This window comes from Pseudorasbora parva, chromosome 23 (assembly GCF_024679245.1).
Source record: "Pseudorasbora parva isolate DD20220531a chromosome 23, ASM2467924v1, whole genome shotgun sequence".
NCBI lineage: Eukaryota > Metazoa > Chordata > Actinopteri > Cypriniformes > Gobionidae > Pseudorasbora > Pseudorasbora parva.
This window is the reverse complement of record NC_090194.1, coordinates 14,315,300-14,557,270: the sequence shown is the minus strand read 5'-3', so window position 1 is coordinate 14,557,270 and position 241,971 is coordinate 14,315,300. Positions and strand designations below refer to the sequence as shown.

Genomic DNA, 241,971 nt, shown 5'->3' with positions numbered 1-241,971 from the left:
AATTAACATAGACATAGGCATTCTGTAGCATTATTAACATCACAAAAATGTTCTTTGTTCATCCCAAATGTATGTGGATGGTTGTTTCAAAACATGTTACAACCTACCTTTCCACTGTCACCCATTGTTTAGCTAGCTGTATTAGTGTGGAGCTTCTGAAATTAGCAGGAGGTTGATACACCATTCTTTACTAGAGAAACTACACTTTGACCTGATATAACTCTTACAATATTATCTACAACTAGAAGTACTAAACAAAATATTATCTTTTTTTTATTTATTTTTTACTTTCTTACCTGTAGTTTCAGGAGAGCTAGCAACACAGACTCGACAACCTCCATATGGGATCGTAAAGGAAGCCAGAGGAAACTGAAACTGTTATATGACTCCTATCTTATCCGTAATTCGTGGAATTGGTAGTTACAACTCTCCCCGTGTTACAACTATAACTGGTCTCCCCTACTGTATAATGCAGGATTTCATGTAATTTGTTACATTATGGATTAATACATAAAAAATAGGTCAGTACACTTAAATCAAATCGAGATTTAGACTAGTGTCTGTGAACATTAAAGTGGAATTTTTCACCCAGAAAAATTAAAATTGAAAAAACTGAATTGAATGGAAATTGGTAAAAATATACACTGTCAGAAAAAAAGGTACATTTCTGTCACTGGGACGGTACCCTAAAGTACAAAACCGAAAAAGTACTAATATGTACCATTTAGGGGTAAGTAAGGTACAAAGATGTACTTTTTCACTTTTGTACATTAGGGTACCGCCTCAGTGACAGAACTGTACCTTTTTTTCTGAGAGTGTATATATAGATATTTTTCCCTTGATTTGGTCATCTGGAAGGCTTGGAGCTCTCTTCTGACTAAGGCGTAAGGAACGCCGGCATCTCTATGGCTCATCTGCACTATAGTGATTAGTCATAGTGTTTCCCTGTCTATGGATTAGTCATCTACAGTGATTTCCAGCTGTCCTCATAACCTACAAAACTATCGGAAGGAGGAAGTTTCTGTTCATTGGCTTGTAGGGATTCCCATAAACCTGAATCAAAACAGGATCTAGAGCTAAATTGACAAATTTATAGATGTTGGGGATGTATAAACAAAACAGTAGGAGCAAAATCATCCCCAAATTGCATTATATGGGTAATTCACAGATGGCAAAATAGGCTGGCATTTTTTAAATGAGTGCTTCCTGACTAGAGAAAATAGAGGACTAGGACATATGTCTTGCCTTTTGTTTAATAGTAAGAAAACTTGGGCATATTGCCCTCAAAGGCTACATTCACACTGTCAGTTGTAGCAAATTAGCCCTAAGGAAATACACTCATCTACAGGATTATTAGGAACACCATACTAATTCTGTGTTTGACGCCCTTTCACCTTCAGAACTGCCTTAATTCTACATGGCATTGATTCAACAAGGTGCTGAAAGCAGTCTTTAGAAATGTTGGCCCATATTGATAGGATAGCATCTTGCAGTTGATGGAGATTTGTGGGATGCACATCCATGGCACAAAGCTCCCGTTCCACAACATCCCAAAGATGCTCTATTGGGTTGAGATCTGGTCACTGTGGGGGCCATTTTAGTACAGTGAACTCATTGTCATGTTCGAGAAAAAAAAAATTGAAATTATTTGAGCTTTATGATATGGTGCATTATCTTGCTGGAAGTAGCCATCACAGGTACATGGTGGTCATAAAGGGATGGACATGATCAGAAACAATGCTCCGGTAGGCCGTGGCATTTAAACGATGCCCAATTGGCACTAAGGGGCCTAAAGTGTGCCAAGAAAACATCCCCCACACCATTACACCACCACCACCAGCCTGCACAGTGGTAACAAGGCATGATGGATCCATGTTCTTATTCTGTTCTCATCTGTTTGCCAAATTCTGACTCTACCGTCTGAATGTCTCAACAGAAATCGAGACTCATCAGAACAGGCAACATTTTTCCAGTCTTCAACTGTCCAATTTTGGTGAGCTTGTGCAAATAGTAGCCTCTTTTTCCTATATTAGTGGAAATGAGTGGTACCCGGTGGGGTCTTCTGCTGTTGTAGCCCATCTGCCTCAAGGGTTGTGCTTATTGTGGCTTCACAAATGCTTTGCTGCATACCTCGTTCTAACGAGTGGTTATTTGAGTCAAAGTTGCTCTTCTATCATCTTGAATCAGTCAGCCCATTCTCCTCTGACCTCTAGCATCAACAAGGCATTTTGGCCCACAGGACTGCCGCATACTGGATGTTTTTCCCTTTTCACACCATTCTTTGTAAACCCTAGAAATGGTTGTGCGTGAAAATCCCAGTAACTGAGCAGATTGTGAAATACTCAGACCGGCCTGTCTGGCACCAACAACCATGCCACCCTCAAAATTGCTTAAATCACCTTTTTTCCCATTCTGACATTCAGTTTGGAGTTCAGGATATTTTCTTGACTAGGACCACAAACCTAAATGCATTGAAGCAACTGCCATGTGATTGGGTGATTTGATAATTGCATTAATAAGAAATTGAACAGGTGTTCCTAATAATCCTTTAGGTGAGTGTATAATTAATTATAAATATTTGAATCAGTTAATGTAATTAACTTGATGTGGAAGAATTAATACCACAATAAACTAACCTGTTTGTCCAGTGGACACTCAGTAGTTATTTATTTATTCTAAGAAATGTTAATTTCTGGGGTAAGGGAAATATCTTTCCATGGCAGTGAAGTTGGTAGTAGACATGTACCGGTATACGGTAATATGATATATCACAATAATGGACATGCATGATGTTGTCATGGGCACTTCAAAATACACTGAATAATTATTTGTTATGAATTGTTCTGATTTTTAGAATGCACTTTAAGAATACTTTAACCATGAACCGGCACACAGAAGTTTTTTTCTAGGTGAGAGTGGGGTAAGAAGTGTCAGGCCCTTCATCTTTCAAATTAAGTTTACATTAAAGAGTTACTTCAACGAATTAACATTAAGCTTTGTATCATTAAAAACCGGTAGTATATACAAATTATACTTTTCCCCCTCATATCCCCCTGAGAGAATTATGCATTTTATTTTTGGAGGTTTTTTTAACTGAATTTTTGGCTCGTGGCTAAAGACTACAGCCTGTAGAAGGAGCTAGTTCGGCATGTTATCAACTAACCCATAGGGGATGGGATCTCACTCACACATCAGTGTTGCCAGATTGGGCGGTTTTGAATTTGATTGTGTGGGTAAAAATGGGTGGGTGGACAAAATTTGGGCTTGTTTGGGGTCAGTTTGGTGGTTTTCAAACTTCTAAATGTTATAGTTTAATTGATTAATGACAAACTCAAGTGTGCATCTACTCCATAAAATTAGACGCGCTCTCATTCATGACCATGAAAGTAAAAAAGTGCTGTAAGTGATCGCTATGCCAAAGTGGCATAAATATACAGTATCTATAGTGATGAGTGGGAAAGTGAACCAACCAACTCTCAAAACGTGGATTACACCTGTGACTCAAAGACTATTGATAAATGTAAATAACTCTAAGAGCACAGTTGGATAAATTGAATTGAAATCGAATATGGGATTATGACTCCTGTCCATCATTGTGTGCACACTGATCAGGACATCTGCAACTTTTAAACTGTCTAGACTGCGCTCTGCTGAAATAGGTTTGAATCAGCGATTAATCAGTTTTGACTGTTATGTTCTGCATTATGTTCTACAAATATGTACTTCACGAAAGACGTAACATTACTGTAGTTCTGTCTTAATTTAAAGCACAACACAAAGGTAAACGCATTCTTGTTTTTGTTGTAGGACTATCATACAGTATGTAGGCTATCGTGGTGTGTGCAGTAATGTGTGTAATGCCTGCTACTTACGATCACTTATATTGGGCACTTTTTGCACTTAAATTAGTTTATTCGTACATTTAACATTTAAAAATTATGCATGTGTTGTTGTTTTTTTCAATAAGTTAAAGTAATCGGTTAATTTCATGATTTTGACAGTTTCCACTTGGACATTTTAGTCATGCATGACTGTTTTTGAATGTATTTGCCCTGTTTTGATCCATTTTCCTAGAAATTGTATTTATTTGTAGTATATTAAATTATATTATTATTATGTTTTGTTTTAAGGAGATAAACTAATGCTTTAAAGACAACTAATCAACCTTGATTGACATGTGTTACGTCCCCGGTCTAGGGTGGGAGAAGCTAACATAAAATAAAGAACATCAACAATTGCTACTGTGTTCGTGCTTATTTATTTCTCTTTTCTTGTCAGAACTTTCGTTAGAGAAGATGCGGTAATAACGTCAGGCTTGGGTAATGCCAAAATAACAAACAAAACTTAATACTAACTAAACCCAGAATCTCTAAATACCCTAAAAGAAAAGAGAAGGGAAAAAACAAAACAAACTACAACAACCTTCCCTGACTCCCTGTCTAACCAAAAACAGGAGAAAACTGAATTAACAATAAAGAAAACTGGCACCAAATCCCTACAGTTTCTAAACAGAAGACACGGTAAATAATAAAGAATACAATAAAGAATTGACTTAAGCGGCACACTCGCCAGCTCAAATAAAGAAAATAATGAATGATTAATAAATAAGTTTTAGACATCAAGGAACTTATACAACAAAAGTTCTAAAAAAAACAGGATAGGCTACTCCAATGAGATTCACTGAACACAGCAACACAAACAACAAGCCTCTCTCTCTCTCTCTCTCTCTCTCTCTCTCTCTCTCTCTCTCTCTCTCTCTCTCTCTCTCTCGTCTCTTCATCTTCCGGGTATTTAAAAAGAACGAGGGGGCCTCAGATGGCGAATCAACAAGCACGTCCTCATACGTCCAATTAGGGCGGAGACCTAAGAGAGAGAGGAGAGAGAAAAAAGGGAGGGAAAAAAGACACAGCAAAAATACATCTCCAGATGTAACACATGACAAAAATATATATTAAATTATTTTGGCAGTTCACATTTTGGGCGATTTTTTTTTCTTGGAGTCTTAGTGAGCTCTTGGGCTTGAAATCGTCGACCCAATCTGGCAACACTGCACACAGTGTGTATGCTCAGCTCTGGTGATGAATGTAATCTGACTCCTGCTGCATTTGTGCTGTGACTTTCATTCGACTTACTTACACTTTATTTAACAGTGATATTCAGTTTTTAATTGTAGTGTCTATTCTTTAACTAACTGAATGAAATGATCAAATCAAAACTGCGGTGGGGGCGGTGTCATGGTGGGCAAGTGATAACCAGTAACGGTGGCTTTAGGAGTGGCCTTGTTGGGCAGCGAAGCAAGTGCATTCTGAGAGTTGTTGTCTTTCATCCACATAGACAAAAATTCTTTTTCTGTCTTTTCTCAGTCTAGAAGTCACCAAATTCAAAAATAATTTCTACTACATTAATGACCCAGTTTAAATACACAATTATCTTCCCAGCAGTGAAGTACCCCTTTATACAGTACATAGGGATCATCATGTACACCTAACTATATTTTAGAGGCGTACATGGGGAAATTATTGTTGTTTTCTTTTCATTCTAAAACATATGCTATATATCAAACTCCGGTAAAAATATATTTTATGAATCTTATGTTGTACCAGTGGCTCAAAAATGCAGATAGTGGTAACCATTATTGATATGATATTATATATAATATGACATTATTTTATTATACATTTATTTTTTGAGCTGGTTTATGTAAATATTAATTATGTGCTTACGATAATTTCTGATTGTGGTGGTTATCAGTACGTATTAAGGCAGGGTTTCTCAAACTTGAGTTTAGCTCGAATCCTGATCAAACACACTTGTGATTTTCTTTTTATCACCTTCCCAGAAATATATTTGGTGTACTTCTGCAAAACATACTTCAAATTGCATTTAAGTATACTTGAGTTATTGACAAGAAAGTATATTTGTCCTATACTTGTACTGAAACTTTTGATCTAGATAAAGCCTAAAAGTATAATTAAGTATTCTAAGTATACTGTTGTAGTTGTGTTTACTATTTTAATTAAGCAAGCTATTAAATATACTTTCCCCCCCCCCCCATATTTTTACTTAGTCTTATAAACTCATTGTTTGAAAAATATTGATTTATAAAGAAAGCAGATTTGTTCCTAATTCTGATAATCTGAATTTTTGTGTAGGCTAGTCCATTGGTGGTCATATAGGATCAATGAATGAATTTACTTCAGATCTGCTTTACTCTTTCCTAACAATTGACAGATAATATTGGACATTTCTGGCTATATGTTTTCACTGTTACATGGTAGGGGGCACTATGACACATGTCATAAAGAGTAAAGAGTACTCCAAAAGAGTACAGAATCTCCAGATCAAAACACAGGGGAAGATGAAGCATAAACAAGTTATAGAAGATTACTCATGCAAATGTTACATGATCACCAAACATTGAACAGAAAGTAAATCAAAACTGCCTAACGTTACTGAATGAAATGTCGAACCCTCGAAGAGGGAATGACTGGAAACCTTTGGGGGTTTTGATTAAATCAATCTATTTCATCTGTGTTTTGATCAGCATTCTGAATACCATACAGACTAAAGGCCTTTGCACAATGAGTCCGTAATTTGCATGCGAAATTTACGCACTTCAAAAAATAAATTCGACCTCACGTTATGTCAATCATGCTTGCACACTGCCTCCGAAACTTTCGCCCGTCAAAAAAAAATTCGTAACAGGTTCGATTTTCCTGCGTTTTCGCATCCGTAAAAATGCGAAATTTCTGGATAATCCCGCTTGATAGGTGGGGAAACTCCTCTCTACGCGATCGCAGAAGTGGATATCTCCTCAGGACAAACAAATCATCCTTACTAGACGTCACTTTGTCTTGTTTTGCTTTTTTTTTTTTCGTAACGCATTCATTAATGCGCATCAGACTCAGTGTGCAAGGTCTCTGTGCATGACGAATTTTTCGGACCACGAATACGAAAAAACACATGCGAAAATTCCAGACTCAGAGTGCAAAGGCCTAAAGTCTTTGACAAAAACGGAGTTTTCTCTCTTTTTTGTTGAAAATGTTGAGTACATTTAAAGTGCATGAGTACAGTTAAAGGTATTTCAAGGAAAAGAAAAAAAACCTAAATAGGAATAAAGTAGTATACTTAAAGTGCAAAAATATATATAAATATGCAAGTAAACTATAAGTATGATGTTTACTTAAAGAAAACGGGGACATTTTTGAAAAGTGGGGACATTTTTAAAGGTCCCGTTCTTCGCGTGTTTTCGAAGCTTTGATTGTGATTACAGTGTGCAATATAACATGAGATCATGTTTCGTGTGTAAAAAAACTGTATTTTTCACACAATTTACTTATCTGTACAGCGCTGTTTCCTCTGTCCTAAAAACGGCCTGATGATTTCCTTGTTCTATGAAGTCCCTCCTTCAGAAATACGTAACGAGTTCTGATTGGGCCAGCGCTTCCAGTGTGGTGATTGGACAGCAGCTTAGCGCACTTTGCCCGGAAAGGTCCCGCCTCTTACCATAACGGGGAGATGGAAGTGCTGAATGAGCGCTCTTCCACGCCCCCTATTTTGCAAGAAACTGTTCTAGTGACGTCATTACATCCCTGCACTTCCTGCTGTAGTCCAAACCAGCCATTCGCCGTAGGCTTTGAAAGGGAACTTCTGTTAAATAAAATATCTTGCTTGGCATTGTACAGTGTCTCAACTTTTCTGGAATCGGGTTGTACATAAAGTATACTTAAAAATATACCTGAATATTACTTAAGTATATTTCATAAAATTAACTTGAAGTGTACTTCTTTTTAGTAGGGGAATCACAGCTGCCAGTTTTCTTTTTTCTTTCCTATTAATTTAACAGGATATTCTTTCAGTATGACTGCATGTTAAAGAAACTTTTAGTTTAAGCTGACAGCAGACATCCTGAAATATAACTTTTTTTCCCCTTGACCAGAGGATAACTTTAGTAAAAACAGCAGGCACTCAGTTCTTCTGTAACTCAGTTAATAATACCTAAATACAACATTAAAATGGTCTGTGACTTTGCTTTCTGAGGGCAGACAGAAAATTATTCCTCTGATTTTCAGATCTGAATTCCTTTCTTTTTTCAGATCAGTTTTGACAGAATGAAATGTAAATGACGTTGTTAAAGAAAGAACTTCTGAACAATTCATCTTTTGGTAATGGTATTGTGTCTGGAGAAGAGACATTATCTAAAATAACCTGAGACAATTTGAAATTGTTCTGTCGCGCTATCCCAGACGAAGATTAGTATGCAGACAGATGAACACTTGGGATTAATCTTTAAACTTTAACCATGTCTGAAGAACTTCACAAAGCTGTCTGCAAGACAAACTTTCAATATTTTCTTACTTTTCCCCAGTGGCATCCTGTCTGACAGCCTTACAATAATCTTCTTAAAAAGTCTCTTGCTCTCTATCACACTGGTGCAAATGGAGAGTTTCAAAAAGTTTTTTATTATTTTTATTTTGTTATTATGAGTTTCTTTTGCAGCTCTTAAAATGATAGTTCAAACCTGTAAGACTTTCTTTCTTCTGCGGAACACAAAAGAAGATATTCACAGCACAGGAATATTTCAACTATTTTTGCTCACCCTCATATCCATTTAAAGTCAAGGGGATCCTTCCCTTCCTCTCTGTAAAGATAAAAACATATGCACACATACGTATTCAACATGCTTGCCTATAGTCTAAACACGTAATGTATACATGGCGTTGCCGTTTTCACAGTTTTGCCTTTTTAGGGGTTTGCGCAGGGATGGTGGTGGTATAGTTTCAAAACTATTTCAATACCTATTTAATGGTTTGCATTCTCCTGCCACCAGGTGCTGTTGCCATGCAGATGGGCGTCCTAAACGCATTGGGGGGTTTCTGTTTTAGCATTGGTTGGTGTTAAGTGGCGCCAAATTAAATAACTACTGAATTTTCCATGATCACTGAGGCAATCTGTGTTGTTGAAAGCGCTATGAAGGTGCATGACTTGACTTGCAGACTCTGCTCTGTTGTGTGCGTTCATGTGTCTTGAAGGAGGCGTTGCTTTGGAGATGCTCTGAACTGAGGGTGGGGTGGGATCTCATGTTTCAAAGCTAGCTTGCTAGTGCTAACCGCTCCGAAGTCGCCTACCCTACCTTTAAGAATTGCAAACATTTTGTTGACTTATTAGTCAAAGGGTTTATACAAAGGGGATTTTGAGTCTCCTTTTAGCAATCAAACAGCCAGGGGAAAAAAATTCCCAATGTTTTAAGGAATACATTTGTATAAAATCCGGCAAATGATGCACTATATGAACAAAACCCTCTGTGAAAACAGAATGAGGAATAAAAGGTTGGTGTATTTAAATGCTGCCTTTATATCGTAGGCTAATGATCATAAATATGTGTGTCCTAGTTAAAATTTTTTTACATATTTTTACACAGTGCATATTTACATATGAATAATAATTTGAAGCATGTTGTATTTTTTATACACAGTGAAAATTAGCATTCCAAATATACCCGGATGGCCAATTTTTTACCGGTTAGAATCCTAAGCGCAGATCCATGCATACTCCGTCTCCGGCTAATATTGCCCACAACCCATTGCGAGTTGGACAAGGATTTTATTAGAACTAGAAACACAGATTAAAACTACAAACATGGCAGATGTGCAAGTCCCACGGTTTAGAGAGGTTTAGATAAAGAGGTTTGAGTCATTAATCAGTATCTAACCTGATGAAAAAATATTTATTCAGCGTTATCCACATTAGCCTTTATTTCATCTGATACAACATTGTGAACTTTTGCAAAGATACATTTGGCGATTAACTTTTAAATGCATCATTATATTCAAATTGCAAACACATGCGGAAAGTCGCCACATGAAAGACCCACGACTGGCAGATCAGCGTGCTATTACATTCCTCTCCGACATGGTAGGAAATTAAATTAAATTAAATTGAATGTGGAGGGTTTTAACTGTGACAACATGATTGACAGAGTAGTTTAAACGGTGACAGGATAAGCGACCGAGCTGTCCGTTAAAGACAAAGTTATGATAAAATATTTCCCAAAGCTTGCCGTACTCTACACACTCAAACGCAGGGCCGTGCACAGACATTTTGAGGGGCAGTGGCCCAAACCAAAAAAGGGGACCTGCGTGGTAAAAAGGGGCACTATAAGGGGGTTGAGTATCATCTTAATATAGAGAATGAATACAATTGTTAGGCTTTAGTACTAATTGCATTTATGTTTTTCTAATTATTCTTCCAAAAAGTTGATTCTGGGCTAATTTGATCTCTTGTCTATTTTTATTTTTTATTGGAGATTTAAGTAGCAAATAATAATCATTTATTGAATATATTTTGAGACAAAGGTCTTGTTTATGATTTATGTAAATCATACGCAACAGTTTTTTAATAACAGAATGTTATTTTATTCATCAAAATAAACAGAAAATAATGCAAACGTTGCTAGATATTTTTTGCACAAGTATGAACTTTTTTGAAAAATGACCACATTTTTCTTAGGGTGTGCTTTAGCCCCATTGTAGGCTGATACAACTCATATCTATAATAGCCTTTATTACCTTTTTCTTTAAAAATTGTGTATACAATTAATATGGTCTAAATAAAATATCATAAATATGACATATGTTATAGATTCAAGTGTTAACTCACAAAAATGTATTATAATCGGAAATCTATTTTACAGGAGTTAAATAGCCTAGTGACAAACTGTCAGCTATTCAGTATACAGTAGGCTATATGACGATTTACCCGCTGGCATGCTGGAGCTTTTAATCTATGTTTGAACTGTTGAAAGAAACAAACGTATAATTCCGCGGATCAACCACTGTCTGTAATGTAGACTGTAGTTTGTGATTTACCCGTTAATGGGACGACATTCTGGAACTGTCGTCTCCACAGAGAGCGGACCCCGCTGCAGACTGTGAGCGATGCTGCTGAGGGAGCGGGAAAACACGGAACGGATTAGCGGAATTAGTGGATTTTTAGCAGAACAGATCGCTTTTATTACGCTTTTATGGGAATCCTCTGTGCGTGAGGGAGGGAAGGGGGCAAGAGGGGCACCTTAGCCGATGAGGGCAAAGGGGCAGTGGCTCTAGCCACCGGGCCCAAGAAGTCCTCGCTGCAGCCTGTAGTACGATGACGTACTGGATCAGATCCAACGCGTACTGGACGCGCATGCGCGGTGGATTCATTCACAATTCGATGACGTCATATACGCATGCGCAGAAGAGTTTTGTGGACATCATTGAATGCACAGGAAAGTTTTGCTGGATAGATAAATACTCAAACCGCTCACGCAAAAATAATGATTAATAACATGCTCACGCCATCAGAACACACGTTTTGCATTTTCCCTTGAATGTGTAGGGTACTGGTATTTTAAAGTTCTTTACAGATCGTGTTGCATTGAGGATTAAAATTACAGAGACAATTAGGCTACTTGACTCATTTTTCCTTCCACTCAACAGCAAGTATGATCAGAATATATAAAAATTAACTGTTTTGCATGCATGTACAGCGAAACTAGGATAATTTAAGCATCACATTTATGAAAAGATGATTTATTAATCAATAATTACTTAATACTATTTATCAGTACTACAACTACACAGTTTAGAACATCATCTATATTAGTGCTGCAACGACGCGTCGACGTCATCGATGACGTCGACTACGGAAATACGTCGACGTTCGTGAAATGCGTCGACGCGTCGTGTCAGACGTTCATCTCGCGTAATGTTGGCTTCTGCTCCTGGTTCTATCACAAACCTAGACCGCGAATATCAAAAGTATGGGAATACTTTAAACAGAGGCCAAACAGTGTTTCCCACACATAGACTAATTTGTGGCGGACTGCCACATAATCAATAACGGCCGCCACATTCGTCATTCATTCATTTTTACGCTATTTAAAAGACGCACGCATATTCGTTTAGCTGCATTTCCTTAAGTTCTCTCTCCGTCCTTTTGCGCGTCTCTTATTCACTTACACACACACACGCGTTGCATTCGACCGTAAAACAAGTTTTATTGCATTTTGGCGCATTTAGTATGACATAGCTTTTAAAACCAGAGCAGTTGAATAACAGAGTTGCGACACGCCTTCATCACGCGGTCACGGCGCTCATATAATTCTAAACAAACCAGCGCGGTGTCTATCAAATACAGACCAGTGTTTCCCAACCGGGATCCCGAGCAAAAGTTGCGGGGACGCACTTACACTTCGGTTCATCTCGCATCTGATGACGCATCTTTAATATGGGTTGTAACTTGAAAATAATGCTGTATGTATGTTTCTGTCGATGGATACACGCGCTGACTCCTCAGGTATACACTACAACAACAGCGATAATAAAAGAAAAACGTGGGCAAAACGGTCTCTCTTTGTAAACTTTATAAAACGCATGCGAGTGCTGCTGTACGTCCGAATATGAGCAGTCATTTTCACCGTCATCACCCCTGTGTAGCCAGGAGACTCGAATGAGAAGATCTGTCTCTGCACTCGTCCCAAAGCGCGCAAATATTGAGTTATCTTTCAAATCCTGTGCTTAAACGGACAAACTCACAAAAAGTATGTCAAACTGTCATAGCCTACTCTGTATATGCCTTAAGTGAACTTTATACAGAAAATACGACGACTATCCGTGGGTCTTAAAGGGGCAGTAGCATTCACTGCTGTCTGTTTAATGTCAAACAAAAGATAAAGACATCACTCACTGCTCCTGACTGAATAGCTTTTGTAAGTTTAATAAGGATTATTTTTTTGATTTTAAACAGTTAAATGTGTGGTTATTTTACTTTTGATTACTTCATTCCATTTCTCTACCTAAAAACTAATGTTAGACCTACCTGAAAAGCATTGTTTATTTTGTTCTCATCTTTGCTCAATAGTATTTATTTGTGCTGCTGCTTCTATTTAAGTTATCTGTTCTTATTTTCTTTATTTTCATTTGACAGTAGTCCTTTTTCCCCTGAACATAGCAAATACCATGGGCGTAGATTACGAGGGGGACGCGGGGGACGTGTCCCCCTCACTTTTAATAAAATGTATTTTCGTCCCCCGCACTTTTACTAGGTTTTGCCGATCCTAGTCGACCCGCTCCGAGCGGGATTCGAACCTGCGCGAGGGCGGGCAAGTTAACAGGGACGCTAAAAAACAGCTTTCTCTAAACTCGGTTGATAGCGCGCTTCTTGAGGTCACGGGCAAATGTATTTACATAGAAACCAAAGTGAATACATCAAGATTTAAATTTTCAGAGACAAAAAATTATCTATGCAGGACCTGTAATTTTATTCGACTCTAAATATGAGGAGGGCGCTCTCACAGAAAGTCCAAAAGCGGATTCGTAGAGGTAATACCTCTGGAGCTGTTGCTGAGCTGAAGGAAAACAATCGTTATGATGATGAAACGTGACGACGACAATCAGACGATTGCGACAATATATGCTTTATGTGTGTTTTTCAAGTCATCTCAATGTAGGCTATTTATTGACAATAAAGTAGCCTATATGAATAATGCAGCTTTTAATGTTTAGTATCTTCTGCTCACCAAGGCTGCATTTATGTAATCAAAAATAGTTAAAACAGTACTATTTTGAAATATTATTACAAATTAAAACAGCTTTTTTTTCTATGTGAATATATATATAGTAATTTATTCCTGTGATCAAAGCTGAATTTATAATCATTACTCCAGTCTTCAGTGTCACAAGATCCTTCACTAATCATTATAATCAAGATATAATAATCAAGATATAATCAAGATATAAGATATAAAAAATAATTTTATAATCAAGAAACATTTATAATTATTATCTGTGTTGAAAACAGTTGTGCTGCTTAAAAATGTTGTGGAAACCACGATAGCCTACATGTTATTTTTCAGTATTCTTTAATGAATAGAAAGTTCAATGGACAGCATTTATTTGCATTTATTAAATACATTATCTTTTTTAATATTAAAAATATCACGTGATCAATTTAATGCATGCCTGATCAATAAAAGTATTAATTTCTCTCTTTTTTAATTTTACCACAAATGTTTAGATGGTTTCCACAAAAATTAAGCAGCACCTTGAGCAGCAACACTGATAATAATCATAAATGTGTGTTGATCATCAGATCCTCATATGGGAATGATTAGTGAAGGATCACTGAAGACTGGAGTAATGATGATAAATTCAGCTTTGATCACAGGAATAAATGACACTTTACTATATCTTCACATGGAGAACAGCATGGTTTGCATCAGAATATATCTATATTTTTTTACATTCCATAAAATCTATGGAATCTTAATGCACAATTGTTTGTAGTATATAAACCAATCATAAAATTGGCATAAAAAATAGGAGAATAATATTATAGATATTAATTAGTGGTTATTGTTCAGCAGTGTATTTGATATCTTGCCCAATTAAAAGCAAGAGATGTGATAAATTATATTGGTCCAAAAAAAGGGGGGGGGGGGGGGGGGTTACGACATTTCTGTCCCCCTCACTTCTGAAAAGATGGCTACGCCCCTGGCAAATACCAAACTGTACTGAAACGTGAACCTAAAACCGTGATACAAAGCGAACTGTGAGCAGTCTGTACTGTTACACCTCTAGCGTAACTTATGCGAGGGGGTGCCACAGAATTTTGAAAAATTTCAAAGGGTAAAAAAATAAATCGTTAGATTAGTCGACTAATCGAAAAAATAATCGTTAGATTAGTCGACAGAAAAAATAATCGTTAGTTGCAGCTCTAATCTATATACAATAATGATCATACATTAAGACTAGCACATACGCATGATAAATTAACTCAGAGATCTGTATGAATGACATCGCCAGAGCGATCCACCATCCAGTACGTATTGGATCTGATCCAGCAACGTCATCGTGCTACAGGCTGCAGCGAGGGGTGTCTCACCGGGCCACCCCCCTGTGCACGGCCCTGCTCAAACGTATGTACTTTTGCTTCACAAAAATATCAGGCTACAAACTTTTAGGACATAGTATAAGTAGACAAAGTGGGACACAGGATTGGTGTCCTTCATGTTCTTTCCAACCACAAAGCACTTGAATGCGACAAGCTCAATCACCACTTCAGAAGTAAGACGATACCACTTAAAGGCAGCATTATAAAAAAAACACATTTTGAGATATGTATTGTAGGGCCTAATTGAAATCCAAAGGTGGAAATAACATGCATTTGGGATGTTTTTGTTCTGCTAGTCTGAAAAAAACACGTTATGAAATGCCATACTGTGCAGTTTTTGCCTTAAAGGGATACTTCACCACTTTTTCATATTAAACTATGTTATTCCCTTAACTAAGACAAGATGATACACACCTTTCTTGTCTCAGTGTGTGCAATTAATCGCTCTGGTGCACGGTGACATTCTGATAACATTTAGCTTAGCCCACTAAGCCCAGTTCATTCACTGGTACCAAACAGAGATCAAGTTAGAAGCGACCCAACACCTCTACGTTTTCCCTATTTAAATACAGTTACATGAATAGTTGAACGATCAAGTATGGTGACATAAAATAAAACGTGGCGCTTTTCTAAGCTGATTAAAAAGGAGAACTATAATGTATGGCGGAATAGCACTTCAGAGAGTACTTTGACTCTGCGCAGTAAAAAGTCCCGGCTGAAAAAACCTCCCTCACATCTCCTTCTCACATTTCTGTCAATATGGTGGAGGTGAGGGTACTCTCAGAAGTGTTATTCCGCCATACATTATAGTTCTCCTTTTTAATCGGCTTAGAAAAGCGCAACGTTTTATTCACCATAGTATGTCACCATACTTGATTGTTCAACTATTCATGTAACTTTATTTAAATAGGGAAATTGTGGAGGTGTTTGGTGGCTTCTAACTTGATCTCTGTTTGGTACCAGTGAATGAACTGGGCTTAGTGGGCTTAGCTAAATGCTATCAGATCGTCACCGCGCATCAGAGAGATTAAGTGCACGCACTGAGACGAGAGAGGTGTGTATCAACTCGTCTTAGTTAAGGGAATAACATAGTTTAATATGAAAAAGCGGTGAAGTATTCCTTTAATACTTGTTCTGGGAAGTAAGTCGGCCACAATAAAACTCCAGAATTCCAGTATTGCCAATGAAAACGTACTTAACTAGGTCATATTTACTCAAAGCAAAAGGACCATGCGTCTGAAAAGCAATGACCCTTTTGCGTTGCTTTTTTTCCTTTATACAGATGAGAAATGTGCAATTCCTACTGCCGCCGTAACTTCACAAGCATGTTCCCATGAATGATTATAATGAGTTAGGGCTGGGACTAGCGTTGCCTCCATTAGTGAATGTAGCGCACATGCCATTTTGCATTGTATTGCAGCACAAAGGTCAAATGTAAGGACAAAATGTACATTCTCCTCTTTACAATACTGGAACATCCAAACAAGCCCGTCTGGGGTAACGAGGCATGCATGCTCATTTGGGAAACTTTCTCCATCAGCGAGTGAGAAAAACTCTTAGTAATGTTAGGACTAACAATGATAGTCTCTTATAGCGGCTCTCTGTGATCTTTTTTTCAAAGCCTCATGCCAGGCTTTAATTGATGATTGTTTTTAACCTCAGATTCGGTTCTCTGATTCAAATACGATACACTGTCGGCTCAGTGAAGTTGCGCTTTGAGGAAACGTGCGCTTGTTTTGATGGCTCCGTGCATCCCATTTCCTTGTGAAAATTCAAACCAAATTTATAAGACTGCTAATAGAGAACATTTCTGAAATGGCAACAGAACATTAATAAGCGTGAATTTTCCATACAGGGCCATCAGTCACTGGCTCTACAGGCATCTCTGGTTTTAATAACGCTCCATAAACACTTAAGACAACAGACAGAGTGTATAAACCGGGATTAAGGTCTGTATAGTGTGTGCATGAGCTGCAATAGAAACACTCTGGTTTGCCTTCATCAAAAGTGGACAGAGACAGGCAGAAGAGACTGTTTTGACTGCTGTCCAGAGCAGCAGAACTATTCGATTACACCCCCAAGTACATTTCTCATGCTATTTCCAGGCATCAGTCGTACACAGACTGAGCTAAACCTCAGCTGACCAGTGGCTGTCTCGCAGACATCGACTGACGCGCACGTTTGTATTGAACTTCTATGAGAGACCCAGCGGGGATCCGGTGGACTGGTTGCTAGAGAGACCCCAATGAACTGTCAGGAAATGACCCACAGAGCTCTGTTCTCTCCAGACTGGTTCTCTCCAAACATTTTGTTTGTGCCACAAAACACTGTATGCTTTTTGAGCACTGACCTTTTTTTGTACTGGTCTATACCTAGAGAGAAAAAGGGTGTCCTTGCATGAACTTGGCAGAAAATCGTAGAGCTTTCAAATGAATGGTGACTGTACTGCACTGCAAAAATATAGTTTTGTAAGGTTTTATTTGTTAACTGCATTAGTTGAACTAACAATAAACAATACTTCTAAAACCTTTATTAATATTAATTAATGTTAAAGATTTATCTCAATACATTATTAATATCAAACGTTGGTTAACATTAGTTAATGCTATTTGAACTAGAGAAAATTCACTTAGCGACAAAAAACAACTGCAAATTTGCCTCCAATTTATGTGTTTCTACTCTAAATTGCCAAAGGTTTTGGGATGCAGTTTTTTCATGCACATTAAATTTAATGACATTCATTCTTAATCTGTTGGTTTAATATGGAGTTGGCCCACCCTTTGCAGCTATAACAGCTTCGACTCTTCTGGGAAGGCTTTCCACAAGGTTTAGGAGTGTGCTTACAAGAATTTTGACCATTCTTCTAGAAGCCCATTTGTGAGGTCAGGCACTGATGTTGGACGAGAAGACCTGGCTCGCAGTCTCCGATCTAGTCATCCCAAAGGCGTTCTTTCGGGTTGATTTCAGGACTCTTTGCAGGCTAGTCAGATTCCACCACATCAAACTCGCTCATCCATGTCTTTATGAACTTTGCTTTCTGTACTGGTGCGCAGTCATGTTTGAAAAGGAAGGGGCCACCCCCAAACCTCCCCACAAAGTTGGGAGTATGAAATTGTCCAAAATGTCTTGGTATTCTGAAGCATTAAGAGTTCCTATCACTGGAACTAAAGGGCCAAGCCCAAGCCCTGAAAAACAACCCCACCCCATAATCTCCCCTCCACAAAACTTTACACGTGGCACAATGCAGTCAGGCAAGTACCGTTCTCCTGGCAACCACCAAACCCAGATGCAAATGCATTGCATTTGATAAAAGTAAGGCTTGGATACTGCTGCTTGGCCAAGGAAACCCATTCCATGAAGCTCTACACACTGCTCGTGAGCTAATCTGACACAAAGGCCACACAAAGTTTGGAGGTCTGTATAGCTATTGATTCTCCAGAAAGTTGGCGACATCTGCGCTCTGTGATTTTACGTTGCTTAGTTGCATTTGTTTCCAATTGCTTCCACTTTGTTATAATACCAACAACTAACAGTTGACTGTGGAATATTCAGTAGTGAGGAAATTTCATGAAGGGTCTTATTGCACAGACAGCAACCTATCACGCTACCACGCTTGAATTCACTGAGCTCCTGAGAGCAACCCATTCTTTCACAAATGTTTGTAGAAGCTTCTGCATGGCTAGGTGTTTGATTTTATACACGTGGCCGTGGAAGTGATTGGGACAAACTTTTGACAATATAATGTATGTTAACACTTTTAACGCCGAAATGAATCTGCATCAGTCAAGAGGTACAAGTAAAAACTCTGTAAGTTGTTTTACATTCATTATTATTGTAATGTTGTCCTTTGTGACATGAGGTAGTTTAACGTTGTCTCTTGTCGCGTGAGTTCATGTGTTTTGAAGGAGTCGTGGGTTTGGAAACGCTCTGAAGGGAGGGTGGGATCTTTTGCTTTTAAAGTTAGTTTGCCATTGCTAGCTGCTCTGAAAAGGCCTACCCTACCTTTAATTTTAAAAAAAACTGCCAATGCTTCATTTCGATTTGAAAATTAGTCCGAGCGTTAGATGTCGATTAATTTACCGCTTTTTTAGTGAGTTTGTTCAACTAATGATTCATTAAAATGATTTAAACCAGTGAAACATGAAGATAACTCAACATGAAGGCGATAAGTTTGCGGTAAACAATCTTTTTGTCTCACATTCAAATCAGTATACAAACGCATTCACAACTCGGGCAAAATATGCATGAAAAACAGTCCAAAAAAATGATTTCTGATTTTTGTCTTGTTTCTAGTCCAAACATCTAAAAATTCGTAAAACAAGAAGTATTTATTAGACAAGTAATTGTCTTGTTTTGGGAAAAAATAACTAAAAATTAAGTATATATATAAGTATATATATTCGTTATGTTTTTCTTGTTTTAAGGATTTTTTCTTCTTGACAACATGATAAAAATGCTAAGTAGGAAACGATTTCTTTCGAAATGATGCAATATTCCACAAAATAATAAAAATATAAAACCTTACTATAGTACGGTCAATGGATTTTAACTCTATCAGCATGACTATGGGAAAAAGTCTGTCGTCTGTCGTGTAATGTCAGCTGTTTCTTAACATCGTTACAGTGGCTGCCTGCTATTTTTTCCACAACAAGCCAGACACTGACACCGTGTTCACTCCTGATTACGATCTTCCTCCTTGCAGTCATTTCAGATATGATTACTCTTCCCTGTCTCTGCACTATCACAGATGCTGCCCAGCAGGTATTAGCAGGGCCGGGTGCCCATATTTCCCCGGTGGCCACTGCTGATTCAGCTGCCTCACGAGAAAAGAGAGATCACCCCTGCAGCACAGACAGACCTCACCTTTGCTGTGTTGAGTAAGGTGAGGTCTGTCTGTGAATAGCTTTACATCTGAGGCGTTTAAAGACTAAATTTTTCCATTGTTTATTTAAAAGGAACACGACAATGTATAAAAGGCTCCATTACCTTGTATCTTACACTATCGCCCCGTAGAAGCTGTTTTTGTAAAAAAATAGGCTAACGATTGCGTGATAACCAACGTGACTGTCGCACAGTAATTACCGTATAGACAGGAGGAGACCCTCGCGGAAAATCTTTTACTGTCTGAGGCAGTCGGGGGGACGTGGAGACATTAAGTCAAGGGCAAAGAATCGGGAGAAGCCCATAGTGTGCCAAAAGCAACGGGACAAAACATTTAAACAGCATGATTCAGATTTTACTTTCCACAAATACTAGAAGACTTACAACTGTCCGACAGGTTGCTTACTCAGGAAGTGAGTGCTTCTAATTGACTTCACTTTTCGTCGTTGAAGTCTATGGGGTCGCTGTGTCCATTTATTTTACTGTCTATGATCATACGTCAGACTGGAGGTCACTCTTCCGCCGGACCCCAACTCTCTCGTGATCACATGTACCATAGATATATAAACCTAGATTCCTCAATAGTGGCTATTTTTATGGGCCGCTATATACAACAAGATGAAGATGGAGGCTTCAGATAACACGGCATACAAAAGATACATAGTAAAAGTAAAAACATAAAAAAATTACCATAGTAAAAACCTGTAATATCGAGTTAATACATATAAAAAACACAAACCAACACATTCTCACCTGTGGAAGGTTATTCAGTTCCTTAGGCAATTTAAATCTCGGCGGTTTGCCAACTAGAAGAGCTGCAATGTTGTGGCATCCTTACTGTGAATGACGATTCACAGCGGTCGAATGTGGCATCTACGTACACATATCTATGGCATGTACGGCTGTTGCCGGAAGCCAGTGATTATAGCTTTTAAAATGTTGAATATGTATATTTTATCGCTTCAGCTTCAAAGGCATTTATTCACTCACTGGAGGCATATGGCTTACTTTTATGATTAATGGATTCGCTTTTTTGAAGCTTAAAAAAATCTATTCAATATATTTTTTAAATATAACTCAGATTGTGTTCAGCTGAAAGAAGAAAGTCATATACACCTATGGCATGAGGGTGAGCAAATTATGGAATATGCTTCATTTTTGAGTGTCTGTGGACTTTTTTTATATTTAGAAAGATTTTAGAAATATGTTTGTATTGTAAAACATTATAGTTATCGTCCTGGTGTGAACGGTTCTTTAGAGCTGTAACTGAATTTTTTTTATATATATATACACAAAGGCGTCTGTGCACAATATCTAATGAAGAAAAAAAGAGTGTTCCCACACTGTCTGAAAAACATCTCTGTGGGTTTGAATTAATGATACGCGTCTAATGAAGCCTTGCAAAGCAAAGAGGTGGTGTCGTTCTCCTTTCCAATTAGCCGTCTGTGCAACTTCCTGGCAAATTAGTTTCCTCGCTACAGCTCAGACAGTTCCGGTGGCTTCTGCAGAACTTGAATTGGTTTGTGTGTGTGTGTGTGTGTGTGTGTGTGTGTGTGTGTGTGTGTGTGTGTGTGTGTGTGTGTGTGTGTGTGTGTGTGTGTGTGTGTGTGTGTGTGTGTGTGTGTGTGTGTGTGTGTGTGTGTGTGTGTGTGTGTGTGTGTGTGTGTGTGTGTGTGTGTTCAGATCAATCTGCTTGTGACCTAGCAAGGACCAACAAAAATCCTACTTTTAAGGATTCAAGGCCAGGGCATATTACGTTCTTAAAGTTTTGAAAAAAATCCCAACATTGGATTATATATTTAAAATGACAAGATTTACATTTCTATGAAGATTTTGAAAAACTCTCAGTAACTTAAGTAGGAGACTTCTTTTCTTTCAGTATTTTACTTTTTATGCATCTTTACAAATGGCATCATTAACTTTATACACATTAAACATTTACAAACAAATACAAAACTATAAATTCATAGCTGAATCTCTAAAATAAAAAAGACAAATGATATATGCTAAGAAACCAATATTGTTAATTTTATACAATATATAATAAACTAGATTCCTCTGTTTAAGCACCCACATAAAACATGAAACATATTGGCAAAAAAAAAAAAAAATAGCATCAAGGGTATATTTTGATTTTTTTTAAACACAATGCATTGATTCCAACATTATTACTGTAAAACAAAACCACTGTTTTTGGTGTATGTGTCAAAATCATACAAAGATTTTACTGACAAAAGTGCTTTTGTCAGCTTTGATTGTAAACTGAAGCAGATCTACGCTATAATACATTTATTAGTAAACATTAGATTGCAAATAAATAAAACACATGCACGTTTTGCTGCAGATATTCCATTCGGGAGGATGGCGAAAACTGTTTAAGTCTTTTTTTTCTTCACAAAATGTAAAATACACTTTTCAAAACACACATATTACATTGCACATTATAATAAATAATATTCTTACAAAGACGACAAAGAAAAGACGGTAGACAATTCATTTATTCGGACTATAAATGCATAAATAAGAAGACAAAAATGTATAAATAAACATCTAGAACAATAAGCATCTTCCACATGTCTGTGGAAAATAAATAAGAATACATGTATGTACAATATGAACATGACTCTGTGCTTAAATGCAGTCCTGCTGTCCAAGGTGATTTATCCAGTCAGTACCAGAGATACATGGCTATAATCCACGTAATCTTCATCCTCCTCCTCTTCATCCGTCTCTTCTGAGAGCGCTACGGAGGAATATAGCAGCTGTTGCATTAGTATAAAACACAACAGCATTCAGGCACAGAGTCTTACTGCATGACTTCTTGCATCTAAAGATGCTTTGCAATTCACACGAGGCGGTGGGATCACAGCTGAGGGTTGCAGGAGAGGGTGGGATTGAATGGCGCCTTACCTCTGTCTTTTATTAGCAGAGACAATTTCTTGTATTTGTCATTGTACAAAATCAAATCAAGCAAAGAGACATTACGTAATCCCTTCTTCTAAACAAAAATATCGCTTTGTGGAAGATGATTTGTCAATACCACACACAGACTAGGGCTGGTGAAAGATGGTTCTACTTTAAGGCATTAACAAATGTTCTAACTTATCACTGAACCATCTAAACATGCTCATACTAAACATAAAATCACATTTTTTCCACATGAGATTTGTTATGTCACATATTTGAACCATTATAAGGTTAGAACAAAAGAAGTGAAATTGTCTGGGAAGATTTTACGTGAATAATAAAGGCCCGTTCACACCAAGAAGGATATTATAAAGATAATAAATCACCGTCCACACCAGCAGACGATACCGTTCTGTTTAAATACTCGTATTGTCTGTCGCTTTAAATACTCGTATTGAATAAAAAACGTTCTGAATTGTTCCCCCAAAAAAATCGATAAAATCGTTCTAAAAGTCAATTCGATGAAATAGTTTCTCTGTGCTGTTATCGTTATAGCTGTGGTGTAAACTCTGCTATTCTTTAATATTGAGAACGATTTTTAGAACTATATCTTTATGGTTATCATCCTTGGTGTAAACAGGCCTTTTTTCATTTAAAAAAATAAATAAAAAATTAGAAAACACAGAATATGCTAAGAAAAATATCATTATTTTCACATTTGCGCAAAATGGACATAACAAATCGACAGTGAAAAAAAAAGAGTTTTCGTTGAGTTTCCCTTTATTACAAAAAGATGATAGACAAAGATGTTAGCTGGGGTCAGAAATTAAATTCCACGGCCAATATTTGCCTCTTGGAATTGATTTTCTGGGCATATGTTTTTGAGCAATATAAAACACACACAAACACACACACACACACACACACGTTTGTTTCTGTGGCATATGGGGACATTCCATAGGTGTAATGGTTTTTATACCGTACAAACCGTATTTTCTATCCCCTTACACTGCCCCTGCCCCTAAACCTACCCATCACAGGAAACATTCTGCATTTTTACTTTCTAAAAAAAACTCATCCTGTATGATTTATAAGCATTTTGAAAAGTGGGGACATGGCCAATGTCCTCATATTTCACCCTCTCCTTGTAATACCTGTGTCATACTCATGTTATTATACACATTCTTGTCCTCATATGTCACAAAAACATATACACACACACACACACACACACACACAAACACACACAGCATACCAACCATTTCAAAAACTTCAATTAAAATACAAGTCAGAAATATATCTATATATTAAAATACATGTTTAAAAAACTATTTTTGTTGTTAAAACATTTGTGTCCCAAGCACTGGTCAATTTCTGAGCTTGCACCATAATGGTGACAGGCTTGCTTTTCTTTGCCCGTAACACACATGCTCGTCTGTATCGCAAAATCATCACGGAGCCGGTCAGCCGTAGGCAGAGACAACAAAATACAGAGCGCGCTAAGTGAGTTTACGTCCCTATGTCGCTTCCACATCAACACCGTCAGTCACGTTTCTGTCTCTGACGCACAGATAGTGTAACCATTGCGGAGGAGCAGCATGTTCAGAACTGTCTCGCGTCCCAAACGGAAATCCTTCCAGAAAGATTTGGGCTTAACCTCATTAAAGACATCAATAGATGAGCAGAGAGCATCTGCGCTGTCCCGGACGCTTCTAATGCATCAGAACGTCTCATTGCCACTGAGTTAAAACACAGAACGTCTTTGCGAGAGGAAGCCAAGACGAGGGCAAATACACGCTCTCCGGCGGTCCTCGTGTTCCTTTTGGGGGCAACGGGAGGGGCAAGAAAGAGGGGTGTTTTTCGGCAGGGGGAGGGAATGCGGGACAGGGGTGCGGCCAGGCGTAGCATCCTCTACTTACAGTTGCAGGAGCCCAAGTGTTTGACCTCCAGGACGAGACCCAGGGAGCAGGCGGCCTGCTTCATGGCGCACTCGTTCGGGTAGGTCACGTTGTCGCTGGCGCAGACACTGTCTCCTGGACGGCCCTCGGGACAGTCGTCCTCGCACACTGCACAGCGTCCCCGTCCCGTCCGCTTGTTCCACAGACACTTTCGTCCCTCCCGGCATTTGATGTCTTCACAGGACCTGGCGTCTGAGGACGAAGCATAAAGACGAATGAAATTAGAAGTTCTCCCAAAAATATGATTTCACTTTGGGTAAAACCACTTCTTTGGGTCACATTCGGCCGTGCTGAATGTTAATTTTAGTCTTGTTTCACATAGTGTGGTTTGAGGAGGTATTAAATAACGCAGAAAGGCAGCAACAGTCACAGCTACCCATGTGAAACATGAATGTGTTATTGCAACAGAAAACAGAGTAATGAGAACCACATGTTTAAGGAGGATTGTGCAAGCACGAGATTTTGTCTTTTTCTCACCTATGCATTTCCCCTCGTAGGCTACTCCAATGGACCGTCCCATGATGCACGTGGCCCTTCGGAGATGGCAGGTGTTGGCGTACACGATCCCGTCGTTCCCGCACAGGTACTGCTCCGGTGAGGTCACCTCAGGGCAAAGCCGGTTGCAGGTCACGCAATAGGCGTTGCTGGTCTGGTCCAGTACACACGTCGAGCTTCCAGGACAACGCACGTCATAACACGACTCTAGAAAAATAGGAACCAGTCAAAATTTGCAGCTTCTGTGGCTAACAACCTTTTACACCTATATGCTACTGATATAAAACTAGCTTATGCATAGCAGTATTTTGTATTTATTATGAGTTACACTTTATTTTTAGGTGTCATTGGTACAGTATAATTATATATTTAAGTACTGAGTAACCGCATGTACTTACTATAGGGTAGGATTAGGGTTCGGTTGAGGGTTAGTTGCAATTAATTATAGATATGTTTCTGTTATCAATCAATCAAAACTTTTATTCAGGACACACATGGTCCAAAAACATGTAAAACCAATACAGTAACTGTAATACCAATACAAACACACACAAAAAACAACAACACAATATGTATGATTGTATGTGTGCTATTTGTAATGTTTTTGAAAGAAGTTTCTTCTGCTCATAAAGCCTGCATTTATTTGATCAAAAATACAGAAAAATGTTTAATATTGTGATATATTATTACAATTTTAAATAATTGTCTTTCAATTTATTATACTTTAAATTATCATTTATTTCTGTGATGCAAAGCTGAATTTTCAGGATCCTTACTCCAGTCTTCAGTGTCACATGATCCTTCAGAAATCATTTTAATATTCTGATTTATTATGAGTGTTGGAAACAGTTCTGCAGCCTAATTTATTTGATGAATAAAAGGTTCAAAAGAACTGCGTTTATTCAAAATAAAAACATTTTAAAATAATATAAATCTCCTTTACTATCATTTTTTTATCAATTTAACACATCCTTGCTGAATAAAATTATTGATTTAAAAAAAAGAAGAAAAAAAATTACTCACCCTAAATTACTGACCAGTAGTTTATATTGTTGTTAAAAAAGATTTCTATTTTTAAAACACTTGCTTCTTTTTTTATGTATTTCTTTCTCTCTTTTTTTCATCAAAGTATTATAAAAAAGTATCACAGGTTATGAAAAAATATTAAGCAGCAGAACTGTTCCCAACTTTGAAAAATGAATCATCATATTAGAAGGATTTCTGAAGGATCATGTGACACTGAAGACTGGAGGAATGATCCTGAAAATTCAGCTTTGCATCACAGAAATAAATGACAATTTTAAAGTATAATAAATTGAAAGCTAATTATTTTAAATTGTAATAATATATCACAATATTACATTTTTGTCTGTATTTTTGATCAAATAAATGCAGGCTTGATGAGCAGAAGAAACTTTTTTCAAAAACATTACAAATAGTAATGTGTCCAAACTTTTGGCCTTTACTGTATATGGTGGGTGCAATATTTGTATAATGTAATGTTTCCTAAAACAATTCCTATATTATCCAATAAACTGCACAGCCTAGGTAATGTCACCGGGGGGAAAGCTGAGGCTTGTTTCGATTAAAAAGGCATTATTCCTTCTTTGGAAGAATGTACTCCTAATTTGGGCGCAACAAGACTAATTAATCAAGTAAGCGCTGATCTCAGTTTGACTTGAGTGACCGTACTTTTGCATTTCCCCTGGTACTGCGCAGTCAGGTCAGGGTGCCTCTTGCACTTGGCCCTAAGGACTGCACACTCGTTCCGGTACGTTTTCCCATCGGAGCCACAGACGGGCCCTTTAAAGGTCACATTGGAGCAGTCTGGGGCGCACACGCAGCGGGGTTTATTCCGCTTGTTCATTTTGCACCTCTTTCCGGGACCACAGTCCACATTATCACAAGTCTCTGTAGAATCAATAAAGAAGGTTATTAATAACTGATCAAGTGAGCTGACACATCAGTTCTGTAATAAATGTTTGTGGTTTAAATGTCATGTCTGTCATGCACTATTTATATTATATATACCATACTCAAGTGTTCCTAGCATGAAATCGAAATTCTATTTGAACGTTTAGCTTCTCCCAGATCATTTCCCGTCATCCAAATGCTTTACCTTTACAAGGTATGCAGTTTGGTGCACCGCCATTGAAGATCAGCCACTTGAAGAGCGTGTTATTGGGTACATCCTCCTCGGTCCACGCCGTGCCCAGACGTCCGCTTCTACAACAGTCTTCCCGACTCATCCCAGACATGTACAGATCCTGGCATCTCCCGTTCTTTCCCTGCTCAAGCCAGCAGTTGCCAGCTGGAAAGAGTCACTTTATTACCCTCTCATACATGCTGATTACTTTTCTGTTAATGTATCACTCATACAGGGATGTAGTAGAATGGAGCTAATTGGAGCCAATTAGTGCTGAGCAGGGTCATAACCATGTAGGACACTCAAAACAGGCAATAAGGGTGTTGCAATGACCGATTCATTTTTACATTGGGTCACCTTGATATTAAATATCTGTTTGCATCTTTAGTGCCAAGTTGCTTTATGCTTATAAAACAAAAGACTTTTGCTGGATCCAGGTAAAAGATCAATCAAACATTTGAAAATGATTTTAGGGGTATTTAAAAAGGAACTTGGGTTGAAATTCCAAATGTTCAAAGAGTCCTGCCATATGAATCCACTCAAACGCTGAAGAAACACTATATTGTGGTTGTGCAAGCGTTTTTGTGCATTGCACGGAAACATGCTCTACCGTTTAGACATAATGCCATTATAAACAAAATAAATTAATAAAATACCCCACGTACTGCAGTTTAACATATCATCTGATAATACTAATCGCTCAAAGATCAAGACAAGAAAGTGCCTGTCTAGATGTGTGGATTTCCACTATAAATTCTAATAGCTAGGTGTCTTGAAAACAAGTTCACTTATACATTTTTAGAGTTTTTACGCATGAGAGGCGCCAGCGCGCAAACGCACCATTCAAGCTGATCAAGTCCAAATCAATGCTTTAATGGCTTTAACACGGGATAACATTCCCCATTCAGACGGTAAGACTGATAAATAAGCATAAATGTCACTTTACCTTGGACTTTCTGCTGTTCCATCAAGTGCGCGAACCATATGAGAAGCGCGATCACGCCCTGGCGGAGCCGCGGTAACTGTAGCATCCTCAGAAAAAGTGGAGACAGACTGACTACAGACAGACAGATGTTCTCCCGATGCTTCGCACTCAGTGACTGTCATACACACGGAATCCGTCTCGCTTTTTAAATCTATATGGGGTCTCGAGTTGGATGCCTGTGGTGGGCGGTCTTCATACTTCATTGGGGGTGGGGAGAGCATTGTAATAGTTTGCCCACCGACATTTATCAGGTGACATTAGTAAGTCTAGAAACTTTCTCTCCTCAAGAGCAACATTAGGATTTGGGGCTGTTTGAGGGGGTTCAAAGAGTTGGATAACAGCAGAAAAGTGATTTGGGGTCTGTTTGCATTTATTGTGGATAGAAGGCTGATTATTACAACAGTTATTTGATATAAATAGTTTTTCTTTCAACATATGCCAACCTTTGAGTTTGAACTGTATTTAACAGAACCTGCAGAATTGCTGGGTAAATATAGTTTATTTTGATGTGATTAAAAAAGATTTCAAAAACTTTTATCGTTGTAGGATTGTAAATATTCTCAGAAAACTCAAATGCTCAGTGTTAATAAATTATGATGTGCCATCTGAGGCTAAATAAAATGTAATATATGTTTGAACAGAGCTGTGCCCAAAGTAACAGGGCTGACATATTTTATACTTTCTATCGCCATCATCAGCACTGTGCTCGACCTTGAAAAAGGCCTATAAGAAAGAGAAATTATGTTTATTTTATGTGGATATTTCTGCAAATATCCAGTTCAATGTACAAAATCATGGAAGCTTGGTTACAGGGTTAACAATTTCCAATCATACCAGCCGACAATAATAATAATATATAAGAAGATGAGTGTTCACAAGGGGATGAGGCTGTCAATATATATATATATATATATATATATATATATATATATATATATATATATATATATATATATATAACAATATATATATATATATATATATATATATATATATATATATATTGTTATATATATATATATATATATATATATATATATATATATATATATATATATATATATATATTGTTATATATATATATATATATATATATATATATATATATATATATATTGTTATATATATTGTTATATATATTGTTATATATTAGTTATGAAATTGTATAGTATTATTAAGATAAGGGGAGTTATAAGATCAACAGGGCCGATGCCTAACTTGGAATCTTGTGTATTTTTTATTATAAATGTCTTTTAAATATTATATATAGCCTATACATACACACAGAGAGAGAGAAAATAAATGCAAAATACTTTACTCAAAATGTGCATATCTGCTAATATGGCATAGTAACTGGCAAAAAAGGACACGTGTGAAGAAAGAATACATAAAAATGTTTCAAAAGTTACTGATTTGTTAAAAATGCCTGGACAGGCACAGGAAGTTAAAATCAGTTTTTATGTGTCAATTACCGACACAAAATGCCCTCCTTTTCTTGGCCTATCTAACATGAACTAATGGATTATAAACTAGCAACTTTTTTAAAATGAGTACACTTTTAATCAGTGAATACAGCTCTATGGTACTTTACAGCAAAACAGACAATATGAAAAGAGGCAACAGCATCTCAGTGCGTGGGAATGCTTATGAACTATTTGAGTCCTCTACTTTGAATAGACTTAGACAGTTTTCCATCCATTTCAGTTTGCACGATAAGCGTTAATCTTTTAAAGTGGTCTGTTACGGTGAATTTGGATGGGTAATAATAGACTCAAGGATACGGTCATTCTAATAATAGTTGAGACAGTTGTTTGGTCCTCCCCAGGGTCAAACCTGCAAATATAGCACAACAAATCCTCCTTCAAAAGAAAGCAATCAGGGTGTTGCATTACACCCCGTCGACACAACTAGTGACTGGACAGGACAAATTCCTGTGACGCTGCTGACGTTGCATGCTTGCAGAGTAGACGAGGAGTTTAGATGAGGTGTTACATCCATGATGCAAATAAGTTCTTTATTGCCAGCTTCAGTGGTTTCATGAAGAACCTTTAACATCCACAGAATCTTGCAATGCACAAACGGTTCATCAGATTAGTACAATATTCATAAAACTAAGAGGAAATGGTTCATTTAAAAACAGTTCACTAAAAGGTTCTTTGAGGAACTGAAGAGAGTTCTTCTGTTGCATTGCTATAAGACCTTTTAGAACCTTTATTTGACTCATTCCTAACTTTTTTCTAGTTACTATTAATACTGACAAGTGAATTCTATTAGTAGGACATTTTTGGTGTTGAATTGTGGTTCAGGGATGTAAAGCTGAGTGAAACGACTTCTCAAATTAGAATAAATGTAAGACGGACTTGATTTTGTTCATGGGGAATTGATTGTGGATCTCATGTGAGTGACAGGTTGCCCTGTCCTCACACCATTTAACACATCACCAAAGAGAAGAGATGGAGCTAAGAAGGAGCTGAAGCTAATGGGATTCAATATTATAGGGCACATTAATTAAAAAAATTATGATATACACAAATAAATAAATTATAATAGGCTAAATATGGCAATATTCCATAAAAAATAAGAATTGTCCATTTTGATTTCATGGTGACTTCGTAGGCCTACTGGTAACATAAAATAGATATTGGGACAACCCTCCAAATCCTTGAATTCAGGTGTTCCTATAACTTCCATGGTCACATATGTATGAAACCAAGCACCTATAGGCATGCAGACTGCTTCTGTGGCATTCAGATTAGCTTATGAACAGTGCCTAGAGAGTTTAAATGAATGGGTTTCCATGGCAGTGCAGCTGCAATCCTTACATCACCAAGTGCAATGCAAACGTTGAATGCAGTGGTGTAAAGCATGCTGCCGTGGGACTCTAGAGCAGTGGAGACGTGTTCTCTGGGGTGACGAATCACGCTCCTCTGTCTGGCAATCTGATGGACAAGTCTGGGTTTGTCAGTTTCCAGGAGAACAGTACTTGCCTGACTGCATTGTGCCAAGTGTAAAGCTTGGTGGAGGGGAGATTATGGTCTGGGGTTGCTTTTTCAGGGATTGGGCCTTGCCCTTTAGTTCCAGTGAGAGGAACTCTTAGTCCTTCAACATACCAAGACATTTTGGAAAATGTCATGCTCCCAACTTTGTGGGAATAGTTTGGGGATGGCCCCTTCCTGTTCCAACGTGACTGCGCACCAGTGCCGAGCTCATCCATGTCCATAAAGACATGGATGAGCGAGTTTGATGTGGAGGAACTTGACTGGCCTGCATAGAGTCCTGACCTCAACCCAATAGAACACCTTTGGGAGGAATTATAGTGGAGAATGCGGTCCAGGCCTTTTCGACCAACATCGGTGCATGACCTCACAAATGCGCTTCCAGGCGAATGGTCAAAAATTCCCATAAACACACTCCTAAACCTTGTGGAAAGCCTTCCCAGAAATGTTGAAGCTGTTATAGCTGCAAACTCCATATTAAACCCTACGGATTAAGAATGGGATGTAATTAACAGTTAATGTACATTCATGTGCATGTAAAGGCAGACGTCCCAAAACTTTTGGCAATAGAGTGTATGTCTGAGGTCGAGGTGGAAGCAGCTGCAATGCTGTCCCTCTGTCGGAAAATTGGGAGAAATGCAAGACTCTGCAAGTGTCTCCTACCACACGTTGTTAATAACTATCACAGTGAGATGGGGACATACGTTGCACAGCTGTGGTCTGTGGTTAGAGATGTCACTGGTTTGATCGAATGCCACACAGAATCGTCTTACTGAACAAAAACAGCCATCGGCTGTTTAATAATGGCGAGTCGTGCGTTTGATCTGTTGTTTTTATTTTTTCTTGAATAAGCTTGTATATTAGAGACTATAAATATGTGTGTAGTGCTTTACATGAGTCTCTAAATATACGCAGTAACTATAAAGAAAGTGCTTTATACATTATATTTTAAGGACATTAAAGGGAGTTCACCTTCAATAGTTCACCCAAAAATGAAAATGATCCCATAATTTACTCACCCTCAAGCTATCCTAAGTGTATATGACATTCTTCTTTCAGACGAGTTATTCGAAAATTACACCATTATTTACCATATAAAAAATGTCCTTGCTAATCCAAGCAATATATTGGCAGTGAATGGCAGGCCAAAATTTTAACATGTTAAATATGGATATTGTTCTTACAAATCCCACCAGAAGGCTTTGATCAACTCCCCTGAGCTGTGTGGATTACTTTTATAATGGATGGATGCACTTTTCAAATGCCATTTACTGCGATTATAATGCTTGGAAGAGCCAGAACATTTATAATATAACTATGATTGTATTCGTCTGAAAGAAGAATGCCATATACACCCAGGATGGCTTGAGGGTGAGTAAATAATTGGGCAATTTTCATTTTTGGGTGGAATATCCCTTTAACTCTCTGATGGTGATGAATGACTCAGTTTAACATGTGATTTTGGAGACATCTGCCGGTGACGGTTGGAAATGCGGAGCTAATGTCAGGAACTCATTTCATGATTTTAGGTTAAAAAGGATAAAGGATAAAATCTTATAGAAGACATAATAAAGGAGGAAAAGGGCAAATTTCTTAATTACAATTTTAAGCTCTGAATAAAAAGCATGATCTGTCTGTTTCCTGGCCACGAGTCAGCTGACTTAAAGCAAAACCAATTGGATTTCGTCTCTCAGGAAGCAGACCGCAGCAGCACGCGCTGCGAGTGTTTGAACTTTACGTGTCCAGCCAATGTAAGTTACATACATGAATACCGAGGTAAGTCTGCGTTGGAAATCTTTTGTACAGTTAAATTTTCTTACCAATCACCTGCTTAACAAACATACAAAACCGAATCATATTTACATTACTAAATCGCTAATGGCATTCGATAAACGAAATTGTCCATATTGTTGTAATAGCCTGTAACGTTTTATTTACATGTTAAGCAGGTGTCGGTTCTGTACTTTGCAAAAAGTGCCGAATTAACGGGACTTAAAGCGGAGAACATCACTGTTCCTTCAAACATAACATCTCTACAGCTGTGGCAGGAGTTGGAGACCAGACATCCGAGGTGAATTATTATCACAACTAACGTTACATGAATAACTTACTTCTTTCAAATCAGTGATATTTACACTGCAAGTGATCGCCGCATTATAATCAAACAGTTGTGGTCTTTACTGCCATTCAATCCACCAATCTGAGACTGTGTTTATGCCTTGCGCTCATTTGCAGTGAATATATGATAATTATATATATATATATATATATATATATATATATATATATATATATATATATATATATAATTTTTTTTACATAATTTTTATTATGTATTACGTAATCTCTTGAAAAGGTTCTTTGTTATCAGAATGTTAATTTCTGGCATATATTATTAACTAACTTAATCATAGCATTAATATATATATATATATATATATATATATATATATATATATATATATATATATATATATATATATATATATATATATATATATATATATAATATATATATATATAAATCATATAACACTGGGAATTATTATAAAATGTTTATTCTGTTCTGTACAGATGTATTGTCTTCTGAAAATTGTCTGAGAATCAATAAAACTGTTAATTTGTTTGTCCTTCTGTGCCAGACTGTCTGTGTTACGGGATCAAGTGGTTCTGGCAGTGCGGCAGGAGTACGTGCCTCTGGGTGTGCAGCCCTTGACCCTCAGAGAGGGAGACGAGGTGGCCATTATACCACCCCTTAGTGGAGGGTAGAGGAGTTACCAAGGTAGGCATCAAATATGTCTGTTTTACACACACAAACACTATATATATTACATGTTATATATTTAATATTTAAATTATACAAATAAATTATATAATGTTAATTTTTTACATTTTCTGTTTTTTAAAGGTATGGCTGCAGATGAGGGTCAAGATGTAATTACACTCACAACTGACAAGCTTTCTGCTGATGCCGTCTCTGAATCTGTGACGTGTCCCTCATGTGGCGCTATATCTCTGTTTATTGGTCAGTCTTTCATAGTTGGATATTTTTTTCTGTTTAGAGCTTGCTTTCTTGTTTTTTTTTGTTTTGTTTACGGTTTATTTATACACTTTAGAAACATAAAATCATAACAAAAAAGGCTTACGAGAGCGAAGAAGAAAAAAACTAAATAAAATATTTAGAATGACCCTAAAATTCAAGATATCAGGGCAAAAATGCCCCTGTATGAGTTTCTCATATTTATCACACAAGTGATGTTTTTGTCCACAATAGCACGAGTGCAAATGTGATATTGATTTTATACAACAGTTAGTAAATACAAAGTTAATATTGTGTATAATTTAGAAACAATATTGTCGTTTTTTTCCCCAAAGTTTTTGCTAATGAAAATATTACCTATAAAGCAGAATTGTTTCTTTGTTTTTTAAATTTATGAATCTGCATTTTTGAGTGAATCAATGGGGTGAACCAATGATGCAATGGCCCATTCATAAAGATGCCATTTACCTAATTCCTAAATGAATCAGCCAATCGAATGACCCAATGACCTACTCATTTAGACATTTACTGCCAACTACTGGCAGTTTAAGTTTCTTGTTTGGAGAATTATTTCATATTTCATATTGATAAATGCAACATGTTTGACTTTCTGCAAGAACCAATGAGGTTCATTGTTGTGTTATGTTGTTGAAGCGTCAAAGTGGTAGTTGCAGAGCTATCAATAAAGGGTTAGGAAGCTCTCAGATTTTAGTAAAAGATCTGTGTTCTGAAGTTGAGCGAAAGTCTTACGGGTTTGTAACGACATGATGGTGAGTAAATGATGACAATTTTCATTTTTGGGTGCACTATCCCTTTAAGGTCTTTCTTAAGCCCAGCTGGTATGCTGGGCTTGCAAATTATCGAAGCGCAAAGACTGCTAAGTAGTACATGTATTGGCTAACTTGGAGATTGAGCCTTCAACACAAACGTTTAAACCTAGGATGGTGTCAGTCTGAGAAGATGCACCATCCAGAGTAGAAGACTGAAAAACGGATTCCAATGTAATCTCCTTTTTCAGGGACTACCAGAGATAATTTTGAGGGGAAGAAAGTAAAACAGCTTGAATATGAGGCATACATTCCAATGGCAGAGTCTGAACTGAGGAAGATCTGCAGTGACATCAGGAAAAAGTGGCCCAGCGTCAGACATATTAGCATTCAACATAGACTTGGGTGAGTTTTGCAGTGTGTTTAGATAATGAATGTTCATTACTTGACATCATAACATCTGAAGAATATTTCTGTTCTTTTCCCGCTCTGTCCACAGTGTGGTTCCTATAACAGAAGCAAGCGTTATAATAGGGATCTCATCACCGCACAGAAGTGATTCCCTGGAGGCGGTGAAGTACTGCATTGACACACTTAAAGCAACTGTACCAATCTGGAAAAAGGTATGAACATACCTAGTAGTGCATGATTTTTGATTAACCCTATAGAACATTTCATGAATAATGTACTAAAAAAAACAACAATTTTGTTCAACAAATGGTCATTAAAAGGAGGTGATTACTTTCCGGTAAATGCTATTTGTCAGTAGCCTGATGTGGTCATACTCAATTCTAGTCAGAATATGAGTCTGAAACTGCTCCATTGGCTGTGATAATGGGGCGTGTTTCAACCGAACCAGGAAAGACATCAATTGGACAGACCTACAACCAATCAGAGCAACGGAAGCCTGAGCTCAACTGCACTGTGTTGCCAAGTCTGCGTTTTTTTCCGTGGTTGTTTTCTATGTCCAAGAGTTGAAGCGACTATTATGTGATACATAGACCAATGAGTGCGAATTTTAGCAGGCAATCTTGCCAAAATAACACACATTTTACCCCCCAAACATAATTTTTCCCCCGGAGAACCCCCCGAGAAGCTATTGTTCCTATAATGATCATTGTAGCCAACATGATCATCATCTTTAAGAGAAATTATGAAGGTGAATGCATATACAAACAAGCTCTCCGTTTAGGATTCGAGTAAATATAATCCAAGCCCCTTTGATGACGTGCATGATTACGTTACTGTTGATCATCTGTCCGTCATTGTCTTAAGCCCGCCCTGATGATTTCATTGGTCCGAACAGTTTCTGTTCAGAGATAATAACTCCTCTATGGAGCAAGGCCAGACCGAACCACCCGACCTGAAAATGTTGTGGGCGGGGCTAGGTTCGGCTGGCATCCAGGCTAATTTGTCAGCCTCAGGAGGTCAAAATAATTTATTAGTGTTTGTTATTTCCTTCGTACATTTTGTAGGTACAATGTGGCACATAAAACCAATGTGTATGATTGTTTATTATATATATATTTTTATATACAAATAGTAAGAAATAGTCACAATTAATACAACTTAACTAAAATATCATATAAATAAAGTAAGCCTGAATAGGTAATAGGGTTGCAAACGTTTCTCGATAGAGACTAGCTAGTTTTGCGGTAAAGGCTTTTTGGTAGACATTTATAAATGTACGTTTACGATTAAGAATGCACATTATTTAATTAATCACTTTTCCTTAAAAACTTGGCAATAAAGGTGATAAATACAGTCAATATAATTTGTGTAAAAAATGCCTAAATGGAATTTGGGGGTTTTGTCTTTCCACCATATTGTCGTTTTAAATGATACTACAACATAAAATATTATTTTAAGGAATTTTAACAGGTTAAAATTCACAATAATTTCATTAAATATTTTTAATGCAATTACTTGAATATTAAGTCTGCAGATTGTCAAAATCATGATTTGTCTTTTACTATAATTTATTATACACTTGATAAATCTCTGAGGTGCACAACAGACTCAAAAAACATTTTTCAAGTTAGTTAGTAAAACTAGCTAGTTTTCAATCTAGGTTAATTGGATTTAATCAAATGGTTCTTGCAACAAAAAGGAAGGTCGTTGTGCCTCTATTCTTAAAATAAGACACAACCTTGTTTGTTGAACATTTAGTTTTTGTTTCTTTATAAGATATAGTTATATAATAACATGTTAATTATTGCCATCAAAGTGTAATCATTTCTCTTTGTATATTGCATTGTGCAATCGTTTGCAACATGTTTGTAATTATTTTGTTCTTTTCAGGAAATATACGAGTCTGGGGAGCCTTGCTGGAAAGAGAACAAGGAGTGTTTGTGGGCGGATGGTGGAAAAGATTCCAAGGAAAGTTAAACTGTTAAATGAGCTACAGTAAATTAGTAAATCTTGTGAAGCATCATCAGGTTTTTATTGAAAAAATACAAAGTTCAAGGTTTCCTGTCACACCTGATGAAACACAAATATAGATTTGAATCAAAAAGGGTATATTCTGCCCTTTTTTTAAAGAATAGAAAGTCAAAAAGTGCAAAAACATCATGTAAACATTAAGGAAAGTCTTTGTCGCCTATGTTGCCTTTGATTAGACAGGCCTCTTTTCCTGTCACACCATCAGTAGAAGTTAAACCCTGAATTAATACAAAATCATACCAGCTTATTTATATTAACTTTGTCATTTCAAAACATTAAATAAAAGTTTGCATCAGCATTTTCTAGACATTTCAAAGTATTTGAGCGTAAAAAGTGTTGTCTGCAAATACTCACAATCTTATTCTCGAGTAGTATCAGAACATTTCCCTGACGTTTTACACAGAGTACACAAGATTCTTGCATAGTACAAAGTTCTCTGGCAAAGATCTTTTTTGTTTTTCGCTCATGGGTTCTGGTAAAAAGATTCTGAAATACATTTGTAGCGTTACACTGTTAGCGAACATCCAGACGCTGCCTACTTTTAGATGAATATGTTAATATGTGCTGCACTTTCTTTACAACAACAAAATAAACTAAAATAACCGGTGAGAAAACAGCAGTTAAGAAAGCATCCGATCATATGTGGATGTTTCCACTAGGTCTGCAATTCAGCCCTCCAGTAAAGTCACGTCTCCTTTATTTATATAAACAATAGATTGCTTTAAAGAAAGCAGCTTTACCGTATTAAACATGAAAAAATACTCTCTTTTAATTAGAATTACAACTCTCGCTCGACTTGACTCAACTCTCCAGTGTTAATGCTTTTACTCGCGTCTGACTTCCAAGGACTGAACTACAGAGGAAATTAACAGAAGATTTCCATTTCAAGGAAGGCGGAGCCACAGCTCTTCCATTATCGCCACAGTCCAATGGTAGTTTACTAGTCAGAAGGAACTTTTCCAGAAAGTTCGCTATAGCAACCTGTTACGAAGTCCCAATTTTGCTTGAAATATATCGGGGTCATATGTGGTTGGTAATTTTAGTACTCAACTATAAAATAAATGATCAGATCTGTTCAAATAAGAACTCAAAAGGTCCATTTACTCATATGCCAGCATATGACGGCAATAATCAAAAGTCACAATAAGCCCCGTTTCCACCAAAATTACCCGGAACAATTTGTACCAGGAACTTTTTTACAGGAACTTTTCTCCCCCCCAGACCTGCAGCTGTCTGCGTTTCGACCGCGATAAAGTTCCGAGAAGATTAGGCAAATTAGTCCGGTGATGTAGGACTGCGCGCGACTGCTCCTCCAAATCAGTGAAGGACAGTAATCATTTGTGTGTGTACCGATTGAAAGATTTAGTGAACTGTTTACATGAGACGTTATCTAAACCGATCTGGTGTTTACATGTGATGACTTTCAATCGCAATCATTTTGTCACATGCAGTTTGTCTGCCGCACCAAAAATGTCAACGCTGTTTTCTCCACCAGCTGGAGTGTGTTAACTGTAGCCATAGCAACTCTTAACGGCCACCAGGACTAATACAGTATTATTTATAGCTATTTGTTGTAAAGTGTAATAATCATCTCAGAAAAAAAAATCTTCTGTCAGGCGCAGTTAAAGTAAAAACTGCCTGGGGCAATATACGCTGTGTCATTACTCCAACATTATCTTCATAACTTACGAAATAAAAAGTTTACCCCTCAGAAAAATGTACTTTCCTCTCTTGTCAACATGAGCGCGGCGCGCGCCGTCACGTCATGTAAGGACACACACTTAAAAGTAATCGGTCAGGTCGTTTACATGGTGAAAAAAAATTAATAACGAGTATGGAAGAGATTCAAGCTTTGCTGCTTTTGCTGGTTATGTATAGGTTTACTAAAGAGGTAATTAACAACGACAGAAAAGAGCACTAATATGCAGATTCAGCAGCATGCAGCTGCAGCATATTCAGAAAGCTTGTAAAGCTAGATTTAAAATGACAATGTATATTATTATCAGCTATTACGGACATTGAACGTGAGATGGCTGAGACGACCGCGCTCCACCAGACAGAGAGCAAGACTGATATTTACTGAACGCAGAACGAACCTCGCAAAAGACTTTTAAAAATGCCGGTTGAACTGCGTGAGCTCAACCAATCAGCATGTTCAGCGCCCAAGTCCCGCCCTCGAAAGTTCCTGAACTTTGAAAAAGTACTACCTCGCGAGCAGGGCCGTTTGGAGGGGGAAATATTTACCCGGAACTTCAATTTTACCCTGGTTCCTGCGGTCTAAACACACGAAGTACCACCCAAAGTTCCTAGTTCCTGGGTAAAGTTCCTGTGGTGGAAACGGGGCTATAGTCAAAAAGATCTAGTTGAACACCAACTACTTAGGAAATAGGTGAAAGTGGTAAGACAATGCAAAAAGATACACCAGCTAGCAGAGAAAAAGCATATGGGAACTGAATGGGATTGGAATGGCAGTTTTCAGTTAATGCGTTGTAATCAAACTGGCAATTTCCAGTCTTAAAAGCGGTGACATCTCCAAACGAGTCTCGGTCGATTTCTTATGGCGCCTCGCTGTTTTCTTTCAGTTCCTGATCTTCCCCTCCGGTCTCGTCATCCTTTATCAGCTTTTGATACTTCCTCTTGAAGAATCCAAGCTGAACATATTAAACACATTGGTTTTTAAAGGAAGACAATGACACAAGATGTACACTAAACAGACATTGTGGAAAAGAAAGATAAATAGAGCACCTTATAAAGCAATGCGACGGCAAGAGCCAGTAACAACAGACCGCCGATGACACTCCCTGCAATGACGCCCACCGGAACGTCCCCTTTAGCACCAGGTTTGCTCACTTTGACTTCAACCTGCAATGAACTCATGTAAATTTACTCGACATGGGTTACCCATGTTGATGATGCTGCTGTATGTTGATCGTACCTTCAGGTGTTTCTGTTCGATGAACAGCAGGTCCGGTTGAGACGTCTCTATATCAGCTCTCACAGAGAGCACAACGTACAGGAAATCAGCCTTGGATGGGCAAACAAACACACTTTTACCCCCAACGTTGATATGAGAAAAGCAATGAGATGAGTGCACTTACCATTGCAAATGTGCCATTCCATATGTTTGTAGTTAAATTCACGTAATAATCAGTCTTCTCGTCCAAGTCCTTCAGAGTGCATTGCATTAACAGGCATGTGGCCGTTTTGCAGTTCTGTGGATGGTGCACAGATGAGCAATACGGTTACGGCATTGAGGATGGAAATTTCAAGACATCCTGTTATTTGTAATCCTAAAACAGGATTAGTCATCATGCATATCAACAACTTAATATAAATCTAATTAAAAACATTATTACACAAATAATTATTATTGGGTTTCATACTTTATTCATTATTACTTCCTTTTTATGGCACAAAATGAATGTTTTTTTTTTCTTCTCATTCTTGGATCAAGCACTGACCAGTTCCTCTGTTCCTCTAAAACTCTCCTCTGTGAATCGGGCTGGGTAAGGTTTCTGACTGATCTTAAGTGGGTTGATCAGATTGCTGTCTGCACAATGGATTTTTTCAGCCTGTTGCAGAAAAAATCGTTGTCAAATCATTTCCACGTGCACAGACACTGCTTTCAGTCATATATTTATGAAGGATTAATTCATTGCGTGTATAAAAACAAAAAACAAAAACTGTTATTGCTCCTCACAGGTGAAGTTTTAATGCTGGTTATGTACAGGAGGGGATTTCCTGCTCTAGTGCTGTTGGGCAGTGAGACATTGAGGTAAACAAGACTGACTGGGACAGTTCCTGTAGAAACCTGTAGAAATAAATACACTCACATTAGCAGGCTGAATCACTACCATGAACTTCCTTTTCAGAGCCAACCAACAGATGGTGGTAGTGAACAGCCTGAAGGATTTATCCATTTCACAGCTAAATGAACTCACCTTTAAATTAAAGTTAAAATATGGGCCGATGTCCGTGAAATCCCTCACTGTGGATGCAAAATTGTCCTCTTTTTCCAGCAAATAAACATCTAAGTTTGATTCTCTGACAAAATATAATACAGACATTAAGAAATATAATGGGGTTAATGTTTTATTTAATAAATGGATATCAAGTGGAACTACTCATACTGTATATATTGGTGTATGGTTTTAAAACAACAGAAATTATATCAATTACTAAATTACACATGATTTTTTGCAAGCAGGGTTCCCACACTTTATAATCAATTAAATTAAATTAAATTGGCAAATTGGTATCGCACAGACCCAAACAAAAACAGACATTCGGACACGGAACGCATTTCAAAGTTAAATAAATGGTTGTTGTAGCATTGTTTTTCAGAGAAACGATAATAATCTAAATTATCGTTTCAGAATTATTATCGCTTCCGAATACTAAATATCTGTAAACATACATGCAGCACCTTTAACTTTCATGATTTTTCATAGTAATTAACACTACTTTTCAAAAGTTTAGAAAATTGTATTGATCAAAATATAGTAAAAACAACTTTTTTATTTGAATACATTTTTAAATGTAATTTATTCCTGTGATGGTAAAACTGAATTTTCAGCATCATAACTCCAGTCTGATAGTCTTCAGTGTCACATGATCCTTCATAAATTATTTGATGCTCAAGAAACATTTATGATTATTATCAATGTTGAAAAGAGTTGTGCTGCTTCATAAATTTGGGCAAACTGTGATACATTTTTTCAGGACTTTTTAATAAATATAGAAAGTTTAAACTATAAATAGCGTTTATTTAGAAAGCTCTAATATGTAATTGTTTTAACTGCATGGCATGTTTGATCAGTTTAATGCATGTTTGCAGAAAAAAAAAAAAAAAAAATATTTGCCTAAAGTTTGAACAGTACTGTATGGATTATTAGAGGATTTTTAAAAATCACTTTATTGCGATCAGTCGAAAAAAGCATTTTTTTTAAAATGAGAAGTCATTATTTAAAACTGAGCTAGAAAAATGTGTACTGGTTTAATTACCCTTTATTATTGTATTAATTTCCATGACTTTTTACAGGTATGGAAATCACACATTTGAAATTCTCCAATATAATTTAATGCTTTCCTGAAATGTAACCCTGTACAGGAAACAAAAGTCCCAATGCAACAACTGACCAATCAGAATAAGTCATTCCTGATAGGTGTTTAATAAAGGAAATGTTGTAATGTTATAAAAGGGGTGTGTTGTCTGACCTGCTGAGGATTATCTCAGAGTTGTATTGGACAGGAATGGAGACAGAGATCTTATTATCAGCGGGAGTTTCCTCTGTGCTGTCGCTGCAGAAATAAACCAATCAAACATCGATTAACAAGATAATCTCTGTTCACATTACTAAACATGTGGATCTGTGATCTCATAGGCACCTATTTGCACTTTTCTAAATATCTATATTTACCTTAAAGCTTCAAAGACAACCTCAGCATCTTTTTTAATCTGATTTAAGTTGAAGTCAAAGTTTACCACAAATGTAACCTGAGAAAAAGGAACAAAACCGTTAAAATCATATCAGTCAGATCTCAAAAACTTAAAAATCCTTGCAGGTATCCGTCTCACCAGTTGGTCTGTCCTCAGGGCTGGGTAACTCACTTGGCAGGTGAGTTTGTCTGAATCTTTCATCAGAGTGCACTTCACCTCTGTTCCATCAATCTGGAATATCAGAAAGCAAGAACATACAGTACACATTATATTGGACATAAATTATAGTTAGAAACTTGGAAGTGTGTGAGATAAATGTAATCAATGAATTTTTTGGATTAGTACCTGTGGTGTAAAAGAAGCGTAGAACAGGTTACTGGAGTAGCTGACTGACACGCGTGCATTGTACGCATTTTCCTTCCTGTTCATCACTGTCACAGTGAAGGAGAGTCTTCTCTTGTTCTGGCTGACCACCAGTGGTGTTTTGCTAGAAATAATTTAAAAAAAAGACCTACTTATACACACTTGTAGTTTTACATATACTCTTTTTGGATTCCCCAAAGAACCTTTCAGTGAACTTTAAAGAACCATTGTTTTCTTCATGGAAGCATCAATGCCAAAAAAGAACCTTTATCTATTAGTTGGTGTTTTATCAGTGTTTCATAAAACACTTTTTTTTGAGTGCTAGTTAATTAGATTCAAATGCAGGGCTAATTTCAAATGTCCTAATAAGAGTTTTTTTTAAAAAAAAATTACCATTTCTGTCCTGTTTAAGTCTACGGTTGAAGGAATCTTACCCAAGTTTCTCTTCACGCTCCACACTCAGTACCAAGTCACTGAAGCAAACTTCATCTGGGCCACAGTCCTTTGAGAACGGGATCTGGACCAAACCAAACCCAAGAGATAAACACAAGGATTTAGGAAGAGTTTCCTGAACAAAGATGATGTATTCTCCTATTCTTAATAGCCCAAGTCAGAGGTTTATAAACTGTGGTCCAAGGGGTTCCATGGAAAATTTGATAGATGATAAAAAATAATTTAATAAACACTTAGCTGTCTTTAAACTCTAGGAAGTGGGATCATCATAAAAATGATAATTGTATTTGGGGGTCATTGAGATAAAATGGTTTAAAATCTCCTGACATAGAGTTGATTTTTTTGGTCATTAATTGCTCTTTTTCTTAACACATGCCCATCACAGTAAACCACAGGAAATTAAAACCCGGAAATTTGCTTCTTGCAACACTCACAGAAAACTCCCACGCATTGGGACTGAAGACATCTAGAACAGGGTTTGCGTCTGGATTGCTGAGAGCTACATCCACACGCAAGGCAATTGAGTTGACAAGGTCCGGGGTCTCCTGCACATAGACATCATGCTCTTCACACATCTCCTGCACAGAGACGCTGATGTCTTTCTGGATGACCCGATCCATGTTGCTGAAATAACCTCTAGGGCTGACCCGAGAAGACTGCAGATCAGCATCCAGGGTCAGGTTGTACTTGATATCTGTTTTTATAAAAAAATGTTTAAATGCATTATTTCTTCAAACCAAATGTGTCCATCTCCTAAAAAAACATGACCCAGACCAGAATCAGTATACTTACCCACTGGCCCTAGTGGATTCGTTGGTTTAAATGTTGCACTGAAACACACTTTAGCCTTGAAGCAGGACACCTGCCTTCCACTATAGCGACACGGTTTACTCAGGATACTGATCTTATCAGGGGTGAAGAAAACCTTGGCTGTGACCACTGCAACGGCTCTACTCCTACAACCACAATGAAAGAGCTCAAGAATGCATCAATTAAAACTGAGCCGTTCAATTGATTTATGGGTTTTGGAACAAACAGGAGAGTCCCACAGAAAGTTGATGCTTAGAGAATTGCTGAGGTGAAAAATGGGATTCCAGAGGACAGCTGGAGCGATCATTTCCCTGGCCACAAACACATCCAGATATCCCACCATGACTGAGGCCGTCGATGCAGCTGTTACACACTGCACTCAGTTGTTGAAGGTGGGCCGTTAATGAAGTATTACAAATTAGCATGGTAACATGGGACGATCTTATCGAGCCGTTTTACACCACCACAAAGTTTGAAAATCAATTGGTTCAAATACTCACCAGAGTTGGACGACTTTCCCAAAAGCCCCCACTGTGACATCTGGGATCGAGTCTCCATTCAAATCTCCGCTGGCGTCTAGAGAACGGCCGAAGTACTTCAGTGCTCGGTCCAGTTTCCATCCAATAATTTTCTAAATTCGTGAGAATATTCTAAATGTTGGCACTTGCAATTCATTATATATGTATTGAGAACTCAATGAAAGATTTGTACTACCTGTGAGCTCTGCTTTCTGATGGTCTTTCTGTCTCCATAATAGATGTAAATAGCACCTTGGCCATCGCCTTCCAATGGGGCGCCAACCACCACGTCACTGAAGCCGTCCAGGTTCAGATCTGGGACGACAGTGATGGCCGTCCCAAACCGAGCATTCTTTTGAGAACCCTCCAAAAAACCCTGGTTACTCAAGATACCCTATTAAAAAAATAAAATGAAGAATAATGCTGTCTTATTACACGGCTCCCTGAAATGTCCCCTATATAATGACTTAAATATCCATCTGAAATTCCCAATTACCCTCACCAAGGCTGCATGTTTTTCTCAAATAAATGCAGCCTTAGTGAGCATAAGAGACATAAAGAAAATCGTACCAACCCCAAACATTTTGAATTTGGTGGTATTTAAGGTGCATTTCATGTCATGTTGGAATTATCGTAATTACGAGATTCAGACCTGTAAAAAGCATTCACGTATTCATAGAAATACATAGTTCTGTCATGATATTCTAGATGGGGCAGGCTGATGTTTCTAATGCAAGCTGATAATTACGTAATCCACTTGGCACAAGCTGATTGGTCAATGTTGCATCTGCAGCCAATGAGCTTGTTGCTCAACACATTTAAATGGCTGGTTTTAACATGCACTATAGCAGTGCGCTTCAGAGTTTCTCTAAAACCGTCCACCTTCCCCAGCTCCACCTGTATAAATCTGCTATCGGTTATTGATATATGCCATTTGTAAAGCAAAACTATGTCTTACTCACAGCAGTAATGCTTTGGCGTATGCATTGGCAGAAGCAAGCTCCTATACTTGCTCTGCAGCAGCAGAAATAATCAACAGCAGCAACAATTCAGCAGTAGCAGCAGCATAGCAGATCTATTCCACCAATACCAAATACATTAACAGTGTCATATCCATTACCGTGCTAAAAATCTTCCAAAAGTTTTCATAATATAACTCATTTACAACTAGTAAACTCTAAATTTTATGAATAAAGCTCCGACTTGTACCATGGAAGAGTAACCACTGTACCACCTGACCACTGCGGATTCATTTTGGCATAAAAAGTGAACAGCTCTGATGCTGCCTCTGAAATCGCATACTATATAGTAAGCACTATGTTTGGTTTGAAACTTATCGCGTGACCATTAAAAAGTGTGTTCTATATCGTATGAATGTGTGGTATGAATGGAATTCTGTACATACTACATCCGCCATGTTGTCACTGTCACATGACCTGACACCACAGGTCATGTGACAGTGACAACATGGCGGATATAGTTAGTACAGAATTCCATTCATATGGCCATGTTGTCACTGTCACATGACCTGTGGTGTCAGTTGTGTTGGTTTAGTGCCATTCACAAATCCTCTCCCGTGGCCTCATGGGATAATAAAGAATCCATCGAATGCAGACTTTAGAATCTCGGCAGAAGTAGTAGGTCATCCAGGGACTTTTCGCCTACAGTTTGTCAAATGCTAAGTATTATTAGGACATACTACTCGTACTGTTCTTCACATTATATATAGGGAAGTATTTGATTTCGGATGCAGTGCGAGCAGAACGTCACATATTGACATCTCGGTAATTACAACATTGTGTGAAATGAATGCAGCATTAGTGTATATAAATCTCTTCTAAAACCTTCTCTTTATTAGTAGTTGTAGTTTGTAGTGTAGCTTACTACAGAAAAAAGAGAAGGACAAGGGAAAGAAGTGAAAGAAAAATAAGCATAGCACAAAATACAAAATCACCTTGGTAATGGTGAACAGGTAGACGCGTCCTGTTTCATATTTCTCCTCGCTCATGTACATTGGAGCTCCAACCAGCAGAAAATCAGTCACACCATCAGCGTCCACATCAACGGGACAGAGAACACTGCCAAAATAAGACCCGATCTGCAAACCACAGACAGAACAATTACATACTACAGGACTTTACTGTCTAATAGAACTCAAGATCACTGAGGGTCAAATGTACCTGATCTCCTCTATATGAGTCTATGATGAGAGGTCGACTCAGGCTGTCAATAATGTAAACTACAACCTGTCCTCTATGAACAGCACGAGGAGCACCGGCCACATAATACTCAGACGAGTCGTCAGTCACAGAGCTGACAGAGTAGCCTGAGTATTCCAAAAAAAATATTCAACTGATATTTCCGTTCATTAGATGCAACAAAACGAACTTATCGATACTGCTGGTAAAATGCTTACCAAGTAATGAACTGTGGTTTCTATCTTCCAAGATTTCCTCAAAAGCAGTTTTAGGCAAAATGTCTGATTTTTGGGCAGTTTGGTGAACAATGGTCCCGATCCAATCATATGCTCCAGCTGCTCCCAGTAGGACCACATCCTATAACCAAGACTCAATGTAAACCACCAAGAAAAACCTACACAGAAAATACACAGACATATAGAGCCAGCACCTTATTTCTGGTCTGATGTGCACTGAACCCCACTTGGGACATTTCTAGTTTGAAATTATCCCCAGTACTTTTTCCAACACCTAAAGACGTCAATGAACAAAAACAAGGAAAATTCTTATTAACATGTTAGTAAAGAAACGTGTGTCACTTAGGTTACTTTTAACAGGCTTTCATTTATATAAAACACACATTAAAATCAACATAATCACGGACCTTCAATGTTGAAGATTCGATCTCCAAGAGTCCCGACAATCTCTATAAGCGTCGCCTCCTCAGACACATTGAAAAAGTATTTCTCGGTTGGATTACTGGCTATTGACTTAATCTCAGCGATGAGTTTGCTTGTGTCAATGTCATTCCTTAAATAATATCCAAGCACCTAGAAGAGTGCAAAAATCCACCTCTTAACAACATTCACATATACTGAATATTAAGACCCATATATGTATGAATTCATGCCTTCACTTAGGACTGTATATATTTTCATTTTTACTAACCGCAATGCCAAAGCGAGTGATATTTTGGCTCTCGCACGCCGGAATAACGGTTTTCCTCAGATTTGCATCATGTGACTCTCCATCAGTTACCACCACCATCAATTTAGTGGCTCCAGGACGACCTCCGTTTTTGGGTAGGAATGCCTCCTTTCTTTGAGTTCCAATTCCCCACAGACATGCACACAAACCCAACAAGGGAAAAGAAAACATTTAGTGCAAAACTGTAAAACTAAAGTGTAAAAATGCCTTTTATGTATAATTATTTTTTTTTGCTTGAGATACATGAGATTTATGTGATCTGTGAGTAAATATTTCTTGTGAGCAGAATATTTAAACTTATTTAAATATTTAAACAATTTCTAATCAAGTTGTAATTGTCAAATGATGCAAAAAGTCTAATACTACTACTACTACTACTGCTAACTAATAATAATAATAAATTAGCTTTAGACAACGAAATCAAGTCTTTTAGACATTAAAAATTAAAAGTAAGACATAAGATGTGATGTACACATCCACCGTTAGACTTTGATATGACAATTTACATATTTTATAAAAAAGTCATAAATTACTGCATATGCAGTTAAATGAGATTCTTTGTGTGTCCTTGGACCACAAAACCAGTCATATGGGTCAATTTTTTGAAATTGAGATATATACATCTGAATAAACTGAATAAATAAGCTTTCCCTTTTTGTATGGTTTGGCCGACATACAACTATTTGAAAATCTAGAATCTAAGGGTGCTCAAAAATCGAAATATTGAGAAAATCACCTTTAAAGTTGTTCAAATGAATTCCTTACCAATGCATATTACTACTACTAATACATTTTTATATATATTTACGGTAGGAAATTTACAACATATCTTCATGGAACATGATCTTTACTTAATATCCTATTTATTTTTGTATTAACATATCCTAAAAAATTGTGTTGGCTATTGCCAAAAATAAAAGTGTGTGGTTTTGTGGTCCAGGGTCACATATTTCAGTAACAGTGGTTCACTTAGCTGAAGTTGTTCAGAAAGAATCATGCATACCTGGCAAAATCAATAGCTTTGAAAGTATTAGTCTCTAATCCTTCTTTCTGCCGAATATTCGAAGCTGCTTTAATCATTGACTCTTTTGTCTGATGGGAATTCAGGTAGAACTCGAACGAAGTGTCAACAGCGTACTGCATCACACTGACCTGAAACCAGAAATTTATATATTAGAAAAACAGGTGTGTACAACCAACTGTGTACAACCAATTTTACACAAGCAGTTTGACTGGCCTGAGTGCTTTGAGGTCCAATGTCTAAGTTTTCCAAAAGTTTCTTGAGGAAAGCGACGATCGGTTCCCATGGGTATATACTGTTGGATCCATCCAAAACAATGGCAATGTCCATGAGACTTCCACAAGCTGTTTGGAAGAGAAATAAAACAGCATAAATGTTAATATTCTACTGGAGATTCCCAATAAAGGTTAACCTGACCCGTTAAGTTTCAGAGACGGAACATGGAAGTGTGTTTGTACTTTGAATGGCAGGGGAAAAGACCGACTGGAGTGTAAACTGTGGGCTCACTTCAGCACAGATTCCTGGGTAGAAGTACAGACTTCCACAAAGCTGAGCCCAGAGAGGACCACATGTCTGAAAAACAAACACAAAAATAACATAATATAATAACTGAGCACATGACATCCCACATAAACTAACTTAAAACACATGTAGAAGGACTTAAAAGATTGGAATCTTAAACACCCACGTGATGTTATTACTTCAGTAACTTGATACTTTAAATAAAGATTATATCAGCTTTGACATTTTGCTTCTTACACTTTACAAATACAATTGCCCAGTGATTGGCAGTAAAAGCGCATTCAGTTTTTCCAAAACAGGTGAACATAAATCTGACAACATTTTATTATGCTGGTTGTTTTACGTATGGAGGCAGTGCAGAAATTATATATTCGTGCAAAGAAAAAAATTGTGCAAAGACCATCAGAAAAATAAGTCTTTTACTTATAATTTGAGTGAAAAGATGTCTGTGTTTTACTGTCACTAGTGTTCATTTCAGGTGCAATGCATTGAATTGTATGTATAGGTACGTTTTTAGATTTTTGCAGAAATGTAGGTGGAGATTTTTCAATATACGTTTACGTTTTTCCAATGAGCCTGCATCGTATCAGTCTTACCATGAACCCATTGTTTTTGGTTGTTGGAGTTAGAGTAAGACCTAGACTCATGTTGATGTTGTTGCTGTTGGAGATTTTTGGTATGTCGACAGAATCTGAGGGCACATTAAACATGATGACATATTCCGCTTTACTACATTATATTTCTTGAATACTTTTTAAAATTCAAGAATCTGATTTTGAACTTCACAGCATGCTCTATGACCAGATAACACTTTTTAATGTCAATGGGAATAATGGGAAATGTTTGCTTACTCTGAAGGTTAAGTGCCTGACAGCTGGTTCCAGGCTTGTTAACCTCACACTTAAAGATTTCTCCCTTCCGGTTTTGATTGTATCCCTTCCATGGAGAACCCACCAGGAGCCTGAGGAACAGTATTAGGAATTAGTTCAGTCCTACTATCCTACAGGTTCAGGTGAGTTTCCGGAGCGCATAGCAGATGTTAAGGATATTCTATAATATTTTTTTTAATGTGTTTTAAATGAGCAGTAGCCCAGCAGGGTGTGTATTTGAAAGCGGTTCCAAGATTATGTGTGTGTGTAGGCGCACTAAACATCCATAATATAAACACACCCTCTAAATTACATAGAATATCACTACAAGGTCGCCATAATGTGATAAGGTGCTTTGCCCAGACTAAACACAGCATTCCTCAAACAGTGAAACACGAACTCACTCATTTCCCATCCTGTGACAGAAGAAACAGAAAAACAAACAGCATAGTGGGTGGGATATATTAGGCAACAAGTGAACATTATGTTCTCAAAGTTGATGTGTTAGAAGCAGGAAAAATTGGCAAGTTTAAGGATTTGAGCAAGTTTGACAAGGGTCAAATTGTGATGGCTAGACGACTGGGTCAAAAGGATTACCAAAACTGCAGCTCTTGTGGGGTGTTCCCGGTCTGTAGAGGACAGTATCTATTAAAAGTGGTCCAAGGAAAAAACAATGGTGAACCGACGACAGGGTCATGGGTGGCCATGGCTCATTGATGCACATGGGGAGAAAAGACTGGCCCGTGTGGTCCGATCAAACAGAAGAACGCATAGTATTTCTTTACAAAGTGACATACTAGCCTGGCATGAATAACGTCATTTTGTCGTTTTTGCAGATCAATTTTTAGTACATAATTCGTGTAAATGTATCCTGAGTGTCTATTTAAAAAATAAAACATAAATACACTTAAACTTATTTTATTTTAGCTAGTTCCCTTGAAATACTAAAATAACTAGAACTAATTACAACATTTCTAAAACTTTAACATGAAAATTAAATTGGACAAAATACTAAAATAGCACAATATACTGGTGTTATTTGTTCAATTAAACGTTTAAATTAAACAGACAACATTTCTAAATATTAAATGGCACTTAATTTTGTTTAATTCATGTTGCTTAAAGGGTTACTTCAGCAATTTAGCATATGTCTTTGTATAAATAGAAATCCGGTAGTATGAATGGTCCGAATGGTCATCCACATTATGGTCACTCGAATGGTCACTCATATTATATTGAACAGACACGTTCAGTTTTTAATTGTAGTGTCTGTTCTCTAACTGAACTAAATCATTTTATGAAAATGAACACAACGGTAGGGGGTGTTGCCATGGTTGGAAAGTGATTCAGTAATCCACTAGCTGCGGCTTTGGGAGTGGCCTCATAGGGCAGTGAAGCAAGTGCATTCTGGGAGTTGTTGTCTTTCATCCACATGAGCCTTTTTCAGTCTAGAAGGCAACAAAATTAAAAAAATAATTTCACATTTCTACTACAATAATGACCCAGTTTAAATACAAAGCTTAATGCTAAATCACTGAAGTAGCCCTTTAAGTGTTTTGCTATTTTACAAACTCTTAAAATCGTTTGTAATGGGAAAAATCATGCAGTAACAGGGTTGCATGTAAAATGTCAGATACAGCTGGGCTAAATATTATTTTTTTGGTCATTAAAATTAGTTAATTATAAAGTATTCAGTATTTTGAATATCAATTCAGGAGATTATATCCAAAGTTCGACATTGTTGTAAGATTGTAATTGTTGAATGCAGTTAGGTGGGACAGCCAAAAATCACCATTTAGAAAGGGAGGATACAGATATTTGATGCAGTTGACTATTTACTTATGCTAGGTTCAATTTTAATTAGTTTATCTACCACATATTAGAGTTCTCGCAACAACAAAAACTGAATGTGTGCTTCTAATGAGAAACTTAAATAGGATACTAAATAGGGAAAGTTCGGGGGATTCTAGAAACTAACATACAATCAATATTCAAAGTAAGTACATCAGAGTAAAGAGGGCGAAATGGATTCTGGGTGTATTTTATGGGTCTCTAATGTTTTTTGTTTGCAGGAGGATAAACACGATCAGTCAGACGGAGCTAATGCTGGACTCACAGTGAGAATGATGACATCAGCACCATTCACAAAAGCAATGACCATCTAACAAACATGATGTCACCACAGCTTTCCAAAGCAGCCCAAGCTAGAGCAGGAAATGCCTCATCTGACCTATTGCATAACAGGAAGAATGTTAAGAAGTACTGGTATAAAGCTTGTCTAGACAGTGAAGGTGGTCATAAGCAGGCAATAACACTTTATAGGCACAACAAATTATGAAGTGACCCAGTAGGATTATAGAGATATCAGATGTTAGAGAAGTTGTGACCAGTTTACATTAAACTTTTCTTTGTGTTGTAGAGGAAAAGTTGTACATTGTACCAACAATCGTGACATATTGCTGCTGTTTGAGAACATGTGTTGCTATTATGTGGGAATGAGGGGAAACCCTTAATTTTCCTCCAGATAGAAACTATTGTGATCTCCCAGATGCAGGCAAATTTAATAACCACAGTAAGTGTGTGTGTGCTGTTTATTGAGTGGAGTGATACTGCAGGTATCAGTGTGTGTGCAAATATGCATACACTTAGGGCAGTATGAAGCACCCTATGTAGAAAACATGTACATGTCAATGTAGAAAACGCGGAATCCATTTGGCAAATTGGACAACACAAAGCAAAATGAACAGAATGATTCTGAAAAATAAAACATTTGATAGGGCTCTATTATTATAAACAAAACAAAACAAAAATAAAATAAATAAATTACTAAATAGTTTTATTATTATTTAAGATTTGTTATTCTTAAAATAAGTTAAGAATTCAATTGATAAAACATGGTTTTTGAATATTAAAATGTAATTATTAATTTTAATAACCATAATTATAAAAATCATTTTTGTTAAACATCTTCTTCTTTCGGCTGTTCCCTTCAGGGGTCGCCGCAGCGAATCATCTGCCTCCATTCAGTCCTGTCCCTGTATCCTCTTCTCTCTGACCGACTACCTTTACATGTTCTCCTTCACTACATTCATAAACCTCCTCTTTGGTCTTCCTCTTGACCTCCTGTCCGGCAGCTCTAACCTCAGCATCCGTTTACCAATATATTCACTCTCCCTCCTCTGCACATGTCCAAACCATCTCAACGTGGCCCCTCTTACTTTGGCCCCATTTACACTGCATGGTTCAAGTGACCCAATTCCGATTTTTTCCTCTCATGTGGCACAGATCGGATATACCATGTGAACGTGTAAGCAGTAAAAAAACGGATGGATTCCGATATCCTCAGATCGGATTCAGGCCTCACTCATATGGGGTAATAAATCCGATATGATTCGGATACGTGCATTTGCGTCTGCCATGTAAGCGGACAGATCGGATATTCCCCAGTAAATGCGAGTCGTACGTCATTGAAAAAAGGACGGAGGCGAATGACGTCAACCCAGGTGGACACAAACTGCGATCAAGGGCCAGTGTTGCCAAGTCCACGGTTTTCATGCAGAATTGGGCTACTTTAACAGTTCCCTATATCGAGGGAACTTCGCACTGCGTCGAAACGACGAATTGGGGATGCTCCCTAAGCATAACCGCATCTGAAGTATGAATGAAACCTGTCCAATCCTGATTGGTGCAACGTCATGACGTAGATGTGACGGCATCACCGGAAGCTATAAAGGGATGTCCGGCGCATAGTAGCGTCAGTTATCGCTCTTCAGCATAACGCTCTGTGTATATTGTCCTGTCTATTTACTGTTGTACGTCTTTCTAGCAAAGTAAATTAAATATATATAGAGTACAAATGGCGACTAAGAGCACTGAGTTCAGGCGGTGTGTGCCTCCGTGTCCTCGATTTATGTCAGGCACGGACACACACTCGCTTTGTGTTCTATGTTTGGGTGTGCAGCATGCCACAGCGGCTCTCGAGGGAGCCGCTTGTGAGCATTGTGAGAAGCTCACACTCAAGGTGCTTCGCTCGCGGCTGGCCGTTTTTAATGACGGCGGTCAGCCCCGTGAACCCCGTGGTTCGGGACCCGCAGTCGCTGAGGCGGCTCGGCGTCTCAGATCATGGGGTTCACAACTGGATTTGTCAGCGGAGATTGAGACTGCCGAGGCACTTTCTCAATCATCCGCTGACAGTCCAGATGACCGTCCTCCCCGTGTGGAAGCCCGCGCTGCGGCTTCTTCCCCCGGGGTGGGCGGTCCGATGCTCGTGCTCTCTGGTTCTGAGGAGCCAGATGAGTTCGACATCGAGGCGGGGGATGAAGATATATTGTCGCCACTTCATCCACCCGTCAATGAGGAGTTAGTGGAGGTGTTGACCCGTGCTGTGGCCAAATTAAATATTGAATGGCCACAAGAGAGGCAGGAGATCCAGCCACCCAGCAGGCTGGATGACCGCTTTCTCTCTCGCCGGGCTCCAACACCTCGCCGGGGCTTACCATTTTTCCCGGACCTGCACAACGAGTTGAGCAGGTCCTGGAATAAGCCTTATTCAGCGCGTGTTTCCAACCCCCCGGTACTGGATTATTCTAACGTACTGGGGGCGCGCGAGGCTGGTTATGGGACGATGCCGCGGGTGGAAGATGCTCTCGCGAGCTATCTTTCGCCCGAATCGGCATCGTCCCTTAAAGCCCCGGCACTGCCCACCAAGCCATGCCGTGATACATCTGCATTGGTGGGCAGGGCATATATGGCGGCTGGGCGGGCTGGTAGTTCCCTGCATACATTATCTATTTTGCAGGCATACCAGGCCGACCTCCTCAAAGAGCTAGATGAGGGAGAGGGTCCCTCCCCTGAAGACATTTTAGAGCTCCGTAAAGCTGCTGACCTGTCTCTCCGCATCACCAAGGAGACGGCCCGTGCCATCGGCCGCTCCATGGCATCTATGGTGACTGTGGAGAGACACTTATGGTTGAATTTATCGGGGATGAAGGAGAGGGATAAAACCTTTCTCCTTGATGCCCCGATTTCGCCTTCTGGTCTGTTCGGCGACGCCGTTAATAACGTCGTCGACAGATTTCAGGAGGCGAAAAAACAGTCAGCAGCTTTTCGGCAGTTTCTCCCTCGTCGCTCTAAGGGGAAGGCTGCCCAAAGCGGGCAGCCTCAGCCGTCCACTAGCTCCTCGCACAGGCAGGTGCAGAAGGAGAGCGTCGCTTTTCGAGCCCCTCCTCCGGGAGCTTGGCAACAAAGGCGGCGCTCTCAACAACAGCAGCAGCAGCCTTCGAGGCCGAAGGGCGATCTGAGGAACGTCATTCTGGCTAAGAAGGCTGCTGCAAAAAGGTCCTAGCATCGGCTGGACCTTTAAGAGCGGTCCCCCCCGCGCGGACGCAACCGAGGTTGTTCTCCGCGCGGCGCTCGGGGGAAAATGATGTGGTAATCCCGCCGTCACTGACGCTTCGGGCCACATCGTTTTCCCTGGGACAGGTGCTGTCCCAGTCGCCTCAAAAAAGACCTGCGACGTAACAGCGCTTGTCCCCACACACCGAATATCGACTCCAGCTGCTCCCTGCCGGGGCTCCGCTTCAGGGGGCTGGGGACGAGATTCAAATAACACCCGAGGTCAGCCTCGAGAGGCTGATTCCCTTAGTAGATTATCTCGGCGCATGGAAATGCCTTCCGAATATATCAAAATGGGTCCTGCGTACTGTAGAGACAGGGTACAGACTGCAGTTCGATCACCCCCCTCCAAAATTCAATGGGGTGACATGGACTGCAGTGGTGCCACAGCGGGTTCGGGTAATGGAACTAGAAGTAAAATCCTTGCTGGCGAGAGGAGCCATAGAAAAGGTTCCGATGTCGGAGAGGGATGCCGGGTTCTACAGCCGGTACTTTATAGTTCCAAAAAAGGATGGAGGGCTACGGCCGATTTTAGATCTGAGGTATCTGAACCGGTCTCTGAGGAGATTCAGGTTCAAAATGTTGACTATCTCTGCCATCGTGAGTCAGATCCAGCCCAAGGACTGGTTCGTCACGATAGATTTAAAAGACGCCTATTTCCATATATCCATCCTTCCATGCCACAGGACGTTTCTGAGGTTCGCTTTTGGGGGCGAAGCATACCAATATCGTGTACTTCCGTTCGGTCTAGCTCTTTCCCCTCGCACGTTCACGAAGTGCATGGATGCAGCTCTGGCTCCATTGAGACTGCAGGGCATCCGTGTGCTGAATTATATCGACGACTGGCTAATCCTGGCGCAGTCGTACGAGATGGCAGTTCAACATCGAGATGTAGTTCTGTCACACATCCAGTGCTTGGGGTTGAGACTCAATTCGAAGAAGAGTGTGTTACAGCCGGCCCAGAAAACGAGTTTTCTGGGGGTAATATGGGACTCGGTTTCGATGCGGGCACATCTATCTCCCGCACGAATCGAGACCACTCTAGCGATAGTCTCAAAAATAAAGCTAGGCCAGAATATCACTGTAAAGCACTTTCAAAGAGTATTAGGGTACCTAGCGGCAGCATCCAATGTCATTCCCTTCGGCCTGTTACACATGAGGGCTTTACAGTGGTGGCTAAAGACCAGGGGGTTCTCCCCCAGGGGGAACCCTTTTCGTATGATCAGAGTTACGCGCAAATGCCTTCGGGCTCTAATCATATGGAAGAAAGTCTGGTTTCTGTCCCAGGGACCAGTGCTGGGAGCATCGTGTTGCCGGAAGACCGTTTCAACAGATGCATCCCTCACTGGTTGGGGCGCGGTCATGGAAGGCCGCTTTGCGAGAGGTCCGTGGGAGGACCGTCATTCCTCCTGGCACATAAACTGTCTGGAGATGATGGCGGTCTACAAAGCTCTGAGGAGTTTTTTCCCGGATCTCCGCGGACACCACGTTCTGGTCCGCTCAGACAATATGGCAGTCGTGGCGTATTTGAACCGCCAGGGGGGGTTGAGGTCGCGCCCTCTGTGCAGACTGGCGCATCTCATCCTCCTCTGGTCACAGGAGAAATTGTTATCACTCAGGGCTATGTACATCCCAGGGATACAAAATCAGGGGGCAGACATACTGTCGAGGCAGGGGCTGAGGCCCGGGGAGTGGCGGCTCCACCCAGAGGTGGTGGAGCAGATATGCGAAAGGTTTGGCCCAGTGGAAGTGGATCTCTTCGCGTCTCGAGAGACGTCCCACTGTCCGCTGTGGTTCTCCCTCACTCATCCAGCCCCATTGGGGCTGGACGCCATGGTACAGACGTGGCCGAGGCTGCGTCTGTATGCATTTCCCCCGATCGCTCTGCTCCCCGGGGTCCTGGAGAGAGTTCGGCAGCAGGGAGTCAGTCTTCTTTTGGTGGCTCCTCGTTGGCCGACTCGAGTATGGTTCTCAGACATCATAGCTCTGCTGGTGGGTCACCCGTGGCAGGTCCCTCTGAGGAGGGACCTTCTGTCACAGGCGGGGGGCACAATATTTCACCCCCGGCCAGAAATATGGAGCCTGTGGGTCTGGCCCCTGAGGGGGCCAGGTACCAGGAGGCGGGACTACCAGCAGACGTTATAGAGACCTTACTCAGCTCTAGGGCTCCATCAACTAGGAGATTGTACAGCCTCAAGTGGAATGTCTTCGTCACTTGGTGTAGAGAACGTGAGGTGGATCCAGTTAACTGCCCGGTGGCTTCAGTGCTGGAGTTCCTCCAAGATCGTTTCTCTGCAGGGCTTACCCCGTCTACACTCAAGGTGTACGTGGCTGCCATTGGGGCTTTCCACACTCCTCTGGGTGATGGGCAGTTGGGTAGGCACCAATTGGTTGTACGATTCCTCCGCGGGGCTAGGAGGATGAGGCCTGTAGTCAGGACCAGGGTTCCTTCCTGGGATCTGGCGGTGGTTCTCGAAGGACTGGCTGAGGCTCCCTTTGAGCCACTAGAAACAGTTGAACCTAAGTTTCTGACCCTTAAGGTAGCTTTCCTTTTGGCTATTACATCTCTGAGGAGAGTGGGGGATCTTCAGGCCTTGGCTATTACGCCGACTTGCCTGGAGTTTGCCCCCGGGGGAGTAAAAGCTATCCTGCACCCTAGACCGGGCTACGTGCCTAAGGTGCCTTCTAGTGTGGTCAGATCTTTAGTTCTACAGGCTTTCCATCCTCCGCCTCATGTGACGGCGGAAGAAGGGAGACTTTTTCTATTGTGCCCCGTCAGGGCTCTTAGAATATATATTGAGAGGTCAGCACAGTGGAGGAAATCTGAACAACTTTTAGTATGTTTTGGTCCGCCTAAGAGGGGGTTGCCTGCAGCTACTCCCACTATAAGTAATTGGATAGTGCAGGCGATTGCCTCGGCATATCAGGTGCGCGGTCTGCCTTCACCTATAGCCGTAAGGGCACATTCCACCAGGGGCATGGGCTCCTCGGTGGCTCTTCTTTCGGGCGTTCCAATGCAGGATATCTGTGAGGCGGCCGGTTGGGCCACTCAACATACTTTTATTCGATTTTACAGTCTTCACCTCCCTGCGACTCCCGGCGCCAGGGTGCTCCAGTCCTAATTGTGCCTGGGTTCCAGCTTCACATTAGGGCAGGCGTACCCTTGGTGTGGCATAGTGGGTACTCGTTCCCCAATTCGTCGTTTCGACGCAGTGCGAAGTTCCCTCGATATAGGGAACGTCTCGGGTTATGTATATAACCCTTGTTCCCTGAGAGGGAACGAGCACTGCGTCTCGTCGCCACACCGCGTATCGCCTGAGAGCGTTCTGCTTCATCGCGATAATTGACGCTACTATGCGCCGGACATCCCTTTATAGCTTCCGGTGATGCCGTCACATCTACGTCATGACGTTGCACCAATCAGGATTGGACAGGTTTCATTCATACTTCAGATGCGGTTATGCTTAGGGAGCATCCCCAATTCGTCGTTTCGACGCAGTGCTCGTTCCCTCTCAGGGAACAAGGGTTATATACATAACCCGAGACGTTTTCAGTTGCAATTGGACGGGTTTTGTTGTGAAAACCTGGCAACCCTGTCAAGGGCTCTCCTCTTTTTCTCCGCATTACGAGAGAAATGTTTTGCCGACCTTTAAAGATGTGTGGAACAGCGCAGACAGCAAAACATTGTACAATCATTTTGTCTGTGTCCATTGCATATCGCGCTGTTTTACTTCCTTTCACCGGTTAAAAACGTCTTGGGCTGTTTTGCCAGTGTACAGTGTAAATGCAAATATCGGATACGGGTCGCTTTTGACAAGATGATGTAAGCAGGTCGTCAAAATAATTGGATATAGTCACCAAATCGGAATTGGGCATCAAGATCTGCAGTGTAAATGCAGCCTTAGTCTCCAAAACATCTCACATGTGCTGTCCCTCTGATGTACTCATTCCTGATCCTATCCATCCTTGTCACTCCCAAAGAGAACCTCAACATCTTCAGCTCTGCTACCTCTAGCTCTTCCTCCTGTCTTTTCCTCAGTGCAACTGTCTCCGAACCATACAACATCGCTGTTCTCACTACTGTCCTGTACACCTTTCCTTTCATTCTTGCTGGTACTCTTTTATCACGAAACAGACCTGACACTTTTCTCCACCCATTCCAACCTGCCTGCACACGCTTCTTCACCTCTTTTCCAAACTCCCCATTGCTCTGGACTGTTGACCCTAAGTGCTTAAAATCCTGCACCTTCTTTACCTCTTCCCCCTGTAACCTCACTGTTCCACTTGGTTCCCTCTCATTCACACACATGTATTCTGTCCTGCTGCGGCTAACCTTCATCACTCTTCTCTCCAGAGAAAACCTCCACCTCTCTAGACATTCCTCCACCTGCTCCCTGCTCTCACTACAGATCACAATGTAATCCGCAAACATCATAGTCCATGGAGATTCCTGTCTGACCCCATCTGTCAGCCTGTCCATCACCACCGTAAACAAGAAGGGGCTCAGAGCCGATCCTTGATGCAGTCCCACCTTCACCATGAAGTCCTCTGTCTCACCCCCAGCACACCTTACCACTGTCCTACTGCTCTCATACATATACTGTACCACTCTAACATACTTCTCCGCCACTCCAGGACCTCCTCACACAATACCACAGCTCCTCTCTTGGCACTCGGTCATATGCTTTCTTTAAATCTACAAAGAGCTCTTTCTGACCCTCTCTACTTCTCCATTAACATTTTTAAAGCAAATAATGCATCTGTAGGGCTATTTCTTGGCATTAAATCATACTGCTGCTCACAAATGTCCACTTCTCCCCTTAGCCTTGCTTCCACTACTCTTTCCCACAACTTCATTGTATGGCTCATCAGCTTAATACCTCTGTCATTTCCACAACTCTGCACATCTCCCTTGTTCTTAAAAATCGGCACCAAAACACTTCTCCTCCATTCCTCAGGCATCCTCTCACTCTCTAAAACCTCGTTGAACAGCCTAGTTAAAAACTCTACTGCCATTTCTCCTAGACACTTCCATACCTCCACTGGTATGTCTTCAGGGCCAACTGCCTTTCCTCTCTTCATCCTTTTAAGCTTCAAGCTCTCCTAACTTCACCCTCGCTAATACTTTCTACTTCCTGGTCAACAATATTTGCCTCTACAACTCTTCTCTCCCTGTCATTTTCCTCATTCATTAGTTCCTCATAGTACTCTTTCCATCTTTCCCTCACCCTCCTGTCACCTGTCGAAACATAATGGCTGATAAAAAAAATTTCATGATTTATTTTAAATTTAGGAATTTGGAAAATAATAAAACATATTTAACAGGGACCTAAAAAATATAATTTTTGTTAAACTTCTAATAAATTGTTGATAATTGCTATTTCAATATTTTAATTTAAGTCCAGAAAATAAAATAAAATAAAACTGAATCCAGAAAAATAAAACAAAATTTGGGAAAACAAATAAACAGATTTCATAATTCATAGGGCACCAGAATTAAACATTTTGTGAAACTTCTATTAAATTGATGATATCTGTATACAATTTGTGATTTAAATTAATTCAACATGCTTTTTGACTACTAAAATTCTATTTAAGTCCAGAAAAAAAACAGGAATTTGGGTTAAAATGTACAGATTTCATAGGGCCCTAAAGGCATGTCAGAGGCCTATTTCTTAGGTCATGTGACCCCCTCAAAATTCAATAAAACCTGAGAAATGGGATATAGTTTTACAAGTTATGTCTGTTTGGGAAATGGGAGCGTAGTTCTACCTGGAAGACTCTAATGTCCCGTCATTCACTAATTATCTATCTAGCCAATCTTTTTTCATCATCTATAGTAAATAAGTCTGGCATTCACCCCCATCCTCCCCACCACCACCAGGTCGGTCCCTGTCCAAACATCAGGGGTTAGGCTCTGCCCCTGCCTTCCCTTCCCACTACTCTCCGGATTCGGGCTATGGGCACTAAAGACCTTTATCATTTCATCTATTCAAAACTCATTGTATAACTGTAAATAAATCTTATTCAGATGTTTTTCTCGCCTCCTGAGTTTTTCGGGTAGAAATAAAGAATATTGATCAATTCTTAAATAACACAAAATCCAACATAGGGACAAACACAGTTGTCACAATAAATAAAAAATAGCATTCAATTCCCTTCATATATTTACACATGCTTTACATATCTTACCAATTGCCTTGACCGTTGCTGAACTGTTGTACAGAGTAGCCAAACTGTTCTTCGGCTGACCCTGAGAAGATTTTAGCTCCGGAAGTACCCACATTAAAACCCTGAGAGTTATCGACGCTGAAACCTGTTGGGACATGAAAAAAACAGTCCTTTGTCTAAACAAATATAACAGCATACACATACTATACCAACAACAACACTAATAGAACAACGATAATAAGGAATTAGAGATATTCCTGCATAATATCCTCTGAAACAGAGCGGTATTTTTAATAGGTATGTGATATGTAGACATGCCACAGCATGAATGTGAACCTATGAGTGACTGTGTGCAGTAAGACTTTGATGTTGGGTTTCTTGGAGATAGTAAACAATATTTAGTCACATAAACACAGAGATGATTCTCCTGCCAAGGCTTTATGGGTCAGTGGCATGAGTGTGTCTAAAGCTAGGAACACACCAAGCCGACGCCGATCAACTAGTGGCGACGAAAGCAAACTGCTAAGTTGGCTCACGTTGGCAGAGTCTTGTGTCCAAAGTTGCCCAGACACACCAAGCCGACGCTCGACATCCGACGGCCAAGTAGCACCTCCGTTCTGCGCCTGCGTAAGAGGAAATCGCTTTCCGTGTTGGCGACAGTAGTCTGTTTTCGTTATTCGAAGCGAGCCGGGAAACCGGAAGAGCTATAAAGATATAAATCAGCTGTCGTTCTCGTTCACCACGCAGATGTGTCAAGTGTCCAATTTTTAGGTTTGAATTATTTAAGTTTACCAATATTTTGAAAAACTTTTACACTTTTTTCCTCTTCAAGAAATTATATGATTTCATAAACATTATTAAAATAAAATAAATTATTAAAATAAAAGTACTTTTAACAACTTTCCTTTTTATACATACAAACAAAAATCTTATCCCCATATCTAATTGACATTTCAATTGTTATTGTCTGTTAATTGTAGGTCCCATTGTAGAAATATTGTCAGAGCTAACATTGTCCTTCCTTGGCACCGTATAAGAGACAGTGTTGAATAAAAACGTGCTAAAATGAGAGCCACATAAAATGTAGAAACATGCCTGAGCAGGGTTTCATTGCTCAACTCAAAGCTCATCTTTAAACATAATTTATCCTGGCCATCTCGTCTCTCTGTTTATCTTTATATTATCGTCTAATCTTCGTTAAAAGTTCTGTAGAAAAGGACTAGCATGGAAAAAAAAATGTGTGAGAGACACAATCCATAAAGTCATGAATAAAGGAACACATAAGCCTATCTTCTCTTAGAGTTCTTAAAGAGACAGTCATCACACAAAGAGAGCCTTTAAATAGTGTAGTGTGCGGACACATGGAATGAGACAAAGGACGATTTAAGCATGAACATGAGCGGAAACAAAAAAAGAGAGAGGTCAGGCTGTGGGGTTAAAGAGAGGGAGAGAATGTGTTTCCAATCCAGTGCATTCATTATGATCAGTAAGCTAGTTCAGACTGATCTTTGACACCATTCTAGGGCACATCCTACAGCATTTTGACCAGCCTAACGTTTGACCATTGTGTGGGTTTATGTGCGATAGGCCTACTAATAAATATTCTGAATAAAATATATACAGGCGACTAATTACAGGCAGTCTGTGATTGCTTAGCAGCTTTGTGCATTACTCTTAAAGGGGTGATGAATTGAGGAATCAACTTTCCCTTGAGCTTTTGATATTTAAAAGGTCATGGTAATATAAGAATATCCTCTAAGTTTCAGAGCTGAAAACTTCCTTTGTTAGTCAGAGAAAAAAAAAGCTTTTTAGACACCAGGCTCAGCAAAAGGTCCTGTGCTTCATACTTACGTCAGTGCGCAACGAAACACCGCCTCTACCGCGCGTCTAATCCAGTAGCCCCGCCCACCGACTCATGGAGGGCTCGTGCTAGCTGGTCAACAACAATAAACATGCCGAGGAAGATTAAGATATTGCGCTATTCCTGGTTGTGGAAGAACACAGCCGCTACATGAACTTCCTTCGGATCCTAATATTAGGAATGGTTCAACTTTATTTTTAATGAAGTTCCAGGTCACGTGGGGAAGACATGTTCATTCCGTTTCACTGCAGGATCGTTTGTAAACAAATCTCCAATCTATGCTGGATTTGGATCCGACAGGAATGGTGCAACACATGTGAGTGAAATGCGTTTTATATGTAATAGTATTGAATTGTTATAGATCGCTTTGCTTATGTGTACGTGTCTAACAGTGCATGTATGGGCCATCGCTCGCAAAGCCTGGCAGGCCAATGAATCTCATTATATTCCGTTCTTGTTCTGCTATTCTCTCTCTCTCTGTCTGTCTCTCGAGTTGACATCTGAAGGGCACCTGCGTGCCCGAACATGGATGTGTGTGAACAAGGATCTTCCGATCTTGCAGGCTATGTAATATGAAAATAATAGTCCAATCAATCGCGGGTCGATGAGAAATAAATCATTGTATTTGTTTGAGCCCTGTGGTCGAGAGAATCATTCTGGTTGCTGCTTCTCCCTCAATCTCTCCTCTCCGTCATGTGAACTGACAGGGGAGCTGAAGCTCATTAAATATGCAAATATTATCCAATCCTAGCCTTTTACTTCCAAGTCTCCAGTGCATCACGACCATAGACCGTAAAAAAATATGGACGACTCGACATCATCCGTTTCCGCTTGGCAGATTTGAAGCTTTTAGGCGGCCTGCACGGCGCGGACATCTTGGGACCGAGTCTGCGCAGTAGCGATTTCGGGACCGGAGTTGCGCAGTAGAGCGCAGGAAGTAGAGCAGGAAGTACAGCTGCGATATCAAAAGCCCGCCCACACTCTCGCAGATGCAGAACAATTAATTATGTTGGTGTGAAATAAACAGTTATGGAAATGTAGAAATTAAAGCTAAAGCTCCAATCTGCTCCCAAAAATTCCGAAAAAAGTCCGTTAGTGCCTCAGTGACAACTTCACTCAGAGAAGACGTCAGTCTCAGCTGTCAATCATGACGTCACACCCCCCGTTTTTAAAGCGTCAGATAACTAACTCAAACTAAACTTATTTTTAAAACGAACACCTGAAATGAAATCATCGAGATGAAAACTGCCTTCAATAAACTAATTTTGGGGGAAAAATATTTGAAGTGTAATTTTATTATTTAGTTTGCCTCGCGTCCATTAGAAAACACAGAGGGGCGGCTATACTGGGACCGGTCACCGGGGGGCGATCGAGGCGCGAAAGCTTCAGTAAATGAGAGGGAGACTGCAGGCTTGGTCACGCCCATTAAAACCCAGCGTTCAGGAGAGAGCCTCAAAACCAGTGAAGAAAATAGCCTATTAATTATTAGTTATGGTGTTTTTGAATGTAAAAACCACAGGAACGTCATTAGTTGACCTCAGACAATAGTATACTTTTTTTTTTAAACGTTTTTTTTCAGCAATGCCATAGAACAAAGATTTTTGAATTGAACAATTCTTAAAATATCTGTTTTTGTGAAAAACATTTATATCACTGATTCTTGAGATAAGGGACAAAACATGTTTTAGAGGTTATAAAATTAAACACTACATTATTAAAAAAATGGCATTTTTATAGACAAAGCTCTCAGATAATGAACCATGTAAGGTATACTCCATAACTTATTTTGTGTGTGTGTGTGTGTGTTTTTCTCTTCCCTTCTTTACTATTTTTTTATTACCCCCCCCCCCATTAATTAGCAGTTGTCTATTGTGTATTTTTTTCTTCATGTTTGTTTTCCCCCACACTATATGTATTATGTAAATTGTATGTATTTCATGAATTAAAAAAAAAAAAAAAAAAATTTTTTAAAAACTTTATTTGTGTCATCTCTATCAGACACACTTAAAAGCATGCTTATTTAATTGAATCTATCCAAAAACAGTGTAAAGTATTCCGTTATGTTATACTGGTGTTCAGTAAAGGAGCTCAGTCATAAAATACTTTCTCGTTTTTTTTCTTTCTTTTTTCCTGTGGTGTGACAGGCAGCGGGGCGAGGGACCGCGAGAGCGGGCCGGTAAGTAACTCTCGCGGTCCCTCGCCCCGCTGCCTGTCACACCACATATCCCCACACTATTATGAACAACTCGTTTTCTACATTTCTTTATTCTCTTCCATCCTTTTAATATTAAACATATATTACCAATGTTCTTTGGAAATTAAGACACAACATCACGTAGTTCCATTGATGTTTTAACATTTTTACACAATACATTGAAAAGAATAAGACATTTCTTTCAAAATTAACAAAAATACTGATGGTGTTTTCAAAGGTCCAGCTGGGGCCAAATATACAGTACATACAGTATATGTAAATAGAATCATAAAAACAGCATTAAGAATTGCAGAAAATATATTAAAGAAATATAATGCAGAAAATATATTAAATCACATTATACTGTTTTTTAGAGCACTCCTCAACCATTATTCATAAAATCTGACATAAGAGTTGACATCTGATGGATCTGACAAAATAGACATGTTTTAAAATAGGCTTGTGGCGACACATAGATGTTTCTTGTACATTTGACCTCACTTGCCGGAAGTGATGGTACGGGGACAGCTGATACATAGTGTTGTATTTGAGGTAAAAAATATCTATATATAATACTGTTCGGTTTCTTGCACAAACCTATCGTTTCGTGTCTTGAGACATGTATCGTCACAAGCTGCTGTGTTCAATATGGATTTGTATGTCTACGTGTTTTTTACTCTCATAGTGGCTTTTTAACGGTTGGAGTTAAAAATCATCATTTGTGTTCTACTGAAGAAACAAACACACCTACATCTTGGATGCCCTAGGGTTAAGCAGATTAACATCAAATTTTCATTTTTGGGTGAACTATCACTTACACCATGTGTAGGCCTACAGTGGAGCAATTTAGTTTTCCCCCCTCTGTTGTAGCTGCCTTAATATCAAAATGGCAAGATTTATCCCACAACTATTTACAGAAACTATTAGCCTACACTGCGATGACGGAGCTGACATGTTAAGGCTGTGACCGAAGAGACGCTAATATTGTTTGTTTAAAATATTTATAAAAATCCTTTTTATAAAAAAGTGTCCTACTGTGAGATCCACAATGAGCAGGAAATAGTAAGAACTCTTCAAAGTTAAAGCAGCCCATGACACTGCCTGATTTATTGAGAATTATTAAAAATAATTGTTTTTTAAATCGCAGTTGACACAAAGTGAGCACACAACTTTTAAGGATTTTTTTTTTTAATTATTATTTTTTTTAAACTTTTTAATCATAAAAACGGGCTTTTGTGTTTGAGACAGGTTTTGTCCCTTCTCTCAAACGCAATCGAGTCGCTGCGACACGCAATCTTTTTCATGTTAAAATTTAAGTTTTTGTCCTAACCAGTCGTGGTGCGACAATCCTGTTTCAGAAATGGTTTCTAGTTCGGCTTAGTTGTAACCGAGTTTCAACTGGAAGTGGAACAACACCCTGCAAAGTGTAAAAGCGTCTAATGTGAGTTTGAATATCATTTAAATGTAAGTTACTCATAGCCTACTGAAAGCAACAATGCAACTCACCTCAGAACTTGAAAATAGGCTAAATTAACACAATAACGTTCAAACTGTGAACTCAATGTCAACAAGTATATTATTATATGATAGACACGTTTATTTGTTTATAAGATTGTAGTATTATTAATGTAAAAATGGTGCACTCACTACTTTGTAGCTTTCCTGGCAAAGTCACACCTTATTGCCTGAGCACAAGGAATTGTGGTAACGTTAGCTGTATAAAAGCATGGCTGACTGTGGCTTATGCTCAATTACAATAATTTCTATCGCCAAACTCCTTGCTTATTTGAGAAATGGAGGAGAAAAAAACAGCACAAAACAGACAAGAGAAACTTTTATACCTTTTACTTTACGTTATGTGTTGGAAATGTATTTGGTATTAATTTATTCTTGTACTCAATGGACTGAAAACTAACTAACGCTAGAAAACATTTGCGGATAGAGCAATAATTTATGTTAATAAACAATTTGGTTTTTAATGTATGACTTTCATTAACACTGCATCTGTTAGGGCTGCTATTGTTTGTTCGCGGGCTATGTGAAATCAAAACTCGGGTGGGGAGTCTTGGGTTTGACTGCCGTTAGTGCACTTTCACTACTAGAAGGTTGGAAAAACACGGGTTACGGGTTGCCTGGAAAGTGGCATTACACTCAGGTTTCAGTCATGTGCAAACCATATGCTATAGACTTCCATAGTATTTTTATATTTCCTACTATGGAAATCAATTTCTACAGTCAACTGTCTGGTTACCAATATTACTCAAAAAAACGTTTTTTTTTTTGCTCAGCAGATAAAACTCTTACACATATTTGGAATAAATTGAGAGTGAGTAAATAATTACAGAATTTCCATTTTCAACATTTCAAATCCCCCAGTTCTCGCCATCTTCGAAAGGCCAATCCAATGTTGATTCTGGTTTTATTATACGCTCTGTTACCTTCTCTTTTTGCCAGCAGACACTCTTCTGTTCTGCCACTCCCAACAACAAAAAATCCTGCTCTGTCTAAAATATTAACACTTGTAAAGGGCTTGCCATGTTGAATCAGGGTAAGACAAAAACAAGTTATGGAAGGATTGATGGTGTAGTGACTCCTTATTTAAATTTTGTTCATTTTGAACGAACATTTTGAACATGCATTTAGAAGTTTATATTTTTTAAGTATTGAAAATAAAAATAAAGTTCTGTAAGTACTTGTATTTTTGCAACACTATGACACAATTTAACACTTGGGCCAAATACAGGAAATATGTCATGTACGTAGAGCGGAAATGTGGGTATTTGCGTGAAGTTGAGGGTTTTAGAGGAACTTGCATCAGCATGTCACCTTGAGTTTATAAAAGTGGTAACTACTGGTATTGGACAATAAAAAAATAAAATAAAATAATGCATACATTTTCTTTCTAACAGACATTTAGTTCTTTCTAGACCTAGAAAACTGCTAAATTATAATTATAAATTATAATTAAATTAATAGCTAAATTAAATATAAAACTAAATTAAATATAAAACCCTGTTATAAGTCATAGCTATATCCCAATATACATTACACATTTAGACTGCATGAGGCGGCATGATTCAATTATTAACAAAAATGCACTTTAAAAATAACTTTACAAAAGGAAAAGTCCCCTAAATTACCCTTTTGTTTATCAAAGGTCATACTTGATGAAATGCCAAATTGTGTGAATCGTAGTTTAGACAGTGCAGATCAAAAATAGATGAATATCTGTTCGTCACAGACCCAAGAAAACGATGCATTTTTGCATAAGTTGGCTACTTACACAGAACAGCGAGAAGTACCTGCAGCATATTTAAGTCCACAGTGATATCCAGCATCAACATGAGCTCTCCAGTGTGTCTGCATTTAGATCAGTGTGTGTGTGAACAGCTGAGCAGTGCTAGAATTGAGAGACTGCGCACTGCAGGGACATGGGTGGAGCTGAAGTCCAGCTCACCCTCTCTGGATGTAATTTGTGAATACTGGGTGGGGCTAGAAGGTCCAACCACACCCTAACTCCACCCATACCTCTATCCCTCCACCCATTAGACCCACAGAGGTAGAGCTGGGCTAGGTTAAGCTCAACCTGTGACGTCATTTGACTCAGCAGTGAGAACCGCTTGCTAGAAATGGGCAGAGGAGGATGACGGGGGATGTTTGCTCACTCTTAAAGGGTTAGTTCACCCAAAAATAAGAATTCAATTACTCGTCCTCATATCATTCAAAACCCGTAAGACTTTCATTCATCTTCAGAACAAACAGAACTCTGAAAAATTTGAGAGATTTCTGTCCCTCATCGACCGTCCACACAACTGCCACTATGAAGCTCCACAAAGTTCATAATGAGATCGTAAAACTAATCCATCGAGCGGTTTAGTCCACATTATCTGAAGAGACAAAATCGCTTTATATGACGAACTGATTGAATTTAGGCTTTTATCCACATATAAACATTGATCACAGAACATAAACAGAAGCTCGACTGTATTTGATGCACGAGAACAAACCTCATTGGTTCTTGCGGAAGCTCAAACATGATGCGTAACACGAGAACAAACCTCATTGGTTCTTGCGGGAGCTCAAACATTATGCGTAACACGAGAACGAACCTCATTGGTTCTTGCGGAAGCTCAAACATGATGCGTAACACGAGAACGAACCTCATTGGTTCTTGCGGAAGCTCAAACATGATGCGTAACACGAGAACGAACCTCATTGGTTCTTGCGGAAGCTCAAACATGATGCGTAACACGAGAACGAACCTCATTGGTTCTTGCGGAAGCTCAAACATGATGCGTAACACGAGAACGAACCTCATTGGTTCTTGTGGAAGCTCAAACATGATGCGTAACATGAGAACGAACCTCATTGGTTCTTGCGGAAGCTCAAACATGATGCGTAACACGAGAACGAACCTCATTGGTTCTTGCGGAAGCTCAAACATGATGCGTAACACGAGAATGAACCTCATTGGTTCTTGCAGAAGCTCAAACATGATGCGTAACACGAGAACGAACCTCATTGGTTCTTGCACAGAGCAAGCGTGCTTGAGCTTCAGTTTACCAAAACTGATGTGTGCATTAATTAATGTTTATATGTGATTTAAAAGCTTAATTCAATCTGTTCATCATATAAAGTGACCAGAAGTCAGAAAATTTGAATTAAACCGCTCAATTCATATGGAGTAGGTTTAGGATCTCTTACGTGTTAGTTGCATGGACTGTCATTTTAGGCTTTTTTTTTTTTTTCGTATCACGCTGAGGTTAGTTCATGTGTTGTTTCTTTAAATAAGTTTGGTTTTAGTTAGTTATTTGATGCTATATAAACGGGGTGTGTGACTTCATGATTGACAGTTGAGCAAAGGTATCACTAACAAACATTTTTTTTGTGATTTTTACATTTTATTTTGATTGCATACAAGTGAAGTGAAGGTGAGCTTCTTGTTTTATCTCCCATGTCATTGACAACAAGTGTTTTGCAGGCGTCTTCCATCTTTTATTCAAAGCTGCAAGTGCAAATAATAAGCCCTATTTGTTATGTACTGTAGATATCGTATAACGTGAGTTCGAATCTCAAGAAAAACATGAGTTCGTTCTTTTACTCATGATCAACACAAAATTACACAATGTGTTAAAATAGCCATAACACTTTGGACCCCATTTTAATGACCTGAGTGCATGGTCTGGGGGGTGTCCGAATCCATGTCGGCGCAACATGCAATAAACCAATAAGAGTCTCTTTTACCATTCCCTTTAAAAGCCAGCTGCGCTTGCGCCCTGACGGATTCGCTATTTAGATGGCAGAATTTGTGAGTGGAAAAAACTATACGCTTCTCTAGTGAGGAATCCTTTTATTTTCAATATTTAAAAATGTTTGATGTGCTGCTATGCTTCCCTGTGTTTAATAAGCAGAGTGTATGTACGTTGCGCACCCGCCTATAGGCGCATATTATTAACGTGCCCTTTAAATAACATAAAATAATGTGCTATTGACTTTGAAGCAGGTTTTTGTTGATCAGTGGCCCAGGATCAAAATAGCAACATGCCAACACTGCACCTGAACACACCTTCTTTTCAACCAGCACATCCGTGGGCACGGGTGCATTTGCTATCTAAACAACATGTCGCTGGATGTGAAAATGATAACTGCGTCATGTTGAAACCAGCAAAAAAAAAAAACGTCGCATTGCACAGGGTGTATGATAGGGCCAGTGATTCGTGTTTTTGATTAGCCTACCACACCCTTTTTGAGAATACTCGATTTTGCGCCGCATTCTTGGGTCAACATAATTTGTTGATCCTGGAACAACATTCCTGTCCGAAAATGTAATCCTAACCATAACCCTACCCATAAGTTATCTCTGAGATGAAATCAGAAGGAAATGATAGATTAATAACACTGATGTAGAAGCACCTAACACTGGTTGTAAGCTTAAACTTGACATAAACTGTAAACGTGTCCCTCAAATCTGCACTGTCAGAAAAAAAAGGTACATTGAGGTCACTGGGGCGGTATACCTTAAGGTACAAAAACAAGTAGGTACTTCTATGTACCTTTAAGGTACTAATATGTAACGTTTAGGGGTAAATAAGGTACAAATATGTACTTTTTCACTTTTGTACCTTAGGGTAGAGTGTGACTGGTTGATTGTAATGTTGTTTCAGTAACATGTTACAGTCTTGGTGAAATCAGGTTCAGCGTGCTTGCACACCTTAGTTGTCACACAAACTAAACCCACATGCACACATTCAAACGCAACCATGTAAGGTAAAAGACATGGTGTGTGGCAATAGAATATGATAAAAATCAGTCTACAATCTCTATGTGTGTTATATTACCTCAACATTCATTACAAAACTAATAAACACTGCAGCAAGATCGAGGGAGTGACAGAAACACTATCGCTATTGGAGCAACCAGCAACACATAAACCCATAAAAATGCATGCCAGTCTCTTAAGATATGCTAAGTATTCCAGAATAGCCAGAAGGAAGAGAAGAGAGATCTGGCCAACAAAAACAAGGTTTAAAGAACATAATTTAATCTGCCCCTGGGGCTTGAACAATCACAGCAGTAAGAATAATTCATTATAAGTATTTCACAGTTACAACCAACTGTGAATTTAAGTCATGAGTCTCAGAAACACTTTTCATATAGTAGTCCTTATCCAAAGCAGCTAGTTAGCGACTTGCAATTGACAAGCTTCAAATGATACACAGAATAGTTTCAGTTATGCTTTATGCTTAACAGTGGACATACTGAAGCAAGTCAGGACGAGACAGGAACTGACAGAGGCATCTCACCCAACCCCCCTGTCTTTAAAGTGACACATCACAGCTCTCATGCAAGTACAAACTCATTCATCCATACATGTTGAGAACGGCGCACAACTGAGCACAGAGTAATCAAGTCATTAGATTCAACAGTTGTGAGATGCTTTAAAATACAGTCTAATTATCATAACCGAGACCTCCAGCAAATGCCAGTTAACTGAATATCAGTTATTAATCTGTACACTTCGAGGTAACATCACTGTCATGTAGTCACAGAGCGGAGCATGCATGTCCCATTCATGCTGGATTCTCACACAGACCCTCTTGTTCTGCCTGGTCCTGTTCACCCCCCTTCTGTGGCAACTGCTTTCTCTTGAAGAAGCCAACCTGATGGGAAATCAGTATAATATTACTTTGTTTAATGGCATATTTTTACTAAGCACTATGAAACATTGATACCAATACTGATATCTCTATTACATGGACCCAACTTTTATCCATTAATTATAGCTATTCAACAATACAATATAATATTAATCGCTCGGAGCGGTCGACGTCAGCATGTGCCCAGCAGCCAATACTTGTGCCGAAAAAGCTGCGCCGACGTCAGCATTTGTGACGTTGCTCCGACTAAGCTTTTCAAACCGGAAGACAGAAATCGCTCTGAAAAATGCAAAAATAACTATTTTCACATATGAATACCATTAATGAGTACCCTTAGTGTTTTCAATGATGTGCAGCCCATACATATCTGTTTACATCTAAAAAAAAAAGTGTTTTGGGGTTTCATGACCCTTTAAAATCCCCTACAGCGCGAAACATGAGTCCTGCAAACGCTTGTTTGTGATCGGAGGACAAATGGCTTCTTAGTTTCAAAATGGTTTGGGTACAAGGTGATCGCGTTGAAAATAAAGGCATTTGTCTAGCGTTAGAAGCTAGTTTGAAACATTGCCGCGGCTCATTTAAGACAATGACAGCTCCGAAGAGACGCCACTTTAGTTCGAAGTAGTGCTAACAATAATAAAGAAAGATGATGATCAACACCTTATGTGTTACCACTGAAATGTAGATGTAATATATTTCCAAATGTAAGCCCATCTTATGATCTAAATATAATGCTAAAATCAACACTTTTCATGATAAGTTAACCTTGAGAGCTGTAATAGTAAAAACGTGCAAAAGAAATCATGCCCCTTCAAACAGAGCATTCAAATCAGAGAGCTAAAATCAGGGTAGGAAAAATGCCTTTTATTTCTAAATTAGGATTTTTTTTAATGTAAAAATCATAATAACATTATAGGTACATTACAACAATAGAACATAAAACAATGCAAATCATGACCCCTTTAATGATAGTGTGATCATATAATGTAGCGAAGAAACAGATGCTGCATTAATTATAATGAAATAATTATATTATATTATAAATAAAGCATTTTCCATTGTATAATTACAGTGTAGTTGTACGGTATACACATAAAAAAGGTAGAAACCGGTCACTGGGATGGTACCCTTTAAAAAGTATCTAATATGCACAATTTACTAATATGTACCTTTGAGGTGCTTATATGCTTTTGAAAGGGTACCGCCAACTTCTCAATTTTTTTCTGAGAGTGTAGTTGTAGTTCATGCTAAAACAAAACCACATACCTTCCATAGAATCAATGTAGCAAGAACAAACAGGAGGAGTCCACCAAAGACACTTCCGATTATAACACCGATGGGAATATCGCCAATCGCTCTTTCTTTACTAACTGTAATTTTAATCTGCAGCAGAGTCAGGAAAGATAAGATAAAGCACATCAATGACCAATAAAGCAACACCGCTGTACAGTCTAAACTAGCAGGATAATATAACAGCTTTCACAATATTATATACATATTATAAAATGTATGTATGTATATATATATATATATATATATATATATATATATATATATATATATATATATATATATATATATATATAGAATAGAATACATTTGATTTTTTACGCTTAATGGGGACTTTATGGGAACTGTGATGCACTACCATTTAAAAGTAAGTGGTATTAAATAACAGAAAAGAAATTAAGAGACTTGAAAACCAATAATGTAGGTGTGCGTGTGTGTCTATATATATATATATATATATATATATATATATATATATATATATATATATATATACACACACACATACTGTACATTAATATATATATATATTTCAAAATGGGGAATGAAAGTAAACTGTTTCTAAATACGTTCAGATATTTGTGTGGGAAAAACAATGCAAATGTGCTGATTAAAACAAACATACTGGTCAACCAACTTCCCCATTAGTTCTAAAGTTAACAGAATGGCTATGGTGGTCAACCAATAAGAGTCATACCAGCTTAAACCAGACTGAGTTGCGTTTCCTGTACAACAACACAGCTCACTGCTTAAAGGTCAACTCTGGCAAATTTTTAAGTTTATCTTGATCTTTTTGAGTACAGTCTATAGAAAAAAAAAAAAAAAAACGGATAGGTGCTTGCAACGCAGAGTTATATCAGTTAATGCCCAGAGCCCCCCCTCAGCTAAAACGGCAGCTTTGGGGGCATAAACGTAAACGGTGTCTTTGTGCCTCTTAACAGACACAAAATGCAATTAAAATGTCTGTTTAACATGAACAGGGCCCTTACATGACAACGAGATGCGTTTAGCCACTTAGCCATTGTTTAAATTCACCTAAACAGTGTGTTAGAAGGCTTCAATCATTCCAGATTCAATCATAGGCTCTTTTTTACGTACAAGAGCATGTACCCACGTGCACTCTTCAAAAGCGGTGCTTTAAATCTCTTGACTAACTAAAAGATGTAAAAGACATTTGTATGTTTTCTTAAAAAAGATATAGATTGTACTGAATGTCAGCGTGCTTATTTTGCTCAAGATAAGGATTTATTAAATCCACGTCATGCAAACAAGAACCTAGCCTATCTAACCACAGCTTGAGGGCTGTCGTTCCAACCACACAACTTTGCAACGTTGTTTGCGAATGTTCGTTGAAGTTATGGTTTTCGGGGAACACTGACTCATTGAACTATGTTGATAATAGCATAGTTGGCTAATGATGCTTTTGGGAAACACAAATCTTAAAACCAACTGGAAAAAAAAGAATCATGAACTGACCTGTTGTTGTTTGTGTGTGACGACTATGAGATCAGGCTGAGCTGTTTCAATGTCAGCACTTCCAGCCACTAAAACTGACTGAAAATCAGCCTAGAAGGAGATAAACATGGGATGTGGAATGAAGCTTCTGCTCAGGACAGAAATGGCAAATAGAGATAAAACAGTTCAGAGGACACTTACAAAGGCAAAAGTGCCATTCCAGATCCTTGCGGTGATGTTTACAAAGTAGCTAGCCTTCATCTCCAGATCTCCGAGGACACAAGTCATTTGTTCACATTTTGCTGTCTTACAATTCTGGAAATGATAAACTGTGTTACACAAGTTTGGAATGTTTTTAAAAGAGGTCTTTTATACTCAGAGAGGCTGCATTTATTTGATCAAAAATGCAGTAAAACTGTATTATTGTGAAATTTTATTACAATTTAAAGTAACTGTTTTCATTTTTAATATATAAATAATATGTAATTTATTCCTGTGATAAAATTTCTCCAGTCTTCAGTGTCACATGATCCTTCAGAAATCATTCTAATATGATGATTTCAAGCCATGATACTTTTTTTCAGGATCCTTTGAATAGAAATTATACATTTTTACTGTAACCTTTGATCAATTTAAGGCATTCTTGCGGAATAACAGTATTATTTTCTTTCAAAGAAATCAAATCCTACAGACAACAAACTTTTGGAGACTATTGTATGTGCTGCTAATTGTGCGACAACGCTCATGTTACACTCTGTGTAATTTCACATAAACACACACATACTGACCAGTTCTGTTGTCCCTCTAAAGCTCTGTTGAGTGAAGCTGGCAGTGTAGGTTTTCTCTCTGATGTTTAACGGGTCAGTCAGAGCGCTGCTTTCACACCGCACATTTACAACCTGCTCATCAGAAACAGAGCTTCAGTGATGTGCTGGTACATTTTGATCCCAGCCTTGTATTTACAGCATTATGTGCAGTAAAAGACTTTATTTGCATAGGAAGTGCTCCGCAAAATTATAGTAACTATACTTCTTAATCGAGCATTACACTTACAGGTGCAGTTTTGACTGAAGTCACATATAGTAAAGGATTTCCAGCTTTGGTGCTGGTGGGCAGCAAGACGGTCAAACGAGCCCGATTGATTGGGAAGGTTCCCGTTGAAACCTGGAGAAAGGCATGATTCAAACAGCTATCTATTGCATATTTCACATTGCAAACCCTAGGGGGAACTACACTATATTGCCAAAAGTTTTGGGACGCCTGCCATTACATGCACATGAACTTTAATGAACTTTACTTTGTAAGATTAAGAATGTTCTCTTCTAGGAAGGCTTTCCACAAGGTTTAGAGTGTGTTTATGGGAATTTTTGACCATTCTTCTTCTGTTGGATGTGAAGGCCTGGCTCGCAGCTTCTGCTCTTATCCATCCCAAAGGTGTTCTATCGGGTTGAGGTCAGGAACTTGCAGTCCAGTCAAGTTTCTCCACACCAAAATAACTCATCCATGTCTTTATGGACCTTGCTTTGTGTGCACTGGTGTCATGTTGGAACAGGAAGGGGCCATCCCCAAATTTGAAATTGTCCAAAATTTCTTGGTACGTTGAAGCATTAAGAATTCCTTTCACTGGAACTAAGGGGCCGCACACAACCCCTGAAAAACAACCACCCTTCACCAAACTTTACACTTGGCACAATGCAGTCAGGCCCTTCTCCTGGCAACTGTCAAACCCAGACTTGTCCATCAGACTGCCAGACAAAGGAGCGTGATTCAACACTCCAGAGAACACTTCTCCAGTGAGTCTGGTTCCGGCGTGCTTTACACCACTGAATCCAACGCTTTGCATTGCATTTGGTGATGTAAGGCCTGGATGCAGCTGCTCAGCCATAGAAACCCATTCCACGTTCTTGAGCTAATCTGAAAACCACACAAAGTTTGGAGGCTGTAGTTATTGACTCTGCACACTAGTGATGTTAGGTTCTTGAACGAATCGTTCTTTTGAGCCGGTTCTCAGCAAGTAACTGGTCGAGCCGGTTCACAATCGAACTGTAGTTCCGTGTTGATGACGCAAGATGCAAAAGCGGAAGTAGCACGTCCGACTGAAAAATAACCAATTGAGGCGGTTCAAAAATCTGTCGAAGTTTGCCAAGGATTTCCGAGGCGAGGCTGATTGATGGAAAATGCTTATGATGATGACTACTGTTATTAAATAACATTTTATTAAAACATGCAAAAACCATACATTTTATTTATTTATTATGCATGAAGATTATTGTAAATAAAAAAGTATACGTTTATAAGACTTTAGACATGTAACATATCCGCGTTTGTTGATCAGTGCCTGTAATACTGTATGTACTGTTGCGCAATTTTCAGTTGAATCCGACGTGAAGAATAAATTAATTAACTGACCACAACACAAACAGCATTAAGCAAATGAAAGGCAAACGCACTCACGCAAATAACTACTTGATTATTTCAATATGCGTTTATATAGATTATTACTTTATTTGTTCCCTTTATATAACATGACAGAGAAATGTATTAAATAGCATGAAAAATGCATAGTTACTTCATTGCATGATGAGGTCAGGAACCTATGAATCGGATTTTTGAACCGGGTCATTCAGGCGAACTGTCCGAGAAGAACCGGTTCGCGGAAATAAATCGGACTTTGCATCACTATTGCACACTGTGTGGCTCTGCATTCGGCATGCGCTGACCCCGCTCTGTGATTTTATGTGGCCTACCACTTCGTGGCTGAGTTTCTGTTGTTCCCAATTGCTCCCACTTTGTTACCAATAAAAGTTGACTGTGGAATATTTAGTAGTGAAGAAATTTCACAAATGGTCCTATAGCACAGATAGCAACCTATCACGATACCACGCTTGAATTCACTGAGCTCCTGAGCGTCTGCATTCCTAGTGCTTTATTTTATGCACCTGTGGCCATGGAGGTGATTGGAACACTTGAATTGAATGATTTGGAGGGGTGTCCCAATACTTTTGCCAATATAGTGTATATTAGTGTGATATTAAATGTCAATTTTGTTGACTCACTCGTAATGTAATGATGAATTCTGGGCCGATGTCATTGAAATCTGAGACTGTGTGTTTGACTTGATCCTCAGCACCAATGACACAATAATCCAAGCTTATGTCTCTATAAAATGAATTGAAAATATTATTTTTATATACAAGTATATATATATACTTCATTATGAGCTGATTAAGGTTAAAGCATTAGTCCTGACCTGCTGAGGATAATTCCAGCATCATACTGGACTGGGATGGATAGATGGACCTTGTTATCAGATGTCACTTCCTCCTCACTGTCACTGGAAAATATTATGCAGGGTTTTTCACAGTTAAAAAAACAAAATACAGAAAAGTAAAAACAGAAATGTCTTAAAACAGTGTCTTTACCTTTGCACTTCAAAGTTCACTACAGCATTTTTCTCGAGTTGATTCAGGTTGAAGTCAAAGTTGATCTCATATCTTACCTGATGAGACAAAATTCAATTGTTAAAGAAATCAAAAATTGCGTATACACACACACACACCTACACACAAACACACACATGTTGTAGACATCATGATTTTTATAATGTACAAACTGTATATTCTAACCCTAACCCTAAATCTACCTATCAGAAATGTTCTGCATTTTACATTTACATTACATACATTTTACACTGCTTCTAGTCCCAACAATGTAGGTGGTCTTTATACTGTCCTTGTGGGAACATTTGGTCCCCACAATGCAATATAAACCTGTATACACACAAATACACTTTTCTCTTACCGTCTGGCCAGGTGTCAGGGTTGGGTATCCAACTTGGCAGTCAAGCAAGCCTGTTTTTGAAGTGCATTTCACCTCAGTGTTATCATCCTGCAAATATAAGCAGGAAGGTTCACTAATACAATTTCTCGTAGACAAAGCCGAGGAGATTTATGTCAAATCATAAAATGGTGCCCATACAGGGGGTGTAGAAGAGGCATAGAACAGGTTATTGGAGAAGTTAGCAGACACTCTTGTATTGTACGCATTTTCCTTCGTGTTCGTCACTGTCACAATGAAGGAGAGTCTTCTTCTGTCAGAGCTGACTAGAAGTGAAGATGAGCTGCAAAACACAACAAAATCTGTTTGTATTTCAGGATTCTGGTTCTTTAATAACACATTACACATTGCCCTGGTGGTAGAAATGTATTATTTATTTTGAGTTAACTTCTAAAAGAAGGTTCACTTGAACAAAAATTATGTCATCTTTTTTTTAGCAGACCACTAAACATTAAATCATTACTTGAAATGCTCCCTGTTTCAAATAGCTTTAGTAAATTATTTATATTGAAACAAAATATGAAATAAAATTTCAGTCTGACCCTCAAAAAAAAAGTTTTATGATTTTTTGTGTGTGTCCAATTCAGTGTTATATTAATAGTTATTATATAGCCTACTATTTTAGAATTTATTATGTCAATATTTTGAATTAACTTTTATTTTATTTTTTCTGTTTTCATTTTAGTTTAATTTGTAGGAATTTGGTTATGTGATTTAAAAAAATATATTTCTATTTAGTTTAAATTTATAATTAATTTAACGACCAACCTCCAACCAGCAGCAATTTGTTTTCAATTTATTTTTCAGTTTGTGTTAGTAATTTCAGTTGTTAAACTTAGTTACCATTTTTAATTTTAATTTAAGTTTTTTTTTAAGGTAATATTTATATTTATATTTTATTTTAATGACCAAAATCAATTTTGAATAGTTTTAGTTTTATAACGATAACAACATGTTAGAATTTGACAGGCCCAGTCCCCACACTAGTGTAGCAGGCATTGGAACAACATAAAGGTAATGAATGTACATTTTCATGTGAACTATCCCTTTAAGCGGTTTAAGACACCAGCCTTTTAAAACATATTCTAATATGCTTACCTTGGTGCATCAACAGCTATCACAGTCAGCTTCAGGTCACACTTACATTTGTCGTCAGAGCCACAATCCTTTACAAAAGGTATCTGAGCAAAGAGAAATGCAGTTTTGATGATGTTTAAAAACTTTGAAATAATTGACATTGGAAGTACAGGTGCCTTTAATTAAATTCAGAGGGAATCTTACAAAAAATTCCCATGCTTTGGGCTGAAATGCATCTAGAACAGGGCCAGTTTCTGGATTCTGTGGGCTGATGTCGACTCGCAAAGCAACTGGACTAACAAAATCAGGAGTCTCCTATACACCATGAAAACAACCATGTAAAATCATCATTCAAGCACTTATAAAGCTGGAGTACAGTGAGCACTGTTATTATGAACAGCATGAGGATTGTGGTAACTGGCAAAACTCACCTGCACATAGACTTTATGATCTACACAGGTTTCTGTTTCAGAGACGCTGACAGCTTTCTGGAGAACACGATCTGAGTTGTCAAACTGGGCTCTTGAAGTGGCTCTTGATGACTGCAGGTCTGCGTCAATGGTCAGTTTGTACTTGATATCTGAAGAACAGTGTTTTCCATTCACTTTCATGGAGAGTTTTTAGAAAATTAACATACATATGAGATACAACATACATGAGACGACCTTACCTACTTTACCCACTAATGTAGTGGGTCTGAATGTTGACCTGAAACAGACTCTGGCAGTAACACACGGCACCAGCCTTCCACCGAACATACAAGGTTTACTCAGAATGCTAATCTTCTCCGGGTTGAAGGAGACCGTTGTTGTGATAGCTGCAATTCCCCTTGACCTGAGATCAGAAATACTCTAAAGATCACAATTTCAGTCAATGATTTACTAGATCTTAAACAACTACACTGAGACCCTCACCAGAGCTGCACTGCTTTCCCATCTCCTCCGACTGAAATATCAGGGATTGAGTCGCCGTTCATATCTCCACGGGCATCTAAAGAGCGTCCAAAAAACCGAAGCACCGGGTCCAGTTTAGATCCAAGAATTTTCTGCAGAAAACAAGAGAAAGATAACAAAATAATTTTTTTTAGTATAAAGGTCAAGTACAAATAAGCTGCTCATAATTAAAAAATAATAATAAGGAAGAGGATCTTATAGTTCTTAGAAGTGTGATATTTGTATTAGAAATTTCAATTTTAATTCAAAAGCAAGTTCACTTTGCATACATTTCCATAGGTTGAGATTGAGATGATGAAACCGACACCGTCGATACTGTTCATATCACTGTGTATCAAACGTTGTAAGCAATAGACCAATCACAGCAGACTGGGTCATCTGACCAATCAGCGCAGAGTAGACCAATCAAAACTGACTGGGCCAGCTGACCTAGATCAGAGCAGGCTCTAAAGGCTACAACATACTCCCCAAGAACAGAGAAAAAAGTTATCACTCCCAGGGCTGCGAGAACAAAATGACGTCATTTTGTTCTTGCATCCCTGGTTTGGGAGTTTTCGCAGATTGTTCTCGACACATCGTCTGAGCAGAACTTTTTTCTTGCGTGTGTCTGAGAACTATCGTGTGATTGGTCAGACATTTAAAGTGGGCCTGCGAGAAACGCAGATGTTCGGCACCCGCTTTTCTCGTGAAGTATGGAATGTACCGGCCAAAACAAACTTTGTTCTTGTTCTTGCCACCTCAAGAAAACAAACAAATTTCTTTGTTCTTGCAGAGTATGTTCCAAGCTTAAGAAAGGATGGGTTTAGAATAGATTTCCGTTTCAGACGCTGTTAGAAAAAAGGTGAAGCTGCAATATTTTTGACCTTGGAATGCATGTAAACCTATTGTTGGAGACCTAAATTATAATTAGGAACATTTTAAAATAGCATAATATGAACACTTTAAGTCATAATTTAATAACTTGAGTTGAATAAATGAGTTGACATTTTATAATCTGAAATAAAATATTATCTGACCAGTAATAAGAGTCTGTTAGGTACACTGCATTACTTTCATTTAACAGACAAATATTTTTCAATGAATAATAAGCAGAATATTATATTAAAATATTCTATATTAAAAATGTAATTATAATATTATATTATTAATATTATATTATACTGTTAAAATATTATTATATTACAAATTTATAACAAAAGAATTTAATAAAGTTTTATTTTCATGACTGGTCAACAGCATAACCAGCAAAACTTCCTTGAAATCTTACTGGTAATATCAGCCGGAATATTAAAATAAAAATTAATGCATTCTACCTGTGAGCTCTGCTTTCTGATGGTCTTTCTCTCTCCATAATATATGTAAATGGCACCTTGGCCATCGCCTTCCAATGGGGCGCCAACCACCACGTCACTGAAGCCGTCCAGGTTCAGATCTGGGACGACAGTGATGGCCGTCCCAAACCGAGCATTCTCCAATGAGGAGGGTCCCTCTAATTTGCCCTGTTTGCTTAAGACGCCCTAAGAACAACATGAGACAAGAAATAAGAACATGAGTCTTTCTAGGATATGAGTGAAAATCCCTTTACTTTCAGAAAATTATGATTATTTATGTCACCTTGCTAATGGTGAACAGGTAGACTTGTCCAGTTTCATATTTCTCCTCGCTCATGTACATCGGAGCTCCAACCAGAAGCAGATCAGTCCCACCATCAGCGTCCACATCAACGGGACAGAGAACGCTGCCAAAATAAGACCCGATCTGCAAACCACAGACAGAACAATTACATATAACATGACTTTACTGTCTTATAGAACTCAAGATCACTGAGGGTCAAATGTACCTGATCTCCTCTAAATGAGTCTATGATGACAGGTCGACTCAGGCTGTCAATAATGTAAACTACAACCTGTCCTCTATGAACAGCACGAGGAGCACCGGCCACATAATATTCAGACGAGTCGTCAGTCACAGAGCTGACAGAGTAGCCTGAGTATATGACAGGAGAAAAGAATCAATAACTGAGAAAAATCTAAAATACTTTTTGTATTTTTGCACTGCAGGGTTCAAAATATGTACCTTTAAGGTAGCATTTTAATGTTTGGGGTCGTTAAGAATTTTTTTATGTTTATGAAAGAAGTCTCGTATGCTCACCAACACTGCATTTATTTGATTAAAAAATACAGTATTATTACAGTAACATTGTGAAATACTATTACAATTTTTTTAAATACATTTTGCAATGTTATTTTTGTCCTGTGAGCAAAGCTGAATTTTCAGCATCATTCCTTCAGTCTTCAGTGTCGCATGATCCTTCAGAAATCATTCTAATATGATGATATGATGCTCAAGAAACATGTATTATTAGTATCAATGTTGAAAACAGTTGTGCTGCTTAATATTTTTGTGGAATCTGATACTTTTTTTTAGGATTCTTTAACTCTTTCCCCACCAAACACTGAATTTTCCGGGTTTCTGTGTTTTCACTGTCAGACGCTAGGGGGCGCTGTTACGCATCTTCTGAATGAGTAATGAATCTCCTGATCAAAACACATGCGAGGAAGACGCAGTAAAATAAGCAATGGTATGTAACCATATGCATATGTAAAACAACACGATCATCAACATTAAACCTCATAGAAATCTACACTATTTTTATTAAGTTTATGAAACTTATATTCAACACAATATTCAAGTGTTGATAAAAAAGAATACATGAATAAAAGTTTTTAGTTTTTTTTATAAAGAAGAGGGTCATCTTTATAAAACAAAATATTTTATGGGCTAATACATTTTTGTGAAAATTGTCAAAAACCATGGCGGTGGCTGGAACTTTTCTTTAAATACTGGTGGGAAAAGAGTTAATAAACAGAAAATTCAAAAGAACAGCAAGAGGTAACAGTTTGTAACATTATAAATGTCTTTATTGTTATTTTATCAGTTTAATGTGTCCTTGCTGAATAAAAAATGTATTTTAAAAAAATTACAAAAAATCCTGACCCCAAACGTTTGAACAATAATAAAGATGTGAATATAAACACACATGACATCTATATTAGATTTTGGTAATATAAAAAATACACATCAATTTAGTCACACCGCTAACTCACCGAGTAATGAGCTGTGGTTTCTGTCATCCAGGGTTTTCTCAAAAGCATTCTTGAGGAAAATGTGTGCTTTCCCAGCTGTTTGATGGACGACGGTCCCGGACCATCCATACGCTCCGACAGCACCCAGCATCATCTCATCCTGTGGAATAAATCGGCACCCACATTTTATGCGAATTCGTATGGTACATTAAATATTAGTTAGGCTACTCCATCAGATATGATGTGTTGAAAGATTATTGCACCTTTTTGTTGGTCTGGTGTGCGCTGAATCCAACTTGGGACATCTCCAATTTAAATTCTTGACCTTGATTGGTGCCTTAAATCAAACAAGTCAAAATATTTATATGCTTATCGTTACAAAAGTGTCCTGTTGTCACTGTATGAAAGAACGCTGCATGCATTTGGCACACATGGAAGCAAGATGAGCGATTTACCTTCGATGTTAAAGATTCTGTCCCCCAGAGTTCCTGCGATATTGATTAGAGCTTCCTCTGATGACACATTGAACATGTAGTTCTCCGTCGGAGTGCTAGCGATCAGTTCGATCTCCTCGATGAACTTTTTAATATTGGCATCTTCCTTGAGAATCTGTGAATTCATTGAAGATACTTTTACATTAAATTTAAAAATACTTGTGTTTGTTTTGTCGTCCAGTATCTAAACGACCTTAAAACAATATGTAACAAAAACTATTGTCTGCAGTGTGTAAAATTAGATATATTTTTTAACACCATTTTCTGTAATGAATCTCTACTCATGTAATTTTACCTAATGTTCTCTCATTTGAGCAGATGTTATATAATACCATACATTTTTCAAGTTTTGGCAACACTTTATTTTAAGGTGTTAGGCCGGGGACACACTGCAAGCATGTTGTGAGCGTCTCTGCTGCGTGGCGTGTCCGTTTTTATTTCGGCTCCCATGTTAACCGGTTAGAGCTTGCATACTGCCTGCGTTACATGCGCGGCTCACGCGCGTGTCAGGTCCGGATTCGAACCCAGACTGTGTTGCTGGAAACCCTAGGTTCTAACCACTGGGCTACTGAGCAGTGAGGATCTATTTGGCAGATATTAACAGGAGGCAGGTATAGAAGTAACCAGAAAAAGTCTTTACTTAGTCTTCTTGAGACAACACAAAGGATCCAGCATCAGAGGAGCTTAGGAGAGCAAGGCCCAAATCCACACTGGATTTTGCAGGCAGCAGAGTCCAAAACATGAAACAAAAGATTACCAGAGAAGCTGGTCAAAAGGGTCTAAGCAAAGTCTTTAGGGTAGTCTGAACGAGTCAACACAAAGGCATAGAGCTAGGCAAGAGAACTTCAAGACTGAGCAAAGGTACAAGCAAATGCAAGTCTTTAAATATACAATAGTTAACACTCTAACAAGCTAGGCACAGGTGATTTCATTGAACTGATAATGAACAGTGAACTAGGAAGATGTGGAAGGTCTTGTGCTCTCAGTTTCCCTCTGCTGGACAGACCGTGGTGTGACAGGGCCTCCCCCTTTATGGCCGACTCCCGACGGCCCAGGACGGTCAGGATGCAAGTGATGAAACGTCTTGATTAGGTCTGGGTCTAAGATGTGTCGTGCTGGCACCCAGGTACGTTCCTCAGGCCCATAACCTTGCCAGTCGACCAGGTATTGAAAGCCACGGCCGCGGCGTCTTGAATCAAGCAATCTTTTCACTGTGTATGTGGGACCACCTTCTATAATGCGAGGGGCTGGAGGGGCAGGGACTGGGGGAGACAAAGGAGAGGTTAATACGGGTTTCAAATGGGACACATGAAAAGTAGGTCTTACTCTTAAAGATCTTGGTAGGGCAAGCTGGTATGTAACAGGGTTGACCCGTCTGATTATTTTGAATGGGCCAACAAATCTTGGGGCAAGTTTCTTGGATTCAACCTTTAACGGTAAGTCTTTAGCTGAGAGCCAGACTCTTTGTCCGATTCTGAAGTGTGGAGCTGCCCTTCTTCTCTTGTCTGCATACCTCTTGTAGCGGGTGGAAGCACTCCTCAAGGCTACATGAGCCTTTTTCCATGTCCTTCTGCAGCGCTCCACAAATCTCTCAGCATTAGGGACTCCAACCTCTATCTCTTGGCTGAAAAACAATGGTGGCTCAAATCCAAATTGACACTTGAACGGAGACAGACCTGTGGAGGAGCTTCTTAAGGTGTTGTGAGCCAGCTCTGCCCATAGTAAGAAACGACTCCAGGAGGATGGCTGATGAGATGTGAAGCAGCGAAGGTATTTCTCCAACTCCTGATTTATCCGTTCTGTTTGGCCATTCGACTGAGGGTGGAAACCTGAGGAGAGACTGACAGAAGAACCAAACAGGGACCAGAACGCTTTCCAGTAACGAGACATAAACTGGGGACCTCGATCCGAAACAATGTCTACTGGAATTCCATGGATTCTTACAACATTCTGAAGAATAAGATCAGCAGTGTCTCTGGCAGAAGGGAGCTTAGGTAACGGAATGAAGTGTGCAGCCTTAGAGAAGCGGTCCACCACCACCAGTACAACAGTATTACCTTCTGATGCTGGCAACCCCGTGATAAAATCCATAGAGATGTGCGACCAAGGGCGTTGTGGGATAGGCAAGGGATGTAGAAGGCCGGCAGCGCGCTGATTAGAGGATTTCTGTTGAGCGCAGACTGGGCAGGCTTGTGCAAAAGATATGACCGCTCTTGACATCTCTGGCCACCAGAAACGTCTCTGAATAAAATCCAACGTCCTCTTAGTTCCTGAATGTCCAGCAAGGGCAGAAGCATGACCCCAGTGGAGGACCTCAGATCTTGCTTCCTTGGGCACAAATAAGCATCCTGCTGGAACTTCATTAGGAATCTGTACATCACGTAACGCCTCACGCACAGTATCCTCAATGGACCGGCAAACCGGTGCGAGAATGCAGTTTCTGGGAATAATGAACTCTGGGGAATGGTCCTTCTGGGACCAATCATACTGACGTGACAAGGCATCAGCCTTAACATTTTTGGATCCAGGTCTGTAAGAGATCACAAAATTAAAACGGGTAAAATAGAGAGCCCACCTGGCCTGCCGGGGGTTAAGGCGCTTTGCCTGCTGTAGGTAGGACAGGTTTTTGTGGTCTGTCCACACAACAAAAGGATGCTTAGCCCCCTCCAGCCAGTGCCGCCACTCCTCTAGTGCAAGTTTTACAGCAAGGAGCTCTCGGTTACCCACATCATAGTTTCTCTCTGCTGGCAACAGGCGTCTGGAAAAGAAAGAGCATGGATGGACTTTGTTATCTGTGATAGACCTTTGGGAGAGCACTGCTCCAACTCCCACTTCTGATGCATCCACCTCCACGATAAATGGCAATTCAGGGTCTGGGTGTTCCAGGATAGGGGCAGACGAGAACAGTCCCTTTAACCTGTCAAACGCCTGCTGAGCCTCAGCAGTCCAATGGATACGAGTGGGCGACCCCTTAGTAAGAGTGGAGATGGGCGCTGCAATAGTGCTGAAATTGCGAATAAACTTCCTGTAAAAGTTGGCAAACCCAAGGAACCTTTGTACCTGTTTTAGTGATTTGGGCTGGGGCCAGTTGGTGATGGCAGATACCTTCATCGGTTCCATCTGGATGCCTTCTTGTGAGACGACATAGCCCAAAAATGAAACTTGGGGCACGTGGAACTCACATTTTTCAAGCTTTACGAAAAGGTGATTCTCAAGAAGCCTCCTCAGGACCTGTTGGACATGTTGAATGTGTTCCTGTAAAGAGTCTGAGAAAATCAGTATATCGTCTAAATAGACAAACACAAAACGATTCAACATCTCCCTCAAGACGTCATTGATGAAGGCCTGAAACACTGCTGGGGCATTAGCTAACCCAAAAGGCATGACTTGATATTCCCAGTGGCCCGTTGGTGTACTGAAGGCTGTTTTCCATTCGTCTCCCTCCTTTATTCGTACTAAGTTGTATGCACTTCGTAGATCTAACTTAGAAAAGATCTTAGCTTTCTGGAGCAGTTCGAAAGCAGATGACATTAGCGGGAGAGGGTAGCGATTCTTAACAGTCACTTTATTGAGCCCACGATAGTCTATACAGGGCCTAAGACTACCATCTTTCTTAGGGACAAAAAAGAACCCAGCACTGGCTGGTGAAGATGATGGGCGAATAAACCCAGTTCTCAAAGCATCCTGGATATATTCGTTCATGGCCCTAGTCTCTGGGGCTGAGAGGGAATATAGGTGACCTCTAGGAGGGAGTGTGCCAGGAAGAAGGTCAATAGCACAATCGTATGGTCTATGAGGGGGTAACTTAGTAGCACGTTGTTTGCTAAACACTTCTCTCAAGTCATAATATTCAGGGGGCATGAGTGTTAAATCTTGTGGCTTTTTCAAGGCACTGGCACTCACCTCTTCAACCGCTGCCAGAATTTCTTTACTCCCGGCCACAGTAGAAGCCGGAGAGAGACAGCAATCAGCGCATACAGAGCCCCAATGGAGGAGAGTTCCAGAGGTCCAGGAGAATTGAGGGTCGTGAAGCCGTAGCCAAGGGTAACCTAGAATTAGGGATTCTCTGGAAGACTTGATCAGATAAAAAGAGATGGTTTCATGATGGTTAGTCTCAATGGTCAAGCATAAAGGAACTGTCTTGAACTTGATTATTCCAGACCCTATCGGCCTGCCATCAAGCGCTTCAACCTTCCAGAACGAAGAGCAAGTCACATAGGGGATACACATTTTCTTAGCCAAATTAATATCCATAAAGTTATCTGCTGCACCAGAATCTACAAATGCTTTCAAAGTCACTGTCTTCTCATTGCTGTTCCCCCAGGTTAGAGTAGCTGGCAGCAGTAAACGGGAGTGAGGAGTGTCAAACTGAGCAGTTCCACTCGCTAAGGACCCCACTCCCCTTAGCGAGCCTTGGCTTTTACCGCTAACTCAGGGCAAGAAGAGCGCAAGTGGTTCGAGCCACCACAATAGAAACACCGACCTTCTCTCATGCGTCTCTCTCTCTCCTTAGGTGAAAGGCGGGCCCTACCCAGCTGCATAGGTTCCTCCTCTGTCTGTGGAGTTAAATGGGAAACCTCTGGGGCATTAAGGGATGGTAACGTGAGCATGTCTCGGGTAGTGCAGCGTTCTCTTCTTCTCTCACGAATACGGTTATCAATACGGACAGCCAAAGTTATGAGTTCCTCCAAACTTTTACCCCAATCTCTACTGGCTAATTCATCCTTAACCCCTTCAGAAAGGCCATGATAGAAGGTTGAAATGAGTGCCTCTGAATCCCACTTACTCTCCGAAGCCAAAGTACGGAATTCAATGGCATAGTCGGCCACAGATTGATGCCCCTGATGTAGCTCTAACAGTCTCCTGGCTGCCTCACGGCCACTGACTGGATGGTCAAATACTTGTTGAATAGTATCTGTGAACACCTTTAGATCAGAGCAGATGGGGGACTGCTGTCTCCACAGAGTTGAGGCCCAATCCAGTGCACGATCACACAACAAGGAGATAATGTATGCAATCTTAGCCCTCTCAGAAGCAAACATGGCTGGTTGGAGTTCGAAAATGAGTGACACTTGAGTAAGGAAACCCTTGCAGGTACCAGGCCTCCCATCGTAGCGCTGAGGGGTTGGAATCCTTGGTTCTTGGGGCATTGGGGCAGTTATTGGTGGGGTCTCTGGTGCTGGTAATACCACAGGTTCTCGAGGAAAGTGTACCTGTAGTTGTTGCAGTGACTCCCCAATCTGGTTCACAGCCTCTGTCAATCTTTGGAGCTGTGTCTCATGTGTTCCAAGCAAAACTCCCTGTTTGCTAATGGCTCCATGAATTTGTTCAGTATCTGCCAGGTCCATATCTTGTATGGCTCAGTCTTGCTGTCAGGTCCGGATTCGAACCCAGACTGTGTTGCTGGAAACCCTAGGTTCTAACCACTGGGCTACTGAGCAGTGAGGATCTATTTGGCAGATATTAACAGGAGGCAGGTATAGAAGTAACCAGAAAAAGTCTTTACTTAGTCTTCTTGAGACAACACAAAGGATCCAGCATCAGAGGAGCTTAGGAGAGCAAGGCCCAAATCCACACTGGATTTTGCAGGCAGCAGAGTCCAAAACATGAAACAAAAGATTACCAGAGAAGCTGGTCAAAAGGGTCTAAGCAAAGTCTTTAGGGTAGTCTGAACGAGTCAACACAAAGGCATAGAGCTAGGCAAGAGAACTTCAAGACTGAGCAAAGGTACAAGCAAATGCAAGTCTTTAAATATACAATAGTTAACACTCTAACAAGCTAGGCACAGGTGATTTCATTGAACTGATAATGAACAGTGAACTAGGAAGATGTGGAAGGTCTTGTGCTCTCAGTTTCCCTCTGCTGGACAGACCGTGGTGTGACAGCGCGGTCTGAGCCACGCGGAAAAAGTGTGCATGCTTCAAATAGAAGAGAGGCCTATTTTTCACGCGACACGCGAGCGTGTTGGAAGAGTTTTTCTAGGCAAAATAGAATAGGAAAAGATGTTTATATGCCATTTTGACACAAATACATATTAAAAAATGAAATTTTCATGTTTGAAAGTCTGTAGGTTGACATAAATGCAGATAACTACATAATTATAGATTTTGAAATATTAAACCTGTCAATACAGAACAAAATGTTCTGTAGCCTATTTTGCCGTCAATACCATAGATATGTATGGTCAATAGGCTTCTGCCGACGTTGTCTTTGCTGTATCAATAGGCAATATATTTATATTTAACATGAAGTATAGGGCTTCCCTGTACATTAATACCAGCAGCAGCGCCGCGTCAGACACGCTTCTGGTGTGCAAAGAAGGAGAAAACGCCAGGCAGCCGCCTCGCTGCTGACACGCAACAGAAACGCCACGCTTGCAGTGTGTCTCCGGCCTTACACGTTAAATCTATTTACTATAGTAAAATAACATAACAATTACTGTGCATAATTACTAGTAACTAACAAAAAACCCTACCTTGTTTAGTAAGTACATGCAGTTACATAGTTATTAAGAAATTGTATAATTACACTGAAACAACATAACTGAATTATGAATGTAATGTTTTTTTTTTCATGCTGATCTCTCACTCACAGCAATGCCAAAGCGAATGATGCCATCTCTGTCCAATCTCTCAATGACCTCTTGACCTTTATAACCATCAAAAGATTCCCCATCTGTCACCACTACCAGCACCTTAGTGGCACCTGGACGGCCACCATTTTCTGGTAGGAAAGCTGTTTGTCTGAAACACAAACCATCACATATGTTTGGTTTTTTTCCAAAATTTTTTTGAATGAAATCAAATAAAAAAGGGGATATGGTACCTGGCATTCTCAAGTGCTGCAAAAGTATTGGTTTGGTCTCCCTCTTTTTGTTTAATAGCAGAAGCTGCTAAAATAACTTTTTCTTTATTTTGGTCAGAACTAAAAGGATAAAGAAAGGATAAATCCACCGAATACTGCATAATACTGACCTAAAAAAAAAAAAAATCCAAATTAAGTCATCTTTGAAAGGTGAATTCTGAAATCCACTGCCCCCTCAATATACCTGTATATATCCACATTAAGCATTCATCAATATTTATCCTCCTCTTATTATAATGATTTTGAATTATTCTTTCCAGTTATGATATTATTTAATCAAGAGAACCACTAACTGTTCCTTGTTTTCTAAAGTTTTATTTGGTCTCTGAGTGGTAATTGAGGGCCTGGCCTAGAGATGTGTGGTGACGCTAAACACTTGATAGCAACATATTGTCATGTGTTTGAATTTTGGAGATATAACACACCCCTAACATGCCAGGAGTGCAGTAACAGTGCTTGCTCACTTAGCCCAGCTTCCAGATATGAAATATGGAGTTGTCTTTCATTTGTATTATATTTTATTCATTTTATATTTCCTTTTACTGCAAAGAATCAAGAATATTGCCTGTACTATTGTCTGTATCTCTCACTGAGAGAAAGCACATGTTATCAGTATGTTTTGGAAAACTTTCTGGTCAGAACTGGAGCTTAATCAGCTCCAACCTTGGAGAGACTGTGTATCTTTGTATGTGAGCAATATTCTGTGTTATAGATCAGTGTTGAGAAAGTGTACAATGGGCATCTAAGAGATGGGTGGACATGTTGTTCAGGTCAAGTTTGCGCCTCCTCCAGATCTGGAAGGTCGCTACGTGCCTAATTCCAGGGTAAAAGCTTCAACAAGGGATTTATGGACACATCTGATTTATTGACAATGTTTGGAAATTTACCATGACTGTCCATTTTCTCTGAGGCAATCAGAATCATTTAACTTGCAGTAATGACATCGATAGACCTTGAAAACTGTATAACTGTTGGGACAACTGTATGGACGGTACAACGAGATGGGGAGAGACGGAGCGTAGCCTACGAACTCCTTGTGAGACTTGAAGTTGGCTTCTGATGATGAAACTGCAAGCTATTCTTTAGTAAATTTTTCTGTAATAAATTGCACTCCTCACTCTTGATCTTCATTTTTTTTCACTACTGGTCTAAGGTCATAAACTGTTAACCCCTAACATCTAATAAATCAAATACAAAACTGGTATAAGCTATAAGCTTTGGATAAGCTATCAGTATAAGCCTAACAGCTTAACAGTACTTACTCGAGTTTGATCTGGTCCGATATCAAGATTTTCCAAAAGCTTTAAGAGAAAGTTTATAACGTCACCCCATGGATAAATACTGTTTGATCCATCCAAAACAATGGCAACATCCATTGGCCCACCACAAGCTGAAAGAGAAATTCAGGTTTAGAAGATTAAGAATGACAAATTTACTCTAGAAAATATGTATTTTGTAACTTTTTGACAGTAAAAAATTAAGAAGTACTTTGAAGGGCAGGAGCGAAGGCAGGCTGGAGTGTAAACTGTGGGCTCAGTTCAGCACACACTCCTGGGTAAAAGTACTGACTGCCACAGCGCTGAGCCCACAGAGGACCACATGTCTGAAAAACAAACATTTATTCTATAAATTTAATCCAGCTTGAACCATAAAAGAGTGTCTTCAGTATATGACAAGGATTGAATGAATGTTTTTAAAGATGATTCTGGTGACTGCGCCCTCTGATGGTGACACAATGTTACCACAACATACCATAAATCTGTTAGGTTTAGCTGTTGGAGTGAGAGTCAGACCCAGACTCATGTTGATGTTGATGCTCTGCACACCATCTATGTTGACAGAGTCTGACACACATATACAGATAAAAATCAAAATCCTAATATTTATATTTTTGAAGCCTTGAATCAAAATAACGTCCTCTTCCTCTTGCAGCGCCATCTCTTCTCTGATGTGTTTACTCGTGTGATTGCGGGACAACCTGTCACTCACATAAAATCCACCAATAGCAAACCACAACCATCCAATCAATTCCCCATGGACAAAATCAAACCCCGCCCTACATTGATTCTTGTTCGAGAAGCTGTTTCACTCAAATATAAATCACAATAGAGAAGAAAAGACTATCGCAACTTCAGTTTTATGCGAAAAATGTATGTTGTTTCAGATAGCAATACAATGGTGCTATACACTGTAAAAAATTATTTCGAAAAAAAGTTACCTGGTTGCCTTAAAATTTTTAGTTCATTGAAATTAAAATTTTGAGTTAATACAATGAACATTTTTTGAAATTCGACAACCTTTATTAAAATATTATTAAAAGATTTTGTAAGCATATTGGGTAATTGTGTCTTTTATTTCTGATGACACAGTGAAACATGCCATAAAGTGCTATTTTCATGATTTATCAAATTTTTATGTGGTTCAGATAAAGTAATATTTTGAGTTTCTATTTATTAAACAAATTTCCTTTATTTTATCAACTCAATTTTTTAATTTCAATAAACTCAAAATTTTAAAGCAACCAGGTTACTTACTTTTTTAAGTTAAACCAACAAAAAACAAAAAAATTTTTTTTACAGTGTATATTTATATATATATACACTGTAAAAAAAATTTTTGTTTTTTGTTTTTTTATATATATATATATCATACATTTACATGATACTCTATGGCAAAACCCATAACACCACAATATTTTTTTTAAGTGCATTATTATTCAAAATAAAGATAACCTTACTCTGAAGGTTTAGTTTCTGGCAGGTGGTTCTGGGAGCACCAGTGTCACACTTATAGAGGTCTCCTTTTCTATCCTGAGGGTATCCGCTCCAGGGAGAACCTACCAGAAGCCTGAGGAGAAATAACACACTTTCTCTGTGCAATCAATTAAATAATGCAAACAAACTAGTTACATTTGTCAGAGATTAAAATCAAATAATTTTAAAGTATAAATAATAATTTTGAAGAAAAAGAAGAAAATAAAAGATCACAATTCCTGGTGTTCCTGATTTAGGACCAGGATTTAGTCATGAACAAAGTTCTCATTTTCCCCAACACTGTGACTGTCTCAATGCATCAGTCTGACACTTCCATGAATAGACTTCAGTGTATTTTTATACATGTGGAGAACATATACGCACGCAGTGTGTGACAGATCTTACCATTTTCCTTGATTATTGCTTAACTGTCGTACAGTGTAGCCAAACTGTTCTACCGCAGCACCTGATGAGAAGATTTTGGCGCCTGCAGTTCCTACATTAAAACCCTGGGAGTGAGCAATAAAACCTGTAGCAAAGAAAAGATGGCATTCTTAGCAGTGCATTCAGACTCATAGTTCTACAAAACCATCAATGACATGGGATAACTGACATTGGTAAATCATTCTTTTGAGCAGCAGTATGTCGGTATATTTCAAACAAAACTGATAAGTCCAATTGAGAACCCAACCCTTTTAGACTTTAAACCAAACACGCCCTCACAACTCAAATTTATTACAAAAGTATACTTATTAGGGGTTCAAGCCTGAAAGGCTGAAACCCTGTTGTTATTGTTAATTTTCCCATGATGCATCATTCTCCATCTAAAACTGATCGGGCAGACCAAACTGTAAGTCATAGAGACTTGAAACTTTCAGGGCTGGTGGTACTCACACCGACTACCTACGTCACCGAGGCACGCCCCGATCGGCCTGATGGGGGCGCTACAGCGAGCAAAAGTACGAAACGGCTCATAACTCCTTAACCGTTAGGCGAGGGCTCAAGTGTCTTATATCGTTGGAATCCTTGGCTCGGGACGGACAAAACGCATGTCTCGGATTGGCTCGCCCTTCATGCGCCAATTTTGAGAATTTTTTTTTTGTTGAAAATCCTACTTTTGTTAACTTCTCCCACATCTTTCCCTGATTGGAACCAAAGCACTGTAGAAATGTTCTTTGGAGCGAGACTATTAATAATTATGAAATGAAATTTTACAATTCATGGTCGCTAAGTGGAACCAAAATGTACAACTGGCCAGGGGCCACTTTTACGAAAATGACTATAACTTGTGAATGGAAAGAGATATTTTTGCAAAACTTGGGTCACATGTCTATGAGCTCAACCTTCGGTCACATGAAAAAAATCGCGATGATTGTCCTCTTGGTGGCGCTATAACATGAAAAAAACACAAAAACGGCTATAACCACACGACTACTAGTCTGATTTACTTGAAAATTGGTATGCGGTGTCTTGGCCCAAGGTACCATTTATCTCTATGAGGACATTGGCGTATCTCAAAAAACATGGCCGCCATAGGCCAATGAAATTTGAGCACCTATTATGCTTATGGCTCTGTAATCACATGGTGTTGCATACATCCTCAAAATATGCATATCATATGATAGATCTCCTCATGTTGAACAACTTTGCCTCTGGGGCCATTGCTGTCAATCAAATCGTTAATTAAATATTTGTAATTATGTTAAAAACCTACTTTGTGAACTTGTCCATGGTTTTTTGCCCGATCAGAACCAAACCAGTCTAGGACAATTCTCTGGACTCTCTAGATCAAAAACTATCAAAAAAAGTTGAACTTTTGCATTTGGATGGCTATAACAGGGCCATTTAAAAAAGAAGCGTGGCAAAATACACTCAAAAGCCTATAAATCCTAAGGGGAAACTCAAAACTTCACGAAAATTGTTGGGTACATGTGGCATAACATTCTAATGAAGCATGCAATGTTTTAAAGAGATCGGACAATAGGTGGCGCTATAACTGTGAAAAAGCTTTAAAAACCATGCATTTCCTATGGTAAATTGCCTATATTGGCTGTAAATGGACTTTTCCATCTATTATTTCAGTGTTTAAAATCTTGCTAAATAAACTTAATGTCTTTAATGCCTATGTGCTTAAAAGGTCTTAAAAGCTTGAACCCCGCTAAATGCTGCTTGCAGCTTTAATTTTTTCTGAGAGTAAAAATGCATAAAATAAAATAAAAGTCTATTTTATTTTCTAGTAAAAAATATTTGATCATAATTAATATAGACTAATTTACTTGAGAAAAAAATTCCTTAAATAAATAAATTATCTTAATTTATCTTTTTTTTTCTTTCCCACTTATTATGATTTATTCTTAAATTAAGTAAAACTTTTTGTCATGCTATGAAAATAAACTTATATAACTTTTATAAGATACAGTTTATTGTTTCATCTTGTTTTAAAGACAAATGAGAGAGACAAATGCTGTGGGGTAAAGTGGGACATGAGGCACAATGTAAGTGTAGTCTTAAACATATTTTAATGTAATATTACATTACATATGTCATAAACATTGTAGAAAAGCCATTATGCCAAGGCAATAAACCAGGAAGACAACCTGGGGCAAATGTTCCTATAAGTGATGTGGTGAAGAAGCTGCCTCATCCTAAAAGGTCTGGAGGAACTAGACGGAGAGAGCAACTCCTCATCTTTCTCTGTAACCTTCAGGGCTGGAATGTAGAGTAGGCCTAGTTGTAGAGTATGCCAGTGGGCTGATATTCTAATCCAGGCAGGTCTAGTCCTGTGTTCTGAGTCCCAGGCTGTTCTAACTGGTTTTGATTGTCTTTTCCTCTGATCCACAGACACCTCTAAGGGTCCTGTTCTGACCCCCTGACTGTGTTCTGATCTAACTGGTTCTATCTGTCATTTGAATGTTAGTTAAAACATTTTGGATTATATTGTGTATTTGATTCTGTTCAAAGTTACTTTAAAAGTGTTTAGGAAAAATGTGCTTAATTGACCAATCCCCATGATTCTGTTAGGCCTACTAGTCCGACATTAGTTCTCGAATGTGTGATTGTCAAGCTAGCTGTCATGAATCTTACTACTACAACATGTGTTGTTATGGTAGTTTCAGAGTAAGTGGTACACTTTACCCCCCTTGACTTATCTGGTACGTCTCAGTTTACCCCTAAGATGAGGTAAAGACAAGACAACCTTTTTTTTAAATCATATTTTTACTGACCTTCGTCCTGTACATTCTGATAAATGTGTAAATTTTCCTGATATATCATTCTCTGGAGTGGTTATGAGATACAATTCTTCTTGTATATCTAATGGGCAATCTATGGTTTAATGAGTGTATAATTTGCTGCCTGCCAGCTAGTGAAGTTTTTTAGGCTATTTAACTTCATGCGCCTGGACGACGGCCGCTTTCTAGCGGTAGCCTACTTCCGCTTGTCACGCGGCCAAGTTTAGGCTTGCCACACAAATGGGGATTCAGGCAACGCTAGCCTACCTTTATTTCACTGCTGCTGCATATATTTTACACAACCCTGCCTCTTTTAGTTTGCATTTAAAAAAACAAAACAACAACAACATATTAATAATAGTGGTTGAGACAAGTGCATATTATCACTGTAATAAAAGTAAATATGACAAACACAACCCAGTCACTTTTTGTTAAAGGTCAGTTTATGTGTGATTAATAGCAATAATATCAATAATAATTCAACAGCTAGCTCTCATCAAGTGAAATGATTTCATTTCAGGAATAAATTTCACTAAGGCATTGTTTGTAAGTGGTTTTTAAGTTACGAGTGTGAATGAATTTCACTCAGGTTGATTAACGTTTTCCATTTCAATAGTAAGATGTATTTCATGGTGTGTATGCATATGAATGAATTTCACTAAAGTTGATCAACGTTTTCATTTCCTGTAAGAGCTTTTCAATAATTATGGCCTATAAGCTACGGCCCCTTATAACGCTTTAACACAAACTTTAAAATGAGAATGTAAACATGTCTGTCCCCTGAAATGTGAAAAAAATATAAAAAACAAGAAAGAAAGAAAGAAAGAAAGAAAGAAAGAAAGAAAGAAAGAAAGAAAGAAAGAAAGAAAGAAAGAAAGAAAGAAAGAAAGAAAGAAAGAAAGAAAGAAAACCCTATGGGGATTAATATCTAGTAAACATAATAAACAAGTACTTACTCTGCAATAATATCAGTAGTATCACAGCCTTTTCCATTCTGTCCATTGCTGGAGAAATTGTCAAGGAGAAAGCAGATAGTGTTGTCTCCAGCCAGAATGAACAACCTGAACTCGGGCTTAGGGTAAAAATTACTATGGCAGGATATGATGTCATGGCAGCTCTCTGGCCAGAATTGAATCTTCCTTTCATGTTGACATTAGCCGACAAAATGCAAACTGACCAAATAAGGAAACTCAGAGCAGTCCGTTCATATGAAAAACACACTTTTTTCACACTTCAAAATAATAGCTACACATGGAAAAGTGAAGAACAGAATAGAAAGACAAAAATAACTGTTAGGAAAGACCACATAAACACAATTTACTGAAATGATGTTCTAAAAGAGAGATGTACAACATGTTGAGACAGTATACTGTCACAGTATATGTAGGCTACAGTTGCGCCTCATCGACGCTGCTATTTTCTTGCGTAACTAGGGTGGGCGTGGACAGGTGGGAGAGGGGGAGGGGACGGAGTCCTGCAGCTGAGGAAGGCAGGTAGGTAAAGCGCAGTACTGTAATAGTCATACTCATGACTGTTCCCACTGCAGACCATGACACACACACACACACACACGCAAACAATGATTAACCCAAGAGTCCTGACGGGATTTTATCTCTCAGACTGAGGATGTAATTGAGGAGTTTACCTCACTGGCATATTTTCAAAGTAAACAGGAAATGTTTAAGCAATATTCTAGACCACTGGCTCAAATTCTGTTGAATTCTGCAGTTACACTGAAGTGTAGCTACGTGTGCCTAATTGTCAAGATTCATGTTAGCCACAACCTTAACATATGGCTTCCACTTGGTGTTTCAGACATGGACATGGACTTTTATTTATTTAATGGACATGGCGGCAACAGGTGAGTGTCTTTATGAGCGAGTCTTATAATCTCAGAGGCCCTTCAAACACAAGGGGTGTGTCATCATGTAAAATCAGTGAAGGGGTGACATTCTAAACCATGAAGACAGTGAAATAAACACACCCACCATGCACACACAGCCACATATACACCTATAAACCATTGTGTCTGTAACACAGAGCTAAGTTTTGAGAGTATTTGAAATCAATTCAATAAGTCGGTAATAATGCAGAAAAAACTGATGTGTTGTCTAAAACAGTGTTCAGATATGACTAATCATAATGCATAAACTAACACGTTAAATCACTATTTCTAACACAAAAAAAAATCTAAAACTTGACAAAACATTGTCTTTGAGATTGTTTAAAGCTACACTGTGATATTTCCCCCCATCTAGCGGTGAAAAGGTATATGACCATCCAGTGAATAATAGTTTCTGTTCCTCTCAATTCTAATTTCATTTTAACTCCTACGGTGGCCGATTTAGTCCAAGATTAACATGGCAATCCCCCTCTTCACATTCGACACTGTGCCATCGAGTGTTAAAACGCAAATGGCGAAGCTTGAATTTATGGGTATGTCCCTCTTTGGCTAATGTACTTTCAAGATGGAGGGGCAACATGGCGACCGGCATTCGAACCCCTCACCCGTATGTATTTTCAATGGCATATTATAAATTTACGAAAATACTTTATTACTTAAAAGAAATAAATATTAGCCTGACAAGCCAGACCCACATCAAGATGTTTGGTCTGGAAACTCACCATAGACAGGGCTCAATCCGAGGGGTGGGATAAACGGTTGTCTTTCAAACTCCCTCTGCACGCGATAGGATAGCGCTACAACCAACCAGAGCAACGAAGGTGAAACAGAGCTTGTTGATAGATTAAACATTCGCCGTATCCGGTCAGCAAAACTCCGAACACATCTTCCCTTTTTAAGAATGACTTCAGTGCTGTTCTTTGTTCTTTTCTCAGAGAAAAGCTTAACTCCAAGTCTTCCAGTCACGGTCAAAGCTGATTCGAAAGACCGCCGTTCGCCAGTGTCTGTGTTTACTAGAAGCATGCAAACGCAACTCGGCCGTCGTCATTATGGCCCCGCCCACCGACTCTATACACGATGTGATTGGTCCGGCAAGAGTTAGGCGAATACAGCTCAGAAGGGTATTGAGAGTTGCTAGACGACACTTGCGGGCAGATTAAATTTGCTGCCGCTAGGGTGCGTCTAGATTTCTAGGCTAAGTAAATATACATTAATGAGCACATATATTTTAAACTAAGTGTTTAATAAACTAAAAAGTTACACAGTGTAGCTTTAAATATATTTTTTAAATCTTCCACCAGTGTGACTCCACAGTAAATACGGCATTAAAGGTGCACTGTGTAAATTTTAGCGACATCTAGCGGTGAGGTTGCGAATTGCAACCAGTCACTGCTCACCCCTCCCTATCGAAGCACATAGAGAAGCTATGGTGGCTGACACAGGACAAAAAAAATAGCCGTCTGAGACAATAGAGAGTAGCTAGTGCACCATAGAGCAGTTTGTCCATTTAGGTCTACTGTAGAAATATGATGGCGCAAAATGGCGATTTCACTGTAAGTGGATCCGTGGTGTATGTAGATAGAAATGGATAATTCTAAGGTAATAAAAACATAACGGTTCAGTATGGAAGGTCTTTATAAACCACTGAAATAAATCCTCATAAATACTACACACTGCACTTTTAAAGATGATTCTCTCAATGTTATGAAAGATCAAATGGAATTAATTGATATACCATTTTAATTTATTCAATATGTGGGTGGGTTTCAATACAATGCATGCAATGAATACACTGTCTCTAATTTGCATATTAATTTTCTAGGTGCAACTTGTAATGAAAAAAGAAGTGTAACAGTGGGAGTAATAGTTGGCAACATTTGGCAACCCCATTACATTTTCCTAAGATGTTGGTTTATGACAAACAATTTGAAAGGTTCAGTTTTAAATGATAGTAACAAAATAGGATCATATTTCCATCAGAGTGCTATCTCCGAAAAGCCATGAATGTGCTCTTTTTAAAATGCAAAGTGCTGAAAATAACGAAAAGCTCTGTAAACACTTGCACTTTTTGCAACAAAGTGTGTCCATCGGGTAATCAAAGGTTACAGTACACACTTGCAGTCTTTACGCCTGCTTGAATGCTTGGGCCAAATACAGGAAATAAACAGACAAATTATCAAATGCAAAAACCGCAATTAGGTATTTGGACAGGGCAAGGTTCTGCTTTTGCTTCATTATGGAACTATTTAACTTGGTAGAGCGAAAATATGCTAATTTTCTGCCATAGGCTACGTTGTTACAGTATAAATAAAAACACACAAATATGTCTCTTGAAGTGTCTAAATTACAAAATAAGCTTTATTTTTTTCTGCGCATTTTTTTGACAATATGTTCAAGGCTTTTTAAATCCGTGCTGAAAAGTATGTACAATATGACAAACCAGTGCATTACATAGAAACTTCACAGCAGTGTCTCACATGTGCTCAAGACCGATGAACTCCATCTGAGAGTGAGGCTTGATTATCCTACATGTTTTAAACAACTTTTTTTTTTTTCAAACAACTTTTTATGAGTTTGAAAAATGAATACTGTTGATTGTGATATATACAATAGAATCATGTTTGGCATCTCAATCAATGTACAAATAGAGCCTGTGAACAACCTTTTGAACAACACAGCAATAACTCTTTTCATGCCTTTAAAACAACAAAAATGACAATTGTATGATAAGACGTATACAGATCATAAGGCAGTACCACATGAAAACGAAACAAATCTCTTTTCCTGAAATTTATACCACAAAACACCATCATTAACAATGAATGGGTGTTCAGTTAAAAAAAATTTGACTAAATTAAATACAAAATAATTTATCTTTAGCACTCACACTAAAGCAGAATGTGTGCTAAATATTCACACTTGAGGCTCAAGCTAAATTTCTAACATCTCAGCCACATCTAGCAATCTGAGCTTTTATGTTTTTTTGTCAAAAAGGGAGCATTAAAAACAAAATTTACTGAAAATCAAATATCTAATCAGTGGCAAAATGTCTCACATGTTTTTTTACAAAGAAAAATGAAAAGAGTAGAGAAATAACTGGTTGTGCGGTCCTTGTACGTAGAGTTCGTGGAAGGCTCTGGTTAGCTGTTGGAAAAATTATTTTGCAAAAACAAAAAGTTTAAAACAGAAAGTCCCCTGGAAAAAACAGCAACTGCAGAACCAGAAACAATGTAGCTAACATTGTTTCTGCTTTAACAGCATGGCTTAATGCATCATTAATGAATGTATACACATGTATGTATGCTCCAAATAAATGGGAAACATAATAATGCAAAGAAGATTTTTTCTTTCCATTCAAACACCCAGTGCATTACAAATTAAGGCACTGTATATGTACACTATGTAATTCAGACTCATATTTTGCATTCTGCATATTTTGTGCACTCTGTGTTTGATTATTTCTGCTGTTTCCCAGAAATAATCAAAAGATAATCAAACACAGAATATTTCTATATACTTATATATAAAGCTGAAATGTGTAATTTATTTTTTGTTATTTTTAACTCTAGCTTAATACGAAGAGTCATCTATAAGTCATTTGTAGGTTCATTTCCTTAAAGGTTATAAACACTGTCTCTATGGTGATAAAACATTGCTCGGTTTTTTGGCACTTCCCCTCCAGTGAGACAACAGCGACACTGACTTAACCAATGGTGTGAGTTTCAATTGGGGCTGTCGACCAATAGGAAAGTTTGGAAATCCTGTTTGAAAACAGTCATTAGTTTGGTGGTCCATAAATTGCACACTTTAGCTTGAACAGTTCTATTTGAGTCAAGTAATAGTTTTCTTTTCTAATATTTACATGGCAAGAACAGTCCAATTTTGTGATTCCAGACATTCACCGAGTCTGCAACCCATCTGGAATACCTGAGAAACACTGCGGGCATCAAGATGCTTTCTACCTCAAAAACAAGACAGGTATCACACTGAATACAGATAATGCAATATTCTGATAAAGCCATTATTTTATCATTAAAGGGTTAGTTCACCCAAAAATGAAAATTAGATGTTTATCTGCTTACCCCCAGTGCATCCAACATGTATTTGTGTCTGTTTCGCACCAGCTTGACCTCACTAGACGGAAGTTACTGCCGATTGGAAAACTTGAGGAGACTCGTCGGGATATGAGGTAAAAAATGAACATAAATACTGTTCGGTTTCTCACAGAAACCGATCGGTTCGTGTCTTAACAAATCAATGTGTCGTCAGGAGCAGGGTTTTTGTGCACGTTGCCTAAGCATGTTTTTTTGTTTGTTTGTTTGCTCTCATAGACTTGTTACCTATTCACCCCATTATCTGACTGTCACACGGTTGGAGTTAAAAATCTTCATTTGTGTTCTACTGGAAAAAAAGACACACCTACATGTTTTGGATGCACTGGGGGTAAGCACATAAACATCTAATTTTCACTTTTGGGTGAACTAACCCTTTAAAGCGATATTGCAAACATATCTTTATATACACTTTAAGCTTTACATTTACAGTACAGGCCTTTTCCTCTTCATTACTGAAGACAAAAAGTGTGAAAAACATCAGTGCCAAAAAGTTGCTTCGTGAACGAAAGGAATGTGCCGATATTCATAGCCCATAACACTAATCAAAACAAATGCTTTGAACTGAAAAACATCACTGTACAGCGCTTTATCGAAACAAGCTCTAAAAGTGAGTTATTGGAATAGACCTCCATATATAAACCTGCTGCCAATAAGAGTGTATGGTTCTGATTACAGGGCTGTAGATAACTCTAGACGTTTCCAGGACAGGTTCCTGAGCCTTACTATGCTGATGATGAATGCCGTAGGGGGGTTACAGATGAGGGTCCGTGGCTGGTGGGATGTTGAGTTCAGGCTAGATGAACCTTTAATGCTTTGCTGTTCAAAGCTTGACTCTCGAGGTTTGGAAAAATGTCCACCAATTTTGTGGCGTCTCAGAGGTTCGCTCGAGTTCGAATTTTGCAGCGAACACATGAAGATGAATGAAAGTGTCAAGCAAAGCGCTGGGTTCTCTTTGGTATGGTCTATAATACACTGTTGGTGAACCCAGACTCTGATCCTCATATTTCTTTAAATCCCTAGTGATGGTTCTGTTTTCTCAATGACCTTGGCCAGAGGTTAAGTATGAGTTGACCTGAGGGATGGAGGCTACAGAACCGCAGGCTTCAATCAGAGTCCTTCATTTCTTCCTTCATGTCTTCAACTGATTTTCTCTTGAAGAATCCAGCCTGGAGGAGAACATTCAACACAGTCAACACTCAACATCACTGAGCTGACGGTGAGCTAACATAAGCAAAATAGTGATGCTTACCTTCCATAAAGCGAAGATAACAAGTGCCAGTATTAAAAGTCCTATAAGAATACTAAGGATAATAATCCATAGTGGGATTCCACTTCGTATGTCTTTGGTGACATGAATCTTCACCTGCAGTAAAGATGTAACACTAGTCATGGTTTAAAAGCTAAAATAAAGTAAAGTGCTTATTTAAAGGTGCTGTAAGGGATTTCAACCATTTCGATCAGCCCACAGTCTGAGTGCATGGTGGAGGTGCATTTAGGGCATGTCCGAATTCACTTTTGCTAGTTTATTGACGGGAGAAACTGTCGGTCCAAAATTATATAGCACTTTTAACAGCCCCATGGTCATCCAAAAGCGCTTTACATCTTGCCTCACATTCACTCTCTCATTCACACACCGACGGCGGCGTCAGCCATGCAAGGTGCCATCCGGCTCGTCGGTAGCAGCTGGGGTTGGGTGTCTTGCTCATGGACACCTCGTCGCTTGGTCAGGTGGAACCGGGGATCGAACCACCAACCTTTCGGTTTGTAGACAACCTACATGAACAACTGAGCCACTGCCGCCTTATTATTTCCCCGCATTATTATTATTTCACAATAAGATATAAATATAGGGTGAACAATCATGCTGACTTTAATAATATGAAATAAACTATCATTTATAGATGAAAGATACATTATATTTTATTGGTTAGCAGCTCATTTGATAGATTTTTTAAAAATATATATATAAGCAGATATTGAATATTTAATTGTGCATGCTGATTTCATTTTTCCCTACTTAGATTACTTTCGCTGTCATCTAATGCACACTTAAAGTAAATATTTAAAATCACAAATGATTTAATACTATTGCTGCAAGCAGCAATGGCAGGCCCAAGCTGGTGGCACCTACACTGTAAAAAAAATATTGTTGTTTTTTGTTGGTTTAACTTAAAAAAGTAAGTAACCTGGTTGTCTTAAAATTTTGAGTTTATTGAAATTAAAAAATTGAGTTGATACAATGAAGGAAATTTGTTTAATAAATAGAAACTCAAAATATTATTGTATCTGAACCACATTAAAAAAAATGGATAAATCATGAAAATAGCACTATTTGGCATGTTTCACTGCATCATCAGAAATAAAACACACAATTACCCAATATGCTTACAAAATCTTTTAATAATATTTTAATAAAGGTTGTCGAATCTCAAAAAATGTTCATTGTATTAACTCAAAATTTTAATTTCAATGAACTCAAAATTTTAAGGCAACCAGGTAACTTTTTTTCTAAATATTTTTTTACAGTGTAGTTTCACTTGTAAAATCATATTTTGTTATACCTAAAAATAAATATCAGCTTACTGACTTGGCACAGGGTTTTAATAGCGCTGCTTTTCTACTCTTTTTCTGCCTACAGCTCAGAATAGTGACTAGTGAGGGGTTGGTCAGCGTTGTCATGATGTTGTCATCATTTTAGGGTGATTCCAGATGGATTATTCACATTTACAGATTAGGCAATTGGCTAATGAAAAATCTCTTACAGCACTTTTAAATATAGACTGAGCCTGATGCAATTTTTAATCGTAATGGTCATGAATTTAATTTAAAATTCTGCTCATATTGATATTGGTACAGAATTCAGAGCTGGTTTGTTTTCATACCTGTCTGTTCTTGACGTTTCCATTTAACACAAAGAGGTCCGTGTTCTTGTTCTGCAGCGTGGCATTGATAGTCATGTGAATGCTGGAAAATTCTCCCTATAGATGATAATTTGTTTTCAGATGGCAATGTATATTACTACAGCACACTGACAGATCATAAATAGCAGAACTGTGAAAGTTAACAAGAGCGTACTTTGATGAAAGTGGGTCGCCACACTCTGAAAGTGGTGTTGATCTGGTTGAAGTCTCCAGGAAGGATGAAGCAGTTAAAGGACACACAGGGATGTCTTACTTCTTTACAACTCTGGGATACAGAAAAAAAAGAGAGATGTGATTAGATATCCATTTCAAATGTGTTTATTCACAAATTCATAAGGAAAGTGACGCTTACTCACCAAAAGATAGACGCTCAAGGTTTCTTTTTTAGGATTAACTGCATAAGGTTTGTCAGGCTTGATCTGTAAAGGGTTAATCAATTTTTTGCCATCATCACATCTGACGTCCTATAAGAACAAAAGGAGGCAGTTGAGATATTTCTGAGCCAGTTGTGTAGAAAGAGCCACTTGAGGAATCGGAGCACCTACCTCTGTGTGGGTGAGATCTGTGAGGTACAGTAGCATGTTTTTTGCAGACGTTTTATATGGGAACGTTATGTTGAGCTGCAGTGGAGGACTCTGCATTCCAGGATCTCTCTCAATCTGTTAAACACAATCAGAACTAAATTTCTGGATCAACGGAGCATTCACACACTTAAACCAGTTTAAATTAATCTAGATCATATCTACACCCGAAACCAGTCAATTTTTAACATTCCCTCATGAAAAAGAAGTATACTTCAAGTTAATTTTTATTAAGTATACTTAAGTAAAGTTCAAGTATATTTTTGTAGTAAATATATGTACTTATATCAATGTACTAGAAGTATACTTGTAAGTGTACTGTTTCAATACTGTTTGAAATTAAATTATCACTCTTTTTAGTGCATAAATGTACTTAGAGTAGTACTTTCAAACTTTTTTGTTTGTGGGTTTCGTTTGTAATTCTTCAATTAAGGGAACTTTTATGTCACCAGGTTATACATTCATGTTAAAAATACTATATTATAAAATAAATAGTTTAGTTCTTTCAAATAATATTTATTGCACTACAAAAAAAATGTATACACTAAAATCAGTATGATTTTCATTTAAAAAAATGTTTTCATCACTAATATTTGGCTACTCAGGCCTTGTCCCCTCTCCCTTTAAATCTTATCTGCTCTGAAAATGTAATAAAATGTTATCAGTTTATTTAAAAATTCTCAATCACAATATGTTTAAACAGTAACTTAAAGCCACTTGATGGATAATTCGGCTTCATATCTGTGCAATTTGTGAATATTTTTTTATTTAGTATTGTCCACAAAAATACTGTGATTACCGCGACAGTCTATGATTACAACAAGGATATTTTTTAAGGGTAAGACTTGTTTATGCCGTAACCATGGAAATGAAGACTAGCAGGGGAGCACATCTCAGCCATAGAACAGGGATATTTGATGTCTGAAAAAAGTAAGTAATTTAATCAGAATTCCTTCTGATCATGACTTATTCAGCCTCATTACCATAATGTCATTACCAGCAATATTTTGATATATTTATTTGTATTTAGAGTTATTTTTGTACCAGCTGTTGAGTGATGTTAGTAAATCCTTGAGCTAGCATCCTTTTTCCACTTTGCTCATTGAGCGACTACACTATGCCTGCCATTTAAACTAGGGCCTATTTTAAAACTTGGTTCCGAAGTCGGTACTTTTCACAACATCACTTACAAGTATAGTTGCAGTATAAAAACTACTAAACTACTAAACCGTTTACTGAGAGTATACTTCAGTGTGCACTTTCATAAACTAAAAATGTACTACAAGTATACTAGTCTGTTTTCTTTATTAACATTTGTACAACAAATGTACCGGTAAGTATTAATTTAAAAGTATTAATCAATGTAATAGGCTACTCAATCAAAAGAGTAAACACAACTACAAAGCAAGTATACTTAGAATAATTATTTATACTTTTAAGTACTGTATATCTCAAATAAAAGACTGAGTTCCAATGCAGGCCAAATATATACGGAGCCCCTAAAGGGACGTGGTGGAGGAATTTTTTTAGGTGGGGAGGTATTTTTTTTCCCCTAAACCTTTTGCGTTCCCTCGCAAAGACCTTTCTGACAGTTTAAATCAACTTTGTGCATATATTTCTTAGAAGTACTAAAAAGTAGACTGAAAGTATACCTTCCTATTTTTAGTTTAAAAGAAGTATACTAATAACACACTTGAATAAACTTCTTTTTTGTAAAGGTTGACCCAAGATGACTCCTTGGTCACACAGTATCTTAGTTTTTACATAGTTTACGCCAAAGTGTTCTATTAACTACATAGACAGTTCTCCTTTACAGTTCCTCATTTGTCCTCTTTCTTAACCACATGATAGTCTAGAGGGCCTGAAAGAAGTGATTCTGAAAAAGAAGTGAAGGCTGAGATTTTGAGTCTTACCGTGTAGCTGATTTTCACCTCGTCCCCGATCACACTAGTGTGGTTGAAAACACTGGGTATTGTCTCCTTCTCTTTCAATATGATGTGGTCTTCCTTCTTGTTACTACAATAAAACATAAAATGACAATCAGATAAGTAGTTCTATTTATATAATTTGTACAAAATTTGATATTTAATGAGGTTTACTTAGGTTAAGTCTAATTCTTCTGGTTTTGGCAAAGCTGATTGGTTGTTTTAAATAAGGCACTTACACAAGGAATCGCAGGTTGGCTTCATGCGTCACAGGGATGACGATGCTCACAAAGTAATTTTTCAGCTCTGAAGCCGACCCATCACTATCACTGTGGTGAAAATATAAATTATATTCAACAAAGTATCCATATTCTCTATTTGATCAAGTAAGTCAAACAGTAAAAAGATGGTAACTTTCAAATGGATGCAATTCTTACGTTGTTGCAGTAACATTAATCACAATGTCCTTACGAATATGAGAGGGATTGGGCTCAAATTGGATTTTGAAGCTTTCCTGTTGGATTGACATGATGTGAGTGTAAACAGAATGAGAAGAAACATAACAATGCTGATTTGATAACAGAGGCAAATCTTACCTTTTTATCTGTTTTAAGGAAAGGATATCCAACTGCACATACTATTTTGGTATTATTAGTTTCACAGTCCTTCTCTTTAGGCTGCAGGAAAAAAATGAAAAAAGAAACCATTTTTTTAAAGGGGGGTGAAATGCTGTTTCACACATACTGAGCTTTTTACACTGTTAAAGACTTGGATTCCCATCCTAAACATACAGGGAGTGCAGAATTATTAGTCAAGTTGTATTTTTGAGGAATACAATGCACACAAAAACTCATTAATATCAAAGCTGAATATTTTTGGAAGTTTTAGTTTTTAGTTTTAGCTATTTTAGGGGGATATCTGTGTGTGCAGGTGACTATTACTGTGCATAATTATTAGGCAACTTAACAAAAAACAAATGTATACCCATTTAAATTATTTATTTTTTACCAGTGAAACCAATATAACATCTCAACATTCACAAATATACATTTCTGACATTCAAAAACCAAACAAAAACAAATCAGTGACCAATATAGCCACCTTTCTTTGCAAGGACACTCAAAAGCCTGCCATCCATGGATTCTGTCAGTGTTTTGATCTGTTCACCATCAACATTGCGTGCAGCAGCAACCACAGCCTCCCAGACACTGTTCAGAGTGTTTTCCCTCCTTGTAAATCGCACATTTGATGATGGACCACAGGTTCTCAATGGGGTTCAAATCAGGTGAACAAGGAGGCCATATCATTAGATTTTCTTCTTTTATACCCTTTCTTGCCAGCCTTTCTTCTTTTATACCCTTTATTGACCTGCATGAAAATCATGTTTTTCTTGAAGGATGCAGACTTCTTCCTGTACCACTGCTTGAAGAAGGTGTCTTCCAGAAACTGGCAGTAGGACTGGGAGTTGAGCTTGACTCCATCCTCAACCCGAAAAGGCCCCACAAGCTCATCTTTGATGATACCAGCCCAAACCAGTACTCCACCTCCACCTTGCTGGTGTCTGAGTCGGACTGGAGCTCTCTGCCCTTTACCAATCCAGCCACGGGCCCATCCATCTGGCCCATCAAGACTCACTCTCATTTCATCAGTCCATAAAACCTTAGAAAAATCAGTCTTGAGATATTTCTTGGCCCAGTCTTGACATTTCAGCTTGTGTGTCTTGTTAAGTGGTGGTCGACTTTCTGCCTTTCTTACCTTGGCCATGTCTCTGAGTATTGCACACCTTGTGCTTTTGGGCACTCCAGTGATGTTGCAGCTCTGAAATATGGCCAAACTGGTGGCAAGTGGCATCTTGGCAGCTGCACGCTTGACTTTTCTCAGTTCACAGGCAGTTATTTTGCGCCTTGGTTTTTCCACACGCTTCTTGCGACCCTGTTGACTATTTTGAATGAAACGCTTGATTGTTTGATGATCACGCTTCAGAAGCTTGGCTATTTTAAGACTGCTGCATCCCTCTGCAATATATCTCACTATTTTTGACTTTTCTGAGCCTGTCAAGTCCTTCTTTTGACCCATTTTGCCAAAGGAAAGGAAGTTGCCTAATAATTATGCACACCTGATATAGGGTGTTGATGTCATTAGACCACACCCCTTCTCATTACAGAGATGCACATCACCTAATATGCTTAATTGGTAGTAGGCTTTCCAGCCTATACAGCTTGGAGTAAGACAACATGCATAACGAGGATGATGTGGTCAAAATACTCATTTGCCAAATAATTCTGCACTCCCTGTAGACAAAGTTTCAAAAACTAATGTTGGACATTTGATGGAGTATTTCAAAAATACTCCTTCCGGTTTCTCACAAGTTTCGGAGAGTTTTTTTCGAGTATGGCTCAGCTTGATGTTAATAGAGCGGAAGGTCCTTGTATGGCCCGTACGGGCTCTTCTCCCGGTAGGGTGCGAGCGCGCGTGACTAGAGCGAGAGAGGAAATGCACGCCCATAAACACTCCGCACCGCGCTCCACTTTATTCCTATGGGTGACATCAAGCGACTTCAACTCTTCAGCACAGCATTCCGGGAAGGCAGTGCTGCATTTGAACCGATTTGAACGCAGAAATGACGGGAAGCTTCACAACATCGCTTCAGTCGCGTCTCAAAGTGGATCTCTACAGTCACTGCTGTCAGGACTTCACCAAATCATACCAAAGAAGTGTGTTTTTGACGGAGCGGTCCTAACGATAAAGGTTCGGTCCTGCTTTGGAAGCAGCCGGTGAGTAAAACTGCTTCAAATGTCTCTGCTGTTGGCTACCGTCGCGTGAGTAAACATCAGTAAACGACACACTCGCGTGCTTCGTCATTCAAATGCGCTAACGGACTCTATTGTTGTTCTATGTATAACTTTACACTAGTCTGACGTGCAAAACCGGTTTGCTTGCTACTGCTAAGGTTTAGTCGCATACAATAGTCCATAAACCGAATCATGTCCTCATAAACTGCGAGTAAAGACACAAATGTTGACAGGCCACTAAATACAGTACATACCACAGAGACGGACGTCCTGCTGTTGCTGTTTCTCCTGTTCAATTTATTTCTGCCTCCAAATGATTCTGGATCATATATCTATTAGCTGAGCTCGATAGCCATGAGTTTCTCCACGCTTGAGGACGTCACCGCTTTGCGTGCTCGTCATTCTTTAGCTCCGCCCACACGATACGCCTCCAGGCGCTCGGTTTTTTCCAGAAAGACTCGATACAGCCCATATTTCTTTTATAAATATAATAAAACGAAAGACTTTTTGGAGATATGAAGGATGCAATACTACTCTATAGGTACTCAAGATTGACATGAGATTGACTGAAACTGAGTGCTTCACCCCCCCCCCCCCTTTAAGTATATATATTTATGGGGGGGGGGGATTTCTAATGCTATTTCATACATTCTGACTTATTTACACTGTTGAAGAGTTGGATTCTGAGTTAAAAGAGTTGGAAACAACCCAATTCCTGGGTTAGTCTATATTTGACCCAACATTGGGTTAAAACAACCTGTTAAAACATTTCTGTCGGATGACATGCACATCAACCAGAGCCAGAGCAAGAGCGAACCCATCAATGAGTTTTGTTCGGGTTACAGAACTGTTGTCAGTCATTTTGTTTTTAGAACACGAAATAAACAATGTCACTAAAGAAGTGTGTTTTTGGTTGTGAGGGAAAGATATCCTTCTTCGGCTTCGTAAATAACCCAGCGTTAAGGAAACAGTGGATGCAGGTGTTCTTGTTCTGCAAGTGAGTTTGTTCCCGGTCACGAGTCGAAACAGCAGGCGGTGAGTGAAACTGCATCAAATGTCTGTGTTTTGTTGCAATCAAGTGCATCTAATGTAAACAACACGAACATATAGTGAATTGAACGTTATCCAACGATAATGCTATGATGTATTTCGTGTGTGTGTGTGTGCTTGTGACTCTTTAGCTCCACCCACTGCACGCCTGCACAGCTCAGCCGTTTACAGAAAGAAGGGGTACAGCGCATCAGTCTTTTATAAATGTGATAAAACTAAAGGCTCTTCGGAGACATGAAGGATACAATACTACTATAGGTATTCAAGATTACCATGATATTGGTGGAAACTGCGTTTGTTATGTACATTTAAATCTATCTAAAAGCAAGTGTTTCTTGCATACATATAATTACAGAGACGACTTACCTCAACTTTCACATAGTTGATATTTTCTGTGTGGCTCAGTGTAACCTTGGTATTATAAGCATTATCTCCACTGTTGTGGACCTCAATGTTGACATAGAACTTCTCCTGGCTGCTTTTTATGAGAAGACTATAATTATACAGAAATAACAGATGAACAAAGTCAGTTTTGCATCCAGTGCTTCTGTAATTCTATTTCATGCCTTGTAGACAAATCTGAGGCTGATGACATTGACAGGACAACTTGTGCTGAACCTAACAGGGAACATGTATTTATTTAAAAGTCAACAGAAGGGGGCAGCAGACAACAGGAATTTACCAAACAGATTGGAATACACCAGAAAACATTTACCATATGAATAAAACTGCAACCATGACATAGTCCTGTCATAAATATCTGCATTGTCAGTCTACAACAATAATTACATCAAAGACAAAAGAATCAGAAACATTTTAGACATTAAAAAAAAAAGTTACTATTAATACCTTGAGATGTTTGCAGTGGCTTTAAGGTGTAGCTTAGCAACACACATTTCTTTATTTCCACAGTCCACTAATGCGATCTAGGGGGAAAGAAAATACAAAGAAAAAGTAAAAGGAAGATATATTCTAACATGCTTGAATGGTGGCAAAAATAAACTTCAAAAACATCTTCACTCCTTTAAGTTAGCTAAACAATGTTTGCCAAAATATGTCGGTCTAAATAGTTTTCCTGCCAGTTTTTGTTTTACACCCCTTTTCCAACAATGTAATTTAATTGCAACAAGCCTTAAGCCAACTGTTTCCCGCAAATATTTGTGTCAAGAACTGTTTTGCTGTTTGAGTGCATTACTAAAGAGAGGACAAGAACAACAGAACTTTAGGGAGTAGCTCTGGCAAACACAACTCAGTGATGTCTCCAGGAAATCGGGCTCTTCCTCCTGATAACCTTATCTTGTGAGCTGGCAAAGCTGTCTGCTTTGGTATTAGTGTGTGTAAGTGTGTGTGTGTGTGTGTGTGCATGTGTGCATGCAGAGAGTATGCATTTCACTCCAGAGATTAGGAGTGTTGAGAAAAGAGAAAAGAAACAAGACAGAGAAGGCTAGCCTTGCTATAGCAACCAATCATCAGAGAGACGTAAATTACATGATATTAGTATGATCTACTTTTGAAACTACCATTTCAAACAGCAGCTACAAATTAAAAATGAAGGAAGACCCCACGCCTATGGGTAAGCTAAGATATAGGCCGCATATCTCTTTTCAGACGTATATTTAAAGGACAGAAGGGTAGATTTTTGATTCAAGTGATCGTCTAGATGAGTACAATTATATTTATATTGTCTTGCTGTATGTTTCATTTTCTGTATAAAAAAAAAATGTCTAAAAGTGAACAAAAAAAGCAATTTTTAAAGCAGCCTCTTTGGGAAAGGATAGGATCATGGATTGTGTGACTATTTTAAAGGAGTTAGAAATTGAGAAATCAACTTTCCCTTGATCTTTTGATATATAAAAGGTCATGGTAATATAAGAATATCCTGTAAGTTTCAGAGCTAAAAACTTCCTTGTTAGTCAAAAAAAAACCTTTTATAGACACCAGGCCCAGAAAGCGATAGTGTGCTCATCTTGACGTCATCTGTTGCGAAACACGCCTCTACAGAATGCCTTATTTAGCAGCCCCGTCCACCGACTCATGGAGCTGATTGGCTCGCGTTAGCCAGCAGCAATTAACATGCCGAAGAAGATAGCAAGATATTGCGCTATTCCTGGTTGTGGAAGAACACAGTCGCTGCATAAGCTTCCTTCTGATCCTAATATTAGGAATGTGTGGGTGAACTTTATTTTTAATGAAGTTCCAGCTCATGTGGGGAAGACATGTTTGAGTGTTTGCTTCATTTCACTGCGGAATCGTTTGTAAACAAATCTCAGGTCGATGCTGGATTTGCAGACATACTGAGATTAAAACACAATACTGTTTCTTTCATATTGGATCCAACAGGAATTGTGCAACACACTTATGTGAGTAAAACGTGTTTTAATATGTAATAGTATTGCATTGTACTAGATCGTTTTGCTTATGTGTACGTGTCTAACAGAACATACCATTAGCACGCTGGACTCAGACATGTATGGGCCAGGGCTCGCAAAGCCCAACGACCCGGGGCTATGTGTTTTCCAGACGGGCTACAAAAACGTAAGCACGTTGGCAGGCAGATGAATCTCAAATAGTGAAATAAAATTAATTTTTTGATCTGCACTGTTCACTCTCGCTTGACTAGACATTTGAAGTATGCGTCCGTTTGTGTGCGCGCTCGGTCTGGGCTTATATCGACCGATCAGGCGGGCTATGTAATACAAATATCATAGTCCAATCAATCGCGGGTGGATGAGAAATAAATCATTGTATTTGTTTCATAAAGGCGTTTACAAGCCCTGTGGTCGAGAGAATCATTCCGGTTGCCGCTTTCAAAACAATCCCTAATGTGAACTGAACTGACAGGTGAGCAGATGCTCATTAAATATGCAAATCTTATCCAATCCTAGCGGTGGGTGTTTACTTCCAAGTCTCAAGTGCGGCACGCCCATCAAAACCCAGCGCTCAATAGAAAGCCTCAAAACCAGTATAGAAAATAGCCTATTACTTATTAGTTATGATGTTTTTGAATGTAAAAACCACACAAATGTCATCAGTTGACCTCAGACAACAGTATAAAAAATAAGCCAGTTCATGACACCTTTAAAACCCACCAACCACCACTGGTTTTAAGCAGTTTTCTCTGCGTTTACACTGTTTTGACCAGCAGGGGTCACCAGCGTATGGCATTTTGAGCACTTCAAATCAGTGAATCATTTAGCGAAGCAATTGGTTCAATTCATTCAAAGCTTCATTTTTTTAAATCACTATTATATGCACATCCATAATAGGGCAGGTGCTCGATCAAAAAAAGTCAAAATCAAAGAAATAATAATAATAAAATAAAAATAAAACATTTTATCTGCTCCCATGAAACTTAAAATATGAATGATTATACTTCACAAGCAAACATATTTGTGTTTGTAATTAAATTAATCAAGTCATCAAAATTACAAAATAAATTTGGCCAACTAGTCAACTAGCCCATTAGGAAGAGTCTTGGCATTCCCTATGCCAGTCCATCCTGGTTTCTGCAAATTAAAATCTCATAACTGCATGTGGGATAGCAAACATGGGGAAAAATCTCCCAGCGCTTGTAAAATTAGAGAGACTTTATTGGACTAACTTACAGCTGCCACCCACATTTACTCCTTCTTTTAATGAGTGTTATAACTGCAGCATCCAGTGTAGCGGTTACTGGAGCAGTGAATGCAACACTATGACCTACACATATAAACCTCAGATTTGATTTGGCAGCAGGAGGGAGAATGAGAGCTTACAGTCTTGTTGAGTGAGGTCGGTAATTCCCCGTCTAGGACTGGACCCTTGTCTTCATCCGCTAAACCGAATTCCAGCATGACCATAATGGGGTTTCTGAAATCCAGTTTATCCTGTGGGGGATAATAAAGGATGTTGCAAATTTTTTCAGCTTAACGTCTTTCAGGCAACTTAATAACAGCTTCGGAAATGTATCAAATTCATTCTGTCGCTAGCAGCCTATTATCAACTCCGTATTATTAGTTTGTAGGTCATATTCTCATATTGATCATGCAGCATTGAACACAAGGGGGCATCACCTCTTACAGCACGATCTGTTAGCACAGATAGCATACTTCCTCTAGAGCTCAGAGGACGTGTATTCACTGAAGCGGGACATTCTGCAGTCGCAACGGAGGCTGGGGGTTACTTTACTGGCCTCAGGCCTTTGATCAGAGAATCTCTGGCTTTTATTAAACTCAAGGCCTCTACTTTCAAACTCTTAGTTGTATGCTCTTTATCTAGTTACAAGAGACGTTAAACGTAACAATCTAGATCAGAGGCAAAAAGATTAAGATAATGGTTTCAGAGAAGCGTGGGGGCTGGTTTTATAAGAAGCCCGTCTGCACACACTGGAGGAAATGTCCAGTCTACTTCCCAAGATAATGCTTTACATTTATACATTTGGCAGACACTTTTATTCAAAGCAAAATGCATTACATTAAGAAGACATTTGAACATATGCAATACATCTTATACTCTGCACTGGTCTATCAAAATGTCAAATTATCTGATACTTTTTGACCAATAATATAATTTTTTTATATAATTTTGTTTGTACTGTTTTGTGCTTTTTCCCTGTTGGTAGCACCACATGACGGACAAAGTTTTTCAGATGTTTAAGTAGCTTGTCACTGGAAAAGTTACACTACTAAGCTACTGTAATGAGGCTGTGCGATTAATCGTATAATCGATTTTAGTTTTTGCCTTCCAACGATTATGAAAAACAAGATAATCGAGGTAAAACGATTATTGTTCTGCTGCCTTATTCCATTCAGCACACCTTCCTTTCCTTCACAGCAGTGCGCTTTCGTTCATCCCTAAAAGTCCAAACTTTACATCCAAATCAGCTGAGTAAGCGAGTGTTGTATAGGCAGTCTACTGTTGCGGAACTGCGGGATGTGTTTGATATAAAACAGTTTTATAAAAAAGCATTAAGCAGGAAAAGAAACACTGTTCCCAGGCGGATTTCCGCACTCCGAGACGGAGCTGAAAGCAGATAGCAAATGGGCTTCGGATCATGCGCACCTAAACGCGTACACACAAATATGTCAAAAATAGTTGAAAGAAGAATAGTCTTAGTTCACCCAAGGATAAAAATTAGCCCATGATTTACTCACGCTCAAGTCATCCTAGAAGTATGTGACATTCTTCTTTCAGACGAATACAATCCTGGCTAATCCAAGCATTATAATGGCAGGCCTAAATTTTAAGTCTAAAAAAGTGCATCCATGCATTATATAAGTAATCCACACGGCACCGGGGGTTAATAAAGGCCTTCTGAAGGGAATCAATGGGTTCGTGTAAGAAAAATATCCATATTTAACACAGTATAAAGTATAAAATATTGTGCCAGTTACACATTTTTCATAAGTTGAATATGGAAGGCGGTCTGGTGGAAGCTAGATATTTTACTGCTGTTAGATGTAGCACAAGCATTTTGAACTGAGAGAGGTATAAAAATATCTTTGTAAGTAGGCTACTGTACATGAAGATAAGCTAAAATCACAAGACAGAAGTTTGTGCAGCCCTATAGACCTCAGTCTAGGGTAGCGCCATTTTTAAGTTTTGACAGGAATAACAACGAGGATGTGAGGGACAGAATACAGTGCGTTCAATGGATTGTGCTGTTGTTTAACAATATACATTGTTCAGCTTATGAAAGGTCATAAAAACGGCAAAATCCTTTATACAGTGAGGGCCACTGTAAAGATTGTAAAGACCATTACATACTTTTTTTCTTGTGGGTGTCCGAGAACTATCGTGTGATTGGTCAGACATTTAAAGTGGGCGTGGTTTATGCAGAGAAACGCAGATGTCCGGCACCTGCTTTTCTCGTGAAGTATGGAATGTACCGGCCAGAACGAACTTTGTTCCTTTTCGTGCCACCTCGAGAACAAATTTCTTTGTTCTTGCAGTGCATGTCCCAAGCTTAAACGTGCAGTATGCAACTTTTGGCCACTAGGGGTCACTCATTCAAAATAATAACAACAGACGTACTTTGAGGACGTCGGGAAAGTGCGTGGGCTCATGGGAGTTGTTGTCATTGTCACTGTCAACCAGCGAATCTGGCATCTCCAGCAGAAAACATGTTCACTGACAAGGTAATTGTTATATTACATCTCTATTATTGTTAAGTTTAGTTACGGCTTTTCACGTTATGTAATGTAAATCTAATGAAATAGCAGCGAGCTACCGTTACTTAACAAACTTATCAGTAACGTTAGCTAATGTGTGAGACAGAATGTTGTGCAGCGGTCGCTATGTCAACATACCTATAAGTTGGTAGGCTATGTTGACATATTAACCGCGCATCATAATTTGAGTTACTCAAATTATAGATATGTTGACATGGCATCCGCGATTGTCGAACATTCTGCTTCTCCAAGGTTTACACGTCTCTTGCTTCTTCTACTGTCCCAAAATCTTCTCGGGTCATTTTTTTCACCCGTACGTTTGCGCTTTGTTGAGCTGGCAAAACGTACAGGCAAAGAGTAGTCATGATCCATTATCATACAGACTTTTTTATACGGGTGTTCCCCTTATACTGTCAGTGTTCCTCTTTGAGTTTGGCGGTTCCGCCGAGTTCCGCAGGAAGCAAGACGCAAACGTGGATATGACGTGAAAGACGGGCGACATAACGGAAATAAAGACACGGTCCGTGTCTTCAAATTAAAATATTAATTTCTCTGGATTTAGAAGTTAATTGGAACTGTCGGGATAATGTAAACACACAACTTTAAAAAATATATAACATAGATATAGTGATCTTTTATATTTTTAATGCTGAAACATTACATATTGTGCCTTTAAGTCTATCCCTCACAGCCTCGTTTTCATCCGTTTTAAATTCAACAATCAATATGGCATCTAACCTGACTAAGGTCTATACTTGCGTATGAGAAGACTGATTTACTTGCCGACGTGTAGAAGATGTGCTCTCTGCAAAGCTGGTCAACAATAAACTCTTTCTTCTGCAATCTCCTGTCCTCTGTTTCATTAAACCGTCCTCTGGCAACGGCTCTCAGCGAGTCCATTGTCAAATTATACCTGATGACTGGAGCGAAACGGCATTTAAAAACACAGAAAATTAAAGACTCGATTGACAAGACATAAAGAAAGAGCATCAGTGACTCACCAGTTCCTGTTTTTGTGTCTTTGTCAGACTTGATCCGGTAACTGAAACACACTTTGGTCTTCACACATACTGTGGTCCTCCCGTGCACCTGACAGGTCTGCTGCAGATTGATCTTGCTTGGGTCGAAGGTCATATTAGCAAGAAGCTCTGCAACATCCCGAGACCTGGATTAAACAAGTTCAACAAGATGTTTATGTGAATAGAGCTGCATTTGGAGGATTAATAGGTGTCTCATTTTATTCTGTACAACAACAGCTGGTTCGTAGATCATAGAGAGTTTTCAGTCCAACTAAATACTTCAGATGGTCTCCAAAAATGTAATATGTGGTCAATTACAGGCGAATGGAGGGCTGGGTGGTGCAGCTTGGGGAGTGAAGATGGCAGAGGTCACTAGACTCTATGGCTTTGCTCTACAGTCGCAAAGTCTCAGCATTAGGGGTCATTTTGTGGCCACTCTGGAATCTGTGATCTCTACAGGGGGATCTAAGAAAGGAAATGCTGCCAAGAGTTTATTTTGTGGTTGGAGGCTCTCTCACACAGTTTCAGAGCCCAACAGAAATGGGTCATAGCGGAGGGACATAACCCCTGACGGACAAGCTTCTGCGATGTGGGACGTTTAGGCTTAGGTCCAAATTTGAGACAGCTGCTGTGGGTGGGAACCAGGAAGACAGACATCCAGAGGGTAGTAAGTTCAAGTTTCATACCCGTGGCTTTTATAGCCCCAGCCATTAGTGGGAATTTAAGATGTTGTACTACAGAATAGATTGCGATGAATAAATAAAAGTTTTGTTGACACACTCAAATAAAAATGAAGCTTTAAGTCAAGCACACTCACCAATAAAGTGCGGCCCCTCCTATTCCTCCGATAGTGACGTCAATGATACCATCATCATTCAAATCCATGATGCCGTGAATTGACTGGCCAAAGAACTTCATGCTCTCTCCATCTCCTCCAGCAGCAATACGCTAAACACAGACGAACACAAATACCAGATTTATTGTATTATTATAGTCATTATTAATTTATTATTATATTATTAAGTTATATTAATAAAATCTGTATTAGGATAGTAAATACATTACATTAACTAAATAGAAATATGACATGTATTTGTATTAATAAAGCTTATATTAATATAATAAATATCACTATACGTATTAAACAATTACACAATATTTATAATATTAGAGTGTAAACATATGGTATTTTATGAATAAAACAAAAATAACATCTTTATTTCATTATTATATTCATGATAATATATTTACATTTATTTAATCAAAACTTAAGGAGTATATATATATATATATTTGAATAGTTCTTGCGTGCATCACAAATACAATACAAGCATTTATTGTGTTAAAATGCAACTGTACGTAAATACCATATATGTTTGTTCTAATCACCAAGGTGACCTCTTGATGCTATGTTTAAAAGATTTCTTACCTGCACATACTTCTCCTTTATGGATTTGTGAGAACCGTGGTAAATATACACCGCCCCTCTGTGGTCGTTCTCCAAAGGTGATCCGATCACTATGTCATTGAAGTTGTCCAGGTTGAGGTCGGGAACGGCAGCGATTGCAGTGCCAAAGCGTGCGCCGCAGGGCTCGTTCTTATTGATGCTTTTACAGTTGCTCCGAGAGTTAGCCGTACAACAGGTCTGATTGAGCGGCTTCAGTGTCATCTCATGGTTAAACAGCCCACTCTGAGGGTAAAAATCACATACACAGAGTAAATGCCTGAGATACGGCAGCTCTCAGTGTGGCCTGCAGCCTTGTGGTTGTTGAAGATATGGGTAAAAATGTACGTTTGAATCCTGCCAGATTGTGACCTTGAGTAAGACGTTTGAACTAGAAATTGTACCCCAGGTTGCTCCATGGGATTGAGTGATAATGAAGAAAAACCCTAAAACTTTTGAGACTTTTTGGAGAAAGGATGAAACTGTTTCAAAGATGGTTAAATAACAGGAAAAAAGACGAAATCATCATCACCAAAAATTCCATATTTAAAAAAAGATATAGTTATTATTATATTTGTACAATTTATCATATGAATAAAGTGTAAATTAATATAACAGATATTGCATTATATGTACAAAAATACAGTATATTATTATAAAGTTTCTATAAACATAAAAAATACTGCATTAAATGAATTAAAAAGTAATACAATATTTATTAATTAAATTCATATTAATATAACAACTAATACATTATATGCATACAACATTTGATCAACAAAAACTGAGATTTTGAGACTTTTTTGAGAAAATATAAAACCTAAAAACAGGTGAGTTTGAGGGGAGTTAAACAGGAAAGAAGAGACAATCCATATTTCAATATGCAAATTTGTCGGTAAGATTTATTGAATAGCAAGCATTGTAAGAACATAATTCAAAGGTTTAAAAGGGTTTTAAGGGTTGCATTTATGTCCATAGTGTAAATGGAGTCTGTATGTTAAGTGTTCCAATCAAATCAAAATAAATATGTGGGCTCAATAGTGCTGCCTTGCAAACAGTAAAATGCTTCACAAAAAAACACTGACCAAAAACCGATAGAAATTGCTCCATTTACACCATTATTGGAAGATCTTGAGAGCAGGTGCTCCGCAGAGGCTGGTATTTTGCTGGAGATATTACAGTTTCATTAGATTTCCATTCCCATGATGCCAAGCTCTCATTCCAACCCTTCCCCTGCTCTGGGACCATTTATCTCAGGCTGAACACCAACACAATACACACTCCCTGAAGACAGATCCAAATTTACTGCTCCCACATGCTCTGGGATGGAATGAAGGTACTACACTCCCCTACACATGTTTTCAGTATGTGGAATGAGGCACATCACACACAGATTTAAGACACACACACACCTCATTGAGTTTGTAGACGTAGACTTGACCTTGTTCGTCTCTCTCTGAACCCATATACATGGGAGCTCCGACCAGAAGGATGTCAGTGTAATTGTCACGGTCAATGTCATGCGTCTGGAGGACGCTGCCAAAATAGGAGCCGATCTACGAAAAACATGACAGAAAGAAAAAATATTTTTTTACTTACTAATGGAAATCTATTGAGAACAATGGTAATGACAAAACACTCAAGTAAAAATTACAATAATGACTACATTAGTGACAATTTAGAGAGGAAATTTAAAAAATCTGCCACAAAAAATCTATAAATAAACAAACATAAATATGAATGTTCCTTCAAATTACATGTTTTAATTTAGATGTTTTATTGATTTTGTGGTAAAATGACGCCACTGCCCTGTTCTCCTTCGTTTCGATGAGTTGCGTGACCACAGCTATATGCTCAGATAGGATGAGATTACATTAATGAGTGGGCTAACACACTAATGTGAGTAAAAAGTTTTTTGTTATATGGAATAGTATTGCATTGTTTTATATTGTTTATGTCTAACTAAACATACCTTAGCATGCTGTCAAATATTGGTGAATCCTTTATTTGTTGGTTCATTCATTGCGATTCGGGATCAAGCTCTGAAATGTATTCGTCCTAGGGCTGTGTGTGTGTAAGGTTCACGGTTATATCCACCGATCGGGCAGGCCAAGTCATAAAAATTAACATTCCAATCAATCGGAGGATAAATCATTGTGTTTGTTTGATAAAGATATTTTGCGAGCCCTGGGGGCGATTCATTTCGGTTGCATTTCCCCACACGCCCACAATCACTCACAGTACTCGCAGGGGAGCTGAAGCTCATTAAATATGCAAATCGTATCCAATCCTAGCCGTGGGCTATACTTTCAAGTCTTCAGTGCGTCACGCCCATAAAAACCCAGCGTTTTGGAGAGAGCCTCAAAACCAGTGTAGAAAATAGCCTATTACTTATTAGTTATGATGTTTTATAATGTAAATCGATGCAAATATCATAAGTTGACCTCAGGCAACAGTATTGAAAAAAAAGCCAGTTCACGACACCGTTAAAATAAATTTCAAAATATATAATATAAATATAATTTCTTTATTTTTTTGTGATTTTGGGGTGAAATGTTATAAGATTATGCTTATAAATATTTATTTAGAAAATATAATTTCTTTAAATGTCTATTTTCTTTTGATAGTTGGGGTGAAATGTGATCTAAACATCTTTATATAATTTCTTTATTTTTTGATTTGGGTGTGAAATAATCCAGCCAAAATTGCTTGAGGTTTTTACTGTGAATGTTTTATGGATATACCTGCTCTCCTTCCAACGTCTGTGTTATGGTGAAGTTTTCTCCGTCCAAGCGGTACACCGTGACACGTCCGCTGTGGTTAAACCGTGGCGCTCCTGTGATGTACAGCACTCCCTTGGGTGTGTACGCTGACTGCACATCATAACCTGCAAGCAAAACCACACTGCAACCTTCACTACCACACAACTAACCCAACCTCAAAAAGCATTTGCAGTAGTCTGCATGCTTAATATGAAACAGCTGGTGCTAAAATCATAAACTGTTTCATTAACGAGGACACAGACATCGTTGGGAGTAATGTTAGAATAAACCAACTTGACCGATTGTAAATCTTTTTTCTTAAATCATCATTTGCGAAACTGTGCTTCCGAGCAGCTCGTTCTCCAAACACATTTATCAGGCAGAGTCATTTCAAGTCACTCCCGTTGTTTCATTCTGGAGCGACATCCTTAAAAGGGGATGTGCAGAGAGTGTGAGCATTTGCACTTACCGTGTGAGTGTTTATGGGATGGGAGAAGATTGTGACTATGTGTTTAGACTACTACCACAATACTGTCCTGTATAATAAGCTTCCCTGTCCCCTTGAGGCTAATATTAAGAAGGATATACCATTCCTGATATGTACATACAGCATTTTTATTGTTTGGTTTCCAAGAAATATAATCATTCATTGACTTGGCTTAACACCCTTAAAGTCTTCTAGGCATGAAGGCCTTAACTACTCTTACTATTAATAAAACTGGCGAAACGACCCAAAAGAATTGGTTAAATGTTGATTTCTTACCTACATATCCCGCCATGCCTTCGTACCTCTGCTCCTCAGGGTTGTGGAAGGTGTTTTTTTTTGGAACGACAAACTCGTTCCCAGATTGCATCACTACAGTCCCATTCCAGTCGTAAGCGCCCACGGCACCCAGCATGACACCCGCCTGTCAGAAAGATTTACAAGGAATATGACAAGTTCAGTATGCAAGTCAAGCAAGCACTTTGAGCTTTAGCTTAGCATATTTGATCAGCTTTACCCATGTGCATTGATGTTTATATGTGAATAAAAGCCGCAATTAAATCTGCTCATCATATAAAGCAATATTGACTGTTTAAAAGACTTGGGATAAACCACATATGGATTACATTTACAAAGTTTTCATAAACTTTTTGAAGCTTCAAAATTTTGTTGGAGCAGACTTTCAATGGAGGGATAGAAATCTCTCAGATTTGATTAAAAATATCTCTATTTTTGATTTGATGATGAAAGTCTTATTGGTTTCGAACGACATGAGGGTAAGTAAATGACAGAACATCACTTTAAGCTAAATGTCCCCCTTGTCCCCCTTTAAAAAAAGAAAAATCTGAGTTACAATGAGACACTTACAATGAAAGTGAATGTGGCCAATTAAAAAATATAAAAATCCTTGACAACGCATTGCTTAAATGGACTGTAAAAATTATGATTTAAACAGTTTTACAGCTTAAACAATACACACGTTCAAACTGAAGAATTCAGTTAGTGCTTTTATAAAATGATCAGCTTTTAAATTCTCAAAAACATTGCTTCATTCACATTATAAGTCCCTCACCCAAACTTCCATTTTTGCACTTTTAAAGGAATAACTTTTACAATATTCAAAACGCCTTAGTATGCAACACTGGATGTGTAATTTACGTAAAACATGTATACAAACAAGTTACACAAAATTTGTTCTGCTCGCATTTTATGACTGAGGAGCAATGTGCTTAGATTCCCCAACAATGCATTTGAAAATCTGTTACTAAGGGTAACACTGTTGTTTCTGTAAAATTGAGAAAGGAAGTGGCACACTGACACATTCAGAGTGCTCTTCCTTCTCTGATTCATAGCTAAACACACAAGCTGCGTGCATTTCCTCTGTCGTTAAGCATGAGACACCAGCAGCAGGATGCCAGAATGAGGTAAATCAGAGAACAGAATCTGATCTATGTTACCATATTCACGAGAGCAGAGCGAGAGAATACTTACTTTAGATGTGTGAGCGCTGAATCCAGACTGAGACATTTCCATCTCGAAGGAGGAGGTGTGCTTCCCAGATGTGGCTGTTAGATATAAAGGCCAATTTTACATTTCTGACACAGATTTGATGAAGAATGTTGTGGTTACTACAACTTTTAACATTAAGAAAAACATGTTCACAACATGACACTATATATGGATTTTAATATTTTCAGAAAAAACTGGGAGGGTGCTGCCAGTGTAAAACTTGCCATGATGTTGTAGGTGTTGTGAATAGTTGCCAGGGTGTTGCTATGCAGTTGCTAAGGGTAGTTGTTAGGGCTTAGCCAGATGGTTTGTTACCTGGGGCCAGTTGCATAAACATAGTTAAGATTGAGTCTTAAGAACTAGTTTGAGGTAGCCTGACAAGCCAGACCCACATCAAGATGTTTGGTCTGGAAACTCACCATAGACAGGGCTCAATCCGAGGGGCGGGATAAACGGTTGTCTTTCAAACTCCCTCTGCACGCGATAGGATAGCGCTACAACCAACCAGAGCAACGAAGGTGAAGCAGAGCTCGTTGAAAGATTAAACTTTCGCCGTATCACTATCCGGTCGGCAAAACTCAGAACACATCGTAAGAATGACTTCAGTGCCGTTCTTTATTCTTTTCTCAGAGAAAAGCTTAACTCCAAGTCTTCCAGAGTCGCGGTCAAAGCTGATTCGAAAGACCGCCATTCGCCAGCTTCTGTGTTTACTAGAAGCATGCAAGCGCAACTCGGCCATCATTATGTTAAGCCCCATCCACCGACTCTATACACGATGTGATTGGCCCGACCAGAGTTTGGCTTTTACATCTCAGACGTGTATTGAGAGTTGCTAGACGACACTCACGGCAGATTAGATTTGCTGCCGCTAGGGTGCGTCTAGATTTCTAGGCTAAGTTTGAGGGCTAATCTTTTTAGATTCGAAATAGACCAATCTACTATTTTATGTAACTGACTTTAAAAAGATTAAACAATCAAATTAGATGACTAACTTTTAAGACTATTCTTAGCAGTTTATGCAACCGGCCACTGTTTTGTTTGATTCATTGTCTGCCATGTGAAAATGTCCACTCACATGTTCCAGTACTGTTAGGGATCTAAACATTTTTAATGTGATGCGTTAGGTACATTACCCTCTAAGGCAAAGATCTTGCTTCCTAAGGCATCGACGATGGTCACTAAAGCAAGTTCATCTGACACATTGAAGAAATGATCGCTTTTCTGCTCACTAGCAATGGCTTCAATTTCGTCAACAAAATTCTTCACCTCATCTGTGCTTTTATTCTGCCGATTATAGTCGCCAAGGACCTATGAAAACCAAATGACATGTGACACATTAAAAAGTAACAAAGTAACAGTCTGTTGGCTTTAAGTTTTCCTACTGAAAGCACTGAAATCATGTAGCACAGTATTTCTTCCTTTTTGATTATTATTATAATACATGGATGAATGCACTTACAGCAATGGCAAACCTCTCGATACCATCTTCTTCACACTCATTAATGACACGCTTCAAGTCGAAGTGGTCATGTGACTCCCCATCTGTGACGATCACCATGACTTTTTTGACCCCTGGTCTTGCTCCTCGCTCCACTGTAAAGGCCTCTTTCCTTTAGAAAACAAACAACATCAGGTCAAGATTCTGCACAATGTTTCCGAAACTTCCTTTGCCTGAATAGACACTGACAATTATTATTGCTATTAGATGATTTTTCTGAAATACAACTTCCAATTTTGAAAGTAGATTGAGAATCCTATTTTTGTTGTAGCCTCAGACTTTGGGACTGAACGGTAAGCGCAGTACCTTGCAGTATCAATGCCGAGAGCTGTCATGGTTTTGTGGCCGGTTCTTTGAGGTATCTTGCCGGCTTCCTGAACAAGGTCTTTTGTGTTACTGAACTGGCTGAGATTGAAGACATGGCCAACATCATCCCCGTACGACACAATGCCCACCTGGAGAAGCAACCCCCCCCCCAAAAAAACACACAAGTTAAGTCAAGCCAAGTCAACTTTATTTATATAGCGCTTTTATAATGGTGATTGTTTCAAAGCAGCTTCATAGTGTTAAACAGGAAAATATTGTAACAAAATTTGATTCGGCTGTACCGTCGCCTTGGAGAAAACGATGTTATCAGTTCATTTCAATTTATCATACAGTGAGAATGTGGGCAGATCACAGATATAGTTGCTACAGTTAATTTAGTAATTAATTTTATTTTTATATTTATTTGAAAACTTAGATCGAAATTTTAGTGTCCCCAACTGAGCAAGCCAAGCTAAAGGCGACAGTGGCAAAGAACCAAAACTCCAGGGCATAATGGAGAAAAATAAACCTTGGGAGAAACCAGGCTCAGTCAGGGTGCCAGTTCCCCTCTGGCCTACACACACATACTTCAGGTGGTGCCACCAAACACGGACCGTTTGGGTGGCCCCCAGACACACAGTCGTCTTTCTCTGCTAAATGTCTGTGCTTGAGCTGACTCAAATGTGATGTCATCCTCTCAAAAAAACTTGAACATTTATTTAGCCATGGAATATGTGGTCTTCCCCCAGCTCAGCGTTCTGGTGCCATATTTTCCAGCGGCATGCTCAAGAAAGCCTTTATTTCCCTAGGACCAAACCACCCAGTAACTTCTCCATGGAAAGTCTTTATGTAACACTCCTTGTAATGATGTTAATATAAGCTGATGGCACTTGATGAACACAACTTTGACTAAATAAATTGCTTTGGTTTGTTAGAAAACAAATCCAATCATTTAAAATCCTATTTAAAGGCAGCGCTCATCCAAGAAAGATGGTATTATGTACAGATATCTTTCCAAACCAAATGGCTTTAAAATGTGTTTTTGTTAATTGTAATAAAGCGGAAAATCTGAAATAGAACATTAGATGAAAAACTGGAATAATTGGAATAAAAGTAGTTCAACTGCACTAAAAAAAAGTGTGTTGGATTTACATGATTTAATTGTGTATATCGTCCCACATGAATCTATAAAGTTAAACAAACATCATTGTTAGTGTAATTTCAACATTGTGCAATGAATACATTTTAGGTGACCCGATCTAGTAGCTTAAAAGTGCATTTTAGGATTCCCTGAAATGATTCAGACATTTAATTTTATATATATTTATTTAAAGGAAGTGTATGTAAGATTGTGGCCAAAACTGGTACTGCAATCAATGTCCCCTCTCCCCCTCCCCCCTGACTCGAGGTTGCCAGATAGGCTACAGGATCCAGCAGGAACGTTTGTAGCTACAGCTGTGGTAACTAGAACAGAGCTGGCAACCCGGATGCCGAAACACTACTGACTTTGTGATTGGTCGACAGGTGGAGGGTGGAGCTTCAGGCTAAAACACAACATGTCAACATCTACGTCAGTTGAGGGCTGCAACAACAACTTTTAAATGACAATATCCTGGCCGGACTACTGTTGTCAGTGATATAAGTATTTGAAAAGAACATGATTTCTGAATGCCTATTGACATATCAGGGCCATTTTATGATTAATTGAAATACGTTTCTTACGTTTCTTTAATTAATTTTATTTCAATGTTGCACAACTGAATTATAATATTGCACTAGCCAGTTATCAAACTTTTAGCTGGCAATAGCACACATTAGCATCTTAAATGCTAAACATTAAAAGCTCCATCAACCAAGCTGTTATGACATTAGTTGTTTTACTCCACAGCCGAAGCTAATGCTCCACTCTTCTCCACAATGGTAACCCACTGTAATTAAAATGTTCTAATTATTCCAACATAATTGAATATTAAACACTATTAAACACAATCAAGTCTCCTCTTGATTGTGTTTAATAGTGCTCAAAAATACATAAAATAACACTTACATATAAAATAACAACATTTACGCTCTCTTGAATTAGCCATAGGCAAAGCAAGCTGGGAACTAACAAGCCCCGCCCAGTTTCAGTTAATGGATCACAAATCATTGTTGTAATCTCAACGGATTAAGTGAACTTTAATTTGACTTATATTTAAGTGGATTGAACACAATCAAATTAAGTTAGGACAAAATGCATAGCAATCGTGTTGCTTTAGCTCATATTAATTAAGCAATTTGAACAAGCAATACAAAAATCTGTGTGGAAGTGCTAAAATGTATTAAAAAAATAAAGCTAAACATTGTAAATTGTGATTATTTTAAATGAATTACATTTTGTGAAACGATTTGTTTTTATGAAATGTAGTGGAGTGATAAAAGTATGATATTATGCTCTGGAATGTCGTGAAGTAGAAATACAATAGAAATACTCTGATGAAGTACAGCTACTTGACAAATGTACTCAAGTACAGTAACAAGGTTAAATTACTGTGTTTAACATACGTAGTAGATACTGTATTTTAAACTGTTGTCATTTTAAGGTGTTTCAAAGCTAGACTACAAGGTTGCTCAGAAAAGCACTACAATCCAAAAAATCTCACCCGGGCCGGTCCGACTTCAATACTCTGTAGAAATTTTTTCAGGAAGTCAGTAATGGGATCCCAGGGGTAGATGCTGTTGGAACCGTCCAACACTATGACAATATCCATATCCTGCTTGCACTCTGAAACAGGCAGATATAACTAATGAACACCTTCATTACAATTATACTAGTGAGAAAGAGAAATAAATATCCCAATGCTTTTGTTTAAATTACAGAAAGGCAGCTGAAGGCTAACAGCCACTTGGAGGTTTACATATAGGAATTACACTACATAGCTCACTGTAAAACTTACATAAAAAATGTTATGAATATGTACATGACATTTATAACAAATATAGACTTAGCCTGCACATCTGAATGCTAACCAGAGCTGTTTGCCATTCAGAATCGAATTAAGGCATCAAGTTTGTATTTAATGAAGCGTACTTCAAATGAAATGATGCAACGGTCTTTCCTGTGGTTGGAGATGAGCGAGAAGTTCATTGTTGCTATGATACTTCATACAGTATGTGTGTGTGTGTTTATGATGAGTCACTGGCTCCATGTTGCATTGGTTGGTGTCAGCTCTCCTAAACACTGTCCTAACATGGATATGCGGGGCAAGGGGGACCGGCTGTGGTTTACACGGTTGGAATGCGCTAATGTACACTAACAACACGTGTGTCGTACCTCGTACAGTTGGAGCGATGGAATTGAGGACTTTGAAGGAGGAGCTGACGTTCGAGCAGATCCCAGTGATGTACTGCTGTCTACCACACATGTAGCCATACTGAGGACCACAGGCCTGTCCAGAGGGTACGAGAGAGAGAAAGAGATCGGACCACTGAGGAACAGGAGTAGCTGACATGACATGTAACTCTACAGTCCTCACAGAATTTTTTTTTTTTTGCTAAACAGCAAAGATCAAAGATTCAAAGCTGCAGTTTTTGAGTCACATATTTGCATGGCGTGGTACAAGATTGTGCTAAAACACAATTAAGCCTTTGGAAACTCTATAACAAAACGGCATTAGCTTGTGCTGTTACACATTCATAGATTTAGCCATTGCCTGTGTTAAATTTGAGTAGCAAACATGGTCATGTCAAAAGAGCTCGCACAAAAGCTACAGAGAACAGATTGGTTTTATTACAGTAAAAAGTTTATGGCTACAAGATTTCCAAAACACTAAAAGTTCCTAGAGACACAGCTGTCTGCCTTATTCATAAGTTTAAAATTTGAGGGTGAAGAAAAAGCACACTATCATTAACCCTCATTCTTCCCTCGTACTTAGTAACAAACCCATCCCTCGTGTGACCTGAAAAATGACACAAAGCTCTAAAATTATGCTTACTTTTTACTGTTAACTTACTGTTTACTGTTTTTTTTTTTTTTTTTTTTGGGGGGGGGGTTATTTGCCTTTAAATTACTAGATTTTATCAATAAATAATAAACAAATAATATTTTAAGCACACTCTTCACATTCTTTCTTTGAATTAATTACAAACTTAAACTCACAATTGAATGCATAACCCTTTTAAATCAGCTCAAAATTTTACATTGGGTGTCTTTATCGACCTCTTGTTGAAAAATAATAATATAGCATGATGTCAAATTGATCCGAGAGCTATAAGGATTTGTTCCCCAAATACACAACTCGGTACAAAGTCATTCAAAATGATTTTAGGGGAATAAAACGATGAGCAGAGCAACTGAGAAAACCACTAAATTTGCTGCAAAGACTTACAAGATGACCTTATAAAAGGGGGGAAACATTTCAATGCAGAGTAAGAAGAACACTACACGCATGGCCTTCATGTTGGTACATCTTGCCGAATGCATGCACTCTTGACCAAGAAGAACAAAAAGGCAAAAGTATATAGGCTAAATTCATTTGGATAGACCTGTGAAGTTCTGGAAGAATGTTTTATGGAGTGATGTGACCAAGCTGGAACTTTTGGGATCCATGGACCAGCAAAAAAGGTAAAAGGCAAAGCTTATGAGCAGACGAACACCATCTCCATCGTCAAACATGCAGTCATACCAGTCTTGTTTTAGGGGTGCTTTGCTGTTGCAGGAAGTGGAAATTTTGACTGTTTAAAGGAAATTATGAATTCCTTGACGTATCAAGCCATTATGGCACAGAATGTGACGCCTTCGGTGCAGAGACTGAAGCTTGATGATCAATGGACTTTCTTGCAGGACCGCCATTCAAAAGAACATCCAAATCTACTTAAGCTTGGTTCAGGGATCAGTCATAGAAGGTTCTTGAGTGGCCTGTACAGTCTTCAGATTTAGATCTCATGGAATTTGAAGAAAGCAGTGGAAACATGAAAAATAATCAATGATCTCAAGCTTTTTCAAGCAAGGAATGGGCCAAGATGGCAGTAAAGAGGTGACAGAAGCTTCTAAGCACTTACAGGCAAGCGTTTAGTGGATGTTATATATAGCGGAACTCCACATCATTTTTATTTTATTCTAGTAAACTGATTAAATGGAATAATTGTACTTTTAAAATATAATTTGTCACACTGCAGGACCATTTAAATAAACAAGTATAATAAAACAGCGAATAAAACCTTTCTAAAACATAAACATTCCTAATACAAATGATACATCTTGATGTTGAAAAATTTCTATTTCTCAGACAGATTCATTCAGCGTCCTGTTATATATTTTTGTCCACAAATCCTAAAGGAATGCTCCCGGAATGTTTATCATAATTTGGACTCAATCCTAATGGGTTAAAAAAAATCCTACTGGATAAAAATGAAATTGCTACTTTTCCATTGCTTTTTTTCAGAACGTCAGTTTATCCAATCGGATTACATGAATTCACAGATGATTCCTTAGAGATTTGTGTAAATGATTCATTTAATCCCATTAGGTTTGAGTCCAAATGATACATTTCTTTAGGATTGTTTGACTACAGGAAAAGCAGTGTTTTTGTGAACTGCAGTCAGATTGCTGACAATTTGTTCAGTCATAAAATTAAACCAAATACAGGCCTACTTTCAGCATGTCATTGGCCATTCTATAATTATAAACATTAACTGGAAAAAAAGAGTGCTTCCATAAAGCTTTTTTTAATGTAATGATTTAATAAGTCTGTGATCAGACACTATTAATTAGCAGTGGCTAAAGTAACAGTGCAAGACACATCCGCAGATGTTCCCTACCAGAAAGCCACTGCCGTCTGGGTTAACCACCAGCGTCGTCCCCATAGTCATGTTTTCCTTGACTTCATTTATGTTTGGAATTGTTGTGTTTTCTGTAAGAAAAATAGACAAATATCCACGCTCAGAGTAAATCTTATGAATAGAAAAACTCAATTTTCCCATAGGCAGATCAGATGCATTTGTCGTTCTATTTGCTTTTAAAAGGGGTCATGAATTGAGAAATCAACTTTCCCTTGAGCTTTTGATATATAAAAGGTCATGGTAATATAAGAATATCCTGTAAGTTTCAGAGCTGAAAACTTCCTTGTTAGTCAAAGAATGTGCGTTCCCCATTTGCGTCACTACGCAGCGTTGAGCGAACCTAAGAGAACAGCTTTTATAGGCACCAGGCCCAGGAAACGATCGATCTCAGAATGTGCCTTATCTTGACGTCTTCATGTGGCGAAACACCGCCTCTACAGAATAATAAACACGTCTAATTCAGTAGCCCCGCCCACCAACTCATGGAGCTGTTCGGATCGCGCTAGCCAGCCACAATATTGCACTATTCCTGTTTGTAAGTCAATGCATTGCTTTTCTTTAGGCCTTACTTAAAACTGTCAAAGGGGCCTCCAACCAAATTTTGCTTAGGGCCCCCGAAGGTCTAGAGCCGGTTCTGCACATGCACACACACACACACACACACACACACACACACACACACACACACACACACACACACACACACACACACACACACACACACACACACACACACGGTGTGTCGCATTCGACCGTAAGTCAGGGTTGCCAGCTCTCACACATTTGTCGTGACCCGTGAGACACACACGTTCAGGCTCTGTCTCACCATTTCACTCTTCCCAAGAAAATCCATATTGTTCAAAAAAATATATATACGACATACGAAATTTAAACAACAAATAGCACTTTGCCGCACATAATGTGGCATAACAGTTAAAACCAGAGACGTTGAATAACAGAGTTGCGCGCGGTCACGTGATCACAAAAAAATCTCTCAAAAAAGACCTTTAAAAAAAAGATTCAAACAGCCATAAATCAATGAATCGATCAATGATTCGGATCGCCAATGTCACGTGATTTTAGCTGTTTGGATCGCGTGTCAAACTGTTAAACTGCTGAAATCACGTGACATTGGCGATCCGAATCATTGATCGATTCATTGATTCATGGCCGTTTGAATCTTTTTTGAGGAACACGGAAGAGAAGACAATGCTGAATAAAGTCGTTGTTATTTTTGGACCAAAATGTATTTTCGATGCTTCAAGAGATTCTAATTAACTAACTGATGTCACATATGGACTACTGTGATGATGTTTTTATTCCCTTTCTAGACATGGACAGGAAAGTGTGCATACACCACATATGCTCTGGGACTAAATATGAAATATCTTAAACTGTGTTCTGAAGATGAACGGAGGTCTTACGGGTGTGGAACGACATTAGGGTGAGACATCAATTTCATTTTTGGGTGAATTAACCCTTTAACTATTTTTAAATTGAATAAATGTTCTATAGTTTAGTTTAGTAATATTTATTGAATATTTCGAGGTCCTTTTGAGATCTTTTGGAACTAAATACTATTTGTGCAATAATTATGGTCCAATAATGACCATATTCCTTCTAATATTTCTATTATTTATATTAAAATAAAATATTAAATATTAAATATACTACTATTAGTGCAGTAGTTAAGGTAAAATAGAGCATTTCAATGCAAAGAGGCAAATTAGAGTTATTTTGTGGCTGGAAAAATAATAATTTTCATTTGTATTACCATTACTCACTAAGTGCCTGTATGACTCTTTAATAAATAATAGTGTAGTTGCTCAAAGTATTGCAAATCATAACTGCTTACTTATTTGTAGGTTTTACATTTTAATACATGTATAGGCATGTTCAAATACTAGATTTCTTTAAATGTGAAATTTTAAAAACCCAACGTTCAGGAGAGAGCCTTAAAACCAGTGTAGAAAATAGCCTATTACTTATTAGTTGATGCTTTTGAATGTAAAAACCACACACACGTCATTAGTTGACCTCAGACAACAGTATCATTTTTTTTTTAAAGCCAGTTCATGACACCTTTAAAAAACAAAAGGCATTTCTGGGGTCCTTTACATGGGGCTTTCAACCCATAAAATCAACATTGTCCATATTTAAGATAAAAAAGAGAAATGACTGAGGGCAGAGATTCAGTCGCTATCTGTTCTGACATCAGAGTTCCTCTTGGATGCGTCTCACATTAAGGTAGATCCCTGAAGAAAGACAACATGCAACATTGAGTTATCTGGTGAAGGATTATGTAATTATGTGTAGTTTAGACATAAATTGTTTTTTTGGATCACTTCCTGTCTAGGCCTCCTCTGAGAGTCAGACATTCAGACATTCAAACACACAAACTATAGCACTACAGGCTAATGAGTCTTTCAAATATCCTCGATCAAAATGTGCAGTGATGCAAAAATATTAAGCATTTACTAATATGCATTTAATCCAAATGGATCATATATATACTGTATAATCTTGGTATGTTGGCCATGTTACCACAGCAACAGAATGCAGTTTTCAGTTCTATATTTGAGTTAATACGCTTTCGTTCACAATGTATTATATAACCAGACTCACATCCACATTCTCAGTCAGAAGACCCGTGCTTAGTAAGAGAGTTGTTAAGTTTAGATACTGGGTAGGATTAAGAGATGTAGAATATGGTCATGCAGAATAAGGCATCAATATGTGCTTTATAAGTACTTATAGAAGCAACTAATTAATAGTGAGAATTGGACCCTACTAAAGTGTTACTGAATTTTGTTCAGGTCCTCTGTACTAGTTCTTTTCACTTGTATCATTGCTCATCTTTGGATAAAATCATCTGCTAAATAAATGTAATAAATGTAAATGTTCAGAGTCTCTCTGGTCAGTATGAGTGCCCTTTTCCTCTTCTTCAATTCTCAGAATAATATCTCTAGAAAGGGGAAACCACACAGAAGTGTCAGTTGTACGGTTTTCTCTGGGCATCTGATAAAGGCTAAAATCAGGTGTTGTTAAGAGTCAAGTCATTTGAACTCACTCAGTGTAGTTTAAAGGCTTCTTGAATAAAACTATCATGCTAGTTAATCAATTAGAAGCAAGGGACTTTCATCAAAGCAATTAAATATGGGGAACTTCTGCATTTGGTGACTGGTAATGAAGACAAAAGCAAGTTGTATCTAAACTGTCAACATAAGATTTCATTTGCAACCCATTTTACTTTTGCAATGTGACGTACACTACTGTTCCAAAGTTTGGGGTTGGGTTAGTAAGATTTAAGTTTTAACCAAGGAGCCGGGACGTCTGAGGGAGTCGCCTGTCAATTGTGTCATATCTGCGTTACCCTCGGTTTCATTTGGCAGAAACGCTTTACTCTTAGCAGTGTGAACACGTCACAGGAGCCGCTGAGCGAACGCACAGAGCAATGTCATAACATCATTTTAAACACTCTAAAATGTATCTAACATGATAAACAGAGCTGCGTTACCTCATACTCATGATCAGAAAAACGGAAATGAGTTGTGTCCTGTCATAATAAAAGTCCCGCCACTCGCGAGCTCAGCTCCTCAACACTCGGTCCTGCTCTGCTTCATAATACAGTAACATTAATAACCACATCCATGAACATGATTTCTGCTGATTCTTTTCCACCGGCTGTGAGGTGAAGACCACGTGACCCAAGATTCTGCACTCAACCTTGGCATCATCAAACTACATCTTTGTTTGATTAAAATCGGGAAAGTTACATAGTGTAGATTTAAAAGATTAAATATACAGTATAGCAACAGTAATATTGAACATTGAAATTATTATTACAAATTATTATTACAATTTAAAATTGTAATATTATTGTAATATATATTCAAATGTAATGTATTCCTGAGATATAAGCTGTATTTTCAGCATCACTACTCCAGTCTTCAGTGTCACATGATCCTTCAGAAATCATTAATGATTTGCTGCTCAAGAAATAGGTGCAACTAGCCTGGATGCCAACCGAACTTAGCCCCGCCCACAACATTTGAAGTTCGTTCTGGACAACTATGCTCGCACCAGAACTGTTCGGAACATTCAAATTGTCAGGACGGGCTTTATACGATGATTGAAAGACGTTCAACATAATCATCCACGTCACCACTGGGGTTGAATTTGTTTACTAAACGGAGAACTTGTTCGTAAATGGATTCACCTTTACTATTTCTCTCAAAAATGATGATCATGAAGTACTCTTTGTATCCTTAAATACTTTTTACAACACCAGCAAAGATCGTTTACCCTCATCTTCTTCTACTTTTTCCAACGTGCGTGCAGTTGAGTTCTGTTGACAACTAATCGTGGCTCAACATACGTCATTCTTTCCTGGTTCGGTTGAAACGCCCCATAATCACAGCCCAATGGAACAGTATCAGACTCATATTCTGACAAGAATCTGAGTATGACGTCATCAGGCTAGGTTGAAACAGTTGCTGTTTTATATTTTTGTGGGAACTGCAATACATTTGGTAACACTTTATCTTAAGGTGATGTAGCAACATGTTATTACATGTATTATAGTAATAACAGTAAATTATGCAAAATTATGAGTATCTAACCTTAAACCAAATCCTAATCCTACCAAGTAAGTCTATAATATGTACATATAATATTACTCAATACTTATATGAGTAAGTAAAATGCAACTGTCACCTTAAAGGGTTAGTTCACCCAAAAATGAAACTGATGTCATTAATGACTCACCCTAATGTCGTTCCACACCCGTAAGACCTGCGTTCATCTTCAGAACACAGTTTAAGGTATTTTATATTTAATCCGAGAGTGTATCCAAGTGTATACACACTATACTGTCCATGTCTAGAAAGGGAATAAAAACATCATCAAAGTAGTCCATATGTGACATCAGCTGGTTAATTAGAATCTCCTGAAGCGTCAAAAATACATTTTGGTCCAAAAATAACAAAAATGATGACTTTATTCAGCATTGTCTTCTCTTCCGCGTTTGTGTTTAAACTTCAAATAAAGATTCAAATGGTTGTGAATCAGTGAATCAATCAATGATTCGGATGGCATGCCAAACTGCTGAAATCACGTGACACTGGCGATCCGAATCATTGATTTATTTTTGGACCAAAATGTATGCTTCACGAGATTCTAATTAACCAGCTGATGTCACATATGGACTGCTTTGATGATGTTTTATTCCCTTTCTGGACATGGATAGTATAGTGTGTATTCACTTGGATACGCTCTCGGACTAAATATAAAATATCTTGAACTGTGTTCTGAAGATGAACGAAGGTCTTACGGATGTGGAACGACATTAGGGTGAGTCATTAATGACATCAATATCCTTTTTGAGTAAACTAACCCTTTAAATTTTGTTTAAATAATAGAAATAAAGTTTAAACAATTTTTGCTTAATAGAAAGCAATTGTTAAAAAGTGGGCGTTTGTACAGATAATGAAAAGTAAAATGAATCAATATCACAGGATTGATCAAAAAGATGCAATGATGTGTAGTAAGACCAAGCACATCCATTCTGAAAATAAACAGTGTTTCATGTTGACTTTAGGAAATGCACTGAAGTGGCATGTACCATTTTCCCTCCCTGGAGGTGTTATTTTGGAAAGTTAAGAAGAGAAAAGATGATTTCAGAACCTCTTTTTCAAATCACCCTGTCCCAAAGTGCCATGTTGGTGCATGGCAGACTTCTCATCAGAAATCCACTGGTACCCTTGAGTCATGCAGCAGTGTTTAAGACAGTCAAAGTACTAATTTAGAAACAATGACAACTTCAGGGCAACTGAGGTAGTGTCTGTCACCCCTTCCTGAAACAGGTTCTGGTATAACCACAGTAAACACAGGGAATAGAGAGAGTACACAGCAATGAACAAAAAAAGTCCACGGAAAAAATGATGGTGCTACAAGCAACTCTCACCTGACAAACGAAATTTTTCACATCCAGTTTTGTTTTTGTTTTGTCCCACGGGGCACCTGTACACATCTCCGGTCCGGTTAGCCGGCTGTCCGCTAAGAGGAGAACCGATTAGAACCCTTTGGAAAAAAAAAGCAAAAGAAGAGAATGGGGTCATTAATCCGTGACCACAAAAAACCTTTGGGATTTGTGAGAAAGTGGAAGCCCGCTGAGCCAAAGTGCAGTTGATTGATTCGCCAGTTTTCCAGTGGGAAAGAAAAGCATAACATAAATATGCACATGCTTATTTTTAAATATTACAGTCAAATGGAACATATGTGAAATGTCCGTCTGATGGGGAGCAAAGAGTTTCTTTTTTCGTCACAATAACAGTTAGAGAGTCTGACTATGATATTGACGGATATGTGATGTTTTACCCTTGAACCCCACAGTGATTTATGTGCTTTACAGTAAGATAACGTAAGGCTGTTTAGGTTTCATTATGCTCTGTGGTACATCTGAGTGCACTTAGTGGAATAAAGGACATTCACCGTGTTCCTCAGATATTTGACAACAGTGCTAAAAGTAGACATCCTTGTGTAAGCATGTAAACAACTCAAGTCATTAACATTCCTGTGCACAAATGGGCCTTGACACAGCAGTGTATACAACCCAATCTTCTGTAGTTACAACAGGCACCAGTCACCTTCTAGTCTACGAACAAAATATTTTAGGAATATTTCACCAAAAATTTAAATAAAATGTTAAAAATGTTATCATGTTATTTCAAATCTATGAATGCTTGTTGCCACCATGGAATAAAAATGAAAAAGGTCATTGCGACATTTTATCTCACAATTCTGCCTTTTCAGAAACGTGAGAGATAAACTTGCTATTTCATGTTATAAAGTCGGTATTTTGAAATATAAGCTCACAATTGCGAGATAAAAGAACCTGGTGGTTTGCGTCACAAAACACAAAAGGAGAAATATTGCATAATTTCCTGGCTGCTCTATTCGCATACTATGAAAGGGAATTGGGACATAGGCTGTCAAGTTAAAAACAAAACAAAAAAAGCACCAAAAAGAACCATTAAGTTTACCCATACAACTATTCCAAGTCTTCTGAAGTCATATGACAGCTTTGTGTGAGAACAACCCAGAATTTAAGTCACATTCGCAGAAAAATATCTCCACTGTAACTTTAAAATCTCATTTGTGGAATTCAAAAAGGGTGCATGAATCCATGTGGCCACAGGACATTCAAGAACCAGCGATTTTACATGATTTTACGTGTTTTTTGTTACCATTTTTGGAGTTCATCCCCATGCATGTTCAGTTTATGGAAAGCAGCAGCAAGAACATTATGAAAAATAACCCCAGGTGGATGGACATTTTCAAGCTTTCCATTAAATCAATTAAATTGATTGTAAAATCTGTTCAAATAAAGTCAAATCATTTAACGAACCTGAACATATCATTGGCAAGGTTTACAGCACAGTCAAAGCCACCTGTTAGAGGTTTACTTAAAGCTGTCTTGGGTTTTTCACACCAGCTGAGGTGTTTCTCTGGAGGTAGAATGTAAACCTTTACAAGCAGTGCTAAAACGTACTGCTGGACTGATTTTTAAGAGGCTACAGATGCCTGAATTCACTAAGGTTTCACTGAGTGGAACTGTTTCCTACAGTAGGGAATCCTTTCCATTTATTTATATGCTTAATGGAGTTAGCAGGCCTGAGTGCATTAGCTTGATGTCTTTATTAGAAAAAAACAAGCCATTACAAAAGCAGACTGCATCAGTGGTGCTTATAGACATTTCTAACATTATTATAGAATTGAGTATATATCTGAGTATATCTTTAATATGATGTCAAATGAAAATCATCATCAAAACCATTTGCCAATGTCATGAATGATCAAAGAAAATCATAAATCAGTATGTAAATAAAAGACATACAGTGATACCATTAGAGTTCAGTTAGAGTTCGAATGGTGAACATTTTAACTGCTTATATCAAGGGGATATTTTCAAACCTAAAAGTTCTTAAAAATGTACATAAATTCCAAAATAAACAGCAAACCTAACACTGTCGGTGTGTTTAAATTTGTGAATTTAATTATTATACTTACTTATCCATTTCCTGACAAGTGCCTTAAAATCTTTTGTGCCGCGTGTACACTTGGAGCCCGCCCACACACTGTTCTGATTGGCTGTGGTTTTTGATTGATTTGTCGCATCTCGTAGTCAGACAGCAAGTAGACAGACAAGTAGCTTGTCGCTGGAAACTTAACGTGTGGCGTGTAATTAGGACACGGTTAGAATTCGAATCGAGTTGGGCGATTAGAACTACAAACACAGATTTAAAAAAACTACAATCATGACCATCATGTTTTTCTGGGTTTTTTCTGCATTTATAGTTCTAAATTAGAATCTAATTCCAACTCACAATGGGTTGTGGGCAATATTAGCCATCAGAGATCTGCACTGAATTCTAACTGGAAATAGTAGAACATCCAGGTATCTTTGGAATACTCACTATTTAGGACCGATAGTATGCGAATTTGGATGTACCGACTTTGCAATGCGAGTCCATCAGTTGAGTAGAGAGGTTTAGGGGTTTGTATGAATAATTATCAGTATCTTTGTCACTGTGTCGCATTCAGATTAGAAAGCTTCTAGCTGTTGCAAAGCATCAATGGTCGTGCCCGGTGTAGACAAAGTGTAAACACTTATACAACTAATATGTAGCTTACCACTTTCCCTCACTGTTCTCGAATTGTTGGACAGTGTATCCGAACAAGTCCTCCACTGGTCCACTGAATGACATCCCGTTCTTCTCGTCCACATTGAAACATGACAACGATGGCAGCAGAACTATAAAGAAAAGATACAATCAACATACAAGACAACATATAACCAGAGTTAACCTTTGCAATTCAGAGGCCCATTTCAAAGGAACAGTGGGGACCCCACCATCTTTCATTCAAACAATTTGTTGAAAATGCATAATGTAAATTATTAAACGAAACATCACATGTTCATGTTGTGAAACATCACTACGAATCATGTTGCTCGGAGACGTGCAATAGCTCTGGATTTGTTAGGGAACTATTTTTGTTGCCGAAAGTGCAAAAACAGACAATGATCTCAGATTAAAATGAAAGTCAACTAAGATTAACTTCTTGTTTATTAAACTGTTGTATCAATAAGCCATCACATTTGTAATCGTGATGATATTTGGGCAAACAGCACTCTACAAGAGCTCATACAAGGACCTTTTTTATTTTATATTTTGAATTTTGGGGGCATTTTCATTCATTTTGACTGCATTTTCCCCCCTTAGCCCCTGTTCATTTCCATGGGCAGGGCTCTTTTTCTAGAGCAAGTGGAAGTCTTTTCCATTGTGAGGTCCGTTTCAAGTAAAATGGGTGAAACATATCAAAGGCCTCAACTGCGTATAACATACAGTATTGTATCTAACTTTATCATCCACACAAGACGAGTTTGTCCATTTAAAGAAGTATTTCCAAAGAGCAGATAAAGGCCATAATAATGCTTTTTTCTCTGTTTGGAAGTCTGACTCCAATCCCTAATTTGTTCCATTGCCAAAACATGATGAATGGAACACAAAAATTGTTTGGTTAATGCAATTATTCAGTTGTTTATTAATTGTTAAATATTTATAATGAATAATAATTTACATCATTTACATCATCATTGATTTTTATCAATAAATAAAAAAACACTTTCCATTTCTCTTCTTTTTTGAGAAAAAGAAAGAAAATGGTCCAAAGTTGTGCACACCCAGTTGTGTGGGAATGAAAAATGTGAATTCTACAGGGAGCAATACACGCACAGTAGGCAGAGGAATTTCACAGAGCAATGTGGAGCAGCCGTCCTGACCTCTTGGACAATGTCCTCTTCACGAAGACCACCAAAATCTGTCTTTTAGTACTGTATATAAAAGGAGAACTAAATATAGTGTTTAAATGCTTCATTGTGCCGAGGCCACAGAGAGCCTTTTCACATGTTGTGTGCAACGGAATTCCTGTCATGATTTATTCAATTCCTAGATTTGGAAGGGAATTGTGAAGATTAACAAATCACTGTGGTGTTGAGTGGGATCCTGGATCTGGGTGAGAACATGAAGAGACAGAGAGACAGAAAGCCAGTTGTACTCCCTAATGTCTGTTGTTGATAACAGTCATGTTTTGAGCTAATGAATGTTGAATAATATGGCTTTGGCACTTTGGGCTCACTGCTGATGTCATGGCACAGCGAGGGAACAGAGAGGCAGTGTATGTCCGTGTGCATGTTTCATATGAATGTCCACTCAACAGTAATTAAGATTTCCAGCTATGCCTCCAAACCCGGTTTCCACTGAGTCTTACTTCTGAGGAGGATGTGCATGATGGGTAACCATCTGAAAAACCAAACCAAAGACCATCTATACACACGCCCCTGTGATGAGCCAGACACAGCCAGAGTGTTTTGAAAAAAAGATATAGAGATGAAGAAGAGCTGTAGAAGAAAGAACATGTTCATTTGAGACGTGCTGACCCTTTCTTGGCCTGAGGAACTGGGGCTTTGTTTTTAGTGAGATTTCCGAGTTAGATAAGCAGAATGGATTTCCTCTGCAATCTAGACCTAATGTGTTTTGAAAAAGTTGAACACAAACATGAAGATACTAAAGAATATAAAGGTGAAGAAGACTAACGCAAAGCTGATGAACATGATGAAGCTGAAGGTTAAGAACAATCTGTATATGAACACACTAAACAAGACAAAGCTGATAACAATGATGGAAAAATGTTGACGCCAAGAAAGCCAAGAAGAATCTGGAGAACATGAAGGTAATGGCAAATACAGAAGGAGAGCCTAAAAAAGACATTGAAGACAAAGATGAAGAATCCGAAGAAGATAAAGAAGAACAACATGTGCAACATTAATCAATGTGTTCGGAAAAAGAACAGAAAGAAGAAGGTTGCAAAGTAGAAGCTGAAGTAGATGAAGACAATGAAACATGAAAACGATGAACAAGGAGAAGAAGATGATTATTCTAAAGACGAAGCCGTACAATCCTCAAAGCAGAAGCTGAAGAAAATCTACGAATGGAACTTGAAGACAAAGAATAATTCGAGGAAAAGTTGAATGAAGACCAAAAAGCTGTTGGAAGAAGATGATGATGATTAATCTAAAGAAGAAGTTGCAAAAACCTCAATGGACAAGCTGAAGAAAAACACAATGAAGAGCCTGAAGAACATGAAGAACATTCAGAAGTTACATAAACAACAAGTATCCTCCAAGCTTGTTTTGATATTTTGGAAAAGTAGAAGAACAACGGAACTACGACAAAGAAAAAGACAGACAAATACGAAAAAGCAGAAGAGAAGGAAGAAGAAGAGATGTGCCAACACATGGACCTTTCTCATCCTGAGGGGCAGCTGTTTTGTTTTGGGTCGGATATGCAAGTTAGATAAACAGAACGAATTTCCTTTGCAATCTACTGACTCTGTAAACACAGACATGGAGAGCCAAAGGCAACCGGACAGCTGGTTTCCTCCACAAATATGTCTACCTCCTCACAGACAAACACACCATCCTCTAAACGGACTCCTCTCTTAATGAAGTAGTTGTCTGTAATGTGTAACGAGAGGAAAAGGCAAGACTTCCTGGTGAGGTTTAACGCAGGACAAGCTTGCAGCACACAGTGAGCTAGTGCTTAGCAAACACACTACAAATCATACACACACAGCGCTTATGCAAACACAACGACACACACATCACTCTGAAACCTTGGGAATACACCCTTAAAAACACCCTTGCATTAGATTTCAGTCATTTTCGCTGGATTCATGATAATGGGGAATGGAAAAGATTTATCCATTCTCTCAACAGACTTGATTGATTTCTACCCACTACAGTATAGAGCAAATACTAAGTCAATTAGGTGATTCAGGATGGCCACCAGCCAAAGAGGCCCTTTGCATTGATCACAAATGGAGAAGAGAGGCCCAGACGCATGCATCACGGCTCTACAAAAGCAATATTTGCAGTCAAGATTCAGGTGACTCACTCTTAAAGAGGACTCATGTTCAACTTTCTTTGTTGTGTAATGTTGCTGTTTGAGCTGTCTGCAAACAAATTTAAAGAATAACTTAATTTGGATTGGCTTTGTTCTGTTTATTTATGAACTCCCTGAAAGATTACTCCTCCATTGCAGTTTTGAGTTTTCTTCCGAGGAACGAAAACGTCCGAACACAAATATAGAGTTGACGCCTGGTTGAGTTTAGCATTGAAACCCACGGTCATGGTAAGGAGTGTTTCCAAAATACGCTCAGAGTGGTTGACCATTCATAACACTCTGGCCCAGCCCACCAATCAGACCACAGTGCACTTTTTTTTAGAAGGAGGGGTTTATAGAGACAGGAACTAAACAGGGGTGCATTTTCCATACAACGATGCAGCTCACTGCTTAACCACCATAGTACATTACATCACTGAAAGACATCAACTAGCTCGTCACGACTGTTGCCCGAAACAGTATTGTTGCAAATTTGTTGTTCAACCACGTTGGTTAATGCTGTCACCAAGGTGGTAGAGTAATAACTGCGTTTAATTAATTATTTAGATTGTTTTGGTATAAATTATGGACATGGCATCTATTTCCAGGTTCAAAAAGGCTCATTCTTACGTAGGCTACTAGAGCACGTCCGCACATGCAAACTCTTTTAAAAAGGTGCTTTAAATCTATTGACAAACTTAAAGGTGCACTATCCAACTTTCTGTCTGCTAGAGGGCGCCTATTCAAAACAAATGAGTTTGATGACGCCAAGTTTTAGAGCAGCATCTTGGGACGTGGTCTTCATGGATGCGGTTATTAACGTTACTGTAGTGTGAAGCAGAGCAGGACCGAGTGTTGTAGAGCTGAGCACGGCTGCTGGATCGATTGTTACACAAACACACAGCTCGCAAGCACCGGGACTTTTATTATGACGGGACAAAGTCGCCTGCACTATTTCCGCTTTTCCGTTCATGAGTAGGAGGTAACGCAGCTCTTTTATCATATTAGATAGATTTAAGTGTGTTTAAAATGATGTTATGCCGTTACGCTGTGCGTTCGCTCAGCGGCTGCTGTGACACTTGTTCACACTGCTAAGAGTAAAGCGCTTCTCCCTCAAACGTCCTGGCTCCTTAGTTAAAATAGCAATTTTCTCACAACTTACAAATAGTTGGAAACCTTTGGGATATTGTAAGTACTCAACTGAACAAAATATATAACAATGGCCTAGGGTTTTTTGATATTTTACTGCAAAAATACTACATAGTGCACCTTTAAAAGACATAAATGACATTTGTATATATTCAAAATTAAAATATATAGATTGTACTAAATGTCAGCTTGCTTATTTTGCTCAAGATAAGGATTTATTAAGTCCACATTTCATGCAAACAGGAAACTAGCCTATCTAACCACAGCTCGAGAGCAGTCATTCTGACCACACAAGTTTGCGATTCTGTTTGCGAATGCTCATTAGAACTATGGTTTCAGGAAACCCCGATTGGTTGAACTGTTGATAACGACTGAACTTGTAAACCATAGCTGGCTAACGATGCTTTTGGGAAACACACCCCAGAGCGTTACTGACAGTTTGGGAAGAGAGGTAAAATATGTGAAAAATAATGAGCATTCCAAGTATGAAAATCTCTTTGAAAGAATCCTTCCACAGACTGATTTTTACAAGAATATGAAATACTAACCATTTCAGAATAACTGGAACAATATCAATTCCAATTAATTTGGGTATATATTTTGCATATATATGAAAGAAATTTTCTCTCAACTAATTATGTAAATTATACAGGGGAGGATTCCAACTGGTAACTACAGTTTTTAATAAACTATTTGCAAATATGAGAAAATGTAACTATTTTACATTTTGATTCATACAAAAAGGTCCAGAGTGTGTTGAATGTGTATTTAAAGAACTGGATCATTCATCATTTGTTTTGGTACTGCCCTAGTCACGTTGTATGTTTTGGATTCACTGAGAGAGTCATTTGTTGTGCCTCAAACTACACTTGACTTGTTGCACTGTATATGTTTGATTCCATAAAAATAACTTGCTAAGAAGAGTCATTTGTTTGTGAATCGGCTGCATTGTGTGTTTTTGCATGCAGCTTTGTAAAAACTCAACAGAAACACATTCCCTGCCATTATTTTGTAGTACAGTCTTTTTAGTATTCATGTTAAATACAGAAAGCATGTTAAATACAGAGCAAATTCTCACATGTATCAAAAGCACTTCCTGCAAGTCCCAAATGAACATCTGCTAAATGTTTCAAATGTATAACGTGGTTTGCATGTTCATTTTTTATCTAACAGGACATCCTTTACATGCAGGACTAAAGTGTGGGTGGGTGTTGCGGGGGATTGTAGCCTAAACTGATGGAAAGTATATATGCATACAATACTATTTGTAGGGATGTTTTGATCTTTCTATTTGTTCGAAAAGTTTCAGAAAGCATGCATGACCTTTCATGCCTTAATTTCTAAAAACTTTATAATAACTACCATAGCTGGATCCTCTTCACAACGACATCATAGTGACATCATCGAAAAATCAGCACGCCCAAATGTTTATGGTGCAAGCCTTGGTATCCGTGGAGATGTATCAAGAAAACTAGGAACACATTTTGGATCCCAACAAGCTCTTTGAAGTGGTAAAGCTCCAAGCTAATATTGCAGACAAGGTCAAAATAAATGAAATGATGCTGTCTTCCTGCTTCGGGTTTGATCATATGTCACATGTTAGTGCAAAAATTTGATTAATTGTATAAAGCTGTAAGATTTAGTCATCCAATGGCGGCAATGTGTTGGATTTATCTGTGCGAAGACTTTTAAATCAGCACATTTGGCAGCAGGAGAGCTGCGTGATGAAAAGCGAGGCCTGGGTCGAGGCCTTGTCTGGCTCACACGTGTTTTTTTATGACAAAGCAGATCTCAAGATAATCAAGTAAATGTGTCCTCATGCACACTCTCTCCTTGTCGCTTTCTTTCCTGGCCAAAAGAACTGATATATCTGAATGAATTCAAGTACTGACATACGCACAATGTAGGAAACACTTCCTTTGGTGATTAAGTGCAATAAACGATAAGATAGAATAAAACGACATTACTATTTACATTATAAGCAGTATGGGTTTATATATGTACTACCAAAATGATTATCCAGCCAATATAAATGTGCTAATGAATTAAATGGGGTTTCCCAAATGTGTGTTTGCAAACCCCTGGTGAAGAAATTAAGACACGAACATTAGTATTGTAAATTAATTACAATTAAAATCATTATCAGGCCAACAAAATTCCTTTTTTCATAGGCAATTATAATTTACAACAGAAATATATTTATGTTTTCATTTTTATAGAGTCAAAACAATAATATAATAATAATAGTAACTAGATGAGTAAAGTTTCTGAACAAACGTTGAATTTGCCAAGCCTGAAAGTTTTAAGTAATTGTAAAATTTTAAATGTGAAATAGTTGAGTGAGAGAGAGTGAGAGAGAGAGACTTGAAGGTTTTATGTTTTAAGCAGTTTTAGAAATTTAAATTTGAAGTAGTTTTAAAGTTTGAAGGTTTTAAGTCTCTCAGACAAATAGTTTGCTATGCGTTTGCTATGTGGTTGGCGGATCACCTAACCAGAGGAAGTTGCTAAGGTGTTGCTATGCGGTTTTGAAGGTATTCTTGGTGGTTCGAGGGCAATTTTAAAGAGGTCATATAATGGTACATGCACTTTTACAAGTTGATTATACAGCAATGTGTGTTGGTAGTGACTGTACACAACCATCCTATAATGATAAAAATCCATCAAGTGTTTTTTTTTAATCTCCTTATATGTTTTCACCTGTCTGAAATCAAGCCGTTCGATGTGTGAGGTCACACGATCAGACACCCCTCCCACTGCGGTTGATTGACAACAGCGTTTCAACAGGGCATCTCAGACCTGCCCTGAGCGCGCTCAAGCTGTCGTCCGCCATTGTGAATACGCTGGAGCAGAATGGCGTCTAAGCGATTGTGGTGTACTGTTCTTGGGTGTAATAATGAACAGAGCAGTCATTTTGATGTTGACATCTCTGATATATCGAATTGATACGGTTGAACTTGCAAAGATGTGTCCTGAGAGACGCGTTGTCAAACTTTCTCCTGTCTAAGCAAAGCTTCACCCTCAAAGCCCCACAGAACAGAGGGGCGGGGTGAGCAAAGCTCATTAGCATAAAAGGCACATGCATACAAACGGCTTGCTGAAAACAGAGCTGTTTTTCACCAGGTTAAATGAGTGATATCTTAGAATACTAAATAGACCTTTTAATTAAAGTAAATTACAAAGTTTTAATTTAGACAATAAATAATCATATTAACTTGTACAAAAATGGCATTATATGACCCCTTTAGCTAAAGCAGTCGCTGTATGTGACGTTTTGTAAATTGTGAGATTTACTGAGACAAAAATGCATTTTCCCACATACCTCAATGTAGGAAAGAAGTTGAATAAGCCCTATTTCTAAAAACGGTGGAGTGTTCCTTTAAAGGATGTTTCGCAGAGCAAGCTTTTTTTTTTTTTTTTAAAGGTATAATTTACAATAAATCGATAAACAAATCACATGAATGTGTTTCTATAATTGGGAAAAAATTAAATAAAAAATGATTTTTTTTTTTGTGTGCAAAATGTAAAACATAGCCTACATAGATACATTGCCTATCGTTGTTATTTTTGCATTGTTGGAAGGACAACATAGTTTAATATGTGGAATGGCTAAATCAACAATTTTTTACCCAATTAATTAATAAAAAGATAACACCCTACACCATACGTTTTATTCAACTGTAACCATTCCCACAAATATATGGCTGAATGTAATTTGCACATAAAAAGGCGGTGCGTTCGCCCCGAAAATAAAATGTAATTAAAATAAATAAACCGCTTTTATTTGACCACATGTAGCGCCTTGCTAAGTTGTATTGCAGGTGATTAGTAAATAAGTCTGGGATGCCACATGTAAAAGTGGCAGAACTCTTTAGTGAATTCACCACACAGCTCCAATATCCTGTTCCTGAATAGTCTGCTTTCAGATGTGTCCTCTGGAGGACCAGCGTTTTATTGGCCATGAAAAAGTACGCCTACAGAATGACATAATGCTCCCTGCTGATTACAGAAGCTTTTATTCCACTTTCCTCTGCACTAGCAGGGAGAGAGACCCCTGATCATGTTCTGTCAAACGCCCACCTTGTACAAACACTCACACACAAACACACCCAGACACTCCCCAAAAACGGTGGTTCCCACACAGTCCAGCCACACGGTGCACAGATGGGCCAGGAACCCAGGCTTGCTCAAGCATCACACACAAATGTTTTGAGACTAAAAATACACAGAGCGGGGCAAAGCGGGTCACTTCCTGCATCAACTAAAAAAAATAACGGCCAGAGAATCACATACAGTAAGAAAACAATTGAGGGTAAAATATTGATGTTATGGCATCCCATATAACAATATATATAATAATTTGACTATAAAAGCCAACTTGACTATTTTAATGAAGAAAAGCGGAACATATATATACACAGGTCCTTCTCAAAAAATTAGCATACTGTGATAAAGTTCATTATTTTCCAAAATGTAATGATAAAAATTAAACTTTCATATATTTTAGATTGATTGCACACCAACTGAAATATTTCAGGTCTTTTATTGTTTTAATACTGATGATTTTGGCATATAGCTCATGAAAACCCAAAATTCCTTTAACAGTCGCTCCAGCGGCCGTGCTCAACTCCACAACACTCGTTCCTGCTCTGCTTTACACTACAGTAACGTTAATAATCACATCCATGAACCTGATTTCTGCCGAGTCCTATTTTCCTCCGGCTGTGAGGTGAAGACCACATGTCCCAAGATGCTGCGCTCAAACTTGGCGTCATCAAACTACGCCTTTGTTTTGAATAGGCACCCTCAAGTGGACGGAAAGTTGCATAGTGCACCTATAACTGTTAGACACACAAGATATCACAGCGGACATTCAAACTGATTTTTAATTTTGAACATAGGACTGACCTGACGGAAAGTGCTGTATTTAAATGCAGGTAATACACTCACTCACTCACTCTATCTCTCCCACTCACTCTCTCATTATTATCTTGGACATTGACATATTCAGACTCAGACTTATCCCCTCCAATCAGAGAGCAAGATTAGCAATAAAATAGATGTTCTAGCAATTATTGCAAATTAGGTAAAATAAATAGCGCTTCCCTCCTTCCAAAAGAAAAAGGTTAAGCTGTTTATCTGCAGCATGAGAATAAAATGAAACATCCCCCGTGGCTAATCACAGAATGTCACATGTGCTATAGTGCAGCTCTGGAAACAGTTAGCCGGTTCTGCCTGTCCCGCTGGAGGGGAGTTCGATTCTCTGCCGCAGACATTATCCAGCTCACTTCCTGGAGCTGTTGCTGAAAGCCAACATTCCCTGAGACTGTCGTTTTACATGCTGCAGAAATTAACAGTCCTACATCATCTACATGGACTGACTTTTGTCTCTCAGCTGGAGTGTCCGTTTAAGTCAAAGCTTGCCTAGTTGTCCCGGATGCTACTTGATTCATGTGAGTTTGGGGATGAAGTCTCTGTAGAGGGCAAAGTTCAAGCTAAATATTATGGTGAGATGGGAAAAAAGCTGCAGTATTTTATAGACTGGCAGCAAATGCAAATATAGGGTATACGGGCACATTTCAGATATCATTCTACATTGAAGACTTCAGATGCAAAAGCCTCTAAATCAGTCTGATGTTTTTCTTTAAAGTAAGCATTTTAGTCAGGCTTCCATGTATACTGGAAGAAGTACTGGTACTTCTGAACGGGCTGAGGCTGGGATTGAGTGTGTTTGAAGTGAAACCATTTTATGAACATACTGCTGAGAGCATTCACTCAGTATCCTTATATCATTTTTGACCGAGGTGGCTTTTAGAGGCTTTTGCATCTGAACTCTTCACATACAGTAGCAAAAACCATTGATATGGCAATGTTTTTTTTCTTCTTCTATTTAGTGTGCCTTAGATGCTGGATAAAACAAGAGCTCTGTGTTGTCGTCCAGCACGTCGGCATTATTAATAGGCTGAAGGATTTACTTTTCTGTGTCTGGAAGAGAGATGTTATTTGTTGTTGCTCTTCAGTGTAGATAATCATATTAGGGGCTTTCTAGCCTTTTTTTTCTCATATACCCTGTGAAGTCCAATCACATGACAGATAAAAAAGGCTCATGAAGACAAACATTGTTTAGCTTTCTCTTGCACTGTCCTCCTAAATACAGCACTCTATACTTTATTTTATTTTACAATAAGTGAATAATAGGGCAAAAGTAGCTAGATTCAGTCTTTCTTCAGTAGTTCAATAAACATTAATATTAAGTTACATACATTTTAGACACAATATTGAGAGTTACTTTGTCAGCCAACAAAAACAATTCCAAACAAAGCTTGCAAACATGAGCAACACAGTAGCAAATTAATTCAGAATGAATCAACGGTTTTGAACGGTGTTGTCAAAAGTACAGACAATTTCAGTATCAAGTCAGTACTAAAAGTTTCTCTCTAGCATTTTGAGGATTTATTAAAGCTACACTGTGTAATTTTTCCGTCAGTTAGAGGGCGCCTATTCAAAACAAAGGCGTAGCTTGATGACCCGAAGTTTGCACGCAGAATCTTGGGACATGTGGTTTTCCCCTCACAGCCGGTAGGAAAGAATCGGGATAGGACTCGGGCAGAAATCATGTTTATGGATGCAATTATTAACGTTACTGTAGTATGAAGCAGAGCAGGTCCGAATATTGAGGGAGCTGAGCAAGGCCACTGGAGTGATTGAAACGCAACACACGGCTCGTGAGCAGAGGGACTTTTATTATTACGGGACACAGTCGCTGGCGCCATTTCCGCTTTTCCAGTCATGAGTATGAGGTAACGCAGTTTTGTTTATCATATTAGATACATTAGTGTTTAAAATGATGCTATGAAATTACTCTGTGCATTCGTTCAGTGGCTGCTGTGACTCTTGTTGCAAACTACTAAGAGTAAAGCGTTTCTGCCTAATAAAACCGGAAACCGAGGGTAACGCAGAAATAATGCAATTGACAGGCAACTCCCTCAGACGTCCCGGTTCATTGGTTAAAATAGCAATTTTCTCACAATTTACAAATAGTTGGAAACATTTGGGATATTGTAAGAACTCAACTGAACAAAATATATAACACTGGCCTAGTGGTTTTTGGATGTTTTACTGCAAAAATCCTACATTGTGGACCTTTAAGGATCTGCTAAAAGACATCTGCTTTAGAACATTCCTGTGTGTATCTGTGAAAGCGCACCGTGAAGAGCATTGCTCATTGTTGTCAATCACAGATGAAACAGTTAAATGAAAGATTCAGTGACTCATTCATAGTAACTTGTCGCCACCTATTTGCGTAACTTGCAGAAAGAGACGCTTAAAAATACCACACACTATCTCAGCTAAATGTTTCCTTGGTTACATTTACATCAGAAAAAGCAAGAACAAGTAATTAACAAAACATAACAGAAGTTATGTTTATGTTTGCATAACAGCAAAGCACCCAACATAGAAATTCCTGATACTGTCCTGGTACTCCTACACTATGATGTTCACGGTGTCTCAGCCAGCTCATTAACAGTGACACACGGGTGAAATAGAACCTGTATAGAATCTGTTCGCTCTCATCATTTTTTTGTGCTGTGAAGTTTATGGCCTTTGAGAGAGAGGTCACCAGGTCGGGTCCCTGGGGTCATGTTTTATTTGCTTCAAAATGTTTGGCTGGTTATGTGGAACATTATGGGAGAACAGGGGTTTACCCTGTAATGTTTCATTACTACGGTGCTCGTTTTCAGTAATGCTTCTTTAAAAAGAACAAGCGCTTCTGAAACAGCTTTTGCTTTTCAGCTGACATCACAAATCCCTCTCACTTTTCACCCTCTTACCCTCTAACTGCCTGGCTCCATCCTGGTATGTAACACCCAAACATTTGTGTCTGATGTGCATCTGTGCTACTGTAGTTGACCTTTTCTATGGAAAGCTAGAAGTTATATGACAGAAATCCTGGACTGGAGACCAGATGCTGATTCAGAATAAGATTGCACATTTGACATATAAACTGTGTCACATATGATGGTTAAATATAGGAAATATAATTTACGTTTCTATCTAAAATGTGCTTTTTTACAGTTGCTTTTTTTACGGGAAGTTGTGACGTCCATACACATACAAACTGATACCGGCAAAGCTACTTTTCCATAAATTATGCTTAATTTACCCAAAGTGTATTTTAAAGAATTGTTTAAAATGTGATAGCCTTCTATTTACTAGCACAATCACTATAATTTATGTAGATTACTGTAGTATTATGTTGCAAGGCTTAACCTATTTTGAGGCTGCCCTGTAAAATTTCATTCACTGTAGTCAGAGGACATATTATAGTCATATTATGTTTATTAAATCTGACAGCATGTAATGAGTGTTCAGTACATCTACAATAGCTTTAGGATATTTTTTAAGAGAAAGATGGCAAAAATGTCTTTTTTAGGTTGGTAAATTGTTTGAGAGTCTATAGATTTCAGTAAGATGTATTTAAAAAAAGCAAATTGAGGAAAATACATTAATTTTGCACTAGCAGAAAGCAGGCCAGTAAATGGTCTACTCTTTATAGTTCTTACAAAGAAGTGAAAAGTCCTCAGCAGATCTGAACACTAAAATGAACAATGATAGTCTTCCGGTCTCAGTTTGAAGTGTTACTTCCTGTCATCATTGTGCAGTGGTGTTTTAAAATGAGAAGGCAAAGTCCTCACAATTTATGTACATACCGTCTTACTGACTGAGTTGTTTACTTACTTTTGTATTCGCTTTTCCATTAACTCTATTATTATCTTCATTCTGGCTGATCTGTGAACGCGCACGAAAACAAACCACAAATCAATCATATCCAATTATAACCCATCATATCCAATCACAGGATTGGCTCATCTCATGTGACTTTTCCTCATTCATTTAAATTACCGCCTACAAAACTCACCGCACGCATTAGGAGTTTTAAGTCAATGGGGACAGATGGTTTAATGTCACAATTTACATTGTTTTACTTTTGTAATATTGATTATTTTCTCATTTATTTTTGTTTATTGAGGAGACAGTCTCCCTTGCTTCCTCGGAGGCAACGCCCCTGATCCTTGAGTATCTTTTTCAAAGTCAGTGTATGAGATTACAGTTATGAGTCTAATTTTATTTTCATTTTAAACAATGACTCAAAAATAAGTCCTAAAGCCAGATGCACTATTTTTAACAAAAGTGCAAATATTGTCCACCATTGTCATCCCTTTACTGAGGGTGTCTTGTTGTTCTAAACCATTATGACTTTCTTTCTTCTGTTGAACAAAAAAAAGAAGAAAGTCAATAGAGTCAAGAGTTGTTTTGGACCCCATTGACTTTCATTGTATAGATAAAATCTCTTAAAAATAGAAAGAAAGTCATACAGTTTTGAAATGACATAAGGGTAAATAAATTATGACCAAATAGTTTTAGATCCATTGGCATGGATCTGCTATTGATCTGCTACGCTGCTGTGGGACTTGCTACTGCCAATACAAATAAACACACCGCTGTGAGCAAGTAAGATATGCTGCTGCTGTACAAAATAGCGGATCTAAACAGGTGAAGCTGGGGAATAAGGTGGAGAGTAGGGCTGCATGATTATGACAAAATTCTAAATTTCCGATTATTCCCTTGAAATTGTCACTGTGATTATTAAATACGAATATCATAATTTGAAAAAAATTATGTTTTGAATAGCTGAAAATACTCTTCCTGAAAAACTTTTACTGCATTCTGTAGCAGTCTGTATACATTGGTTTGGTTTCTTTTTAAAATAAATAATAACTAATAATAATTTTTAAAGAAAAGAGTACCACACTCTCACAGATGCAGAACAATTCATTATGTCAGTTTTGGACATGTAGAAATGAAAGCTAAAGCTCCAATCTCCTCCCAAAAATCCTTTAAAAAGGCAGGTCATGCCTCAGTGACAACTTCACTCAAAAAAGCTGTCAATCTCAGATGTCAATCATTACCCCCCCCCCCCCCCCTTTTAGCATCAGATAACTAACTAAATCCAAATGTATTTTTAAAAAACGAACACTTGAAATGAAATCAGCATGATAAAAACTGCGTAAAACTGCCACTTTGTCCATATTTTTTACAGTCTATGGTAGGAACTCTGAAGCGGTGCAAGTCTCACTTGTTGTGACTTTTATTTTGACGGCGCTGAGAACGCCAGAGCCTGAGCACATGACGCTCATATTCTCTGTCTTGATTTGCTTATGATCTGTCTAATTTGTTGTTATGTAGAACTGTTATACAAAGAAAGTAGACAATTTGACTAGCTGAGCATAATCAAGTTTCAACATATCAACATAATCAAGTTTCGCTTGCTCCCCTCAAAGTTGCGTCTAATTTTCTCATTAGCATAAAGGTTGAGAGATCCATCTATCGCTGTTTTCCATGTTAGTTCATATATATATATATATATATATATATATATATATATATATATATATATATATATATATATATATATATATATATATATATATATATATATATATATATATATATATATATCTTCGAAAAAGAGTAGGGGTGTAACCCCGGCATCCTGGCCAAATTTGCCCAATGGCCTCTGTCCATCATGGCCTCCTAATAATCCCCATATCCTGATTGGCTTAATCACTCTGACCTCCACTCCACCAATCAGCTGGTGTGTGGTGAGCGTTCTGGCGCAAAATGGCTGCCGTCGCATCATCCAGGTGGATGCTGCACATTGGTGGTGGCTGAGGAGATTCCCCCTTTCTATATGTAAAGTGCTTTGGGTGTCACTTTATAAAGCACTATATAAATGTAATGAATTATTATTATTATTATTATTATTATTATTATTATTATTATTATTATTATTATTATTAAAAAATGGCGGGTGCTGTGGTTTTTCACGTGCATTCGACCAGCGTACACTTACGTCATTGGAAGTTCCTATTGTCCTGGGTTAGTCCCTACTCTGAAGTCGTTGTGATTCAGCTCTCACAACGTAACATGCTCTAAAACACCTCTTAAGCACGCATCATTTTTTTGGTAATTGTGGTTTTGAATGGTTATGTAATCGTCGCATCATGATTAGAAATTTGATTTATTGTGCAGCCCTAGTGGAGAGTTTCTGAAAGTGCACTGCAACTGCTAAAGCAAATGCTGACCAAGTATGTGAAGGCTGAGAAACAAGCTCATTGGCTATTGATACATCAGGAACCAATCAGCTGTGCCATATAGATAATGATGTGATTGCAAGCAGATTGAGTTATGGACCGATCAGCCCGTGTCATCTAGAGTTTCATGACTGTGTATTTTGAGGTGAACTACCCCTAAATCTGGATAACTATAAACCTTATGTAATTCTATGAGCGCATTCGTTTTTCGAGAGACTGGAAGCGAAAGACATGATTTTCCTTTCAAAGCCACTTGTAGATCAAAGTTGGGGATGTTTTTGAACCTCAGGAAGCTAAGTATGTGCAGATGGAATGGAAACTTCAGTCACTGGCGAATCTGATGAATCTGAGGAACGGAGTGGCAGAGATGTGCCAGCCTCCGGTGCACTCGCCCAAACAACCAACAGTACTTTTCCAGCACTTGACAGCCAACTGGCACAAAGCGGAGGACAGGAGCAGTTTTCCCAGCAAGCAAGAATGTTTAAAATACCCTGGATCCTGGAATACTTCCTGTGAGCATGTCATAATAGCAAGAAATCGAGCCTTATCGCAAAAATTAATGGGAAACATCCCAGATCGCATGGTTGTCAAGTATCATATTCAGTGTGAATGTTTTCACAGTAGCTTTTTGAATAGTTGTTTAAGTTGGAGACTCACCAAAGCGGTAATTATAACTATTATGGCCATTTTAACTGAACTGCCCGTTCTGTGCCTGTTCTTGGAAAAAGTAAGTGGGTTGCCAAACGTTATTGATGCCACTTTGATATTTTCCATGAACAACCTGCTCTCAAACTCCTCTTTGGGTACCATAAACTCCAAATTTGCCAGGTCTGGAAATTATTTCTCTAAACAGTACAGTACAGTACAGTACAGTAAAGTACATTAACCATGTCAGCTGTCTACAATCTTAGGAGTGTTTCCTTTGAGAGGACTGGGGCTTGTCTGCATGTAATGGAATGCCATTTTGAAGTTTCCAAGTATGGAAGAAGACAGTTCAAAGCAAGGTCTTCTGGGAGATTTGAAGCCCTTGCCAGTAAGTGCTGTAGATTTACAACTGAGGAGATGATCTTCATGCCAGCGAGAGGGGAGTGGCAGATGGCTAACTTCAGCCCGTCTCACTCTACACTTCATCTCCTAATGACTCTATTTTTGGTGCACATTATTAAATTAGAAGAAAATGGTTGGAATGAATCTACAGTTAGCCATATTAGATGTGCAGGATAAAAACAAATCACTCGATAAGTGAAACAAGGTTAATGAGTCTGCGCTGAAGATGCCTTTAAAAGTCCCAGTGAACTGGAATTAGCAAGTGAGTTTTCTTCAGTGCTCTGACGGATTTCCAAGTGAAACGGAATACTGAATGGAGGGCAGGTTTTACTTCAGCGCTCCTTCTCTCTATTGAAAGTAACTTTTTAGATGTTGATTAAAGAGTACCGCGAGAAACAATTTTTTTCTGTGTATTTACTTGCATAGATTAATTGTTCACCTTAAGACCTATAATATGTGCTCACAAAAAAAAATAGGGTCCGTTTTGATTTCATGAGGACTTCAAGGGATAGTTGACCCAAACATTTGAATTCTGCCATCATTTATTCACCCTCATTTCTTTATTCTTTGAAACAAAATAATACATTGTGATAAATGTTTTTGTACTTACAATAAAAGTCGATGGGGTCCAAATCAAAGTTGCTTTGGACCCCATTGACATTCATTATATGGACAAAAAAAAAACTTTCAGACCAATCTTTTTGTGTTACACAGAAGAAAGATTGAAATTTTATTTTTGGGTTGAACCCTTACATTCAAAGTGCACAAACTGTTCCACTGTTATGAATCTGTTAAGCATTCGATAAATGCATTATTTATCTGAGACAGTGCCTGCACACATTTTGTACATAAAGCATATGCAGAAGGAATGCATTCCTATCCAAGCCTGGAGATAAACCGGACACACTGTCTATCCATGGTAAAAAATCTCAACATTCACAGAATGAACTTCAAATGTATGCATTAGTTTGCAATATAGTAAAATATTAGTAAAATATTAAAAGGTTAGTATAATTGTAAAATATATATACAGTATTGTAAAACATATGGAAAGGTATTTTATGGGAGAATTATTTTTTTCTTTTTTTGGGGGGGTTAAGTCATTAGCTAATGTGCACCATTTATTAACATAATAATAAGGAAATGTCATGATCTAAAATACGAACAAAAAAAAAAATGTTTTATTCAAGTTAATGTGCTTATCCAATTAAGAAAACACTACTGTAAGCAAGCTAATTATAACAATCTTCAATGACTCGTCATCATTTTAGGAAATTATCCGATCTATACACAACAGAGCTTTTTATACCATATTCCACACCCCCTGACATGTATGTGAATATGTTTGCGATGTCCCACGCATCCATATGTACATGCTGACTGAAAACAGATGAATTTTCTTTTGAGTCTCAAGCCAAAAACACTTGCACGCTCATCTCCATTAGGAATTCACACAGCTTAAGTGTCGCCACTGTAATAACCACATCTGGGTCTTTGGGACTGCAGGAGACGCTCTCGCAGCCAGACATGGATTTTCCCTGTTGTCCACAAGGGTGCTGATCTGTAAACTAGCAGGATCTAAAAGCAGGTGAATGACGAGACCTAAACTAAAGCCACCAAAAGGTATCATGTTATATTATGGAATGCTTCATAGTACCAGATAAGCATGAATATGTTAGTCATCCAGTATCTTGGTCTATTCAATGCTATTTATACAACAACCACCAAGTGTGCTAGCCAATAAGAACTTGACTAGGGTTAAGTGCATGAATGAAGCAACGGTGTGATGCAGCTGCATCCACAACTTAATTCCTTAACGCACGTCACGCGCCTGCATCACATGCATTCCTAAGACTCTGAACCCAAGGAGACATCTGAGCTCTCTTCATTTGATTAAACAGGGAGGGAACATTGATTACTATTCCTCATAAAAATCGCTCTTCCTGCTTGCCATTTAATAACATTAATTACATTTTATATGAAAGTTGATTAAAAAGTCAATATGCAGCTTCATGGACAACATCCAAAATGTCTCTCGATGGCTCTAATTCACCCTGATAGTAGTGGTTTTTAACTTTATACTGGCACCTATTGGCTTGACTGTATGAAGTTTATTTATACTCTGGCTGAAAGTGTCATATAAATTAAACATAATAATGTTGTTATCATAATAATTAGTAACTTCTTTAATTGCAGCAGGTCATGTGATCCTAACATGGCAGCTGTTATAATTGGGCAACCCACTCTATGTAGAATAAAACAGCTTTTTATAGAAGACTGATGTGACTGGAATCTTTATCTAGGTTTACAATATTTCATTTTTTTTTTTTTTTTTTTTGATTAGCCTAAATAGATTTATTTTAAAAAATGAGTGCCTTTAAAATTTACTGTAACTCAGAATGTCAATACAATTTTGATCATAATATAGGAAAGCAGTTTGAAAATGTCAGAAAGAGATAAATACCCACTTGCACGTAGCTAAGACTTCAAGAGCAATGTGAGGGAAACATGTTAACACACTCTACAGACATGGACGTGGTGTGGAGCGCAAAATGCCGCGTAAATACAAATAAATAACTGACTTATGTTTATAATAGCTTAACAGACCGCTTTAGGGCACGGTGGATATAGCCTAAAAATCATTAATAATAGCCTACACTATCATGTATGTATGGTCATCGGAATATGGAGTGACATATACCGAATACATAATGCGCAAAGTTTCCCTCTCACGTTTTTGAGAGATAACACACATGTAACCGAAAACAAATCGGTTTCACAAATAGGACACAATAAAAGAGAAACGTACCCAGAAGCGCCGCTAGTGTGAAATGATAGACTCCAGAAAGCATCTTCCCGGTTCCCTGTCAGAGTCTGGATACGAGGCTCCTTCCCTTGGAAGCGCAGATCCTCAAATGATCAGCAGTCCGACTCTCTGGGGGCAAAGACTCGATTCAATTACTCTCAGATAAAGCTACAGGGCATTTCCATCAAAGTCAATGTCCCAGTGCAAGTCTACAGATCTCACACCTTAAGTCCGACCTTGATTGAGTTTACAGAGCGTATTTGAAAGCATGAGTAGCGACGGTGAGGGAGGGTTTAGCTGGCCATCTGAGGGGAGGATGTTCAAGGAGCTGAATTAGTATAGTAGAAAAGTTTTAGGCATTTGTAATATTGTATAGCCTATGTATATTTTTAGTATTATAATTTTTTACAAACATAGGCTATACACAATTAAAAATATCAACAAAAATAACAATGTAGCATACTTATTATTATAGTTACAACTATGCATATTTGACTGGTCTATGTCATTAGCTAGTCTAAGGTAGACATTATCTGGTCTAAACTATTCATTAGCTGGTTAAAGCTGGTCATTTGTTGGTCTTACTAGTCATTAGGCAGTCTAGTCATTAGCTGGTCGAAAACTGATCATTAGCTGGTATAACCTTGTCATTTGCTGATCCAACATGATAGTTAGCTGGTCTAAGTTAGTCTGTGCAGATATAGGGACAGTTTAAATGACACATGGAAAACTTTTTATGTGTTTTGGCCATTCATTTACATGATAACAGTGTATGCTTTTTTTAAAACGATACCGTTATCGTCTCTGTGTAAACCATAAGATGCAAAATTGTGGCAATGGTGCTGTCATGTACTAGCTGGTCTAACTTGGACTCTAAAAAATGATCCGCTTTACCCAGCAAATGGCCAGCTTAGACCAGCCATTGACTAGTTTAGACTAACTAAGGACCACACTCTAAAAAGTGCTGGGTTAAAAATGGACAAACCAAGCAATTGGGTTGTTTTAACCCAGTTATTGTGTTGTTTTAACCAAGCAAACATTTAACTCAACCAATTGCTTGGTTTGTCCATTTTCAACCCAACTTGGGCTGTTTTTAACCCAAGACATTTTTAGAGTTTGGTCCTTAGTTAGTCTAAACTAGTCAATAGCTGGTTATTAGCTGGTTAAAGCTGACCATTAGCTGGTGTAAACTAGCAAATAGCCATTCTAAAGTATTCACTAGCTGTGTGGTCCAAGGTGATCATTAGCTGGTCCAACCTGATAATTAGCTGGTAATCAGTTACCGTTATCGTCTTGATGTAAACTACAAAAACCCAAATTCGTGAAAACGGTGCTGTCATGCGCACGCGTATTACGTGTTTAGTCTATAGGTGCATAGTGTTTCTTTACAAAGTGACACCGCCATCTATTGGCCTGGCATGAATAATAGTTTTTTTTAATCGTTTTAACATTGTCGGCTGTACGCTTAAAACACAAAAGAAAAACTTTTGAGTCCATTGTTGTCATGGGAACTGCTGTTGTCCTGTCTGTTCCTTATTCTCAAAATCTTCGTCATTTCCGTTTTTAGAAATGCTGTTTTTATGTTGCTACAAAGTCGTCAGAGATACCAAACACTGCCCATCAAAAAGCAAATCTCACTAGACATTAGTTATTCTGACACTACGGTGGCCATAAGTCTGCTTCTTATACACTACCGGCTCTTCATCAAAGACTAAAGCAGCACCAAGGGGATTCTGGAGAATTCTTCCTGCAATAATGACATTTTCAGATGGCGAGCGGTCAATGGCTGGTCTAAACTAGTCATTATGTCTAAACTAGTCATTTGCTGGTTTAAGCAGTTTGCATTAGCTGTTCTAAACTGGTCACTAGCCAGTTAAAGCAGTTAGTCTAAGCTATAGTCAATATTTGGTCTAAGCTGGTCATTAGCTGGTCTAAACTAGCAATTAGCCAGTCTAAAGTATTCATTAGCTCTGTGGTCTAAGCTAAGGTGATCATTATCTGGTCTAAGCTACTCATTAGATAGTCCCACCTGATAATTAGCTGATAATAAGCTACCATCAGTGTCTCCATGTAAACCACAAAAAGGTAAATTTGTGAAAATGGTGCTGTCATGAATACGTAATATGTGTTCAGTCTGTAAGCGCATAGTGTTTCTTTACAAAGTGACATAGCCATATACTGGCCTGGCATGAATAACACAGCATTTTATAGTTTTAAAGGTACACTATGTAGTATTTTTGCAGTAAAATATCAACAAATCACAAGGGCAGTGTTATGTTTTGTTCAGTTGAGTTCTTACAAGATCCCAAATGTTTCCAACTATTTGTAACTTGTGAGAAAATTGCTATTTTTTCCGGTTTTATTTGGCAGAAACGTTTTACTCTTAGCAGTGTGAACACGTCACAGCAGCCGCTGAGCGAACGCACAGAGTAACGTCATAACATAATTTTAAACACCCTTAAATGTATCTAATATGATAAACAGAACTGCGTTACCAAACACGATCTCATGGTCATGCAGTACAAGTTTGCAATCTCGTGGAATGTATACGCCAAAATGAGATTTGGCGTGCGTATGGTACACGTTTTTTTGGGTGCATATGAGACGCACTTTAGGGCGTGCATATGACACGCTCTTGGGTAGGTTTAGGGTGGTGGGGTGGGGGGTTCGTATGTATAATAAAGTGCGTCTCATATGCACGCGAAAAACCGCGTACCATATGCACGCCAAAACTCATTTTGGCGTATACATTCCACGAGATTGCAAACTCTTACTATTTATACGCATTTTCGTGAGATCCGGCTCCGTTACCTCATACTCATGACCGGAAAAGCGGAAATAGCACCGGTGCCCTGCAACTGTGTCCCGCTGCTCGCGAGGCGTGTGTTGTTCATTTCATCAACAATTGCTCCTGCGGCCTTTCTCAGCTCCACAACACTCTGTCCTGCTCTGCTTCATACTACAGTAACGTTAATAATCACATCCATTAACCCGAGTCCTATCCAGATTCTTTTCCACTGGCTGTGAGGTGAAGACCACATGTCCCAAGATTCTGAGCTCAAGCTTGGTGTCATCAAACTTTGTTTTGAATAGGCGCCCTCTAGCAAATGGAAAAGTTGCATAATGCACCTTTAACAATGTTGTCATCTGTAAGTAAAAAACACAAAGGAAAAATGTTTTAGTTTTTACTGCATTGGTGTCGTGTAAACGTAACCATAATAAAAACTGCTGTTGTTGTGTCTGTTCCTTATTCTCATAATCTTCCTCAGTCATTTCTGTTCTCAGAAATGCTTTTTTTTTATGTTGCTACAGTGCCATCAGTCGTACCAAACACTGCCCATCAAAGTAATTTTCACTAGACATTAGTTATTCTGACACAGTACGGTGGCCATAAGTCTGTTTCTTATACACTACCGGCTCTACATCAAAGACCAAAGCAGCACCAAGGGGATTCTGGAGAATTCTTCCTGCAATAATGACATTTTCAGATGGAGAGCGGTCAATAGCTGGTCTAAATTAGTCAATAGGCAGTCTAAACTAGTCATTAGCTTGTTTAAGTTGGTCACTAGCTGGTCTATTAGTTAGTCTAAACTAGAGTCAGAACAACACACTACCCGTTTTAGGTTTTAAAAAAAGTTTTGTAACCTTTTGTTGGGCTGAACGCAGCAGCCCTGGTCTATTACTCATTAGCTGGTCCAATATGATAATTAGCTGGTCTATGAACGTTCTCAAACAGCATCACAAAGTGTGGTTGGAATGACAGCTCTCGGCCCACAAAGAACATATTTGGAAGAATATTTATAGACAGACAGAACTCTGCAGCCATTTACTCAGATATTTTCCTTTGTGTTCAGCAGAACAAATAAATGTATACTGTTTTGGGACAACTTGTGAGTAAATGATGAAAGATTTATCAGTTTTGGGTGAACTATCCCTTTAATAATTCCATATCTTAAGCAAAAGAAGAATTCATATATTCAGTACAATCTATATATTTTATTTAGAATATATACAAATGTCATTTACATCTTTTAGTTTATCAAGAGATTTAAAGCACCATTTTTGAAGAGTGAAGAGTGCTTTTATAGCAAAATATTCTAGCATTAATTCGATCTCAAACGGATTCATTAAAAGAAGTAATTACTCCAGCTGCATGACATGAACCAACATGGTTGAACGTCAAATTTGCGACACTACAGCCGTGTCTAGTTTTTTTTCAACAATACATTATACTAGTTAAGCAGCGTGTTACATCATTTTATGGGAAACACACCCCTGGTCATTAGCCGGCCTAAATTAAAGATATTCTGGTAGCCAACTGTCTAAACTGGTCAGTAACAGGTCAGTCATTAACTGGTCCAACCTGATTAATTTAGCTGGTCTAAGTTAGTCTGCATATATTTAGTAAAAACTGCTCTTGCTGTGTCTGTTCCTTATTCTAACAATCTTGCTTAGACACTTCCGTTTTCAAAAATGCTGTGTCAAAAATGACATTTTAGGATGGTAAACGGTCACAGACAAAATGAAAAGTTTCAGTGTCAAAGTGTCAGAGCACAAGAGTGTTCATTGAGTGTATAGTTCCTTTGTGCCTTGTGTATTACAGACACAAATACTAATCAAAAATTTTATCTCAAGAATCTCTAGAGAATCAGATAGTTTACATTATCCCAGCTTCCTCTGTTCTCTAGGTCCTCCCAGAATCACGTTTCAGGAAAACACTTATTAGTGTTTTTTTTTTTTTTTGTCTGACTTTCTTTAATCAATTTCCTACACCACACCCGTCTGGAAGGCCCCCCACTGAATGAGCAGACAGTCTGTCATAGAAAAGATCTTACATATCCTATGCATGTACGATATCCCACAAACAGCCTAAATCAAACAAATCCCCCTGACTGAAGGAAATGAGGCATGTTTGACTGACAAATATTTTGCCGAAGGTCAGATTATAAAAAAAACAACATTTTGTATGGGGCATTTCAGATCAAAACATACACTGTAAAAAAAATTTCTCCAATTGAGTGACTGATCACTAAATTTTCAGTTGGCCGAAATGAAATTCTGTAAACTGATACATTTTAAGTTGGTCGAATTGAAATTCTGTGAATTGATGCAGTTTAATTCACAGAAATTCAATGCGGCCAACTGAAAAATTAAGATGTGATCAGTCACTTCAAAACTTTACTTTACAGTGTAACTAATTATCTAATGAGTTATTATTAAAACTTAAATATAGACCATGAGAACAAGAAGCCTCATTAAGAGCATCCAAATGGCCAAAAAGAAAGTATACTACTACTACTACTAAGTAAATAAAAAAGAAAGAGTTTTTTATTTTTTTATTTTTTACATTTAAAGCATATTTGTGAAGTATTTGGGACTATTCTGTGGAGGTGAACAGGTGTTATCCTGTGGATAAATTTAACATTTTGTCCATGAGCTGAGATTGAAGCACCATTGGGGAATACACATGCGCAAACAGATTTACATTTACATTGTATCATCATTTAGCAGACACTTTTATCCAAAGCGACTCACAAATGACGAGAACAATTAGCAATCAACCCAACAATAGAGCAACAATATGCAAATGCTGACTAGTCCCAATTAGTCTAAAAAAAGGGTGTTTTTAAATAGATATATAGAATGAAGTGTTAGTATTAATGGGTCAAATGTTGACAAAAATGTCTACAACCCAATATTTAAAATGGCTTAAGACTCAGCCGCTTGGGTTGAGAGTCATTCCACCAGCAGGGAACAGTCCAGGTAATGGCACACTTGGTTATGGGAAGATAAACAACGATGAAGAATCAAAACTGTCCTCAATGGTATTCACGGGTAACTTAACATAACCATAGTATTGATGAGACTGAGTATCAGAGGGGCTGATGGGAGATAGTAAAGGGAGAGGGAGGCTGGGTGGGACCAACGGAGATGAAGGTAAGCATTTAGAGTCGGGCGGTGTCAGTGGGGACATAAAATCATCCTCTTACCAAATCCATTTCTCAGACTCACCCTTGGTGGCAGGAGTGTTGGCGAGGCTCCAATTCATCCCCTGGTACTCCAATATAAATCTCACTGTGGCACACAATGTAACCGAATCACACACCTTGTCAGACGCATATTTGAGCTCAGTCACTCCATCTTGGGCTGGCTCTTAGTCTGCGGTGGGCTCAGGCGTCATGTCCATCCCACAGGGTGATGCAAGGCTGGAGTCTAGGTTGGAAGTAGGGCTGGTGTTCTCGGGGTTGATGTTGAAATCCAGTCCATTATACACCAGCACCCACTACACATAAGCTGCAAAATTCTCCTTGGGACCGTATGCAGGCAGGGGATGGGAACTCTAGCCTGAGTGATAGTTTCTATCACTGCTGGTGATAACCTACTTAAGTCTTCCATCTTCCATCCAGATGCGGTGGTTCCAGAGGTCTGGGCATGGGTTCCAAATTGAGCCCTGTCCCTAAGAAAGGAGGTCCTTCTTCAGGGGGATTAGACAGGGAGCGGCTGTTGCAAGGTGCAGGTGCTCCAAGAACCAAGTCCGGGTAGGCCAATACAGGGACAACAGGACCTGTTCTTCTCCTCTCTGACTTTGCACAATGTCTGTGCAAACAGTCCCAGAACTGGAAGCTTTGTACCACATCCCGCAAGTCATACACAGTGTCCCGCATTTTTAATTTTCTCTGTATTATTTTTTTATATCATTATTATTTCTGAGAGAAAAAAATATACATGGTTAAAAGGCAGAAAGCAGTGTATGCCACCGAAGTTTCACCATCACGCATGGAGGTGAGGGGGATATAAGGAGGCATGGAGATGGGAAAGTCATGAGAAATGCACAGCAAAGAAATAACGTTAGCATGACAAGTTTGTTCTCTCCACCAAAAGATAGCAACCACAATAAAATCACAGCAGCTGAAGTGACAAGTGTCTACCATAATGTGCAGCATGGTTTATCGTAGGTCAGGCGTCTGTGCTAATAATCTAGCCCCGATCATTTTCCCAGATTTATAAATAGCAAACAAGTTTGATTGTGGAAGAAGTAAGAGTGATTTCATTGTTACAGGTCTGCTTACACCAGCATCTTTAGAAAAATACTTGAAACAGTTAAATACACCAATGATTGCAGATTGCAATGATGCAGATCTCTGGGGTTAGAGCGTAACTCTGCATACATGTCTGACAATGTCAGCGTTAATTATGGTGTGCATTACTCTGTGTATAAAAAGTGACAGACTAGAATGCCTCAATTATCAAGGCCAACTGAGTGGCCCACATTCTGCACAACTGTGGAAGGCATGCCGGCGATAAGCTGAGAACTGACATTGAGAACATAGTCACAAAAGTTTACAACCACTTTTTGTCTTAAACAAGAATTAAAGGAAGTTTTTGAGTTTGTGGATGAGGAGTAGGTACACATCTCTTTAAAAGAATGCGCCAACATGGTGGCTAAATTTGTGGCCTGCAGTAAAGTATTAAATATCTCCTAGCCAGCTGTCAGAAGCTATTTTTTTCTCTTGGAGAAGAGCACTGTCAATCAGCACTTTGGAAAATGCTTGCAAATGGCAAGGATGGAGACGACGTGCCTTGTGCGTTCCAGGTATACCTGATGTTTTTGCAAAATAGCCTCAAAGATTTTTCCGACGCAGTGCTTAAAGCTGAGGGAGACAAGACAACTGTGTGTGAGCTTTTCAAGTTGAAGGCCAATCTCAGATTGAAACTCGAGCAAAGAGAAAAGGATCGATTCTTTGGTTTGGAGACCAGCACTCTCCCGCAACAGGACTTTCTTATGATCTATCAAAGAACGCTTACCTAAACAAGTGGTTTAATTTCACTGATGGCAACTACCTAAAGTACATCTCAAGCCTGGCTATCAAAAGGGAATTTAGCTTTCAAGATCTCCATTCCGTGGAGCAGCTGAAGCATTTTAAACTTTAAACTGGAAATGAGCCAGCTGTATTCTGTGTTCTTTTGCCATGCGTAAAGGAAATCATTAAATCCTGTTGCATCAAAGTGGACAGCTCTGCTGACGCACATCAGTTCCCCAAACATGACAGCCATGGTCTGTTTGGCTTTTAGCATTCCTGTCATCAACGCCTTCATGGAGATTGGAGAGCGTGCTACAGAGACAAGGAACCGAGAAACTTTGGAACTCATAAAAAGTGAACTTCTGGTGAAAGTGAACAATAGCTCACCTGCCAGGAGTTCTACAGACACGTAATAAACGAGAAGGCCCTACTAGAAGCAGATCAGACAAAAAATATAAATTCAAGATGCACTGAATCCGGTTAGAACACATTTAGAACACAGTCAGCTCCGTCATTAACATTTTATAAAGCCTATTAGCGATTTAAAGCATGTTAGCATCATTGCTCAAAGTCAACTAGTGTAGCATAAACATTTATTCACCTAGTATAATAATAGTAAGTTATCTCTCCCTTGTGTCCAGCATTGTCTTCACACGCTCCACCTGGGAAACCTCCATGTCCCCCTGGCCACGCTACTGTAGAGGGTAGTGAAAGAGCGGACTCAGTGAGCTCCTCGTGCACTTCCAGGAAGAAAGGCACATGGGTAAGGCACATATGAGTCGCGCTCCGGGCCCGGATATCAATGATCTAACCACGGTGGCCTGGGCAAGCATGGCCACCAACTCCGCATCATATTCAGACCGGGCCACCGAACCCTAAGGTGGGAGTTCAGCCGATTCTTCCACGTCAGAAGGCGCTAGCCTTTCTATGCTGCTAACGAAAGCTCTTACTCATCCTACAAAAAGGCTCTCTTAAGATGTTCTTTTGTTTGAAAGCCCTCTGGACTTGCTTGCTCATTTAGAGAGACCGCTCTGATGCGCTGTATTTCTCCAACACTAATCATTTCTTCAGCCAAGTTAAAATTCCTGAGCAGTGAATAATGCCACTGCTCGGCTCCAAAGAATAAATCTGAATGAATGGATGCACGGCATCTCCTGTTATACCTGTTTGTCCGAAGGAATGGCGCATGCAGATTCCACTCTCCAATTCTCATGGGTCTTTCCTGATATATCACAGGTGTTTGGGGCTCCTAAGTATGTCCCCTAGTGTCGGTCTATACTCTAGACCATAAACTGTAAAAAAAATATGGACGTCGTGTCTGTGACGTCACCCATAGGATTCCGATACGCCGTTCTGAAGTGTAAAGTAGAGACGAGCTGGCCGTTGCCATCTTGTGAGGGTGATGCCTGGATAACAAAAAAATGGGCAAAGAGGCGGGATGTGGGCGGAGCTGAGATGACACAATGACTAACAGACAGCAGATAAATGGCTATCCACCTGTCACTCAAAGTAACCACGCCCTTAATTATGCAGAACTTTAGGGCTTTATATAATGTAAACGAATGAGTTTAAAAAAAATTCACCCCACTCACAGTTGTCATGAAGGGCAAAATAATATTTATATTTTAATATTTGTAATTGTTGAAATCATGTCAGACATTGTCAGTAGACTTTTTTTTAATCGACATAAAAATAGATGCATGAACTTCAATTAATTTAAGTGCATTGTAATAAAAATTAACATTTCATTGCTGTAAATTTAATTATTGAGTTTATATATTAGTTTAACCTATTTAAAATACTGCAGTACAATTGTATATTTTTTTGTGCACTCCCGCGAGACCCAGCACAGACGAGTGCGGCGCGGGATAATATTTGATGGTGAATGCGGATGCGGGCGGCAAGATATTATTGTGTGCGTGTCGCGGGAAAATAAAATAATTTTGCGGGACTCCCGCAAAGTGGAAATATCTAACAAAATAAATAACTAGAAACATATAAACCTTTATTTATAATACAATAAAATCAATTTACAGGTGCATGGACAGAAGGTAACTCTTGCGTGGATCATACAGCCAAGCCGGCCTACCACACAGGGGCAAAAGGTGTGCACCTCATAACTCAGGTGAATCGCTTAATGCTACAGATATTAGTAAGTTCTTGTAAGACAGTCAGATCCGTGCGACCATCAGGGACATGCGATCATTTTGCCCTGAAGTGTTGTTGTAAAAGTCTACTCCTGAATCCTCATAATACATCCAAGCTTTTAGCTGATAACAGTACAGACTAACGTAAACCGGAAGTTCGTTACAGGCGCGTTCTACGTTGCCATAGCGCTCATGGGAAAGGTTAGAGTTCGGGAAAGTTGTGGATAGACCAAAACTGTTTGGTCTAGACACAACCTTGAAGTTACTGACAGACAGGGAAACAATGTTCCCTTTAGAATGCAGTGTATGTTAGCATTAGTTCTTGCAGCTACAAGTCAAAATAACCAAAAAGGAAACCCATCTGTGCCGTGAGCTTTACCTGATAGCATTGATTGAATAGCTTGCCAGATTGCTTCCTCCACTGAAGGGGGCACATCATTATTTGCTATTGCCTCACGTAAAAATACGCCCGTGTGTCATTTTGCATGCATTTTTGACAAAAGGTTTAATTTCTTTGCAACCCCATGATGGAACTAATTTCCTTTTACACACAAAAATACACTTTCGATTTCTTTTGTGGTCAGTCTGTTTATCCTGGGCACAGCAAGATCTTGATTAGTTATCCTGGTACCAAAGGAAAGCTTTTAAGATGTCATTTGCTTTTCACCAGACAGCCATACAAGAGCCATTATTACAGAAGAGGCCCTTCAGATTGGCTTAAAATAATAAAGTTGTCTTAATGTGGGAGAAAAAAATGTTTGATGGAGCACAATGAGTTCTCTTAACACAACATAATCTGATTTGTCATGTCCAGGTCAGTCAGATGTCTTTTTTAAAGCCTGTTCTTTTCTTTTAACTCCCATTTTCTATATTCTTTTATGGGTAAATAGTTGGAATTTTCAGAATGTATAACTGAAAAATAATCCAATCCAGATCACTTATGATTCATCATATTTAATCAACAGTAAAGCATATTTGCGAAAGTCAACATCCGCGACAGCTCACAAGAGGAACATGACAAATGCTATGAAACAAGCAAACACAGGGCCACCTTTCCTCCTGATATGTGGCCTTATTGCACACACAGTTCAAACCAACGTACTTTTACCTTCTGCCCATTTGGATCACTAATGATTGTGGGGGAGCTGGTGTTGTGTGTCTCTGTGGTTTACCCCATACACACCCACTCAGTTATTAGGCAACATCAGCAGCACTTTTTTTTAAATGTTGCTACATTTTTGTAAACAGTATGATGAACACTTAAACACAATCAGATGTGCTTTTAAAACTGAGCCGTGGCATTCCATTTTATTTTTATGAGTTAATTAGAAAATTACTAAATCACTGCATTATACTTGATTAGTCAAGACCTTATAGATAGTAGAAGTAATAATTCTGTAGAAATCCAGTTAATTTGTTGGACAATGTTATGCGGCTCATGAATAAAAATCCAAAGTGCCCTTAACCCCAATGTCACGCCTGCTTGTTTTTGTGTAACTGTGTTGGCTTGGCATGGATCTGTGTGAACTTTCTTAATGGAATTCCACGTATGCCAATATTTTTTCCTTCCTCCCACCGTCACACTGTTGTTTGCAATTTGTGGCCACAAATCCTGCAGATTTCCAGCATTTAGAGTGATTTGGAGCATGTCAGGTTTTTGAAGAGACAACACAGGCCGTGAGAAATCAGTGTGAAGTTTTCTAATGCAGTGACCAGTGACAAAAAAAGAAGAAAAAAACATATTATTATCTGTAAAGTACTGTTATAGCTGATCACATGAACACATTCAATAAATTTAAAATCTGAATGATGGATATGGGTAAAAAAAAAAAAAAAAAAAAACGATATGGACAAAAAGATTTTGTCAATTAAGCCTAATTTAATACCCCAAAATGTGTAATGGTCTGGTATAGTAAGCAGCACACAAATGAGGAATGTATTTTATCAACTTATCATGAATAGACAAAAATGACAAAAGACTAAACTGAACAGGGAGTACACACACACACACACACACACACACACACACACACACTGTGTGTGTGTGTGTGTGTGTGTGTGTGTGTGTGTGTGTGTGTGTGTGTGTGTGTGTGTGTGTGTGTGTGTGTGTGTGTGTGTGTGTGTGTGTGTGACACCTGGTAATCCCTACGTTATGGGGACAAAATGTCCCCACAAAGATGGCAATATCCGAAATCCTTGTCCTTGTGGGGACATTTTTAGGTCCCCATGAGGAAAACATCTTATAAATCACACAGAAGGAGTTTTTTTTTGAGAAAGTAAAAATGCAGAATGTTTCCTGTGATGGGTAGGTTTAGGGGCAGGGGCAGTGTAGGGGGATATGATGTACAGTTTGTACAGTATGAAATCCATTACGCCTATGGAAAGTCCCCATAAAACATGGAAACACGACTATGCGTGTGTGTGTGTGTGTGTGTGTGTGTGTGTGTGTGTGTGTGTGTGTGTGTGTGTGTGTGTGTGTGTGTGTATATATACCAAGAAAAACTAAACTAAACAGAGCAGGGAAACAGGAACTAAGGGAAACACAACGGATGGTCAAAATAAGAATCTAAGACCATGACAAAATTATTATCATATTATATGTTGCTAAATGTAAAGAAATGAAATGAAACCATAAAGTTCATACTATTTGTTGTAATTCCTTGAAATGATGCCGCATTTAAATTAAAGAGTGCTGCATTTTCTATTGTAGTACAGCTATCCGAATAAAAATGACCACTGAAAGTCCCAAAAATATAAATGCTGCAATGAATTACTCAAATGTAATCTGTCTGAGATGAGCCAAAGTACATGGCAGTTTTAATACGTTTGATTCTATACTTTAATTTATGTTGTCATGTTCACTGATTGGCAGACACAGAATATCCCTTTTCTGATTGGCTTGTTTGACTCAGCAGGTGCCCAAGCAATCAACACCGATCGTAAGAGTTCAGAGTTCCCTCAATGATCATGTTTAGGAGTGTGAGAGTTCCATGTGTCTGGTATTATTTAGTAAAGAGGGTGAGGGGGTAATGTAACAAGAGGAGAGGAGAAACCAGCTACCAGTCCACCAGGACACTTGAGTTCAAATGTTAAATGTCTAGCCATTAGAGAGAAATGCGGATGATATGGCGATATTCTCATTGAGTTTCTAACACTAAGGTCGGCCTCTTTGCTGTAATCTAATGCTCACTTTGGTCTCCATCCGTGACCACGGCGTCTTCGAGGAGGGTCTATCATGTGTGAACCCATTGCGTCTGATCGATGCCCTGAACTGCGATAAAAATTCGTCACAGTGGGGCGTCTCATGTTCGTTCACTCCCCCCTTTGACACACCATTCAACATGTTGTTGCATCACATCTGGGAGACCATGTGGCCCCACTTACTCGCTTGACAGAACCTATCACTGGGTCGCGTTGGAGCCAGACCACCAGGCGATGCCTTGTGCTCTCTCTTGACCTTGGTTGCACATCACCTGGTCTAGATTAATGGTAAACAGAGGCCTGGGTTAGTTGGGTAGTCTCCTAGCTACAGGTCTTTCTCAGCACTGAGGCTGTGCAAGTCTTGAGCAGAGGGGGTCCTATTGTTATTGACTTCCTGCACGTCTTCTGTGGAGGGAAGAGGAAAGGGAGTTTACGGCGTGGTTTGGCAGCCACTTGCAAGCTCAAAGAACAATGTCAGTGGATATATTCTGGGCGTTTGTCATCAACACATTAAAACTTTTACAGCAAGTTGTGTCATTTCCATGCTAAAGAACTGCATTGGTTTCACTGTTCTCAACACATTCAATATTAGGGCCATTGGGCCCATGGCATTCATTTTTTTCCATTGATTTATTTAAAAGTAGTCCTACATTAAAAATACAAATCACACGTATTCTGTGTTGCATATGTTTTTGTATATTTTAATATAAAAAAATTAGGACATGCAATCCGAAATATCAGTTAATAATAAAAAATAATCAAATAAAACAATTTTGAATGAAGACATGAAGAGCAACCGAAATGTTCTGTATGAAAAATCATTCAATCAATCAAAATCAGAATAAAAGTACAGTTTCACTTCATAACAGTAGGTGGCGCTCGCAGAAATGCAGGTGTACTATTTGTTCATCACAATGCTGATATGACCCATTTGTATTTTTATTCATATTATTAAAAAAAAAAATGTTTATGACCAAAAGCATGACTCAACTTATTGGTTGTTAAATTTTCTTTGCAGTTTGATGGAAAATAGATTAGATTACATCACCAAATTGACTGCATGTGAATGTTTATTTCACTCTGTACAGATGCATAAGCAGATACAGATGTTCATTCAAATTAAAATGTCTATCACATCGTCTTGGTGTGAACATGCCTTAAGCCCACTTTAAATATGCATTGCATTTTCCCAGTATAACAGGTATTGGCAAAAAAAGTCTTCTTCTGCAGTCAGTTTTCTCTGAGCAACAGTTTGCATGGTACCTTGAGCTTCATCAGAAACCGCATTCTATTTAGTGGTACTACATTTGGTTTAAAACTTGCAATCATTCAAATAACACTTGCCTAAAGTAACCACATCTGTCAAATTGTCATTGTCACGTGACATACCAGTGTTATACACTATATTGCCAAAAGTATTGGAATCATAGATATACATAATAAAGGCTAGATGTCTCTTGCGCGCTGTTGGCCAATGGAGGTCGCCGTCCGCAACTGGCAGCCATTTTGCCACAGGCATATATACACACACACACACACACACACACACACACGCACACGCACACGCACACGCACACGCACACACACACACACACACACACACACACACACACACACACACACACACACACACATATATATATATATATACATACATACTTTTATAATAAGAATATCACTATTATAATAAAATAATTTATATATTTTTAAAAATTAAAACACAAAAAAACATGCAAACTAAGTTTATTTTAACCAGACAAAAGATTAGTTGTCATAAAATCATTATTGGTGTCAATAAAACCAATTGAACAGCTCGATTGTGGTCTCAGACTTGATAAAGTGCACGTAAGTTAGCCGTGATATACAAGCTGCACGATTAAGTCATTTATCGTAACGAAAAGCTGCAATTTCAACGTGTTAAAGCATCCAGATTTAGCCATGTTAATAACGTTTGTAAGAAACCAAACCATTTGTAAATCCGTCAAGATTTCAGCGAGATAAGAGTATTTATGTTCGTACAGATAACTCATCTTACATCAGGTTCCACAGAGCCCGACAAAAAGCTTGCCTGTGACAAGATGGCCGCCGGTGATGACGATGGTGACTCCTTCGTAAGATATCTAGCCTTTATTATGGATATCAATGATTGGAACACCCCTCCAAATCATATAATTCAGGTGTTCCAATCATTTCCATGGCCACAGGTGTATAAAATCAAGCACTAGGCATGCAGACGCTTCTTTTGTGAAAGAATGGGTCGCTCTCAGGAGCTCAGTGAATTCAAGCGTTGTACCGTGATAGGTTGCTATCTGTGCAATAAAGCCATTCGTGGAATTTCCTAACTAAATGTTCTAAATATTCTAAATATTACTAAATATTCCGTGGTCAACTGTTAGTGGTACGAGGTGGAAGCAATTGGGAACAACAGCAACTCCACCACATGTCGTTTGGACCTCGAAAGGAGAAATGTTGAAAAACGCCCTCCACGCGCTCCTCCATATAATGGCAATAAATGGCAACCAGGCTAAAACTTTACAAAAAGGATACAAAAATATAATTTACCTTATTATTAATTGAAAATACTGAGCTCAGCTGTCACTCCGTGCACATTCCTGTGAGTGAGCCGTCAGTCCAGAGTTCAGCATTTTGACTAAATAATACGTTTTTTTTTTTTTTTTGGCAAAACCTTATGCATCCTGAACAATTTCCATATATGGCACGCTTTTAACTGTATGTGACATGCCGCTTTTGTATCCTTTTTGTAAAGTTAGGACTGGTCACCAATCATTACCATGAAAGAATGTGTTCAGGACGTTTTTCAAAATGTTTCCTTTTGAGGTATGAAAAAGATAGAAGGACATAAGACATTAGAACAACAGCAGGGTGAGTAAAATATTACTTTATTTTCATTTCAGGGTGATCTATCCCTTTAATGTTTCAGCATACCAAGATATTTTGGACAATTGCATGTTCCCAACTTTGTGGGAACAGTTTGGGGATGGCACCTTACTGTTCCAACGTGACTGTGCATGTCTCGCACTGCAAATAGCTATATCACAGTATGATTTCCTTTTCCTCATAAACACTGACTACTGATTCATGCTCTTCAGATTTCAGCAGTGTTATTGTTGATCCATCAAGCCTTGATGATTGTTCTTGCATGTTTTCGAAAACCGAAGCAATAAAACAGAGCTTCCTCTAATTGTCCTAACTTGAACAGATGACATATGTAATGCTTTCAAAAAAGTGTTTCGCGTGGTCTCATTTTACACGTATAATGAGCAACTGGGAGCACATGGCATTGGCTAGATATTTAGCCTTGGTTTTGTTTATGAACCATGAGGAATGTGTCCTTGGTTTTCTATAATAAGGTGATAGTTAAAACTGTTAATTTATGGTTTTAGGTTTTATTTCCTGCATACGTTTGCATGTTGGTTGCAGTATGTAGGCCTAGTGAAGTAATTTAATAATAAAATATATATATATATATAATAAAGCATGATATCAAACTACTCAATGAGGCTTTCTTTTCAAGAATGTTTTTTTTATTTTTATTTTTTATTTATTTATTTTTTATATCAGGACAGTTGTATCACTGGTCTTTTGACTTTATGCCCCCCAAAAACTGTCAAAATTATTTTAAGCCAGAAATTAAATACATTCTAATCACTGAAGATGAGTAATACACTGATCAGGCATAACATTATGTCCACTGACAGGTGAAGTGAACAACAATAATTATCTCTTCATCACGGCACCTGTTAGTGGGTGGGATATAATAGGCAGCAAGTGGCCATTTTGTCCTCAAATTTAATGTGACAGAAGCAGGAGAAATGGGCAAGCATAAGGATTTGAGCGAGTTTGACATGGGCCACATTGTGATGGCTTGACGACTGGGTCAGAGAATCTCCAAAACTGCATCTCTTGTGGGGTGTTCCCAATCTATGAAAAGTGGTCCAAGGCAGGAACGGTGGTGAACCGGCGACAGGGTCATCGATGCACATGGAGATCGAAGGCTGGCCCGTGTGGTCCGATCAAACAGACAAACTACTGTAGCTCAAATTGCTCGGGAAGTTAAAGCTGGTTCTGATAGAAAGGTGTCAGAATACACACAGTGCATCAAATTTTGTTGTGTTTTGGGCTACATCAGCAGACCACTCAAGGTGCCCAACAGTGGGCATTTGAGCATCAGAACTAGACCATGGAGCAAAGGAATAAAGTGGCCTGGTCTGATGAATCACGTTTTCTTTTACGTCACGTGGATGGCCGGTGCATGTCTGGTAGCTGGAGAACACATGGCACCAGGACGCACTATGGGAAGAAGGCAAGCAGCCGGAGGCAGTGTGATCCTTTGGGCGATGTTCTGCTGGGAAACCTTGGGTCCTGCCATCCATGTGGATGTTACTTTGACACATACTACTTACCTAAGCATTGTTGCAGACCATGGACAACCCTTCATGGAAACTGTATCCCCTGATGGTGGTGGCCTCTTTCAGCAGGATAATGCGTCCTGCCACAAAGCAAAAATGGTTCAGGAATGGTTTGAGAAGCACAGCAACGAGTTTGAGGTGTTGACTTGGCCTCCAATTTCCCCAGATCTCAATCCAATCGAGCATCTGTGGGATGTGGTGAACAAACAAGTCAGATCCACGGAGGACTCACCTTGCGACTTACAGGACTTAAAGGACCTGCTGGTTACATCTTGGTGCCAGATTCTATAACACACCTTCAGGGGTCTAGTGGAGTCCATGCCTCGATGAGTGAGGGCTGTGAGGGCAGCAAAAGTGGCACCAACACAAGGTGGTCATAATTTTATGCCTGATATATATCAGGTGTATATTTCATTGTAATGTATTTCTGAATAAATTATTAGATCCGGACAAAATAAAAAGGTCCATTACTAAACATGTTATAGGATCTTTGCACCGATGGTAATGTTGTCTTTCAGCCTCTTCATAGATCTTATAAATGAGATTACCCTACATGTAGCTCACTTATGATGTAACACAAGGAAAATGCTTTTTTTAAATGCTGCCCATCATCTGTATTTGCTGTCTCCTCCGCTCATAAATAATCCACAGTAGTTTTTGCAGCATGGAGCGACATATCCATTATGGGCCACTGCAGGCTTACCTAAGCTGCTGATGTGTCTGATGTGCACAGCGGGGGAATGAGCCGCACTGGGCAGCAGTGTTTGGGGTAAGAGAATCTCTCAGCATGTGGGTGTGTTGTCTTAAAGAATGGTGCTGGCTGCAGGCTCACACGGGGGGCTTTTATGGCTAACGCATGATCCAGGAAATGGCTCCAATATGGGCTGGAGTGGAGGTCTTCACAGCTGACCTTTCTGGAATGATTTAATGCGCCTGTCAGCGCAGCTCAAGCTGTATCATGGGTTTGATGTGCGAAAGTGCATCAAGTGAATGTTTATTTCTCTTTTTAAGGCCTGTTAATTGGTTTATCTACTTCCGTTATTGAAACTATCCCATGTTTTCTTTGATGTGAGCAGCAGGAGCAGGGAACTATAAATAATGAAATCCGTAAACTTTTCATTGAGAGTTATTACAGCAATTATCATTGATTTACTCCTCTGCCTTTGCGTTTCAAGTATCCACATATAGGCTCATCACCAGTTATGATACACTTATTACTCCATAATGAGCAGAGTAAATTAAATATTGATGTTTGAGATGAGCTGTTCATGTTCTAGTCAATATGTTTCTTCAGCTGTTTGGCTCTTTTGGGCTTATGCGCATTTATAAATAGTATAACCCCTCTTAAAATACATTTCTCTTTCATTTCTACTAGTTGATTTAATTAATTTAATGTCCAACAGTGTATATGCATCTGTCATTTTTCCTGGAAGGCATTTCCACCCCAGTGTCATTTCCATCACATTAAATAAAGTATTTTCTTTAACCCTGCATTAATCTTTTGCCAATCATTATTACATATTCGGGTCTTTAGCGACCCGTGTCTTGATGGATCCAAGTTGAATAATTGTCATGGTAATATAAAACTTTTAGATATTAGATATTTTAGATAATAATTACAGAAAACTCAAATAGAGCATATTTTATGACCTTTTGGAACTTGGAAGGTTTCAGTTCAGCAGATGTTTTATACCATCATCACTGTCCTCGTCAGCGCTCCTTTCCCAGTAGCATCTGGCTCATATTCGCTATCTCAAACATATTCTCAAAACTTCATAATTTTCAACGTCTTTAAAATCAATGTTTTGATCGCCGACAGCTTCTTCTCCAGACCCAGTATCAATTTATAGTAACGCTAATATTTGATTGTGTTCAGTGTTTGATGCTTCCTATTCTTTTGTTTTTTTGCCTGCAGCAACTATGAGTGAAACGTCACGTCATCATTGTGTCTCAGATATTGCCACCTTGTGGAATAAAGGTGAAACGCATTTATTCATTTGTCAAAGATGAAATTATTGTTTCAGAAAAGAAAGAACTGATTGCAGAAACAATATACACACCACGAGTTGTTAGCGACCTTATACAATTCTCTCTTTTTTTGTGTGTGTGTGTGTGTGTGTGTGTGTGTACACTGACTTAGGGGGGACTTGTGTTGTGGGGACCTAAACTGAGGTTCGTATGAGGAAACAAACGTATAAATTATATAAAGTATGAATACAGTAAAACATATAGTAAAATAAATAGTAAAACATAGCCTATAAAATATAGTTTTCCTTTTCATTTAGTTTTTAATGCGTTATTAACATTTTTTTATTTCTATAAAAAAAATCAGTACTTTAAATTCAACTTATTAATTTAAATTATTGTTGAACTTAGTTTAATTGAATGTAGTTTAATTTAAAGTCTAATTTTCTCTAAAGTTTAAGATTATTTATTTTAATGTAAAATTATTTAAATTAACAAAAACAATTTCAATGTTTTAATGTTCATTAACAATAACAACGCTGACAGTTTTTTCTATTTGTATAAATATTGTTTCACAATAAATATTGAAATTAGTTATTAGTTAATTAGTTATTTTACTTTGGTTATTAAAGTTTAATGCATATATAGTTCTTTTTTATAAAAATGTTATATAAGACAAAATGTACATTAAATACATTTTGAAATGAATACATGTTAAAAAAAATCTAGTTTTAATGAACTTTTAATCTGTCAGTAGAGTGAGTTAGCATAGAAAACATACAGCATTGTCATCTTCACAGAACTGAATCAGATAAAGGTCTTCATACTCCGTTTTCTTGGAGAACACACAAATATGTTACCAAAATGGTCAGGGAGGCAAGGCATTTGGATGTGACTGTTTATTCAAGACAGTGTTTACACAGGACATATTTCAATACCTTTTGGGGATAGTTCCTCAAGGGGATTGTAGAGATGCAACCTCTGGATCATCCAACCTCTCCTTTCCTCTTAGCTTCTGTCTCACTTGCATACTTTGTCCAAATCAGATTAGGCTGTAAAACCCCTCATCAGAGCAGTCAGCAGCGCACAGGAATCATGCTGTCCCATTACTGCAGAACGAGCTAAACAAAACGTCCCTGAAAGGCCTGTCCTTCCTCTGAACAGTCAGCAATCATCAAAACTATCATCATCAATAATGAGTGCAGCTGGAAGTGGAATGGTTTAACAGTATAAATATATGAAGTTCTCACACAACTGCTGCAGATATCAGTTACACTGTTAGCCACGAGGGGCAAAGGCCGAGCTTTCTGCCCACTGTGGGAACACATGTGTGAGTTGTGCATTCATTGCTTCTTATTTGTCCTTCCTCTTCCTGTCTCTCTTTTTCTTCAGTTCTGGGAAAAAGAAAAAAAAACAGCTTAAACTAGTCTGACTCTGCTGGTCTAGTTTAGTTCACCCAAAAATGACCATTAACCCGTGATTTACTCACCCTAAAGTCATCCTATGTGTATATGACATTCTTCTTTCAGACAAATACAATCGGAGTTAGGCTAAAAAAAAAAAAGTCCTGGCTCTTCCAAGCTTCATAATGGCAATGACTTTATACTAATTTGATATCGAACTTAATATCCTCTGGTGGGTTAATAAAGGCCTTCTGAAGCGAAATGGAAAAATATACATAGGCCTATTTTAAAATGTAACGTCTAAAATAACTAGCTTCCGGTGGAAAGCCGTACGCAATTCGATATTTTTTTTACGGTCTATGAATTCGACTGACGGAAAATGATTAACGTTAAGGTTAACACCTGACGTCGTGGACTGGGCAACAAGCTCAATGAATCCCATCTTCTCTTATATCGAAACCAGCCGCCATTTCTCTTTATACATTCTTGTTTGTTTTTTTTTGTTTTACTTTAATTCATGACCGTTTTTTATTTTGCTCTATCATAGATATGTATACTATGCTTCTCCTTTCGTCAATACGCATGCGTCAAGGGTTACTTAGGCTAATTTCCATTTTTGGGTGAAGCTGGTTGTGTTGGTTTCCAATCCTTACCAAAATTAATCTGTTTAGCTGGTGGCCCTTTAAAACACAGATATGCTGGAAGAACAGATAATTATATCAGGGTGACATTTTTATTTATTTATTTTATTATTTTAGCAGCACAGTTGTATGTAATGCACCAGGCGTGTTCCATCTGTAGAAAGTGCAGTTTTAAATAGCAAGTGTTTAGTCTGCCATCTGGTGGCCGCTAGTGTTTTATACAAAATACCGTTTTTTAATGCAAATTTAGCCAAGCAGCAAAACTAATATTAACAGTGTAGGGCCTACATTTGCTACATTATATATTATAGTTCCATCTAAACTGATTATATCTCTTAAAGGGTTTTTTCACCCAAAAATGAAAATCATCTCATCATTTGCTCACCCTCAATCCAACCTATGCGTATGACTTTCTTCTTTAAGCCAAACACAATAAGAGTTGTATTAAAAAATATCCTGACTCTTCCTAGCTTTTTAATGGGAGTGAATGGTACCTTGTTTTTAAAGCCAACGTGCATCATTCCATCATAAAAGTAATCCATACAATTCCAGGGGGTTAATAAAGGCCTTCTAAAGCAAGCGATTTGTTTTTGTAAGAAAAATATCCAGATTCAGAATCAGCTTTGGGTAACGGCCGTATGCAAGTTGAATTCCTGCAGAAGAGATGCATCGGAAATGTTTTTAAATCTCTCTTTAGTTAAAGGAAGCGTATCAACATCAACATCAACATCAGTTGAGGGCTGCAACAACAACTTTTAAATCACAATATCCTGGCCGTTCTACTGTTGTCAGTGGTATTTGAAATTATTATGATTTCTTAATGTCTAGTGACATATCAGGGCCATGATTAATTGAAACATATTTCTTACATCCTTTAAAAGATTTAGCTCATCCACAGTCACACAGAGCTGAAGCACAACCAAAACGCGTTATTTTTTGTTGTTTTTTTAAAAGCTGCATAGCCTATACTGTATAGTGTACCTTTAATAATAATAATAATAATAATAATAATAATAATAATAATAATACATTTTATTTATAATGCACTTTATATTAAACAAAATCTCAAAGTGCTACAGAATTAAAAACAATCAACAACAATAAATAAATAAGTAAATGAATAAAATAAAATAAATAAAACTGAAAAAAAATAAAAAATAAAGAAGTAACAAGTCAATTAAAAGCTCTGCTAAAAAGGTGGGTTTTAAGAACACGCTTAAAAGCATCTATAGTCTGTGGAGTCCGCAGGGGGTCAGGGAGAGCATTCCACAGACTGGGGGCTGCAGAGCAGAAGGCCCGATCTTTAACACTTTAAAGAGAGTTCACCCAAAAATGTTGTTCCAAACCCGTAAGACCTTCGTTCATCTTTGGGCATTAAGGTCTAACCACTGTATTCATGTGGACAATTTTAAATATGTCTTATACTTTTCTGGGCCTTTAAATGTTTGGGTGAACTAACCCTTTAAGTCATATAACATATAGAAAACAAGTCTTTTCTATTCTGAACATCCAAACATTAAAATAATGATCTGTTTCATTTCACATGCTATAACATTGTAGTTGATGGATCAAAGAGAAATTCTTTAGAATATCTTTGGAATATTTTGTTCCACAGAAGAAAGCCATACAGATGAGGGAGTAAATGATGACTGAATTTATATGTTTGGGTGAACTATAAACAAAGAATATTCTTTTCAGTCAAATTTGGTAATTATATTAGAGATCTCATATCTCTCATTCTTTTTTGTAACTTGATGAGAAGAAAAAGATCAGGGCAAAGATGAAAGCTTTGAGAGCAAAAAACAGATTCGATCCATTAATTCATCTCTTTCTGTGAGGATGAATTGCCCCGTTGAAGTGCAGAACCTCTTTCACTATTTGATCTAGAGCACAAAGGTGTCTGTATGGGGTTGAGAGCCCAGAGCAACGGTATAAAGAGCACAAGATCTTTTCAATTCACAATCGAGAAATGTGGCGAAATAGTAAATGCACTAATCTGATTATATTTCCCATATATTGTTGAACACATTTCGTGTTGTAAATGCAATTTTCTTTGCCCTGAGTGGAAATCATGACAGATATTAGACTAGAACTAAACTAATAAAACTTGCTCAAAGAAAGATATCTTGTCTGATCTCTAAACTTCTATTTAGTCATTTTTACAATGGCCAATCCATATGAATGTATTTGTTTCATGATTTTCGGTGTCTGTAATTAAAGTAGCATGTTAATATTAACCCATTTTTAAATTGCTTTTCATGAAATATTTGTCTCGCACTGCTTTTGGTTTGGCAGGTGAAATGAACAATGAATGTCTCAATTTGGTCTTTTTATCAAAAAAAAAAAACCTTTTTTTACAGGCCTGTGATGGAATATCAGGGCTATTACCAAACTTTAGACACAATTTAAAAATTAAAAATAAATTTACTAAGGGACAAAATTATGAATAAATAATTAAATCTACAAAAGACAATCAAATGAAAACTGGTCCCTTTATTCATAAACAAAAAAAGACAGATAATGCAAACAACAAAGTAGTTTACAAGCAAAATGCAACACATTATAATAATGTAATAAATATTACATTTATTAAAAATAAAAAGTAAATGGTCAATCAACGTTTCAACATCTAGTAGTCATGCTAATGCCACTTTTTACCTTCCTTGTTTCCGCACATTCACTAAATTAGCATTTTAATACGAGCGTCTCAAAGACGTGGATAATTACGGTTGAGGCTTGATATTTCTCACTCAGGTTTGTAACTTGACAATAAAGAGGTAGGGGCAAAGATGAAAGCTGTGAGAGCAAAAAGCAGAGATTTGATCCATTAATTCATCTCTTTCTGTGAGGATGAATTGCCCCGTTGAAGTGCAGCCCCTCTTTCATTATTTGATCTAGAGCACAAAAGGTTGAGAGCCCAGACCAATGGTATAAAGCATCTCCAAACAAGATCTTTTCAATTCACTTGCATGCTCTACAGCAGAGAAATGGGGTGAAATAGTAGATGCATTGATTTGATTATACGGTGCGTGATTCAGTTCAAAACACAGCTCCTACATAAGAGACGGGTCCTTCACATGAATCCACAATGCAAAGAGGAACAGTCCTAAATATGGAAACCTCCCTCTCTCAAGAACACAGCATCCTTAGACCAACAAGGCCTTCAGATAGCAGCCAGTTTTAAAATATTGCAGTTTAATACATTTTTTAATGGATGATTGGTCTTCATAAGTTAATATTTTGGTCAGAAAAACAAAAAGTGCCTGCTAATCACCAAAATAATAGGTAAAACTTTATTTTAAGTTGACATGGTTACATGATGATACATGTACTTACTATAGTAATAAAAGTAAAGGATGTATAACAAAATCAAACAAGTAACGAAACCAAACCCCTCTTTATAAGGACATGTAGTTAATTAATATTACTTGTTTGAGTAAGTACAATGTAAACTGTCCCCTTAAAGGGATAGTTCACCCAAAAATGAAAATTAGCCCATTATTTACTCACCCTCAAGCCATCCTAGGTGTATGTGGCATTCTTCTTTAAGAAGAATATAATCCGAGCTATTAAAAAAATGTCCTGGCTAATCCAAGTAAATGGCAGCCCAAAATTTGAACACCAAAAAAGTGCATCCTTCCATTATAAAAGTGCTCCATACGGCTCCAATTCATAAAAGCCTTCTGAAGCGGAGCTATGGGTTTGTGTAGAAAAATATCCATATTTAAAACTTTATACAGTAAAATATCTAACTTCTGGTGGACTACCTTCTGTATTTAACTTACAAAGAAAGTGTACTACACTCTCAGAAAAAAAGGTACAGTGCTGTACAAAAGTACAAAAGTGAAAAGGTACATCACCCTAAATGGTACAAATGAGTACCTTAAAAGGTACACTTTAAGAGTGAAAATTAGTACCTTAAAGGTACATATACTACCTGAAAGGTATTAGTACCTTTCAGTTTTGTACCTTAGGGTACTGCCCCGTGACAGCAATGTATCTTTTTTTCTGACAGTGTAGGATGACTTGAAGGTGAGTAAATCAGGCTAATTTCCATTTTTGGGTGAACTATATAAACTATATAACTTAACTATATAAAGTGTAACCAAATAATATTTTGCAATATGTCTATTAGGATGCAATGACAGCTGAACAACAGTTCTGTTTACAATAGTATTACATTACATTTCAAGAAATAAATACAATAATTGAACAGTAAAACTTCTACAAAATCTACATAATTAAATATAAAATACATGAATGTGGACAAGTCTTAGTTTCATTTCTAAGTTAGAAACACAAAATGAGTCACAAAGATTAATAAAGCTACATATACAATACATTGGAAAATAATAATAATCAGAGTCACATATTGTCCTGGCATGAAAATCCTGAGATTATAAGCGTTACACAATAATTGAATATTATTTTAATGTTTACAAGTTTTGGATCAGTAATATTTTTATTTGAAAGAAATTAATACTTTTATTATTGTATGCAACAAGGATGCATTCCATTGACCATTGACGGTAAACACATTTATAATGTTTTAATCTTACATTAAAACTTTAATTGTTAATATACACTGAAAAGCCATAACATTATGACCACTGACAAGTGAAGTGAATAACACTGATTATCTCTTCATCACACCGCCTGTTAGTGGGTGGGATATAATAGGCAGCAAGTGAACATTTTGTCTTCAAGTTGATGTGTTAGAAGCAGGAATAATATTCAAGTGTAAGGATTTGAGTGAGTTTGACAAGGGCCAAATTGTGATGGCAAAACTGCGGGGCGTTCCCAGTCTGCAGTGGTCAGTATCTGTCAAAAGTGATGACAGAGTCATGAGTGGCCAAGGCTCATAGATGCACGTGGGGAGTGAATAAAAAGTATCACTGTCTCACAAAAATAGCAGCACAACTGGTTTTAACATGAATAATAATAAGATATATGTATCTTGATAATCAAATCAGCTGAAGACTAAGCAATGATGCTGAAAATTCAGTTTTAAATCACATGAATAAATTACATTTTTAAAATAGATTAAAATAGAAACAGCTATTTTAAATTGCATGTAATTTGCCTTGGTGACCATAAGAGACTTCTTTCAAAAGCATAAAAAAATCATACCAACCCTTAACTTGTGAATTGTACAGTATATAAAGTCCTAGATATCTATAGATAAACTCTATAGATGTAGATAAGCTTTTTTGCCTTTTTTTTTATTATTTATTTATTTATTTATTTTCACAGTTAACTGTCAGTCATTGGCTGTTTAGATTCCTGCAATACCAGAGGCTGCAGTTCTAGGACCCATGTTTTTTGTGACTTTGCCACCTATTCTACTCCAGCAGAAGAGACCTAAATTAAACCTTAAACTAACAGACACAAAGACTATTATTTTTTCACCTTATTTTTAACATAGGTAGATTAGCGGGTCAATGTTAAGGCTTTGGGTGTCATGAATCTCCAGTTATTTTAGCTTGCCGTTGTACACAGGTATTTGTTTTCATAATGTTTTAATTTATTTACATATTAATAAACATACACACTAGACGAGAAGGACCATGCCGACCTGCAGCTAATGAAAAGGAAGCCATGTGTCTTACATACACAGGAAATATCTTGCTTCTGTGATGCAAAATAAGGTATTTTCATCAAAACTGAATTTAAAATCTGAATATAGAAAAGAGGGTTACCAGTGGTTGACAGTGTTAAATTAACTCACGTTTCAAAGCACATAACATTGTAATAATGAATGGAAACAACTTACAGAGCTCCTACTTGTACTATCTGTCTGCTGCAGATCCATTTCAGCTTTGATCGTTCAGACTTAATACAATGATTGGGTGAACATTTTTTGGTCCTCCACTAAAACTTCCACAGAAGATATATGTACATTTTTAACTATTTAGGCCACTTCTGTTATTGATTGCTATCAGGAGTATCAACCAGCATTGCCTACTCTACCTTTAAATTTAAATAATTAAACAACTAAACTATTTCTGAAAATTATTAAAGGTGCACTATGGAACTTTCTGTCCACTAGAGGGCGCCTGTTCAAAACAAATGTGTAGTTTGATGACGCAAAGTTTGAGCGCAGCATCTTGGGACATGTAGTTTTCACCTCACAGCCAGTGGAAAATAGGACTCGGGCAGAAATCAGGTTCATGCATGCGGTTATTACGTTACTGTAGTGTGAAGCAAAAGGTTGTGGAGCTGAGCACGGCTGCTGGAGGGAATGGTACACAAATACCTGCCTCGTGAGCACCGGGACTTTTATCATGACAGGACACAGTCGCCGGGCGCCCGCACTATTTCCACGTTTCCGGTCATGAGTATAAGGTAAAGCAGCTCTGTTTCGATACATTTAAGTGTGTTGAAAATGATGTTATGACGTACACTCCGTGCGTTCACTTGTTCATACTGCTAAGAGTGAAGTGCTTCTGCCAAATAAAGCCCGAAACTGAGGGTAGCGCAGATATGACGCAATTGACAGGCGACTTCCTCAGACGCTATGCTGAAATGTCCCGGCTCCTTAGTTAAAATAGCAATTTTCTCACACCTTTAGTTGGACACATTTGGGATATTGTAAGTACTCAACTGAACAAGATATATAATACTGGCCTATGGTTTTTGGATATTTTACTGCAAAAATACTACATAGTGCATCTTTAATACAAATACAGTATAAAATTGCTTGTACAGTACACAGAGTAAATGAGTGTCCAAGAAATGCGTCCTAGGACTGCGGTCCTACCGTATGGCAGGAACACCCTACCCGTTTTTTCTGTGGTGCGAGAGGCTCTGTTTACTCGCTGATGTCTGTGGCTGTCAGGCTGTTGGGTGTGTCTGGTAACTGAGCTGATATTGACACAGCTTCACTTCCAGCAGAACATGGTCCTTCCTTTGATAAAGAAAGCTGAAAACCAGATCAAAACAAATGAACAATAGTACAATAGTCCATTATGCAGTGTTAGTAAGTCATCATTTGTGAATCCTGATATTTACCAATTGCTGGTATGATCTGTGTTCAGCTTCCCTTTGCAGGATAAAGTCACTCAGCAGTTTCCATGGTGGGCTTATCATCATGTCACTGTCCTGGCTGTCTGGACTGGCCAGCATCGGATCCTCTGAAACCTTTCAACAAGATGAAACAACAAACAACTTAACAAATGTTTCCACGAATGTTTAAATCCAGAGAAATAAGCAATTTTAACCACGACACGGACCGTATCTGTGCGTCACCGATGACATAATACCCGCGTCTCCCTCGATTTATTATCTATTATGTGTTTTATTAGACAGTTGGGCAACTGTTTGGAGACATTCATCAACAGAAAACTAGTCATTGTTATATAGCTCATCCGTTAGTCTTGTTGTTTAAATTTAGTTTTCTTGATTTACCACAAATACCATGTTTTACTTTACTATTACTAATATCGATCTAGTTTACTGCAGTGTGCAACAAGTGTCTCATACAGTCGCCGAGCGAACGCACAGAGTAGCATTATAACAGAACTTTCAACACACTCAAATGTATATAATATGATAAACAGCGCTGCATTACCCCCACCGATAGGATCGTGAAGAGCGTTACACTTTTTGAAGAATAAAGTCGGTCGTTGCCATCTTGGCAGCGCATCACTCTCGGATAATTGAAAATGGGGAAAAGGCGGGACATGGGTGAGGTGACGACTAACAGATAGCAGACAAACGGCTATCCACCTGTCAATCGAAGTGGCCACACCCCTAAAGTATGCAGAACTTTAAGGCTTAATATAATTTAAACAAATGAGTGATAAAAAAAAAAATCACCCCCCACAGTTGTCATGAAGGGCAAAATTAGCCATACAGACCAAAACCACAATTTGTACCAGGCTGTAAATATGTTTTTTTCTGCTGTAAAGTTGGGCATTTTAACATAGGGCTCAATGAGATTCTGCTCTCTCGGAGCCTGTCTCTAGTGGCCAGTCGATGAATTGCAGTTTAAGTCACTTCCATATTGGCTTCAAGAGACACTGGGGGAGGTTGCCGCTTGGTTACCCCACATACACATGTCCAGAAAAAGCAAAAATGGTCATCTGAGGCATAATAAAGCTCCAGTGCTCTTTAGCCGTGTATCTCTCGTTAGAAATCACTCCAGTGGACTTGTTCCGCAACAAAGGCTTTCAGCCCCACCCTGCTTCATACTAGTAAAGGTAATAAATACATTAGCTTTCTTTCCCCCTGGCAACTCCCATAATTCTGCGAAATGAAGGCATCATCAAGCTACGCCTTTGTTTTAAAAAAGTGACCGCTAGCTGCGAAAGTTACATATTGTGCCTTTAAGAAATCCCTCTTAATTATTCAGCAAGTGTAAACTTATGACCTCAGCTTTGGTGCAATACAAAATCCTAAATAGTTACTTTTTCTGTATTAAAGAATTAAGAATCTTTTTTTTATTTGTAAAAATTGCTTTTCAATTCAATCAAAAATCTATGAATCATGAATCAAGTCTGACCAAGCATCGCACGATAATGCTAGCCCACCAAGGTTTCACCCCAGTCACACAATAAGCAAGGTCTGCTATGGATAAGATCCTGCTCACTCACCAGACGGCCCTCAAGCTGTGTCTGTGGGTGTCTCATCATCAGACTTCTTTTCTTGTCTTTGCATCGCTTGTTCTGGAACCAGACGCGAATGACCCGAGGACTGAGGCCCGTCATTTCCACGAGCTGCTCTTTCATGAGGGCGTCGGGTCTGGGATTGGCCCTGTAACAGGTCTGGAGCATGCGGAGCTGGGACTCGCTGAGAACCGTCCTCACGCGGGTGACTCTCTCTGACCTCCTCTGCGCCGATGACCAGGATGCTGTGGATTTCATGCCCTCTGTGATAGACACATAAAAAATGGGAGGTTTTACCTCCATTATATCAAGTGTGATGTGAATAACACTGATTATCTCTTCATCACGGCACCTGTTAGTGGGTGGGATATATTACGCAGCAAGTGAACATTTTGTCCTTAAAGTTGATGTGTTAGAAGCAGGAAAAATGGGCAAGTGTAAGGATTTGAGTGAGTTTGACATGGGCCAAATTGTGCTACACGACTGAAGCTCATGTGGAGTGTTGCTGATATGCAGTGGTCAGTTTCTATCAAAAGTAATCCAAGGAAGGAACAGTGGTGAACCAGCAACAGGGTTATAACAGCAACATGAAATAACATTTAATGCTAAATGGCTTTAAAAAAAGGTTAGCTAAAAATGTATATACCAATGCTGAAATTTTAATAATCAATTCTTCATATTGAAAAATAAGACATAGTAGACCAGCTAACTGGGCACGTTCTCAAAGTTATGAGCAAATGTTCTTCCAGTAATGTTAATAAATGGTTTGTTCAAAGTTTAATAATGTTCTCAAAACGTTAGCACAAAAACATTATTTATACATTCATGGTAGGTTTTTTTTCCTTAAGTATTTTAATACAGCATTTTTTTTATGTTTTTAAAACATTCAAAAGTAGCGTTTCCATAATGTTTACAAAATTATAAAACGAAATGTTGATATAACCAAGAAAAAACATTTAAAAATCATTTTAGAAACTAGTTTTGAGCATTTAAAAATAAGCTTTGCATAACTTAAAGGGATAGTTCATCAAATTCTGTCTTCACTACTCACCCTTATGTTGTGATTTTTTTCTTATTCTTCTGAACACAAAAGAAGATATTTCAAAGAATGTTTATAATCAGTTGACAGCAGCCATTGACTAGGAAAAAAAATATATGGAAGTCAATGGGGCCCGTTACCATCATTCTTTAAAATATCTTTTGTGTTCATCAGAAGCAAGAAAAGCATACAGGTTTTGAACAAAATGAAGGTGAAACAATTGTGACAGCATTGTCATTTTTGACAATAAACTTCTAATTGGAATGTTAGCAAAACATTCTAAGAACATATTTTTGTCAGTTGTGATCAACAAGGATTCAATCTGTAAAATAAAATTCAACTGCGATTCAACCTTGAGGTCTGACATAGAGTCACCTGTGAATAAACATTTAAATGCTGTCTGGATTGGGAAGCTTGTCCAGAAACTTAGTAGACTTACCGGATAGATCAGCAGTCTCCTTCTGCTGGCTATTTGATGCACACTTTAACTGGTTCAAAAACTCAGGATGGTCTGTACAGAGCAGTTGACCGTCCTGCAGAACATACTCATCGCCAGGGAGTAACGGACGATTGCAGCTCTCGCATCGAAAACACTGGATGTGATAAATATTCACTCGTGTTCGCATGACATACTCCTTGGTTACAAAGGCTTTGTGGCATCTTGCACATTTACTATTGCATAATCTGACAGAGAAAAATTGAATCACAAATGTATATGTCATTCATTACAATAGTAATAATACAAACACAATTGCTGAATCAAATATTTACATATTTTGGAATTTTTCCAACTTTTAAAATTCTTTCAATTTGGTTAAACCACACTTTAGGCTATATTTGATTCATGTCTTTGTACTTACATAAAATAATTGTTAGACAATATCTGTACTTAACATGTATTGTGTCCATCTATTACAAAACACTTTTGTTGCTATTGAGTTGGCATATATGTAAGTTTAGGGACAGGTTTGAGTCTAGTTAAAAACACAATATAAAGTGGCTGTAATAAAAAACATTCTTTGCTGTAAGACCCACCTGTGGTCTTTACAGAAGGTTTTCCCATCTCTGATGAAGCAGGTGCAGGACTCGTCCAGAGACTGATGGCACTCCGCGCACCTCAGACACTGCGCGTGCCACTCCAGATCAGGAAAAACCCGGAGAATGAAGCGATCCAGGATCTCATGCCCACAACCCACGCAGTACGAAATCAGGGTATTTCCTTAACAAATATCACATTATACATATTTCTAGTCTTATATTAGTGACATTTAAAAAATACGAATAGCTAAGCTGACGCTATAGCCTATAATAAGGCTTAATTGGCTTAAAATTAACTTTTGATCAATGAAAGCTTACTGTTCTGTGGATCTCCCATGTCAGGAAGCAAATGCGCCGTTATCTTCTAAATGATATTAACATCTACAGTCCACTAATGGAAGTCTGTCTCGCTCCTTTTTTATTGAGTTGATGTGACGTAGATGCAGGTGCACCAATCAGGTGATCGACGCTGAGCTTGAGAGCTACTGTACGGAAGCCCCGCCCTCTTACACTTCGACACGCCCACAACAGGTACAATATGTGGTACATTCGCAATATGTGGCAAACTGATGATGATGGTGTAGGCTATACATAACAGTGAAATAAGTGCAGAAGATAATTGCTTTCATGATTGTATTTCATCGGTTTTAATATGATAGGCTATCAAACTAACCAAAATATTATATCATCATAATTATAAGCACTTTTTAATATTATGATTTGACTATTAAATTTCCAATCTTGCAACGGTGTTTTGTAATAGATTACCAGTGCTGTAAGCATTATATTTGTATTTCCAAATATCAGTAGGCCAATTTTTCCAAATTTTTATATGGCTTCCCATTTTAATTTAATTTATTTATTTATTTATTGTTTGTAACAATGACGTTTTAAAATAACCTTTCCAGTTTCCTGTGATAGCTGAAGGTTTATTTTATTTGTTCAATTGTACCTCGGTTCCATTCTGGAATAGATTTAAATGGATTAAATAAAAGTTTGTTTTACATCTGATCATATAAACACAAATGGAACTTTCAACATTAAACTATAGTTATGAAAATGAAGCCTTAACATAACCATTAAACAACGTTCTGCATTGGTTCTCTTTATATTGTTACTAAAAAACCTTGCCTCAATGTTCTGGATTTTTGGCTAAAGAAAGAAGAGAAAGTTTATATAAGAACGTTAAAAGTTTACTAATATAAGTTATAACCATAACTTTTATGAATTATATTGAAAAAACATGTCAAAGGGGTGAATGAACACTGAGAGTCATGTTCATAAATAATTAAATTATTATTATGTTTTGAGTCATGTAGGCCTAACTGTGTTTTATGGTGAAAAATGGAGAGAGAAAAAATGAATTATTAAAAATGCCATTATTTTATATGAAAAGTTTAATGATTGTATTTTATTGACGAACTATTTTTGTTTATCTTGAATATTTTTATTTTTTATTAGATCATTCATATAGACTAGCCTACCATTTTCAGCTGACACATGTTAAGTCTAGTGTACCCACCTATGGGGCATGTGACATTTTACTTCCATTCTTTCGGGGTAAATCAAGAAAAAAAGTATACACTGGGTTCATGAACCGAAACCACATAACTGTACAAGATATGTGGGAAATTAATGTGGGGAAAATAAATACTTTATTTATTTTCAAATCAAGAAGACTTACAGCGCGTCCTCATTTAAAGCATATCCATTCTATAAATATCACCACAGGAATAGGATCCGCGGGCGTTTTCGCGCAAACGTTCGCGTAGACGTCACATTACATGCGTCATTGCGTCATCAACGTCCGCCATATTGAATAAGGAAATAAGAGTGGAAGAGGTGGAACGTCCCGGATGCATGTAAACATCCACGTCAACAGAAAGTATATTGATGAAACAGTTATAGGGGCACGGAGCAGCGTGAATATAGACATCATCTGTCGGATGTACAATTAAAAGACTGTTAAACACATTGGTGTTTTCAGGCTTGTGCAAACAATGACTTCGCTAACGCAGAGAAGCTCGGGCCTGGTGCAGAGACGGACCGAGGCCTCGCGTAACGCCGCGGATAAGGAGAAAAGCCCCGGAGAGGACGACGAGTATGAGTCTCGCCGCGGAGAAGAGGAGGACGAAGACAAGGGAGACTCCAAAGAAACACGACTGACTTTGATGGAAGAGGTGTTGCTGCTCGGACTGAAGGATCGAGAGGTTTGGCGTGACTTGTGTGGCTTTGTTAGTCAAATGGTCGCCAGGAAGAAGATGGTTAAGATGAGGACTAGATAAATCCTGTTATATGACCCAGATTAAGTGTCTTAAGAACAGCTGTTCCTGGAGACCGTCACCATTTAGCCTGATAAGAGGGTCTCAGTCGTGCTTTTTTTTAGCAACATATGGCTAAAAGACAGGTTACCAAGTGTTCTGTCGTAAATGTTAATAGTGTTACTCTTTACAACTTCCCTGCATATAACAATTGCAAAACATCATAGTTAGGCCAATCTTGTTGATTTCATACAAAATAAATGCAATCAGGACGGGACCATATAACTTGGTCATCTGTTTATACAAATATTTATTTTCATTTTATTCTAAGAATAATAATCGATTAACTTCTGTCTTGCATAGGGTTACACGTCATTCTGGAATGATTGCATATCGTCTGGTCTTAGAGGATGTATGCTTATTGAGCTGGCCATAAGAGGACGCCTACAACTGGAGGCATCTGGAATGAGGAGGAAAAGCCTTCTGACCAGAAAGGTGTGTGTAATTGTGAGGCTTTTTAAAATGCAACTTTTACACTTTATCTTGACTCTTTTTGCTTGGTTGTTAACCAGGTGTTGTGTAAGTCTGATGCCCCCACTGGAGACATGTTGCTGGATGAGGCATTGAAACATATTAAAGAGACTCAACCTCCAGAGACAGTCCAGAGCTGGGTTGAGTTGTTAAGTGGTAAGTGAGTTATGTATTTGACAAGTACAAGTACACTAGTTACTTATTTTTTGTCTATACAATAAAAGTCAATGGGATTCAGTGTTGTTTCAAGCCCCACTGAGCACTGACTTTAGTTGTTTGATCAAAAAAAAGTTTAAATATTCTTCATACAGTTTTAGAGCAATGTGTAAATGATGATAATTTAAAAAGAAATCCTTTATGTCCCTGTAAAATATAGTTCGCAACCAATGTTACTTCTGTGATCTGATTAATTTCGTTGTAAAATCAAATATTTAACAAGAAAAATAATGTAGAGTGGTTAGGGATGTTTATTTAGCCTTTCCCCCCCCTAACTTGCAACCGAAACTCCTTAACCGGGCCATTAACCTATAAGATTGTTAAATCAAATTAGAATGGATAAGTGTCTGTGACCCATTAAAAATAACAAAATTTGTTTTCCAGGGGTTTAGTTTTACATGCGCAAATAGCAGAATAAACAACAGAAAGTGAGGATTCATCGTCACATCACACACCTGCAGCGCTTCTGTGAACGGAGGAAAAAGTCAATAAAATTATATATGTAAAAGGAATAAATGTGCAAATATATTTCACTTAAATATTAACTGATTAACAAAACGAAACAAACTGTGCAAGGAGTAGTAGGCTATAGGCTGAATCTCGGTTCGGTTTTCTGTGCTGCTCTCCAAAAACAAGGAAATCAAGGCAACATCCGGTTTGTTTTTACTTTATTATACAAAAGCGCACTGTTTTGTTTTTATTGTGAGTGTACACAAATAAAAAATGTCTTGTTCTTATCTGTATGATTATAAATGGTGGAATATTTTAAAGGTGCAGTGTGTAGTATTTATGAGGATCTATTGCAATATAAGGCAATATAATATACATAACTATGTTTTGAGTGGAGTACAAAGACCTTACATAATGAGCCTTTGTGTTTTTATTACCTTAGAATGAGCCCTTTCTATCTACAGACACTGCGGGTCACCTTACACTGTTAAAAAAAATTCAGGTCTAAATGAAAATCTTCAAGTGACTGATCACATCTACATTTTTTAGTTGGCTAAATTGAATTTCTGTAAAATAAACTGCATCAATTCACAGAATTTAAATTCGGGCAACTGAAAAATTTAGATGTAATCTGTCACTAGAACATTTACAATTGGAGACATTTTTTATTTTTTTTGCAGTGTACAGTGAAGTCACCATTTTGCGCTGCCATGTTTGGCCTAAACAGACAAACTGCTCTACAGAGTGCTAGATACCATCTGCTGTCTCACGACAACATCTTTGCCCTGTGTCGGCCACCGTATGCTCTCTATGTGCTTCGAAAGGGAGAGGTGGGGGGTTACAATTCACAGCCTCACCGCTAGATGCCTTTAAAATTTACACAATGCACCTTTTAAATTGTTTCTGCTGTAATAAAGGAACATTTTCAAGTGATTGCATAACATGTCAGCTCTTGCAAACTTGACATTGCGACCTGTTCCTTATCAAAATAAACCAAACATTAGTTACACTGCTCAATTTAATTAGTGCCGTTCAGCGTGAGCACTGCTCCACTGTGGTGTTTGCATCATCCAAATTCATTGTGAATCTGGAAACAGCTGGATTTGGGCTGAATGAGCCCAACACTGTTTCAGTTTTGCTTTAAATTAATTTGTTTTGGCTTGACATTTATATAGCTACTTTAATTTCTCATTCTTGCTCTGTTCTTAATACTGCTAAAATCGCCTACAGCTATGTTTATGTTTGTAAACCTTTCCCTTTTATTTAGGCCTTAAATGCGACTTATACGTGACTTATCAGGGGTTCTATTTTTCTATAAAAAAACTTTTTTTGTGTGGCGTATTTTTAACCATGCAGCAAACATTTTCAAAATATCTTGAAAAATTACTTAATCCATATAATCGATATGATTAATCGGTCAAAATTCTTCATGGCTGTCAATGGCTAACCGATTAATTATGAGCATCCCTAAGAGCTGGAAATTAATTGAATCGTCAAAAGTTGGCGGTACAAAATAGAATGAAGCCGTTTGGTGGAAGGTCAATTATCCAAAATGACAGAATGCTTCAGTTATTTTGATATAGTGGGCAATTTTATGTTGTGCTGACTTTAAGCTTTATATTGATGCATATATTCTTCAAACATCACTAGACATTGATTATTCCAGTTCTTCTAGTCAATTTCAAAGGCTCTTTTTACGTTCTGTAGGTGAAACTTGGAATCCGTTGAAGCTGCACTACCAGTTGCGAAATGTCCGAGAGCGTTTGGCCAAGAACTTGGTGGAAAAGGGCGTCCTCACCACAGAGAAGCAAAACTTCCTGCTCTTCGACATGACCACCCACCCGCTCACCAACAACACCATCAAGCAGCGGCTGGTGCGCAAAGTCCAGGAGGCTGTCCTGGAGAAATGGGTCAACGAGCCCCAACGGATGGATAAACGTCTGCTGGCGCTGCTGTTCCTGGCACATTCCTCTGATGTTCTAGAGAACGCCTTCGCTCCTCTGCTTGACGACCAGTACGATCTGGCCATGAAGAGGGTGCGACTGCTCCTGGATCTCGAGCCAGAGGCCGAGGCTGCCAAGTCAGGCGCCAACGAGCTGCTGTGGGCGGTGGTGGCTGCTTTCACCAAATGAACCTCCAGTGTAGAGAGAAAGGGACTCAAATTTGTGCTCATGGCATTGGACTCAGACCACTGGCCCCAAGCTTGGTTGATTCGTACTAATATTGGTGATGGTGATGATGGAAATACAATTTTTGAAGGAGATGAGGATGATGACACTTGGAAAGGGACGGCTTTTTCTCATTGTCACAGATCTGACTCTGACCTTCACAAAGGTGTTGCCCTGTCTACGTCTAATGGCCAATAGTTGCTACATGATTGCAATTCACTGTGAGGCTTCTTGTAGTTCATGCACTTAGATCATAAAGTTCATGTAAGAACGGAGATGAGCGCATTGAAGGAGGTGTTTTGTCAACGGTCCCTGTACTTAACTAGGCCATGACTCTAATCTTAATCCAGAACCTGGTATAATTCCGCAGTAATCTCTATCTCCATGTATCTTTGAAAAAGGAGCCACTACTTCCGAATACACGGGCTTGGTGGTCCTTGTCATGGTTACACAAAAAGGTCCACGTTTCCGTTGCTTTTCCATATTCAGCAGGAAATGTTCCGTGAGCTTCTGATACCTGAAATGGGTCTTGAATTAACAGAAAATAAACAATTTCACATTTAAAAGACTGAAATGCAAGCATCAGTTTTTCTCTGGTGCTTTAAAGATATTATGACCCTGCTTCCTTGCAAGTCTTCTTTCCAGAAATCCACTGAATGCTCGAAGAATAAAATGTTCAAATGTGTGCTAATATTACTGGTTTTAATTGGAAGACATTTGCTGGCGACTCTCATCGGCCTGTGTATAAAGTGACTAAAACCTGATAGTGCTTGTTATGTAACTCTCAGCCTTTTTGTTTAGCTGATCGAGAATTCCAGTTCATCTATCCAGCCCAAGCTTCACATCTATATTTGAACACAAAGGTTTTTGTACTGCAATACACCACAAACAGGTCAAGGAAGCATTGAGCTCACGTATCCTAAGTCAAACATTGGGTTTAGTTGCCTCATAACTTTCATCCATTTTATGCGAATGGCCAGTCAAACACTAGCAGAGCCCAACATCGAGGAAGGCTTTCATTCCCGAGGCCTGTCCATAGTGAACACTGCATACATGTAGCTGTCTCGTCTCATATGTATGGTTTTGTTCATGTCATAATCTCTCCTCTTGCTATATTTCCAATTTTTATACTATGTTTTTAATCATTTTAATTTCGTTCCTTCCTTTAGCTGTTTTTCCGTCTCGATTGACATGTTTTTTTGGACTGGTAAAGAACAGGGTAGGGATATCCCCTTCCTCTGTAAGAAAGCAGGTGTTTGACATGTTCATTCTCTGTTAGTAAAAAAATACTTAATGAGCTGTAAAAGTAGAGATGGTGTGAAATGGATGCCCTGATTTGTACATCTGCTTTTTATCATATAATAAAGAAATATCTTTAAGTGCCTGGAAGGGATATGAATATTAGCCGTCCTCATTTCTTTAAGTTTTGTGATTGTGTGGTTCTGTTGTAATGATGCAGTCAAATCAGGGTTCCCACTCTTTTACAGCGATCCTTTTCCAGGACGTTTTTAATTTTACTATGACTGCAATAAAAGACAGGGATCATGCTAAATACTGCTCTCAATAGTCTTTAAAAGGTGTAAAGATTATTGCCATGATTTAACTATGAAACCGTTTTTAATATGAGCTCTTAATGACTTTGAAAACTTGTTTATGCCACAGAATAAAAAGAAATGGTAATTGGGACTTTTTATCTTGCTATTCTGACTATCTCTCGCAATTGAGAGTTTGCATAATTATGATATAAACTCGCAATTCTTAAAAAAAAAAAAAAGAGTCAGTCTTTTTTCCTTAGAATTGGACTTTATAACTTGCAATGGTGAGTTTATAAATCGCAAAAGAATTCAGAATTGCAAGATAAACTCGTTGTGTGAAAAAGTCGAATGAGATTTATCTCTCAATTCTGACTTTACAACACACAATTGAGAGTTTGTATTACAATTGCGAATTTATATATATCACACAATTCTGACTTTATAACACAATTTGAAAGTTTATATCATAATTCTGACTTTATAACAAGAGTTTGTATCACACAATTCTGACTTTATAACAATTGCGAGTTCATATCTGACGCTTCTGAAAAAAACAGCAGTTTTTACAAACAGCCAATGAAACGGCCACTTTATCTACTAAATTTGTGTTCTTATGTCTTTTAAAAACATTTTAAATCCATCATTACCTTTCTATATGGAATTTTCATACAAGGTTATATATTTATCTAATTTAACTTGCAATATGCTCTTTAACACTAAGTGTTTATATAACCAATTCTGACTTTATAACACAATTGAGAGTTTATATCACACTTCTGACTTTATAATGAAATTGAGAGGTTATATCACACTATAACACATTTGCATAATTATTGCATTGTTAGAAAACAAAATTACCGGTATGTTATTTGGGTAGCTTTTTCCCAGTTAACATTCACTTCAAACATTTGAGCATTTAAAAACATCAGCTAACTGCTGCAAATGGAAACACAAAACTAAACAACATCATTCGAAATTACTCTCACATCTCAAAACTCAGCATTCCTGAACATCGCACTTTCTGTAACTAGCAGTAATTGTTTGGGCCAGTGATAAACTCTTTGTAAGAAAAAATACTTTTAAAAATAATTTTCCAAGACAACAAGATTTTTTTAGGATATGTTACATTTTCTCAAAATTTCCATGTGTTTTCCAGGACTGGAAAATTGGTCATAAATTTTCCAGGTTTTCAAGGTTTTCCGAGATGAGTGGGAACTTTTTGAAGCTGGTCACTTGTATGTACAATGCACTGGGAACATGTACAGGGGATTACCATGCCATGATGATTAGCACATGAGCTGACCATTACCTCATGAAGGCTTATGCTAAAAGGAAAAGCACTGCAGTAGCCTATGTTTTTTTCATAGACTGCATCATGCATTTGAGACAAGACTGAACAAGTTCAACCAGTTCAGAATGAATGTTGATTCAGAAACTGCTCTGATGGTTCCGCCTTTTAGGAATCAAATGAAATCAGACACTGGTCATGCTCCATTTTTGGGTTTACTAAAAAGAACTGGTTCATAGAAGTCATTTGTTTGTTAATTGCACTAAAAGGCAAAGGCTTTCCCAAAGGCATTGTTAGCCAACTATGGTCGCAAGGTCCGTTCAATTGTATTGATAACCATAGTTGTCTTTTGGAAACGCACATGGCCGGCTCTTAAGAGTAATTTGTTTGTGAGCAGACTTTACTTGCAAATTTGCTCTGTAAATTTTTGATCCACTTTAAAAATGGCTCATACAAGTTGCACATTTTAAGTCTAAAATGTTGGCTAATTGTAGGCTGTTTATATGAATTTGATGTAATTTGTTAGCCTGACAAGCCAGACCCACATCAAGATGTTTGGTCTGGAAACTCACCATTGACAGGGCTCAATCCGAGGGGCGGGATAAACGGTTGTCTTTCAAACTCCCTCTGCACGCGATAGGATAGCGCTACGACCAACCAGAGCAACGAAGGTGAAGCAGAGCTCGTTGAAAGATTAAACGTTCGCCATATCCGGTCGGCAAAATTCAGAACACATCTTCCCTTCTTAAGAAAGACTTCAGTGCCGTTCTTTGTTCTTTTCTCAGAGAAAAGCTTAACTCCAAGTCTTCCAGAGTCACGGTCAAAGCTGATTCGAAAGACTGCTGTTCGCCAGTTTCTGTGTTTACTAGAAGCACACAAGCACAACTCTGCCGTAACTATGTAAAGCCCCGCCCACCGACTCTATACACGATGTGATTGGCCTGTCCAGAGTTTGACGTTTACAGCTCAGAAGTGTATTGAGAGTTGCTAGACACTCGCGGCAGATCAGATTTTTTTGCCGCTAGTGTGCGTCTAGATTTCTAGGCTAGTAATTTGAATGTTTTTGTATGATTTATACTCCCCAGTGACTCTTTTGTTAAAGGTGTCATGAACTGGGTTTTTATTTTTTTGTATAATGTTGTCTGAGGTCAACTAATGATGTTTGTGTGGTTTTTACATTCAAAAACACCATAAGTAATAGGCTATTTTCTAGACTGGTTTTGAGGATCTCTCCTGAACGCTGGGTTTTGATGGTCATGACGCACTGGAGACTTGGAAGTAAAAGCCCATGGCTAGGATTGGAGAATATTTGCATATTTAATGAGCTTAAGATCCCTGTCAGTTCAGTGACATGAGAGAGGAGAGAATGAGGGAGAGGTGGCAACCAGAATGATTCTCTCTCAACCACAGGGCTCGTAAACGTCTTTATCAAACAAACACAATGTTTTATTTCTCATCGACCCGTGATTGATTGGACTATTATTTTTATATTACTCATAGACCGCACGATCGGACGATATAAGCGCGAACCGCACGCACACACATACACGTTCGGCACGCACGGCGCCCTTCAGATGTCAACTTAAGAGAGAGAATAGCAGAACAAGAACGGAATATAATGAGATTCATCGGCCTGACCCGTACGTGTCTGAGTCCAGCGTACTAAAGGTATGTTTCTGTAGACATGTACACATAAGCAAAACGATCTATAACAATGCAGTACTATTACATAAAACACGTTTTACTCACAATAGTGTGTTGCACCATTCCTGTCGGATCCAAATCCAGCATCGACTGGAGATTTGTTTACAAACGATCTTCTTCAGCATGTTTATTGTTGTTGACCAGCTAGCATGAGCCCTCCATGAGTCGGTGGGCGGGGCTACTGGATTATACGCGCGGTAGAGGCGGTGTTTCGTCGCACACTGACGTAAGTATGAAGCACAGGACCATTTGCTGAGCCTGGTGTCTATAAAAGCTTTTCTTGACTAACAAGGAATCTTTCAGCTCTGAAACTTAGAGGATATTCTTATATTACCATGACCTTTTATGGCCCCACTTTATATTAGGTGGCCTTAAGTACTATGTACTTACATCAAAAAATAAGTACAATGGACTTACTGTGTTCAAATTGTATTGCAGAACACTTCTGCTGATATTGTGGATACGGGTAGAGTTAGGGACAGGTGTGGTGATGTGGGTCAGTTTAAGGGTAGGGTTAGGTGTAAGGGAAGTGATAACTGTGTAATTACACAGTTATCACTTCCCTTGATTCCCAAAATGATGCCCAATTGGCACTAAGGGGCATAAAGTGTGGCAAGAAAACATCCCCCACACCATTACACCACCACCACCAGCCTGCACAGTGGTAACAATGCATGATGGATCCATGTTCTTATTCTGTTTACGCCAAATTCTGACTCTACCATCTGATTGTCTTAACAGAAATCGAGACTCATCAGACCAGGCAACATCCAGTCTTCAACTGTCCAATTTTGTTGAGCTTGTGCAAATTGCTTCTGCTGTTGTAGCCCATCCGCCTCAAGTTTGTGCGTGTTGTGGCTTCACAAAAGCTTTGCTGCATACCTCGGTTGTGACAAGTGGTTATTTCAGTCAAAGTTGCTCTTCTATCAGCTAGAATCAGTCAGCCCATTCTCCTCTGACCTCTAGCATCAACAAGGCATTTTCGCCCACTGCCGCATACTGGATGTTTTTCCCTTTTTACACCATTCTTTGTAAACACTAAAAATGGTTGTGAGTGAAAATCCCAGTAACTGAGCAGATTGTGAAATGCTCAGACCGGCCCGTCTGGCACCAACAACCATGCCATGCTCAAAATTGCTTAAATTACCTTTCTTTCCCATTCTGACATTCAGTTTTGGGTTCAGGAGATTGTCTTGACCAGGACCACACCCCTAAATGCATTGAAGCAACTGTCATGTGATTGGTTGATTAGATAATTACATTAATGAGAAATTGAACAGGTGTTCCCAATAATCCTTTAGGTGAGTGTATGTAGGCCTATAGACAGATATTTATTTATATATGTGTGTATATGTAGATACGCACACATATTTATTAATATATGTGTGTATATGTAGGCCTATGTACAGTGATGCACACATATTTATTCATATATGTGTGTATATGTAGGCCTATGTACAGTGATGCACACATATTTATTCATATATGTGTGTATATGTAGGCCTATGTACAGTGATGCACACATATTTATTCATATATATGTGTATATGTAGGCCTATGTACAGTGATGCACACATATTTATTCATATATGTGTGTATATGTCTATGTACAGTGATGCACGCATATGTATGTGTATATGTAGGCTTATACAGACACACACACATATTTATTCATGTATGTGTGTATGTGTCGGTCTATATACAGACACGCACACATATTTATTCATATGTGTATATGTAGGCCTATTCAGACACGCACACATATTTATTCATATATGTACAGCCTATACAGACACGCACACTGGCACACATATTTATTCATGTATGTGTGTAAATGTAGGCCTATAGAAACAGGCACGTGCACACACACACACACACACACACACACACACACACATATATATATATATATATATATATATATATATATATATATATATATACTGTATATATATACTATTATGTAAACAAACTTTTCTGATTAATCACGATTAATCGATTTGAAAGGACTAATAAATTCATTTACTTATAAAATAGTTAATTTTTCCTGTGAAATTTTTCAAAATCTCATCAATCAAAATGTTGATCAAAAGGGATCAATCACACATGCAAGCAGTTTATTTAGTCTTGGTTATATTTAATCAGTTTCAGAAAACAACATAAAACAATCAGAAAGTATCTCAATTGCTTATACAGGAAGTTGCTTATAGGCTTACAGTAGGTCGAGTTTCATTGCTGTCACATGATAAGTAATGCCATGTAACCTCAATATAGATTTGCATATTACAAATAGCCTACATCATTGAAAAGATAGATATTACCTAAATGTGCAAGTACGTTTATAAGTGCTTTAAAAAGCTTTGTATTTCGAAAAAAATATTGTGGGAATTATTCAAAAAAAAAAAAAAAAAAAAGATAAATACAATTGCAGAAAATGTACAGTGCTTTCTAAAAAGTATTTGGACACTTAGAAATATTTTCTGCGTTAGTTTTAAAATATAAGGCAAGCATAACCTTTAACCATCTCGTCTCGAGGTATTTTTCATCGATAAATGAAGTCAGTTTCCATATCAAAAAGGCTACATTTCATTATCATTAGACTAGGCCTAAAAGCAAATAGGCTATAAATAAGGGCAACCATTTCCATCTCCACCATCTCTATTTGTACAGATCATTGAGTATAGTATAGGTTACTACATTCAGAATTGTTAGAAAAAGAAGTCCAGTTGTAAACGAGCTCTGCAATTCGACCCGATGAATGAAAACTCCTAGCTCAAACCCCCTCAGAGAAACAGTCAAGAGACAAACATAGTCTCAGAATAGCACAGAAATGGCCCACGGTGTTTCGATGTCCTCAAGGGCCATCCTATCCATGTCTTCGTCGCGGAAGGCCATTCCTGTCCAGCTTTTTTTGTTGTTGTTTTTGGAAGACGACGCACCTCGTCTTTAGAAATGAATCTTCTTCAGATGTCAGGTGTACGTTGAATCAGATTCCTTCTTTTTTTCAGCTTTTTCTGTCGTTCTGCATCTTCTGGAGAGCGATTATGAGCTCCAGTAACTTGTATTTCCAGTCTAAAAGATCTCCAATTCTGCGCAACTGCTGCGCGCACTCGACGACAGCGGCTTGCTCTGTATGGGGAACAATCGAAACTCGTTACGTTTCAAGTAATCACAACATAGGCTATTAATTTTTAGAATAACACTTATTTTAAACTGTTCAGTAATTTAGTTTTACCTTTCTTCGCCATTTCAAATCCGTGACAGTTTAGTTTCACCAGTGTGAGTCTGAGTGAATCAACAGGCGCTAGCTCCTTCAGAAGTGTCTGACTGCGGTGATCTATCACACTTCTCTGAATTATTGTTAGAAGCTGAGCTTAAATAGCCGGTGACGCAGTAAACAACGTGACCAAGAATTCCAGTCGACGTAGTATTTGAATATGTCCAATTTCCTTGTGTACGTCTACCTGTTCTTCATCAGAGGAAGACTCTCCATTGAACTGATAAAATGACCACCTTATGCACTTACATAAGCAGTACTGTACACTATGTACATTGTGAGAACGATAACAACGAAAGTAACTTATTTTTTTGTAGAAATCATCACTGAACCGCAATAACGCAACAAGATAACATGACCTTATATAGAATATAAAATGGGGAAGACGCGTAGTTTAAGCCTAATTTGAAAATGTAACAAATAAGTTTAGCATGTTGCCTATGAGATCTTAATGCATCGTTTAATGTAGGCTATTAGTAGGGGAATAAATAGAAACATTTTATAATTTTGATGTTATGCCACAAAATGTAAAATTATAAAAGATGACAACTAGCTTCTTCTGAGGCAGGGTAAACTTACAGAATATGACTTTTGATTATATATATACGGACAATTTAGTTGAATAATTGAATAGCTAATGGTAAATCATACAGATAGGCTACCACAAATATTCTTCTAAAATACATTCATTCTAAATCATAAATCATTCTTAATCATATGAAAATGTAGGCCTACAGATTGCTGTTTTTTTAAATTGAAGATGTCATATTAATTCAAAATCAAACCTCAATTTGGTTTTAATGAGTACATCAAACTCAAGATTAACCCTTGAAAAATAACAGCATAATGAATAGATCTTATTTTATTTTATTTCTTCAAAAAAAAATTTTTACTCCACAAATCTAAAAACACCCATCATTAACAAATTAGACACGAAAACTTTGATATTTAACAAATGTAATGTCGGATTATTAATGTTCCCAGACACAAAATTAAATAATTTAACCTCAAAACTTTTTCAAGTGTCAAAAAAGTAGGTTAATGTTGGTGTTCAGATGAAATTATTCATAGGCATCAGTCGAATTTCCTGAATTGCGAACATTAGGCCTAACTATAAAATGGAGTTCCCCTCCTCGTGAGAAGAAAAAAATGCATTCCATGACAAGAAAACATTCCCTCAACTTTTAGTTTCACTTGTTCAGGCTTGCCCCCTTCCCAGGAAGAAGTTTCTGCTCTGGACACTGATTGGTTGAGGTGAGCTGTCGTTTACATTATCTTATCGTATTGCTATTCTAAGAAAGAAAAAAGGTAACAAACAGACACGGTGTTCATTTCTATTATGTGGCAGTTATCGGAGAAGATCTGTTAGCCTACGTCATTATCTCGTGACGTGGAATGACATTTAGCCTTTGTTTGGAGGAATGAGAGAATCGTAAAAACCTGTATGCTTTGACTTGATGCAAAACACATGGTGGAAAAAAATCTGTTTACTAGCCTACAAATTAGGACATCAGGTTTATCGGGTTAATTATCTCTAAGGCTATATAAAAAATAAAACTAGCGCCTATATAATTAATAACACGGCATTCCTTTAGCCTATTTGTGCTCATATAGGCTAAGCCTATATGGAATTAATGTTATGTATAAAACAAAAATAATTAACTAATAAAAACTATTTATAAAAAAAAACTGTTACTACAACAACAACAAAAATGATAATACAATGATAAATGGAAAAAAGCACTCTGAAAATAAAAACAATCAACTAAATAGCAAAAAAGTAACTGAATTTTTCTGTAAATAGTTTTCACAGATTCATTTTCGCTAAACGTTTTGAATGCGCTGGCAGTGTTTTCACTCTCCTTTGTCCTTTATCCTTAACCCACTAAAAAAAATATACAAAACGATTAACCTGAACAGTAAACACAAGATTGATATAAAGCTAAAGGTCGTCACATTTTTTCAAGAGTGTCCAAAAGTTGAGTGAACAGATAGTTCCAGATTCGTCCACTGGGGAAGCATAGAGCAGGACCGAAACGTCACATCAGTTGTCACCATCAGGGGTTTTCAAACTGTGGTCTGGGGAACCCCAGGGGTCCTCCAGAAGGTTCTAAGGGGCCCCCAGAAATTTTCAGAGAGTAAAAACACAAAGCAAAAATGGTTAACGTTTAGAACTTTCTTTGCCATACACATAGACTTTCCAGAATTGTATATCAGGTTGCTTAGGCCTACCTGGTATCTTTCTTTAGTTTTTCTCTCTATAGTCCTTTATCTCACTCACTGGGGTTGTAAGGCAGTATTCGTAACGCAGTATATAAGCTTACATACATCTATTGTGAAAGTTGCTTGTACAAATCATTTTAATAGAAAATGTTCTTCTTCGGGTTTTATACAGCCAACCATTTTAAGTTTGGAAATAATATGTTGTAGACTATTTATAATGCCACACTTACTATTTATCTAACAGTACATATTAAGACGATATATTACATAATGTCTACACATAAATGCATTATTCCCCAATCCCCAGTATCATTGCTTGATTAAAGTTTGCTATAAGGGAGAGCGGGACACAAAGTAACACGGGGCTAGTTGGAACACGCGTGGTTTAAAACTTCCCACGAATGCCAGCATGACCAAACTTACTGTATTCAGTACCTTAGTTGCCATATCAACAATATGGAGAAAGAAAAAAGGCGCCAAATAATAAAAAAAAATCTTTGGAAGATTTCACAAGTAGGCCTAGCCTACATTTTTATTCTCTGTTTTTGTGTTTATTTTAAATTAGACAAATCTGATATATTTTAATCTTATATTTGTTATTTAACAGTTGAGATATAGTTCTTTAATGCTCATTTAACCAGCAGAAGACACAAGCGGCTTTTTAAATCCCAGTTGTGCAGGCGGGGCATGCTGTAAGTCTAACACTGGTTTAGCCTACATTGTGCCCATATTAGAACTATATTCAAATACTTTTATGAATTATACCATGGAAAAGAGGTGAATAAAGACTGAAGGTCAATGGTCAGAAATGATTAAATTATTATTATTATATTCTAAACTATGTTAAGCTGTGTTTAGGGCTATTTTAATAATTGGTGTGGATGTGGATGTGGGGGGGGGGGGGGGGGGCTGAGAAAGTTTCAAAATTTTGTGCCCCGCTCTCCCTATTTTAACAACGAGGACTGCGTTGATAAATGTTGATAAAAATTTGATAAGTGTTTTCTTCAAATCAGAGGATTGTCAAAAAAAGAGAAGGTCAAATAAAAGTAAATGTAAAAAACAGGCTTAAAACTGACATGAATCAGAGTAGCAATAACTTGAATGCGTCGATAGACCAGCAGCTGCCATTCATAATAATTACACTAATACCGAGGAAGAGTAGAGAAAGTATAACTTGTGTCTAGTAAACGGCAAGAGAAAGCTTACAAACTCCTGTCACTTCAACAGATTACTGTCATCGACGCCATACATTTTACGTAGACCAGCAGGTGGCGCTGTTTCATAACATATTGACTCCGTCTTCAATCCTTTACTTCCTACGACTGACAGGGTCGGGGTGGAAGAAAAAAGTGGAGGTAAGTTTTCACAAACTATAATAGGCTACTGAATCAATGAGAATATGGATGGACAAGATGGTAAATTCATACTTGATGTGCAGTTTAGACCCTGAATTATATTTACATCGCGATCATTATTTCCTTACAGTAGGCTAATAAAACAACCCTGCTGGGAAATAAAGTTTAAATGGATAGTTCATCAACAATAATAAAAAAAACCCCTGTCATTTATTTATGCGTGTGTCTTTCTAAACATGAAGAATCCTGACTCCTGATCCTTCTGGGTTCTGAACAATGGTCCACCCAGTTGACTTTCATTGTGGAGTGGGGGAAACATTTTCCTTCTTTTATGTATATGGGTGAGTAAAAAATGACTGAATAATTCAAGTAGGTATTCTGAACCACAAACAAAATAGGATCTGGTTATTTAAAGTGTTCATGATGGTTGGACCAATAAAAAAAAGTAAACACAACCTATAAATGCCAGCATGATCCAAAAGCAGAGTTACCAGTTTATAAGCTGATTTGTTCAATAGGTCGGTTTAATGGCTAGGCCTACTTCTGGGATAGACTGAGATATAGCCTAAGTCAGATTTATGAAGCGCTACAAATGTCTTAAAAAGAGAAGCATTTAGATCTAAATTAAGCAGTTGCTCTTGTCAATGCACTGATATAATGATGCATGTTACTGTTGGTTCTTACACCTGTCTGGAAGAAGTTGTGTTTGTCTGTGTGTGGCATCTAGTTGTTTTTGCAGACAAGAGACACTTTACACCAATAGCGCTATCCAACTGTTAAAAGGCAGCAAAAGGACATTTTATTGCAGGTCTTTTCTGAGTGCACTCTGCATCTGGGTGGTTTCATTTACAGTTAACAAAATGTAAATGAATAAATGTAAAATGTAAAACTAAATTCGATTGCAACTGTGTGTGTATACTATATATATATATATATATATATATATATATATATATATATATATATAGTATACACACACAGTTGCAATCGAATTTAGTCAACCCCCTTGACCTGCAATACATTTTGTTGCCACAAAAATTTTAGTATAAATTTAATATATATAAATTAATTATTTTATTATTTATTATTATTTTATTTTTTGTAATATTATATTTTTTATTTTATTTTTTTATAGAATGTATTCCCGTGATCAAATCTGTTTTTTCTAGGTCATCACTCATTCTTCAAAAAACATTTCTCTTAATATATTTGTGAAAATCATGATACTTTTTTCAGAATATTCGGATGAATAGAAATGAATGGATGGATGAATGAATGAATGCATTTGATTAATGGTTTAAAAGAGCAGCATTTATTTCAAAAATATTTTTGTAACAATGTAAAAGTCTTTTCTGACATTTTTAATAAATGTATGGATTTATTTTATTAATATTTATTTATTTTAATTTTTTGCAAAAATGTATTTTAACGATCAATCCACAAACTCTTTGTAAGTATTTTCATGGACCCCCAATAACAATGTTCATGCCAATTATATCTCTCTCACTCTCTCTGTCTCTCATCAAAATTTCCCCACAAGGACAAGGATTTCGGATATTGCCATCTTTGTGAGGATATTTTGTCCTCATAACATAAGGTTTACCACACACTTTATGCATATCAGTTTGTCATTGCTTTTAGACAAGGATGCATTCTAGTTTTGACAGACAGGTAATGTTTTCCCATCAGGGCCGCATAATGTCGCTCAGCCTCATTTAATTTACTGCATACCATTTACGATGTGCCTCTGTGAGCCTCTGTGATCAGGAGAGAGCTGTCAGCTCGGCTCGCCAGAATGCCTGCAGCTGATCCGGCTGTGGGCTCAGCTGATGACAGGGAAGTCATTTAGCTCCAGTGTCAGGCCTGAGAGAGCGAGCGCTTGAGACTGCCCTAAAACCAGCGCTCACAAAGGAGAGAATAGAGCTGCTCATGAAGGGATGCTTTGTGCATCAGGGAGGATGAGCACTCCTGGTCTCACACCCATAGATCCGGTGCGATCGCATCATGCATACCGCCGACGTGTCCGTCCACTATATTCAGACTTTAGTATCGCTTCTCAAGCAGGAAGAACCTCAGGTGTCTGAAGACGGCGCTTATACTGAAGGTGTTGATGATCTTTGGCCTGCTTCTGAAATTTGGAAACTCCTGGCGTACGCTCTCCCTGACCTCAGGTTCAATCATAAAGCGCTGAGGAAGTGTGGCCTGCTTGGTCAGACAATCGGTAGATCTGCAATTTTGAGCTAACAGTCCCTAAGGGGCCTGAAGACACAGTGAGGGTCCTGAACCACGGTGTGATGCTGTTGAAAGACAGGATTTCCCTGGCCAGGAACCTTTCCCTCAACCTTTTCTGGCCCTGCGACCCCTATCCTGTGCACTAGAGCCCCCCGTCACACTGGAGGGAGTGCGGGAGGCATGAACCAGGACAGGAAGCCACGAGTCTTCCACAAGCTCCTTGGGGGTCATCGCTAGTTTCCCTCTACTGTAGCCATACTTGAGCCGCCCTCTCTCGTCCCATTGTTCTGGTCCCTGTAAAGCCACACACGTTTCCTCAAGAGTTATTTTTTGCCTGACCTGCTATGTTGCCTTGATTTATAATGGTTTCTGTCTTGACTGGGTCTTTCCCTTTTTCTCTAAAGGTGAGGTCACATTTAGCATTGCTGGGAGATCGTATTCCAGTAGGAGTGTGTGTGTGATCAGTTTAGAGGACATTATTGACAATAGAAAGTTGACCTTTTTTGCTATAAAATTTCAATGTATGTGGCCACACCTCTAAGGATCCTTTATTTACTGTTGCGTGGATTTCACGTGAGGGTGAAAAAGTACCCCACACAAATTTCACTTGTGCAGAAAGCTGCTTGGTTTGAAAGCGACTTCTGTGAGAGCTTTGCTATACTCTGACAAGAGAATGGTCCTATCTTTGGATGTCAAATTTTGCTGAAATTTCGCTAAATTGACCGCACCTTAAAGGGTTAGTTAACCCAAAAATATATAATAATAATGTCATTCGACACCCATAAGACCTCCGTTCATCTTCGGAACACAGTTTAAGATATTTTATATTTAGTCCGACAGCGTATCTAAGTGTATGCACACTATACTGTCCATGTCCAGAAAGGGAATAAAGACATCATCACAGTATATGTGACATCAGTTAGTTAATTAGAATCTCTTGAAGCATCGAAAATACATTTTGGTCCCAAAAATAACAAAAACTATCACTTGATTCAGCAGTCTTCTCTTCCGTGTTCGTTTTTTTTTAAAATTTTCGTTTTTTAAGAACAAAGATTAGAATGGTTATGAATCAGCATATTGATTCATGATTCGGATCACCAATGTCACGTGATTTCAGCAGTTTGGCAGTTTGACACACGATCTGAATCATGAATAATCAACTGATGTCACATATGGACTACTTTGATGATGTTTTAATAACCTTTCTGGAAAGGGACAGTATATGTATACATGCATTCAATGGAGGATCAGAAAGCTCTCGGACTAAATATAAAATATCTTAAACTGTGATCTGAAGAGGAACGGAGTGTCAAACGACATTAGGGTGAGTAATTATTTACAGAATTTTCATTTTTGGGTGAACTAATCTTTTAAGGGTAGAGTTTTTCATTGGTTTCATTATTCAAGAATAACACATTGTCCACTTTTGTACCATTGTGTAATGAATTGAGCCCTGCTGTCTTGATGTATAACTCTTGGACAAGACGCCAGAGTGTGTTTTTGGGACTAGTTCACCTCTTTTCCAATGCTCACGAGTCATGACTGACCTGGGCGATGGCAAAATGTCCGCAAATCAAAACAAAGCCTTATTTAGCAAGTATCTGCTAAAGCTATAATTCTGCTACAATATCAATATGAATAATTAAGCATGGTCCAAACTGTGTAATGCATATTCATTGCAAGCAATCACAAGGGTGTGGCAGTTTGTATAGGTGTAGTTACAATCTATGGCCATTATTAGGAAAATTTACAAGTATTTTCATTTACCCAAAGGGACTTCTAATTAGAAATGTATACAGAACAGGAAGTGCTGCAATACAAATGCCTAAAGTTTTCAAGATATGTACAAGCTATGCCCAAAAAGTATCTGGACACTTAAAAGGTTACTTCAGCGATTAGCATATGGCTTTGTATCAGTAGAAACCCTGGAGTATATTCGAATGATTGCGCCCCCTCCTCATATCCCCCCGAGACTAGAGATGTATGCATTTTATTTCTGGAAAAAATCCTTCAATGACGCAAATATTGTCAATTTGCATCATCGGAGGAATGTTTGGCCAAAGGCTTAAGACTACATCGAGCAGAGGGAGCCATTTCCGCATGTTTTCAACCCGCGCATATGGGGAGTAGGATAGCACTCACAGCACTCAACTCAGGCAGTCGCGGGCATTCATGTAAACGGAGCGGCCGGCGGATCAAAGTGAGTGTTTCAACTTTTCAAATAAAATTCCTATAAGTTAAGCTTCCAAAGGTATGAGCTGTAAACGCACCAGACTGAACACGTGCTGTGAATGTTTGCCGCGGTCGCGATTACCTCAGCTCTCATCTCAGCTCATTCAACTCATTCAGCTCATTCATCACGGTGAATGTAATCTGACTCGGACACTCTGACGCTCGCTGGTGACTCATTATATTAACACGTTCAGTGTAATAAAGTTCATAAATATGGGAAGGAAGGAGGCGGGAACCGGCAAACATTTTACAACTTTAATCAAATGAAAAAAACAAAACGAAAGTAACGCAGGCAGCCCCTCGGACGAATTTTCTGTCTTTTCTCAGTCTAGAAAGACTGATCTAATTTCACATTTCTACTACATTAATGACCCAGTTTAAATACAAATTCATCTTTCCAGCGCTGAAGTACCTCTTTAATGCCACAATATGTCATTTTTCGCTGCTAGAGGTCGCTTATTCAAAACAAAGGCGTAGCTTGATGATGCCTGATTTCGCTGAGAAAAAAATCTAGATTTTTTTTTGTTATGCTATACAGATGAGCACTTCCGCTTTTTCCGATCACCTGGGGTAACACAGCGCTGTTTATCATATTATATACATTTGAGTGTGTTGAAAGTTCTGTTGTAATGCTACTCTGTGCGTCCGCTTTGCAGCTACTAGTATGAGACACTTGTTGCACACTGCAGTAAGCTAAATCGATATTAGGCATGGTAAAACATGGTACTCGTGGTAAATCAAGAAAACAAGATTTAAACAATAAGATTAACTGTGATGAGCTATATGCCAATAATTAGTTTTCTGTTGATGAATGTCTCCAAACAGTTGCTCACCTGTCAAATAAAACGCATAATATATTAAAGCATCTTTGGTGTTTGGTTTCTACAAAATAAACCTGGAAATCGAGGGTAATGCATTGATAGGCGATGCATGGATTATTTCTCTGGATTTAAACATTCTTGGAAACATTTGGAATAATGTAAGCACACAAGTCTTCAAAATATAACATTGCTCTAGGGGTTTTGGGATATAAAAATAGTGCATATTGTGCCTTTAAAATGTATGAAACAAAACCAAGTATCCAATATATCCAATACACGTTTGTGGAAAGGAAGTAGAGTAAAGCTTCTGTAATTGAGTTGCAGTGTTTAAGAGTCTGAGGCTTTGATGAGGAAAGACAAATACACATCCGCGGTGATCCATCTATCACTAGAGTCACAGGAGGATGAGGGACCGTCCGTCTGTCTGCTGGCTGTGATTGCTCTTGATATCTCCAGCAGGGAGAGAAAACTGCTGAAGACCTTCTTTATGATGAGACACCAGAACACTGAGCCTTTCTCATGAGCAATATCCAGAGACTTTAATGGACTGGATCAATTTATCTAATCTCTAATTTAGATAAATAACAAAGATCTCAGATTTCCAATTAAGCTGCATATTTCAAAAGCTGATGAATCTCATAAAGATATTTATTTTATGTAATGTGGGATTTTAAAATGGTTATTTTGCAGATCCATTTAGTTAAAGACTGATAATTATCACATGGCCAATCATTCCAACCTGATGAAGTCATTACAGCACAGTTATTATTTGAAGACGGGCCCTGAGAACTCCAGTACCTGAAACAACAATGAAGAAAACTGTTTGATTTCCAGTAGAGTCAGTTATGATTATGATATCACACTCACAGTAGAGAAATTCTGGTTAATTATCAGTTAAAGCTGCAGTCTGTAACTTTTTGCACTCTAGTGGTTAATAAACAGAACTGCATGCATCTTGCGGAAGAACATTGCAGCCGGAGCTACTTCTCTCTGTGTATGTCTATGGGCGAGTCACGCAGGGACTGTGCTCCTCCGCAGCGGGACCTACCAGTCTGGCCTGAAATATTCCCAATATAAACACTTATTATAAGAGAACCATAATGATTCAAGGTAAGGCAAAAACACGGTTTGGAAAATTGATTGATGTTGTACATTCTCATTATACATTTTTTGTAAATCTTTTTGTAAAAAGTTACTGACAGCAGCTTTAAATTCAGTGATCTCTTACCCATTTGTTATTGTGGTGCCATCAATCCATTTCCACACTCCCTCTTTCTTTGTCAGACTGATCCAAAAATAATTATTACCAACAACCTTCTGCAAAAACTCCTGCATAGAACAGTAATATATTGTATAATATCTGTAATAATAAAAATTACATTAGAGGGATACTTCACCGCTTTTTCATATTAAACTATGTTATTCCCTTAACTAAGACGAGTTGATACACACCTCTCGTCTCAGTGCGTGCACTTAATCTCTCTGATGCGCGGTGACGATCTGATAGCATTTAGCTTAGCCCACTAAGCCCAGTTCATTCACTGGTACCAAACAAAGATCAACTTAGAAGCGACCAAACACCTTCACGTTTCACTCCGCAAGTACTCTCAGAAGTGCTATTCCGCCATACATTATAGTTCTCCTTTTTAATCCGCTTAGAAAAGCGCCACATTTTATTTTATGTCACCATACTTGATCGTTCAACTATTCGTGTAACTGTATTTAAATAGAGAAAACGTGGAAGTGTTTGGTCACTTCTAACTTGATCTCTTTTTGGTACCAGTGAATGAACTGGGCTAGTGGGCTTAGCTAAATGCTATCAGATCGTCACCGCGCGTCAGAGAGATTAAGTGCACGCACTGAGATGAGAGAGGTGTGTATCAACTCGTCTTAGTTAAGGAAATAACATAGTTTAATATGAAAAAGCGGTGAAGTATCCCTTTAATAGTAGTAAACCTTTCTCTGACTAGTTAAAACAGACCAGCCCATATGTATCAATGTGCACAAACAAACACAACATCCTTTTCTTTCTCACTCACTTGTTCCTCTTTGCTGTTTATGATCACTATATCGGCTCCTCTCTGTTGACAGTCTCGTCTGCTCTCACTCCAGCTCTTCCCCTCAGATGAAAAATAATAAAAACTGAAGTTGTAGTAAATCCATTTAAAGTTGTCAGCACGCTGATCTGTTAATACACAAGTTTAGATATTAAATATTTATTTTTAATACTTGATATTTCAGTCAATGCTTATTTTTATTGGAGTTGAATGATAGTATGAACACAAAATTACCTTGTTCATTAAGGCCACGTTGGAGTTCATCAGTCTTGTTTTTTATCTGCTCATATTTGGTTATTATCTGGCGTCTTTCCTCAGTCAGATTATTGATGTGGGTTAGTAACTGGTTTCTCTCAGTGGTGAAATACACACAGAGCACCATTACAGCAGTCAGCAGAAGAACACACAGCAGACACACACACACTTCAACTGCTCTGTGCTTTCCGTTCTTCACTGAGACACTTCCTGAAGACAACAAACACAAGCGTAATTTAGTCTTCAAACTTCTTCATTCTCATTCACTTTGGTTCAATTCTCAACTAATCTCTCAAAACAATAAGTTCAGATTTCTGAACAAATAATTTCTTGTTCAAACTAAATTGTCATTATTCTCAGTAAAACTGTCATAATTTAATTTGCATGTAACACATTGCTACAAAAGAGTACATTCAAATGTACATATTCCTTGAATGTCTTCTCCCTGTAAACATTTACCTACTGATGAAACATGTATATAAAAAGCTCAGTGAAAAAGTTAACTGCCATGCTGAAAAAATATTTTGACCTGTACATCTCACATGATGACAAAAAATAATAATAGTTAAATGTTTTGGTTGAGTTACTTTTTAGTTAAATTTTTTAGACATGATGTCCCATAAAACAGTTGTGACCATTGTACTTAGAGTTTAGAGAATGTTGAGACTTTCACAAAATAAACCAAAGAACTTTAGAAAAGAGATAAGACTACTAAATTATAATGTGTATCCGCTGAATTATGTTACCTGTGTGCTGAAGTGGCGGATGTCTCTCTGTGTTTGTCCTCAGATCATAATGTCTCACAGTATCTGTACTCTCATAGATATCCACCATCTTCTCCACTCTTTCTCTTCTGTCCATTTCCACAGTCTCAGTCATCACATCATCATATATAACTTCAGTTATCTCTGATCTCTTAATGCCGGACATTATAGGGCTGTTAAATTAATGCTGTAGGTTGTTCTAGTTTCAGATTGTTTAGGCTGCCATTGCATTTCATCTGCCTGCTTTTGAAACTGAAGTCATAGCCAAACTCAAAATGAAACTGTTAGTGATCAATGTGTGAATCACGTGATATTCAAATTGCCAGTACAGTAAGAATTGAGAGTAGGCTACCAATTTAAGTCACAAATTCTAATATGACTTGAGTAAAAGAGTCTTAGAGTATCTGATTTTAACAGTAGCCATCCTAAAGTATTGTACTCATAATGTAGGCTCAAAGATGCACAAGTCCTCAACACCTAAGAGATATGCCAGTGAACAACAAGAATATTTTCAATTTGTGAGCAGAGCAGTCTCATGTTTATATTTTAAAGTCAAAATAAAACATCTCAATATTGCAATAAATTAAGGTCAACTCAATAGCCTCTTAAACATCTACAAGCACTCAAGTCTCAGTTAAGCTCAAATGCTCAAAAAGGGCATAAGAAAACCAATATCCTTCAAAAAGGTCTCTTCAATATAACCGATATATATTAAATAAAGTTAAGTAAAATTAAATTGTCAAACTTGCACTGGATGTCCTGGTTCATGAACGTCTGTTCGCATTCATGTAAAGTAAGTCTTAGTACCTTCAAGTGCCCTGGTGATGGCGATGTTGCTTCTTTTGTAGCAGAAAGAAACTGCTGCAGAAAAAGTGAGGTGACATGCAAAATATAACAAGTAATTGTATTACTTAAGAGTAGGCCTACATGCATCCTACAGTAGACCAAAAATGTAGTGAAGTAGAGAGTAAAACTAGCTAATATCTTTGATACTCAGTAAAAGATACTTGAGTACAGAAACTAATTTCACTTACTCAAATACTTCAGACCTCTGATTGAGAGGTCCCTATTAACATAAAGGGCCCTATTTTAACGGTCTAAGCGCATGCTATAAAGCACACGGTGCTAGTGCACTTAGGGAATGTCCGAATTCCCTTTTTGCTAGTTTAACGATGGTAAAAAATGATGGGCTATGGTTTAAAACGTGCATGGTTTAAAAGGGTAATGCTCGTAATCTTTTCGCCTCAGGAGACAACGCTCACTGTCCAATATTTTTCTCCAAACGCAGGTATGCGCTGACCCACCCCTGGCCCAGACACCTGCTGTATGCTTTTTCTCTGATCGCGATGTTGCCACAGGCCATCAGAAAGATCAAGGAAACCAAATCCACAGTCCTATTAATAGCCCGATGTGGAAAAAAACAGAATATGGTTCTCTGAGCTGACTCAGATGTTAGACTCAGCCCCACAGTCGATTCCGCTGAGGAGAGATCTCCTCATGCAGGCAAAAGGGAAAATCTGGTATTCCTGCCCCGATCTATGGGCCCTTCATGTATGGCCTGTCAATGGATACCCGTAAATCTCTCTGAGAGAGTTTATGAATACTATTTCCCAGACTAGAGCTCCCGCAACCAGGCGGCTCTTTGCTCTGAAGTGGTCGTATTCGTTAACTGGTGCACAGCACGAAACCTCGATCCACACTCGTGCGAGGTGGCAGAAGTGCTCGCCTTCCTTCAAGAGCTAATGGACGCGGGTCGTTCCCCCTCCACGCTCAAGGTTTATGTTGCCTCAATAGCTGCACATCACGCGCAGGTCTCAGGACAGTCACTGGGGAAAGCAAGCTTATAGTACGCTTTTTTTAAGGTCGCCAGGAGACTGAACCCTCCTCGCCCCCCCTCAGTTCCTATATGGGACCTTTTCACAGTATTAGAAGCTATAAAGGGCTCCCCCTTTGAACCACTTCAGTCTGTGAGCATAAAGCACCCCTCACTCAAAACCACTTTTCTGCTTGCTATGGCCTTAGTCAAGCGAGTGGATTTACACGCGCTCTCCACCAGTGCATCCTGTCTCGAGTTTGGGCCTAACGACTCCAGGGTCGTCCTCAAACCAAGACATGGTCATATTTCTAAAGTGCTTTCCACTCTAGAAGCATGGCCTCGTTATGGGCATAGTCATGTGGCCATACCTTTGGAAGATATCTGTGCGGCGGCAGGCTGGGCCTCTCCGTCCACATTTATCAGGTTTTATAACTTGGAAGTCCCCGCTTTACAAGCCGGGATCCTGTCCATTTAATGGCTATTGTCATTCTTTCTCAGGCCCGATTTACTTCCGGCCTTATCTCACTTGACACTTAAAAACCTGTGTTCACAGGCATGTGTTTTTTATACTGCATACTATAAAACCTGGTTACACACATAACCTCGGTTCCCTGAGAGAGTGAACGAGTATTGCGTAACGCGCTGTGCTTCTCAGGATATCGATTCAGTCGATTTTTGACCTGAAATCCTATAGCAGAACACGGTCTTTCATAGCCTCAATATGCTAATTCAGGCAACCTCTACCGGCGGGCTTTTTCAGCGTTCCTTATTGGCTCGCTCTCTCAGCTGCCTCGCCATAGGTTCCTGCAGTTGCCGCAGCACAGCCAATCAGCGCGTAGCTGACTCTGTCACATTTGCTTTGCAGCCGCACTGCGTTTTAAATAGATACTTTATAGAATAAAGTTTTTGCTTCATATTCTCGAGAAAATGAGCTTTTTTCCCATACGCAATACGAGAGACCTCTCTCAAGGAACTGAGGTTATGTGAGTAAACGAGTACGCTTTCAGCTGACGAAAATGAGCATTGAAACGGGATGCAGTATTTCTGTCTTACGGTGTCTATTATTAATCGTTTTGAGATTTTCACTATGTCAACCCTTAGCGTTTAAAAGAGAGCCTCAAAACCAGTGTAGAAAATAGCCTATTACTTATTAGTTATGATGTTTTTGAATGCGACATCTTGTGTGAGCTTTGTTATACATTGCTATACTGATAAGAAAGTGGTCCTATCTTTACACGGAAAATTTTGAGTTTCAGTCAATCTCATGTCAGTCTTGAGTACCTATAAAGTAGTATTGCATCCTTCATATCTCCGAAAAGTCTTTAGTTTTATTATATTCATAAAAGAAAGATAGGCTGTACCGAGTCTTTCCGAAAAAAAATGAGCGGATGGAGGCGTATCGTGTGGACGGAGCTAAAGATTAACGAGCACACCCAGCTGCGACATCCTCAAGCGTGGAAAAGAAAACTTTACCCTAATAAACCATGGCTATCAATCAGATTCAACTAATACATATATGAACCAGAATCAGATCTGGAGGCTGAAATAAATAGAACAGGTGAAGCAGCAACAGCAGGACGTCCGTCTCTGTGGTATGTACTGTAGTGGCCTGTCAACATTTGTGTGTGTTTACTCATGGTTTATGATGACATGATTTCGTTTATGGACTATTGTATGCGGCTAAACCTTAGCAGTAGCAAGCAAAACAGTTTTGCACGTCAGACTAGTGTAACGTTATACATAGAACAACAATGGAGTATCGCATCTGAATGAAGAAGCACTCTTTGTGAGAACATCCCCTATAGGTTTAATGTTTGGGATGGTTTTACAATAAACAAACTGACACCTATATTGGTCAGCTAAACAAATGTATTTAAACACACACCATAGATTGCATGCTCCATTGATAAATTAACTATACACAATCGTGTTGTTTACTGATGTTTACTTACGCGAACAACATAGACATTTGAAGCAGTTTTACTCACCGCCTGTTTCCAAAGCAGGACCGTGAACCTTTATCGCTGGGACCGCTCCATCAAAAACACACTTCTTTGGTAATATTGTTGATTCCATGAAGTCCTGTGACAGCAGTGACCGTGGAGATCCACTTTTGCGACACGACTGAAGCGTGATGTTGTGAAGCTTCCCGTCATTTGTGCGTTCAAATCGGTTCAAATGCAGCGCTGCATTTCCGGAATGTAATGTGGGCGCGTTAAAGTCGCTTGACGTCACCCATAGGTATAAAGTGGAGCACGGCGCGACAGAAGTGTTGCACGAACGAGTGGATCTGCAGCTAGAGAGCAGTGTTTATGGGCGTGCATTGCTCTCTCGCTCTAGTCAAACTCTCCGAAACTTGTGAGAAACCGGAAGGGGTATTTTTGACACAGAAATACTCTATCAAACGTCCAACTTAGTTTTTGAAACTTTGTCCATGTTTAGGATGGGAATCCAAGTCTTTAACAGTGTAAAAAGCTCAGTATGCATGAAACAGCATCCCCCCCCCCCCCTTTAAAGATTTTTCTTTAAAGAAAAATCTGAGTTTTTCATTGGTTTCATTATTCAAGAAAAATGGATGCTGCTTGTCATTGACTTACATAGGCATCACATCCATGGACCCCTCACAGAATTTTCAGCGATTCCGTAAAACTACCACAGCTTTTGAGTTAAGGGTCTGTGTTCATTTCACAGAATTCTGTGAGACCAAGTGTGAACTCGTGAAATGCCACAATGTGTAATTTTTCACTGCTAGAGGTCCCTTTTTTTCCACATTTGAGTGTGCTGAAAGTTATGTTATAATGCTAATCTGTGCGTTCGCTCTGCAGCTTCTATGCACACTGCAGCAAGCTAGATCGATATTAGGCATGGTAAAACATGGTACTCACGGTAAATCAAGAAAATGAGATTTAAACAATAAGACTAACTGTGTGAGCTATATCATAATGATTCCTTTTCTTGTGACACACATGGTATAACAATTTCCACACATGCCAGGATGACAAAACTTAGTGTATTTCCTTTTTGCCATATCAACAATATTTTGAGAAGAAAATGCATCAAAATTAAAAAAAGCTTTGGAAGATATCACTGAACATTTATTTTACTATAGCAAAAGTACATTTAAAAAATGTTAGTTCAAAAGCAAACGTTACATTTGGCTCATGTAATGGCTCATCTCCTTTATAGTTGTTACGTCAGCTGCGGTACCCTTATGTGCCCGCAGATGGCAGTCTCATTTCCATAGACTCTGTTATTCTTGGACTTCATTACCCAGTATCCTCTGTTCATTATTAGTCAACCTATTTCACCTGTGTCTTGTTTTCTTGGTTTATTACCCTGTCTATAGAGGGAATGCACGTGACGTCATTGTCAGCTGGAGCAACTGTGATTGTGCCACGCTGAGTGGCAGAGAGACTGAGAGGCAGCATTGGTTTACAGCGCGAATGCAGCGAAAACACACAAAGCCAGGCCCTGCGCCAGAAGGGGGTAGGGGGAGGCTTGTCCACGGACCGCATAGACATCGCTGTTCTGAGCTTGAGACGGACTTGATAATAGCGTGTATTTTCTCACTCAAACCACTGCCACCTGCTGATGCTTCTGCTTTTAGAGTGAAAAGCTGCCCATAACTGCTTGTCTGTGATCTGTAATCCTCTGTAAGAATTCCATATTACCAGCGAAAAGGAGCTAGCAAAAGATCCAGTGTGTATCTGTATTTGCACTTGTCAAATGATTACATTTCCAACGTGTTTTCGCCTCGGTGAGTAATGTAGCCAATCACAGACATGTTTGTAGACTTCTACAACGGAATTGGCCAATCACAGGTGTTGAATTTGGAATCACTCACTGCTCGAGTGTTTGTCCCGGTGCTGAGTTCAGTTAAACACGTGCAGCAATGTGAAGTTAATAAACGTAATTTCGGGAGGAAGTACGCCCATCTAATCTTTCAATTAATACCAAGGTATAAAACCAGCAGCTTACCTCTTCCCCTTTCTAGTTCCTGCAGCATCCCTCCTCCTCCCCTGCTCCTCCTTTTATAACTGCGTCCACCACACTGGTGGTGGTTGAGGAGAGATCCCTGATACAAGTGAAAAGCGCTTGGGGTGTACAGTAGTACCAGAGCCGGCCCAGCCACTAAGCGACCCTTGCAATTGCAAAGGGCCCCGTGGCCTGCAGAGGGCCCCCTAGAGAGCGCACGCACCTCGCCTCATCTGTTTGGGGAGGTGTTTATTATACTCGAAGCGCAGACTGGGTGCAGGCGTGATGAGACGTCATGCTCGGCCAGATTCGCCTCGAGCTTCTTCGGTTACGGAGCCGCACGAAAAGTTACAAAATTTGACGTGCACACCGCCAAGCGAAATTGGGTCTCGCGCACTCCTCGATGACGCAATTTTTGCCGCGCTCGTGCGGACGCGTCAAGTATAAACAGCTTAAAGCTACACTGAAGTTGGCTGTTTGATAAATGCAAGTTAATTCTTCAGTTCAATATTTGTGTCTAAAAAAGGCACATAAGTTCCTGTAGAGATAGCAATACACATTCTCCTTTTTTTTTTTTTTTTGCCATTTAATAGACTACAAAATTTTAAAGTAACATAGTAGATATATGTACAGTATAGTTATAAGGTAGTCATTGCTTAAAACGGTCATGGGCCTCCAACCAAATTTTGCTTAGGGCCCCCAAAGGTCTAGGGCCGGCTCTGAGTAGTACATATGAAAGCGCTATATAAATGACTCTTTTTTTATTTTATCCATTCAATTTGCCTGTTATAGGGGGGCAATCAGAGCTCGGGTAGAACATCCTCTCCGAGCCCCTCTATAGCAGACAGCAAGCCAAATCTGTTTTACCACGTTCACCAAGATTATATGGGCACACAAACTCGTGAACCTCTGTAAGTGGAAATAAGAGATTCATTGTATACCAACGTCACTGCAGAACTTTGTGAGATTGCGTTTATTGAATGAGTGACAGCTTTTAGTGAATATAAAGTATATTACCACCACTACACGCTTCAAAACACGGACCCATCCACATATACATGCAGGATTCACTTGAAAAATGTGATGAATAACAGTTATAAACATTCTTGTCAAAATGAGGCTCCTAAAAATGTCAGGAAAACACGATTCCTGGCTGCATATCATCATCCATGGATCACTGAATCTTTGGTAAGTTGTAAGGATCGTTTGCTCTACCCGTGTTTTCCTCCACTAACTCCAGTCACGCAGCAGCTCTTCTGCCACTCAGCCCCGGCTGAGGGGGCGTGTTACGGCGGGAAAGTGACGTCGATGCATTCCCTCTATTTAAATATGCCATTTGCCCTGTGTTCTGGATGAAGTCTTGATTGTATGTCTGTTGGTTTTTGGTTAACATTCTCTGTTGGCATTTCGAGCAGTTCTTGTTTTTCTTAAATTTGAAAGTGTATGTGCTGTATTTGGACTGATTATATGTGCTTGACCCTCTGCCTGGTATGGACTATGACCTTGGATGACACTTTTTAATATTAAGTATTAGAGTAAAGCTCTAAAATTACAGAAGCTTTACTCTACTAAAGTAGAGTAAAGCTTCTGTAATTGAGTTGCAGTGTTTAAGAGTCTGAGGTTTTGATGAGGAAAGACAAATACACATCCGCGATGATCCATCTATCACTAGAGTCACGGGAGAATGAGGGACCGTCCGTCTGTCTGCTGGCCGTGATTGCTCTTGATATCACCAGCAGGGAGAGAAAACTGCTGAAGACCTTCTTTATGATGAGACACCAGAACACTGAGCCTTTCTCATGAGCATATCTAGAGACTTTAATGGACTGGATCAATTTATCTTCATCTCTAATTTACATAATATAGATTGGATTTCCAGTTTAAGCTGCATATGAATCTTATAAAGAAATGTATTTCATGTAATGTGTGGTTTTAAAATAACTTGAACTGTTCAGTGATATACATAGAATTACGAAGCAAAACCACTGCTTTTCAAAAATATGACGGGTTTATTTCACTGTATGTACATATTTATTTTACGTAATGAGTGATTTTAAAATTGTTCTCTTGCAGATCCATTTAGCAAAAAAATTACATGGCCAATCATTCAAACCTGATGAAGTTATACGAGCACAATATGAATTTTGATACTGTGGGGACTGAGAACTCCAGTACCTGAAACAACAATGAAGAAAACAGTTTGATTCCCAGTAGAGTCAGTTATGATTATGATATCATACTACTCACAATAGAGAAATTCTGACTAATGATCAGTTAAATTCAGTGATTATGGAAGCTTAAGTGTAGCAATATTCAATTTGCAATGCAATATGCAAAATGGCAATGCATTTCAGTATTTAAATTTACATTTATATACCACATGTGCAACATTTGGAGCAAAATGATCATTCAAATGAATAATATATATATATATATATATATATATATATATATATATATATATAATATTTACGTTTGCTATTGCCTACACTAGTCGAAATCCACGATTTCCAGCTCCTGCGACGCAGAAAATAAGTTATTGCAACAGAATGGCACAGCAGGCATATGCAGCAGACCAGCAAAAAAAACCATGAACAAGACCAGTCAATAAATAATCCACAAAACAGCGGTTCTTGGACGCAGGATGTAGATCTGAGCTAAAATTTTGGTCTCTGCTCCTAGATAAGTGAAATGGTATTTCCTTTTTTCTTAATGATTTCATGGAATCGTCTTTAGCTCTTAATCTCTATACGGATGTCGTGCCTTCCATAGGGTTTGGAGGGGTTTTCAAAAATGAATGGTTTGCGTGCGCCTGGCCAGAAGAATTGTGGTCTTTACCTGTAGGCGACTATTCGACAGCCCTTTTAGAGTTGTATCCTATTATAGATGCATGCATTATCTGGAGTAAACATTGGGCTAGGAAGCGAATTCTGTTTTTCTGCGACAACGAAGGTATGGTTCATATCATTAATAAGGGGCGTTCATCTGTTCCATTCATCAATAGATTCATGAGATGTCTTACATGGCTGTCAATTTTGGGAATTATCATTTTCGCGCAAAGCATATCCCCGGGTTTCAATAATCAAATGGCCGATTCTTTGTCTCGTTTTAATTTTTAGAAATTTCATCTCCTGTGTCCAGCTGCAGCCCAAACGAGTCTGGAATGCCCTCCGTTCAGCCAAACCATTCTAGATTAAGAAATCCTCTCCAATCCTATGTGCACTCTGCCACGCAGTACATGCGATGGGGTCTGGCTAGCTCTACATTAAAATCACATGATTCAGCATGGTCTTATTTCATCACTTTTTGTGCTTCTTTATCTGTAGCTGCAATGCCTGTCAATATATTGTGTATTAGTGCTTTTATAGTCCACTGCTTTGAGGATCGGAGACTGCAGCCTTCTTCCATCAAAAGTACGGTCGCTGGCATCCAATTTAATCTGCACTGCCTGGATCAATCTGCTTCCAGTATTTTGGAAAACCAATCCATTCAGCCTTTTGCTGAACGGCCTCAAAAAACAGTCACCACAAGGCAATGATAGCCTAAACGTCTTCCTTTTACTTTACCTTTGGTTAAAAAAATCATATCTCAATTACAGAATGGGTGTTTTGGACCTTACACTGATCAATTAATAGAAACAGTTATTCTCAGAGCTTTTTTTGGTTTTCTAAGGGGTGGTGAATTTTCTTCACGTACGTATTCCTTTGAACCAAATAATAATCTAACCATTTCTGATGTTTCAATTTATGACCACCATTTCACATTGTTTCTGAAACACTCCAAAACTGATAGAAATGGTGAAGGCGTAGTCGTATACATCTCTGAGTCTAACACTTTGTCTTTTGTCCTCTAATTTCCATGCTGACCTACTTATACCGTCCTAGTGCTGGTCTGCAGGAGCCGCTGTTTGTCACACAGGCGGGGAAACCAATGTCTAGAGCCTGGTTTGCTTCTCACCTACGCCTCATCTGCCAATTCTGCGGACTACCCCCAGATCTCTATACAGCCCATTCTAGATTACCCCCTTGAGTACAACGTGTTCTCTGTCACTGTAGCAGCAGGGAAATACATTATTTTATTGTTATATAAGCATAGGAACCTATTATTTTGTATAATTGCCGTTTTAGTGGGGTTTCTCACAATTAAAGCTGTCAAATGAACGTGATCACGACGGGGTGATTACTGACGCTTGGCTGGCTGCTCAGTTCAGCCAGTCGCTGTTTAGCTACGAGTATAACGCATGGTCCATCACCAGTGGTGAATCTCAGTACCTGTTAACTGTCACTGGCCCACCGGTGGGCCCATTTGCCACTGCCTTTTTAAATCAATTATATCATATATTTATTCTAATCTAATGTTGACAAATTATATATCATTCGAAAGGTTACAAATTCAAGATTCAGCCTGTGAAAACCATAGACTGTAAAAAAATATGGACGTAGCGTCCGTGACGTCACCCATAGGATTCTGATAAGCCGTTCTGAAGCTTAAAGTAGGGGCGAGCTGGGCGTCGCCATCTTGTGAGCGAGTCAACGCGTGTCACTCCCGGATAACAGAAAATGGGCAAAAAGGCGGGATGTGCGCGGAGCTGAGGTGACGCAATGACTATAGACGGCGGATAAATGGCTATCCACTTGTAACCACGCCCTTAATTATGCAGAACCTTAAGGCTTTATATAACGGAAACGAATGAGTTATAAAAAAATTCACCCCCCTCAGAGTTGTCATGAAGATCAAAATTAGCCTTATAAGCCAAAACCACAATTTGTACCAGGCTGTAAACATGTTTTTTTCTGCTTTAAAGTTGAGAATTTTAACATGGGGCTCAATGAGATTCTGCTCCCTTCTGGAGCCTGTCCCTAGTGGCCAGTTGAGGAATTGCAGTTTACATTACTTCCGTATTGGCTTCAAGAGAGATCGCGGGAGGTTGCCGCTTGGTGAAAACCCATTTTGAAATCGGACCTTGGGTTACCATGGAAACGGTGCTATAAATTCTTCTAGCAGGCTCCTCCCCTATAGTGGGTGTTTCATATTACAACATTTATTTAACTACTTTATAAAAAAACACTTTTCTAATCTTGACAAAACGCTTATTGTCGGAAAGGTCTCACGGTTCTATATCTGCCAACTGTTTTGGGTTATTTGGACAAAAATATATACATTTGATCAGTGGCGTAACTTTGTTTTAAAAAGTGGGTGGGACATAAATTGCGTATCATATGCACGTGAAAAACTGCATACTATATGCACGCCAAAGCTCATTTTGATGTATAAGGGGCGCTCATACGTCAAAATGAGCTTTTTGGTACATATAGGCAGTTTTTTGCGTGCATATGATACGCACTATATGGCATCTTAAGGGGGGTTGCATTGCTGATACAATGTTTTATCAGATGTAAAATATGTACACTAACAATTGCAGAAAAATTAGTATTAAGATGTCCGGAAATCAATTAAATAGTTAATTTATTGATATAAATCTTGTTTAATTATTGAATCTAAACACAATATAGCGTTGTGCCAAGAATTTTCACGTGAATAAAGACATATAGATTTGCATTCTTTGCTTATAATCCCTGGTCTAGTCTTTTAAACTTGTTTTTAATCTGCCCTCGTAGCCTATTTTTTTTCTCATCAAAACCGAATATCATCAGTACATCAAGAGCAGGGAGAGTTTTTGTGCATTTTGTTTCGTGATCTGACCGGAACAATAGAAAGTCTGCAATGGCGTAAAGCGTTAGATTAAAGCGCTCATCTGTGTGAAGACTGCACGAGCCGCGAGAGAAATCTGCGTCACTGATAACAGCGGCAACGAGCGCCAGATCGCCTCTTATTTAACAAACAAACAAAATGATACTCTTCTAGTTAACCAGAGATGTTTTGTTTGTATTAGTTAGGTTCATTCGTGAAGCAAGCTGTTTTTAAAAAAAGTGGTGGGGACATGTCCCACCCGTAAATTACGCCTATGCATTTGATACAGGAGTTTGCATAAAAAAAATCTATGAATTTCAATGACACTCGGTGGCTATGTGTGGTACAGCGCATAAACAAAATCTAATGGGAACTAAAATTTTTGTGATATCAACTTCAAATTTGGAACACACATTGATTAGACATACGGCTTTGATTTGATATTACTTTGAGAGTACAAATGATTTTGTAACATGTATTTTTATATAAAATTATAAATATATAGTACAGTATATTTGATTTACAGTAAATTTAAACTTCCATAACGTTTTTATACTTTTATATTTTTAAAGTGATTTCACTTGAGCAATAATCTGCTGACTGTCTTCTTTAGAATGAGAACAAACTTATGTCTATATTCGAAAGCATTCTTGAATTGCAAACATTTAAGTTTGTATTGTGAATTTTCATCTTAAAATGAGGCTACAGATAACCAGATATATTTACTTTGGTAAAAGTACCCCGATGGCAACCAAAAAAGTAGGCTATTTTAAAAAGGAAATGTGCAAATCTTACCATTTTATTCTTGAAGTTGTATTCTTCAAATACATTGGCATTTTTCATAATTTTCTGAAGATGTATTTACACTCCGTGTCTGTGCAGCTGTGGTTTTACAGTAAGCTATTATCATTGGACTTATTCAATGAACCGTTTGACCACCGAATCCTGTCTCTGTAATATTGAAGTAAGTGTGCATCCCTGATCATCGTTTTCTTCATAGGTGTAATTTGCGGGTGGGACGGGTGTGACATGTACCCAACACTTTTTGAAACATCTTGCTGCATGGATGAACTTAACGGTCATTCGACACCTGTAGGACCTCCGTTCATCTTCGGAACACAAATTAAGATATTTGTGTTGAAATCCGATGGCTCAGAAAGGCCTGACACAAGTAATTTCCTCTCTCAAGACCCATAAAGGCACTAAAGACGTTGGGTCTTTTGACTCATGCTAGCAAACTGGACTTCTAACATGTTACACATGCCAGCAATGAAGGGCAATTAGCTAAGTGCTAAATCAGGCTAAAAACAGTAAGAACTCTATAAACACTCAGTAGTAACCAACTGTGACAACTAAAAACTTCCTTGCAACACCAAAGCAACCACCCAGAACACCTTAGCAACCACCTAGCAGCCAACCAAAACATCCTAGCAACCGCCTAGCAACCATCTAGAATACCTTAGGAACATCCTTGCAACGCCTAGCAACCACCCAGAACCCCTTAGCAACCGCCTAACAACCAGCCAGAATACCCTAGCAACCACCAAGCAACGCCCTAGCAACCACCCAGAACACCCTAGCAACCACCCAGAATACATTAGCAACTGCCTAGCAACGCCCTAGCAACATAAGCCATATATCAGCACCAGAACATCATACAGACATGAGGGTGGGCTCTTTTGTTTTGGGTGAGAAACCAGTATACACAACTAGCAACCGGGTCCCGAGTTTTGCCACGGCAAGCACCACTAACATTTTCTTCTGGAAATGTACATTCGTCCATGACGCGCCGCTCTCCCATTGAAAATGAATGACTTACAGCCACCTTGATGCTCTCGCCGCCAGCGGTGTGAACGCTGAGTTACGCCGGCTTCACACCACACACGCAAGCAGTGCTCTGGCAGGGCATAAGCAGTGTGTATGGAGAGTTTTAATCATTTAAACGGCCCGTTGAAGTTTGGGCAAAAACTTTTGGCAGTGATGTGTTTTCATGTATATATTTTTTTTAAATCACAGCACTGGATGCCATATGGTGATAGTGAAGCACACAGGACACTTCACTGCATGATTTTATGGTGAAATTTGGCAATCTTGCACAAGCTGTCCATGATTATTGTATGCTATATCAGTATGGTTGTATTTTTCTCTCTTTTTACAATTCTGATTGTTGTTTAATGCATAAATTATATTTAAAAAATGATGTGTAGTCCATCTGGATGGTGATGGGTGTTATTTATTACAATAAGAGTCCTAATAATAATATTTTTTATTCCCCCCCCCCCCCCCCCCCCCGCCCCCAAAATAAAACTTTATTTATTTAAAACTTCACAACTGCTAATGTTTTTAACATTGTAAAAATCTCCCGTTCCAGCAGTCTACATCCTGATTAGGGAGCGCACTTTGCACACGCGCATTACCATGCCAAACCAGCACGCGGCAGCCTATTGCTTTTCTGTTAAAAAGGGTTTGTAAATATTGATGCTTTAATAAAAAGTAATTTATTGGGAGCGTTTATGCGGGAATGTGTAGGCTAGTAACTTGAAACCATATGATGGCATTTTTAGACATACAGAAAATAATGTATAGCCTATTTTTATGCGGGCAGGAGCGGGACAAAACTTGTATGTCGCTGGCGGGAGAAGTTAACATCGCCTATATTTTTGCGGTAGCGAGACTGGAAAATCCGAGGTCATTAAGGGATGGACATGGACAGCAACAATATGAGGCTGTGGCGTTTAAATGATACTCAAATGATAAGAGGCCCAAAGTGTGCCAAGAAAATATACATCACACCTCCAGCACCTGTTGACATCAGACCAACATGCTTAGATTTAAAAGATGGGTTTAGACATCACCAGTTATTTTTGTGAATAGAAATTATTATTATTATAATTAGGCCTATTATTATAAAAAATAATAATAACACCCATCACCATCTAGATGGACTACAGATTTTATTAATATAATTTATGCATTAAACAACACCACAAAGAATGGTAAAAATAGAAAATTTTCTATTTCTAGAAAATTTTAAATTTTCTCTCTCTCTCTCTCTCTCTCTCTCTCTCTCTCTCTCTCTCTCTCTCTCTCTCTATATATATATATATATATATATATATATATATATATATATATATATATATATATATATATATATATTATGTATGAAAAAAAACATTTAAACTGTTAAAAAGTAAGTGTTTAAAGTAAGTTAAGTGTTACATTATAAATACAACTTATTGTTTCCAAACTTAATTTGGCTATACTTAATGTTAAAAAAATAAACCTGAAGAACATTTTCAATTAAAAATAATTTGAAAAAGCAGTCAAGCTTTTCTTTGAGAAAAGAACAAAGAACAGCACTGAAATCATTCTTAAGAAGGGAAGATGTGCAGACCGGATACGGCGAAAGTTTAATCTATCAACTAGCAGAGGTAATTTGACAGACAACCATTTATCCCACCCCTCAGATTGAGCCCTGGCAATGGTGAGTTCCTAGCCTGACATGGTCATTATCAATTCTAGTCAGAATATGATCTGAAACTGCTCCATTGGGCTGTGATTATGGGGCGTGTTTCACCCGAACCAGGAAAGACATCAATTGGATAGACCGACAACCAATCAGAGCAACGAAGCGACGCATAACGTTAGTTGTCAAATGTCAACAGAACTCAACTGCACTGTGTTGCCAAGTCTGCGGTTTTCCAAGTCTGCGGATTGAAGCGACCTCAATCATGTGATATATAGACCCAGGCAGGAATGTGAATTTTAGCAGGAAACCTTGCTAAAATAACACACATTTTACCCCCCAAAACACAATTTTGTTTCTGGAGAACCCCCCCAAGAAGCTATTGTTTTGGCCTAACAGTTGGAGGGTTTTGTTGTAAAAACTTGGCAACCCTGACTGCACGCACGCTGGAATAAACGATCTTTGCCGGTGTTGTAATTTTTTTTTTTACATTTATGCATTTGGCAGACTTACATTGCATTTTAAGGTACGCATTTTACATTTTTGTCAGTTCTTGCTTTCCCTGGGAATTGAACCCATGACCTTGGCGTTGCTATAGCGCCACACTCTACTGTTTGAGCTACCGCATTTAATAACACATAGAGTCCTTACCAACATGATCCTCATTTCAGAGAGAAACAAGAGAGGTGAATGCATAAACGAACAAGTTCTTTGTTAGGGATCTGAACAAATTCAACCAAGTACCTTTGATGACGTGGATGATTATGTTACTGTTTATCATCTGTCCATCATCATCTAAAGCCCGCCCTGATGATTTCATTGGTCCGAACAGTTTCTGTTTGGGCATAAGTACTCCTCTATGGATCAAGTCCAGACTGAACTGCCTGAGCTCAAATGTTGTGGGCGGGGCTGAGTTCGGCTGGCATCCAGGCTAGTGAGTTCCTAGACCCAACATCTTGATGTGTGTCTGGCTTGTCGGGCTAATGTTAACAGTTTAGAGCTTGCACACTGTCTGCGTGACACACACAGCTCATGCGCATCTAGAGCCGCACTGAAAAAGCATGCATGCTAGAAATAGAACCTCTTTTACAATGACGATTGTTTCAAAGCAACTTCACAGGGTTAAACAGGACAATATTGCAACACAATTTGATTTATATATATGTTGAACTGGATGTAATTTTTGCTGATTACCCAAATAAAATAGGTTTACTTTAAATCAGTAAAACATTACTGTTATAATAATTATATTTTTGTTTTTGTTTTGAGAATTGTTTGAAATAAGATCTGAATTTTTCATGTGACACGCAAGCATTTGGAAGCGCTTCCAGGCAAAATAGAATAGGAAAAGATGTTTAGATGTTATTAAAGTCTCTAGGTTAACATAAATGCAGATACAGGCCTAATTGTACTGGAAAAAATATATAATTATTGATTTTGAAATATTGCACCTGTCAATAAAGAACAAAATATTTTGTAGCATGTTTTGCCATCAATACTGCAGACGATGTCTTTGCTGTATGAGTAGGCTATATATTTATGTTTAACATGAAGTAAAGGTCTTCACTGAACATCAACTAGCAGCAGCAGCAGCGCCACGTCAGACACACTTTTGTTGTGCAAAGACAAAAAAAAGCATATGAACCGAAACGCCACGCTCACACCACACAGCCAGTGTGTCGCAGGCCTAACAGAACAGTCACTGACAGACGTGTGTGATCATTTCTCTGTTCTTGCTTCATCTGGCAGTAAATGCATAGACAGTAAAAGAAATGGACACAGCGACCCCATTGACGTCTACGGCGAAATAATGAAGTCAACCTAGGGGCACTCACTTCCTGATGGCTGAGCGAACTGCGCAGGCTCAGACTGAGCTTGACGACGTAGATGTGACGTGAGCCTCCTGTCGGACAGCTGGAGGTCTTCTAGTAGATGTGGAAAGCGAAAGCTGAATCACGTTGTTTAAATATTTTCTCCCGTTGCTTTTGGCTCACTATGGGCTTCTACCCATTCTTCCCCCTTGACTTTATCAGACTAGTCTCCAGGACATGTCTCCACGTCCCCCCGACTGTCTCATAGACAGTAAAAGATTGCCTGCGAGCGTCTCCTCAGGTCTATACGGTAATTTCTCAACTGTGCGACAGGGTCGCGTTGGTTATGACGCAATCGTTAGCCTATTTTTACAAAAACAGCTTCTGCGGGGCGATAGTGTAAGATACAAGGTAATGGAGCCTTTTATACATTGTCGTGTTTCTTTAGAAATATACAATGGACAAATGGAGTCTTTAAACGCCTCAGATGTAAAGTTATTCACTGTCAAAGTGACTCAAAAATGAATGGGAGTCAATGGGATGCTAACAGCAGGTGATGGCTTGGTTAGCAATGGCAGCCCCTAGGGGTGGAACGCTCTCCGAGCGCTAGATTACCCCCTTGAGTAAATGCCTCGCTCAAAGCTCTGCTGCCGCCATGTTTCAGCAGCTGGCCCCGCCTTGATAAAGTGATTGACAGGGCAGGGGCGGAGACTTGATCGCCTCAGATTGCATTTTCAATTCCACTTTGAATTTTGTTACATTCATTACAGGACATTTTATGAAAATGCTATCGCAAGTATCTTAACTGGCATTGTAAATGCAATTAAGAAAAATAACATTTGGATGATCATTTTCTACAATTTTTGCTTGAACATGTTAAAACACATCTATTCATTACTTTAATTAATTTTAATTTTAATTTTGAAACGTATAAAGCCTTAAAATATATGTTTAAATTATATGTTAAACTAGTGTAGGAAATAGCTAATGTAAATTATATTATTCAGTTTGAATGATCATTTTGCTCCAAATGTTGCACACATGGTATGTAAATGTAAATGTAAATACTGAAATGCATTGCCATTTTGCATATTGTATTGCACATTGAATATTGCTACACATAAGCTTCCATAAATGATCTCTCACCCATTTGTTATTGTGGTGCCATCAATCCATTTCCACACTCCCTCTGTCTTTGTCAGACCAATCCAAAAATCACTATCACCACCAACATTCTTCAAAAACTCCTGTTACGATAGAACAGTAATGCATTGTATGATATATGTGTAATAACAATAATAATAATAATTAAATGAACAGTAATTTTCTCTTCTAACTCTCAGTAGTTAAAACAGATATGTATCAATGTGCACAAACAAACACAAAATCCTTTTCTTTCTCACTCACTTGTTCCTCTTTGCTGTTTATGATCACTATATCGGCTCCTCTCTGTTGACAGTCTCGTCTGCTCTCACTCCAGCTCTTCCCCTCAGATGAAAAATAATAAAAACTGAAGTTGTAGTAAATCCATTTAAAGTTGTCAGCACGCTGATCTGTTAATACACAAGTTTAGATATTAGTTTATCTTCGTCCATGTTGAAATAAATTTAATAAACAGACACTTGATATATAAGTCAATTTTTAATTATTTAATGAGGATATAACATCATTACCGTGTTCATAAAGGCCATGCTGAAGTTCATCATTCTTGTTTTTTATCTGCTCATATTTGGTTATTATCTGGTGTTTTTCTTCAGTCAGGTTATTGATGTGGTTCAGTATCTGCTCATATTTGGTTATTATCTGGGGGTTTTCTTCAGTCAGGTTATTGATGTGGTTCAGTATCTGCTCATATTTGGTTATTATCTGGCATCTTTCCTCAGTCAGATTATTGATGTGGGTTAGTAACTGGTTTCTCTCAGTGGTGAAATACACACAGAGCACCATTACAGCAGTCAGCAGAAGAACACACAGCAGACACACACACACTTCAACTGCTCTGTGCTTTCTGTTCTTCACTGAGACACTTCCTGAAGACGACAAACACAAGCTTAATTTAGTCTTCACACTTCTACTTCAGTCTTGTGAATTCTATTCTTACAGTTTTTCCACAATCACCTTAATTGGCTCGGTTCTCAAATGAGATCTCTCAAAACATTAAGTTCAGATCTTTGTTTCTTGTTCACAACAAATTTGAATATATTTTTTAAGTAGTTGGTTTTGACATAAGTGTTTTTGTGTAAAAGAGTAATTACTACACAATATCTTAATGCAGCATGGACAAAACTAACAAGTTGATTCTTAGTAAAACTGTCACACTCTTCCCAGCATCTAAACAGTCTTTCATTGTGTGAGCCATTTAATTATCAAAATCTGTCAGTTCTAAAGTTGCCAGAATCATAATCATACACTGTTTGTTCGTCGGCCAGAAGAGAAGTGGCACCCCGACTGAGCCTGGTTTCTCCCAAAAAAAAATTATTTCTCCATTCTGTTCCTGAAGGAGTTTTGCTTCCTCTGCACCGTCACCTTTAGCTTTTGGCTTGCACAGTTGGAGACACTTAAATTTATAACTCTATTACCGATCTGCCCGCATTCACATTATATGATAATTGAAATGAGATAACATTGCTGTTTTCTCCAGAGCAGCTGTACAGCCAAATCAAATTCCTTTGCATTATTTTCCTGTTAACACTGTGACGCTGCTTTGAAACAATTGGCATTGTAAAAAGCGCTATATAAATAAAGGTGACTTGACTTGACTAAATAATATTGTATGTTAGTGATAATGTCCACTAAATTGCCAAATAACCTGCCATGAAGTAATGAAATAGGTACAATCTTACCAGTCAACCAATCAAGTTCGGAAACTGCATGTAATTTTGTGGCAATATTCGTGTAAAAGTAGACATTAAAATGTAAACATTCTGTTTCATTTTATTTAGATGGTCCCTTTCTTTAACACATTCTGTTGACTATAACATTGCACCTCTATCTACTATCTCTGAGTGTTAGTAGAGTACTTAGTACTTAGTTGAATGTCTGTTGAGCATCAAATTAATGTCAGTAGATATTAAGCAGACAATTTACTAATACTCTAATTAGAGGTAATTGACAAGTAGTTGCAAAGTGATTTATATGTTCAGAAAGGGAACCAAATAAAGTTTTACCAAATATAACACATTGGTATAAAAATGCACTTTATATATGTACATTTTCCTTTTATGACTTCTCCCTGTAAACATTTATCTTCTGATGAAACATGAATCTATAAAGCTCAGTGAAAAAGTGAACTGACATCTGTAACAAACATATCCAGGGTGGATTGCCAGGTGAATTTTATCCTGTGGGCTACATCTCACATTACTACATTTTTCAGACATGATGTCCCATAAAACAGTTTTGACAATTGTACTTGCAGTTTAGAGAATGTAAAGACAGATTCAAAAGATAAACCAAAGCAATTGAGTATAAAACAAGAGATAGTAAAATACCTCTGTCCGTCTTTTATAATGTGTATCCGCTGAATTATGTTACCTGTGTGCTGAAGTGGCAGATGTCTTTCTGTGTTTGTCCTCAGATCATAATGTCTCACAGTATCTGCACTCTCATAGATATCCATCTTCTCCACTCTTTCTCTTCTGTCCATTTCCACAGTCTCAGTCATCACAACATCATATATAACTTCAGTTATCTCTGATCTCTTAATGTCGCACATTATAACGCTGTTAATGCTGTTGTTCTAGTTTGTGATTATTTAGGCTGCATTGCATTTCCTGCTTTTAAAAATGAAGTCGGAGCCAAACTCTAAATTAAACTGTTGGTGGTCAATGTGTGAATCATGTGACATTCAAGATGCCAGGACAGGAAGAATTAAGGCATATCTAGTAACACCAAGTTAAACACCAATTAGATAAAGTGAGTATTTTTAATGTTTATTTGTTATGTTTTATTTCATGCTCTTTTGGTCTGACAGACCCCAAACCTTTTACCTCACTACCCAGACAGCATGGTAACATTGATACAATGTTGAGTTTTGATCCATCATTTTGGTTGAGATTGACATTTCAATGTTTAAAGTATGTTGGATCATGGAAACTTTGATGAAATTCAACAGCACACACGAGTGGAGACAGTGATGTTGAACTAACATTGATTTGTACCTGATAAGCACAAGATCATGCAGGTGTGTATCTCTGTAGAGCACTAGTGGGTGTTTCCCAATCAGTGGGGGGGTTTTCAAACCACAATCGGCATTTTAATCGCTTTCCCCGATTTGCTCTAATCCCCTGGGGGCTTGGTTTAGGAATGGGCCTTCATGAGTTTAGCAAGTCTGTTGAAAAATGGTTGAAAAACATCTATTGTAGTTTGAAATTGGCCACTGATTGGTAAACAGTTTAGCATGTGTACTTCTCAGTAGTTTAACTGATGCTTCTTCATTAGAGAAAACACATGTGCATCCTAAACAGTCTAGTGTATGAAGTGTTCTAGTGTTGAACCACCTGACATACATGACTTCTCTTGTGCAATTTCAAACAATCTACTTTATAATTTCTGTTCCTTTATTTTGTGTGATTGTTATTTGGATTTGATATGTATTGTTACGACC

At 38.3% G+C, this 241,971-nt stretch overlaps 10 protein-coding genes and 1 long non-coding RNA gene across 15 annotated transcripts; 3 read left to right on the top strand and 8 right to left on the bottom strand.

The window, feature by feature from the left end:
* Nucleotides 1-21,712: 21,712 nt before the first annotated feature.
* On the bottom strand, nt 21,713-29,190 carry fstb (follistatin b). Its single transcript, XM_067432770.1, has 6 exons — nt 28,265-29,190; nt 27,292-27,483; nt 26,865-27,083; nt 25,155-25,379; nt 24,639-24,869; nt 21,713-22,555 (listed from the first exon to the last, which is right to left on the bottom strand). Exons 1-6 carry the CDS (start codon nt 28,347-28,349, stop codon nt 22,473-22,475), a joined length of 1,035 nt encoding a protein of 344 aa, XP_067288871.1. The 5' UTR covers nt 28,350-29,190; the 3' UTR covers nt 21,713-22,472.
* A 3,154-nt stretch (nt 29,191-32,344) lies between these two features.
* On the top strand, nt 32,345-34,080 carry LOC137062504 (molybdopterin synthase sulfur carrier subunit). Of its 4 annotated transcripts, none has more exons than XM_067433372.1 (3): nt 32,345-33,050; nt 33,246-33,370; nt 33,942-34,080. In XM_067433372.1, exons 1-3 carry the CDS (start codon nt 32,925-32,927, stop codon nt 34,066-34,068), a joined length of 378 nt encoding a protein of 125 aa, XP_067289473.1. In that variant the 5' UTR covers nt 32,345-32,924; the 3' UTR covers nt 34,069-34,080. The 4 variants fall into 4 exon arrangements, with proteins under 4 accessions (XP_067289473.1, XP_067289474.1, XP_067289475.1 ...); XM_067433373.1 differs by having other exon boundaries at nt 32,346-33,050; nt 33,249-33,370; XM_067433374.1 differs by having other exon boundaries at nt 32,922-33,075.
* LOC137062503 (molybdopterin synthase catalytic subunit) lies at nt 34,059-37,844 on the top strand. Its single transcript, XM_067433371.1, has 5 exons — nt 34,059-34,081; nt 34,208-34,324; nt 35,358-35,511; nt 35,606-35,729; nt 37,408-37,844. Exons 2-5 carry the CDS (start codon nt 34,210-34,212, stop codon nt 37,492-37,494), a joined length of 480 nt encoding a protein of 159 aa, XP_067289472.1. The 5' UTR covers nt 34,059-34,081; nt 34,208-34,209; the 3' UTR covers nt 37,495-37,844.
* A 2,055-nt stretch (nt 37,845-39,899) lies between these two features.
* itga2.2 (integrin, alpha 2 (CD49B, alpha 2 subunit of VLA-2 receptor), tandem duplicate 2) lies at nt 39,900-70,395 on the bottom strand. The gene is made up of 29 exons (XM_067433367.1): nt 69,612-70,395; nt 62,295-62,418; nt 50,691-50,800; nt 50,436-50,530; nt 49,776-49,890; nt 49,534-49,661; nt 49,300-49,448; nt 48,258-48,408; nt 47,974-48,139; nt 47,761-47,840; nt 47,549-47,687; nt 47,313-47,458; nt 47,087-47,230; nt 45,329-45,526; nt 45,115-45,245; nt 44,597-44,760; nt 44,239-44,498; nt 43,786-43,868; nt 43,334-43,475; nt 43,127-43,219; nt 42,969-43,045; nt 42,766-42,849; nt 41,490-41,592; nt 41,249-41,359; nt 41,010-41,120; nt 40,647-40,760; nt 40,484-40,573; nt 40,294-40,410; nt 39,900-40,199 (listed from the first exon to the last, which is right to left on the bottom strand). Exons 1-29 carry the CDS (start codon nt 69,670-69,672, stop codon nt 40,104-40,106), a joined length of 3,582 nt encoding a protein of 1,193 aa, XP_067289468.1. The 5' UTR covers nt 69,673-70,395; the 3' UTR covers nt 39,900-40,103.
* A 2,045-nt stretch (nt 70,396-72,440) lies between these two features.
* LOC137062501 (integrin alpha-2) lies at nt 72,441-99,561 on the bottom strand. Its single transcript, XM_067433370.1, has 30 exons — nt 99,481-99,561; nt 95,700-95,823; nt 95,279-95,388; nt 94,294-94,385; nt 94,030-94,144; nt 93,804-93,931; nt 92,503-92,651; nt 92,270-92,420; nt 85,639-85,792; nt 85,447-85,520; nt 85,205-85,343; nt 83,938-84,083; nt 83,712-83,855; nt 83,411-83,614; nt 82,059-82,189; nt 81,815-81,978; nt 81,576-81,724; nt 81,349-81,459; nt 81,166-81,248; nt 80,209-80,350; nt 80,032-80,118; nt 79,653-79,729; nt 79,481-79,564; nt 79,287-79,389; nt 77,284-77,394; nt 77,019-77,129; nt 76,432-76,545; nt 76,252-76,341; nt 74,752-74,868; nt 72,441-73,488 (listed from the first exon to the last, which is right to left on the bottom strand). The coding sequence occupies exons 1-30, from the start codon at nt 99,524-99,526 to the stop codon at nt 73,399-73,401; spliced, it is 3,540 nt and encodes a 1,179-aa protein (XP_067289471.1). The 5' UTR covers nt 99,527-99,561; the 3' UTR covers nt 72,441-73,398.
* Nucleotides 99,562-102,757: 3,196 nt separating this feature from the next.
* itga1 (integrin, alpha 1) lies at nt 102,758-163,249 on the bottom strand. Of its 2 annotated transcripts, XM_067433369.1 has the most exons (31): nt 163,187-163,246; nt 162,966-163,091; nt 143,497-143,617; nt 140,768-140,883; nt 134,782-134,873; nt 132,296-132,410; nt 131,625-131,746; nt 128,983-129,131; nt 128,638-128,788; nt 128,312-128,486; nt 127,161-127,234; nt 125,949-126,093; nt 125,168-125,310; nt 123,836-123,979; nt 122,409-122,669; nt 121,797-121,927; nt 120,962-121,125; nt 120,744-120,880; nt 117,567-117,677; nt 114,661-114,737; nt 114,178-114,304; nt 110,566-110,646; nt 110,407-110,483; nt 110,209-110,298; nt 109,958-110,060; nt 108,009-108,122; nt 107,820-107,927; nt 107,618-107,728; nt 107,425-107,520; nt 105,792-105,905; nt 102,758-105,708 (listed from the first exon to the last, which is right to left on the bottom strand). In XM_067433369.1, the coding sequence occupies exons 2-31, from the start codon at nt 163,006-163,008 to the stop codon at nt 105,646-105,648; spliced, it is 3,555 nt and encodes a 1,184-aa protein (XP_067289470.1). In that variant the 5' UTR covers nt 163,009-163,091; nt 163,187-163,246; the 3' UTR covers nt 102,758-105,645. The 2 variants fall into 2 exon arrangements, with proteins under 2 accessions (XP_067289470.1, XP_067289469.1); XM_067433368.1 differs by having other exon boundaries at nt 162,966-163,249.
* Nucleotides 163,250-176,301: 13,052 nt separating this feature from the next.
* Nucleotides 176,302-184,342, bottom strand: LOC137061905 (uncharacterized). Its single transcript, XR_010901184.1, has 3 exons — nt 183,997-184,342; nt 183,446-183,901; nt 176,302-176,517 (listed from the first exon to the last, which is right to left on the bottom strand). It is a non-coding gene; the product is annotated as an uncharacterized lncRNA (long non-coding RNA).
* Nucleotides 184,343-191,187: 6,845 nt separating this feature from the next.
* On the bottom strand, nt 191,188-195,607 carry isl1b (ISL LIM homeobox 1b). Its single transcript, XM_067433164.1, has 6 exons — nt 195,553-195,607; nt 195,232-195,415; nt 194,636-194,880; nt 193,146-193,420; nt 191,563-191,691; nt 191,188-191,473 (listed from the first exon to the last, which is right to left on the bottom strand). Exons 1-6 carry the CDS (start codon nt 195,569-195,571, stop codon nt 191,363-191,365), a joined length of 963 nt encoding a protein of 320 aa, XP_067289265.1. The 5' UTR covers nt 195,572-195,607; the 3' UTR covers nt 191,188-191,362.
* A 1,400-nt stretch (nt 195,608-197,007) lies between these two features.
* On the top strand, nt 197,008-202,540 carry golph3b (golgi phosphoprotein 3b). The gene is made up of 4 exons (XM_067433249.1): nt 197,008-197,444; nt 197,859-197,990; nt 198,068-198,182; nt 200,400-202,540. Exons 1-4 carry the CDS (start codon nt 197,235-197,237, stop codon nt 200,822-200,824), a joined length of 882 nt encoding a protein of 293 aa, XP_067289350.1. The 5' UTR covers nt 197,008-197,234; the 3' UTR covers nt 200,825-202,540.
* A 4,963-nt stretch (nt 202,541-207,503) lies between these two features.
* pmaip1 (phorbol-12-myristate-13-acetate-induced protein 1) lies at nt 207,504-208,803 on the bottom strand. Its single transcript, XM_067433365.1, has 2 exons — nt 208,623-208,803; nt 207,504-208,516 (listed from the first exon to the last, which is right to left on the bottom strand). The coding sequence occupies exons 1-2, from the start codon at nt 208,633-208,635 to the stop codon at nt 208,392-208,394; spliced, it is 138 nt and encodes a 45-aa protein (XP_067289466.1). The 5' UTR covers nt 208,636-208,803; the 3' UTR covers nt 207,504-208,391.
* Nucleotides 208,804-228,430: 19,627 nt separating this feature from the next.
* LOC137063163 (CD209 antigen-like protein C) lies at nt 228,431-241,029 on the bottom strand. The gene is made up of 5 exons (XM_067434231.1): nt 240,900-241,029; nt 239,039-239,395; nt 238,773-238,918; nt 238,512-238,612; nt 228,431-228,569 (listed from the first exon to the last, which is right to left on the bottom strand). The coding sequence occupies exons 1-5, from the start codon at nt 241,027-241,029 to the stop codon at nt 228,431-228,433; spliced, it is 873 nt and encodes a 290-aa protein (XP_067290332.1).
* Between the last annotated feature and the right edge of the window lie 942 nt (nt 241,030-241,971).

Excerpts from the sequence above, each read along its gene's own strand:
- fstb (XM_067432770.1), bottom strand. The coding sequence starts at position 28,349 with ATGCTACAGTTACCGCGGCTCCGCCAGGGCGTGATCGCGCTTCTCATA. Across the intron at positions 25,380-26,864 it reads GTACCAGGGGAAATGCAAAA|AGTCGTGTTATGACGTGCGT; the intron begins GTACGGTCACTC and ends CTATTTTTCTAG. Across the intron at positions 22,556-24,638 it reads ACACTTGGGCTCCTGCAACT|CGCTCTCAGAAGAGACGGAT; the intron begins GTAAGTAGAGGA and ends ATTCCTCCGTAG.
- LOC137062504 (XM_067433372.1), top strand. The coding sequence starts at position 32,925 with ATGATCTGTCTGTTTCCTGGCCACGAGTCAGCTGACTTAAAGCAAAAC. Across the intron at positions 33,051-33,245 it reads ACTTTACGTGTCCAGCCAAT|CAGGTGTCGGTTCTGTACTT; the intron begins GTAAGTTACATA and ends TTACATGTTAAG. Across the intron at positions 33,371-33,941 it reads TTGGAGACCAGACATCCGAG|ACTGTCTGTGTTACGGGATC; the intron begins GTGAATTATTAT and ends CTTCTGTGCCAG.
- LOC137062503 (XM_067433371.1), top strand. The coding sequence starts at position 34,210 with ATGGCTGCAGATGAGGGTCAAGATGTAATTACACTCACAACTGACAAG. Across the intron at positions 34,325-35,357 it reads CGCTATATCTCTGTTTATTG|GGACTACCAGAGATAATTTT; the intron begins GTCAGTCTTTCA and ends CTCCTTTTTCAG. Across the intron at positions 35,730-37,407 it reads CTGTACCAATCTGGAAAAAG|GAAATATACGAGTCTGGGGA; the intron begins GTATGAACATAC and ends TGTTCTTTTCAG.
- itga2.2 (XM_067433367.1), bottom strand. The coding sequence starts at position 69,672 with ATGTTGATGCTGGATATCACTGTGGACTTAAATATGCTGCAGGTACTT. Across the intron at positions 43,476-43,785 it reads GAGCGTGAAGAGAAACTTGG|CAAAACACCACTGGTGGTCA; the intron begins GTAAGATTCCTT and ends AATTATTTCTAG. Across the intron at positions 43,046-43,126 it reads CCCTGAGGACAGACCAACTG|GTTACATTTGTGGTAAACTT; the intron begins GTGAGACGGATA and ends CCTTTTTCTCAG.
- LOC137062501 (XM_067433370.1), bottom strand. The coding sequence starts at position 99,526 with ATGGACAGAATGGAAAAGGCTGTGATACTACTGATATTATTGCAGA. Across the intron at positions 81,460-81,575 it reads ATCATAAAGTCTATGTGCAG|GAGACTCCTGATTTTGTTAG; the intron begins GTGAGTTTTGCC and ends CATGGTGTATAG. Across the intron at positions 79,565-79,652 it reads GTGAACTTTGAAGTGCAAAG|TGACAGTGAGGAGGAAGTGA; the intron begins GTAAAGACACTG and ends AATATTTTCCAG.
- itga1 (XM_067433368.1), bottom strand. The coding sequence starts at position 163,008 with ATGCTTTCTGGAGTCTATCATTTCACACTAGCGGCGCTTCTGG. Across the intron at positions 121,928-122,408 it reads TAAAGGAGAAGTATGTGCAG|CGTATTGCTGCTGGAGGAGA; the intron begins GTAAGAAATCTT and ends GTCTGTGTTTAG. Across the intron at positions 105,709-105,791 it reads TTATCTTCGCTTTATGGAAG|GCTGGATTCTTCAAGAGAAA; the intron begins GTAAGCATCACT and ends GTTCTCCTCCAG.
- isl1b (XM_067433164.1), bottom strand. Across the intron at positions 194,881-195,231 it reads ACCTTCTGTAAAGACCACAG|ATTATGCAATAGTAAATGTG; the intron begins GTGGGTCTTACA and ends TTTCTCTGTCAG. Across the intron at positions 193,421-194,635 it reads GGAGACTGCTGATCTATCCG|AGGGCATGAAATCCACAGCA; the intron begins GTAAGTCTACTA and ends TGTCTATCACAG.
- golph3b (XM_067433249.1), top strand. The coding sequence starts at position 197,235 with ATGACTTCGCTAACGCAGAGAAGCTCGGGCCTGGTGCAGAGACGGACC. Across the intron at positions 197,445-197,858 it reads TCGGACTGAAGGATCGAGAG|GGTTACACGTCATTCTGGAA; the intron begins GTTTGGCGTGAC and ends TGTCTTGCATAG. Across the intron at positions 198,183-200,399 it reads CTGGGTTGAGTTGTTAAGTG|GTGAAACTTGGAATCCGTTG; the intron begins GTAAGTGAGTTA and ends TACGTTCTGTAG.
- LOC137063163 (XM_067434231.1), bottom strand. The coding sequence starts at position 241,029 with ATGACTGAGACTGTGGAAATGGACAGAAGAGAAAGAGTGGAGAAGATG. Across the intron at positions 238,919-239,038 it reads GCATGGCCTTTATGAACACG|ATCAGCGTGCTGACAACTTT; the intron begins GTAATGATGTTA and ends GTGTATTAACAG. Across the intron at positions 238,613-238,772 it reads TAAACAGCAAAGAGGAACAA|GAGTTTTTGAAGAATGTTGG; the intron begins GTGAGTGAGAAA and ends CTATCGTAACAG.